This window comes from Python bivittatus, unplaced genomic scaffold (assembly GCF_059951505.1).
Source record: "Python bivittatus isolate LINGU-HERP-01145 unplaced genomic scaffold, Pbiv_v1 ctg000480_np1212, whole genome shotgun sequence".
NCBI lineage: Eukaryota > Metazoa > Chordata > Lepidosauria > Squamata > Pythonidae > Python > Python bivittatus.
Window position 1 is genome coordinate 72,880,575 of NW_028277075.1, and position 217,476 is coordinate 73,098,050.

General features: G+C 41.3%; 8 protein-coding genes, 1 long non-coding RNA gene and 1 pseudogene across 19 annotated transcripts; 8 read left to right on the forward strand and 2 right to left on the reverse strand.

Moving 5' to 3' along the window:
- Positions 1-13,933: 13,933 nt before the first annotated feature.
- LOC148215041 (uncharacterized) lies at positions 13,934-22,169 on the reverse strand. Its single transcript, XR_015797151.1, has 3 exons — positions 16,455-22,169; positions 15,646-15,746; positions 13,934-15,386 (listed from the first exon to the last, which is right to left on the reverse strand). It is a non-coding gene; the product is annotated as an uncharacterized LOC148215041 (long non-coding RNA).
- A 1,153-nt stretch (positions 22,170-23,322) lies between these two features.
- GRK2 (G protein-coupled receptor kinase 2) lies at positions 23,323-62,476 on the forward strand. Of its 2 annotated transcripts, none has more exons than XM_088146285.1 (21): positions 23,323-24,162; positions 32,565-32,641; positions 37,016-37,089; positions 38,288-38,494; positions 39,819-39,893; positions 40,270-40,331; positions 42,851-42,902; positions 43,550-43,641; positions 46,043-46,142; positions 46,978-47,056; positions 47,185-47,315; positions 48,071-48,165; positions 48,988-49,095; positions 49,263-49,329; positions 54,021-54,121; positions 55,735-55,801; positions 55,953-56,048; positions 57,559-57,721; positions 57,932-58,068; positions 58,356-58,469; positions 60,465-62,476. In XM_088146285.1, exons 1-21 carry the CDS (start codon positions 24,050-24,052, stop codon positions 60,633-60,635), a joined length of 2,181 nt encoding a protein of 726 aa, XP_088002411.1. In that variant the 5' UTR covers positions 23,323-24,049; the 3' UTR covers positions 60,636-62,476. The 2 variants fall into 2 exon arrangements, with proteins under 2 accessions (XP_088002411.1, XP_007431013.1); XM_007430951.4 differs by having other exon boundaries at positions 23,331-24,162; positions 38,288-38,389; positions 60,465-62,475.
- Positions 62,477-69,158: 6,682 nt separating this feature from the next.
- Positions 69,159-93,601, forward strand: ANKRD13D (ankyrin repeat domain 13D). The gene is made up of 15 exons (XM_015888565.2): positions 69,159-69,663; positions 72,229-72,364; positions 73,824-73,948; positions 74,761-74,806; positions 75,340-75,483; positions 75,598-75,787; positions 77,519-77,585; positions 77,731-77,812; positions 82,238-82,299; positions 82,519-82,649; positions 82,837-82,994; positions 83,455-83,613; positions 85,068-85,231; positions 85,670-85,749; positions 92,553-93,601. The coding sequence occupies exons 1-15, from the start codon at positions 69,574-69,576 to the stop codon at positions 92,827-92,829; spliced, it is 1,911 nt and encodes a 636-aa protein (XP_015744051.2). The 5' UTR covers positions 69,159-69,573; the 3' UTR covers positions 92,830-93,601.
- Positions 93,602-96,582: 2,981 nt separating this feature from the next.
- Positions 96,583-122,739, forward strand: SSH3 (slingshot protein phosphatase 3). 4 transcript variants are annotated; one of them, XM_007430948.4, is made up of 14 exons: positions 96,583-97,300; positions 101,071-101,108; positions 103,168-103,357; positions 106,535-106,653; positions 108,473-108,544; positions 113,037-113,102; positions 113,531-113,725; positions 114,173-114,266; positions 114,517-114,645; positions 116,930-116,976; positions 117,270-117,416; positions 117,612-117,812; positions 118,300-118,732; positions 120,076-122,739. In XM_007430948.4, the coding sequence occupies exons 1-14, from the start codon at positions 97,235-97,237 to the stop codon at positions 120,532-120,534; spliced, it is 2,256 nt and encodes a 751-aa protein (XP_007431010.3). In that variant the 5' UTR covers positions 96,583-97,234; the 3' UTR covers positions 120,535-122,739. The 4 variants fall into 4 exon arrangements, with proteins under 4 accessions (XP_007431010.3, XP_007431009.2, XP_088002412.1 ...); XM_007430947.4 differs by having other exon boundaries at positions 96,592-97,300; positions 120,079-122,739; XM_088146286.1 differs by lacking the exon at positions 96,583-97,300 and adding an exon at positions 99,887-100,971.
- Positions 122,740-122,866: 127 nt separating this feature from the next.
- On the forward strand, positions 122,867-137,840 carry LOC103062943 (MLX-interacting protein-like). The gene is made up of 17 exons (XM_007430945.4): positions 122,867-123,434; positions 125,708-125,814; positions 126,121-126,203; positions 126,286-126,375; positions 127,048-127,089; positions 127,253-127,406; positions 127,711-127,806; positions 131,454-131,491; positions 131,986-132,430; positions 133,840-133,883; positions 134,052-134,151; positions 134,303-134,379; positions 134,715-134,831; positions 134,961-135,088; positions 135,185-135,308; positions 135,461-135,590; positions 136,318-137,840. The coding sequence occupies exons 1-17, from the start codon at positions 123,079-123,081 to the stop codon at positions 136,434-136,436; spliced, it is 2,250 nt and encodes a 749-aa protein (XP_007431007.1). The 5' UTR covers positions 122,867-123,078; the 3' UTR covers positions 136,437-137,840.
- Positions 137,841-137,996: 156 nt separating this feature from the next.
- On the reverse strand, positions 137,997-144,537 carry POLD4 (DNA polymerase delta 4, accessory subunit). The gene is made up of 5 exons (XM_088146289.1): positions 144,384-144,537; positions 143,598-143,724; positions 141,873-141,974; positions 140,860-140,971; positions 137,997-139,858 (listed from the first exon to the last, which is right to left on the reverse strand). Exons 2-5 carry the CDS (start codon positions 143,689-143,691, stop codon positions 139,834-139,836), a joined length of 333 nt encoding a protein of 110 aa, XP_088002415.1. The 5' UTR covers positions 143,692-143,724; positions 144,384-144,537; the 3' UTR covers positions 137,997-139,833.
- Positions 144,538-144,568: 31 nt separating this feature from the next.
- LOC103066180 (glycine N-acyltransferase-like protein 3) lies at positions 144,569-153,472 on the forward strand. 4 transcript variants are annotated; one of them, XM_088146287.1, is made up of 7 exons: positions 145,573-147,537; positions 147,814-147,908; positions 148,405-148,512; positions 148,864-148,990; positions 149,762-149,882; positions 150,828-150,923; positions 151,850-153,026. In XM_088146287.1, exons 2-7 carry the CDS (start codon positions 147,831-147,833, stop codon positions 151,908-151,910), a joined length of 591 nt encoding a protein of 196 aa, XP_088002413.1. In that variant the 5' UTR covers positions 145,573-147,537; positions 147,814-147,830; the 3' UTR covers positions 151,911-153,026. The 4 variants fall into 4 exon arrangements, with proteins under 4 accessions (XP_025032965.1, XP_007444701.2, XP_088002413.1 ...); XM_088146288.1 differs by lacking the exon at positions 151,850-153,026 and adding an exon at positions 153,034-153,472 and having other exon boundaries at positions 145,576-147,537; XM_007444639.3 differs by lacking the exon at positions 151,850-153,026 and having other exon boundaries at positions 145,572-147,537; positions 150,828-151,548.
- A 4,558-nt stretch (positions 153,473-158,030) lies between these two features.
- LOC148215042 (glycine N-acyltransferase-like protein 3) lies at positions 158,031-163,634 on the forward strand. Its single transcript, XM_088145161.1, has 6 exons — positions 158,031-158,528; positions 158,620-158,756; positions 160,021-160,128; positions 160,381-160,507; positions 161,597-161,717; positions 162,323-163,634. The coding sequence occupies exons 1-6, from the start codon at positions 158,405-158,407 to the stop codon at positions 162,735-162,737; spliced, it is 1,032 nt and encodes a 343-aa protein (XP_088001287.1). The 5' UTR covers positions 158,031-158,404; the 3' UTR covers positions 162,738-163,634.
- An 11,308-nt stretch (positions 163,635-174,942) lies between these two features.
- On the forward strand, positions 174,943-185,407 carry LOC103059313 (glycine N-acyltransferase-like protein 3). Of its 4 annotated transcripts, XM_088146293.1 has the most exons (8): positions 174,970-175,014; positions 176,144-176,210; positions 176,302-176,438; positions 178,221-178,328; positions 178,581-178,707; positions 179,790-179,910; positions 180,515-183,557; positions 185,136-185,407. In XM_088146293.1, the coding sequence occupies exons 3-7, from the start codon at positions 176,361-176,363 to the stop codon at positions 180,927-180,929; spliced, it is 849 nt and encodes a 282-aa protein (XP_088002419.1). In that variant the 5' UTR covers positions 174,970-175,014; positions 176,144-176,210; positions 176,302-176,360; the 3' UTR covers positions 180,930-183,557; positions 185,136-185,407. The 4 variants fall into 4 exon arrangements, with proteins under 4 accessions (XP_088002416.1, XP_088002417.1, XP_088002419.1 ...); XM_088146290.1 differs by lacking the exon at positions 176,144-176,210 and having other exon boundaries at positions 174,943-175,014; XM_088146291.1 differs by lacking the exons at positions 176,144-176,210; positions 185,136-185,407 and having other exon boundaries at positions 174,943-175,014; positions 180,515-184,685.
- A 13,263-nt stretch (positions 185,408-198,670) lies between these two features.
- Positions 198,671-204,937, forward strand: LOC112540295 (glycine N-acyltransferase-like protein 3; annotated as a pseudogene).
- Positions 204,938-217,476: the final 12,539 nt, after the last annotated feature.

A 217,476-nucleotide genomic window follows, 5' to 3' on the forward strand; every position in this document is an offset into this window, starting at 1 on the left:
GGGAAGAAAAGATACCAGCCTCTGAAGGGAGACTTTGTTTCAATGGGGTGGATTTTGGAATAAACATTTCAAGAAAAAAAATATGTGGGGTCTGCATATTGATTACCCTTGATATGAGCTGCATTGTAACACAGCATGAATGAGAGAACTCAGTTGTCTAATCCACTATGCATTTTTCCTTCCTATATTTACTATCCTATGAATTCTGCACTATTTAAAATGTTATGTGCTAGCAATATTTTAGCCAGAAAAACTTCAGTGTGTCTCAGTAATAGACCTTTGCTCAAATCTGCATATCTTTGCAGATCTTATTAATATTGTAGAGCATTCAAAATTTAACTGTTCTAGCAAAGGGCAGTAAGCTACATACACAAAGCACTGAAACCATGTTTTCAACCATTCTTTTGTCTGGCCAGTTATAGCTTCTGATATTGAAGCAAGCACTATTTTCACACTTTCAAGTACATCCAAGGCTATGAAGATTGGGAACTCTAGGCTCAATATTCTAGGCCAATACCTACCATTTTGTTTACATTGATGGCAGTTGAACATATATGGAGCACACTTCTTTGACTAAATACGCTGCATGAGCTGGAGGAATTTATTCTCAAATATAAAAGCAGTGGAATATGGCCATATTCTAAATATTTCTATCCATCTTTCTTATTCTATGACATTCAAGCTTATAATGTTTAGAACTTTCTGGCTTTTAATCTCTGAATTCTTGAGATTCTATCTGAACTACAATCTGTTTATTTTATACAAAGAGTAAACTTGATAATGTACGAGTAATGCTGAGATTTTGATGTCTTCTGGGTACAAGGTGCTTATTAATAGGAATTGAGCTTATAAATATTTAACATGTATTCTGGTGGGATGTAACACCTACATGTAACCAATACTTACAGATAATTCATACTGATTTGTTCTAATTCATAGTGTTTATTCCTATCAACTTATATCTACCTGGTCTTTTGTACATCAAAAGCTACAACCTGCTAGTGCAAAAATAGTATGTTCTCTTCAAAACATGCTGCAAAATTAGAATTAATTCAAGCAAACAGCTATGATTCGGTATTTAAATATATTTTAAAGCTGTCCTGGGAACACAATCAGTGCAGTAAGCAAAAATAAGGGGAAATAAAATAGCAAATCTGTCAATAAATCTGGGGAAGAATGTTGGGAATGTTGCTGCCAGCAAGTACTAACCTTAACAAATTAATGAAACCTACTAGTTGAAAATATATCAGACAGCAGTGTTACTGAGGATGAAATATAATTGGATTTCTGTGGCAAGAAAAGCTGCTAATTAGAATTAGAGAAAAGAGGCACCCAGAAAACTCTTGGAATGTTTGTAGATGCTCTGATTTAACACGAAACCTGGGAATAGATTCAGGAAATGTCACATAAAATAAACCAGTATACAAGAGCAATGAGAGCCAGTTTGGTGTAGCAGTTAAGGCACTAGGCTAAAAACTGGGAGACTGGGAATTCTAGTCCTGCCTTAGGCATGAAGCCAGCTGGGTGACCTTGGGCCAGTCACACTCTCTTAGCCCTAGGAAGCAGGCAAGGGCAAACTATTTATGTAATCTTGCCGAGAAAACTGCAGGGACTTGTCCAGGCAGGCACCAGGGCTTGAAGGCACCAAATAAAATAACAATAGAATATGGTCTTAAGACCCCAAAAAGCATTTTATTTAGTGAATAAGCTTCAAAACCAATGAGGCTTTTAGAACATTACAATGGGCAAAGTAAATGTAAAATTCTTTTGAAATAAGAGTAGGCCTGTATATATATTAAACCAAAATCCAATTCTGAAAGTTTCTTCAGCTGGAGAGTCAGCCGTTCTGGATGAGATAGTCCAATAATCTTAGTCCATAAAAGGCAATGTGTACGTACATACTCTGCCATCTTTTGCAGCTCTAAAAACACTGTCTCAGTTACTGCCATTATCTCCTCTATGTAATCTTTTCTAGGAGGTTGGCTAATTCTAGTTCTGTGTTTCTGTTTTTTAAAAAGCTGTTGGTATATTTATGAAAATATTTTGTGTCTTGCTCTTCCTGTTAAGCCACAGCCATTTTTTTTATAGTAATGAATATTTCTATTGCTCTGCTCCCCTCTATTCTTTCCTGTTCACTCTCCAAAAATGTATCCATTCTACTCTCTGTTCTGCCATTCATTCTACCATGTATCCAAGCTTCTTATCTAAGCAACAGTTACAAATTATTTCCTATCTCTGGCAGCCCTTAAATATCACTCTGGAATCCAGTTGCCTAAATTCAGAACTTCTCATTCTCATTCATGGATGAGATATTTTGAGGGTGCCATTTTTATACATTACAGTATCAAGCCTGAATGACTGTGGCTTGGCTTGTACAATGTACTAGGCCACAACGTGCTTTGTTTGGTTTTGGCTATGCATGTTGCATGATTTGCAAGCCATGGTTTATGGGTTAGTAAGTACATTCCAGTCATCAGATCAGGTATACTGCTTATCTGATCAGGCTTTATAACCAATTCTTTTTTTGGTTTGGTTCTCCCACCACAGTAAAGACAGCAGAACCAAAAAATGGCTGGGGGCAGGAAGTTACGTGTACAATCTGCCTACTTATCTGCAAGTAAGCTCCATTGAATTAAGTGAGAACTGCATCTGAACGGATATGCAACAGAATGCATGTAAAGTCAGAAGAAATTTGCTATTATCCATACTGAACAGCATGAGAAGCGACAGTTTATGACATCCTACAAGAAGCCGAGGAAACTAACAATGGAATTTTAATGCTTATATGTGCTTTTTTCATGTTTTCGGTGTGCAATACAAAGGGAAGAATGCGGATGTTAGAAAATTACCAGTGTCTGAAAAAGAGTTATTCTGTAGAGGGAATGTTTAGAACATGTTATTTGTAGTTTACAAGAGTTGTTCTCAATCAGTGGTATGCATACCTCAGGTGAGATAGATACAGAGTTAACCATTTAAACTTTACAGACTTTACATTTTACCATAAACGATTAGTAAAACAGATGCCTGTAAGCGTGTGTGTGTGTATGTGTGTGTATCTCCTTGGGAAAAATGCCTTTTTGTTTATATTGTAGTGGGACCCAAGTTCTTTGATAGAATGAATTTTGGGAAGATACGAAAGGTTGAGAACTACTGCTTTAGGAGATTATAGGCCCAACTGTTATTTCTCAAGCTCTCAGGCTGTAGGTTCTATTTTTATCACTCTTTCTAGGCAGGGCGGGGTTCCCCAGTTCAGTATCTGATCTTGCAGTATGGAAATCCAGTCTGTGGTTCATTGGTTCTACATGCTCAACCATGATAAGTGAATCGATACATCTAAGCAGTTTTTTAAAGAAAAATAGCCATGTTAAGTCTGTTATGAACAACAACAAAACAAGTTAAATCCTTTAAAGTATTGAGTTTTTGTAGGTGACCATTTTTTTTCAAATTCAAGTTTACCATAACAAAGGTTTAACCTGTATAGTGCTACTCTTTGAAAAGCCCAAGTTCTTTAACATTAAAAGGAGAAGCAATTTTAGAGATAGTGTTCCCTTTTGTGAGTGAATTATATGATTACACCATTACAGAAGGAAAACTAGCAGAAGTGTCATCTGTCAAAATTTGTTCTGCACCAAATTAAAGTAAGAACTGAAATATGGGAAGTCAATTTCCAGATTGGAGATTGATATTGAAAGCTCAAATCTTTGCATCAAGTCCATGCTTCCTTTTATAGAACAGAATTTCTAGACTTTCCTGCATGCTGAGAATCTATTTCTGGGGTTAGAGCTTCTCAGAAATTATGTAAGATATATGGTGGATAGCGGAGGATGGCAAATCAAGAAAATGGCAGTAAGTCTCCCCTTCCCATGTAACTAGAAGATTATTTAGCACTTGAACCACTAGAAATTGGATGCATACATACACGTACATCAAATCTTAAGGATATGCATTTGAGAACAAGTTTAGTAGTAGGTTTAAATACTGAATGGATGAAAATATTTTATATAACCAGGTCCTAAGTAATTAAAGGTTGTGGAATTTAACTTTGGGCTTGGCAATGTACTGGTAGCCAGAACACTGACATGACTGGTTGAGTACATCATCTTATATACTGCTCCATCAACTCGGCTTAAGGCAATCTCATTTATGTGTTCACGTTTTCTGACTCCCATCAGCATTGGGTATTTGCATTTCAGAGGCATTTTACAGTAGGAGTAGCTTGGAGGTATCTAGAGCATGGATAATTGTGACCACATCTGAGTACTCCAAGTAACTATCACTACCACCATTATGCTTTTTTCGTGTTGTTTTTTTAATTGTCCATGTGTGTTGCGCTTTTTTGTGACCCTTGGTTGATTTTTCTAAGTCATATTAATGGATTTTTTTTTTTTTTTTACTAAAATGGTTATTAAAATGCTACAAAGTGATAAATACAAGCCAGAGCTTGTAAATATTGCTTACAGCTCCTGCTGTTACCTGATCAGGATGCACACACAAACTATGCTGATCCTTCAAGAGGAATGTTTCCATCTGAACTAACTGCACATTATTGTCCAAAGGAGTTAGTTTTACAGAATCTCCATTTTTCCAGACTTAAGTATCTATTTGCTCTTCTTGTCAATTAAAAAAAAAAAAAAACCTACTGCCACTGACTAAGTGCTTATTTAGTTAATTATCCTGTTCTCAAAGTGGTTAGTACCTTGGGAATCCACAACCAAGACTTGAAGGCAATAATCTTTCTCCCCTAGCAACTGGTACTGAGTGACATACCACCTCCAATATTGAAGATGATAGATCATTATGGCTATTAGTCATTGATAGTTTTATCTTCCATTAATGTGTGTACTCAACTTTTAAAGCTTATGCTGATGGCATAACATTGTGATAGTAAATTCTAACTACTATGCAGTGTAAAGCTACCCTTAGTGATCTTGAATCTTGTATCATTCAGATGCACTAAGTGGCCCCTAGTTCTGTTGTTGTTGTTATGGTTGGTCGCACAGCCAGTTGTTTAGACTGGATTTGGCATTTTTATCCACCTATCAAGTCCTTCCCAAGGACTTGGGATAGGCAGTTGTTGTTGTGTGATGGTGTTAAAGGTATCATTGCAGGATATAAGCTGTTCCAAGTAAAACTGCCTTTTACAATTGACTGATGGTGACTTTGTCAATGCCGATGGTTCAAACGGTGCTCCAGATGTTTCAGAATTGCACCCAAGGCACTTATTACTATTAGTACTATCTTTGTTTTCTTTTGCCACAGCCCTATTTCTCTTTGCAGGTCTTTGTATTTCATGATTTTCTCCAGTTCTTTCTCTTCTATTCTGCTGTCCAGGTATTGCAATGTCCACTATCCAGATTTTTTGTCTTTCTTATCCACAATTGTTAAGTCTGGGGTGTTGTGTAGCAGATGCTTGTCTGTTTGAATTCTAAAGTCCCAGAGCACTTTAGCTTCTTCAATTTCTATTATTTTGTCTGTCTTGTGGTCCCACCAGTTCTTGCTTACAGGCAAATGGTATTTCTTGCAGATATTCCAATGCACCATTCTTGCTACTTTGTCATGCTGTTGTTTGCAGCAGTCTGTGCAATCTTGCAGCAGCTGACTAGGTGCTCCACTGTTTCTTCAGTTTCTTTGCAGAGGCGGCATTTGCTGTCTGTTGCTGTCTTCTCGATTCTGGCTTTGTATGCATTTGTTGTTAAGGCTTGGTCTTCCAATGCCCTTTTTTCTTCTTCAACTGTCTGACGTACTTGCAAGATTCCACACCCACCAGTGCTCCTTGGTAAGTAGAGTCTGTCAGTGTCACTGCGTGGATGAAGGGCATGATTCATTGTCATTATTTTTCCGGTCTTTCTATCCAGGACTTCTAGTTCTGCTTGAGTCCAGTCCACTATTCCAGCTGTGTATCTAATGACTGGAATTGCCCAGGTGTTAATTGCCTTGATGGTATTTCTTCCACTGAGTTTGGACTTTAAGGTCTTCTTCACTCCCATGATGTATTCACTCCTAACCTTCTTCTTGACTTCAATGTGCTTGATATTGTCAGTCCAGGTATTTGTAGTGATCTTCTTCATCCAGACTCTGGTTATTATTTCCATAGGGCATCTTGATTCCTTCAGTTTTCACTATTTTTCCCCTGTTGATGGTAAGGGTGGTACATTTACCCAGTCCAAACTCCATTGCAATATCTTGGCTGTATATTCTGACAGTGTTGAGCAGCAATTCTATTTCAGATGGTGTTTTTCCATACAGCATCAGATCGTCCATGTAAAGAAGGTGGTATAACTTGACAGATGTTTTTGATGTTTGGTAGCCATGGCCTGACTTGTTCAGTATTGTTGATAGAGGAATCAATGCAATGACAAACAGTAGTGGTGATAGTGAGTCTCCCTGAAAGATTCCTCTCTTGATATTACCCTCTCCCTGTCTATCACCATTGACCAGCAAATGTGTCTTCCACTGTGCCATTGATCTACACAAAGCTGCTGATGTTTCTACTGACTCTTGTTATTTCTAGGCACTTGATTATCCAATCATGTCGCTGTGAGTCAAATGCCTTCTTGTAATCAATCCAACCTACATTCAAGTTGGTCTTCCTTCTCTTGCAAGTTTTCCAAAATCATCTTGTCAATTAAGAGCTGATCTTTTGTTCCTCTACTGTTTGGGCAGTTTCCTTTCTGCTCAGGTGAAAAGAGTTTGTTTTCAACTAGATGCTGTTGGGCTGCATCAGCTACAACACCAGTTAGCAATTTGAACGTTATTGGTAAGCAGGTAATTGGCCTGTAGTTGCCTAGTGCTGCGCTTTTTGCTGGATCTTTCATTATCAGGTAGGTTTTGCCAGATGTTAACCAATCTTCAATTTCACCTCCTTGCAATATATTGTTAAACTCCTTGGCAATAAGTGGGTACAGACCAGTCAGATGTTTCAACCAAAAACCATGCAGTTCATCTCCACCTGGTGCTGGCCAATTCTTGATCTTCCTTGTCCTTTTCTCCACCATTTCTGCTGTTATTAGAAGTTCTTTCATTTCAGCTTCTTTTTTATTCTTATCCACCTCCTTTTTCCAAGCTGCATTCTTGTTGTATTTCTTTGGGTTGTCACATATACATGCCAAACTGTACTATTTCTTCTTTTTCAAGTATTGACTGGTTCATTGCAGTCTCTCCATTGACGGATTGGTAGAAACATTTCTGATTCAACTGAAATTGGAGATTCAGCCTATGTTGTGCAACTTGAGCTTCGTATCTGCTGACCTTCTTGGCTATGGCTGTTATTTGCTGCTTTATTATTTCCAGTGCTTCTTTGATCTTCCTTGTTGCTAGGTGATATTTCTTGATCAGGTATTCTTTGGTCTTGTTATTCAGCTTCATTTCTTTCATCCATTCTAGCTTGCTTGCACCTGATCTTAGCATGCTGATCTGTTTTCCAACCTGATCTTCCATTTTGGTGGTGCACTATTTGGCTTTTTTCTTGTTTGTTGATTTTGCATCCAAGGCATTCAGTTGTAACTGCAGCCATGCTGTACATTAGTTGGTTTGTTTCTTGCAGTGAGCTGGTGCTTATACTTGATATTACAGTATTGGCACTGTTTAATACTTGTGCTAGATGTTTCTTTGTAACAAGCTTCAATGCAGGCAACTTTATTCTCTTGTTTTGTGCTGTTCTAGATACTCAATTATTCTTTGTTTCAATTCCTCTTATTTTTTAGTTAGAGGGCTTTTTTCTTTTTGAGGAGAAGGCAGAGGAGAGGGTGCCTGGTTTGGGATGAAAACAATTCAATAGCTATGCTGGCTTCCTCTATTGCCGACTCCCCCTGGTTTGCCTCTACAGTCTGAGCCACTTCTGGCAAGGCTTCGGTTTCTTTGCCCTGGGTAGACCTTTGTAGTCCTTCCAATTCTACTTCTGTGAATACTTTATTTCGTATTATAAATCGACGTTGATCTGCTAGCCTCTGTTCTGTTATTTCTGATTCTGAATGTTGTTCTTTCCAGAATTGGTGCATTCTTTTAAGATATCCTCTTCTCGTTGGACTTGATTTGTAATAGCAGATCATTATTTCTTTGTTTTCAGTCTTCGTATATTTGCAAGGGGTAAACAACTTTTCTTCCAGTAGTCCTGCAGCTGCTGGCCCTGGTTGCTTAGCCAACAGTCCTGAGCTGTGTAGCCCACTTGTCACCAGATGTCCAGAAACCAGAACACTTAGCATGGTCCTTGTTGATCCAGGCGGCGACCGATTCGGTATAGGTTTCTGCAAATTATGTCTCACCATATTGTTTATGGGAGAGACTTCATCTGGCTCCTCTGATGAGACCTGTCCAGTGTAGTTGAACCTCTGACATAGCTCTCCATCCTCCTTGGAGCACTCAAGTTCCACAACCACATCAAGGTAGTGCCTCACTGTGGGCTATTATTATTATTAAGGTTGGTTGCACAGTCAGCCAGATGTTTAGACTGGATTGGCATTTTTATCCACCTATCAAGTCCTTCCCAAGGACCCGGTGGATAAAACTGCCAAATCCAGTCTAAACATCTGGCTGACTGTGCAACCGATCTTAATGATAATAATAGCCCCCAGTGAGACACTACCTTGATGTATTATTATTATAACTATTATCATTCATTCATTTTAATTTGCCTTTAGAGAGAAAGAGTGAGTGTCAACTCAAGGGGACAAACACCTAATACTCCCACCTCCTATTTTCCCCACCACAACCCTGCGAGATGGGTTGGCCTGAGAGTGACTGGCCTAAAGTCACCCATCCAGCTTCCATGTCTAAGGCAGGCCTAGAACTGTCAGTCTTCTGATTTATAGGCCAGCACCTTAACCACTGCACCAAACTCTAGTTTTATAAAATACTGGTTTTACTCTCCACACTGTCCCACTGTCTAAATTACAGAGCCCTCAAGTTTACCATGCTTTTTCCTCCATAAAGGATTTCTTAAAGTAGCTTACATTTTTTTTAAAAAAGCATAAAATCCATAACCAATACTTAGGACACATTTACAACCTAAAACAAAAAAGCAAACTACATGGATCAAAAATTTAAAGTAGTAATTGCCATGCTGACTGCTTGTTTAAAAAATTATTTTATTTTTAAGCGGACTGTTGATAAACAGGGAAAATGGCCTGAATCTGGAGAGCACTGGAGTTTCAACACATGGGGGGCCATACATCAGTCAGGCAGTGGCAGATGCACATTAGGGGGTGCCACAACTGAGCTTATCCTTTTTGGGGAGTTCTGACCAGAACCATATCTAGCATTCTGAGTGTGGTCACCCCCACAGATTTGTGTAAAAGCAATATGATAATGTACATTTATTTTGGAGCCCCTTGGTAATTATTTCAACATAGATTTGGCCTTTTTTTAAAATGAGACACAAACACAAAGTCAACAATTCATAGCTCTACCCACAGCAGTCCTGTGATTCCTTTCTTAATGAATCACAGCTACTTGTGCTCCATCAAGGAAGATCATGAAGTTTGGATTTTCTGAAAATTCTTACTCTCCGATGCATAGAGATTATTTTCAAGTTCCTTCCTGATCTCCTGTTTTAACCATCTTAAATAATTTGAGGTCAGTTACATGACATAACTTCTCAGAAACTAAGCAGTTCAAAAGCCCCATTAGGGTTTGGATGGTAAACTTCTAGAGAATACTAGGGGTATAGATTACACTGGGAAATTCAAACATCCAGATGGAAGCACTGGCAAACCAGTTCTGTACTGCTAGCAAGAAAACTACATTAATGTTTCCATGAATAATATACCCTTCAGCCCAGCTTTAAGGAAGATGTCCTGTGTAGGCCTGCCAAAACTCAGAATTACAGAACTTAACCAGCCTTGTGCCAAACACAGTAGGAACTGGTACAAATATGTAAGTGGATAAATTGGGGGGGGGGGGGATGAAGCTAGATTTTTAGGTAGAGAAATGTATTAGGAAAAAGGGAATACAATCAATAATCCAGTTATTTACTACCTGCCTGAATAAGCTGTTGAGTTTCGGCACATATAATGAATGGTGTTGAGCAGACCCCCCCTCCTGCTTGAGTTTCTAACATCACTTTTATAGACTAGAGAGAGTAACTGAAAACAAGCCTCTAGGGCAGTGTTGTCCAAACTTGGCCACTTTAAGATGAGTGGACTTCAACTCCCAGAATTCATCTTAAAGTGGCCAAGTTTGGACAACACTGCTCTAGGGTGATATTCTTGCTTTGTCCAATCAAATAAAATGCATTTCTGATGTAAGGGGGCTAACCAGCAAATTTAAACTTCTAGCAGTTGAACGTACCTCCCTAATGGCTATGGTTGGGAAACACGGTTCAGTGTTTCCAAACTGTGGCCACTTGATGTGCAGACTTCACCTCACAGAATTCTAAGCAATGGCCATCCTGAAAATGTTGGGAAACATTGCTGTAGATTCATGAGAAAGGCACCAACTAGTTTTCACCATAAAATATTGTATGGAATAGGTTATTTTCAGAAACAAAGATAAATTGCATTTATTCAGGCCTTGCAGCATAGGATCCATTTACCAGATGCTTTAGGTGGACTGTTGTGCCTTACCAAAAATTAAGGTTGCCTTCCCAACTTAATGGTCTCCATGCATGTTGGAACCGCAAACCTTAGAATTCCAAACTAGCATGGCTGGGAATTCTGGGAACTAGTCAAAACACAGCTGGGGGCTTCAGGTTGGGGAGGTACCGTATTTTTCCGACTATAAGACGATACTTTTTTCTAAAATCCTTACCCTAAAAACTGAAGGGCGTCTTATTCAAGGAAGTCAGCCGAGAATCACGCGGTTGCAAAACTGCCCATACTTTGTTTCTGCAGAGAGGCTTCCTCCTATTGCTAGCCTCCAATCACGAGTGAAATAGCTTGTCTCCCAAACAGACTTCCTCCAATCAGGAGCCTGATGTAACTGATGTCAGCTGATGCTGAACAAACCAATTAGAGGAAGGCTGTTTGCAGAGACGAGCTATTGGCAGTTTCACTCGTGCTTGAATGTAATCAGTTATGCAAAAGAGCCTGGAAATAGAGCTGCAGAGAGACGGTTTGGGCCTCCTCCCACCAAGTGTATCAGGTAAATGTTAACTAATTACTAAATAAAAATGTGTTCTGCACTGCCTTTAAAATGTTGATTTTTTAATTTTGGGTTGGAAAAGTGGGGGTCATCTTGTACATGGAGGCGTCTTATTGTCGGAAAAATACGGTATTTACAAGGTGTGCTCTAGAGTAATTCTCAAATGTTTGTATCTTAATGTCCCACCAATCACCTCATCAAAAAATGTCTGTCCTATTTACCATAACAGTAAAAAAACATTTTTTCGAAGCACATTTTTATGTTTATAAAGGTCCTCTTATTATATTTATCATTTTTAAGGACTTATCTTGTGTCCCACCAATGGGTGTATGTACTGCCAATTAGGTATCACCAGTCCAGATCTTTCTAGCTGTGATCTCCCAGACAAGCTTATGCTATTCCCTCAGATTTAATTCAATTACAGCACACTCTTTGTCTCCAGAGTCACAGCTAAACCTGAGAGAATAGAGCTTCAACAGTTGCTCAGTTAATTAATTGTCAAGGGGCTGTCTCTGAATGCAAGATTAAATACAAATATACATGTTAAAAATAGCACAATATCACATATCCAACCTTGCTTTAAACTTGAGGTTGTACCAGTGGCTTGTTAAACACTTCACAGAGTTACAGATCCTGCATCCTAATAATTAATATTGATGTTACAGCATCTGTGGAAATTGCATATCCCAGTAAGGTAGTATATACATGGGAACTGAGTGTTGCATGGGAGAAGTTGTTTAAAATACCACAAAGTGCCTCTTTCTTTGGAAGAGTCGTATTTCTTTCTGACAGATTATAATGGTATAATTATAAGTCCTTGGATTACAGTGGCAGTTGGGGCCGGAATTTCCATCACTAAGCAATGTGGCCATAAAGTGTGATGTCACGTGACCATGTCACTTAGCAGTGGCAATTCCAGTCATCCCGGTTGCTATCAAGTGAGGACTATGCAGGTCATTAAATGAGGACCTCACATGATTGTGACTTCCAACTTCCTGCCAGCTTCCCCATTGACTTTGCTTGTGGGAATCTGGCAGGGAACATAGTAAATTGCGATCACATGACCGTGGCTTCCTGTGACATTGTAATCGTGATCACGTGACCACGGAGATGCTGTGATGGCCAGAATAAGTGTCATTTCTTCAGCGCTGTCATAACTTTGAACAGTTGCTGAACAAATGGTCGTAACCCAAGGACTACCTGTACATGGATGGATCCAAACCAAAGTTGGGTTTCTATATCACAATACACCATGATTTATTATATATGGTGCAATGATATAAGTTCATGTAGTGCCTACAATTATAAACCATTGTTTACAAACCACTATGGCTAGATTTATGTATTATGCTATGCTAAAATCAAATCACAGGTAGTCCTTGACTTACAACCCACTTGGGACCGGAATTTCCATCACTAAGTGATGCAGTCATAAAGCAAGATGTTACATGACTGCATCACTTAGTGACGGCAATCCCAGCACTACCCATTGCCAATGTTAAATGAATTCCACCATAGTTAGCTGAGGACCCACCCCAATCCAAGCCATTCCAGGCTTGGTCCCTCCCAGCCTTGAGCCTCAGTAAGGTAAGGGACTGCCTCCAACTCCCCTAGCTATCTATCTCCCCCCCCCCCATCTTTGCCCTTTTGGCCACCCTGCACCCTGCCTTGCAGGGTGGCAAGCAGCCTCAGAACTGCATGGCTCTGGGGCTGCTTGCCACGCTGTGGCTCAGGGTCTTCTCAGTCCTTCTTCCCCCTTCACTTGCTCACACACACCACACCCTCCTTCCCTCACTTGCATCCACCAGCACCCTCCTTCCCCCTTAGCTCACTCACACACATGCACCACACCCTCCTCTCCTTCGCTCACCCAAAGACTCCAAGGTGCTTTCAGCACTGAAGGTGTGTTCCAGGGGCAATTCCGGGCACTGAAGGGCTCTCCAGGGGCGCTTCTGGCACATGCTCTGCAGCTCACATTGTAAGCTGCTAGCCGTTCATGAGGCTTTCTCCTTCCTCCTGCAAAGCCTCCCCACCTGCAAAGCCCAAGAGTCACAGCACAGTGCGAAGGGGGCACGGTGTATGTGAGTGAGCAAAGGGGAAAGGAGGGCGCTGGTGTGTGCGAGGGAAGGAGGGTACAGTGCGTGTGTGCGAGTGAGCAAAGGAGGGCACTGTACGTGCATGCAAGCAAAGGGGGAAGTAGGGCACAGTGCGTACATGCATGCAAAGGGGGGAAGAAGGGTGTGGTGCATGCAAGTGCAGGAAGGTCAGGGTGGGTGGGGGAGACTTACCCGAGCGACTTGCAACCTCCCCGCTGGCTTCCCCATTGACTTTGCTTGTGGGAAGCCAGCAGGAAAGATTGCAAATTACACTCGTGATCGCAGGGTGCTTGGCAACCGGTCATAAGTGCGAATGGGTTGCCAAGCACCCAGATCGCGATCACATGACCGTGGGGGCACTGTAACAACCGTAACTTCAGGGACCAGTCGTAAGTCCATTTCTTCAGCACTGTTGTAACATTATTTGCTTCACACATCACCCTAAACAAACAAATTAACAATTCATACTCCGATATCCAGCTGTAGTTACCATTGGAGAATTAAAATAAGAGCAGCTTAACTTTATTTAATTTATTAACTTTAATAAATTATTAAATTTAATACATTAAATTATTAAATTAAATTATTAAATTTGTTTTAAAATATTAAATTAACTTTATTAACTTGATTTGAGTTTAACATTATTAACTTAAATGTATTGTGTGTAGCAAAGCAATCCCTACTTCCAATCATTTGTGTAATGAATTATGTTTAGATCAATTATATCCAAATAGGATTCTTAGAAATATTCTCTGTGGCAAGATCAGAAAAAGAAGAAAAGTATATTTGAAAAAAAGGAGATATAGTGCATTTTTATGGGCATGCATGAATTTGCAAGTGTTTGAAATTTGTATTTTATTTCACTTCTTTTTACAGTATACCAAGCAGTAAAATAAATAAAATGTCCAACAAATTTACCTAATGCTTTATAACCTAGTTTAAAAGCAAACAGTTTGTTATAGATTCTTGAGCAAATAAATATTAAATTCTTAGTGAGACAAATGATCAGATGCATTAAACCATAGTCGTCAGCAGTCTAACAAAGTCACCGCCATCCCAGTTATCCTTTCACGCTAAAAAATAAATTTCAATCCAATTTTTCAAATAAAATGATGGAACAATATCATCATGTTGTCCCCTTGCAAGTTAAATAAAAACTGAAATTTAACATTTGGGATAATGAAGAATTAGGGGAAAATTGTACTTTTTAAAAAACACAACCAAATAATAAAAAATAAGCCATTTTAAAAGTCCCCTAATAATCAGGCAGCAGATGCTGGAGATCTCACCTAAAAGGCATTACCAGGATACACTTTGCTGGCTGTTGACTAGTTAGATTTTCTATTAGAAGGTGTGACTTCTCCTGTTCTAAATTCCTTCCACTTCCACTTCTGAATTCCTATCCTTTACAACCAGCTGGCTTTCCAATACAAGTAGAATTCCTTCTCAGGGAAGCTGACCTGGAAAATCAAGGTAGCAAGGTTGAAGAGTAGTGTTCTATCTTGGTTAGAGCCTAATAAGGCATTTTTAATTTTAAAATTATAATTTCCTGGCCACAACTATGATGTCCACTTCACCTGCTAATGCCATAGGATGATCTCGGTTGTAGGGTAGCGTTGACCTAATTTGGGCTGAGCATGGTAAATGGCAGATGGCAGTTATTCCTCTTTCCAACATGGACATGCTGCATTCTGGATGAAAGCCTTTCTCCACTTGTACCTAACCATGGCCTGCCCACAACATCTTTTTTTCTGCCTTGCCCCATAATGTTAATGTTTCATCTTGAACTTAGCCAGTAAGCCAGTCTTAAGTTGTCCTTAGCTGTATCAGTGTTAAAATTCTCCCCTCATTCTGACTGAAGGAGGTGAATACAATATACTACCTTTTGTCAATATCACCTTGGATGAATGTCAGGGGATTTGCAGTGGCTGGGAACAGAGGCAATATACACAGGATTTGTTATCGTTCGGTCCCTTCCAACTCTTTGTGACCCAATGGACATCATTTGACCAATTTACTGTGGTTACACCCTCAAAAGCCTGGTATCTTCCACAAAGCAAGGATAGATTTCTTTTTGAAGCTCTCTTGTTTTTCCATTATAGTTGGATGTTAGCAATGCAATCTCTGTTTCTTCTGAATCCAATTTGTACACCTGGCATTTCTCATTTCATGTACTCTTGAGGTCCAGACTGCAAAATCTTGAGCACTATCTTACTAGAATGTGAGATAAGACAGCAAATTTAATGCAGGTACAGTTTTTCTGCTGATTCAAGAATGGGTGGAGAGCATTTACAGTGAAGAAAACCATTAGATGAGTAAAGGAAACTATTTAATGTGGAACCTACCATAGGGTTGGTTTGGGTCCCTAACACATCAATTTACCCTCTCACATTCACATGGAATGATTACATGTTAGTTGCAAAAGTGAGTAAGATTATTTTTAGATTTCACTGCTGCAGTGACACCTACTTACTATATTGTGTTGACAGACGATGAGAAACAGAACTGCAGGAGCCAGGAGGGAAGGAGTTGATAATTCCAAGATTGGAATGTAGATGCCTCACTGAATCCTCCCTGGAAAAGTTGACACGGATGATTTTAGTGGGATTCTCCCAAATGTACTTGCAGAGAAGCTTGCTGCTGCTCTGATCGTGAGGAAGGAATTATTTTAAAATATTAATCTCTATATTTTACTTGTTCTTATATTGATAGAAATAAAGCAAGAAAAGGCATGCAAATATTTTGAAGAGAAAGAAACATAGGCATCTTTTGTTCTGTTACAGCAAAGAATCCTACGGCACCTTGGAAGATAGTTTATTGCTGCAGGAGCTTTTGGAAGCCAGCAAACCCAGCTTATCTGATGAAACATTCAAGTGCTAGTTTCCCAGAATTCATGCTGCTCCAACAATCTGCACAATCTCCGCTTGATTACTTTGTACTTTAGTTTAAAAAAAAAAGGTAGTTGTCTTATATAACTTTTCCTGCAGATACATTTAACTTTTCCAAAGTATTACGGATATTATGTTCATATATTTATCTCTTCCTATAAGGTTTAAGTAGCATCCTTACCGTTCACTAAATCCTTATTGTTTTTAACTACAAGGAAGGAACACGTTTATCTGTCCTTGTTCTATGAAACTTATTTAAGCCAAATGGTTGAATATCCTTATATCCTTATAAGTCCCTACTTATGAACAGGTTACATTCCAAGAGGCTGTTTGTAAGTCCATTTTGTTCACAAGTCCAACAAGCATTAAAAAACATGCACGGTACAGTTCTTACCTTACACAAGTGGCAACATCGGCGCTTGTAGTGATGGCGTAGGCTCATCCTCCAGAGTTGAAACAGCACATTTCTCCACCTTCCTGAAGAAGCGGTCCAGTGAACTTTGCGCATGTGATGGAATGGTGTTATGAAGGCCACGCTCAGGGAGATAAGCGTTTCCTTAGCCCTCAACAGGAGCGTGGGAAGTTTAAGAAAATGAGACTGGCACCACCCTAAGGAATTCACAGTGTTGTGGCTTGCTGGCTTGGGAACTTAGGTTCAGTCTGGAGAGATTTCTGTCTTGAGATGGAAGCTAATAAACGCAACAGAACTGTATTTGCACTGTCTCGTGGAGTTCTTTGGGCTGAACCTGACAGGGCGGTGGCCTTCTTTTCCTTGTAAATGACGCTGTAGCACTGGATTGCATCATGGGCAGCTGCAGATACCTTGGTGAAGCACTCGATGTTAGGGTCCTGCACCTCAAAACAATGATGGCACTTTCTCAATCAAGCTGAACCCCTCTGCCATCAGCTTGGTCTGGAAGCACTTCAGTGGTTTTATGTCTTCCTCTTCCTCTTGTTTTCGCTGCTTTTCCAACTCCATGAGATCTTCATTGGAGAGGTCCTCCGTGTGTGCAGCTAGCAGTTCATCAAAGTCCCCCTCCTCCAGGTCGAGCTGAAGCTCCTTGCTGAGGGCAACCAAGCTGCTGACAATGCCCTGCAACTCCCTTTCCGCCGCCTCGAACCCTCAAAAGTCATGAATGAAGTGAGGGCACAGACATTTCCACACCCCGTTTGTGTTCTCAGGGGTAATCTCATGCCAGGCTGCGTTGAAGTTCTTGATAGCCTTCTAGAGGTCGTAAGACTTCCAAAACTGGCGCAAAATCATCTGGGAGTCTGCTTAGGAACTGCCTGCCTAAACATGCATTGAAGATAATACTTTTTGAAGGTTGCTATCGCTCCCTGGTCCATAGGCTGCAGAAGGGAGGTGATGTTGGGAGGCAGATACATAACCTTCACAATTGGATGGAAATTGTCCAAGTAAGGTGGATGACCCAGGGCATTATCCAATATGAGCAGAATCTTGAAGTTCGTGTTTTTCTTGTGGCAGTACCTCTCCACTTCTGGGATGAAATGGTGGAAAAAAACAGTCTTCAGAGATGAGAAGGGTGACTCAAGCTTTCTTGTTAGCCTTCCACGCAATAGGAAGTGAGTTCTTTGAGATATTCTTGAGAGCTTGCAGGTTCTGAGTGCTAGACTAGCAGCAGTTTTATGCTCAGGTCACCAGAAGCATTGCCACCTAGCAGCACAGTTAACCTATTCTTTGCAGCTTTGAAGCCTGGCATCATCTCCTCCTCCTTGTTAATGTATGTTCTCTCTGGCATTTTCTTCCAATAAAGCCTCGTTTCATCCACACTGAATATTTGCTGAGGCAAATAACCACCTTCCCCAATTATCTCCTTGAGGGTTTCCAGGAACTCCTTGGCTGCAGCCTCGTCCACACTCGCCACCTCGCCACTCACTTTCACGTCATGAAGGTTCACATGAGCCTTAAAGCACTGGAATCACACATGACTTGCAATGAACACTTCTTCAGCAGCACCTTCGCCATCCTTCTGTTGCAAGTCATGAAATAAGCTTTTAGCCTTCTCCTGGATCACAATGTGAGCAGCGTCTTCATCTCTTCCATCACTTTTCCTCTCCTGTTGCTTTTATTGTGGATTGCATAGGCACAGAATTTTTCATGTTTCATGATCTTGTCTTTGTTCTTAATGATCGTTCTGATCGTGGAACAATTCATGCCATAGGAACATGCCAAGTTCACCATCTTCTCCCCCCCTCCTCTATTTTCTTCAATATCTCCATCTTCGTTAGCATCATAATGGATTGGCGCTTCTTCACACTACTCCCCTCCCCATTATCACTCTTGTGCTTAATTGCAGACATTTGCAGTCGCCACACACCACACACAACTAAACATGCAAGAAGGCAAGACTGGAAATCGGGAGAAGGTGGGAAAGGGTTAGTTTGTGGCACACCAGAAATTAACCTTTTCCCACTTTCTCCTGACTTCCGGGACCATCTTGTTCATATCAGCAAAAGTTCGCAACTCAAAAGTTCATAAGTAGGGGACTGTCTTATAGATGCATATTATGCTTGAGTATAACAACACACATGAATAAGAACAAAAACCAACACATACTTTAGCACAATTAATAAGTTATTAAAGCAACTAAAAACAGAAAATAATGTGTAGATATTGGGAAAGGCATTAAAACCAAATTATAAAGAAGGGCAGAAGGAAGAAACTGAACAAGTATCAACTGGAAAACGGGGTTGCAAAAAAATAAATTGTTTGTACCCGTCTTCACTGTAGGGTAAGTACTATGCTTGGATTTATTTTTTGTTAAGGGAAAATAAACTCCATGAGGGCTTCTGAAGAATTGAGTTAAATTATGGTGAGAAATTAAGTTTTACTGCTAAATTTTTTTAAAAAAACTGTGTTCTGATGTTTGCTTGATAAGAATATGCAACTTACCCCTAAAATCAGTTTCCATATCTGAGAATGGGAAAGTAATATAACAACTTGTAAATGGTAGATCCAAAAATAGTAAGACCATTAGATTAATAATCTGTTTCAGGTAAATTAATGGAAAGCATTTATTAAATAGAACCATAGCCACTGTGGACTAAAAGCCGTACTAATTTTTAGTGTTCTTTATGAATGTCAGTAATCATATAGATAGGGATAATTAGCGGCATACTGTATAATTGGTTTCTGAAATTATGTTTAAGGAAATATTTCATGAAAAACTCTTTATAAAATCTTGATATAAAATAAAGGATCTACTCATGCATTGGTAACATTTATGAGGTTTTAAAAATATAAATCATACGATAAAAGTTAATAGATTGTTCTTGCAATAGAAGAAAATAATACCTACCCATCCTGGATTTCTATTGTAACCTATGCTGGAATCAGAGCTGAGAAACAACATAGTCAGATTTACAAATGACAGCCAAGCAAACTGCAAAGATTCAACCATCTCTCAAGCATGACAGCAAAAGCCAAAGTATGACAAATGATTTCAATAAAAGTGGGGCACATCAGAGGGAAAAATATTGATTTCACATTGATATTTATAGGTCTTTAGGGATGATATACAAGAAGTAATCTTGAATTCATGGTAGAAAACCTAATGAAAACCTGAGCTTAGTGGAAGCTGTGAAAAATAAAATTCGTAACTGCTCATTATTAGGACAAGAGAAGAACATAAAATCTTGACATTGTAATAACCTTGGATGTGAGGTACAGTATCATCAGCTGGAGGTGCTACCTAATAATCTATGACAGCAAAAAGCTAGGTTTAATCCATTTATATACTCTTCTCATGGTAAAGAAGCCATGAGTCCTATTACTACAGATCTGTTATATCATCAGAGCAAATCAGCCAGTGTTATGGGGAGAGAGCTTGATTAATAAACAAGTATTGTGCTAAATATCTATGCAAAAAAACAACAACCTATTTCAGACCTGTATAAGTACACTGTGAGTTTTTTTCAGCATGCAACATAAATTCAAACAAAAATTTGAAATTTTCTATAAAATACTTTATTCCTAAAAGGAATACAGACATGAATATAAAGTGAAATTGAAGTTGGGCAATCACTTACATCAGAATGTCATAATTTTGTTACGATCTCTAAGAAAAATTGTGTTTTTATTTTCCATTCATGTTGGCAAGAACAGACATCTATTGGATTGGAGTTGGACTCATCCATGCATAGAACAGACCTACTACAATCCCTGAGCAATAATTGTAACTAGCTTAAGTCTCATTTCACTGGATCTCAGCATGACTAAATCTGGTTCCAATCATCATGTTCTAAGACACAGACAATATATTTTCTGTAAGTTTTACACTTTCCTGTGTTAAAAAAAAAACTATTAGGGGAAAAAACAGTGTGCATACCATGTAAAAGCATATTGGTACATTATCAGTAGAAGATACCAATAACTTTTTGGCTGCATGCTGGTAGTATTTTGGCTAAGGATTTATAGAATGCAGAGTTATTTTTATTTCCCGTACCTCTGCTCGATAATAGTAAAAGGAAGTAAAAACAAACCTGAGATATTAGCAGTGTAAAACCTTGTCAAGTTATCAAGTTGTTCTATCCATTATTACAGTAGTGCCCAGACCTGATTTTATATTACTCATACAATTTTAACATGCCACTCTAGCCCAATGTGATTTACGATACAAGAAAAGGCTTAAGTTAACTCACTTTCACAGCCGGTTATAGTCAGGTGCTTAACGTTATATTTAGAAATGTGGAAAAAAGAGTCTTGCTGGGTTAGATCAAAGGCCTAGCTAGACTAGAGCAATATTTCCCACTGTGGCTAACCAGATGCCTATGGAAATGTTCCTGTAGATCACTATAAAAACTATTATGCAGGCAAATGAATTATCCTCGTCACTTACACTTTTTAGTTGTTTAGTCCAAAGAAAATGTGAACTGCTATGCTCCACATACCGTTTCATATTGTAGAGCTATTCCAATTTGCCATTACTAAACTGATATGGAATCAATTCATTTGAAGTTCATGTAGAATTGGGTTGCTCTGGAAATATTTACCTAGGAAACTGACTATTTAAGAAAAAGTAAACATTTTTCAGCTGAAAGAAAATACCTATCAACTGCATTTTCAGTAGTAACGGTCCTTGCCCAGTACTCAAACTTCAGGGGACCTAACCAACCTTGTCTGGGCTCAGAAGGTAAGCAGGGAGAGCCCTGGTGGATTCTTGGGTAGAATTCCAGAGTTGTTGGCTATACTGGGAAACTGAAAAAATTGAAATCAGCATGAGTAAAGTGCATCTTTGTTTTTAACCTATTGAGGGCTAAAATGAACACAATAATCCAGGATCCTGAGAAAGTACTAGTCATTATTACTCCTGCACATATCAAAGATCTTCCAGCTTTCAGAGGGGCATATATCTCATCTCAGCTATGTGTATATGTGCTGCCTCTATAGTCATAATGGTGGTCACTCTGGTATGCAAAATTGGAAGTAAAAGTAGAGAGGTAAGGTTGTTTAAGGAAATAACTTCACAACCCATGTGATAAACTCCTAAAAAAGTTATCTGGTTTGAACTTCATATTAGTCATAGTGAGGACCAGTTCATACTGAAGAACTGGATTAACTACTTCTTGGAATGGTTATCTAACAATAGATTTTAAGGGATGCAAGGAATCCATATGATCACAGGCAAAAAGATTGACACAGTTCATTTATGTCTTTATCAGCTGGTTCCATTACACTGGATTAACTGTACACTTGGTTACTGTATGAATTGAGTAAAAATAACTGAATTTCGGATAATGGAAGGTGTATGAAAATTCTGTTTGTAACCTTACATCTGTGATGGTAGCTTATTTCCACAGGAAGGTGAATACCTGCTTTTGCAGTCATTATGATAAATACTGCATGTTTTAATGAGAGCAGAGAAAGATGCACTGAGCTTATTCTCTGATTACAGTCAACCTAACTCTCCCTGTTACATTGATCCAAAGGAATACCCAAATTATAGGCAGATAAAGAACAGTTTGAGATAAATTGTCCTTGGCATAATTTCACAGAGCACACAATATCAAACTCCTGAGATGCATGATGCAGTTAAGGTATGTGGCTCTTGAATTGCCATTGAGAGGACAAGAAAAAGTTGCCATGGCACCAAACTAGTGAAAGGACTCCCACCCCCCCCCACCCCTTTGGACAAAACAATACACCAAAATCAAACTATTTAATGGCCTATATCAAATGGTGTTTTCCAGATGTTTGACTACAGCTCCCATCACCATCAGCCAATGCATCTGGACATCAGATCTCCAGGGCTATATTTGAGTACTTCAAAACAGAAGAAATTTTTTGGGGCAAACATTTCAATTAGAAAGCAAAATGAGTAAATGCTGCCTAATTTCTTAGCTTGACCACTGCATTTGAAAATTCTGTGTTCTAACCCTAGTTTTATTGTGTGTCCAGGAAACTATAAGCTCCTTGTCTCCCAATGGAGTACCAATCAACATAACAAACTAAAACCTCTCCACCTTGAGAACAAGATTTCAAAAATATTCTGCTTCATTTAGTTTATATTTATATTGACATTGAGAGATCATGTACCACATGTGATTGTTAACAGAATTGTTTTCAATGCAGGAAGGTAGCCTAATTTATGCTAATACCTATTACTGATTATGTGCCATCAAGTCAGTGTTGACTCTTAGCGACCACACAGATAAATTTTCTCCAAGACCACCTGTCCCTAACCTGGTCATTCAGATCTTCTGTAACTGAGTCCATCAACTTTGCTCTTCTCTTTCCTTCCACCTTTCCCAGCATTAGTCTCCTCCAGAGAGCTGGGTCTTTGCATAACGTGTTCAAAGTAGGATCATTTGAGTCTGGTCATTCACGCCTGGAGTGAGAACTCTGGGCTGATTTGTTCCATGACCCATTTGTGTGTCTTCTTGGCCTTAATACTTATGACACTCATCAGTGCGCCCTACTTTTTCTGTCCTCCCTGCCCAGATGTAGGTGGCTCCTTTCTTTTTCGCACTCGCGTAAATTCCTTTATAAATCAAGAGTACCTATTTTTCTTGCCGCATAACTTTCCCATCTAAAGGAGGATGCTAGGCGAAGGGCCTGTTGCGCATGCCCAGCCAGCAACCGAGGGCACTAAGAATGTGAATTGGCCCGTTAGGCCTCCGAGCGTTTCTCGATTGGCGCCCCCCCTGCCCCATTGCAGCGAGTTGCCTCGGGCTGCGCTCGCTTCGAAATGGAAATTGCTCGGGGGGGGGGAACTAAAACTGGCGTAGAGCAAGCGTGCTGCAAGTCCGCCCGCAGTCTCTCGAGGGCAGCAGCGGGCGACGAACTTTCTTCGCCGTCCAAAGCAACCCCCTGCCGCCCGTCTGCAGCGCGGGCGCTGTGAAGTTGCCCCTGGAGGAAGCGGAGAGCCCAGAGTCCTTTGCTCCCGCGGGGCTGGTGGAAACCCGCGGGCGAGGAGGAAGCCTGTGCGCTTCGGCTCCGTTCCCAGCTCTCGGCTTCCATCCGCGCCCGCGCGGGAATCGACCTGCCCTCCCTTCCGCGCGGCTGCCTTGGCGGCGCCTTCCCGCCAGACCGGGCTCGCCGCTCCGCTCCGGGAGAGAAGCTCCGCCGGACCCAGCGATCGAGTTCCGAAGCAGCGCCCCCCTCCCTCCCTCCCCGCGTTGACAGGCAGCGAAAGCGCAGCCCTCCCTCTTGTACGTACACACATACTGTACGCATAGCCCCAAAGAAGGCACGCCAGGAGCAGGGAGTCGGGGAAGGAGCCAGCGGCGTCGGTGCAGAAATAAGGTGGACGCGCGCGCGGCTTCCCGCACAGGCATCATGTGGGTCTGTTGGTAAGAGGGGTGGGGGGACCGATCCCCGCTCCTCCGCCCCGTTCCCCCCCCCTCGGCACGCGCAGCGGCACCCGCTCAGACAAGGAAGAGGAGACGAGGCAGCCCCGGAGGCCGCGGGAATAATCAGAGAATTGATTGTGAAAAAGGAAAGCAGAAGAAGAAATATTTCCTGGCAAGATGGCCGACTTGGAAGCTGTGCTCGCTGATGTGAGCTACTTGATGGCTATGGAGAAAAGTAAATCTACTCCGGCAGCTCGAGCCAGCAAGAAGATCATCCTACCTGAGCCGAGGTGAGCCGGGGGCAGGTGTGGGGGCCCAGCGTGAGGCGCCGTGGAGTTGGCCTGGGTTCCCTGTCTGTGCGTGTGAGTGCGCGGGCGCGTGTTTGAGTGTCCATCTATCTGAGAGCGCTCTCGAAATTAACCGTGCCAGCTTCCCTTGCCTCTTTTAAAAGGCGTGTAGTCCTCAGAGAGAAGGATGGGAGAAAGAATAGCTCCTTTAAGTGGCATCTTTCCTGTTACATGTTTTGGGTTACTACCGTGGGCAATACGAAGGGGTATCGCGTGTCCCCATTCTTCATTCGGCCCAATTTGGGGCACATTATTTCCCTTATTCCTTACAACAGGGGTCTCCTGGTCCACATTCATAGAGGAACAAACCTCTTCTGCTGTTTTCCTTATCTGCACGTCACAGTCCACCCCCCCTTTGTTTCTCATGTATGTGTAACAAGCGGTTATTAATCTCTGCAGAGAGGCAGGCTGTATAAACTATATGATGATTTTCTGAGCCATCCGGCATCTGCTCCACTGTATGCTCCGAAGAGCACACATTATGACCGTAGCTATGCTCAGATATCCTAACCACTTGCATATGTTTTTGCTATACTCTGTACAGGGAGTGGACTCTTATCACTTGTTCACAAGAATCTCTTCCAACACTTAAATACAAAAGCTTACGTCTATATTTCTTTAGCACTGTGGATTGGTAATGGGATTGCAAGCCGCACTCAGGTATTCATGCCCCCTGTTGTTACCCTAAACTTAAATGGGAACTAGAGCTGTACAAACAGCGTTGCAATCTCTTGCAAATCCTTTGCAAGGTCACCAAGGTGCAGTTTTTCTCAAAACAGATAAGGAGGAATGCATTTGGTAGAAGATCTGCTTCATGTAAGGATTTCATTGTCAGGTGACACAAAATGGGCTTGGCATATTAAATCCAAGGGCCACAATTTAGTTTGGCCAACCCTTAACTCGCTCGCTTCCCAGCAGCTGTTACCAAGGGCAACTGGGTTGGGCCTGACAGGCATTCTGCACCAACAACACATGGTGAACTGCAGGCTGCCTTCTATTCTCCCCCTTACTCCTTCTTCCCCTGCCAACCTCCATGTGACATCTGGCCTATTCTACTCTATTCCATTTCATCCAATAACCTTGGGTTTTCTCAACGGAGGCCGAAGGCTACTCAGACAGAGCTTGCCTCCACTCCCCTACCATTGAGGGATGGATGAATGGATGGTCTCTGAAATAGAGCAAAAAGCACCCCTTGGTGGAAAAAAAATGGCAGCTGCTCTTTTAGAAGATGAAGCAGATGTGTTACCATGGCAATGCTTGAAAGGCCCAGCAGCCTTTGTGCTCTTCACATGCTGCTGGTCTCAATATGGAAGTGCCCACATGGGAACTTTAGGTGCTGTTCCATGGTCTTAGAGGGAAAGAATCTTAAAGCAGGGAGAGCCAAACAACAGCCTTTACTCTTCTTCCCCAACTCAGATAGTAACTATTGCCTGGCAACCCCTCTTGGCTAAGTCACAGCCATACAGAATATTTAATAGGAATTGCAGAATTAAATTATATTTATCCTCATTGAAGTATCTCAACTCTCTGTACTCAGACTTTGTACTAACAGTATTATTGGTGGTATGTCCCCACTTACCATACTCTTCTAAACTCATTAGCAAGGTCTTACATTTTCTCAGCCCTGCAGCCACCTTGAAGTAGAAGCATGGGAAATAGAGATGATCTTGACTGTAGATCAAAATACAGAGGCACCAACAAGATTTTCCCTTTAGGAGGTTGTCCTAAAAAAAAATTAAAGGCCAAACTGCTAATCAGTGAAGCAAGGCCCTAAAAAAAAGATTAGAGGATGAAGAAACCTATAGAGAAGTTTTCTTATAGTCAGAATAGGAGCTCTACTGGAGAGACGGAAATTCCCATCAGATGGAATAATGAGGACTAGAATTGTACATTCAGTGATGTATTTTAAATGTCTTCTGGAATCAGATATGAAAACATATCAGACAGGTAGGCCTTGGACATAATTCAGCCTAAATCACATTGCAGAAGAAAGCATATTTGTAGAATTGTTTTGTGCATATTTTATTTTGCTTTGGGAAATCATGAATAGGGCATAACGTGCCAGAAACTGTTCTGACATTTAACCAGTCCTAGATTGTCTTTGTAGATCAGAAGGTATGCTCAATATTTGTCTCCTGTATTAATTTTTGTGATTGCTTTGCTTGATATGATCTTGGCACAGGAGACCAGTCCCATTCAGAGATGACAATGCCACATTTCTGAAGGCAGCAGTGCTAATTCTCAGACACTTAGATATATGTGATTTATGGGAACCACTGGCAGTGTGGACCCTGCACGCTCTCTTTTCGTAAACATTTCTTCATGGACAGTTGACCCTATAGCTTCCTGTTGCTTTTTCTTTATTTGTATGTTTGATCTGCGTTGTGAAATATGAGAATTGTTATTGTTTTAATTGTGGCAATTGGGATACCTCTTTTACATTGTTTTGTACAGTTGTACGGCACCAAGAATCTTGGGATTGGACAGTATACATTTTTTGGTAAACTCACTCCAAAACGCTGCTGGATTTGGGGTCAGAACTGTTATTTTAAACAAATATATAATTTCAGAAGACATAATGTCAATAAGTGGACAAAAAAAATTACTGAAGTTATACAATTAATGCTCAGTATAACATTAATAAAAGTTGACCATACCAGATGATGTACACTTGAGGCCTTTTTATGATATGAAAAAAAGTATAAATCTTTGAGCTTAGTGCCAAAATCTCCACTATTGTTATTTATAAATACTTAAAAAAAGAAAAAAGAAAACTACTAAAAATAGTATAGATAAGTATTTGATTTCTTAATTCCCCCTTCTTTGTATTCCAACCGATTTACAGTATTTATAAACATAAACTTAGAAACCACACTCTTTAGTGTTTTTATTTGCCTTGCTGTATGATATATAGTATATATGGAAGCCATTCTTTCTTATATTTAGTTAAATTGCTATTATGGATACATACAGTTAATTTCGCCATTGCTGTGTATTATTCAAGTTTAAATTCCCAATGAGATATCTTTGGTACTATGTCTTTTTTTCCAACGTTGTGCAGAATTTGTCCTCACCACCTTGAGCATATATCTTAATATATTATAGTATTTTTCATTCGTATGTTCTGGGATTAAACCTAGTAAAAAGAATTGTAGTTTAATTTTGAATTTGATTTCTGAGATTCTCTGAATGGTGCTATGCATATTTTTCCAATATTTTTTGCGGGGGGGGGGGGTTGTGTGTCCACCATATGTGATATTGGGACAGAACTTCTGTTTTCCTGATCTGGGGTAGAAATTCTGCCTGAGATTGGAATAATAGATGGAGGATAAAGAGAAGCCCCAGAAAAACTGCACAGAGTAGAAGATGTTCATTAGTATAATAGAAATTATATTCTTTTTTGTCTATATATTTTTCGTTATACTTGTTCTTGATGTTCTTGAAGAGATTTGAAGGCAGAATTTATCAGTATAATCACCTATTGCAGAGGCTCCCAGACTTTATCAGTTCATGTACCCTTAGTGTCTCAGTAATTTTTTCATGTCACCCCTAGGTTTGTAATTTGTATGGCATCTGACAGATATTGAGTATTGAATGTTATCCTGTCATGCCTTGGGGCACAGTGGTACACAGTTTGGGAACCACAGACCTGTTGAGTTAGTTTAGAGCAAGATACAGTGACTTGGCCACAGCTACACAGTGAAATTTGTAACCAATTATTGAATCTAAGTTTCCCACCATCCAGTGTCACTACTCTGGCTCCTAAGTCACACTGGCCCTAGATATTAAAATTTTGGACAAGGAAATTGCCCCCATAATAATTGCAAGAGATAATGTTCAGGATTGTTCCGAATCATATTGTTCTCGAGAGAGAGCAAATTTAAAATTTCACAGATTGCATTGAATACTACTTTATTCCAAGCAACTCAAAATCATGCAAATAGTCCCCCTTGAGCAATTAGTCTGGGCCTAGTCTGGTACGCCACTACAACACTTTCTCCAACTGTACATCCTACTGATGTGCTTGGCTACAACTCCCATAATTTACATCAACTATGGCTATAGGGCGTTCTCACTAGGAATTATGGGAACTATAGTCCAACACATATGGAGAGTGGATAAGGTTGGGCTATATCAGATAGTGCAGAATTGGCACAGAGGCCTTTCATAATTCTAATTATGGAACAGTTTCATCCGCTTTCAGTAGATTCTAATATTCTGCAGTTCCTGCCTCAGCAGCTTTGTATCTGTCCCTTCAAGTGTTGTTCTCACATCACTTCCGCCCAGAATCAAAGAACTGTCTCTATTGCAGCTTTCAGGAAATGGTACCTCCTCTGGTTTTAAACCCATTGGATCGTCTGCGACAGAAGCAATTGCAACACAGAACAAGAGTTGTAGCAATCTAGGTCCTGTTAACTGTGGGAGCCGCTTGATCAATGTCTTGCAGGTTGTACATAGTGGCTAGAAATGTGTCACTACTAATATGGGTATAGCATTTTTGAGAGAGCAGAATTTAGCATTTGGTAGGGAAAGAGAAGATTATAAAAGGAGTAATAAAGTTTTCTCCTCTATTTGTCACTGTGTTAGAGCGTGTTGGGTTTTTTCCTGTTAAGGGAAGCAGGCTATTTTCTATGCATATATTTCCTTTTTCTGTGATTAGTCATGGTGGGGGCCCTCATACATTGCAGTGCTTTGACCCCCTAAAATGATAAATGAATTTGTGTGACCTCCCTGAATAAATTATCAATTTCAATGGGGTTGGGCAATAAATAAATATATCATTTTTAATAAATACATTTTAATCTATTTATCCAATAAAGCAAATGATAGCACTTTATAAAATAAAACATTTTATTGAAAATAACCATTCACAACCTTATTTTTAATAAAGATGACTTTGCATTTTTGCATAAAATCTGGTTTTTATTTTTGAGACAGCCACTTTCATTTGTCATAGCACATTTATTTTGGATCAATATTTGATCTTTATTGCATCAACTGTAGAAAATCCTGACTTAGCTGTTGATTTGTGCAGGCAGTGCAAGACTGAGTTCAGCTAGCAACCTGGCTTTAGGTATGCATGCCGTGAGGCTTGCATGCCCAAAATTAGAGCCCTTTCAAAACTACCTCCAGGTTTTGCTGGTATGATTGTTATTATGTTGGGTCAAAATGAGGGAGGTCTAGGCTCAAGTCTATTCTTAGCCTTGGAAACTCATTGGGTGACTTTGGGCCAATTATTCTCTCTTAATGCACTTTACCTCACAGGTGGGGTAAAAAGTTGTGGGGATACAGTGAAAGGAAATGCATGTGTAAGCCACTTGGGGCTCTTGGAGGAAAGGTGCGATGTAAATTTAATAAACAAAGGAATAAGCTGCTTGCCAACATGTCCAGGTAGAGCAGGAGAAAATTTTGACAGTGGTCCACTTTTGGATACACAACACAGAGAATGTGCAAAGCTAGAGCACTATCAGGGTGCTTTCCTCTCCACCTGTTCGGCCAAGGGGCTGCTGGCTCACCCAGGCAGAGCAGGAGCAAATTCAAACTGATCCCGATTCAAGTGCACAAGCTAGAGGATATACAGAAGCAGCAACTTGTCAGAACTTGCTCCAGATTTGCTTGGACAAGCTGGCTGCCAGCTTGTCTAGATAGAATGGGAACATATTCTGATAAGATCCATCTTTGGATGTGCAAACCAGTGTACTTGGAAAAGCTAGAGCTGTTGGCTTGTCCTGACAAAGCAAGAGCAAAATCTGGCAACAATCATGGTTTGCATGCACAAGCCTCAGGAAAGTTGCACAGCCCTTCCTTGAGATACAACCCACACTTTCAGAACCCCTGAGTTAATGTGCCAGTATAGGTAGTCCCCAGTTTAAGAACAAGTTCCGTTTCAAAGGTCTGTCCTTACATCGAATTTGTATGTAAGCCGGAACAGTATTATTGTATAATACTGTTTAAGTAGTATTGTGTAATTAACTCGAACCATTGTATATTTAACTCGAATTTTGCTACAATAGGCTCCGTTCTTAACTATGGCTCATCCTTAATCCAGGTGTTCTTAAGCCAGGGACTACCTGTACTGAAGTTAAACTCAGTGTTTTCAGTCTTCTAGTCCACAAGAATATTTTTAAAAGCATCTCAGATACCTAGGGTTACTTGCAAGTAATTTCCTATTTCCTCCCCATTGGCCTCTATCTGAGTAAAAGCATTTTCAACATCTGACTGATTATTTTTATCAGTAACTACCTCTCATTGAGTGCCTGTACCAGAATAATTCAAGGGAACTAATTCTCAGTTGCTTTTGCTGTGCTTTATAGCCCTATTTTACTAAGAGAAAATTGAGGCAAGAGTCAATACTATGACCAGGTTCCTTACACTTTTGTAATTACTGTAAAACCTTACCAGTAAATGCTCAACCTTTCTTTCTGTCATTGAAAGAACCATAACTGGTCTTCCGACTAATATGAAATTACTAGCCTACAATGTTGGGTTTCTGCCGCTAGCATGCTTTTTTGTTAGTACTGTAGTTTGTGGCTCCAATACGCTTCCTTAAAACTTTTCTTTTCTGGTTGTCTAGACCAGCTGGCTAGGGAATTCTGGGAGTTGAAGTCCACACATCTTAAAGTTGCTAAAGTTGAGAAACACTGGTTTAGAGTGTACTTTGTTCACCTCAGGCAGTTAGGCAAGCTAGTTTCTGTGTTCCGGCTGGATTTATTGAGCATAGAGATGCTGTCTAGAAGCTCGGATGGTTTAGAACTGCACATAAAAGGAATAAAGATTGTACATTTGCTATCTGAGCAGGGCACCACAAGCATAATTAGTTAAGGCATGTTAAATTTATGTTTAGTTGTGGATTATAGGTGTTAGGAATGCTACTTTGGCACATTCGTGATGGGTTAGGATCTGTTGCACTTTCTAAGATGGATATGTTCTTTTCATTAAAAAAAAAACCCTACCATTTAACACAGTTTCAGGTTAAATATAATTCCCAGATATAAAAAGTCTTTTAATCAAGTAGTTTGATCAAGTAGTTTTGGGGTAAACATGGGTAGGTGACATTGTTGAAGCTATTGAGGAATTTCTAAATAAATGTACTTAAGACTGAGGTAGGAGGATGCTAATGCATATTTTCTCATTTTTTAAAATAAGTGAGTGCTCACGCAGTTCAGAAATCCAGCTGTCCTCTGTGAGGGAAATAAATTTGCACCACAAAAGTGGATATTTACAGAGGAAATAAGGCCTTGGATCATCTCAAAAAGATGGCAAAAGTTTAAAAATAGAGTTTCAATTCTTTGTAATCCATTAACTCAACATGTCTAGCTAGTATAGTGTTTTCCAAGCTGCCAGCTAAAAGTCTTACCAACTCATCATTGAGATTAATAAGTGTACCTTTATGCATTGAAATTTCTGGTTCATTCTCAGCCCATGGATACTCTTTCCCAATATCATGTTTGGCAGTTTACGTCTTCCTTAGTTATTTCTTTTGGTAAACCACCTAGAAAAATGAACAGACTCCATGTTTAAGACAAGTGGATTCAGAACAATTCTATTAAGATTTTATGGCACTGTTTCATTAGTAGAACATGTCCCCATTTTGCTTTTATACATTTGAAAGAGGTGGTCCTAAATATTTATTTTGTTGAAAATTAATCTCTTGGATCTAGATGCCATTCTAGAAATGCCAGTTTTTCTTTACAGTAAATATCTACTGACTAAATGCTGAAAGGGTGTGACAGAGTGCTTGGGAGCAGGCATTCGTGTGCTGTCAGTGCCTCCGTAACTGAGACATATATTTTCCTGGGATTGCACAGCTGTGTACACCCAAGAAAAGACACAATTACATTAAGGAAGCATCTGCAAATAATGCATATAAAACCATGTCCAATTCAGAACACCTTTTCAGCTTCAAATGTGAAGCTACTGCAAATGTTCCTGCTGGGAACAGGGATTACCCTTATAATTTTTATTTTTTTATTGTTCCAATTAGCTCAAGAGAAGAACATTATTCTTCTTTAAAGGGCTAGCAGAATGGCTAGTGCAGGAGTGATCAAATATTTTCTGCTGAAGATGATGCTTTAAATAAGTCTTTCTTAGTCTGGTGCTTTTTAGATATTTTAGACTCAAGCATATTGGCTGGATGACAGTTAATCAAATACATTTGGAAAAGGCTCTTTAAAAAAACAGTGCCAAGGAAGACACACTACTCGGTTGTAAAAAGAGTCTTCCAGTATCAGAAATACTAAATTTGCTAGTCTCTAAGATGCTTGTGGGAAGAGTCTTTGGAGAGAGTACACTAAGCTAGAAAGGCGTTTCATAATTAATTTCCCTTGTGTACCTTCTCTTGGCAGCATCCGCAGTGTTATGCAGAAATACTTGGAGGATCGGGGTGAAGTAACCTTTGACAAGATATTTTCTCAAAAAATTGGTAAGTATCAGAGCTTTTTCATGGGCTATAGGTTCAGTTAGATACACTGACTAGGAAAAGGAAATTTCAATGGAATTGGAAATCTGCAGAGCTGGTATGGAAGCTGCTTATTCAGAGCTTACATTTACATGACACAATGAACTGTAAACTACCAAAGCACATTTTAGCTTAGCATATTGTATGAACTGTGTGATTACCTTATGGTTCGGTGTGATTATGTTTGCATAACAAGTTGAACTATATACTGATTAACAAACTACAGTCTAAGACTGAATCAGCAAATGGCATTATATTGTAGGATGTAATGTGAAGCAAGTCATCACCTCAAGCTATAAAGTACTGTACTTTGGTTTTGGTATAACGTATTGTGTGAACACAACCAGTATGGTTTGCTAACCATGATTTCAAGTTTAGAATGTTCTGCAAACACAGCCTAAATTGTGCAATCTCAGCTTGATTAAGTTACCTTGGATGAACAGGTGAGGCAAACACAACCAATATATGGTTTTGTCTCTCCTCTTAGAGTTCCAGCTTCTGACCTGAAATCAGTCAATCAATCAATCTAGCTATGTATGTTTTTTACTCAATTTTTATTTCATGGTTTTCATTCAACAGAATTTTCATGGTAAAATAAGCATATAGCGGGCCAAAATAAAAGATGAAAGTGAAACTCATAATGCAAATTGAAAAAAGTTTCTACACTTTGAGTCAGGGAGAAGATATAATCTTAGTTTTTTAAGTCATTGCTGCGGTTTGGGGCAACCCTTACCTTTCACAATGGCCATCTTCATTTACATCTAGAGTTAGCAAGTCTCTGGCCTGCCTATCCTGATGTCCTTTTCTGTGAGAATTATAACTTCTGTTGTCTTAATAGAAGTGGTGGGGCTGCCCCACTTCCAAAGGAGGTTGATGTTTTTGTATCTTGAAAGTTGTATGGAAGAAAGGATTTTGGATGGTAGGATGTACCACATCATAGTGCTGCAAAAAGGGACAAATGCTACACCAGGCAAAATAGTGTTGCCTAACTTAAGAGAAATCCATTCAGTGTGGTAATATTGCCTTCCATATTGATGTTGTAGAGTCCTTCAAGATGAGGTTAAAGCCTCTATTAAAAAGAAAAAAAAATGGAGAAGAGGATAGATTGCTGTAGTCGGCAAAGAAACTTGCTTCCTCTTGTCCTCACTGCAATGGTGTCTGTTTCCTCTTCCATTAATTTGGAAGAGTGCTTGCTTCACTTGATAAATACTGTATTGGGGGTGTTTGCATGACATGCTTATTTGTGTTAATACATTTATTTGGTTAGGTAACCCAATTTTCTGGGTTCTCACAGCAGTCAAAATTTGTATGACACACTAGGCTAGTTTGCAGCATGTCAAGTCATGCACATTCAGCTGTTGGAAGAGAAAAGCATTTGAAGTATCTGGGTTGGAAGGACATGAAAATGCCTTCCCTCTTGGAATTCCATATCTGTAGACTATACAGCATAACCGTTATAGGTTCCTGTGCTTTTAAGAGTTGCACAGCAAGCAGAATGTTTCTCCCTGCAGATTTTCTCATCACTGCAGTCAACAGAAAATCTGCACTGGAGGAATTTCTCTTCTGCAATTCTTAAAGATGCAAGAACCTTTAGGAATCAAAACTGTCAACCTTTTCTTTCAGAATGTCTGTACCATCAATAGCTATGTGAGGAGTAAATATTTCAGCAGGTGAAACTTTGGTGCCTCTATAGAAAGAGTAATGGGACGAATTTACCTACTGAATTTCTGTTTCTTTTGTGGAAGACATTGGATCCTGCCAAGAACAAGGAGGAGGGTGAAACCATTACACCCAGTATTTCTGTCCTTCTGGAAAAAGGAATGATCTATTTGCTCCAGCTGTAAATAGCTGAGAAAAGATTGTGAATTACATAAAATAAGGTATCATAAAGGGTACAGAAAACACAAATTTGGGAGAGAGTAGTGACTGTTGGTCAAGGACTTGCTGGGTGATACTGGACTGTCGCCCATGCTGAGCCAGGCAACAGCATGTAACACTGTTTCCCCTTTCCGTTATTACACCCCACCCCAACAGGAAATGCTCTTGCTTCCTCCCACACCCACGGCCACTTGTGGTTTCCGCATGAGATATCCCAATTTTGCCTATTCTCTCTCTCCCAGTTCTGTTGCTTTCTCAATAGTCTCTTAACCTCAGCGCTCTTCCCTTGCACTTGGGGGAAGTGTTGGCTGTTAACACTGGGAGTTGTTTAGCCACAAACTGAAGTTGAAAGTGATCAGCATGCACATCAGTGAGTGAGCAGGGGAGGGAACAAGAGGCAGAAGCTGGTGCATGTTATGCTTGAGAAATTAGTAACTGATGCAGGGATTAGTACTTTTTAAATGTCCCTTTTCAGTTGCTCTCTTGCTAGCACTGGCAGGGATCAGACTCCTGGATTAGTATTTTAAGGTTGCTGAGGTTGGCTTCACACAACACGAGGCAAAACTCTGGCTTACTGGTTTGTGGCTCAATGGCTATGTTTGCACAACACATCCAGAATTAATAGAGCCACGATCTGATTTCACATGACATACTAAGCCATCAACTAATCATATGGATTGGATTTATATAGCAGGCTAGGCTAGGCTAGCTAGTTTCTCATTCAGTATTTTATGTGAATCCAACCTGTATAAGTAGTTTATAGTTTAGAGTAATGTGTGAACACAACTAGTTGGGTTAATTCAGTGAATATTAATTAAACAATCCCTAGATTAGGATGATTCACCCATTCTAAAATTTCCAAAAAGTGCACATTTGTGCAGTTTCATATGTTGGGAAGCTATAGTTAATGGCTTAGTGTGATTGATAAGTAACTTTCCATCAGGTTGCTACCTGTACGTGCTTTTGATTATAGGAATCTTAGAACATTTGTGACTTATGACTAACAATTGCAGAGGGACCAACAAGCTTGAGAACTGTAATTGTCTTTTTTACTGGTGTTCTGTACATTTAACAGGCATTTGACCTGCAAAAATTAAGCATGGGAATCTTTTCCTGGCATAAAGATCAAATAATTGAGGAAAGAAAGAAAAAAAACAGGCAAACCTAATGACATCTTACGATTTTCAAGAGTTTTTAATGTCGCCTATAAAACTGAAATTATATGCCTTTTATAGAAATAAAAATATTAAAATGTTTCTTGTTAGAAGTCTCAGAATCCTATCTTTCTTTCTTGGGACTAGACGTCTGTGGTTTTCAGTTTTGTCTAAACAGAGGCTCTTTGCCACTGGCAGCAGTCATCAGGTGAAGTGGGCTGATGCCTGATATTTAAAAAGTTCCAAATTTGTTAATTTCTTCCTCTTATGTTGTTGTTAAAAGGCTAGTATTATAATTGTAAGGTTACTAGACCTGGGTTGCAAAAATCTGGAGACTGCAAAATGGCAAGACAGCGATACGGTATCATCCAGATTTTTGCAGCCCTGTTCTGGTATTTATGAAAATTGCTGTTGGCTTACAGGAAAAGATTATACATTTTCATAGAAGATAAATTTATTGTCAGGGATAAGCAATGGCAGGTTAGATGAAACCTCTTTATATGGAGGCAGTATATCAGTACCTTTGTAGACATGTGGATAGACATCACTGTCATGCATGTTGTGGGATTGTCAAGTTGTACTATTGTAGGGTTGTCAAGTTACAACCCAGAGACATTGAGTTCACATCTCCTGCCAATCCAAACTTTACCCATGTTATGGCTTAGTATATTACCTGAATTTTACCATTGTACTTTATGAAACATAGTTTATGTTTTAATTTGTGCAAACAATTTTTTGACTTGTAGTTTGGTCAAAAAATCATAGTAAAATGAGCAATGGTTTCACAGAGTATATTTATTTTAAAAAAACTGCTGAGAAAATAGAAATAAAGGCAACTGCAGTTTCTGCCCTGTGCTTCCCATGGCATGATTGTTTGCTGTTGGCCAAAACCCTTTACTCCAATAAAAGATTAAATGGATGGGAGATGAGAAGTTGTTGCCCCATTGTAGCTCTTACTTTCTCAATCTTGGCAATCCTAGTAGATGCTGACTATTGAATAGCTTGCGGCTGCCATAATTTGGAAGCAAGTTGTGAGGCTACAAGGGCTTTCTGCTCCATCCAGCAATTGAAGATCCATGCTTTTAAGGCAATATGGCAATTGTAGATCATTTTATAACCATTTTTCAATATTATCCTGTACTGTATATCTGATCAGTTTCTCCCTGCATATATTAAGGATATAAAGGTGGCATATAAGTCCTTGGCCACCTAGAAATGCTAAATGAGACCAGGAGCAGTTTGTTGACAATGTAGAGGGAGTTAGTGGCATATAAGTTTCATATTGCTGACTTTTTGTATATTTTAGGGTTCCTCCTATTCCGAGATTTCTGCTTGAATCAGGTAGAGGAGGCCAAACCACTGGTGGAATTCTATGAAGAGGTGAGGCACTAACTGGACAAAAGTACTGTATTCTAGTACTCAAACACTGTCGCCTTCTTTAGCCTAGCACACAAAGGATTCATCACCCTTTGAAATGGATAGAGAGGTTGGAGACTGTTAGCCCTCACTGCTCTTGAGGTGAGGAGGGGATAAGCGCTAAGAATGTAATCAAGGTAAAAAGGGTTCCAAAAAGGGTTGACAACACTGCTAGTGGAATAGACTTTCCTATTCTCATGCAGCCCCCCTTCATTTTTCCCAATTCTCCTCCTGAAGCTTGGAGAAACCTAGATTTGGGAGTGTGGGTGGAGAGGTAGTAGAAGCCCATTTGCAAGTTACTGAACAGAGTCCCTTGCTTTGATACTCTTTATAGCACAGAACCTTGCTTTTAGACTTAAGCTTCCTAACAAACAACCCAGAGATTCCATGTCCCTTTTACCTTTTTGAGGTAATTAGGAGATGAACGGCCTTCCTTCTCCAATAACTGAAGTCTTGTTCATGCAGTAGGTGAAGGACCCAAAGAATACTGGATCATGGACCTCCAGCTGCTTTATCTCCCAGTTTAGCTAGAATTATAAATATACAGGAGGATCGGCAGAGCCTAGTAGCTTTATCAAAATTGTTATCCTCTCAGCAGAAAAGTGGGATATAAATCATAAATATTAATAAAATTCTGGAAAACCTTGTTGGTTGGAGAATATGTGTAAAGTAAAAAGTAAAAATTATATTTACTTTATGTATGTGTGTATCTAATTTAAGGGGTTTGTGGTATATTAACTGGGAATGTTTGTGGTTACAGCCCAACATTTATAGATACTGTCAGTTTGGGAAAAGCTGACATGATTCACTTGTCTTAATTAAAAATAAAAATAGATCAAAAGCAAGGAAGAGAAGAAATATTTGTTACTTTTCAGTGCCCTATTGAATTTCTTAACTTTATCTGTAGCCAAAGTTCTTGTCCTTTTGCCTTTCTATAATTATTGCTTCCATGCTGTTTTTGTCATCACTACCGTCCCTTTTATAATCTGCACCTTCCACTCAGACAAAATAAGCTAAGAAAATGAATTTTGATGGCCCAGTTCTTAAGTTGAGCTTTGGAATTCTTCACATTCAGACCATAGATGTGACATTACCTTGAATATTTTGTGGGAAAATGCACATTATCTTGCAAGCCTAATATTATCTTGCCTGTTCTCTCCAGATCAAAAAATATGAGAAGTTGGATTCTGATGAGGATCGAGCAATTAAGAGCCGACAGATCTTTGACATGTACATCATGAAGGAACTGTTGTCCTGCTCTCACGTGAGTGCTTCGGACACTTGCTGCCATGTGAGAGAGTCTGAAAAGGCCCCTGGGAATTGGCGGAAAGGCCACTTCATAATCACCTTGAACGAGATCCTTGAAAATGTAAGGCTCCCCAGATTAAGTGGGAGGAGCTAGTCCACCAGCATGATATCCTCTCACAGGCAGCATACTTTCTGTGGGTCACAGAATGGCACACGCAGTTCTCTTGGAGTGACCCATCCCAGTTCTTAACCTTTCTCTGTGACCTTTCTTTCCTCTGCTGCTGACAAGCAGTGGCTCTTTTCCTGTTCAGGGCTGACCTTGTTATTAGTGAACTGCAGGCAGCCACCTAGACAGTCTCTTTTGAAGTGCAGTGTTCTTGCAGCAGCAGGCCGGCAATTCTTTCTCTTTACTTAGGACAGATAATTCTGCTGCTTCTTCCTGTTTGTATCAAGTATACCATAATAAATAATATGGAATTGCCTGTTTCCTGTCCCCACCACACCACGTCTGTTTCCAGAGGGTTGCATTGTGTGATGATGTCACATCCCATCGTGCACTATATTGGATGTAAGAGGAAGAGGCATAGAAGATTCATGAAGTAGTGGTCTCCTCTAATATCTAGCTCAGTTATGAGTATCAGATTCCTAATGTTGAAATCAAACAAGAATAAATAATTGATGGATGGAATTATTGCTGCTAGTGAGAGCAGTTTCAGAGATCAGGAAGTAAGCATTGCAGGATGCTTATCTTCCTCCCAGGAGGTCCCATAACTCATGGGTAGAACACCAGCTTTGTGTTCAGGAGCTCTCAAGATCAATTCCTGGCAACTCCAGTTAAGAGAGTCAAGTAGATGATGATGAGGAAGACTCTCTGAGACTTTGAAGAGTCTTGGCCACCATCCAAAGTAAGCAATACTGGGCTAGATGAATTAATAATCTAATCTGGCATAAGGCATCTTCCTGTATAGATGGGTGGATGAGCAGTAAGTTCTTTTCGGGACTGGAAACAGAGATGAGAACTAGCAACATAGCAGGAGAGTCTTATGTTGGCAGTCTGCAGACAAACTAAACGCAAGGACCCACAGAGTAAAGCAGAGTAGGTAGAAGTGGCTACCAAGCTGTAGCACCGAGCGCAGGGTAAAGGAGCAGTGCCTGTATATTTGCTTGATTCCAGCTCTGTTTCTTTTCTGCCAGTTGTTAAGCCTGGTCCAAATATTATGCCCTAGTCCTTCCTATTTCTGCGTAACCAGGTTCTTTGGAAAAATGGTTCGGTTCTTACTTTCCTTACCAAAACTGTACTAGGCAACAAGGCTGGAACTGAACATCAACGCACATACACTGCCTGCCCCGCCAGATTTTTGCCCATCCTGACCTGGTATCTTAAGTGGACTAAACTGACGGTCACCTATGCATCAAGCTCACTTGTTTCTCTGTATCCTTTACAGCCCTTCTCAAAAACAGCCACAGAGTATGTGCAGACCCGTCTGAGCAAAAAGCAAGTGCTGCCTGACCTGTTCCAAGTAAGTTCCTTTCCACAGATAAGTTCTCTGAGCTCATACAAAATGTTATTTGTCCCTGAAATAAGCATGCTCGCATTCCTGGGACAAAGTGCTGAGTGAGACAGATCTGTGCAGCATGAACAGTATTTCACTGCATCTGATTCTTCCCAGTCTGAACCATAGTTTGTAAAATGCTTTTCCTAATATTACCACATCTAAAGAAACTTGGCTGCAATAGGGCCCTTCTTTTCTACGCCTCTTGCTGCCAGTGTTCTTGCATTCCCCTGGCCAGAGATGTTAACATCTTCTACAACTGGAGCTATGCAGAATAGAAACAGGACAAGTGAGTGAAAAGGATAATAGATAGGCTATTTAAGTCTGCCTCCTCTTTTGCCAGCCATACATTGAAGAGATCTGCCAACGTCTGCGTGGGTCTGTCTTCCAGAGGTTCATTGAGAGGTGAGTGCTGAGGAGTATAAACTCTTTTCAGAGCTTGCATTAAAATGATGCTGTGAATTTTCTTTGATTTTCAGCCAGACAGCTATGATTTGTTCTCCCCCCAGTATTTAGCTAGCCACCCTTCAATGCCAGCTCAGCACATTTACATGGCCCTGCCCGAGCTTTTTAAATGTTTTGTTCCGAGGATCTCCTGAGGATTCTAAAGATCTTTAGAATCTTTCTATGGAGCTTTTTAAAAGTAATATTTCTGTAAACCTTGAGAATTCCTTAAGTCAGCTGATTCTCTTGTATAGGAGCGTGCTGTTGGGCTACGTAAGGACCCACACACAGAATTTGCTATTGGTATATAGCAGCTTTCCCTCGAGGCCCTCGATATGTCTTTGATTGCAGTCCTGTTATCTCCAGGTAGCGTGGGTCTATTGCTTGCTTTTTTCAGAGAATCCTTGTCAGAAGGAGATTGAGGGAGAGAACCCTCTAGTTAACCCATAGGGACCTTTTCCAGAGGGAAATTATTGGGGAATTCCACTATGATAAATCTTAAAAGTAATATGGAGAGATGAGTATCCTTCTCATTCATTGTAGAGTGACTGGGGCATTTACTTGAACAAAGACATGATGATATCTTTTAAAGTCTGCAGATCTACGTAGGAATGAGATCCTATGAACACAGTGAATCTCCCTTCAAGATAAATATCCATAAGACCATTCTGTAATTTTCTGTGTACATATATAAAAAGACTTGGTAAGGTTTTTTCCCCCCTGAGAAAACTAGCATAGTTTATTTGCAGCATAGATGGAATATATGTATTTGTACATTTCATTTTTTTTCTCTTCCCTTTATTTATTTATTTAAAAGTTATATGAACATCATTTTAGGTTAGACTCTCTAACCTAAGTAGTAAACAAGAAATGTAAAAACCACAAAACATACGAAAACTATGATAACTTTACATTAACTACATTAATCTACATTAAATAGATTCTACCATGTATACAGTAGTCCTAGTAGAAGGCTAACATGGTTATAGATCAAGATAAGCAGGTATATCTTTAGAGCTCAATTGAAGGTTTACTACGATGGAGTCTGGAAAACATCAGTTATAGCAGGGACCATCATCCAGAATGCCTTATCCCTTGTGCCTTCTAATGTGATGCCAGAGTAGATTCATTGGCATGGATAAAGCTGATATTTTTGATAACCTGTACTTAACAATTCAGAACTTTAAAGCCAATACCAACATTTTAAATGTGTGATAGTACTGGTGCAATATAGATGTTACTTAACTGTAGAAACATTCATTCTCTACAGATAAAATCACAGTTATGGTGCACTTTTAAAAAGGATTGCTGGCCGCCCCTGCTATCTAAGAAAGTTCATCAGCATATGTGGTTTTTCATGGAGAATGAAATGAATGAGACCGAGTAGTTAAAGGAGGCTTTCAACGCCCAAAGAGTTTGTCCATAAAACAAATAGCCGTCAAGTAGGTCTCAGAGGACCTTTGAAGGTCCCAACTCTTTTAAATCAGGCTCTATGACAAGAGCATCCTTTAATAATTAAAAAGACTCTATTGGACAGCATTCTACAAATGCAGTGATGGCAAAGATTTTAGTAATGTATGAAGACCAAATATGCATTCTTACTATTTTCTGTTTGTATTTTTTTTCAAGTCTCCTGATATTCACATTTTAACTATTGATGTGACATTTCACTTATTTAAAATTTTAATCATAATTTGCTTCCTATAGATCACATCTTCCTAATTCATTATAAAAACTCAAGATTCAAAGTGTATTCTGTCACATATGTTGGGAGAGTTATAATTTGAGGCAAGAACATGTCTGACACAGCAATCATGCCACCTTGAGCTGCACCCAACAACTTTGTCTTAGTCTGAATGTTAACCATTCCCTCAATACTTGAGCCCTGTACTCAAGACCACCTCCTTCAGCTTAGGCAAGGAGGCAAATTGGATAATGCAGGCAGACAAAACTGGCTGACTGTTGGACTGATCAAAGAGTCTTTATAAACTAAGACTCTCTCCATCACTTAAGTTGCTGCTATACAAGATAGCTGGTTAGACACATTTGGAAGAGGTGAACACCTCCCCCTTCATCCAGTCAAATTTCAGTGATGCAAGCCAGGTTGGCATGCTGTTCCATAATTTGATAGAGATAATGCCTCATTTCCCATTAACCAATCTGGCATTCATTAACTGCACCTGGATACTAGAGGTAAGCATCCAAGGTCACTGTAGCTATGAGGTAATGGCATTAAGATGTCTTAATTGCTGCCTTTTCAGTTCCCATTGCCATAACACCCTCTGCTTGTACTGTCTTTATATTGCCTCCTATACTCTTTCATCTCTGGCATATTGGAATGAAAATCTCTGTAAATAGAGATTTTAACTAAAAGATCCTCTGACAATACAGATGCACTGATTGGGATTGAAGTCAATTGCAGGGGAAATTGTTTGCGTATATTTGTGAGTTCTGTCTTACTACTCCTCTTATTGTTTTAGTGACAAATTCACACGCTTCTGCCAGTGGAAAAATGTGGAGCTGAACATCCATGTGAGTACCTAGTGCTGGGAGGGCATTTCTGAGGTTGTGATAAAAATTGTCACGATGCACTAAGCACAGACTTGCCAGTGGCCACTTTAGCATGCAGATTTGCAGAGCACTCATAATGCATTGAGAAAGGAGATCCCAGCCCTAAGAAGCTCACAGTTTTCATAGCTAAAAAAAAATTATTGATGTCTGTTATTCATTTGGTAAATGAACTAGAGAACTGTGAGTGTTTGAGAAATGAATCCAGTCTCATGCTCAATACCCTAAAACAGGAACAGAAAATCCTTTGCTTTGGAGATGCTGGACTTATAACTCCCACTGTTCTTAAGAATGCTATTCTCCCACTGTGCTTAAGAATGTAACAACATCTAAGGAGTTACAGGTTACCAGTTCCTGTTTCAAGATACAAGTTTAGCCTACCCAGTGACACCTCTTTAGAATTAAAAGACTCACAAGCAGCTGTGACCAAAAATTAGGGAAGTATGTGTTGAAGGCGGTTCAGATCCAGTGATAAGAAGCCTAGGGATACGAATGTGCTTGCACAGTGCTATGGAAACAAGATTATGCTCACTTCAAGTTATTCTTGTTTTGCTCTCTCTTCCTTTTCCCCTATTTTTTTTTTTTAATCTTTTGCTGTGTATGGGATCTAGCTGACCATGAATGACTTCAGTGTCCATAGGATCATTGGACGTGGTGGATTTGGCGAGGTCTACGGCTGCCGGAAAGCAGACACGGGCAAAATGTAATATGTGGGATTGTCTTGTCATGCTGTGGTGAGAATTGTAGGAGAGCAAGTCAAGAATGATGGACAAAGGTTCAGACCCACTAACTGGCAGTTCCCACTTCCTTTTTGATATAATACTTTAATCGATGCTAGTTCTATATACAGAGCATCACTTGGTGTATAAAGTATCCCTGTCTGAATATTATGGCTGTGGAAAGTTGGGCCCGCAGGTGACTCAGGCCTGCTGTTCCCCAAAGGCTGCGCAGAAGACAGGAGCCTTTATTTGACTCCAGCAGCAAGCAAGCTTCCCTAAGGCTTTTTGCCAGCTTGCCTTTATTTTTGAGGCAGGCAGAACGTTTTCAGCACCAAGTCAGGAGTTTCAAGGTATCGGTGAACTCCTGTAACGAAACAAAAAACTTGATGCATACAATCCATATCTCAAACTTTATTCACTGATTGCTTCAAGAATGTTTCAAGAATAGGGAGCAACAAAATAGAACAGTAAAGCCTCATAGTGAGACCTAAGGGTTTGCACAAAACAGAAAATGTTTTGTTCAATTCCAGAACAAGCCTTTGCAATCCAGCAGTTCCCACTGAATCATTTTGGATCAGCCATAGTTCAGCAGAAGCAAAATCCAGTTATTCCAGTTTTCAAATGAAACAAAATGTAGAGGGATCCCTGGGGGATTTTTTGGGGTGAGTAGGGCAAACCTGCTATGCCTTACTCCTCTCTCCTCTTCTGCCCTCAGCAGCTCCCAATGCAGCATGTTCCACTCCCATTTGCCACTGCTCCCCCCCAACTTCCCAGCATCTTCTCTCCCACTGCCATTGCCAGTCTCCTTGGCTTAATTCCCCTGAGCCACTTTTGCTGGCAACAACTGCATTTTGGCCCATATCTGGAACAAAACAGCTTCATTTTGGTCTGTATACAGACCCAAACAACCGAAATGCATGTTTCAGTTTAAATGGAGGCGACCCATAACCAGCTGTTGTATGCACATCCCTTACACCTAAAATGAAGACAAGCAGCAGAACCAGCTGAACAAGACACAAAATAAGGATAAAAATACCCTTATTTAGAAAATAGATGAAATGCCGTTTATAGCCTATAAGAGTTGGAAAAATAGCCCTTAGTCACCAAAAAGTTAGTAATGAAACACAAATACATATTGTAAGACAGGCACTAATCAAAAGTTAACACCTAGAACAGGGTCTCCAATTAGAATCTTAATTTCCAGACAGATTCAGATGGAGATCCTTCAGACACTTTTTCCCCACAGCTGTGCTCCCCATCCATTAGCCACCCAATACTTCCTTTCAGGTTGAATGACCGTAAAGAGAATTGTGTAGGACAAGAGAAATGTGCTGTTTCAAATATAAATGTGTATATTGCTAAGCTTAAGATGAACTATAGTTGCCTTCTGCTGTGCTGGCTTGCAGGACTCAAGGAAGTGTTTTGTCCTCACAGTAACCCTTGCCTTGGTCATCTCTCAGTCTATTGCAGTGCGCTCTATGTGGTGCTATCTTTGAAGATGTCTCGAAGCTATAGCTGGTCCAGAATGCAGCAACTCGAATAGTTAAGGGCGCCTCTCAATCTGCCCATTTTTGCTGAAATCCATATGGCCCCAACCCTCCAGGGCTTTGCAACAGGCCTTGGGCAGATACATCATAAATGTTGTTGCTTCTTACAGTTGGGTTTTAGTCAAATTGATTTCTTATATTGTTCCTCAGTAGGAAAAAGTAAATTGATGATGATGTTATATCTATTTTTAATCTTATTTACGGAATAGGGTACGTAAACTGCTCAGTGTCTGGAGCAGTATATAAGCCCAGAATAAATAAAAAGTATCACTAATTAAAAAAAAATCCAACTTCCTTTAAAACCTTTACATTTTATCCACAATGCATCCCTTGTGGAGTTGATCATGTGCTTCTTTATTGCTGCCTTGGAAAATGTCCCTTCTCTAAACAAGTTAATTCAGTTACTGTCCTGCCAGGCCAAATATAAGGCTGAAAGAAACTGACTGCTTTCCCTCCCTCCCACATCCTGAGCATGAGCCAGCAGGAAAATTACCGGACAGTTTTCCAATCATTGGCAAGCTGGACAGTTATTGTTTAGGGTTGTTATGGAGATAAAAGGAAAGCTTAGAAAACATAGGATAATGTAGGGACATCTGTGATCAGGGAGAATGTGTTTTCATTCTAAATGTCTGAAGTTCCTAAAGGGGAGGAGAAGCCTTTATTCAGAAAGAGCATGATAAGGATATTGTGAGCTTCATTGGAAGAAGTACTGTCACATGGTTATGTTTGGAGGGACGTCTGCAGGGATGATTTCATGGATGGGAGCATCGTCAGATACTCTTGGCAAAAATATGATCCTGAGATCATTCCGTTTCTGACCTCTTCTGTTTCTTGATAGGTACGCCATGAAGTGTCTAGATAAGAAGCGTATTAAGATGAAGCAGGGGGAGACATTGGCTCTGAATGAACGCATCATGCTGTCTCTTGTCAGCACTGGGGTGAGCTTGGCTACTCTGTCAGGAATTGGGAGAAGTGGAGAGAATGCACAAGCTCTGGACCTACACCATACAAGTTACTGGTGGGCAGGAAGAGAAGTCTAAAAACATACAAGTGACAGTGGGGAGTTGCAATCCAAGCTGGCATGGCTATGGTTGGTTTTTTAATGAGCCCACCTGTTATGGAGAGGGAAGAAGATCAGTGCAGGAGATAGTGTTGAGTATGTGACTGGGGGCGTAACCAATAACCTAGCAGAAGGGATAGGATGCATGCATGCAGCAGTGTCTGCAGGAGAGAATAAGAGGTGCAGCGTAGCACGTCTGAAAGCTAGAGGAGGGAACGAGTTGTGGATGGAATATGCTGAAGAGAGAAAGAAGGGCAGGGAGGTTTCTTAGCGTGTAAGAAACACAGGAGGAGATGGGAGCTGCTGCAAGTGTTCACAGTAGGGTGAGGTTGTGAGAAAGCAAGAAAGGTTGCTATGTGTTGCGTAGGTATTGGTGCAAGGCACACTGCAGGAATTGTGGAATGGGAATGTATGGTCAATGCAAGAGGCAGCAGTAGTTTGTGAGGCAAGAGACTGAGGGTTTTAGTACACAATTTGTTCTCAAAGATTGTCAAATGCAAGCATGTATGTGTAATTGAATGAGTATGTACACAGTATGTGTATTGTAGTAAGTATGGAATGTATTAGAGATTGTAGAATGTACAGCAAAGATGCCAGAGGTGAACTGTGTGTGAGTGTGAGACGAAATGCATTGATCAATATATGGTGTGTGCATGCATACAGTTTCTTTATTGTTTTTTCTGTTGTAACTTTGTTCTTTGGATCCCTCCCAGGATTGCCCCTTCATCGTGTGCATGTCATATGCCTTCCAAACACCCGACAAGCTCAGCTTCATCCTGGACCTCATGAATGGTGAGAGCCAGGATCCTGCCTCTAAGAGCCCCTTCTTCTCTGCCATCCTCATGTGCTTTCCTAAACGACTCCTCTGCCCCTCGCTGTGTCTTGTTCCATCACACAGTTCTTTCCTCTCCTCCTTGCAGGGGGTGATCTACATTACCACCTCTCCCAGCATGGAGTCTTCTCAGAGGCTGAGATGCGTTTCTATGCAGCAGAGATCATCCTGGGTCTGGAACATATGCACAATCGCTTTGTGGTTTATCGTGACCTCAAGGTGAGCACATCCATCTCTTCTAGCCAATCCCACTGCTGTATAATGGTCCAGCAGAGCCACCATCACCATTACTAGCTTTCTTTCACAAAGAAAGTTGATTGCTGGTACGGGGCTTCAGTATCTCATTTCTCTTTGCAGATGAAGGATAGTTTTCTCAATGCATTTGGATTTCTTGCTAAGTGTCTCTTCCGTCTCCTACCTCGGAGCCAACATGATGTGGCCGAGGTGTTTGCAATTAGGGAACATTAAAATCAAGCTCTGTTGTCTCCTTTAGAAAATGGAAGTTTGATTAAAATTTGAATTATTTTATTGAAGAAAGTAAAACAATATTCTAATATCTTAATATTTCCTAGTGACCCACGTTCCTGTTCTAAGTATTTTGGAATTATTAAAATGTTTGATGTCCACTCTTTGAATCATAACTACTGCTTCATATAAAGTAGGATGGGATCATGTTTTGTTGCTTGTTTTGTATATTGTATCTTTATTATATTCCTCTGTAAACCTAGTCTATCCACTGCAGGAGCTGAATTCATCATTCAGAAAATGCCTCTTCAGTTCTCTGCAGAGATTTATCTTTATTTGGTTGACCCCAGAGTGCTGTTGCAGAGGCTCACGCCACAGTATGATAGAGGAGAGTTTAAATAGGCTGGGCTGATATGTCCTCTTTCATCACCATTTCTGCAGTAGCACTCTGGAGTCCAAGAAATAAGAATAAAACACTCCTTTTGTTAAACACTCCTCTGTCCCTGCAGCCAGCCAACATCTTGCTAGATGAGTTCGGTCATGTCCGCATCTCAGATTTGGGACTTGCCTGTGACTTCTCCAAGAAGAAGCCTCATGCCAGTGTGTGAGTATCTGAAATAAATCTCTTTTTTAGCCAGAAACTCTACTCTATATAAAACTAATTTTATAACAAAAATAAATATGGGAACATGCTTCCCTCCCCACCCCCTTCTTCCTCAGCTTCCCTAGTTATTGTGCCCTCCAGATGCTTTAGATTTCCGTGTCCATCACCCCCATTCAGGATGCTCAGTGAAAAGGGTTAGTTCAAAATATCTGGAAAATTTAAAACATATTTCTTCACTTCCTCTAAATCAATTTACATGCTCACGCTTATTTGTGATAGGGAGTGATATCATTCCAAGATGCTTCTAGCTCAGCCTGTCCATCATCTATGCACAGAATTTGCATAATGGCTATGTATACAGAAACTAAAAACATGGATCAACATATCACAACATTCCAATCTCCTGACTGCATACTTGGAGTCTGCCTTTTGCACTTTCTGCTTATATATGATTAGGTAAAGGGATATTTTCAGGGTGTTGGTGGTTAAACCTGTGTGCAAAGATCTTTACTCACCAGCAGAGGTAATTATTTATTTTGGTATTAGTATGTGGGCAGTTTTAGCAGATTATCCAGTTGGAGCCACTTCCATTAAGAACTTATTGGAAACACACTCCCACAGATCATAATTACAATTTAAAAACGTAATGCAAGGGGGAATTAGTAATTGCTTCCATTTACAAACCAGATAAGTTTCGAAAAGTGCAGTGCAAATCTCTGATACACAAGTAGACTAAGCTCTGTTTTCCTTTGACACATCCTGCTAAGGGTCTCTAGCCTGATGCTCTGCTCCTTCTGATTCTTGGTTTGGTCCCCCCTGCAGTGGCACACATGGGTACATGGCACCGGAGGTTTTGCAGAAAGGTGTGGCCTATGACAGCAGTGCTGACTGGTTCTCTCTAGGCTGCATGCTCTTCAAACTACTGAGGGGGTAAGTGGCCAAATACGTCGGGGAAGTCCAGTATGTGGAAGCATGATCAGTGGGATGAGATGTAACTGGCAGGAGAAACGGGTTAATTCAAGTAGTTGGCACTGCAAGACAGTAGGAGGGAGAAATTTCCTGAATTTCCTTTAACGTTCTCCTTGTTCTTGTTACAGGCATAGCCCTTTTCGGCAGCACAAGACTAAAGACAAACATGAAATTGATCGCATGACACTCACTATGGTAAGTTACTTTTGTTTATTAAACTTGGTAAGGGGTGAACCTTGATCCTGATCTTCCCATCTTTGAGCTGTGCATCTCTCACTCCTTTTGCTCTACAAAAATGGTATCTACCCCCTCTACTGAACCAGTCCTCACCACAAAGAGTATATTTGAATCCTCGCAGAGGTCAGCAACTGGATTCCCCCACTGCTAAACTGTGTGCCTACTTGATAGCTTCATGTGGATTTGAACATCTGTCCAGGCATTTGTTCTGAAAATGGTTCCCTGCTAATTCCATCATTCAGTATTTTGGTAAAGTATTTAACCTAAGATTCTCTTCCATTGCCTCATCTTAATTCATGTCCCAAATCTGAGAGTTTCAGTTTTATACATGGCAGGCAAGTATAATTAAGACCCAAGAAGCCTGAACAGAAGTTCCACTTGGCTGTAGCTTTGCCTCCCAAAAACCAATGGGCAATTTCACTGTCACTCAGCCACCACTATTAGAAAACAGGAAATAAGAGTGCCTCATCACACAGAATTATTGTTGAGGATCAAGAATATGAAACATTCTTGATTCTCAGCAATAATCAAAATATTAAAAAAAACCCAATGTATTCTGTTTTAATCAAAAATAGAACAATGTATTTTAAACAAGTAGGACCATCAACAAAATACAGTACTGTGGAGTGCACTTGTTCATTGTTAATCAGCCAGCTATGCTAAGCTGTATAGTTTCCCTACAACCTGGTTTTCTGGCTTCATTTAGTGTTTCAAGACTATAGATCGTGTTCTCTTCCCACTGGACTTCTTTTTTTAAAGTTCAGCTTCTGCAGATCTTGGGAATTCCCCCAAGCCTAGCTATACCTCCCTTTTGATATGTAGGGTACCATTTTGGCCAGTTAGGAACAGCAGTCAAGTCTGAAATAAGAAATAGGGGGAAAGGGTAAGTACTTAGAAGGAGAAGGCTGTGGTGCCCAGCACTAGCTCAAGATATTTTACTGTTTGAGGCAAAGGACAAAATGACACATCCAGACTGACTCAGCCAGATTTATAATTGAATGCTACTTCCCTTTTATCCTCCACTGTATCTCAGAAAAGTTTGAAGGACTACGGGGCTTTTGTTACATGCTCCATTACCTGCTTCATACTGTAATGGAATTGGTATCTTGCCTATCTTGGAAGCTGACTAAAACACATATAGAAAATGCCAATATAGAATTATCAAAGGGTCTTCAGAGTGTAAAACAGGCCTTTCTGAAACAGACCCAAAGGCCCACCTAGTCCAGCATCCAATTTCTGACAAAGAAGCTGAAAGGCTAGTCGTGAAAATAAAGGAACTTGCTGTTGTTGCCCTCTTCCTCAGGAACTGGTATTCAGACTTATACCCTTTCTTAATTTAAAGATTCTTTTTATTTGTCTTGACTGAATAGACTTGTTCTGAAATGTGTGTCTTTGAAAGTGATGTAATCTGGAGACCCTTGACAGTGAAATTCTAGCTAGGTGAAATAGAACTGACTTTCAGTATTTCTGAAATTACTGCTAGTTGCTTTTATTGGGTAACTTTAAGTGTTGATATTGGAAAGACCATACATACAAACATACACACACATCATGCTATTTTCTTTTGGCATCAAGCATTGTTACACAAAACACAGAAAATGAGTGAGAAACAGTAAGAGAGAGGAAGGCAGGCAGGCAGGCAGGCAGGCATGAGATAAGAAAAGGTAATACAGCTGAATCTAGTTTACACCAGCTGCTGCTGCTGCTGCTGCTGCTGCTGCTGCTGCTGCTGCTGCTGCTGCTGCTGCTGCTGTTGTTGTTGTTGTTGTTGTTGTTATTATTATTATATATCTTATATATAACTCAAGGCATTATGTAGCATAGTATATACTATATACAGTTATACAGTGTAGTATACTGCTCCCAAACCATCTTTACTTCCACTACTTCTATACACTGTTTCATACATTTCTTTTTAAAACTTCCCACATCTTTCTTTTTGAGGGTCTCACCAACTCCGTCCAAATGTGACTTTTTTGGTCTTCCCTTCCTCTCAACCCGCTTGACTTCTGCTTTGCAATGCAGTCTTTGTCTTACTCCTTCCTGCTCAGTGGTGAACCATTTACTAAGCATACTATTTTATTCTCATGTGTTTTTTTATTTTCATCATATACTGCTTTTATCCCATACCACAACCAAACTTTTAGCTCCATATTTGAGTAAAACATTTCATAATGTAAGCCCTGTATCAAAAAGCATACAGTAAACTATCTCATAGTTAAACTAACTGGTCTGCTGAAAAGCAAAAAATTCTGTCTGCCTAATTCCTGCCAGCATAAAGCTTTACTGTAGTTCCCAAATTTTGATCATTATCACCTATCACACCTCTTCAGTCAAAATTCTGCCAAACATATTTCCAGCAAATTAATCCCCCTGTACTTTTTATATTCACTGTTGCTTCCTATCCTTTTGTAGAGAACAATAAAAGCATTTTTCAATTGTCAAGCACAGATGGAGTTCTCACACATTAAATAAGCTGTATTCCACATCCATATCTTAGTACTTTTCCAGTTACATCATCTGCAGCCTTTTTCAACCTTCTCACAGTACAAAGGATATCTTTTGCATCATTTTTGCTTGAACACTAATATTTATAGAATTTGTTTCAATTCCATTCTTCAACATATCATTATCATTCCCATACAGAACTTTAAATACCACTTCCAGCATTGCCTCACTTCAGTTTTAGCCCAAATTATTTTATCACTTTTATTTTTAATTTCATTCACTACTGTAATCATTTCTTAGTCCCCTTCCAAAACAATTTTTAAAATCACTGCATCAAAATCAGTGCATTTTCTCTGCCTTCTTTTATTATTAACCATTCCTTACTCTCTTTAAATTCATTCTTTACAACTATACACATCATATAATCTTCCTCATTTTTATAGCAGCTTTAAATATGCTTTTTCTCTCATCTGCTGATACAGACCTCTGCTGCCTATCATGGCTTTCCTCAATTAAGGCTTTCATAGAATGTAGGACATAAGTTTGAGTAGGACAGGGAATGTATAAAGTATGTTATTAGCCTTATTCACATCCCACTTACAACATTCCCTGCTAACCATAAGGATGGTACTGGTCACTTTGGGCACCTTTCAGCCATATGCCAGAAGTATAACCAAAGCCCAGTTTTAGCTCAAGCATGTTCATACTATGCTGGGAAAGTTTGGTCTCTCCAATGTAGAGACTTCCTTGCATGCCAACATACAGTTGCCTGTATCCCACTAACTAGGAGGTACGTGTAGTGTATAAATACACTCAGGACATCTGGGAATGTTTTACCATCAAATATGAAACCATGAAGAGAAGTTGTATTTAGAATTGATGTTGGTGAACCTCTAGTTAAAATGAGCTGTACAATTAAGTGGCCTATGAAATAAAACAAGGTGACTAACTGAGATGGCCATTCTCAGCCACAGTGGTCTGAGAAAGCTCCAGGACTACAAAAAAGGGGCTTGGGATCTGTAAACAACCTTGGAGCTTGACCTCTCTTCTGGAATAATTTTCCTCAACTTGGTGCTATCCAGATGGCATCAGGACCACAGCTGCTATCCTCCAAAGCCAGCATTGTTACAGTTATGAGGGACATAAATAATTTCTGCATTAGTGACTTATAAAGTCTTTATAACACCACCAAGCCATTTGAGGATTTTGGATGTTGTAATCCTAATTTATCTGGAGATCATCAGATTAGGAAAAGCTTGGATAAAGATCTGTGAGATGTTTGTAGCAATCAGCTGAATTGTATGAAGTGATTTGGAAAAAAAAGGTAGCTCTGCCTGTTTAGCTCTAACAGGAGGCCAGTAAACACTGGTGTCTGTTGATGGTAGGAGTGCAAGTGAATGTTTGTTTGGATGAAGTGGCAGTGGTTTAAAACAACTTTTTACCTCTTCTGATAATAACTAATAATAATAAATAATAGCCACCCAGCGTCAGGCAGCGTACAAGTTTATTATTATTATTGCTGTTGGTCACACAGTCAGCCAGTTGTTTAGACTGGATTTGGCATTTTTATTCACCTGTTGAGTCCTTCCCAAGGACCTGTTATCATCATCATCATCATCTGAGGACTTTTGTACAGGGATGGGGAACCTTTTTCCTTTGAAAATTTCTTGACACAGAAAGAACCCTTTGTGGCCACTGCTGATAGTAGGCCGACTAGAGTTATAAATAGGTGGAGTCTGCAAAATTGTGTAGCTCTTCTTCCTCTTCTTTACTATTCCATTCCATTTGAACCCATACTTCTTTTTTGCAGAAACATGTGCAACCACAGAATGGAAGAGAAAGTGATTCCCAGTGGGTCTGCAGTTTTCAAGCAGCAGAATAATGCTGAGGGCTATGTGAAATGAAATTAGGCTGACTGCATGTAATTTTTAGGCTGCATATTAGGATTCTTCCTTCCTTTCTACTGGGATTATGATGGCATTGCTTTCAGACCCAGGTTATTCACTGGTTTCTGTGGGATCTCCTACAGCTTCTGGAATAGGAAATCTTGTTCTTTCTGATAGCCTAATGAATAACAAACAATGGTTTCCAAGGTTGAAGGACTTATGATGTAGAGCCCTGATGGGTTCTCCTTGGTTTCCTCTGACCTCTCCAATCTCTCAGGTCCCTTTTGGCTAAACTTGTCCTCTTTTTTTCAATAGGCTGTGGAGTTGCCAGACTCCTTTTCACCTGAGCTACGTTCTTTGCTGGAGGGACTGTTACAGAGAGATGTCAACCGTCGGCTGGGTTGTATGGGCCGTGGGTGAGTCTCCTGCCAAGGTGCTGAAGGGACTAGGTGGGATGTAGAGGAATATCTGAATGGGCCACAGTTTTAAGGTTACTCATCTTCATGTCAGTGATTGAAAAAAATCTACACAGAATAGAGTTGGGTTTGGAACTCTAACAATTCATTCACTTCTCATTTAAGAAAAACAAAAACCTGTAATGAATGAAGAACGTATTCTTTTCGTATGCTTGGCTATCATGACTTGTTTCCCATATCTATTACTGTAGAAGATAATATGAACAAAACATCAGAACTTTACTTTTTTGGAAGTTAATGTTAACAGAACCAGCTTCACAGAAAAACATTTCCCAGTATTTGGCTGCTGGCTTGGTTTTCAAGGCTGCCAATTTTCTCCATTCCTCAGTTGCAAATTCAAGCCACAATCTGATAAATCAGTGTAGATGACCTTGAAGCATGGATGTACCAAGAGAACAAAACGGTGTTATGTAAACTCCAATACTATTGTTTTCTTCTAGGTAAAGTTTTCACGTTCATGATTTTCTGATTAGCATTGAATGTAGATCAGGAGTTGAAATCCAAAGGCTTTCAGAACAATAATAAATAGCTAATTTGAAAATATGAATTGCTATTGCTTTTTTAAACATTCTTTTCTGAGGAAGAAAGATCAGCCAGCCTTGTTTTTGCATTTTTATTATCGTTCATTTACCATTTCATAAAACAATAGATTACTCAATTTATTTCTTTTCTTCCCTATCCCAGTATAAGATACACTGCCATCTTGGGATAAATGCATATAACCCCAGATTTGGTATATCTCCTGTAGGGATGAACCAAACCTTTCCTCGTGCCATGCATCTGATGAAGTGGGCTCTTTTCTGTGCATACCCCTCTTATGATTAACTGTATACATGTTGTTGCTTAAATGTATACTCTACTATTAATTTCTGGGGCCAGACAATCCAGATTCTGAAACAGTAAATGTTTTTGTTACTTATATATACTATGCAAATTTAGCATGTTTGCATAATTTATCTTGGAGTTTTGTTTTGTTTCCCCCCCCCCTTTGGATTTGCTCTTCATAGGAAAGAGAAAGAGCCCCACAGAATAACAGAGTTTCAGTTCCCTTCTCGTACCTCCAAAACCATTAGAAGTCTTACTCAGTTACTTCTCTAGTTTCTGAGATTTTAAGCAGTATTGTCTATATATTTCCAAACTGGAGGAGAAACATGCTTTTTAATATAAAAATAACAATACTAGTTTTGAAGTTCATGGAATAGATTTTGTACAGTGATTTGTGCTGCTTCCGCACCCATGCAGAATTTTTAGTTTTGTAACTGCAGCAATAGGCACATGTACTTTTCTGAGCAAACTAGGGATTCCAGTAGAAGGTAGTAGTCCACAGATGCTGATGTGATTAGGTTTAGCTGAATTTTCTTAAGTTTTAAATTAAAAATTGAAATTCCACACTAATGGAATTCCTCACTAGTTAGAAAGATACATGAACATGATCAGTTGTATTTGCTGTTTATGAAGGTCATGTTGGTTCCAATTTTTTATCCTGCCTTCTAATTCCAACTATCGCAAAGTCAAAGATGAAGTCACTATTATCTCTTCTATATTTTCATTAGGTCTCTTGAGGTAAAGGAGAATCCATTCTTCCAGGGTGTGGACTGGCAGATGGTTTTTCTCCAGAAGGTGAGTAGAGAGTAGCCCCAGTTGAAAGGCTGATGGGAAAAAAAATAAAAATAAAACCTATTTGAGCGTTACAATGAAAAAAAAAATGAAAAGATACGGCAGCAACTCTGTTCTGCTCCTTTGCTGACTTTATTTCATTATGTCTTTGTAGTATCCACCGCCCTTGATTCCACCACGTGGGGAGGTAAATGCAGCTGATGCTTTTGACATTGGCTCCTTTGATGAAGAAGACACCAAAGGAATTAAGGTACACGTGGAGAATCTCCCAGAATTATGGTGACCTCTGCTGAGCAGCTGCAATTTTCTCTTATGTTCTCAAGCCTGAGGGCACTTCTATTTTAAAACTGATATCCCGTTTTTCTTCAAAAAGAACTCAAACAGGTTGAACTTACATATAGTGGAAAGACCCAGGCAGTAGAAGATGAAATTTCACAAGGGGCAGTAATACTGTGTTTTGCCATCAGGGAATAACAGTGCAGACGAGCCTTCTCCTTCTAGTGTCTGCCTAGGAATTCTGATTAGGCTGAAGGCTGGTGCTGAGAAAGGACTGGCACAGAGTAACTTGTGCAATTAGATCATTCTGTTTTAGCCTCTGTGTCTAGTACCAGCCAAAGTTCTCTGGGAGGCTTAGAAGCAGAACATGATATTGATAGTTTTCCCTTTGTTTGCCTCCAGCAATTGGAACTATACGCCTGCAGTAGGAACTATAATGCATCCAAACATTGAGAAGCTATTCGTCATTGCTAGTAGCTGTATATTTGTTTAATACCTTGTTGCATTAACTACGTCATTGGCCACTCTCTCATCTTTGAAAATTAAAAAGACATTGATTAAGGATACAGTGGAATCTTAAATTAACAGACAAGGGAGGGAAAAGGGTGTCTCTTATTCCAGATTGTCAATTAAATTGGAGAGTATGCCATTATCTTCATTAAATGGATACAAATATGTTATTTGCATAATAAAGTCATCACACAAGTGACATAAATCACTGCAGAAATTTTGTCCATTGCGTGCAAAGTCCATTGTATCAAGGTCCAGTAAATCAAGGTTTTACTTTATTACTCAATACAGTTTCTCTTTTGTGGAAGAAGTATCCTAGAAGAAAACTGCATTGATTTTTATTCTTCAGTTCAGGGGCCTTCCAGTAAGAGCAATGTGTAAGTGACTAATTCTTGTCTATTATTAGACAAGAATTGTTCTATAATAAAAGTAGTGCAGTTCAGGAACTAATATATATTTTCTGAGCTTTCTGGCTTGGAGTAATATGCCCATAGGTTTAGGTTAAGAATTTCCATGCCAGCTTAGGACAAATGTCCATCTAGCCTAGCACTTTGTGGCCAGCCAGATGGAACAGAGGTAGCCAACCTCTGAAAAGGTGGCATGGGAATTAATTGAAATCTCTGCAGAGATTTATGGAGGAATATGCTTCTAGATGAGAAAAGTGCTGAGGAAGTTAGGAAGTGCTAGAAAAGATGGGATTTGAAATATCTACAAGGAAGTGTGCAAGTTGTGAATGTGAACTGATAGAAGGGACAGAACTGGAGCAAATAATACTGCCAAGGAGAAAACAAAAGGCCTCATTTCAAAAGTCCAAACAGAACATAAGCAGAACACTACTGAAACAGACTGAAAGGCTGTTGTGAGGAACCCAGAAGTAGGTAGCCTCTCTTGCTGTTGTTCCCAGCAGCTGATACCCAGGGGCATGCTTCCTCTGATCCTGGAAATATGGTGACATAACCTGCTTTTCCTCCCAGCTATTGGATAGTGACCAGGAGCTCTATCGCAACTTTCCACTCACCATATCAGAGCGCTGGCAGCAGGAGGTGACGGAGACTGTATTTGATACAGTCAATGCTGAGACTGACAAGCTGGAGGCCCGCAAAAGAGCAAAGAACAAGCAGTTGGGCCATGAGGAAGGTGAGCTTCATTGCTGTGCTATACAAGAAAAGCCTTTGCCAGAATTCGGAATTATTCTGATAGCATTTGCTTTTGGAAACTTGGTGTTTCTTCCCTGTTCTTAGTGTGGGAAGACGGTCTGGATTCATTGGTACTAGTCCTATTCTGCTCCCTATAACACCCCACCTTTTTGTTAGCCTTCATATTCTTATCTTTACCTATTCTGTACAGATTATGCCTTGGGCAAAGACTGCATCATGCATGGCTATATGTCAAAACTGGGGAACCCTTTCCTTACTCAGTGGCAGAGGCGATACTTCTACCTCTTCCCAAATCGGTTGGAATGGCGTGGAGAGGGAGAATCTCCGGTAAGGGACAAGCTCTGTTCCAATGGGTGGAAAAGATAGAATATCAGATTTAGGGTTGTCTGCAGACTTGCCATAGATGAATGCAAGAATTTAATTTTGATTTGTGTGTGTTTAGGGGGATAGTGCACAAAGATAGGCATGTGATTGTGTGGGTTTAGGGGGATAGCGCAGTGCCAGGAGAAGAGGGAGACTCTTTAGATATAGGTAAAACATGCAGCATGTATGTTTAATATGTGTGTTGGAAATGGCTTTCGTTAACCAGATATTTGGTGGGGGTGGCATTACAGCAGTCCCTGCTCACTATGGAAGAGATCCAGTCAGTGGAGGAGACACAAATAAAAGATCGAAAGTGCATCCTGCTTAAGATCCGGGGAGGCAAGCAATTCGTTTTGCAGTGTGATGTGAGTTGTTTTTTTTATTTCCCCTCTCATACAGTCTCTCCTAAGAGTCTTTTTTGGTGGTCTATTTGATCTTTTGTGAAATTAAACTTTTGCATCTGTCTAAACAAGATGTTACATTTCTCTTCCATACAAAATAGAAAAAGAGCAAAAATAGGCAATAGAAATTCTTGTGCTTCCTGTTCTTGCTATTTCACTCTAAGGTAGTCTGCGTTCCTTTTTAAGAGTGGTGGTTCCTTAAAATCTTTATTATTAGCTGCCTCAAAGACTGGGGCAGGAACTCTTTTCAGTTTATGGAAAATATGATTAGTGGTCATATATGCTTGGCAAACTTCTCAGAATAATCTATGCCTATTAAGTTTTCATGCAGAACTTAGCTGCATTTGCACAATTATTTTATTTATTTATTTATTTGTTGGATATCTCCCCCGCCCATCTCCCCCACAATAGGGGACTCTGGGCGACTTACAAAAAACATTAAAAACTATAAATATATCTAAAACACAAATACATCCAGCATTAAAACAATACTAAAAAAGGAAAATCCAAGAAGATGGAAAATCAGGCTGCGGACAGCTGGCCACTATGGGGCTAGCCATCCCCCTGCTTGAAGTATTCCCTCCCTACCCCAGGCCAAGTGGCAGAACCAGGTCTTCAAGGCCCTTCGGAAGGCCAGGAGTGAGGGGGCCAATTGCACCTCCGGGGGCAGAATGTTCCAAAGAGCGGGGGCTACTGCAGAGAAGGCCCACCTTCTGGACCCCGCTAATTGGAGTTCTTTTATCGAGGGGGTCCGAAGCATGCCCTCTTTATGCGATCGGGTGGGACAGGTTGAAGACATAGGGGAGAGGTGGTCCCTTAGGTAACCTGGCCCCATGCCATGTAGGGCTTTAAAGGTAATAACCAACACCTTGAATTGAACTCAGAAGCAAACTGGTACCCAATGCAGCTCGCGGAGAAACGGTGTTACATGGGCCCTTCTTGGGGCTCCAAAAATAGCCCGTGCGGCCGCATTCTGGACCAGCTGTAGCTTCCGGATACTCTTCAAGGGTAGCCCCATGTAGAGCGCATTGCACTAGTCTATCTACTGCAATGTCTAAGTAGTCTATTATTGCCTAATCTAGATTTACAAGAGGATCAGAAGCAGCTTGTATTTTGATATTGGGAGGCAATAAGTTATCTGGGTGCAAGAGATTTTCCCCAGTCACTGCAAGCCGAATTTATGTTCTCTCTAGATAAGCACAAGCTAGGGAAACAAAGCTAAGCAATTCTGTCTTGTTGCTTCCAGTGGACATCTAGTGGGAGTTTATCTTGCTAAATAACGTCCCAGATGTTTGTAACCAAAATGGTTTTGCAATTTTCAGGTTCCATATGCTGCAGAATATGTGGGCATTAAAAAGCATTCAGGGCAAACAATAAGTGGATCTTCAGGGGCCAGAGCTGTGTTGATAGGGTCAGATTGAGATTCTGTGCCTCCAGTTGCTTTCTTCTGCTGGGAGAAAATACTGGTGCTAATAGCTGGCATAGAGAGATGCTAAGCACTAAGGGAATCCCTGGAAGCTTTAATCATTTATATCTAAATATTAAAAGGATAGCGTTTGCTGATTTGGGTTAGCAGCTCAAGAATCCTAATGCACATTAAAGTGTAATTTTTTTGCAAATTCAGATAAAATGGATTATAAGTGGTGTTGGACTATAACTCCTAACCACTGTTCATGTTTGAACAGTCTAAAGGAGTTGCAGTCTAAAATATCTGGTAAGTGCATTGCGTACTCCTCATTCCAGCAAAGAACCAAGGGATTCTTTAAGGAGGCACCACCTTTTTGTAACAAAGGCTCTGGATCAGTTTGTCACAATAGGGGGCAAAGTCTTGCTTACAGTATGAAGAATAAGACTGATGAAATGTAGTTTCCCTCTCCCACCCCCAGTGAAGTTATTGCTATTGTCTTGGAATATGCCTTTTCTGTGCCTCACCGTTAATCCATCTTTTTTTTCTCCCAGAGTGATCCTGAGCTGGTGCAATGGAAGAAGGAGCTGCGTGATGCCTACCAGGAAGCGCAGCAGCTGCTGCAAAGGGTACCCAAAATGAAACATAAGCCACGCTCTCCAGTGGTAGAGCTAAGCAAGGTCCCACTGATTCAGCGCAGCAGCAGCAGTACCAATGGCCTCTGACCTTCCTTGACTTCATTTCCCATCCTTAATTTATTCAGCTGGGTTTGCCCACCATCCCCACCCTCTCTCCTGTCTCTTCTTGCTGATCATTGTGACGTCCCCCCAGCCTCCAGGGATATAATGGGGGGTGGGGTATTCAGAAAGTGTGGGACAGGTTCCTTCCTCCCCCATCCCCTCTGCACATGGGGATTGATAACCATTTCAGGGGTAGGAGTCTGATAAGGTGGATAAGAGTCTGCTCATTCCCTACTGTGCAAGGCTGAGATTAAGGCCTTGCCCCTAAATAGGACCAACAGAAGGAAATGTTGTGAAGTGTGCTAGGCATCTTGAGCAGTTCCTTCCTACTTTCTCACTGTGGTGCCAAATGTGTGCCAAAGTACACATGAGGAATACCACAGATCCTGCTATGCCTTGTTCATATGGTATTATGGGCATACACGTTGTCTAAGATGAGTCCTCTTACACTAGCAGAGATGAGGAGAAATCTGCAAGACAATCTGAAATCCAGACCCTTTACCTTCCCATACCGAGCTCTGATAAGGGTTCCACCGTAGATCCTGAAGAAATCTATTCTAGTTCTTGCCAGAGAGATCTGAAGGATGCATTTTCACCCCCTACCTTTTGCTCAAAGAGTGTTGGGTAGGTGGCCATTGCTAAGCATAAGCATCTCTTTCAGAATTGGCTGGGGTTCCACTCCAGGCTAGGGATGAGGTCTGGCCTTTAAACAATTACACTGTAATAGAAATTTTTAACAAAAATAAAAATATAGTCCTGTTCTTTCCCAGTGCTCTGTCCAGGTCCTTAAACCTTACTCTAACCCTCTTCTTATCCCACCATTCGCCATTCCAAATCTGATACTTCTGACCCAGGACAGCAGCTGCTTCTTCAGCAGCAGCCTTAGGAACTGAAATCCTTTGCTATTCCAGGCCTGAACAGGCATTCTCAATCAGTGGTGCCAAATTTCAGGATGGTTTTTGTGCCTGTCTCAGTTGGCCTAGTGGAGATTAAGTTGTACTCCCTGTGACCCCAGGACGGATCTAGAGAAACCCCTGTGTTTGCCTTGCCCAGAATATATTAACGCCTCCAACTCTTCTCTTTGAGATGAGATGAGAACTGCCCCTATTTCTGCTGTCCCCACTGCCAAAATCCATGCTGCTTTGCTGTGGAAAGAGGGAGGGGCAGTGGGTTTCATGCCAAAAGCGATTTGGAGCTGCCTGAACCTCACTTCGTGGCCTCTTGAGGCTGGAGCTGGACTGCAGTAGCTGGAAACAGCCTGATCAAGGCCTTGTGCCAACTCCCAAGTGTCTGAAGGATTCTGTAAATAAATCTGTGCCAAGGGGCCAGGGTGGGTTTGAAAAGCTAAGCCTGCTCGTCTCCTCCCTTCCAGTATGCCTTGTATGAAACAGTGTTCCCTTTCAAGCCCCCCCGCCCCAAGCATTATGATTTCTCCCACAGGATGGTGAGAAATCTCAGGTTGAATCATCCCCGTACCCTTCCTCCTCCCTTCATTTGCAGTTAATGGGGGTTGGGGTGGACGGCTTTCAGTTGGGGGTCAGGTCTCATGCCCCAAGCGCATGCAATTGCCTCTGCTGCATGCCCCCTCCCCCCATGTGATGAATTTTGCCTGTTCTGCCATCTGATTCCCCCCTTCCTTCCAAGGAAGGAGGAGAGGTGGAATAAAACCCCTGTCCCTGCAGTGTCTGTAAATATTGATCTCTGGTTTGTTTCTCTGGGTTATTATTATGGATTTTTTGCCGATTTTTGAATGTGATTTTAATGAGTGGGATAAATACTGTTTTTATAATAAAAAATCCAAAACCCACAGCTGCATACTATGAGTTCTTCTGTGGCTCCTATTACCAGAATGATAAAAGAGGTCACCAACACTGACCACATGTATACATATGCTTGGGGTATGCAACACAGGAGGTAACCAAGCCTCTTCTCAGAGGACATTTGCTGGTAGGGAGAGCGAAACAACCATTCCATGCTTTTAGCTTGAGCCTGTCTAAAGAATATGTTTTATCTCTTTATAACAGATGCTGCTTAGAGAAGCATTATCTTTTACTGCCACTAACCCTACAGGCTTCTCTCCCATTAGACAGGAAGGGAGGCCTTGAAGATAGTGTAGACAATGGGAGTTGATGGCCCACTTTGGAATATTAACTAAGGTAATAATTTCTCATCCCTGTAGCTTTAAACAAAAGCCATAGTTCCAATCTTGCTTCCTATAACTGGGCCTAGATTTACTTGCCAAAAGATCCAGTGGCCCATTATCTTCAGTACTGGAAGTGGTCATGCAGGGATAGATTGAGGGAAAATGAGTCATTGAGAGTTGGGTGGCATACAAGTTCAATGAATTATTGTTATTTATTATTGTTATTAAAATGATCACTAGGGGAATGTGTCTAGCACATGTGAGTGTTGCATGATTTTAAGAAGCAGTAGCATTATAACACCCAGCTAGATGAAAGTACCAGACTGATTTTGTTTGATCTGGAAAGTGAAGCAGGGTCAGCCCTGGTTAGTTCTCAGATCATCTGGGCTCTAGGAAAGCTGCAGTATGAAGATGAGGAAAAATACCTTAGAAAAAGGCAGCGGCAAGCCATTCTTATATCATGCAAGGAAATCTGCATGGATGTATTCATGTAAATATACCAGGAGTGCCCCAGGAAGTAGCAGCACATACGTTGGTTGGTTGGTTGGTAGGTTGGTTGGTTGGATTTATATAGCTGCCCATCTCACATATGGGATTCTGAGCGGCTTACAATAAAATAGCTGACCCTGGCTGATCTTGAAAGCTATGCAGGATTAATCTTGGTCAGCACTTGGATGAAGACCACCTGGGAATTTCAGTGCTGTTGATTATGCTGGGAAGACACCCCGCCCCCCCAAAAAATCCAGCAGGCAAACAACTTCCATATTGTTGTTAAGAAAACTACATAAATGCAGTCACCAGGAGTCAAGCTTGACTCAATGGCATCTTTACATATTCATTTGATATTATAGTTATATCAATCAATAGGCTGGATTACCCATCATACTCAGCCACAATGTGATTTGTTTGGTTTTCACATACTATGATGTGTGAACTAGGCCACTGTAATTCGGAAAGCAAGTTCTGGTTTAGCAAAATTTGTAACTACGGCTAATAACAGTTGGGAAGGGAAAGTATGCCACTTTCAATTTTATAAATCCTGGCTGCATATGCTCTCCCCTATAAGAAGATATATATCCTTCAAAATACAGTTTTTCAATTAAAATCTGTCTTTTGGGAGAGGGGAAATAAATGTATTATTCATTGTGAGCTATATCACAAGCAATATATAAAAAGTAACACAATGGTAGTCATGGCTAGATTTGTACATTGAACTAAATCCTGATTTGTCTTCATGAAGATTGAACAGGATTTAGCAGTTTGGTTCATACAATAAGACAAAATTAGTCCACTTTATGTTGAAGTAATAGGTGGATCTAGTCAGTCCATAACCAAGGCTTTTTCAAATAGCTACTGTCTGTCTGCCTAGATCCCCCGAGAAGCAAGAAATGCAAATTAATCCCAAATTGCTAGTAGTAATCCAGAGCACAAGCCTATTTCTCCAGATATGTTCTCTTCATATCAGCAGATAGAATCATAGAGTTGGGAGGGCCTGTTTACGTCACTGGGTCCAGATCTCTGCTCAGTGCAGGACTCCCAATTGAACCAAGCAGATAGCAGATATTTCGGGCAGATTTCTTGGATCAAATCCATTAACATGAAAACCATCAAACACTCAAGAGTAGTAGCCTAGTTCCTCTGATATTGCAGAAGATATTTAGGCATAATTCATATACTGAATTATGCGCGTGAGCTGAATTGTGTTCCAGCCTTGGATGTTGCAGGATCCTGAGTATAGTATCCAGATCACATGCTGTGCTTCACATGAACTAAGCATTTGCAATATTTTAATAGACTGAGGCAATACTGCCTAGAGTGGGTACTGCTCCACTGCCTGTCACTACGCATGATCCCTTGATGATATACCTAGTGTTTTCTGCAGTTTCAGGAAGGACCACATCTTCCTGTAACTTTCTTTTCCTTCAACTATCTTGTATTGCCATTAAAAACAGGGAAAAGAAAAAAGAAAAAGAAACCAACATATACTCAGATTAAGCTGTTTGCAGGTATATATAGTTAAGCAGAGCTTAACGTAATGTTTGTCTCAAGCTGAACTAAATCCCAAGTGTAATACTTATTTCTGGTAATCTTGGTTATGTAGGTTGATTGAAGGAATGGCCAGTCATGAGGCTGCCACCATGTCTTAGTCAACTGTAAATAATGCACTGACTGGTTGACTTTTGTAATTTACAAGCAAACCTCAAACTAGAGTATTCCAAATTAAAAAGAAGAAAACTGGCTTTACAAAGATGCCGAGTAAACATTTGCAGTATAATTTTGTACTTGTCTGTTCAGAAATAAGCCATACTCACTGTATTCAAAGAAATCTATTCCTAAGTGACAACAGAGAGGTAAAGCCTTACTTGAGTGAATAGACAGGCTGAGCATGTGGGGAGGGGGGGGTACCAAGATTTACCCAAACATGATGAGAGGTAAAAATGCATCTTCTTGGGATCTGTTTTCATGAGTAACAAAGGCAGAACCAACTATATATGTTACTAAAATCATTTCTGGAGAGATACAGTCAGGTCCAGAAATATTGGGACATCGACACAATTCTAACATCTTTGGCTCTATACACCACCACAATGGATTTGGAATGAAACAAACACAATGTGCTTTAACTGCAGACTTTCAGCTTTAATTTGTACATCCAACTCAGGTGAACAATGTAGGAATTACAACAGTTTGCATATGTGCCTCCCACTTGTCAAGGGACCAAAAGTAATGGGACAGAATAATAATCATAAATCAAACTTTCCCTTTTTAATACTTGGTTGCAAATCCGTTGCAGTCAAACACAGCCTGAAGTCTGGAACGCATAGACATCACCAGACACTGGGTTTCATCCCTGGTGATGCTCTGCCAGGCCTCTACTGCAACTGTCTTCAGTTCCTGCTTGTTCTTGGGGCATTTTCCCTTCAGTTTTGTCTTCAGCAAGTGAAATGCATGCTCAGTGGGATTCAGGTCAGGTGACTGACTTGGCCATTGCATAACATTCCACTTCTGTCCCTTCAAAAACTCTTTCGTTGCTTTTGCAGTATGCTTTGGGTCATTGTCCATCTGTACTGTGAAGCGCCGTCCAATGAGTTCTGCAGCATTTGGCTGAGTGTGAGCAGATAATATTGCCCGAAACACTGCAGAATTCATCCTGCTGCTTTTGTCAGCAGTCACATCATCAATAAATACAAGAGAACCAGTTCCATTGGCAGCCATACATGCCCACGCCATGACACTACCACCACCATGCTTCACTGATGAGGTGGTATGCTTAGGATCATGAGCAGTTCCTTTCCTTCTCCATACTCTTCTCTTCCCATCACTCTGGTACAAGTTGATCTTGGTCTCATCTGTCCATAGGATGTTGTTCCAGAACTGTGAAGGCTTTTTTAGATGTCGTTTGGCAAACTCTAATCTGGCCTTCCTATTTTTGAGGCTCACCAATGGTTTACATCTTGTGGTGAACCCTCTGTATTCACTCTGGTGAAGTCTTCTTTTGATTGTTGACTTTGACACACATACACCTACCTCCTGGAGAGTGTTCTTGATCTGGCCAACTGTTGTGTAGGGTGTTTTCTTCACCAGGGAAAGGATTCTTCGGTCATCCACCACAGTTGTTTTCCGTTGTCTCCCGGGTCTTTGGGTGTTGCTGAGCTCACCGGTGCGTTCCTTCTTTTTGAGAATGTTCCAAACAGTTGTTTTGGCCACGCCTAATGTTCTTGCTATCTCTCTGATGGGTTTGTTTTGTTTCTTCAGCCTAATGATGGCTTGCTTCACTGATAGTGACAGCTCTTTGGATCTCATCTTGAGAGTTGACAGCAACAGATTCCAAATGCAAATAGCACACTTGAAATGAACTCTGGGCCTTTTATCTGCACATTGTAATTGGGGTACTGAGGGAATATCACACACCTGGCCAAGGAACAGCTGAGAAGCCAATTGTCCCATTACTTTTGGTCCCTTAACAAGTGGGGGGCACATATGCAAACTGTTGTAATTCCTACACCGTTCACCTGAGTTGGATGTACATACCCTCAAATTAAAGCTGACAGTCTGCAGTTAAGGCACATTGTGTTTGTTTCATTCCAAATCCATTGTGGTGGTGTATAGAGCCAAAGATGTTAGAATTGTGTCGATGTCCCAATATTTCTGGACCTGACTGTACTTCTTATATATTTAAAAAGTAATGGAGCAAGCAATATATTAAATTGTTTAGAGGGGATTTTAGCGCCTTTGAGTCAGTGTTGACTCCTGGCAACTGCCTGGATGAGTCCCTGCAGTTTTCTTAGCAAGATTTCTGAAGTGGCTTGCCCTTGCCTCCTTCCTAGGGCTGAGAGTGACTGGCCCAAGGTCATCCAGCTGGCTTCATGCCTAAGATGGGACTAGAACTCACAGTCTCCCAGTTTCTAGTTTGGTACCTTAACACCAAAGATAGTACTTGACTTGCAATCACAATAGGGACCGGAAAATTCATTGTTAAGTAGTGCAGTCATTAAACAAGGAATCACATGACCACACCCGATTTTACATTTTTTGCAGTGGCTGTTAAGTGAATCACGTGGTCGTTAAGCAAATCACAGTCATTAAGTGAATCAGTGGTTCCCCACTGATTTTGCTCGTTCAAAGCTGGCTGGGAAGGTCGCAAATGGTGATCACGTGACCCTGGGATGCTGCAACTCTCATAAATGCATGCTTGATGCCAAGCACCTGAATGTTAATCATGTGACTGCAGGGATGCTGCAACAGTCGTAAGTGTGAGGACCAGTCTTAAGTCACTTTTTCCAGCACTGTCGTAACTTCGAACGGTTGCTAAATGAATGGTCATAAGTCAAGGACTACCTGTACACCAAACTGGCTCTCATAAATAGTGGATATAGAGTCATTTTAATATATTACAGAATAAAATAGTATATAATGCAAGGGACAAGACTGTAAAAAAAGTAGACTAGATGTACACTACTTCATCCCTGCCCTTTATACAAAAATAAATATTTGTGGCAAATTCCCCTGGAAGAAACTGCTTTTAAAACCTGTACTGATTCTGCACTACGCTGAAGAGAATAAAAATATCTCCTCCAAAAATTTTACAGTACTTATGAGTGAATGGATTGTAATGTATTGCAGTGTGAAACCATTGTTGAATGTCAACACAAGTGCCTGTTAAAAAAAAAAACATGAGCCATTCCTTGCAAAAATGGAAAAAATAAGCTTGGTTCCCAAGAAAGTCTGAGGTATATTGTTGATTAGCTGAACAGCACCCTGCTCAACTGAGGATTCCTGGTCCTCTCACTAAAAAAACAAAACAAAAAAAAAGGCTTTCTTGCTTACCCTAACGAATTTCCTCCTTGCTGTTTTTACAGTGCCGCCTCTTCACTTCCTTTCTACATTTTTTGAGGCCTAATCATGGGAGGCCTCTCCCACCCAAAGGAAGAAGGCAATTCTTTTCAGGTTTATTTGGTGCCAATTTCCCTGTCCCTTCAATCCATAAACACAACAATTAGTTGAAGTTGGATCAGGACAACCCTTCAGACTGGCCTGATGGTATCTGACCTGCCTGGGGGAGGGAGAGGGAGAAGAGGCTGTGGATAAGAAAACCTGACCCTTGCAAAGCCATTTGACAGTAAAATGAAAGACAACCCAATTCGTTTTGGGAAGACTGTCAGTGAAATCCTAGCAGTGTCTACTCAGGAGGGATAAGTTTAACTAAGGTCAATCGAGCTCATTTTGCCTCGATGTGACCCTAAGCTAGGGCAAGGCTGTTCAAACATAATAAATACGGACAAAATTACACGGTAAGATGAGCTCCCATCCCAGATAATTTGCGCTTGAACAACACAAACATTAAATTAAATTTTTTAAAAAATTATAAAGTGCCTAATGATACCTAGTGTTGTTGGAATACAGTAAACACTTTCTAGAAAGATGAGGATTAGCTACACGGCAGGCTAGAGCTCACACTGTATATTCTGTGCCAAAGGAAAGGCATTCTGCACATGCTCAAGAGCCTTTCTTTCTCGATTCCCGTGTTCCACAGCTGAGCCTCGACGAGGTCATTCCCCTCTGGAGCTAAACCCGCCATCGAATGAAACGCTGCGCTAAATGAGATATGCTTCCTTCCCCTGCAAAACTTATGCATCTGCAGCCGGGAAGATAGAGGGCTCGGCGCCCACCCGACCCGCAGCAAGCGAGCCGAGCCAGCGCACCCCCGTTTCCTTTTCTTTTCCGTATCGGGAGGCGGGCCGGGAAGCAGGACGTTCCCGGGCATTTACAGCGCCTCGGTCTGCGCCTGCTGCGCTGCCTGGGTTCCCCCCGTTGCAGGCGGCGGTGACGCACAGGGTGCTGCTGCCGCTGCCGCCCAAGCCCTCCGAGTGCGGTCTTCTCGCGTGGGCTGGCGCTGAGAGCCAGGCCGGAAAAGTGCCCGAGCTGGGCCAGGTTTCCGCGCCCCGGCCGCTGTCTCCTCCCTGCGCCCCGGAGGCCCGCCCCTTCTTCTCAGCCCGCCGCTCTCTGGCTCTGGGTCGGCCTCGGGAGCCGCAGCGCACCCCGGTCAGGCCGCGCGGCGCCCCTCCCTCGCCTCGCCTCGCCTCGCCTCTCGGCAGCGCCTCCGCCACCGCAGCGGGCCCAGCGCAGAGCCGAGCAGGACGGGAGCTGCTGCTGCTGCCGCCGCCGCCGCCGCCGCTGCCGCTGCTGCTGTTGCTAGCTGGGCAGCCGTCACCCGGGAAGGCCTCGGGCAGAGCGGGACCGGAGCGGAGACCCGGCCAGGCGCGGGGACATGGTGACGGGATGGCCCGCATCGCAGACACCTTCCCTCTGCACCTGCTCGTGTGGCACAACCGGCACCAGGCGCTGGACAGCGAGCTGCGCAAGGGACAGGTACGGCGGAGCCCCCTCCCCAGCCCGGGACGTCTGTTTCTCTGCCCTGTCCCTCCAGTCCAGCCTGCCTCCCCTCGCAGCCCGAGCAGAGGTGCGCAGGGAGAGGTGGACGTGATGGAGGGAGTCCCAAGCTTCAGTTCATACTCTTGCTGTCAGGGGAGGGGGCAGTGAACGAGGCCTGTTATCTGGCCCTAATCCTGAGATTGCTACTTCTAATCTAGGTTTCACCTGTATCCCTTTGAACCTGCTTCTTCTAATGAATTTCCCTCTTCCCTTCCTGACATGGAAAATGTCCGAAGAATATTTCCAGATATTGGTTGGGATCATTCTTTTCCTCAGTCTCAGTGTAACCCTTGTGCTGCATCTCCATGATTTCTCTCCTATCTCAAAATTCCCTTTCCTTCCCCCTCATTACAACGTAAGTAGCAGTTGGATCATAGTTACATAGATAAGTATCAAGCCACACTTGACTTGGAAATCCCCACATTCTAGACCTAGCTTAACAATAGAAACTTCAAAGAAAAGAGTACTCCTTTTTGGCAGTCTGCTTGAAATCTCACAATCTAGCATGCCTTCCATCATATTTACTCTGCAGCTTCCCCCAGACAGGGTACACGTGGGCAAACCTTGCTAAGGATCACATTTAGTTGGTGTACATGCCCCTGCTATGCTACTGATTATAACATCCTCTAGTCAGAGGGCAAGCTTTTCCTACTTCCCCTTCCCATTTCAGCTTCTTATTCAGGACACATAATGTACAGATGGCCACCATTTTGGGAAAAGGTAAAATAATTATTAAAGTTAAACATATGTGTGCCCAGCTGACCCAGGCTCTTTCTTTGGCCATTTCTACACTTTAAACAAGTAAAAGGAAGAAGTCACACTAGTGGCTTAGAGTGGTATTCAACTACGGTTGCCATTACGGTCATCATTACTATTAGATGTATACAGGGATGGATGGATGACTCTAAAAGATTCTGTCAGTCACTACTGCAAATCTTACTTTTTGTTTTTTTAGTGTAGGCTGTTTCAGCCTGTGCCTGTTTGTGCTTTCTCCAGTGTACTGTTAGTTTAACATTATAAAAAATGCTTTGCAGATTTCACTTCCTGCTTGTCCCCGCAGATTAACACTATGCATTGGATAGGCACTTGTGTTAAGAAAAAATGGTAGAGATAGACAGTCTCAGATTGGTAGTTTGTTGGATTCCTGCCCATTTTATATATTTGTTTTCCTACCTGGAAGTTAAAACAAGGAGAACAGTGCCATCAGAACACCTTGGCTATATATTATAGAGAGAGTTTTGCCTGATAATTTATTTGGAACTGAGCAAAATGGGGATCAGTTGGTTTGGGTTAAAAAAAGTCTGGGATAGGTACTGATAACTTCAGAAGAAATTCCCACCCATCCTTTTTCTGAAGGAAAAAAGAGGAAATTATTTGGAGCATCTGGGAAGGTGAATTTTGGAAAAAAAAAATAAAGGTTTTGAGAAATCTAGCGAATCAGATACTTCTGGAAGTTTATAAGTATGATGCTAAAGGCAATTACTGTCTCCTGTTGTTTATCCCTGTTTTTTCCCCCCTATCTGTTACAAATGTGGAAATTGTGAAGAAGAGTGTGTGGGAGAGCATAGCATACCATATTGGGTCAGGACAGAGTAATAAGTTTACGAATGGCAAATGATTTGGGGTGGAGTTGGAAGCCTTTTGGGCAAGTCCCTCCCTCCCTCCCTCCCTCCCTTCCTTCCTTCCTTCCTTCCTTCCTTCCTTCCTTCCTTCCTTCCTTCCTTCCTTCCTTCCTTCCTTCCTCTGTTCTATATAAAACAGATGTGAGGTATTCAGTGGTTAAGTTCAACCCCCTTATTTCTCTTGTATTTAGTTGGTGATTTTGGATTCCTCCATTAGTGAGTCAGTCAAATATCTCTGAAAAATTTACAAGAGGGGACAAGACAACAGTTTCTGCCCCCCAACACTCATTTTTAAGCTGAGCCTTGATGACAGTTTCTCAGAGATGCAGTTGCAATTAAAAAGCAAATCCAATTGTTTCACTTCTTGTCTGGTCTTGACACCTTTTGTCAGAAGGGAAGAAAGATTGTTGGTGTGGACAACCACCTTTAGTGTAACCCTGGAAGGTAATACTGCAAGACTCTTTCATCAGGAAGCCAGAATGTAATACCAGTACAAGATTACAAAATCATTCATGGGCTGTAATATCACTATGCACTAGTTTACATTAAGCAGCAAGGCTGATTCTTCAGTCCTTCAGCTAGTGGATAAGACTATATTACAGTTCCTATTATTGACCTTTGTGTCAGTTCAATTAACCATGTGAATTATATCTAATCATGGATGGCCTTAGAGATAAAGAACAGCAGTATCTGAGAACAACTGCTGGGTGAATGACATTCTTTAACAGAGGATATTTGGACAATATTGAATTCACAAGATTGAATCCTAGCACTGAAAATCAATTCCAGGGCTGAGCCTGCAGCTGATGTTAAAACCGTTGCCTGTTTTATTTGTAAAACATTTCTTCTCCAGATCACTAATTCTTTGATTCTGTTGCAGCATGATATTGAAATGCTTGACCCACGTGGCCGAACACCCCTGGAACTGGCAGTGTCCCTTGGGAACTTGGAATCTGCCCGGGTGCTGCTGCGACACAATGCCAGTGTGGGTCAGGAGAATGCCAATGGCTGGACAGGTATGACGTAGTTGAAAGCCTGTACTGCATGTACAGTAGAGGAGTCCCTCCTTCACTTCCTGGCTTCTGTGCCAAAAGGTTATTAGTTTGCATGAATTTGAAAAATATCTGCTTAACACTGTGAAAAACTGCTGCTTGTTGGGAATGACAAACCTCCTAGCCTGGAGCACTTAAAATATTTTGGGACAGATTATCAAATGGGAAATATGGGAGTTGAATTCTATTGCATCTGGAGTGAACCAGGTTAAAGAACACTGGAATAGTTAATGTGGACTCAAGGATAGTCTTTTTTAAAATAAAACAATTTCTTATATGGTAGGCAGGGAGAAGCAGAAAATTGGAAAGGGTTGAAAGTTGGGCAGAAGAAGGCAGAACTATTGAAAAACCAAGGGCTTGTGACATCAGGTCTGCTGTGAGGAATGTGCAGTGAAGGATGGAAACCATTATTTTCTCATGAGACAGTAGAGCCTCACTTCTTTCTAGCTCTAGTCAACTTTTTATCCTTCACACTTGTTGCTAGGAAGGGAGGAGCTTGTCCAAATGGCTCTGTGAGGCAGCCATAAATGCTTCTCATTATATGTTTGTTTTAAGACTGCCAATATACTACGTCTAGTTATTAATCACTCTAGGCTTTAATTTGAATTTTTTAAATTACATCTAAGGTATAAAAAAGCAAATCTGTGAAGCAAAAACATAACAAGAGCAATATAGATCAAAACAATAATAGTGATCATAATAAACAGTTAAAACATTTCCTGAAATATCTTGCATCATTATGGGATTATGCTCATGTTCAGTTCTCCTGAGAAAATTTAGATTTCTCTTTCAAGAACAAAAATGACTTAACCAAATGTGCTTTGGTGAAACATTCTTACCAAAGCCACCTAATGCTGATGATTTATACCTTAGCAAGGGTAAGGTATAATTCATTCATAATTATTAAAACCGAAATCATCTGGACCAAATATATTCAGCAAGGTCATCTTCATATTTCAGCAATTAGTTCATTTTGAGATCTATCAAAGAGGTAAGTTTGCTCAGGACTGCCTGTGTTTTGTGGCAGTTTAGATGTTCCATTCTACTAGTGGAATATTTAAGTTGGAGGTAGAACAGTAGGCTTTCTACTTCTTGTAATTTTCTTTGGATTACTTTTCCCACTCTTTCTGCTCAGGCTCCCAGAACCCTGCATTGTCAGCCTAGTTTGAGCACAATCCTAGTTCTTTTGGCAGTTAGACATTTCCTTTGGACAGATAAGAGGTTGTCTCTGATTCTGCTAATTGGGAGTGAAAATAGAGGAAAAACCCATCTGGGATTAGACATGAGGTGGGGCATGATGAGACAGAAAGAGGACCCAAGAAGCCAGATACTGTCAGGATTTTCATTTGTGAAACAATTTGTGAATTAAGATGGTTTCATCAAGATACTTATTATTCCTTTATGCTCTTTCCCTGGCATCTAGTCCTGCAAGAAGCTGTAAGCACAGGAGATCCAGAGATGGTACAGTTGGTACTCCAATACCGTGATTACCAGCGTGCCACGCGGCGACTGGCTGGCATTCCAGAATTACTCAACAAACTACGCAGAGTATGTACTACTGTAATCTTCCAGATGAATTGCAGTGTTTTCCATTCCCCTCTGGGGTCTGCAAATGTTTTTCTTGGGATATCCATCCCATGGCCTTATCAAAAACCTTGCCAAAAGTTGTGAGGAGGGGATGAAATTAAACCTTATCAAACACAGTCTCTTATGCAGCTTTCCTCTATTTGGTGCTTCTCAGGAAAACATGTTGGCTTGTGAGTTATGAGAGATGTAATCTTGTACTTTGGAAGAACATACATTTGGAGAAGTCTGTTTTTGTGGATTGTTCTTCTGTTTTTCCAAAGATCTGGTTGCATTTGCATTAAGAAAATCATAGTCTAGATAATTAACATCAGTGTTACATCCTTTACTTCTGTCCCAAGTAGGTGCATTAATATAATATAATATAATATAATATAATATAATATAATATAATATAATATAATATAATATAATATAATATAATATAATATAATATAATATAATATAACTATTCCTTTCCCATATTAACTTGTAGGAAATATGTTTGAACAGCACACTTTCAGTATGTCAGAAATAATTGCTGGGAATCTTGAAAACATCAGCACTGACCTTTTAATCCTTGCTTCTTCAAGGTGTTTTGAAACACTCTTGGCCTTGCTAGTTGTACCCAAACCTAATTGCACATTGTGCTCCCACTGACAAAAGGTTAGTCATGTAGTGTTAAAGCCCTGTCTCATTCAGAGGAAAACACACAGGGATTGGATCTTCCTGCCCCTTCTCTCGTTTGTACTGATCTCACTTCTGGTATGTAGTGATCTAGTTTTCCATTTTCTCAGGCCCCTGACTTCTATGTGGAAATGAAGTGGGAGTTTACCAGCTGGGGTAAGTCAGTGCTTCAGATGTCCATTTCAGCTAGTAAAGAGAAAAAGATTAATAAAAGATAGAAAAGATGGCAAGTGAAGATTTGAACTAAGGAATGAGGTTCTCTTGTTTGGTTATCACTGCTGTTTGTAATAAACTTGGCCACTAACTGTCCATAAGTACATCACTGGCATTGCACGGGGACTAGCCTTTGTTTTGTGAGAAAAGGAATTCTGCCTTCTTGTTCTACAGTCAGTTTAGTGGCTTCTTCCGTGGGCAGTCTATCCAGGGGGTTTTGACATGTGATAACACAAGTAGTACTCCAGAGTTTTAAGTGATAATTTGGAAGGATGGGAAGGCCTCAGGCATTTGCCTCAGGGAGCTGTTTAATTTGTTGTTTACCCTTAAGCATGTTGCTATTTCATCATACCCTACTTCACAGAGGCTATAATGCCTTCATGGAAGAACAGTCTTGTACAAGTGTGACTCATTATTTAATAGTTCCAGGTAATGATCCTTATGCCTCTGTTTATTCCCTTCCTCTCTATCCACAGTGCCTCTTGTCTCCAAAATATGTCCAAGTGATGTGTATCGGGTATGGAAGCGGGGTGAAAACCTGCGGGTGGACACTACCTTACTGGGCTTTGAGCATATGACCTGGCAGCGGGGCCGGCGCAGCTACATCTTTAAAGGCGAAGGTCAGAATATTCCTTTCTTGGGAGATCAGTGTGTGCTCAGTGACATCTGTGGTTTTCACAGGTGTTTTTCCAATATTGCATTTTCATCCTCTTTCTCCTTCCCCTGTTATTTAGATGAGAATGCTGTGGTGATGGAAGTTGACCATGACAAGCAGGTTGTGTACACTGAGACACTGTCGCTAGCCTTGCATGAGCCCGAGCTGATGTTGGCTGCCATGCAGCCTTCAGAGGAGCATGTAGCCAGCCGCCTCACTTCTCCCATTGTCTCCACCCACCTTGATACCAAGAATATTGCCTTTGAGCGGTGAGCTTTGGCCGACGGAAGGGAATGTATGAATCGCTGGCTGGTACTATCAGTGACTATGTATGGGGGATTGTGGGGGAGGAGCAGAGACATAGTGGTCCTGCATGGCAGTTGCTGGGGAACAAGAGCAGGAGAGTCATCTGCTTGGCCACAGTAAAAACAGAGCGTTAGACTACGTAAGCTTTTGCTCTGATCCTGTAAGCTGCTTGATGTTCTTATGCCATGTGAGGGAGCTAGGAGATCAAAACTGAAATGAGACCCAAGTTGGAAAGAAGGTCTCTTTGACTCTTTGGGCACTAAATAGTACTGCAGGAAGCCTTATTTCTGAAATGGCCTGAAGTTTATTATTACAAAACGATAGCTCAACACCCTTCTTTTGCCTTTGGTCTGGTTACTGGGAGATCAGGCTTTCTCACACAAGAAAATACTTGCTCTAGAGACCACCACTCATTCTCCTTAGTTAAGGCTTTTCAAGGGCAGAGATATGAGTAGGTTTGCCTGTCTATTTGTGTATTAACAGCATTTAAAGAAATTAATATTTTTAGGCAAGGGGTTCTCAAACTATGGGTCACATCACACCTGACTTACTTGGTCCCACCCTGCTGGTACAAATTGGCTGTCTGCTTATCCAGGCAGAGTAATGCATGGCCTGGCAGTGATCCAGCCATGTGTTTGCAATCCAGACTTGCACAACCAAAGTTGTATCACTGATAGAACTCATGCTGTCAGGGGTGACTGTAGGATTTGCTACCCCCATATCTCCCTGCTCCAGGGGCACCTTTGCCTCTTCGTTGCCCATCTACTGGGCATCCTTGCTGAACTCTCAACATGTTTTCTAGTCTGGCCCTTCCTTCTTGCCTGCTTAGCCAGCAGCTTCCATATACCCATCCTGGCTGGAGTGGGAGGGGGGAACAGCAGGGTGGATGAGACAAAGCCAGTGTCACTTGGGGTTTACTTGCACTGCACAGCCATTGTTCAGGGTGTGAGAGAACAGCCACTTTGTGAAAAGTGGGCAGAGCTGAGATACAGCAGCTATGATGTCTCAGCAATTCTGGAAAACTTGGCCAGGAGGAGAGTAGCACATTCCCCTCTGTGAAGGAAGGCAAATGTCACAAAAAAGAATGTCAGTGAAGAAATTCATCCTGTTAGCGTAGATTCCCCAGAGGATTCTGGGCACAGATAGGCACCAAAAATCTGCCTCCAGAAACAGGAAGGGTAAGTAGCTTATCCAGGCTATTGCAGTTCAAATAATGAATGCATTTGTGTAACCTCACTCATGAATAAAACTGTCAAACAGTGTCAAAGTTCCTGGTAGAGTCCAGTGTGCTGGATATGTACCAAAGACAGAGCAGGAGCATGGTCTGACAGGGCTCTGGCTTTGTGTGCACAATTGAGATGGCTTGTATGTGAGTTCTGACAGTAATCCAGCTTTTGGTGTGCAAGTCTGGGATTGCACACAAACAGCTAGAGTGCTGCCCAAATGCACTTTTGCTCTCCTAATGAAGCTGACAGCCAGCTTGCCCCAAACAGAAGTGGAGCTCTGTTTGACAGCGGGAGCCCTGTCAGAGCATGGTATGACCGTTTCATTCATTGTGGAGAGATCACACAAATTTATTTATCATTTCAGCACCACAGAGTTTGAGAAACTCAGCCTTTAGGCTGAAAGAGGGAGCCATTCTATGTGCGAATTTGGGTCATTGTCATATTTGACTCAAGTATCTTTCTGTTCAGGAACAAGTCTGGCATCTGGGGCTGGCGCTCGGAGAAAATGGAAATAATCAGTGGTTACGAAGCCAAGGTACAATTCTCTGCTTGCACCCTGTCCCTTCTTTGCATAATTGTCCAACATGAGTGTCAAGATTTAGCTTATCTTCCATATTTGTAAACAGCAGTGTTTGTATTGGAGGTGATCAAATAATATCAATGGCCTTGTGCTTCTCCAGGTTTACAGTGCCAGCAATGTGGAGCTTGTCACCAAAACACGTACCGAGCACCTGTCTGACCAGGACAAAACACGCAACAAAGGTAAAGCATACCTGAACTACTTCCAGTTTTGAACCCCTGTTGAATTATCCAACCCATTGTGCTGTAAATAATTTGTGCTCATGAAAGTTTCAGTACGCCATGCTCTCTGTCTAGTAGTTGTTGTTCTTGACCTCAGTTGTCTTGACCTCAGGAGATTTGACATGGAATATTTATTAATATTTCATTCACTTACTTATTATGTGTACAGGTAGTCCTCGAGTTATGACCATTCGTTCAGCAACTGTTTGACGTTGTGACGGTGCTGAAAAAATGGACTTACGACTGGTCCCTGAAGTTACGGCCATTGCAGTGCCCCTGCAGTCACGTGATCGTGATCTAGGCATGTGGCAACCCGTTTGCATTTACAACTGGTTGCCAAGAACCCTGCAATCACGTGATCGCCATTTGCAACCTTCCCTGCTGGCTTCCCACAAGCAAAGTCAATGGAGAAGCCGGCAGGGGAGATTGCAAATAACTCGGGTAAGTCTCTCCCATCCACCCTGGCCTTTCTTCGCTCACATGCACTGCACCCTACTTCCCCACTTCACTCGCATGCATGCACTGTGCCCTACTTCCCCCTTTGCTCACTTGCACGCCCCAGCACCCTCCTTCCCCCTTCACTTACAGACATGCACCATGCCCTGCTTCCCTCCTTTACTCACTCACATGTACATACCACGCCCTCCTGTCCTCTTTTGCTCGCTCACACGCACTGCAGCTTCCTTCCCTACTTTGCTTGCTCGCATGCACCAGTGCCCTTCTTCCCCCTTCACTTGCTCGCATGCACCACATCCCCTTTGCGTTGCACTGCAGCTCTGTGGCTTTGCAGGAGGAAGGAGAAAGCCTCACGAATGGCCAGCGGCTTCCAACTTGAGCTGCAGAGCACACGCAGGAAGCGCCTCTGGAGAGTTCTTCAGTGCCCAGAAGCACCCCTGGAGTGCTCCTTCAGCACCAGAAGCGCCCCTGGATAGTCCTCAAGTGAGCGAAGGAGGGAAGGAGGGCATGGTGTGTGTGAGCAAGTGAAGGGGAAAGGAGGGCACTGGTGCATGTGAGCAGGCGAAGAAAGGAAGGAGGGCACTAGTGCATGCAAGTGAGCAAAGGAGGAAGAAGGGCACTGGTGTGTGTGAATGGGCAAAGGAGGGAAGGAGGGCATGGTGAACGTGAGTGAGCAAAGGGAGAAGGAGGGCCAAGAAGCCCCTGAGCCACAGCATGGCAAGCAGCCCCACAGCCACGCAGTTCTGGGGCTGCTTGCTGCCCCACAAGGCAGGGTACAGGGCAACCAAAAGGGCAGAGATGCAGGGGGAGATAGGCAGGTGGGGGGAGTTGGAGGCAGTCCCTTACCTTACTGAGGCTCAAGGCTGGGAGGGACCAAGCCCAGAATGGCTTTGATTGGGGCATGTCCTTGGCTAGTGACAGTTGGAATTCACTTAACAACAGCCACAGGGATTGCCAGGATTGCTGTCGCTAAGTGATGCAATCATGCGTTGTCTTGCTTTATGACCGCATCGCTTAGTAACAGAAAGTCCAGTCCCAATTCTGGTCATAAGTTGAGGACTACCTGTATATCTTCCTTTGCATCCCAGAAGTTCAATACACTGTATAAAGCACTTCCAATGTTATCTCTCACCAACCCTGTGAGATAGGTTAAACTGAGAAATCGCGATTGGCCTGATGAACTTTGTGGCTCAGTTACTTAGGCTTGTTATGAATTGTTTATAAAGCCAGGGGGAGGAGAGAAGTGGAAAACAGTACAGGAAGAGAGATTATGAGTGACAAGATTTTAGGTGCTGGTCTTTGTGGCTTTGGAATAATAAGAAATTTACTTAGAAACATATGTGTAGCATCTTTTTATCTTCTAAAGTGTATATTTTGAAATCTTACACAAAATGCTGTGAGCACAGTGAGGTCTCAGAGGTACTTCTTGGCTTCTCATTGGTTCATTTATTTATGAGATTTGTGTGGCACTTTTCACTCCAAGCAATCTCGTGGAATTAAGTACTGTACTGTACTGTAAGTACAGTATCAAAACAACAATAAAATTAAAATGAAACACCAGGTAATATTGCTGGCAGTGCAGTTCTGAGCATTTTTTAAAAATAAATTTGGTGGGATTTATTCTCAGGTAATTAAATATAGGATTCCATTCTAAGAAGACAATAAATACAATTTATTCAATGTGCGTTACTCTTACATATGTAAATAATATAGGATTGCACCATTAAAAGTTCAAAAAATAAAACAGACCTTTTTTTAATCAGACAAAAACTGTATCTGCCAATGAAAACATGTTGAAAAACAGATCCATTCTTGCAGGTCTTCATTTTGCGATTGTGGAAGCCTCTGCTTCCTTGTTGCTGGATTTCCAGGACACCAGTGATTATACAGTAAAAAGAGATGAGTGATTTGCACACCTAAACTTCATCATTCCTTCCTATGACCAGAGAATATGCAGACCAGCTATGAAGAAAGTATACCATATACACTTGTGGATAAGCCAAGAATGTTAGGTTCCAAAATATACCCCAAAATCTGGGTTTAGCTTATATGTGGACCAGAGCTCAGATTTTTAAAAGACCATCACAGCCTTAAAATCATATGGTTTTATAAAAGATGATGTAACAGTTCACAGTTTCCTGCCTGTCACTGCAGTTAAACATTCAAGAGCAGAATATCTGTAGTTGGCTTATCCGTGAGTGGCACATTTTTTATAGTATTTTGGTTGAAATTTCTAGGGCTGGCTTATCTGCGGGTGGGTTTATCCATGATTATATACAGTACTTATTTTTCCTCCACTCATCTGTCCTATTCTCTGTCTTTCTTAATTTAGCAGTCCCCCCAACGGGGTTCTTGTTAGTATAAAATGAGTGGGCAAGGACATTTAGCTTTTTAGAGGAAAGGTAAGGTAGAAATATGATAAGTAAATAGTCCTGCCAACTGCTAACATACCATCCTATGGGACAAATTCTTTTGACACTTTATAAACTGCTTGTTGTTGTAAAGAAAGAGTATAGTTGGGAAGGCCAGTTGGAGTATTGCTATGCACCCTACTTGGGGCTGTCCTTGAACAGCGCTCAGAAGCTGCAGGTGGTCCAGAACAAAGTGGTACAGAGGGACAGTGTTGGACATGCTTCAAAATGCCCATGTGATACCACTGCTACATGAACTGCATTGATTGCAATTTAAGGTGCTAGTATCACCTATAAAGAGTTTCATGGCATAGGGCCAGGTTATTTGAGGGACCACTTATCTCCCATGGTAAGATCTGGTAGAGTTGGTGCGCTTTGGGATCCCTTGATCAAGCAATGCCACCTGTCAGGACCCAGGAGGCATGCCTTCTCTGTTGCAATGTCTGCCCTCTGGAATGATATTCCCCCAGAGATTTGTTTAGCTCCCTCCCTGATGTTGTTCTACAAGTTGTTAAAAGCCTAGCTATTCTTCCAGGCCTTGGGGTAGGGTGTTTGTAGAGTCCTGGGTAATTGGTTGTTACTTAATCTGTCTAGATGCTTAAGTTCTTCTTTACTGTTTTCTTATTTTAAGTGTAAGCTGCTCAGAATCATGTTGGCATTGCGTCCCTTAGGAAGCTTTTAAATTTCTTAAATAATTTTTTTTTAAAAATTAACAGGCGAATGGTGAACTCCTCCCCTTATATCCTGTATGGGTGGTATGCAGTTAAAGAGAAGGGCAGATTATGACCAGATAAACTACTGGGACACACATAAGCATTTTGGGACATGAAGCTTTTCCCAAAATAGTTCTGCAAGCGATGAAGAAAGCCACCAAGTTTCAATGTACTGTGCAATTATTATTTTGAATTATGTTTATATCTCTCTTCTCTTTTTCAACAGGAGAAATACAAATTAAGACAAATTGCTTTTCCACATAATAGAATAGCTTTAAGATTTGCATGAGGGGACAGCTTAGCTGGAGGCCCGGCAGGCCAATGAAAACTATTTTGGTTTTGTCTCTCTCCCCAGTGGTCTGCGGCTGCTAAGGGTCCAAAGAAAGGGTAGCTGGGGACCAAGCTAATCTTTGGAAGTTGGAGGAGCTTCATTTCACATTTGATTTGCAGTCTTGTGTAATTCTTGCACTATAATGTCAAAAAGTGTTCGTCTTGGGAGAAGGTGCTCATTTTAGTAGGAAAGAAAGAGAGATTTTCTATTGCATTTTGTCTCTTCAAGGGCTGCTGCTACTGCTAAAACACTTTCCTTTCTAGAGGTGTTTAGTCTAACAGGATGTTTATTTTAATATCCCAAGCACAATTCTATGCAGTGATCCACCTTGAACGCTGGTGCAAATAGATAGGATAGAAATGCTTCAAAGAAATAACATAAGCATCAGATAAAAATAGGTAATTGTGAGCTGAAGTGCTTCTTTGAGAAGAAGCATAGGACTTACTCTCGTGGATGTCCTCTCCTCACTATACAGGCTCCAAGACTCCATTCCAGTCCTTCCTAGGAATTGCCCAGCAACATGCTGCCCAGAATGGGGTATGTAGCAAGGTCAAGTTCCTTCCCTGCACAGGGAAAAGGGATGCTAGCTGAGGCATCTGCATGAGGAACTAAATGGGCAAGGAGGGGCAGCAACAAAAGACTTATGCTGGACCAGTTTGGTGGGACTGGTGGGGAGTGAGATTTGGTATTTATTTGGTATTTACAATTATTGCTAGAATCCTTTGCTTAGAGTAGATCCTGCTCCCCATTTTTCAGGCCCCTGTGCTGCAGTCAGCCAGTCCCACAAACCCAACATCTATTACCCCCGAGGAATACTTTGACCCCAACTTCAACTTGGAGTCCCGTAATATTGGCCGCCCTATTGAGATGTCCAGCAAAGTGCAGAGGTGAGTGCAGGTGGGGAAGATAGGGCAGCACTGATACAGTGGGAGATGCAGGATATGAAGAGTTAGCATTGATGTTTTTGGGGGGTGAGAATGAAAATCCACAAGGATGAGCACCAGGGCTAGTCTTTTGGTGTACTAAGATGAAGGAAATGAGGTTCTAGAAACTGATTTGCTTCTTATTTGCTAGGTTCAAGGCCACTCTGTGGCTATGTGAGGATCATCCCCTCTCCCTGGTGGAGCAGGTGACACCTATCATTGATCTGATGGCGATCAGCAATGCTCACTTTGCCAAGTTACGTGATTTCATCACCCTCAAGTTACCCCCTGGCTTCCCGGTTAAAATCGGTGAGAGAGATGCAAAACAAACTGGCTGAAAATGGGAGGGGCAAAGCGATGGTGCTAGCCATTGTAATGTGGGGCTAGAAGACAAATTGAGGCAGAGAGGGCAGGTGCAACAGGAGTATGGCAGGAATGATAGTAGAGAACTGGCAGACCTGGATGTAACAGCAGATCAGTGGTAACTGATACTTATTTCTGAAGGCCAGGTACTGAGAAAGAGAAACAGGAGGGCACTGTCGCTTACCTGATCTGAAGAAACATTTAGTTAACCACTGTAGGAATAGAATGCTGGACTAGATGGTTTTTGATCCAGTCCAGCTTCAGGACTCTTCTTACATCATTATATTCTTATTAATAATGTTTTGATGGGTGCTGTATGAAAGCAGCAAGAGACCTGAAAATAAACAGTTCCCATCCTCTCATTCTTCTCTTTCCCTTTTCTGTAAGTTTTCCCTGTCATTTTCAGAGATCCCTCTCTTCCATGTGCTCAATGCCCGGATCACTTTCAGTAATTTGTGTGGCAGTGATGAGCCGCTGAGCTCAGTGCGGATTTGTACTCCTATCCAGTCCCCCGATAGCAGCGAGGAACCAAGTGCTGGGGCAGAGGCAGCCAGCAATACTAAAGGTAAGATCAAAGGCCAAAGGGAGGCACAGCCCTGTCAAAATGACACCCAGTTCTTCTGTGGCTTCAGTGATATAGACTTTGGTAGGAGTGGATAAGGAGGAGGAAAGGAGTTTTCGGAGCTGGGAGAGGTAGTTCTGACAGTCCATACTGAGTTACTTGAAGAAGTAGTTGTTAGACAAAAGTATAAAACAAGCTGTGCAATCTGCATCCCATAAACTGCAGATGGGTCCTAGACCCTGTTTCTGTACCTCCTATAGCCCTCCAGAAATTATGCCAAAAATTTTCAGTAAACAAAAGGGTGAACATTCCTCTTGACTTTTTTTTTAGCAAAAATAGAAAAAATATGTAAACATCCAAGCAGACTTTATATATCTAAAATATGTTTTAAATCCAAAAACCCTGCAACCCAAGCCCCAAAGCAACCTCTTGAAAATCCCTGCCCCACCCACTTGCATGATAACATTGCATCACTACTCGTCTCACTGCTTCCCAAAACTATGCAAAAAATATACATGTCGCACAGTGGCTTCTGAAAGATTGCTAGCCCCTGCTGCAAGCAATTTGGAACATACTGGTTAAAAGAACTATTCTAAGACTGTGTTGTTCTTGTCCATAACCCCTCTCCTTCATCCAGTCATCTTACTCTAGGAATGATTCATAGCAGAGATCAGTACTGACCGTAAGAGCAGCAACTGGAATCATGAACTCTCATTTGATTCTCTCTCTTCCAGCTCAGAAATGCTATACAGAATGACTTTGGATGGAATTTCCCCAAGCTTTTCACAGTCTGTGCAGTGTGAAGCTCTGTTTGCCTAATTATGATTGATGCATGGAGCTAGTGAAACAATTTCTGGTTGTTGCTTTCATTTTAGATTTTACTGCTGTTGTTCTGGCATAGTAATAGATCACACTAATTTAGTCTTGTGCCTTTTACTATCCATTGATCTTCCTGAGAAAAATGAGCTCTGCCAACCTTTTGCCAACCTGTTATGTCTTGGTTCACCTGGGAAGATTCAGTGTATTTGCTTTAATTTTCGGAATTATGTGGTTTGACCAAAAAAACCCTTTACTATAGTTGTGGGGAAGTAAGGTAGAGATTATGTATTTGGCTGTTTTATGGCATTAATTAACACAGGACATAGTTAAATCCACTCATACAATATAATATTTGACCACAGTTTTAGACAATGTCAACAGAGAATTTAGACATCTTAATGGAGGATATGGTACTACTAGTCACAATGACTCTATACTAATATGCCTCTCGTTCCAGGTAGTAAACAGGAAAGAGTCATTATACTTACATTCTCTTTGTAGGCTTCCCAGTGACTTCTAATTGGTGGTGGTCAAGAGAGGATGCTATCTGGATATGTCTTTGGTTTTATATAGCACAACTGTTGTTATTTTCCCAGTCCCTGTTGCAATTATTGCTGTGTTATTCTCCTTGGCCCTAGTGTATCCTTTCCCCTGTGAAGTGGACCCATCTGTATTTGAGGTGCCCCAAGGCTACACAATGCTGGGCGCAGGCCGTACAGAGCCCATGAGGGATGAGGACGATGACTTACTCCAATTTGCCATTCAGCAGAGTCTCCTGGATGCTGGCACAGAGACAGATCAGGTGAGGGGAGGGCAGCAACTGGACTGTGGTGGGAAAGGCTTTGTGTTCATTTAGCAGAAAAGCATGTCTAATGGGTTCATCAAAACAGGGTCCATGTTCTAAGAAGGTTGTGTGGTATGAGACAGAAGTAGGATTGGACAACACAGCAAATGGACTCCCAAGTGTTGTCACTTACTGGAGATCATTCTTTGTTGACAAGTTTAGATCTAGCACTGGGGGCTTGACAAAACTTAATCTTATTGTTGCTTTTTATTGCTTATTAGGCATCAGGAATGGGGGGACCTAAGGTTAAGCATGGCCCCAGGCTATTCAGTAAGTCACTGACTCAGTTAGGGAACAAATTAATTACCCCAACAAGTTTTCAATTACTATCTACTACTGGATGATACCAGTTGCCTCTCTTTTGTTTTTACATCTTCATTCTCTATGTTTCATTAGGTCACCATCTGGGAAGCTCTAACCAACACAAGACCAGGATCCAATCCACCAACCTATGATGAGGAACTACAGTTGGAACGGTGAGTATTTGTGTAAAATGCACACTATCCATTCACATATATATCTAGCTAACCTGTCAGACTTGTTTCTTTTTTGTTGTGATGGAAGCAGTAGCTGCTACTAGAAGAACAGGAGTTGGTGGTGAGAAGGTGCCAGGAACTGCATAAATTAAGACAGTTGCATACAGTCTTCCTGATTTAAGTTCTCCACCTTTCCTGCACAATTATGTACTTTAAAGCAGAAATTGCATATATTTATCTAGTTTGCAGAATTTCTTCTGCTAGTTATAGGAAGGGACAAGAGCTATTGCAGGGCATGGAAGTTTCTCCCCCAGCTATTGGAGATTTTGTTCATCAGCTCATTTCTGGCTTCTTGGATACCACTAGCATGACTATGTAGTTCAGTTTGGTTTTTGAAAGAAATCTGATATTGACAGGAAGTAGAACTGTGACAGTTTTTTTCTTTAAGTGAAAATTTGTATCCTAAATAATTTCATATATTTGCTTAGAGATAAAATACTTAGGACTGAAATAAGAATTATACTTTGTTTTTTAGTTATTACACATATTGTAGGAGTGATTGTCTTAAAAATACATTTTATGTATTTTTATTTGTATTGTATTATATTTTTCTTTGATAAAGTGACTAAATTAGTGGACCAAGGAAATGCTGTGGAATCTAAGCATACTTAGATTTTAGTAAGGCATTTGATAAAGTAGACCGCAGCCTACTTCTTGGTAAGATAGAACAATGTGGGATAGACAGTACCACTACCAGATGGATTTGCAGTTGGCTGACCAACTGCACTCAGCGTGTCCTTAATGGAACTACATCTACATGGAGAGAAGTATGCAGCGGGGTACCTCAAGGTTCTATCTTGGGCCCAGTGCTCTTCAACATCTTCATAAATGACCTAGATGAGGGGATTGAAGGGGCGCTCATCAAATTTGCAGATGACACAAAGCTGGGGGGAATTGCTGACACTTTGGAAGATAGATTCAAGATTCAGAAGGATCTTGACAGACTTGAGTATTAAGTCCTATCCAACAAGATGCAGTTCAGTGGAGAGAAAAGTAAGGTCCTTCGCTTAGGCAGGAAAAACCAGATGCACAGGTACAGGATAGGCAGTACCTGACTCAACAGTAGTGCCTATGAGAGGGATCTGGGTATCCTGGTGGACCACCACTTAAGTATGAGTCAGCAGTGTGCTGCGGCTGCCAAAAAAGCCAGTGCCGTCCTGGGCTGCATCAACAGATGGACAGTATCAAGGTCAAGGGAACTGGTAGTACTGCTCTACACCATACTGGTGAGGCCACATTTGGAATACTATGTCCAGTTCTGGTCACCACAATACAAAAAAGATACTGAGGCCCTTGAAAGAGTGCAGAAAAGAGCAACAAAGATGATAAGGGGTCTGGAGGCTAAATCCTATAAAGAATGGCTAAAGGAACTAGGTATGTTTAGGTTAACAAAGAGAAGACTGGGGGGAGACATAGCAGTCTTCCAATACTTGAAGGGCTGCCACAGGAAGAGGGCGTCAATTTATTCTCCATAGCACCTGAGAGTAGGACAAGAAGCAATGGGTGGAAGCTCATCAGAGGGAGATCCAGCTTGGAAATAAGGAGGAATTTCCTGACAGTGAGAACTATTAAGCGGTGGAACAGCTTGCCTCTCAGAATTGTGGGTATTCCATTGCTGGAGGTTTTCAAGAAAAGATTGGACAACCATTTGTCCAAGATGGTATGAGGACTCTTGCCTTGGGCAGGGGGTTGGACTAGAAGACCTCCAAGGTCCCTTCCAACCCTATGATTCTATGATTCAATCTATGTATGGAAGAAAGAGGCATGCTATCTCTATCATGGGCAAGTTATTTAAGTACTTAAAACAGGCTGCTCCTTGAAAAATAACTGCTTCTGCTTAAATAGGGATATTTTTGAATTGATTAGAAACTTTTAACATTGGTTACTCAGTGTCTGTCCTTATCAATACTGCAGTTGCTGACAATAGAACAATTTTTTTCTGTATTTAAAACTCTGAACGGTGTGTTACAATCAGATGTGTATAACAAAATTCCAATAGCCTTTTTTTTTTAAGTTTTTTTTTTCTTTTGGAGAAACTGCTGTGGGTGGGGTATTAGGTTGAGATTTAGATCCAAAAAACAGCAAAGGTTGCTTCATTCTTCTTCTATATGATAAGTGCTTCCCCATCAAGCTATATTTCTAATATTTAAATTATATTTAATCTGGCATCACAGGCTTGGAATTTTGCAGAGGGAAAAGCAATTGACAAAAGGGGAATGGGGAGAGAAAAATTGCTGTTAGGGAAAAGAGATAAGGAACGTTGCCACAGTGTTCAAAACCATAAATCCTTTGTCTACTTTAAACTTTTCTAATAATTGTACATAAGAAAACCACTGACAAGTATATCCCTCTGCTATCAGATCTTCTCTTGATTTTATTTTACATTTCCCTTGAAGAAATTCTAATATCTCACAATAAGTTAACCATTTATGTTTGCTTATCATTTCTTGTCTATAAAATGCTTCTTGTGCTGACAGCCACCAAGACTTGTTTGGGCACAACCTGGATTTGTATCTATTCCATATTCTCAATATGGCACATCTAACGTAATGCTTTTTAAAATCTACATTAACCTAAGCTTTGTCATACCACAAATATCCATGCCACCCAAATCTCAGATCATTTCTTCTAACTCCAAAAGCCTTCTGTTTCTCAGCAACACCCACTTTTTCATCCAAACTAAACAACTAGCAGCAAAATATAATTTCAAATCAGATAAACCCAATCCTCCTCTTTCCCTTGCATCTTGTAACACCTTATATTTAATTCGTGGTTTTTTCCCCTGCCATACAAATTTAGATATATCCTTCTGCCATTGTTTAAATGGTGCATCAGTTGTCAAAACAGGTATTGTCTGAAACAAAAATAACATTCTAGGTAAAACATGCATCTTAATCACAGAGATTCTCCCCAGCAATGACAATTGCATTTTCTCCCATCTTAACATACCTTTTTTAACTGCATTCCATGTCTAAACATAATTGTTTTCAAATAACATACAATTCATATTTGTCAAAGTGATACCCAAGTATCTTCTTCTCAATCTTGAAGCCTGTTTTCTTCATCAATTCTGTTTGATCTTGTATTTTCATATTTTTGCTAACATCTTAGTCTTCTGTTTATTCATCTTAAAACCTGCTAATGCACCAAATTCTTTTATTTTAACCTTTAATGTTTCAATTCCCTTTAGAGGGTCTTCTAGAACCAACACCAAGTCATCTGCAAGAGCCCTTCAAGTCTCTTTTTTAATCTTTATTCCCACAATTCTTTCATCCTGTCTTATGTCTCTGTTCAGTATTTCAAGAAACAAAATAAACAGGAGAGGGGACAATGGGCAGCCTTGTTTTGTCCCTTTTTGAATCTGACAAGGTTTTGTTAGATCTCCATTAACAATTATTTGTGCTTTCTGTGAAGTAGAAATCATTTTACCCATTTTATAAAATTCTCTCCAGAATTCATATCTTCCAAAACTTGAAACAAAATTGTCAAAAGCCTTCTCTGGATCTAAAAAAATCAATGTGGCTTGCTTTTCATTATGTTGTTCCAAATATTCCAAAATGTCCAACACATTTCTAACATTGTCCTTTAACTATCTTTTAGGTAGAACCCTAAAAGGACCCTCGTGAATAAATTCTTGCAAAATTCTTTTCAATCTTTCAGCTAGAATAGTTTTGAACAACCTATAGTCATTATTCAATCGTTATATCAGTCTGTAGTTTCTTGTCAAGTCAAGTCTTTTCCCTCTTTGGGTACTAATTCTATATTGGCCTCTTTCCAACTCTCTGGCATCTTTCCTCCCGTAAGACAGAATTCATCTTGTTTTGTAGAAGTTGTAAAAGTTCATCTTCAAAACATTTATAGTACAAGCCTGGTAATCCATCTGAACTAGGCACCTTTGCTGGTTTAATTTTTTTATAGCTTCCAAAACTTCCCTTATTGTTATAGATCCATTCATAATTTGCCTTTGCTCCTCTGTAATCATAGGTAAATTTTGTTTTCTAAAATATTCATCTGTTTTTCTCCAAAGAAACATCATGTCCTTTATACAAATTGGAATAATACTGATGAAATGCTTTTTCTATAGCCACATTATCCATTAATTTAGTATCTCTTTTAATCCATTAATTTAGTTTTATTTTCTCTTTCTTTTTGCAATTTATATGCCAGCCATTTCTCTGCCTTATTCACAAATTCAACGTTTTTTTGCTTTACATAGTTCATTTTTACTTCCATTTCTCTTATTGTTAACATAGAGAGCTGTTGCTGTAAAAGCACCATTCCTCCCTGGAATTATTCTGGGAATTACTTTAGCACCAAACTACTGCAGCTTGAGAAAACAGCTATGAACACTCCCAGAGGGATCCAGGAGTGCTTTGTAAAAATGCAGTAAATAGCAATTTAGGCAAGCCCAAGAGCTGCAAATCTTGCAGCTTTGCAGCAAACCCATGAAAAGCCGCAGAGAAATGGACATGGTTTGTTTGATGACGTCAGTGCTCCAGTTTATCTCATCCAGAAAAGAGAAACAAATACATATATTTTCATATGCCTTAGAATAGCGTTCAGCTTATTCTGAGTGGAATTATTCAATTTGAAAATGCCCCTATAGCTCAGACTGTTGTTGGGGAACCATATGGTTTCCATGGTATATTTATGGAACCTCCCCAACCTTTGTATTAGCTACTGTAAGTATTTTATGTATTACAAATGGCAGGGCTTCACAAACTGCCATTCATTCCAAATAATGCCTGCTAAGCTGCAGAATAGGCCCTGGTTCTGGGATATATCATGTCAATGATGAACAACTTCAGTCGCTTCCAGTCCACTTCTGAGCATAAAGCAAAGATCCATAAAGCCCTTTGTGCCTGAAGTTCACCTTTTCCAGCATGGGCCTGCCTATGGATTAAATCCTTCTCTGGTTGCTCTACTACCCAAAGTAAGGTGGGTAACACCCGGGAAAAAGCCTTCTTGGTAACGATGGTGCCATCAGCTCAGTGCTCTCTCCCTGGGAGGTTTACCTATTGGATTAGTTTATGTTTTTTTTCAAAGCCAGAGAATTTTTTTTTAAATTTCCCCAGAATGTTTATTTTTTGCTGCACTATATTAACTCTACTTTGATCACCTGCTCCTTTCTAGCAATGTGCAAAAATTCTGTGCGTGAACAGTTCTGTTGCAGAACAACTAATTTGGAGTAGCCTGCGCCTGAACTGAAACTCCCATGTTTCAGGCGTTTTGATCTATGCATGGAAGAAAATGTAGTTGTTTTGTTCCAGGCAGAAGCATTTTGGGGTGAGGTAGGGAAAAAACTAAGGACTTTGGCGGTTGGAAGGAGGAAAGGGAAGGTCAGAGGTCAGAGGGGTATGCCAGATGGTGGAGATGAAGGTCTTTGGGGGCCGGCAGGCCATTGGGATGTGTCGTAGTGGGATGTCAGCAGCAGTGGAAATTGGGAGAGGGAAGGAAGGTTTTGGGAAGACTGGGGGGTGAACCAGTGAGTATTGTATGCACACTGGGCTGCAGAGAGAAAAGGCAGGTGACACACACCAAACGTGTCCTGCATGGATTCTGCTTCATCAGAAATCCAGAACAGTCAAAGCATTCTGTGATTCAGTTCTGCCAAGCCACAGCTGACCTGAAATGGCTCACCAGGTACTCCAGAATGTGATGGCTTTGTCCTGTGCTGAGTCAAGACCCTTCTCCAGTAGCCCTACTCCTTTTGTATTGGGTTGTGCAGGTTTCATTGTTTTTTTGGACATGAATAAATTTACACTGAAGGATAGCATATCTATTTTTATAATATGAAATACAATAAAATACTGTAAACAATCTGCCTCTGCTAGGACGAATATGTTTTCTTGTATTTGTCAGCATTATATCTTTGGAGTATATTTTACAAAAATGTTTGTAGAAAATTGTTAATGCACACAGGTAGTCTTCATATCCCAGCTCTTTTGCTCTTATCCAGTCTTCCCAGCTTGGTGCCTTTCACCTAAAATAAGAATTCAGAAAGATGCAATTGCAGCACATCTGCAAAGCAACAGGCTGGAGAAGGCAGCTATAGTCTCCACATTAGCATCTGAATAGGTGGTAGAAACAGATGAAGCAAATGCAGACAGATAATAAACTGCTTCCCAATCCACAGCTGCCTGTCTGGATGTCCAGATGTTTCTATAACTGTTTAAGTTAAACTGTTCTGTGATAAACAGAACTAATTCAGTGTGACATGTCCCGTTAGCTACTGTGTTTTAAGTATTTGATTAAATGAATCACATTCTGATTTGGAAATAGACTGGTGCAGGACAAATGAAAAAAGGTCACAAAATTGGAGAAGAGCCTTGTGTAATGGGAGGTAATGAAGAGTATCTGTCCTCAGGCAGTGGTCCGTAGTGTGAACACAGGTTTATTACAAGGACAAAAACGTTACTCCATCTTTACATGGGAAGTGTAGGAGATTCAGAAGGTGGTTGTTAGTAGAGAGAGTATATTATCAGTGCAAACAGCTTGAATCAAAAGCTGACACATTGACTTATTTGTACTGGCAGCCACAGGCTCTTTTGTATTTGTTGTGTGAAAGGAGAAAATCCAGATTGAGCTAGGCAATCAGAGTGCTAACATGAGAACATGGGCAAAGATATGTTTGAAGGCACTTAGGCAAGGTGGGCTGAAGCAGGCCTGTAGAACATGATCAGACAGAAGCTCAGCTGATGTCTCTTTTTCATTCTTGCCACAAAATCCATCTTCGTCCTCAGGGCCATCCAAGAAAGCATGTTCCTTCAGTCAGGGCCAGGCCTGGGCCCTATGGAGTCTGGAGGTGGCAATGGTGTGCCTCCTCCCGAGGGCAGCCCAGCTCTCAGCACCAACGGAAGCAGTTCCTCAGCTTTGCCTCCACCTTACCCCAGCTTTGATGAGCAGCTGCGTTTGGCCATGGAGCTGTCATCGAGGGAGCAGGAGGAACGGGAGCGCCAACGCCGTGAAGAAGACGAGGAGCTGCAGCGCATCCTCCAGCTCTCTCTGACAGAGAAGTAGCATCCCAGCCTGCTAGCAAGGGGCCCCTAAGCCTTGCTCAAGCCTCACACCACCCAGCCTAATTCTCCTTGCTGCCACTGTATTTTTAACCTTGGGTTGGGCTCCATGCTTTGCCCCCTTTCCTGTTGGGGTCAGGCTGGATGTGAGAAGACAGCACCTTCTGCATTTCCTGGGGTTCACTTGGTTCCGTCCTCTAATATTATTTCTTGTAAGTTTTTTTTAAACTGCTTTATCCTTCACGGAGGAAATGTTTTCTACAGCACAGAGAAGGGGAGTGGGAGAAAAGGAGCAGCAACAGATAGCGAAGAATGGAAAAATGATCAAAGGAGGAATTTCTCTTTTTCAGATGAGCTTGCAGCTTTTTGGAAGTGCTAGAAGTGTGCTGTTGCAGCTCCTGTCCTTGCATGGGTTTTGGCCTCTTAGGGATGGGGCAATAGAGAGGGTGGGATCCAGGTGCTCAATGCATTAATATTTGCAGTAAGACTGAAGTCAGGCTGCGGCGTGATGAATAATATTCCTGCTTTTTTTTTTTCCCCTTCCTCATCATGAGCTGCTGTTCTCCCCTCCTTCCCTGTGTTTAATTTATTTTATTTATATCTTTGAAGATATATACTAGAAAGGGAGTGGGAGTTGTGTACTTTTTTAAAAACTGAACCCAGTGGGTCTAAAGGGAAGAGCTGGGTCCACTCTTGAGCAGTTTTCTCCTGCTGTCTGGGGACCAGGCACAGGGAGCTCTGGGCAGCAGGAATACTAAATAAAAACATGAAATCAGCATCTGTTTTTGGTAGCATTCTTCAGTTTCATCTATCTTGGTCACATTCATGGTATTTCTGTGGCTCTTGTGATCATATTTCAAGTAAATTACTGAACAAGCTGATTTGTTTACTCAAAAGGAACCTGTGGTTTGAATGATCATGCCATGGTAGCATGTCTTAAGAAGGAACTAGTTCACAAAGAAGAGGTACTTAACCAATCAGGTTTGTGCAACATTTCCAGCAAGCCAAATGCATGGAATTCCATATGTTTGATAATCCCCCATTTTTATGAACTCAGTCAAACAACAGGAAATGATCCTATTTCCTATAGACTCAAAACTTGCAGTCAAGAATATATCCTATTACTTTAAATAATTATATGAAATTCTTAGCATGCATGCCTTCTTAGTCCCCCATCTTCCCTTTACTTACAGGGCTTTGGTGACAGTAGAAGCAATAAATGGCAGAATTTCCAGGTCAAAGACTAGCGGCACACCACTGAGATTGCTTGGAGTTTTACCAGACTCCTCCCCCAGCTGCATTTTCTTCAATTTTAGCAGTCACTTCTATCTCAGGTCTTTGCTTTTCAGGACACAACTTAGCTTACTCCATTTACTTTTGCCACTCTGTTTCTTGAGCAGCTCCCTTGCAATTTTCTCTCCCTGTCCCTTTAGCTCAGTCTGCCACAATTTATGTTCTCCCTTCATTGGAGGGCAGCAGGCACATCTAGAGGGCAGTAGGTTGGTGAAGGCTGACCAAGAATATAGTTCCTGTTTGGGTTAAATGTTTCTTCAGATCCTTGCCTTAATTCTCTGTCTTTTTCCCCCTCAAACCTTCATTCCCCAGTAATTCTTTTGTCAGGTTCCTCTTTCTCTGGCTATTTGCCCACTCTGCATTTTTCTTTTTGCCTCCTTGCTCTTGTTTCTGTCTGCTTATGTGTTTCCTGAGCCCTTCCCCCTGTCTTCTTCTTGAGAAGTTATATGGCATATTGACCACTTTCTCTTGACTCACAGAATTTGGAGTACAAATGACTATGTTCTGTGAACAGTTGGAATTCTGAACTCTCATATCTGACCAGTGGCCATCTCTCAGCATCTTTACTACTGCAGTAATGCAGAACAAGATAAATTTTGTTACCCTAATTTCCTACCTTACATGTCCCCATCTAGCGGCCATTCACAGAAATGTAATTTGTTTGACAAACCTTGGTGGATTTATGAGGCCACGTAAAGCCTGTCAAATAGGTTTTTAAATACTTTAAATTACTAAATTGCAATAACCATTAATTAATTGTGTTCATTTTGCACAGCCTTTCTCTCTATATTCCTTCACCCAGGAAGGTATGGAAGGAGTTCCAGGGCATCTAATTTTGTTTAGATGCCCTGGAGTGCCTATTTTGAAAGGTCTCAGGTGCCATCCCTGGGCAATCCAAGTTCTTCTCTGAAACATTAGAGCACTAATGCCAGTCATAATACAGATTTAATGGAAGGCAGCTTTTCTGTTGGCCTCAATAAGTTTAAGATAGATGTTAGTACTGTGTTGTGGGGTATGTTGTCACTCCACATTTAAGACTGACTGGCTTGGAGGACCAAGGAATGGATCTGAGGGGAGTTCAAATATTAAGAATTATCTGAATCTGGAGATCCTGTCTGTTCCCACTGAAAGCCGTGAGCAGATGCAGCTAGTATGCCGTGCACTGTATGAAGCCATCTGCTCTCATCCCCCACCTGTTCAAGCAAGCTATATCCAGAGAAATAGAGGAAATGCAGTATTTGTTAAAGTCTCCTTCAAGTCAAGCTCAATTCCCAGTAATTCCATGGACTATTCTATGTAGGTTTTTTGGCCACAATATAAAAGTGATTTCCTACTGCTGTTTTCAATTTCCCAATTTATCCTACAGCCTTAGCATGTTTGCTAGGTTTCTGCCCAAGAAATAGTAACTTAAGTTCAACTGCTTAGTTTTTGAGATCAGCCAAGGTTGGCTAGGCATTTACCACCAGTACAGTATTTGCTCTGAACACCCAAATCAAGTCAGAATGCAAGCCAAGTTATTTCAAGATGTGCAAGAATCCAATGAGTTGTACTGTACAAAAAAACAATACTGTACTCCTAATAATTAGCTGTGATTGTCAGCTCGTGGTATGCTTATCACAATAAACTAACTCTTGGAGCCTTAAAATTATTTATTGTGGAAACTGTTGCAGACCAAAATATGGGGCTGTTATAAAGGGACAGACAAGATGTCTTGCTTGACTAGCAAAGACCTGAGAATTCCAGCATTTGACTTTTCCTTTGATCCCAGCATATTATATCAGCTGATAGTATTTGCTGGTGTCTCACTGGTGTTTGTCGTCAATGGTGCAGTTAGGTGATTTTCGAACTCTGACCATATCATAGAGGAATAGTTTCTTGATGATGATGTATACTCTTTTATATAAATTTGGTAAGCCAGCCCTACTGCCTTTGAGGATCTTTTTGCTTAATTTTCCCCAATGAAGCTCTGGGTTCTGCCCAGATGGCACCACTGCTTACAGCTCACTAGGATCTTGTGAGAAAGTCTGAGCCTTCCTGCTGAATTTCAGGAGGATCCTAGTTGGCAACAGCAGCTGAGTCCAGTGGTCTTACTGGCTGAAAAAAGAGACGATGCTCTGCTTTCCCAAATTACCCCTCAGACTTTTTTTTTTTTAAATCACCTGCTGAGTCATTGTAATAGTAACATGAACACTGCAGCAAAGCATAGATGGCTGTAGTTCATAACAGGCCACATTCCAGAGGCTTCCCTATTTTAAGCCTGGGATAAGTGCCAGTAATAAAATGTCAAAATCCAGGGGCAGGATAAATGCCCACCCCCGAATATGCCACATCAAGTTTAGATAGGGAGCCTTTTCCTCTTCCCATGTTAAGGGAACAGTGTAGCAGCTTCCCCACGTGTCCTTCAGATATTGGAACCACGCAGGCCCAGAGCAATCCTACGCGAAGGGAGAAACCCCCGTGAAAGATAGACAAGTAACAGCTAGAGCTGAGTTGCAAGATTGCTCTTTCTTTTCAGCTGTAAATTCTGTCCGGTACAGTGGTTCTGATGGACTTCTAAGAAAAAAGGGCCCGTGGAGGTAGCTTAAAGTCAGCCGGGTGGCTATGGCCAGCTATGTGGGGGAAAGGTAAGCTTTAGGTATTCCAGGCACAGGGCAGCTTGAGAGACCCTCCCTTCGCAGTTACAATTCTTCCACGGTATGAAGGGTCCGGCTATCTGTGCAAGTGGCGGGGCTGAGTCCTGGCACAAGAGAAGAAGGAGAACGAGACGGCGGGGAGAGGACTGCCTCGGGAAGCGAGTCCCCGTAGTTGCAGAGGATTGGCACCTCCTCCTCCCCCGCCTGGTCTCTCGCGACTCGGGCCTGTTCCTTTAAGAACCACCCCCGAAAGGACGCACTCGGTATTGCTTTGCGGGCAATATCCGTGCGCTCGTTCGTCGGGGTGGCTGGATGAAGGAGCAGAAAGTTTACGGCTGGCAGGCTCCCACCCCGGGATGAGTGAATGAGTGGCCCGCTACTCCCGCCCCCTGCAGACGGTTTGCGGCGGCGTTGCGCTGGCTCCGAGTGGCACCGTCTCAGTCTCCCCCGGAGCGGAGGAAAGGCGCAGGAGTTCGTCCGCGCATGGCGCTGGTTACCGTCTGTCGTTCCCCATCGGGGAGTGGCCACTCGACCCCCACCGGCTGCAAGGTGAGCCCCCCAAACGCCCCGCTCCCTTTTACGCTGGACAGGACTCTTGAGGGTGATATCCCGCTCTGACCCCGCGGCCGACCCTGCCTTCAGCCGCGCTTTCCTCTGGGGACGTTCACGGTCCTGTCTCCGTCCCTCCTTTCTGAGGTCGGCGACCAAGGATGCTTTGGCGCCTGTTCTACCTGGGCCCCTTCTCCAAATGTATTTGCCTTCCGTCTGTCTTATCGCTCACTGCAAACTGTGAGCAGGGTTATGCAGAGAGTGGCCTCAGAGTTCACCATCTTGTTCCTGAAAAAACGTGTCCTCGCAGTTCCCTGAGGGGCAACTCTCTGAAGAAGGGCAGGGGAGAAAAAAAACTGAACGGGCGAGATTATCCAATTTCTGCAGGCCTCTTTTTTTCCCCGGTACTGTGTATGGAGAGAAGCAGCCGTACTGCCGGATCCGGGGAGTGGGTGAGAGCTTTGCCACACTCTAGGTGAAGTCGTTCCCCCTGGCTCCCGGTGGGTCACCGCTTTCCCACTTACAGTATGGAAGGTGGATGCAATCATCCCATCAAAACCATTGCCCTTCAAGCATCCATTTTGCTTTAGAATAGCCGATGAGTGGCAAAAGGGTGTTTTTTTTGTTAAAAAAACTTGGCTACAGTTTCTATTTTTAAAAAAATTAAAATGCAGTCTTAGTATGTTGAAAATAACATTGGAAAAGATTTCTGCCATCCATGTTAAGAATACAGAATAGGGGGCTAGAAATTATTCTGGGTGATCAGATGTACAGGGGCAGGGTCTGGACATGTGCTGGAGGAATTGCTTTGCCTTCTGCCTTGCGCTGGGTATTCAGAAGGGGAGAGGTGAAGCAATCCAGCTGCTGGAAGCCAGTTGGTTTGAGCTCCAGTTCTTTTAACTGTAAGGGTCACAACGAAATCAAGGAAGTCATTTAGCTGCAAAAATACCATTCAGAACTTGTCCACAGATCTCTTTTCCCACAGATTATAGTGGTTTGTTGAAAGGTTCTCCCCTTCTTTTCCTGGACTGCTCCATTTCTGTCCTCTCCTTGTATGGAAGCAGTTTAGGAAACTTGTCAAAATGTGGCCACTCTTTCTTTGTATTCCCATTAATATACTATTTTCTCTAATCAGTTTTCAACAGCCCAAGTTTCTGTGGGGAGAAGTAGGCACTAAGAGTTGCTTGTCAGTAAGTTTCACAACTGCTACTTCCTGCCAACTCCTTGCAGATTGCAACGTCAGAGACCAAATGTCCCTTGCATAATGGCCTTAGAAGAGGAAGACTTTCCAGGCCATGACACCAGTGCTGGGATAGAGCCCTTGCTGCTTGCACCAGAGCACCTGTGCCTGAGTTCACATCCCAAGCTTGGCAGTCCGTGGGACGATCTTGAGTTTCAAGTGTAATTAGACGTTGTGCAAAGAACTGGCAATTAGGAAGTGGCACAAATGCTGTTTGTTTGCTTTTTTCCCCTGTGCTCAGAAATGTCACAGGAAATTGCTAACAAAATGGGAAACACATAGATAAGATTATACAAGAGCTGGAATTCAAGGCCAGTCTAGGAATCCTGAAAAGTAGATGGGAGACAAGCAGGGGAACGGTGCCCTGCTGGCCTCTACATATGTTTCCAAATCTTTGGAGGAATCCCTGTTACTGTGGAGCTGTGGCACAGAAAGGAGGAGTACAGATAGTCCCTGGGTTACAGACAATCCATAGTTAAGAACGGAGCCTACTGTAGCAAAATTCAAGTTAAATATACAATGGTTCCAGTTAAATACACAATGGTTCCAGTTCATTACACAATACTACTTATACAGTATTATACAATAATGCTGTTCTGGCTTACGTACAAATTCGACTTAAGGACAGACCTTGGGAACAGAACTCCTTCTTAAACTAGGGACTACCTATATACAACCTGGGGCTTGCCAGGGCAGTTATAGACCACCAGCCAGATACTGGGGCATACCTGGTGCTTGATTTGCTTTTGCTACTTACAAAACCAGGAAGGTTGTTAAATGCTAGTCTGATAATGTCTAATTAGAAGCATTTGACTTCACAGGAGCAACCTCTTTGGCTGGTACAGAATAATGAGATGTAGTATAACAGGAGCATGAGCCAGAAAGTTATTTGTACCAGTAATGTCATAGCTGGAATCTTATTGCCTGGCCTTGGGCAAGCTGCTCAGCCTCAGCCCCACCATCTACAATGGTCACATATAGGGTTGTTGTAGATGTTGCAACAATAACGTATGTGCAATGCTTTCAATTTGCAGAAAGTGTTACTGGAGTTCTAAGGGGTAATCTCTGCCATGTTATATCATGCAACTTAACAGCTAGGTCTCATTACTGTAATGGGGGCACCTTGGCCTGCAACTTCTTGAACGAGTACGTTCCAACCATTGATACAGATCAAGAATTAGCAAAGCCATGAAAGCCACAATTATAAGGCAGTATCTTTTCCTCTGTAAAAGAAAGCCCTTGTTTGAACCCAAAGCACAAATTAATACAGCAGTTTTGTGCTCTGAGCTGAAATGTAACCATCCTTCTTCCTTTTAATGATGAAGGCAGAGTTTCAAGGTAGGAGAACAACCCTCCTTTGAAATGTCTTATTATATTTATTTTTAAAATGTGTGTGCTACTCTCCAAAGAAATGGTTTCTTAGGGTGGTTTCCAATGAATAGTAGTTTTTTTCATATTGGTTTATCATAAAATGAGCCTGGATTTGAAGCAGCTCATATACAACTAGCTACTTCAAATGCTCAATATTTCTTTAATTAAGGAAGCCTGTAAATACTCCATGTATCTGTACCTGTATCATGAAAGCATAGAACTGATTGCAAAGTGAGACATTTGGGTTTAAGGTTCTTTGTTTTAAAGTAAGTTTCAAAGCTCTTTTAGTGTTGGCATAAATTGGGAACCTACTAGTGTTGCCTGTGAAATAGCAGAGAGAGGAACTTAGCAGGATTTCCCAGGGGGTGGTGTTTGTTGCTGTTGTGACCAACATGTCTCGCTCCCTCCCCCATGTCTGACTGATCAAGCAGAGCAAATGATCCAAAATAGGCTGGGGGCCCAGAGTTCTGTAATGGAAGTCCTGCAAATGTTCAGGACTGTAGCTGGACAAAGCAATCCCCAAAAGGATTTGCTTCTGCCACGGAGGTGTTAGGAATAGGAACATTATGTCATGCCGAGTTTTCCCATGCCAAGACCAATAGCAGAAATAGTTACTCGATGACTCCACATGTCTGGATTGGACATTGTTCTCTTGGTACAAAGGAGTCACTCTCAGACTACTACTAGGGATGGGTCCTGCCAGTCATGTGCTGTTTAGTATTGACCCTTGATTTAAGCACTCAACAACACGGTTGAATATCCTTTGTTGGTGGCAAGTGGGAGCTACCATTCTAATTATGTACGAGGAATGGCTTGTTGAAGTTATGTGATTGCACAGTTAATAGTTTAATAGGCCATGTTTATATGTTGTGTGCTACTTTATGTTGTGGTTTATGTCATGTCCTGTAAGTCAAGAGGCTTACTAATGTCTTAAGTAAAAGGCAACCTCTTGTGGTTCTCCTGGTTGTAGAATTAGAACTCAGAGCTTCTGTTTAATTGGGAGGATCTGTCATACCCTCTGAAAGGTCTTGGGAGAAGGAACCAAGCAAAGGATATTGATGTAAGATGTGAAAAGTCAGCACTTCTTTTAAACGCAAGCAGCAGCTTCTTTTTCTGTAATCTGGAGAGAAGTGCTAATCAACATGGAAATCCTTTGCAGGATGAAGATGTTCCCAGGAGGAGACAGTTGCAGCGACGGTAAGGAGTCACCCTTCCTAATATTCTTTATATAACCAGTTTTTTAAAAAAGCTACCATCAAGTTGCAGGTTCTCCGGGCCCCACCCCTGAAAGTTTTCACACTTTTTTTTTAATCATAAAGATTTAAGTATGATGCCTCCACGAGCAGCAATTGAACGTACTAGCAAAACAAAACATCCCCCCCCCCCGAAAGGATGGAAGCAGACGGGTGCTGTTTGAAACTTTAAAGAAATGGTTTCAGTTCTTGATCTGCACAGTGAAGAAATATGCATATACTGTATAAGCATTCCTGAAATGCTAGTTTAGGAGCTGAGTAATTTTGCTATTCTTTGTCAGGAATATGTCAGCACTAAAAAAAAAAAAAAAATTGGAAGAATCTGCAACCATCTGATTTTTTTTTTTTTTTTTTAAGTAGAACAGATTGTTTCAGAATATAGATATTTGGCTGTGGAGAGGGTGTATCTAGTTTACTAAAGACAAATACATGTAACATTCATGGAGTTAAAAATCCAAATGCTGATCATAAGCATATTGGAGCCAGAATCATAGTTTTCCAACCAGGAATGCAATATTAGGACAGGTCTCACCATCCTTTTTTGGACTGATGATCATTTGAAAATTTGAGAGCATGTAATGGACACTGTGGCAAAATGGCTGGTAGGGACATGCTTGCCCATTCATAAAATGGCTACCATAGAGTACCTAACCAGATATTTATTGGTTGGTTGGTTGGTTAAATGTACAAAGTACTCATTTATCAGAATTCTGTCTGCCGCCACCTCTTGTTCCCACTCCTGCAGGATACCTTTCCACCCCAGCTGACCTGTCTTTTTTTTTCAGGGTAGATGATGCACTTCCAAGAAGAGACTGGGCACCACTCAACCACATTTTTTTTCTAAAATATTTATGGAGCCCAGAGGCATTTTTGGAAATAAAGATAATACTGGAGGTTAATGCCTTGCTGTGCAGTATGCCTGCTCCCTTGCCTTTCTTCTTTGTAATAAAAATATTTGTGAAGAGAACATATGCAAGATGGGGCCAAGAAAGGGTTTTGTGGAAAGGTTGATTCCCATTGGGTCCATACTGAGGATCTCTCTCTTAGGGAAAGTTCTGCACTTTACATTGCAGAAGCGTGATTAATTGCATATTGATTACTGAAACATTAGCTATGAAGGAAAGCTCTTAGTGACAAGTATAGAGAATAGGATAAAATATCCTCCAAAGAACATTTTATATATATGGAAATATATTTATATTCAGTTCCTAACAGTATCAGAGAAAGGTCTCTAATCAAGATAGACTGCAATTACCTCTCCCTCTGGAGCAATATTTACTATTTTTCAAGCAGACCACTTTTCCTGTGGGAGCCGATCAGTGGAAAAATTAAACAGTTTAGATGAATGCTGCTTTTTATTCTAAACCCTCATTTCCAAACCACTCTGCTTTAAAAAAGCTGCAGAGGCACGGTTGCCCACGTTCTGTGTGTCACTGTGGGAAGCCCTTTTCCCTTGTCTTTCCTCACACACTTTTATAGAAATACAAGTGTCTGAAAAGTGAGAGTGGTGTATAGCATCGTCCTTTGGTTTTTTAAGAAAAGCCAAACAATACAATCTAAAACTAAACAGTGCATTGGTATTTATTGCAGCTTCTCCTTTCTTCATTATTTATTATGTTTGGACTTTTTCATATATTCCTTAGAGAGAAAACCATTTGTTGTTGTTTTCTTTAATTTCAAAACCAACTGTTATTTTAAATTCTCTGCCATGGAGTTTAATGCTTCAAGCCAGCAGAATTCCTACTCATTTTCCTCTGAACACAAGAGCTGACTGACTAGTTCGAATTCTGTGATTACTTTCTAAATGGAGAAAAAAAAAATCCTCCCTTTGGGGCTAGGGTAGAAGATAATGGGTGCAAGCTGTTCTTCTCCCTGGATCAAATTTCTTGCTGCCCTTCCAGAGGGATCAAGACTGACTTCTTTTGCAAATAAATAAGCAGGTCTTTTTTTTTCTTTCTTTCTTTCTTTCAATGTTAGTCTCTTTTTTCTTACCTCTTCTTTAGCCACAGCTTTGTCATGGTCAAAGGAGCTGCTCTACTCCTGCCGGAAGAAGACAAGTTGGAGGCAGTCCAGGAGGGTCCAGCAGCCCCCCTAGACCAAACACCTAAAAGTGAGGATGCTGCAGCTGGGCAGCAAGAACTGCACTTAAAGCAAATGGTGGGGATACTGCGGCCAGAAGATACCATCCAGCTGGTGAGACTGCTAATAGCGGGGCGGGGGGGGCACAAGCAGCAGAGAAAAGGTAGCAACAGGAAAGCCATCGCTACTTGAGCCTCAAGAAGCCAGTGATGTCTCCCCACATTTCTTTCCGTGATCCACAGACCTCATACGCCAATGATGTTTCTTACCCCAGTTCTGCATTTTGCTGTCTGATTAGTAAAGATCTGGTGTTCCTGTCAGAGCAGATCACTTTGCCAGTCAAAGTGATCTGGAGGAATTGTCCTACTTTGCACCCTAGGAGGCCAGTGGGGTCTTTCCTGACATATCTTGGTCAAGGAATAAACAGGTTCCTATCCTGCTGAGCCCCCTTTGGTATCCAGGATGCTCTGCTTTTGTCTAACCATGACGTAGCAAGGAGCATTTCCCTGATCTGTAACATGTTGGCTTATACAGCAATTAGTAGTGAAAGGAGTTGCTTTGTTCTGCAGAAACAGTTTTTTAATAAGAGACTAATGGTTTATTGCTGGCCTACTTTTCAGTAATGCAATAAAATCTGTGTCTGGACAATATCACTCAGATTGCAGGTGAGGCTTCATATACTGTAGCTAAATGTACCTCCAGGGTGGCTGGAATTAGCTGCATTTATAAAGAAGAGTTTTGTCCTCATGTTCTCTGTTATATTCTCATCTTCTATATGTGGAAATGTGCTTTTTTCCCTCACATTCCATCATGCGAGTTGCCCCCTGCAGACTGCAGGAGACACAAGTTTATTGCCTCAAGAGAAATTCTGGAAGACCCAGATTGCTTCCCAGGCTGATTCAGACTTTCCAAGTTGTTTCCTTCTTCAGATTACTCCTTGTTTATGACCTGACCTAGCCTTTTTTTCCTATCTCCTGTTGTGATGCGAGGCCAGAACTGATGCTCCTTGGCAGTCTTGTGAGAAATGGACTCAGCCCTGCCTACCTTCCGGGACTCTCTCTTTGGGCCCTCATCGTCCTTCCCGTGGGGTGGGGGTGGGGAAGAATTCCTCTCCTTTTGGAATGTGGCTTTCAGACATTCAGCCAGGAGCTCAGCCACTTCCCCATTTATGGCCTGTGGGGCTCTTCGTCTCTTGGGCAGGCAGCCAGAGCTGGCGTCTCTGCTGAGCTTGATCCCAGCTTTGTCTCTGGGGCCTCTGCTGGGAGATTTCCAAGCTGGCTTAAATAACTTTTATTTTTCTTTCTTTTTTTTTTTTCCTGCTTCTTCCTAGAGAGTGAGTCACAGCAGCCTCCAAGCACCTGGGACAATTTCTTTCAGGCAGTGGCTTTCAAGCTGTGTTCTGGTAGACCCTGCCTCTCTTTGGAAGCTCACCAGGGGTTGTTCAGTTAGAAGAGAAGTTATAGTGGACACATTACTCAAAGTCAGTTTGTTCTCTGTTGTAGAGCTTCCTCTTCCCATGTGGAAAATGAACAAATGTCCATCTGTTGGGGGTTTTCTCAGTTCAGAAGCCCCAAGACTTTTGCCCAGAGCTTCCAAATCTAGCTTCAGAATCTTTGCAAAGCTGCTGGTTTTCCATGTCAGCTGTTCGTGTGGAACCCGTCGCCAAGAGATCTGTAAAATATTAGGCTGGATTCACACATCATACTAAGCTGGTAGTGATTCCCCAAAGGGGGTGGGCCTAAAAAGGCCCTTTTTGTGTTTGTTTTTGGAAGGTGCAGATACAAGGGGCCCATTTCACCTCCTAAGACTTGTGACACTGCCCCCAAATGGACCTTGGCCCTATCCATCTCTGAAGTGGGGCCAGGAGTGTCTGCAGGGTGTGGTCAAAAAAAGTCAAGATGGCAGTACAATAATGCAGTTGAAGCACCACCTGTTTTTATGGCATTGTGCTATCGTGACTGCCATCTTGACTTTTTTGACCACACCCCGCAGCCACCCCTGAGTATGGCCCGTAATAGGCTGCCAAACCCTGGGGTGGTCTTCAAGAGTGACAGAATTTGCATCCTCTCTACTAAGTCATAATGGGAGTTGGTTTAGTTCTGTAAACCCAACCAATTGTTGCTTATTCAATAAATCATGGCTAAATCTTGGCTTAGCATAATATGCGAATATTGTATAGTCTTTCTCACCTGCTTATCAATATTCACACAAGATACCAATAGCCAGACTGGAGAGAAAAGTATAAAATACAATAATAAATATTGTTTAAAAGTTAAATAATACTTCTAAGGAGTCGATAGAGGAATTCACCTTTCCTTATATATCTGTCTGAGATTAACAATTAAAACAATCCATTATCATTCTAATATTGTTAAGTGTCTTGCAGATATTCAGCATTTTAGAAGGCATGTTTCCATAATATGCTAACCCACTTGGATTGCTTCAGGTGGATTCTTGAAATACTATCTGACTCCCACCCCATGAAGCTCTTTAACCATACTCCATAGTTTTCCTCTGGTTAACTATGAACCTGAAACGGCTGTCATTCCCAAGTACTGCACTGTTCGTTTGTTGATTTTGGTGATCAGAAATGGCAGCAGCTTGGTGTTCAGGCAAGCTGCTTAGCCAAAAAAGGTTGTTAAGGAGCCACTCAAAATGGGGGTAAAATGGTAATTTGTTCACTCACATTAATAAGCATGGTGTGTTGTGTGAATACACTTTAAATTTCCAGGCCTCTTAACTTAGAAAAGAAACAAAAGTATGTTCTCAAGGATGGAAAACTAAGGTGAATTACAAAGTTCAGTTCTATACATCTGCCTTCTTTTGTTTTAAATCTTGATATAGTATGATTTTACAGATAAGATTTATAATTTTTGGAAACTAGTTTCTAAACACCAAATGCAATGCAAAGCACACTTCAGCTTATTTGCAAACATGTTTCTTTTTCTGGATAATTACGTAAAAAAAAAAATTCTCCTCAAAACCACTGCTTCTTTTCTGACTGGAAATTGAATCAGCAGCTACCAAGAAGGAATGAGGTTTATCTTCTCTTCTAGGACTGGTGAGAATCTGAACATATGTGTTACTAATCATGATATTTTAATGTAGGTATTAACATGAAGTGTAGCCAAGGCTCAGGACTCAGAAAGCTTCCAAATGTTGGTGAACAAAATCCTTCCCCTGGATCTGTGGCAGCACCACACATTTTCATGGTAGAGATTGCACTGATGTATATATGTAAGTGACACTGGAAGGCAAACTTGCAAGACTAGTATGTTTTCCTCCTTGCAGGCTGTGAGACTGGAGTCAGCGCGAGTTCATAGGATCCGATACCTGTTGGTGGTCTCAGCAGCGGAGATGGAGAGTAAGAGCGAGATGGTGCTTTTGGGGGTGGACTTCCCTGATGAAAGGTGAGGAGACAAGGGAGTGGTGCTAGCAGGAGAAGGGGAAGGATTGTACTTGGGAGTAGAGAGAATGGCCGGGTTCACACTTCACAGTAACGTGCACTGTACTTTAGTTTTGTCTCTGCGTGCTGGGTGAACCTAGCCCCTTTGGTTTATAAACCTTAATGTTCTGTGATTTCAACCATTCTGGTTTTGTCAGTAAACTGTGGCTAATACAGTGGGTTAACTCAGCCCTATATACAACTGACGCTGCAGTTCTGTCTGCCCTGGGGATCCTTTGGTTGATGTCTCATTAATTTGAGGTCATTTGGAATGAGAGACCAAAAAACCAAAATGGCTGGTAATGATGGATCTACGCAGAAAATGGTCTGGAGGGCAAAATCTGTTTGCCCCTATTAACCATACTTACATATCTAAATTACCTGCATGTATAAATATGAATCCATTGCCGAACAGATAATTTAACAGTATAATGTAGTCTGGAAGTTAACTTTCTGATTTGTTAGAATGAACTGGGAGTCAGATGTCCTCACCAGTCTACTGCAAAACAACCCACTGATTCCAATTTAGCCTCTTACCCTATCATGCCACATCATTCCACTTTCTAAATGGTGACTTGTGGAAAAAAGGAAGAGAGAGAGAGAATTTGGTTCTTTAGTGTTTATTTTAAAGCATATTCAAAAGCCAAATTTAACAACCTGGATTGATAAATGGAACATAAACTAAATGGCTGCATTGTGCTCTACTTGGGGCTGCCTCTGAAAACTATGCAGAAACTACCATTGGTACCAAATGCAGTGGCCTGTATGCTGGGAAGTGAAAGGCATTGTGGCCATATAACACGATGGTACTTTTCTCTTACAAAGGCCTACATGGCTTGACTCCTAGATATCTCTAGAATCAAGTCTTCAACGTACAGCTGACCTGGCCTGACTGCTCATCTCAAGGACGGATGCTCAAGCCCCCTCTGTTCATGAGGTGGTGAGGGGAAGCCTGGAGGCAGCGCTTCTCTGTTGCGGCCCCTTCCCTCTGGAGTAGCCTCCCCCCAGGGGTTCAGTTGGCAGCCACCTGATGCAATTTAGGAACAGTACCATTCCACAGAGACTTCAATAGGTAATTTTAATTATCACCATTGTGAAGGGGTGCCAGTGGGTAATGATTTAATTTGTTGTAAGGTAGTTTAATTCTTTTATTGATCCTGTGTTTTATTGTTTTGTGTAAACAGCTAGGAGTCATACTTGGAATTCAGTGCTATTATTAGAAATAACCAAATGCATTTGTGCTCCAGTTCACAATCCCTTTGCTCTCTTCATAAAATTAGTAACACATAAAATCCTTCATCAGAACCATCTTAGTTTAGCAGTTGTTCCTTACCTCATGCATATCTAACCTGCCTTATATATTTTATTTCCTAGTCAAACCAGTTTGACAGTTCACAGAGATTATTTTTCTCTCTCTCTTCTATTTTTCCAAAGTGAGTTCTCCTGGAACTTTTATGTATGTGTTCAGCTGGAAGCAAGTAAAGTTTGCTACAGCAGAATTCTAAATCAAGAAGCAGAATAGAAGTCTTCTGTATTTTCCCCTTAGCCACCACAAAGATTCCATGTCTGCATAATAAAGTACAGTCCCTCTGTTGTGGAGCATCTATTTGACTGAAACCTTGCTGATAATATATTTATTTTTACAATATTTACCAAACAACTGCAAAAGCAGGTTTAGGAGAGAGCACAGATAGGACCAAAGAAACTAGTCTCCAAAGCAAACAAGCGCTATAATGTTTGTTTTAGATACTCTCTAATTCCTTCTTTCTCTCTTTCTTAATCAGCTTGGCTACCTGCACCCTGGGTATGGTGCTTCCACTTTGGAGTGACACCCAGGTTTTCCTTGATGGCGATGGGTAAGATAGTTCCTACTCCTACTTTATATTATTACATATAATTGCAATTAATGGGTTAATTTTAAGCTTCTCTCAGGAGCTTGCTTTGCAAATAGAATGGCATACACAAACAGACTGGGATAATGAAAGGTCATACTAGTTTTTTTTTTTATTTCACAAGTTGTGCTTATATGGAATAAACAGGGGGTGTCTCCTCTACTTTCACAAACAGAAGTGGCGTGAAGTTTAGCCTGAACCACTAAGAGATTTCATTTGTTTCTGGATCCCTCCCCTCCTGTTTTCCAGAACTCACCTTTTTCTATTCTCTTCCACATGTTCCTTTTTTCAAGATCTGTCCCTTCTGCTGCAAATCACAATGACACCCCCCTTCCGAAAAAAGTGATGAAATGTGTGTTGTGTTGTTATAATGCAAACCCTGGCCTTTTGTGCTTGCATCATGACATTGGAAGCAAATATGTAAGTCATGTAGCTTGCATTTTGATACTCCTATGCAAGTTTTCTCATTTTCTCTGCTCCCCCAACATCTCTCTTTCCACAAGTTATTTTCTGCTATTCTGCATTTTGCTATATTTGTTGCTATTATCGAAACAGCAGTATATCAGAATCAATTTGCATGTCTGTTTCAAAAGTAAAATAAAAAAAGGTCCCTGCCCAGAAGGACTTAGAGTTTAAAATTTAATACATGAGTAACAATGGAAGTAGATAAAGCAGACAAACATAAATGGAGGAAGAACATGTGTTGGTGTGGCAGGATTAAAAACAGCACATTTCTTTATTTATTTTATATGGTCCCCATCTCAAGTACATGACTCTGGGCGGCTAACAATATCTAAAAACAATATAATAAAATAAATAACATAAATAGCAACCAAGAAAAACAACCCACCCCAGCACTAATAATCATAACAGTTAACACAACCAAGAAACGGGCTGAACTACACCATCGGGGCTCCAGGCTCAATTACAGAATCAGGCCTTTAAGGTCTTGCAAAAGGCTAGCAGGGTCAGGGCAAGTCTGATCTCTGGGGGGATGATGTTCCAGCAGTTGGCCCCCACAACAGAAAAGGTTCCCTTCCTGTTAGCCTTGTGAGGTAATCCAGACAAGAAGTACAACCAGGAGTACTAGCTCTATCTTTATAGTATGGTCACATTAAGATAATCTTGCCTTTCCTTTTACTCTCTGGAAAAGTAGGGAGGGTCCCTCCTGAAAACACTTCCACATACCCTTCTTTCCTTCTGGGGACTGAGAAATCTCTTACATGCTGGTTGTCCAGTCTGTGGCTCTCCCTTCTGTCTCCCAAGGTCATTCCCTCATACCGTTACATTTCCTGGGTCCCACCAGATGGCACTTCCTAGTAAATGGGACCTGGAGCATGCTTCTCTTGCTGGATCTAATGGGATGGGTAGATACAACTGGGGAGAGATGGTTCCATAAGTAATCCAGTCCCAAGCCATGAAGGGCCCTAAGGGTAACCACCGGCACCTTGAATTGTACTTGGAAACATCTTGGCAACCTCTGCGGCTTGCAGAGCAGAGGAATCATATCTGGTACCACTGCATTTTGTACCAGCTGAAGCCTCAGGCAAAAAAAAATAATAAATCCAAACAGTAGCCTCCACTCTCAAGAACAATATAACAACAAATAGATATCAATTTTCAATGTGTCAGTGGTGTTCAAAATAAGTTTTTAATGCTGTTTGTCTAACACGACTAGCATTTGGAGGACACAAGTTCCCCAGTTTAAGTTTCCATAAGTTACATCTTCATTATTTGACCCATATGAGTCAATGGTTGTAGGTTTCAAACTTGTCATGCATGAGCTTCATGTCTTAGCTCACAAATTGTTCTGTAGACTCTTCACATCTGAATCCTACTACTTGTACCATCTTCATTTAATGCACAGATGAAAAATAATACAAATAGCAACAAGGAGCAAAGAGAGAGGCTTTTAGCCATCTATTAACTCTAATAAAGTGGGGTCCTGCCTCAGTTCCAATGTCATTTGTCCTATAGTAAAGGCCCCATTATAGAAAAATCAGAATTATTAGAAGTATCTGAGCAAGACCTGCAAAAGATGCTCAGTTGAAAACTGGATGTGGAGTGGCCAGTCCTGAAGATAACTTGGGCCTAAGCTATTTAAGGCTATATGCAACAAAACGAACACACTGAGTTGTGGTATGAATTTAGTATAATGGTTTCATCAAGTGGAAATGTGGTCTGTTCAACAGCTGCTACTCTCAACCTGTGCTGCTGCTTTCTCAACTAGCTGCAATTTCCAGACAACTTCAAAGGCTGCTCCATGAAAAGTGCATTGTAATAACCTAACCTGAAGCTTGTTTTAACTCCTGAACACTAGTTTTCCTATGTTTCCTAACATAAAATGTAGAAAATCCTACTGCCAATTTTCGGCAATTATGTCATTGAAATTTCATGAAACATTTTGAGGAGGTCCCAGGGGATACAAAGGGATTGGGGGTCACAAGCTGCCACCCATGAGCACTCAGCTAAGAGCCTGACAGTATAGTAACATTTCCTAGGAAGTACAAAGCATCAGAGTTTCAGGTTTCTTGTCCACTTGGGCAATCACTCCCTGACTTTTAGTGCTAAAATATGTAGACAAGCATCTACTAGAAGGTTTTGAGCAACATTCCAAACAGGTGGTCATCCTGAAACTCATTCCATTACATGTACACTAAGCAATGAAAGAAAAAGGTATACATCTGAAATGACATGAATAAGTCTTACTGCTTTACAAGGTACTCTCTAGCTTGGCCTATCAGTCTCCTTGTCATGGAGGAAGCCATCCAATTTATCATTTGCTGAAGACCTGTCCTCATGATGCAGTCCCATTTCATCACCAACCTAAAGCTGGCCTTAGGTGTTCTGGCATGAAAGGAGTGTTTTTCCTCTCACACTGCCACCAGACTTCCCATCCAGACAATTGACAGTACATGAAGTCATCTTCAGAGGTTGACAATCTGCTGGCCTCCAATTGGTCTACTATAGAACTTCCCTCACCCATCAGGCTGTTGAGTTCTGTGCTTCCATGATCACTGTGGCTTGGTTACCAGAGAGACTGGATACTTCCCTTGTACAGATATTCCCTTCCTTTTTTGTGTGGTTTGGTCAAGGGAATATTGACCTACTGGAAGATTGAATTCCATGAGGTTGATATTCCCATTGGTAAACAGAAAACAGAACTATGCCCAGAAATTCTTATTTAACCTATACAATTGTAGCATAAAAATGTTGGTTACTTTAGCTAAGGTGAAATATTTGTCTGGCAGCAATAAATTGACTTTTTCATTCAATTTATGGTTTTCATTTGGATGATGGAAACCAAGGAAAGAAAGACTGGTGGGGCATGGGGAGAAAGAAAAAGAGAGGCTGGGAGAAAAGTCCTGTATTGCCACTCATGTCCTTAAGGTGATGTTACTGATTCACATAAGTAGTTTAGAGGGAGCTCGTTCTCTATCTTCATTTCTAATTTCCAATTTTCCAAGAAGAGCAGGAAGGAAAAAGGATACAGAAGAGAAACACCAAATCCATATATGGCAGACAGTCCCCCCTGAGTGAGCAAAAAATACCAGGGCATTAGCCTTCTCCAGTGGGGTCATGGAGTAGGTAGGGGAGCTTGAAATCATAGAATGTTCTTTTCAGAGTTCTAGATACAGAAATATTGATCTGTCCAGAACTTTTTAGAAAGCCATCCCTCTCTCTCATTCAGAGAAGTGATTGGTGGTGATGCAAAGAGGGAGGGGAACAGAACAACAGGGAACCCATCAGTTGCTACCTGAAAACTTTCCCATGTTCAGCTGTGTCCAGGCTGATCAGTTTCACTACTGAGATACAGTAAAGGTAGCTTGAGGAGGCGCTGCTTTCAATATTGACCTATTTTCCTCCCCTCATTGGCATTGCTGTATGAATGAGCCCTCTCACTTTTTGCCCCAAGGCAAAGTTGTATATTTGCCCTTTCTTGCCATATCCCAGTATAATTCCATTGATTTAATCTTGGTTGCTTGCCCCTATAAAAATCTTTATAGTTAAAAAAGATTTTATATGTAAAAGCCAAGATTCTCTAGGATCAGTCTATCTATCCGTCCATCCATCCATCCATCCATCCTTAGCATTCATGTGCCACTCTTCAAAAACAGGTTTTCCCAGACTAGCTTATGGAAAAACTACATGATTTAGAGAATGGGAGATGTACAACTTGACACACTAGCTTTAGCTGGTAGAATCCATTTTTAGAACTCATAGATTAATTATGTTCTATTCCAAAAGGCAGACACAAACCAGTTTAATTTTCAGATTCCGTGGGGGGGGAAGTCCATTTCTTTCAGCTAACAGTGGGATCTGGCATTCTGGAATATTTCAAGCCAGTTACACAACTGTCCAAACTTTTGCATTCTTCTTTACAACATTCCAGATATCTGCATTCTTGCTGGAGTACAAAGTTACTTAAGAGTTGACTCTCCCATTCTTTCTTTAGGGGCTTCAGTGTGACATCTGGGGGACAAACACGGATCTTTAAGCCCATCTCTGTCCAGACCATGTGGTGAGCAAGGCTGTTGATTGGATGAACAATGTTAAAGACATCCATAGAAGATGATAAATGAATATCAGAAAAGATACTGAAGCTATTGTTGTGCCCCTCATGCTGTGAAGAAAAGAAAGTTCTGTTGCATTTTTCTAATGGTGGCAATAGCTTCCAAAGGGTTTAAAATGTAAAAGAAAGCTTTGGAGTTCTTTTATTAGCTGTTTATTTTTAAATTTTTTGAATATAGGTTATTTTATGGTGCTTATAAAGCATTGCAAATATATTCAGCTGTCCTGTAGTCAATAACTATCTGCAAAATGAAAGGATGGGGCTAACTGCTACAGGTTATGGTAGCTCTGTTTAATTCTTGGACGTGACCTCTTCTGCTCTGAATGCTTCAGGTACTACTTAACATTCTCAGGTCTAATTGCTCTCTCTGCTCTCAGGTCAGCACTGCAAGTGCTGCACAAAGCGTGCAGCGAAGCGGTCTGCAACAACTATTTTCCTGGAGGGGGTGCATTGAGCTGGACCGAGTGGTATCAGAAGGCTGTGAATTCTGACCAGAGCTGCATTAATGAGTGGCTAGCCATGTCTGACCTGGAATCTGTGCGGCCCACTTCTCCCTCCGTCGTCTTTGACCAGTCAGTGATGCCCCTTTTCCCCCCTGGGGCTGTTTGTAGGCTGTCAGTGGACCTGTGAGGGTTCCTAGAAGGAGCTCCACATAGTATGCTAATCCCAAACCCAGAGAACTTTGGACAATCTTGCTAGTCAGTCTAGTGCCAACTGTGCCCCATTCTTGAGTCCCGCCTCTGCAGTCCAGCCCAATAACCTAGACTGGAAGATTGCAATGGGAGTGGGGGATGCTGATCAAATCCCATTATTAACCCTGTGACTTTTTTTTAGGCCTAAAGGAATAAATCTCTGTAAGGAAATGCTAAGGCTCAGGATAGTATTAGATTGATACCCTGGCAGCTGAGGAATATATGGTGGTGGGACTGGGTCTCTGTGTGGGAAACCTGAGATGATGGTGTTGGGGACAGAGTCTGGTGGGCCGAGAGCTTTGCCGACCCTCCATCTCTGTGCCTCAGGCCGACAGCACAGGAGATGACAGAGCGGATGATCCGGGCCAAGCTGCGTGAGGTGATGGGCACCACTGACCTGGAGAGCATCACCTCCAAGGAGGTGGGATGTTGGGACAGGAGGGCATTGGAATAGGAGGTGATGGGGGTGCGGGGGAAAACAGGAATGGCAAAGTGTGTGAAGAGACGGGACTATGGGAACAAGAAACATAACAGCTCTTAATAGAAACAAGGAAGGAAAAGGATTGGGGAGGATCTGGGAAGCTGGGATCTGTATGACAGGATATTGGGTAGAGGGGTGTGATTAGGAAGAAGCCCAGGTGAAAGATAATATCAGTCATCTTCTTCCACAGATCCGTACAGAACTGGAGCAGCGAGTTGGCTGCAGCCTGAATGACTACAAGGAGTTTATTGACAATGAAATGTTGCTTATCATGGCACAGATGGATCGGCCTTCTAAGATCTTTGACTACCTCTACTTGGTAAGAAGATACAACAGGGAAATCCTGATGCCAGCCTTCTAGTGATCAAGGGTCCCAAAGATTACAATCAGTGCCTCTTGACTGGTGATATAGAGGGAATAGGGAACAGCCTTGAAGGACAGGAGGAAAGCTACCTACCAAGGCAATGATCAGACAACCACAGCCTAACTATTACTAACATTTAGTCTAGTAGCTATGTAGAAATTTGTGTTACTTATAAGTAACACAATTTTTTCCTCCCGAAGATTACTGCGCTCTTGGACTGAAATTAAGACAAGTTTTATGCCTGTCCTCAGTCTTGAAGTAAGAGAGCCAGTTTAGTGTACTGGTTAAGGTGTTGGCCTAGAAACCAGGAGATTGTGAGTTCTAGTCCCACCTTAGGCATGAAAAACCACCTGAGTGATTTTGGGCCAGTCATTTTCTCTCAGCCCAACTCACCTCACAGGGTTGTTGTTGTAGGGAAAATAGGAAAAGGAAGGAGTATTGGTAGGTTTGCTGCCTTGAGTTGTATATGAAAAAAAAGGGATAAAAATCTAAAAAAAAAAAGGTTCCCTCTGCCCCCTACCATAGCTGTAGCTGAGCTCTACGTATTCTGTTCTCTGCTACTTATTGTAGCAGAGCTGAAGACTTTAATAGCTGGGAAACAGGAGAAGACAATTGGACTATAATACAGTGGTACCTCGGGATACGAACGCCTCTACTAATGAACTTTTCGGGTTACAAGCTCCGGCCGCAAAAATTTACCTCGATGTGTGAACTCCGGCTCGGGGTACGGTCATTTTTCCACCCTGACACGTGGTCCGCGGCCATTTTTCCGCCCCTGACACGTGGTCCATGGCCGTTTTCCCGCCGCGCCCCTGACACGTGGTCCGTGGCCGTTCTCCCGCCACGCCGCACCCGGCCGTTCTCGCGCCGCGCCCGGCTGTTCTCCCGCCCCTGACGCATGGTCCGCGGACGCCAGAACGGATTAATGGTAATTACAATGAACCTTATGGGAAAATTTGCTTCGGGGTGCGACCAAATTCGAAGGGCGGAACGGATTAACCGGATTTACATTGAACCTATGGGGAAATTTGGGTCAGGTTACGATCAACTCGGGATATGCCCAGAGTCACGGAACGCATTAAGTTCATATCCCGAGGTACCACTGTAATATAAATGCTGTGGCATATCCAGATCGTGAAGGAGATTCAGATCCTGGCCTCCTAAATACTCTCCTCAACTATTCACAGGTACCCTTATCAAAAGTCTGAAAAGGTCTCTGCCTTAAGTAGTTGAGGAATCAGCTGGGTTCAAAAAATGAAAGCTATCCAGTTTCTTTGTTCTGTTCTCTTTAATAAATCTCATTAAAAGAAATCCAGAGATAATACTGTTTTCGGTTGAAGTGGGCTGCTGAAAGCTTGACAGTGAAAGGGAAAAGTTGGGATCTGTTTAATCTGTGATGGGGCTGCCTCTGGGGAAATTGGAAACTGCTTCATCTGGGACAAAGCTGGGTATGATCGCCTTACTCAGTACACTCTGTGTGTACACCCCATTGAACTCAGCGGGTCTCACTTCTGAGAATACATACGTAGGACTGCATTGGTAGATGCTATAATTATTTCACGATGACACATAACATACAAATGAGGACTGTGCATGCTTCAAAAATGACTCAGAAGAGGTGCTTTGAACCATGTGGAAGTGGAGTGCAGAATCTTTTTAAAGCAGTTGTATCTTTCAGTTTTCTACATTAATCTTAAAAATGCAAAATGGATGCAAAAGTTGATGTATTAAAACAACTGCTTCTTTAGTGTGGCTTTTTAAAGCAGTAGCATGTGTTTTCAGGCTTGCGTGGAATCTGTAAAAAGATATCTCTGCTTTAAAGAAGTGTTTTCCGAATCATTTTCAAAACATGCATGCACACGCCCACCTCAACAAAATGGCAGTTGTAGATGGCTTGAATGCATTTTAGGTGGATTACCAGTGAATAAGTGATCTCCAAAATGCAGAGTTTATACTGGTTAGCAAATTACTCCCTGCACATTTTCTTTAAATAGAACTTAAGGGGGCTTTGTGACATTTTTCTACCTATAGTTTCTCATATGGGATAGCATGAAAAAATGTACTTTCTTCTATCCTGAAATGGTACAGAGCAGGAGGGCTTATTCCACTGACTTTGCTTAATGCATAGTTAAGTTCTGAGCGGGCCGCTGTAACAAGTCCAGAATGCACATAAATTTGTTAATGGTTGAGACAACATGAGAGTGAACTGTGCGCCTGGTATTGTTCCTTTCCACTCCAGGGCTCTGAATGGAATGCAGCCAACCTTGAGGAGCTGCAAAAGAACAGGTAGGTAATCTTTTAAAGATGTTGCTCAGAAAACAATGCTAGCCATTCCAGGAAGTTTATCCTTGGACTTTGAGATAGCTATTTACCACGTGTCTCAGTTGTTTTCCAGTTGGAAGTACTTTCAGCTCTTGGTTTAAATTCCATCCTGGGATACCAAGGAATTGTAGGGACATTTAGGGCTGGGTAAATTGGGGTGGAAGAAACTCTGCTAAAATTAGACAGATAGCAGTGGTTAACAGTCTTCATGTGAGGGTGGAGTGGGAAAGCTCACTTGATTTCTTCCCTGTCTTTAGAGTCAGCCATATCCTCAACGTGACTCGTGAGATTGACAACTTCTTCCCAGAGCATTTCACTTACATGAATGTGCGTATCTATGATGAAGAGGCCTCGCAACTACTGCCATACTGGAAGGAGACCTACAGCTTCATTTCAGCTGCTCGGTGAGACTGGGCATCAAGATGAACGTCGTACATGAATGTGGCTGAACTAGCATGCATTGTAAAGAGTTTAATTTTTGTCATCATAGTAACATAACATAACTATCTGTGCCTATGGAACTCAACCAAAAAGCCAGAAGTTCTTTCATTTCTGGGTGTTGCAGTAGCCGTGCTTATGGCCACAATTCTTCCTCACAGGATTCAAGGCTCTCGGGTCCTGGTGCACTGCAAAATGGGAGTGAGCCGTTCTGGCTCCACAGTGATTGCCTATGCCATGAAGGAACATGGTTGGTCCCTGGAACAGGCCCTTGGTCATGTGCAAGAACGGCGACCAATTGTGCACCCCAATCCAGGCTTCATGAGACAGCTGGAACTTTACCAGGGCATTCTGGATGCCAGGTAATGATAAAGGAAAAGGACATTATTGGTGGGCCAGTATATGTGTAAGAGGACAAAGGATGTGGAAAGATGTCCAGTTGCCTGATCCATGCTTTCCATTAAAATCAGTTCTCCCGTACTAGCCCGTTTATAGGCAGACCTGCACAACAATAGCCTGACAGCCTTTTGGAATGGAAAATGTGCCTGAACAGGGCCTTATGAATAGGGTGCTGATTCTTCTGTTCCCTCCCATTTGTGTGGATTATGTGGAAGATTCAGTGGGGAGCAACTAAAGGGGGTACTTTTGGAGTAAGCAGTCAAATAGTGGTAGGTTTATTTTACAGTTATACCCTGTGACTTCATTATAACTTCATATAGTACTTAATTCTTTTTGAAAGATAGTAAGGGATTCCTTACTCACCTGTCATTGCCAATCTGCTACACACAGAAGGAAACCTGTTACTTTTTGCATCCCAGAATGTCATATTTCTCTCATGTCTCGATGCAGCCGTCACAGCAGCCTGTGGGAACAAAAGGCGGGAGATGCCCCATCAGGAGGCTTTTCTGATATAAGTGATGCCAGCAGTGATCATTCTGGAAGCCTGGAGTATGAGACTCTGAGCTCAGATGAAGAGCCAGAGGCGCCAGTAACAACTCCCCAGTATTGCTTTCGTCCTTTGCACGAGCCTTCCGAAAATCTCGGCCATCCTCTGCCCCCAGCTGGCAGCCCCCAGCTCAATTCTCAGGGAACAGAAGAACCCGGGGCATCAGATGATTCAGGAGCTGAGGAGGTGCGGAAACATCTGGCTACCATGAAAGTACCTGAGAAGCCGGCCCTACTCCGACGGGAACGCATTAACCTTTATGCAATTATGCGCAGCATCAGTGAGATGGATAGCCCAGAACACATCTCTGTGACAGAGGGCATGCCTGAGGAAGAGGTATGGGATTGTGCAAAGGTGTCTGAGGAGGAGTGAATGGAGAGCAGAAGGGAAAAGCTGTTTACAACCTAGAATGCAATAAGGGAGTAAAAAATGCCAATGCATATTTGTTTATTTAAAACATAATGCTTTCCATTAAAAGAAATCTTGAAGTGGTTTACAATTAGAAATACAATTACACCAAAAAATAGTAGGGTAAAACAATGAATAAAAACATACTTAGCATCCTGTCCAAGAAGATGGTGTTGGCCACAACAGGTGGTCCTTGATTAATGACCATTTGTTCAGCAACCATTCGGAGTTACAACTTGAATGAAGAGACTTCCGGCTGGTCCTCAAAGTTTCAGCCATCGCAGCATCCCCATAGTCCTGTGATCACCATTTGTGACCTTCTCTGTTGGCTTCCAACAACCAAAAATCAGTGGGGAAACTGGCAGGAGGTTGCAAATGGTGATCACGTGACATTATGCCTAATGACTATGCAGGATTTGCCTAAACACAGCAAGTGGAACTGCCGGCCTGCCATCATAAGTCAGCATGGTCACATGACATTACACTTTACGACCACGTTGCATAGCGACAGAGTTCCCAGTCCTAATTACCGTCATGAACCAAGGACTACCTGTATATACCACTGATGTTGGTATATAGATCTTCTGAGTCCAATTTTTTTTTCCAAGAGTGGTATCTCTATAGACTCCTCCTAAAAGAGAAATGTGTAATCTCCCAAACTCAGCTGAACACCCTTTTGTATTAAAACTAATAAGACATGAGACACAATTCAAACAAACATGAGCTTGGCCTCACTTGAGTAAGCACCTTGTCAGGAGTTAAAATTAAATTCATCCCCCAAAATCTGAAAGACTAGGCCTAGGTTCTTCTATAGATTGGACTGTCAAAATTAGAATCTAAGTAATGAATTTGATTGATTGCATCATAGGAGGGTCTCCTACCAAGGATTGTATCTGCATAAATCAGAGTAGGTGACATTTCTGGGGCAGAGAGTTATATTCACTGTAATAAGGCATGTCGGGGAAAAGATTAGAGCCAGAAGAATGAAGGGGACAGCCAGACCTAAAATGCTAAGTATAAAATTATTCAACTAGATGCTTCTAAGACAGAATAAAAGCATGCAAGTCTTAGCAGCAGCACACAGCCATACACACTTCATTGTTGCCCAATGTTTTGTTCTTAAAATGAAACTGTTCCAAACCAGTTACATAGAAATGTTAACCAAGAGCAATGGAATATGGAAGCTGAAGTGACAGAGAAAAGCCAAGGTAAATAAAAGAGAATCCAGTAGAGTTGGTGATGTGCAAATCAGTGAACTCTTTCTCTCCCAGCAGGTATTTCTTCATACCGAAAGGAAGACCTGTGAACCATCATCCCAAAGTGAGGAAAATGAAAGGCCGGTAACAGATTCTACAACAAAGTCATCCCTGCCAGGGGATCGGCGGGCACGTGGACGGAGGCCAGGGCGACGGGGACGTAGCAGGGCTTCCAGAGGCCATGCTCAGCCTTGCAAGCAGCTCTCCTACCACCCAGCACCAGGCAAGGTGCATAAAGCTGTTCGGCACATGGAGGGGTCTGTCTCATTTGGGCGCAAGCCCCCTTTGCAGCATCGCCTCTCAGTGGCTCAGCTGGCTGATGCTGCCCTGGTGGTGAGTCGGACCAAGGAGTTTGAGGGACAGATGGATCCTGAAATTTCCAAGAACCTCCAATCGCCATCTTCCTTGCCATGCTCCAGGACTCGACGGGTTGTGCGCCAGGCCAGCGTTGACATGGACCCCAGCTCAGTCTGAAGACCTTTTCTCTGCCTTTCCCCCTTTCTACTGTCAGTAAGCAAAGGATTTCATGGAGTCCCAAGGCTGAACACACATTAGTGAGATCTAGCCTGGGGAGATGTATTTCCTGTACACTGCCCAGGAGGAAGAGTGAGGAGGAGAGGACAGTTCTGCTCCTCAAGAGCCCACAGCTGCTTTCCAAGTGCATCTGTTCTTCTTTCTCTGGGAAATGGCAGCATGGGTGGGGAGAGGACCAGCGTTCTTACTGGGTTTACTTCATTTATTTGTTACAGACCTAAGGGCCCTGCAGACCTCACGGTTTTAAGTTCCATATGGCAGGGCTGTGTTTGTTCCTTTAATTCGCTTTGAATGGCTTCATATTCTATTCTTCTCCAATCTGATATTTTCCAGATGGTTTGGACTGGAATTCTGGTCATCCCCATCCAGCACAATGGTGGAAGTTGTAGTCAAACAGACCTGAAGCCTTCAGATGGGCCAAAGGTTGCTTTACAGAGAAGGTTTAAGACTGTAACCTCTCACTGTGATCCAAGTGGGGAATGAACTGCTTTCTCTTTATTTTTGTGTACTTACCGTCACTGTGCCACTGCCAGCTTCACACAGCCTGAAAATAAAGTTAATTCATTTTCCACTTGGTAAACTCAGGTTGTATGTCTTCGTTTGAAGCATATCTCTGTTCTTAATCCTAGCCAAACCCTAACCAAAGTAACAGGGGAAGAGGACAGCTTTTCTTCCTCGAGGTAATGCTACCCAGTCCAGGGGCTCTGTCAACTGACAAAAACTAGCTGGGCTGCTCTTGGTTTTTCTACTGGGATTGGGTTCATACCTCATGCTAAGCCATGCTTTGTCTCGTTTGGCTTTACCTGATGTGTGACCCCCATCCCCACCACTATGGTTTGTAAATCATAATATATGGCTTGGCATGTTGTACAACCCAGGCAGTTATGGTTTGTTCAAGAAATCATGGTTAAAACAAACCATGGCTGGGCACAATGCATGAATTCAGTCTGGGAGTGAAAGCACAACCCATGGGACAAACAGCAACAAAAGCATCCCACAGTGATTACCTGGCTTCTTCACAGCAGTTAGTGAGATAACGCCCATGATCATTAGTGACGCAAAGCTGTTCAGGCCTGGCTCGCTACGTGATCAAAGTTTACAGTAACTGGACCTGTTAATTACGCTTACCTCACCCACTATCAGTAGTGAGGAGCTCAAGGAAGAAGTGGTTTCATTGTACCTGTAATGAATGAAAATGAAATAAAACATCTGTGGAGGAAAAAAAAATAAACCACATTTATACCTGCGCTCCATTGCTGTAACTTCAGCCTAGAACACAACGTGCTTTGGAATCTAGTCCTGACTTCACTGTTGGGTTGACATCCTCTCATGGCTAATGATAAGTGCAGACACACACATTCGTAATCAACTTCATTGCCAAAGTGGAGAACGTCCCAGTATAAGTTGCAGGCAATACACTTCCAAGGAGAAACATCAGCTGTCCACAGAAAGCAGGGGAGGATTAGTGGCAGGGCATTTATTCAGAAGCAAAAATAGGCATCAGTTGACAGTTCTTTATTTATTTATTATTAATAAATATATTTGTTGTTATTCAGCTCTTATTTCATATAAATCACATTTACCGATTGTTTCAAATGCTTTACAAGTTGTTATTCCACTGCCATTGGAAATTATTAGGGAGGGTGGTTGTGTTTAACGGCCTATGGTTTATGATAGTTCTGCAATGTGATTTGCTGTTTGTGTTACAGTGGGGTAGAGGCTGTTTTCAATTCCAAGAATTAACCAGATGAAATATAATTCAGGCTACTTTGATTATCCCACTGTTTGCCTAGATACTGTAGTCGGTTATTGTTATATTTTTATTCCACCTGTTATTTTTTTTCATATATATATCTCCCACTGTTTGCCTAGATGCAGTATTCAGTTATTATTAGATTTTTATCCCACCTTTTATTTTTCATATATATCTAATACTCCTGCCACCTATTTTCCCTACAACAACAACAACCCTGTGAGGTGGGTTGGGCTGAAAGAGAGTGGCCCGAAGTCACGCAGCTGGCTTTCTGTGTTTTATTAATTTGCGTGTATAAGCGTTACATCATTAAATGTACTTCCTCTTTAAAACTGCAGAGAGATTTTGATAATTGACGTATAATAAGTTTAATAAACATTTTAAAAGTTTAAAAGTTTTCGCTTGATCCCTTCGCAAATAGACGTAGAATTCGTGCCGCGAGGTTTGCCCTCTGGAGGAAAGTTGAAACAACTACAATAACCGTCATGCTCTGCGTCTGAGGAGGGATACATGCGCAGAACGCCTTTTCCTTGTTGCTATGGGAGCCTGCTGTAGGGCCGGACTTCGCTAGGGTCCTCTCTCTTTTTGTTCCCCCGCGTTCTGGCAGCCGAAGCTCCCCGCTCCAGTTCGAGGGATCCCTTGTTGCCATGGTGACGGTAGCGTTATTCTGGACTTGCTAGCGATGTTCTCAGTTGAGCCGGACGGGGAGGGGTGCAGCCGGGGCAGCAACGATGTCCCGTTCCCAAATAATCCACAGTGGCCACTTCATGGTCTCGGAACCCCACGCCGAGTCGGATCCCGATCCGGATCCGGGTTCCGAAGCGGCCCTAAGCTCGACCGACCAAGCCGTCCGTTTAGGCCTGGAGAGCTGCGCGGCCGAGCGACTGAGAGGGACCGGGGCGGTGGGGAAGGCCGTGGCCGGGAAGGCAGAGGGTGCGGCCCAGCATGGTTTTAGGGGTCCCTACGACTTCGACACAGTGAGTGAAGGCACCTGTCAGATCTACCGCTACGGGCCGCGGAGCAGCGGCGCGCTCAACATCGACGCCTCCCTCACGAAGCTGTTCGAGTGCATGACGCTGGCCTACAGGTGAGGAGGGAAGGGGGTCAGGTCGCAGGGTGAGGCGAAAAGGACGGAGGGAGGTGGTGGGTCCTCACCGCGGTTCGTGCCGCAGAAGACACGCAGGCCAGAAAGTGCCAAGAAGACTGTGGTGCAACGAAGGTGGATTGCTACACAGCTCCCGAAAACAACATCTGAATCTTCAAGAGCTTTGAGGTGTTTCACAAGATACATCCCTTCCGAGTTCCTTAGATGTGTACCCTAATTTGATACAATATAATTTGAAACATGAGTTCTAAACAAAATGTGTCATTCTCTTTCAGGCTGTGTTAAAACCCTGGAGTTAAAGGGACTCTTCCATTGCTTTTTCCCCACACTAGAACCTGAGCACAATTACATCAGAGAGCTCAAAGTCATCTGTATGATGATAGAGTAGTACAGAACCAAGTAGATGTTTCACAAATGGAAATAAGGGCTCTTAGAAGCAATATTAAGAGTTAAAGCAAAGGTGTGACCTGTTCTGAATTGCTTCAAAAATTATGAGAAGCAGAAAAGTGATTTTGTAATGTGCCATTCGGATTAAACTTGAGGGCAAAAAAAGTATTTATATGTTTAAGAAAAGAAACTTATTTATCACTCAATAGCTTTGTTGAAAGCTTGATCTGTTATATGCCTGAGCTTGCTGGATAAATCTGGTAGTATGAGCCTATATGCCCGGTTGATAACATAGCTTTTATAGTTGCCCTGCATAACAGAGTATTATTTATTGCAAAGCTATTCATTATTGGCCTGCCAGCTGAGCCTTAGATTGGAGTTCTTCATTCTTAGACTAGATTAATTTGGATCAAAGAGCTGTTGGGGAGAGAAGGAAAAAAAGGGATTTTGAATACTTCAGTACAAGGCTTTTATTGTGCATTCATTTTTGTCCCTTTCATAATGTTTTATGGGAAAAGGGGAGGCAGCAGCCTCTTCCACTTTCAACTCCCCTCTTATCTCCCTGCCATTTAGTCCATGTTTTTCTTAGTACCAAAAAAAAAGAAAAAATGTTGAAAAAAGAGAAATACACTTTTGTTATATCACAATATCTTTTGATCAGCAATTCTAGAAGACCTTTGGCTAGAAGCACCCATAAACCGAATTTGGAAACATCCAAGGACAAAAATCTGTCCTTTGTTTTTGGAACAGTCACTCAGTAAATTAGTTGCCAGATTTGAAGTGTTTTAGGTCAGGGTACGTTATACTGGGCACATGAATCTTCACATTGGTGGTGTGTGCTCTTTCACATGACTTTCAGAAAGACAGGATATCAGATTGTGTTGCTGTTGATCAGTCAGTGGTGTTCAGACCACTAGCTTCATCTTCAGTTCCAGCAGTAAGTTTTTGGAAGGCACAATGATTTTAGTGAGATGAAATGGTTGGAATGTAATAATCTATTCAACTACTAAAAAGTTTTCAACATATTACTGTTTAAGATTTTTTTTTTAATTGGAAAGAAATACTTCTTTCATTTGGATACCACTGATGACAAATCACAAATTATTCAGGTGTATGTGTTTTTGGATGTTCTTGTGGTATAGTCTGCCAAATATTAGTTTTTTGTCTAGAAGTAGTCCGTTATTCACTATTTTACACCTGGAGTTCTACAACAGCAGTTAGTGGTAACATTAAAAATTACGCTTTCAGTAAGAAATTGAAAGCATTTTCCTCATATTGCCACTACTAGCTAAAGCTAAGATAGACATAGATATACATACATAAACATTATTATATACTGGCTACATGGTATTCTACAGAGAAGCTAGAATGTATCATGTAATTTGCTGAAAAGAAAGTGTATGATGCATTGTTGTTATTGTTCTGAGGTCAGTAGTACAGTAGTCACAAAGTTTGCTCTGAGAATAGAGTTTTTGAAACTAGCATAGTTGCTTATAGTTAATAGTCTGCACATGTTTTTCTGCATGAATTACTCTGCTGTTGCACGCCTGTTCATCCATTTCCTAAAATCCAAAGGGGAAGGGAAACCAGAGATCAGCTACTAGGTTTCAAAGAAACCTTGCACATTAGCCAATCTTTGCAAAAGATAAATAATTGCATATATTTTATTACTTTATTTTGAATTCCCTTATTTTCTTCTTTTATTGGCACAGAGTAGGAATATTTGTGTCTATATTGTCAAATCTTTGAGGTAGTATTCCTGTTCATTATGCTTTCTTACTTATTTTTGGCTGTGACTTATTTAATGTTTCCTTGATCCAGACATACTTGATATTATAGAGGTTTCTTTGGGTTCTTTTTATGTTTAGTGGGAAAATTGTATCTCCGAAATGGAAAACCTTCAAGGGGCTGAAATTGCTGCAGCGTGACAAGATTCGGCTCAATAATGCTATCTGGAGGGCGTGGTATCTACAGTGTGAGTAGCTTGGAACAGGGTAAATTCAGAGGTTTATTCCCAAGACATCTCCTTTCCATAAGGAAGTCTACGTTCTTGATGAATTCTGCAGCCAAATACTATTTTCTATGCAGTGTTATGAGCTGCAAGCAATAGTGTGTACTGCTAAGCATTAAATATTCTGTTCTCTTTGGTAGTAAAGCCCATGAACATTGCCTTCCTGTTCATGAATGCTTGTTGACTTTCGGCCAGTCAACAAGTACATTTGTTTGCCTCTGAAGTGGCAGTAGCATTCAGGAATCTCTTTCTGTTTCATTTTGGACACAGATGTGGAGAAGAGGCAGAATCCTGTGTGCAGTTTTGTGACTCCTCTAGAGTGTAGTGACATAGATCAGCATCGCAAGCCTGAGGTGAGCAAGGCTTTTATGGCACAAAGAGATACCAGAGTCTATTTCTTTATCTTTAACTTCTTTATCTTTATTTATTTGGTAGGCTGTCATCATGGAAGGAAAATACTGGAAACGCCAGATTGGGGTTGTTATTAGGGAATATCATAAATGGAGGACATTCTTCCATATTCGGGTAAGTTTCTTCTCAAGCAAGTACTGTAAGGCTTTATGGATGGCATATGATATCAGTGAGATAAAATAGTTGGAATACAATACTATATGTAAACCTTTCATCCTCAGATGACATTTTTTATCTTGCTGTCCTCTTTCAGTTATTTCAGTGGCAGCCAAGAGACTAATTCTGTCCTAAAATAATTTAGCCCTCTGTACATATTCACCCTGCATGTACAAGAATTAAAATATGATGAGGACAAAAGGGCACTACCAACACTTCCCATACATGCAAATGCCTCTACAGATTTTTTGCACATCTAGTACCAACATTTGTAGGGATTTTGTAAAGTATGTTCGGCGAGCATTCTTAGTAGCCTTTCATAATCAGTAAATTTCGTTATCACAGTTCCCAGTCATGGGACCTAGTATTAGATTTACCAGTTGATTATTCTTTTATCTGAGTCGGTCAGGTACCTCAGACCACAGACTTGCCCTCCATCTGTAGTAACTCATATTTTGACCTTTTCCCATTTGTATAAGACATACACTGATCATCTAGTTATATTTACAGTTGCTTTATGAGGCTTCACTAAGGCTTTGATTCTCTTGAATGAATAAGTTATAATTTCTTTTGCTAGAGGTTCTCTCAAAAATGTGTTCTAATCCAAACCATCCTGTCTTTTTATTTTAGGCCCAGAAGAAGTTTGACAAACCAATCTGTGATCCTAGTCAGGTGCTATTTTAATATTCAAAGGATTCCCTTTTCCTATTTCCTTCCCCCGTGGCAGAGTCTGAAGCTGGAATATTTGGAATAACAACCACTGAGCATTCCAGCCTTTCACTTCCCAATCCTTTGCTGGAACTTATGTTTTTTTTTCCTTCAATATTTTGTACAGGAGGTGTCTGATGCAGTTTCAGAGGTAGAACTCAACAATGAAACAGCAGGTGGAGGTCCTATGGAGCTTGATCCCTTACATGATCTGGATGCACTTCTGGACACCATCTTCTCCAGCCGCAACCCTTATGGTGGTCCCAACTTACGCGGTCTTGGTGAGAAGTCTCGCTTTGTGCTTATTACACCATGGTCTTGTAGTGAAATCTTTTCCTAATGCTCAAGTGCAGAGAGCTTTCCAAGGGCTTCCACATAGGAGTTAGTTACTGGCTTGCAAAGGCTGTGTGTGACTATATATATTTATATTTATATATATATATACATACATATAAACATATCTATCTATCTTTCTCACAAGGAAGTGACTTTGGGCAGTTTACAATTTAGCTATATGCTATATGCTATTTAGCTGTAAAACAAAGTGGACAGTGAATTATATCACTCCTCATTTTATGTCTTCAGCTCACCAGGGTAATGCTGACATGATCCAGCCTACTCTGACCCAACTTCACCCCAACTTTGGAGAAGAATTTGTGAACACTTTGGACCCCATTCATGGTAACAGAAATTCCCCAATTTTATATAACTAAGTCGAAGTCTGTGGTCTGGTGGAGCATTTCCTAGACAAAATATCTACACTTGTAAATGAGTTTTGCGTAGTTTCTTAGAGTCACTTCATACACTGTGTTTCAAATATGTATCTATATCATACACATTTAAAAGTATCACATATATATTCCAAAAAGTATACAGCATGGAAATGTGTTGCCGGACTCCTCTGATCAGTTTCCATTCTTTAATGTATATTTCAGTGGGAAAATGTTTTCACAACCTGAAAATTCAAAGTATCTAAATCTCATGCACTAGAAGAAAATGAGATTACTGACTTATTTTCAAAAGCCTCAAATTAATCCCCAGATTCTGAAAGGTTGGTTTCTGACCTCAACAGTAAATAGTATCAGAGCTCTAGATCACTTACATTGGCTCGGGGGTATAGGTGAGCAGATACAGCCTAGTTCACATGAAGTAAGAATAGAGTTTTGCTCTGGAAAAAGCCTCTCTCCTGCTAGGATTCTACAAGTCTGCAAATCTGAAAATAATCTTTTTTGGCATCCTATATAATAATAGTGATTTCATTCTTTTAGTGCTGATGTTATTTTTGTAATATAATATCTATGCCCAAAGCTGAGGAATCAACAGGCTTGACAAAAACACTATGTTTTGCTGAATAAATAAAAAAATAACAGTTGGGAAGAAATCAGCTTATTGACTGAGTGGGGAGGAAGAAAACCAGGGAGAGTAGAAACTGAATGGGTTGTGCTAGAAAAGAGCACCATTGTCTAGCTTGAATCCCAGATAGGTGTATTTTATATTGCAGTATTTGAATCTAGTCCCACTTGATCCATCTATTTCTGCATAAGGGTTTTCATAGCTGGATTAATAAGTTAATAGAGAAATTGATTAAGTAGTATTTTTTGTAATTTTTCAAAAACATTCTACTAGCTACAGTGGGGCAAAAAAGTATTTAGTCAGCCACCAATTGTGCAAGTTCTCCCACTTAAAAAGATGAGAGAGGCCTGTAATTTTCATCATAGGTATACCTCAACTATGAGAGACAAAATGGGGAAAAAAATCCAGAAAATCACATTGTCTGATTTTTAAAGAATTCATTTGCAAATCATGGTGGAAAATAAGTATTTGGTCACCCACAAACAAGCAAGATGTCTGGCTCTCACAGACCTGTAACTACTTCTTTAAGAGGCTCCTCTGTCCTCCACTCGTTACCTGTAGTAATGGCACCTGTTTGACCTTGTTATCAGTATAAAAGACACCTCACAACCTCAAACAGTCACACTCCAAACTCCACTATGGCCAAGACCAAAGAGCTGTCGAAGGACACCAGAAACAAAATTGTAGACCTGCACCAGGCTGGGAAGACTGAATCTGCAATAGGCAAGCAGCTTGGTGTGAAGAAATCAACTGTGGGAGCAATAATTAGAAAATGAAAGACATACAAGACCACTGATAATCTCCCTCGATCTGGGGCTCCATGCAATATCTCACCCTGTGGGGTCAAAATGATCACAAGAACGGTGAGCAAAAATCCCAGAACCACACGGGGGGACCTAGTGAATGACCTGCAGAGAGCTGGGACCAAAGTAACAAAGGCTACCATCAGTAACACACTATGCCGCCAGGGACTCAAATCCTGCAGTGCCAGACGTGTCCCCCTGCTTAAGCCAGTACATGTCAGGGCCTGTCTGAAGTTTGCTAGAGAGCGTTTGGATGATCCAGAAGAGGATTGGGAGAATGTCATATGGTCAGATGAAACCAAAGTAGAATGTTTTGGTCTAAACTCAACTCATCATGTTTGGAGGAGAGAGAATGCTGAGCTGCATCCAAAGAACACCATACCTACTGTGAAGCATGGGGGTGGAAACATCATGCTTTGGGGATGTTTGTCTGCAAAGGGACCAGGACGACTGATTCGTGTAAAGGGAAGAATGAATGGGGCCATGCATCGTGAGATTTTGAGTGAACACCTCCTTCCATCAGCAAGGGCATTGAAGATGAAACGTGGCTGGGTCTTTCAGCATGACAATGATCCCAAACACACCACCTGGGCAACGAAGGAGTGGCTTCGTAAGAAGCATTTCAAGGTCCTGGAGTGGCTTAGCCAGTCTCCAGATCTCAACCCCATGGAAAACCTTTGGAGGGAGTTGAAAGTCCGTGTTGCCCAGCGACAGCCCCAAAACATCACTGCTCTAGAGGAGATCTGCATGGAGGAATGGGCCAAAATACCAGCAACAGTGTGTGAAAACCTTGTGAAGATTTACAGAAAATGTTTGATCTCTGTCATTGCCAACAAAGGATATATAACAAAGTATTGAGATGAACTTTTGATATTGACCAAATACTTATTTTCCACCATGATTTGCAAATAAATTCTTTAAAAATCAGACAATGTGATTTTCTGGATTTTTTCCCCCATTTTGTCTCTCATAGTTGAGGTATACCTATGATGAAAATTACAGGCCTCTCTCATCTTTTTAAGTGGGAGAACTTGCACAACTGGTGGCTGACTAAATACTTTTTTGCCCCACTGTAACTCATGCTGAAAACTGACATAAATGAAAGAAGCATTGAATATTCACTAGTTGAATCCTGGATGATAGCTATTGATCTAGTTAACATACATACTCCATCTTGTTCTAACCGTTGGTCCACAGTTTCTCAGGTGAATTGTGCTATACAGTATTCCAGTACTATGGTCCTGGAACCTAAATTGGTCTTTCCTTCTGTCTTTCTTTTTCTTTCAATTTGTTTTCTTACCTTTTTCGAGACTGTTTAAAAGGCTGCCTGGCCTTCATCTCCTTTCATCATTCATGATCTCTAGTCATTCAGCCTTGCTTCTTGCTCCATTTCTGTTCTGCCTCTTTGGTTGGTATTTGGATGGGAGACCACCAGGGAATACCGGAGCTGTAGACTAGACTGGAAGGTTGAAAAACATCCTGGAAGAAGGCATTGGTAAACCATTTTCATATTGCTGCCAAGTAAACAACATAGACCTGTCCATATAGTCACCAGGAATCAAGCTCAGCATGAGGATGACTTTACTTTTTATCTATTTCAACAAACAATATCAGAAAAGGTAACCTGAATAGATTTGTTTCCATCTACAATTCAAACCCTTTGCCAGTAATCTAAAATCTAATGCAAATCACTAGTGTCTACTCTATGGTGATTTGGAAAGAATCAGATTAGGATATAAAACTTCAGTTATGAAAATTGGTCCATTATTCATATTAAAGTTTAAAGATATTAATATGGTTACTATCAAATGTACTTGGAAGAAGATTAATACCTAGGTATATGAGAACTTGCATTCTGTAATCTGTTTAGTCCCTGCATACACATGCACGTGCACATGCACACACACAACTTAATATGTTGTCTCTCCATCCATGACAACTATTTTATGATGTGGTCAGGCAAAATTTACAAGCTGTCTTTTCTCTCATGTTCCAGCCATATATAGTCCATCTTCCTGTCCACGATTTTTAAAAAATATTACTAACTGGGATTTATAGTAATTAGTATCCAAATGGTTATTTGCTTAATTGGTTGAGCTTATCAGCCAGTTCTCTTTTTTTGTTACTCACTGTATCCTCCAAGTCATCTACCTTGCTTCTTTCTTTTCACAGAATTTATTACTTCTTGTCGTTCTCAGCCTACCTTCCAGGTAAGGAGAAGCTGTATATCCACTTGTTTATTACAGTAGCCATAATAAGCCTAGCACCCAGGTTTATATGTGTAAAGGGAGGATTATTGTTTTCTGTGGGAAGGCACTTATCTTACAGGGAATGGAAGCTGCAGTTTGAAAAGTATACCCCAGCCCACCCCCGATACTCAGATAACTGCTTTAATCCATTACTGATTTTCTGGATTATATTTCTCCGGTATATTCCTGTACAAGGCAGACTAAACCATCTAAAATCCATCTATAAAGATCGATATAATTATTTTTAATAATTATTTTTTATAGCCATTACATTTGCTACAAGTAATGCTCTGTGCCTGGATATGGATATAAATCAGAAGTTACTTTATCCCCCACTCCCTCCATCCCTCCCGCTTCCTTCCTTATGCAATAGTAAGAAAATAGAAGTTCTCCCGGTGCTGACAGACTTACATTTTTGCCTGTACAATAGCTGATGTTTCCTTATCCTTCCCTAGGTCCCTGCACTTCTGACAGATGCTACTGCCTTGGGCCAGGATGCCTCTGATTTGTCTCCTGTTGCCCCTCACGCCAAGGAACTCCCACCATTGGGAGACTCGCTCCTCTCCATCCCTCTGGATATGGAGCCGCCCACACCTCTGACTGGACAGCAGATCTTCTTGCCATTCTTCCCTACCTCTCCACCAAGGATCAGCCCTCCACCTGCCCCTCCCATTTTGCATGTTCAGCCACAAACCACGTTTGTCTTTTCTGTCATCACTAACACTGGATTGGAAAGGACCTCACCATCCCCTTCTCGGGGAACTTTTATTATGCCAAACTGTGGTTCCACCACCAAGGGTGCGGGGGTCAGGCAGCTGCAGCGGATTGCTCCAGCACCTTCTCCTACTCATTATCAGCCAGCAACACCCCAGGCCTCCTTCACTCAGCTACCTACAGCTGGTATGTACCTGCTAAGCTGGGCTCTATAGAGAGGGAAAATGGGGCCTGGCATTTTCAAGCTTTCTTTCTGGCATTTCTCTGCCTTTGGACCTTTAATACTGGGTATTTGTGCAGCTTACCCTAGTTAGTTTTACAGTAGTCACAGGGGTAGGGGGGGGGGGCAAAAACAATCAAGATTATGGCCACAACCATTCAGTTGATGCCCTAGCCCTTTTTTAACAGATCAATGTGCAGTGCATGTAAAATAGTAACAGGGCTTCAATCACAAAGACACAGCTGCCATCTTGCCTTTTTTGACACATGTGGACATCCCTGTGTAGACATGTGATTTTCAGACTGTCGTCAATTGAACTTCTTCATCTTTGTTAACTTTGGAGAAGCTCAAAAAGGTTTGTTTCTTTAAAGGTCTTACTAGCTGTATGTTTTGGAGTACCTCATTTACATAACTGTATAAGCTTTGTATTTATGAATTAACTGAAACAAAAGGAAAATGAAACATATGTTCATAGAATAATGGTTTTCTGTATTTGCACTTCTGGAAAATTATGAAATAATCTATAGCTCAGGTAGTAGTGGCTTCAGTGGATTTAGGATTTGAGTCTCTGGTGATAATAAGTAATGGGTGTTAAGATTTGTTTACTGATTTTTCTATTTTGTTTGGAATCTAATGTAGATTTAAGGACACAGCATACATGTAAGGTTTATATGTATAAAGGGACGGGCAGATTATTGTTTTCTGTTATAATTTTAGAAGTTACTTGTGTAACAATATAACAGCTGCAGGCTGTCCATCACTTGCTTTTCTGGGTTATACTCCTCCAATATATTCTTGCATGAGACAGACTGAACCAACTAAAGTCCATCTATAAATATTAAGATCTATGTAATTACTTTTGAAAGATGTTCTTAATTCCCAAACTGAAGTAATATTAAAACTAATTAAAATGCAGAACTCATATTTATATTCAATGTGTGTATTCTAATAAAAAAATTAAGGGCAAAAGCTTAACTGCAGAACTTCTTTTTCTGCTTTGTGTATATGCAACTATTAAATGTACAGCTATAAATAGACACCAAGGAATCGTTTTCAAGCTGAGTAGTACAAGCCAAAATTTTAGGTGAAAACAGTAATTGTGTCCTGGTTTACTTGGATTTTTGGTATTAGTTGCCATGCTGAGAGAGATGCCTATCATTTTAAGTAGCAACCGTGGGCTTTAATTTCTAGGTAAGGTAAGTGGGATCTACTGCAGCAGCATGGCTCACTTAACTAACTAACATAATTAACTGGTGAATTGCCAAATTGAATGTTCTTTTCTTGGCAGGGCTCTTTAGCCAGCCAAGGTTTCTAATGAATAGGGGTCCCTAGAGGAACAGAAACAGAAATAATAAAAAACTCTTTTCATTTCTAGGTCCTGTCCCACTGCCCCTCACTCCAGCCACAAAATCTGCTCAGGTAAGGATATTCTCTGCCATCTTCTGAAAAGGGTAAGATTGAGCAGCTCTGATTCTGCCACCTTCAAGAAATAGCCTTATTTGAGTCTTCTTGGATTGATATGCACAATTTATTCTTCATATTTTCTTTTGATCCCTCTCTGATAACTCTATTTATCATCTCCCACAGATTTGTGGCACCTCAAAGCTCCCTGCTGATGTCCTACTGAGGTCAGTCTCCATAACAAAGGAGCCTTCACCAGTGCCTGCCTCTGCTGCTGCCTTGCTTGGTATTGGTAACCATGTTAGGCATGGTTTGAAGTCATTTCACATCTCCTCTTAGCACTGTCTCATCTTTCCCTCTAGTTTCGCCCATATATCACATTTAGGTGAAAACAGGGTATAAACCCACCTACCCCTATATTTTTGGGATTGTTCTAGGTTCCCCAACCCAGAAGATAGCCAAGGAGACGAATCTGCGTAATCACCAGGAAAAGTACAAACATAATCCTGTTCAGGTAAGAAGAATACTATATTTATATGAAAGGAAGATCATATTTTTCCTAAGTAATTTTAAAATCTGAAGAGTATCTTAGAATCAGCTAGAATATGGTAGTGGAGGCAGGCAATATTATTTTTTATATCTAATTACCTGGCATGAGGGTAATTGTCTTAAATTCAAAGTCATCTTCATTTTGACTAAATATATTTTTCTCACCTGTCTCCACCCCCACACCGCACCCCCACATGCCATGTATCTTCTGCAGATAAAAAAATATATGCTTGATCTTGTATACCCCAATTGAGTGAACTGCAAAGTTGAGAATTGTCAGAATGTAATTGTCCCTTGCAGGGAAGCTGCCGATCGAGTTTTACTTCTGCTGACTGTGCCCGTCGTATGATCATCAGCTCAGGCTTTAACACTCTTGCCAGTCTAGTACTGTCAGGATCTGATCAGACTAGCACTAAGGTACATATCTTTTCCCTGTAAGGAAGAAGACCAGTATTTATCTGGTCTTTCCCATTTGTCCTGTGACCCTTTTGGAATTATTTCTCTTCTCTTATTCTGCTCCATCTTGTATGCTCACTCTGCTCTCAGCTCAGCAAAGCATTGCTCTTGCAGAAGAGTGTAGCCTATGTAGGAAGACTGCAGCAAGAACGCCGACAAAGCCAGGAGATGGTGGAAAGACTGCGTGGAGAAATAGAAGAATTGAGCACTGCCATTGAGTAAGTTGAATAGTAGGCCTGAGTGGTTGAGCTGTCACTTGATCTGAATAAAGGAGTTTATATGGTCGGGTTGTACTTTTTTTTTTTTTTTTGCAGTAAATTCCAGCGCCAACTTCCACCTAATGGAGCTCCTGTATTACCACCGCAATCTAATCAGGCTTCTGAACTCTATGAAGAATATGTACGTCAGCGCACCTTACAGGACTGGCGTTTTTGGATTGTATCCATCAGGAACTAACAAAGTGGGGTGCATTTGGTTACTGCAAAGGAACAAATTGGGGGCATAAAATCTGATGTATTATATTTGCCTTGGCAACGTATAAAACGGGAAGACTTGGCTGTAATGAATCCTTAACTCCTTTCAACTTGCAGTTCAGTGTGGTAATTAAACCACTGTTTGAGAGCTACACCAGAACAGTGAACACGGGCAGCATCAAAGATTTCTGCCAGTCGGTGTTGAACTGGTTGGAGCAGCACTGCACATTACCCATCTTGCGCCCTGGTATGGTTTGGCACGTTGGCAGGCAAATTAGAAGTGCGAGTAAAGTTGAAAACTCCAGGCAGATATTTCAAATACATAGGAGGTATTTCAGGGTCGTATCTGGGACTTGGTCTAAGACAGAATTTTGAGAAACTTTGCTTCCGAGCATGAAATAAATATAGTGTCTTAAGTGCTGGGAAACTGCCGCTGCCCTTTTAGCTTTTGGAAGGTCATGAAGATGTGGTTCTTCCCCCAAGCATTGGGCTAGGATGGAGTTGAGTCAGGAGTTCAAAAGTTTGGTTGTTCTGGCCACTGGTGGGAAAGTGGTTCTGTTTTTATTTCAGTTTTTATTGGTTATGAGCCACCTAAGATCGCTATGATAGGTGGCCATGTAAGTTCTTTAAATAAACAAACTCTCCTTAGTAAGATATGAGAAAAATGAAGGAAGAATTTGAAAATTTATCTTAATTCCATAACTTGCCTATTGTGATTTTGCTAGCATAATATGTAACTCAAAACGTAAGTGTGAAATAGGAGAATGAAAACTGCACAACTATGTTTAGATTTGGAGCAGAGGAAAGGCAAGAATTTTCATGAGATATTGGCTATGCAAGGAAAACATATACTGTATACTTATGGCTTTTTTTCCAACTTAAGAATCACAAGGATCGCATTCCCAGGGATTAGGAAGAGGCATCTGGTTTAGTTTGTTATTAATATTTTGTTATTTGTTTTTTTCTTCTTGTAGCTATTTCTGGTTCTCTTCTGCAGCTCAGCAAAATCACATCAATATTGACTCAGCCAGGCCAGCTGCCTGGGCAAGCTCTACGGGCAGTATCTTCTCCCCACTGCAAGAGCAACAACTAGGATGAAGATTAGTCTTCCCTCCCCCAGAGGTTGCTAGGAATCCATAGTAAGAACCTCTAACTCAGGAAATCCCTTCATCGTGCAAATAAGGACATTGTAACAATATTGGGACTAAGCATTCCACAGCAGGGAATCTCTGGGCACTATCTTTGGTGCTGGTCACCATGGTGGAACAGTGGAAGAGTGGAGGGAATAGGACAAGGTATAGAGTTGGAGTTCCTATTCAGCTCTGCAAAGGAGTCATCAGGCATGGCTTTAGATTCTTTTAGAACTGGGATGAGTGTGGGTCTCCATTTCCACAATTTTCCCACCAGAGGGTGGTAAAGATACTTAGTATGATTCAGTTCCTCACAGAATGTGAAAGTTTATGGCTAGCAGTCCCTGGTGTGAGTATATCATTACTTCATATCAATCTGCTGATGGCTTGGAAAACTGCATGTCCCACAGGCTGATTGCAGGCTTTGCTTATATAGCTACATCCATGGATGGTTGTAGACATGCACTTCACCTAATTTACCTCTTTCATTCCTGATCAGAGATCTTATGCAAAGCTGTTCATTTTCTGGACATTTCCTGGATTTCTACAAGAGGGTGGAATCTGGCTTCCAGCACAGATGATGTTTACTTTGGGGTTTTCTACCTCCAAAGACCATATATTGATATTTAGATAAAAAATAAAAACTCTGAATAATATGAGCAGGTTCATATAAAGCAGTGATTTTTGATGGACCAGAGTTATTTTGCAGTGCAATCCTATGCCCTCTGTTCAAAGGAGTTAGTTCCAATAATACAACTGTTGCCTAATTATTTTACATACTGCAACTAACACTTTCTATACAGCCGTTCAAATGAACTGGAAGAGTAGAAAACCTTTCTAAAATGCTATCTTGTAGCACAGTTCCTTTTCATAAATGTTTCTATGATTGATGTCCTCAGCCAGTGGCTATCCTATCCATAGTGGCATACCAAATCCATTATCTTAGACAATTTTTCACAGTACTGCTGCCTCTGGGTGAAATTATCAAATGGGAGACAACTTGCTTTAAGGAGCATACTTGTTTGATTAAGGTATTTGTCGCTAAGGAGTTACATGTTAGTATAAAGATATCAGAGAGAACAAACATCCTGATATTGCATAGCAAAGTGTCCAGACTCTGATAGTATCTAATCTATTCTACCTGATAGCATGCAGAGTATTCTTATGTCCTTATAGTTGTTCTTGCCTTTTAACAAGCATTCTGATACTGATAAAGACAGACAACTGTGAGCAATAAATTGACCCCATCTATTTCATCTATTTCATCTAGACCCCATCTATTTCCCTGGGGCAGGGATTGGCAATATGGCGCTTATATTAGGGCATCTATCACCATCTTGAAGTGATACCCATAGCAATTCTAAAATAAATGAAAACTGATTTTAAAAAGCCATTGGTTTAGAGATTTAGTGAAAGTACAACATTCCATTGTCCAACATTTTCCTGTTGGAAGACAGGAATATACAAAATTCACTACAAACTGAAATATCCCTTGTTCTTTAACACTGTCATATGATCTAGCCTTTTTGTGTCCCCCTTCACTCTTGTATGGAAGAGGAACTTTTACCTAAAGATACCACCAACAAATTATATTAATGAAATGCTAATATATATTAGCAGAGAACCAGTTTGTTGTAGTGCTTAAAACATCAGGCTAGAAACTGGGAGACCATGAGTTTTAGTCCTGCCTTAGGCATGAAGCCAGCTGGGTGACCTTGAGCCAGTCCCTCTCTGTCAGCCCTAGGAAACAGGCAGTAGCAAAACCACTTCTGAACTTTTGCCAAATTATAGATAGATCAATGAGCTAATTGTCGCCTACCTTGGCTATAATTATTGATAAGATTTTAATTTTTTCCAGTCCCCTGCAATTTCCTTAGTTGAAGCTATCTTAAAAGGAGACCACATGTAAACATTTCTTCAATTTTAAAATGTGTTAATGAACAACTACAGATTTCTTATGATCGTATTCTATTTTGTAATTCCAGAGGCTATCTTTGTTTCAGTTACATCTCAGATGCAACTTGAGTAATTGTTAACAACTTTACTTTGATGCTGAGTTTGTATTTTTAGCTTTCCCTTTTCACTGTTATTTTCCTTATATTTCACTATTGTTATTTTCCATATATATACACACACACACACACATACACAATCAGCATCATATTGTTCTATATTATTAAAGATATTTTTAAATTATTGCTTGTATTATAGGTTTTAAATACATGAATGTCTTATCATGATTTTATCAAACATAGTTTCTGTAATTTTCAGCTCCTGTCTCCATTTATCTTACCAGGTATGCCTTCTTTTGGCCCATCCATTAATTTAGTCAAGGTTTTTTTATGCATTTAGGTGGAATAAAGTACTCTGGGAAATTGATTCTGACATATCAGTCCATCGGTGCCTCTACAGTTATGGATTAGGTGTTATTGTTAGATATCTCACGCCACAGACAGTGTGCTGTTGTCTATCCAGTATTTAAAATTCCCTCAAAGGTATGGTGATGAAATTCTACTTCATTGTAATATCTGTGAAAGATTGAAACGGATGTTTCCCCTCCCCACTCCCAAAAAGATGGGAAAAAAATTTATAGGAAAGTGCATTTTCTTTATTTAAATTTTTAGAGCTTTACTATATCTATAAATATCAGGATAGGTACAATCAATAAAACCAATAAATATAATAAAATGCAACATTAAACCAAGAGAAAAGCAAAATAATTTATAATTAATAAAGCTAAAATGTCTGAGCAAATAACTAGATCTTAGCTTTATTTTGGCAGTGTTGACACCAGCTGAGCCTTCATAGTTACCTGTAGTTTTAGTTTCTTAGTAGCTTTAACTACAGCATGTTACATGTTTATTGAAGATGTCCTCTACACCCTAAAACTAGGAAACTAATAGCTTTTACTTCTGATGTAATTTTACTAAAGACAGCATGAAATTCTTTTAGAAAAGTGGCTCATGATGTATTGACAACAAACACGGATGACATAATCGTTCCACCTTTCAGCATCTCTTAAAAGTACACAAGCACTTACCCAAATCAAACCAGGTTCAAAATTGAATGAAACATTAAAAATACAAAGCAGAATGCAATTCCATCTTGAGTTTGGCTTCATCCTGCTGTGATTACTATATTGGTACATATCAGCCTTGATCTGGTCAAGTTCTTGTTAGTGATTTCTAAAAGCTGAGGCCAATCACAAGTGCAGATCAACTAGAAGGTCTCCCTCACCCCCACAGGAACCTTACCACCACTGCAGAACTTCATTCCCTAAAGGAATTATGGAATTATCCAAACTATTATGGTGACATAATGGCAGGGGCTCTTTCTCAGCCTCAGGTAGCAAAGTTCTTTTCAGAGGGCATATTCATGCCACAAGCTGCAAGAAAGAAATTTGGAGCATGGTTACTGTCTGGGGAGGCCTGCCTTGGCTTCTCGCATGGCCACTCCATCCCCTTGCCAAACAGCTGGAATGGGCTTGGCTGCCTTCTGTGACACAACGGCATCCTTTGTGGCAGACACAATTTTATGGTCAACTTAAGCAAATGATCCATCTGGAGTCAGATTGTCCCACAGCTCTCAGCTTTCAAAGCTAGTGAGTTCTTGGCCAAAGGGAAGGAGGAGGGGAACAAACATATGGAAGGGAAGCAGAGAGAGACCGTAACTGGGACCTCCTGACATTTTCGTCATCCCCTTAAGGTTGGGTCCTGACTGTTCTGGAAGCACCTACTCCTATGGCACTGAAACAGCTAAGAAGATTAGGAGCCAATCGGTACTTGGATGGAAGGCTCCGTTTTTACTCTCTTCTTAGCTTTATAAATAAGCTCTAAGTACATGTTAGTCTATAAATATACAAGGAATTAAGCTTCCTTGCTTGAATATGTTTCAAATAGCTTGTAGTTGAAGTTGCCTTGAAGAAAACATACCTGAAGGGCAGCCTCGTCCTAACTTCTATCCTTGCTGATCCTAACTGGTATTTTTCTCATGAAGTCAGCATGTGTCTTTGTCACTAGCGACTCTACCATGATACAAGCCATGGATACTTGAGCTTCAAGGAAAGGAAGGTGGCTTTGTTCCTGCACAAATTACTTCTATACTCTCAGTATGAATGACTGGAAGTTTTCTTCCAGTTTATCTTATATAGTATCTCACTTTTCTAGAATTCATCTTGAGTCTTCCCTTTAAAGAAATAGTTACAGCCTATTCACACAAATGTGAATAACAGCAGAATTTAACCACATAATCCATGCTATTTATCTAATTTACCTAATACTATCAGGACTCTGTATGGACAATCTAACTTTCATAGTCTCATTCTTTCAGATAGATGCTTTTAAAAAAAAAAACAGACTGAAAGGGGTAGAAACATAATAGACTGACCTATATATAACAAGAGGGTCCTTATTATACTTCAGGAGCAAATCTCGCACAGTTGTAGGGGGACTGAGTCCTAAGAATTTGGCTCGTTCCCAGCGTTGCAAACGGGTGATTCCTATCAGCAGAAGAAAGTGAGTGATTCAAGAATGGGATATCTGCAGGAAGCCTCCTAATCAGTTTATCTGAGACAACTGTGGTTATGAGAGGTTGAGGATGATTTATGAGTTCCTTTTTTCTATGTTAATATCGTCGTTTGTCAAGCATTATCAACACGCATAGCATTTTACAGCAGAAGTGGGTATACTTCAGACTTGCAAGCTCTATTTTATACTTGGATTCATCATTCAAAGCCAAGTACAGAAGACATTCATTTGTTTTCTGCGTCAGAATGGAATATACACAATTTTTTTCTGATAAAATCCAATTTTTTTTTGTCCAACCTCCCTTAATTTCTACAGTGTATTCTAGTGGCAGTGGGGAGGGTGGTTATTTTTGTTGCTGTTACACTAAAGCCTCGATTTTACAGAGTGCCATTCAGCAGATTATGGATACAACAGAATTTTAGTTTGGATTTCACTCCCAAATAACAAAACTGTTGTTTCTGTAGCAATCCAGACAAGTGACATAATGACATTATTTGCATCTACTTATGCATAATAGCAATTTATTAATAAAACTATTTGGATTTGGAGAAAAATAACAAATTATGTAAATTTGGATTTAATGGATATTTGGCCTCAGACCTTCCCCCCAAATAACTGATTAAATCAAGGCTTTAGTATATCATTAAATAACTGGGAATAAGAAATAGTTGCTGATCTACTGCAGATTTCCCATGCATCTGCAAGAAAATATGATACACCTTTTAGGAATCATGTCTTATTGTGTAAGCTTCTGTTAAAATGAGATTATATTTTAAAACTTTGCAGGACAGCAGCAAAGGAAGGGCAAACATATTTACTTCTTTCATTATATGTACTTGGACTTAGTTTCAGTAGATAGCTAGAAATCCTTACCAGTGCAGGGACCATATTGCCAGCTGAAATCAAACTGCTTCAATATTTCCAGCTGATCTGGCTGTGCAGCATCTTGCAGGTGAGATTCTGCTTGAACTAAATCTGAGAAGAAATCAACCCATTAGAATTAACAGGTGGCAATTTTTTCCTTGCATAGCGCTTAACCAATTGTCAAGGACCGACGGAGGGAGGGAGGGAGGGAAGGAAAATAAATTACCCTGGGCTGCCGTCTAGGATCCACTTGATCCCACTATTGCCACCATGTGACAGCACAGCTAAGCCTGCAGAGTTGAAGGCGGGAGTTCCCCAAGCTCCTCTCCCAGAACGCTGCCTGTGCCTTCTCCCTTGGGATAGCAACTTAGTGCTTTCCAGGGAGTCACAGAGAATGCAGCTTATTCTTGGCAACTGCAGAGAGTGCAAACAAGCAGCACAGACTATTGTGCAGGCTCCAGTATTGTCCTAAAACAAACCAACTTCCCTCCACACAACCATTTTGGCACCTACGTGGGATGGAGTATGGTGGGGGTAGGGCTAGGGGTGGAGAGCAGCTGCTGTGCCTGGTGGGAGACCTTCCTTTCCCACATGTTGGATTGGCAGCAGTTGGCTCAGAGGTGCCAGCATCATTCAAAAACCTCTCAGGCCTTCAAGGCAGACCAAACTAGGAAACCAAAGTTATGAATGCTAATACTACTTTTATTATAAGGCTACAGTAACAGAATCTTGCAAGTCTGGATGCACCTCCCCTCCCACCCCCCCATCTTTAAGAGAACTAGGGAGGGCCAAGCCTGAGACACTTTCTCAAATTACATTTCTGCCTCAGACTCAAATTCCCTTTGTCTGGCCATTGCCTTGGTTGCAGCTCTTCTGTTCCTCAAGGTTACTCTTACTGCCCATTACAACGCCTGACTTGGTGGCAGAAAGCTGACCAAGAAGCAGAGAAACAGTGGAGGGGCAGGAGGCTGGGGGTGGATGGTAGAGAGGAAGAAAAGGCTTCAAGAAGGAGAAAGGGCGGGTGGAGGAAGGATCCCCTGTGTGTGTGGATGTGTTCACACAGGTAAGTATAGCAAAGAAGTGAGCAAACCCCAAACCTCTTCCTGACAAAAGAGGAAGTAAAAAAAAATCTCCCTACTCCCCTGCTTCTCTCCAGAACTGACATGCTTCCCACTTTGGGACTGGAATTCTGTAACATTGTTGGGTTATTGAAGCTCTCCTAATGGGGTCTGCAGAGCCAAATGCTGGGAGAAGGTGTCTCTTTGGACTCAGCAAAGGTTGGGGTGACACTGAGAAGAGTTGCCAGTTTCCCCTTCTGCCTCCAGTGACAAGAAAGGTGAAAGAATTGTGTGTGTGGGGGTGTCCAACCAACCAATGAAATGCTCAGTGTGAGCAAGGACCTCCGGCACTGAGCAACAGGCTGACTACAGGACCTCTCAGGTACTTTCCAACTCTGTGATCTCCAGGCCCTGCTTGCTAGGGCAGTTGGAAACCACATGTCCTCAGAGACCCACCCACCAAACAGAAGGGACTAGTGCTCGTTCTTCTGGCACGAGCGGGAAGTGAAAAGCAGCAGAGGAATCCAGCAACCCAGCCATCCCCCGTGGCCAAAGCGGGGGAAGGAGATGAAACCCACAAAGGCATTTCTGAAGCCAGATTCATCTGCAACTGGCTTATTCGCGGGAGTCAAGCACCTTAAGGTGAGGTGGGGGAAAAGCCCTCAGAAGCGCTTACCCTGCGGTGGGCTCCGAGCCTCTTTTGCTTCCTGACTCCCTCGCTTCCTTTTCACCACTTGGAAAGAGTCTGTGATGAGCCGCTTCCTGCCCATAGCTCCATGTGAAGTGCAGAGCGGGTCCAGGGGCTGCTCCCAAGTAAGAGGAAGGAGAAACAGCGAGGCTCAGAGCAGCGGCCCCTGGATGAGGCTTCCAGAAGCTGTCCGAGGCCTCCGCGCTCCGCCCCCTTCAGAGCAGAGGTGCCCGGGCTCATTCCCACCTGCGCCATCGGCTCCCGCCTCTTCCGCGGGGAAGAGCAAAACCTCCCGCGCTCCCCTCCAGAGCCTTGCAACCAGCTTAACGATTTCTATGACGGTCCTGGCACAGCAAGATCAAGGCCGTGACACGAGGGCAGCGCGAAGCCCTGTCCTTCGGCGGGGGAGAACATCGCGGAACGCCTCTCGATCCCCAGCGCGCCGTCGAGGCAAATTCCTCGCGAGCGCTGGAAAAGAGCGCAGCGGCCGGCCCTTCCCACCCAGACCCGCGTCTTCGCTACCCATCAGCTGCTCTTCCCCGACCGACCGCCCCGAGCCACACTTCCCTCGGCTAGCGGCGGCCGCCGCCTCTCCCACGACTTCAGCTTTACTCCCAGATGACCCGGAATCCACCCGGCCTCTCGCTCGCTCTCTTCCTCGAGGGAGAGAGAATCCCTCCTCCTCTGCCGGAGAAGCAGCATCGAGGAAGAGGGGGAGGAAGGAAGAAGCCTCCCCCCGTCCCCCCGGTTTGGGCCCCGAGAACCTTCTCCTACCGGGGAAAGAGAAAGAAACCAGCCGAGAAGAAATGCGGCGGGCGCCGTCACCAGGAGGGGCGCCAGGTCCGAGCAGCGCCCGAAACGTCTCGTGCGAACGCTGGAGCGGAGAGGGGCGGGGGGAGGGCGGCGGCGGAGCTTCTCGCCGAAAACACGGAACAGCCCGTGTGGCGTGTAGTTACTGTCGCTGCTTCTTTGGCTCAGCCAATGGCGGAGCTGCTTTCGCTTTGCCTTGGAGGGAACGGGCGAGAAGGCCCCGCCGCTCTGTGGATGGCAGGGAAGTGTGCTGAACGGAGCCTCCTCGCAGCCACCTGTTATGAAAGACGTTCACTCCCCTGCGTGATCTGTGGGGAAAGGTGCCGGTTGCCGGAGATGAGCAGTCTTCCAGGCATCAGATTCAGGGATCGCTGAGTTCTTATGTCCTTAATTCACTTTTTAAGAATGGTTATTCAGAGCCAGTTTGATGTAGTGGTTAAGGCACCAGGCTAGAAACTTGGAGACTGTGAGTCCTAGTCCCGCCTTAGGCACGAAGCCAGCTGGGTGACCTTAGGCCAGTCCCTCTCTGTCAGCCCTGGGAAGGCTTGCAATTGCCACTTCCAAAAATTTCATTTACTTGAAAGACCAGTTTATTGTGAACAAAACTTTAACAATAATTTTGTATGAACCAATAGGGTACAATAGAAGAACATCAACAAATTTTCCAAGTGCTTAATTGTAGAAGGATTGCCACAAGGCTGTCAATAGTTCTCTTTTTGTTCCGTTTTATAGATATGAGTTATCTCCCCTTCTTTTTCTTCTGCCTGCCGTTAGGAACTGCCCAGCTAATCCTTTGTTTCAAATCCACAAAAGCAACAAGCTACCATTTCAACAGACTTCTCTTTGTGTTTCTGGCCAGCTCCATAGTCCATTTTATTTTATTTTATATCTTATTCTTTTCATTACAAAAATGGGAAGCTACTGTGCAGGAGAGCCGAGGGGCAATCTCTAGCAAAATCTTGATTTCTAAGGATGCTTCTGCCCTGCAGGCCCCAGAGGTGCTCTTTGAAAACAAAAGGGGCTTCAGCCAGCATCTTTCTTTGGTCATGTGACCACCTGCCCCTGCCCCCAAAGTCAGAGGGAAGCTTAGGGGGAAGAGGGCATTCTGGGCAGCTCCAGGGAATTGTGGGACACCATATTATCGGGGGGGGGGGTTGCCTTCTGGTAAATGAATACTTGTGAATGGCTATGCTTACCATGTCAGCCATTTTGTGGCAATTCTGACAACGTGCTGTCAGTGTTCCAGATGGGCCATGTTAAGTTATATTTCTTGAAGTCTGGAAGAAAAAAAAAAGCAACAAAAAACAACAATTTGATGATGCCCTTAGAAAATGTAATATAGTTAGTCACAGTAAAAGACCATTCTGGAAAAAAATATTAGACTTATGTCTGAAAATATTAGACTTAGGTCTGAAAAACAGTGTGTGTGTATGTATGTGTGTGTACACATACACATACACACACACACACACTTACATACACATAACATGACATGACAAATGGTGCTTCCAGGTTGCTCGCTGTTAGTGCTTCCATTCTTTTTTGGGAGGGGCGGGTTGATACAGCTATTCTGTTACACTCTCTTAATAGTTTTCCTTTACAGCAATATTACTACTAAAAAAACAGACAGAACAAATAGTAGGAAAATCTGACTGGATTACAAGTGGAAAAATATCTCTATAAACTTCCATGAATGAGACAAGGAGAGCGCACAACCAAATTCTAATCTGGAAGCCCCAGAGGTGGGGAAATGAAACATTCAAAGTACAAAGAATGATTTGTGGGAACTTTGCCCTTTTCCTGAGAAGCCCCTTCCCAGAGAAATTCAGACACAAATTTTCCCTTCTAAAGGTTAAGTGTTAAGTGATTCTCCCTGCCAACTCTGTGAATCTGACTTTGGAACCACCTCTTGATTATCCCTGTTGTATGGTCCTCCCTGCTACTCCCCAGTTATTCCCTTGGCCCCAAGCCTGACCCAGTGCCCACAAGAGTTTAATTTCTTAAATTCGTGCTATAACTATGGCAAAATCCTCCTTATTAGAGCTTTCCAAACAGGCCAGACCTTTACCAGAGTCAATTTTTCATATCTTTTCATATCTCCCCTTCCCCACTAAACTCCATCTCAGAGCAGGTCACTCTTTGGAAGGGAATCATAACATTCAAGATTGTGCTTATTCCAGTGGTGCAGAAAAGACTAAATAAAATACAGTGCCCAGGAGAGCATTCATTGAGCAAAGTGAGGCATAGAGCTTCATTGGCATGGGGTGCTTCACTCGGGTGCTTCAAAAGCTGCCCCCTCTTTTCTCTGCATGTGCATAGAGAGTAACTGCACAAATACACCGGCAAAGGTGGCAGGGAGCAGCTTCTAAAACAGCCAGGTGAGCTTGAAAGAAAGAAGCTTTAATGATCAAAAAGGAATGTTTTGGGCCTCCTGCTTGTTCCAAAGCACCTCTTTCTAAGGATTTGCATAACTCTAAAATGTATCCAAATAAATGCATATATAGAGAATAAAAATCACCTAAACACAGTAACTGCTCACGTCACAAAACAGCCATCAGTACATCATCTGTGACAACCAGTAAAGACAACCTTCCTTCTACCTAACCTGCATGTCCCTCTGTCGACCTTCAGTGGATGAGCCTGGGTTCTAAAATTACTTGTCCTTTTTCTTATTCTTTATTGTAGAATCATTGTAGCTGTTCTGCATATGAATGTTGAGACACGCATATTACTAGAGACTTGAACGCAGGGTATTTGCAAGTATTTTCTGCTCCAGCTTAAAAAAGCAAATCTTTATGCTAACCTAGTCTGTGTGTGCAACTCAAAGTTGTAACCTGAGAAGCTTCCACTACTTACAAATACCATCATCACCCTACTTATGAAGAATTCAGGGACTTGGCCAATTATTACTGAACACTCTTTAGCACCCTTTACCCCCTCTTCATCAAGGAACCTCTACATCTACATAGCATCTGTTAATAGTTAATCTGCTGTAGTATAAATTGGATCTCTACAGCAAAGCAAGTACTGTATTAAAGAGACCGGACCAGACTGAATACTGATATAGGAGGGGAGGAGAAATTGTGGAGCTACCCTAAGGAGACCTGGTTTGCTGAAGGTGAGCAGGTGACACTTGGACAGAATATTGGTGATTCCAAAGGGAAAATTCTGGGTTATATTGAAAAGTGGCCTGAAAGGGAGGAAAGAGAGGCTCATTACAGCTGGAAGGAGAGAAGCTGCACTGGCTTGTGGCCTGTCTCTTGGCACGGACCTTGGATAAGTTTGTTGTTTTGATGAGATAGAGGGCACCTCAGTTTGGAGATGACAGGAAGGCATGGACAAGTAGACTCTCATTCAGGTACTTGTCTCTATGTCTCTTGGTTCTACCCATCAGCTTCCAGACCCAAAGCTATGTCGATCCTATCCTGTCCTTTCAAACTGCGCCAGCTGGAGGAAATGCTGAGGAAGAGTCTTCCTCAGGCACTTGCGGTAATTCTGAAACATTTATTAAAATATGGGAGTAGATTCCTGACAATATCCTCATTTTTCCAAAACTTAACATTTGGCACTCAAAAGCAATAAAATATATCACATTTTTGCTTACATTTGCCAAAAATTTGGAAGTGCAAGAAACAATTTCTTGAAAATACTTATATCTAATACATGATCCATGCAACATAGTATATGTTGTAGAATCATAAAGATACACAGGTATACTCAGCCAGATGCCCTTAATGGGTGTAGATCCCTGGCAAGTGGAGGTTGTTTCTGCATAACAGGTGAAATTCCTTCATCTTATTCAGCAACAGAAAAAAGTAATTCTGGAATATTATCAATATTTGGGGGGGGGGGTAGAACATAAGGTGAAAGTTGATGCAGCAAATCACATCTAAATTAATGCCACTCTCCTTTTCTCCACACATTGATCTCAGACTAACTCCCATACCTGCACTGCATGACTGCACTGACCCTTGACTCTTGACAGGTCCATGGAGTAGTCATGAGCATAAATCGGGGGAATCCAATTGGACATGAGGTGATTGTGGATTCATGGCCAGAGTTCAAAGCTGTCCTCACCCGACCACGCAAAGAGGTAATAAATAGCCTTTGGTGGTTCTGCGGACGGAAGGGAGGGAGGGAGGGAGGAAGGAAGGAAGGAAGGAAGGAAGGAAGGAAGGAAGGAGCCAGGGAGGGAGAAGAGGAGGGAAGAAATGTTATCTAGGAGTCCTTAGCCAGCCTCAAATGGATAATCTAAGGATCATCTGCTTTTTTCGAGGAGGCCACCTTTGGCCTTTCCAAACAAGAAAATATTACATAGATGAGGTTATTCCCATCATTTCATCTCCACATTGGGAGAAAAATTGCCTGGTAAATGGTTGATGTGAGAGACATGAGGAAGAGGTGAATCAAGGGATTATATATAAGCCCCGTGCCTTTCTTCTAGATTGTCACAGAACCCTCCGATGTGTATGGCAACGTGTATGCAGCATTTTATCAGGATCTGGATGTGTATCGGAGGCTTCTAAAGGATACGGATGCTGTGAACTGGGCCCACACCTTCCGACTCCTTGGTAACAGTCCTTTTTGAAGGAGTGAAGTAAAGACACTGAGTTCTCAGATAGGTCTTCTACTACAGTATATATGCAGTGACATCATAATTAAAATAGCTCAGACGTTCCTGAGTAATTACCACTGAATTCAGAAGAGAAAAAGAACATGATTGCATGTTCCCTTCCTACATTACTCCAACCACTAAGTGCACAGTGATGTTATCAGCTTCTGGCAACATTTTGTTTATTGTAGCTTTAATACTTTGCCTGTTCCTCTACCAGTGTGGACTGGATCCATCTCAGCAGCTTGTATGACCCTCAAATCAAAGGAAACATACATCTAGAGTAAGCTGCAGGAATGGTAGGTTGGATTGATCCAGACTGTGATCCTGGCGAAACAGAGGTTCTTTACTAAACCCCTGTTGTTATCCTGGTCTCCACTGAGGGAGGGTAACAAGTGTGCAATGGAAGAAAGCCTCAGAATTAATTTTCCTTCTAATACAAATAACAGGCATTCTCTCCTGCTCTTCTGGATCATGACGACGGTAAAGGTCCACGTGTAGTTTCCCTGTCCCCATCCTACCTAGATGCCAGTCTGTATCACCCCAATTCCCCAACCTGATGCCCTGTATCTGCTACTTAAAACAAATCTGTTTCCTGCCTAGTTGGTTCTTCAGATGAGCTGCTGAGGTGGTAACTTGGATGTACACCTCTGACATCCTGCCTGTTTGTTCTCCCAACTCAAGCACATGGCCTTTTCCCGGTACACAAGTATTTTATTGTTTTCTTCAGGGATTCAAGAAGGGATACCTGAAGCTACTCAGGATGCAGCAGTTGCCAAGCAAACACAGTTATCTACAACTCCTTTCAGCGTCTATGTGGTTCCTGATCCAAATAAAATCTATGCTCCTGGGTGAGTGACCATCATGTTGGCCATCACCACTCTCATAGAGGTGAGGCCTGATGCAGAAGGGCATTCTGAGGCTGTGATACAATCAGGTTCCCATGGTCAAGCCTGTTATTCATCCTTGAAGTCTGCATTCACATTGCTTATGGGCCAATCAGGTACTAAAATCAGCAGAATTCCTGTAGGACACATTGATTCCTCCAGTAACAGAGAGACAAGGCCATACAGGGGGTGAGGTATAGCAGGAAGCCTGTCTAGAAAAGATAGAAAAAAAATGTAATAGACATGATAGCCCTTGAAAAAAACATTCATAGTGTAAAAGTGTGAGCTTTTGGGTTTTCCTGAAGGCTTGCCTTCCTGAAGGCAGAATGTCAGAGGAATAATGCTAAAGCAAATTTGATCAGCTGTTTCAAGTGCTGCAGTAGAAAATCAGTCTAAGGTAGATTTTGTAGACATTGCATATTTCATAAAGTGAAAGTTTATCCATTAGCAAAGATCATGATATAGGATCACATTTCCTCATTTCGGTCTTCTTGCCTGTTCAAAGCCCAGTTACTCTGGCCTCTGGGGAAAGAGGATCTGAAACTCCCATCTCATAAAAATGAAATGTTTGCATCTTGTTCATTATTGCTTTATAGTAAATGAGACACTGGGAATGCTTTCTCATCATCATGGGTAGCATTTTTTTAAAAGGGCAAGCCTGTGTTGGCAACATGGCAACCAAAAATAGAATTCTGCACTTTGATGGAGAAAAACGGAATCAATTCATGATTCTGCACTTTTACAGAAACAGAATTATCATAAATCGTGCCCTGGATAAGCAGCTCTCCTTCTTGGGAATAACTCACAGTTGTCTGGCTGGCCAGTGTTGGACTAAATGGATACACTGACAGCGTAATCCTCTGTTCTCATTTATTTGGCTGTGTTCTTCTTGCCTTTCGTCTCTTCCAGGCTAGAGCCCAGCTTCACACTTTCCTCCTTGAAGAGTTCCCACGTTGATCTACTGAATGAAAACTGGGCCTATGGGCGCAATGAACAAAGCCGCAGGTATCTGGCCAAAATGATACAACATTTCCCCAGTGTTGGCATCTTGAACCAGGCAGGTCACCTTATCAGCTGGACCATGATGGATGTTTTTGGTACACAGGCAAATGCGTACACCCTCCCATCATTCCGTGGAAAGCGATTTGGGGCTATAGTGAGTAAGGCAGTGATAATGAAAGCCTACAACACTGGTTATCCTATCTATGGCCTTGTTGCACTAGAAAATGTCCATGCGCAGAACGTGCTGGAAAAGAGAGGCCATCAGAGATTACCTGAGCTGAGCTACATGTGCCTTCATTACACAACTTAGCAGAACAGAGTGAGGAGAGAGGCTGTTTTCCTTGGTCTAACCAGATTTTTGTCACCTGCTCCTTGAACTCCAAGAGACACTTATGCACCCCCGATTGGATAGCTATTTAACCTGGCTTTCCCTCCCCTTCCTTCCCTAAGGCACCTCATCTTTAATTTTAGATTGTGAGCCTGAAGGCAGGTCCACAACTACTACAATTTGGTCTTTCATACAAGATGAAATCATTTTAAATGCTGAGAAAGAGAGAGAGAGACTTATGGAAAAAAACTTTCCCTTGATCCCAATTTGAGGCAGAAAAATAAAAATACCTTGAAGAGTGCTTGAAAGTTTTAGTGATCTGTAGCTCTGGGAGGGCTCTGGAGGCCATCAAGTGGGGGTGGAGGAAAACCATGTGGCACACAGACCAAGGAGTGTCCCCTCTGGCCATAGGATAGCCTGCCAGATGCCCGGGTGGATCAGGCCTGTGGAGAAGTATTTCTCTGCAATTTCTGTGTTTGTCAACTTGTCTTCAGCCAATGTTAGTTAGTTTGGCAGCCAGATCTAATCTTCAACGATTCATTCTTTGACCTAAGATAGTATTCAGGATTCGGATTCTATCTCATCCCCAAGTTCTCCACAGGCTCCCTACAGCTACTGGAGGTGGGATCATTTTGGCATTTGGGGAAGGTGCTAACTGCTGACCACACCAAGCCTTCTTCTTCTTCATCACATACCCTTGAGGAGGCAGTCAACAGCTTGGCATGCTCTATTGGTTATAATGGTCTACATGAAGAGGAACAAACAGAAATAAAATTCTGGCAAAAAAGAGCTGCTTTGGGTCAATATAAAGTTGGGGCTTGAGGTTTAATATTCATTCCTGTGTTTCATAAGCAATTGCATTCCACCCAAAGAGCAGGTTCATGATGTATGAATGTTCTCTGACCTTATTTGCTTTCTGGGATTTCAGCTTGTGACGTGCACAAACCCGTTCAGCTCAACAGCTGCTACCTTTCCTGAATTAACTCTGATTTGTCCATAGCTATTTAGGCCCTGTTTACGTCAGGTGTTGGCTCCTGCAAGAGGCTCTGGTAGGGCTGTCCTTCAAGAAACTCCATTGACATTGCCAATGACATTCTCACTGTCACATTTTAAAACCTGCAGTGCTTCAAGGACTCAGTTCCAAGCCAATGGGCTTTGCTTGTTACTGTATCTGCCTGTCTTTTGGTAGGGAAGAAGGAAGTGGGCTCTCTTATTAAGATCTGCAGGGCAGGCTCTTCTGAGGGCCCAAGAAGAGATATAATGAAATGCAGATCTGACAAAGGGTACTTAGTGCTGTCATTTAAAAAAGAGTTATCTTCTCAGCCAATCAGAGGCAAATTCTGAGCAGCCCATCTTTCGGTAGCATAAATGTGTTCAAAGTAGGGGTTGCAGGCACCTGGGGGCCTATGAGCATGTGGGGGGCCAATCAGACCCACATTCTTTCAAAAGACCAAACCTGTCATGGTCCGCTATGGGGCATACCATTGAGAAACCTAGATGTTTGCCTAGAGTGGCAGCCGAATCAGGCAGCGGATGAGCACATCAGTCAGCTTCCGACATTTTGACTAGGGCAAGCGCTAGACAGAGCAAAGAGATACAGAAAAGTCCTTTCCTGCCTTTGCTACCCCTAGTGGCCACCCAGAGGTTTGCACCCAGATCTGACAGCCCAAGTATTGTGGTTACCTGCCAGCTCTGCTGCACCCTTCAGAGCGTGCGCCAAGCTGCTGCTACTGCTGCCATTCCTCTCTGAGAGTGACTTGTTGTTCTGGCTCTTTCCAAATGCAGCTGCAGGAGAGGGATAAGAAAGAGCAGACTGTCTTCCTGATTGGCTCATCCCTCCTCACCAGTGGCCTGCTTTTTTGCCAAAATGGAAGTGCTTTTGTTATATATATGTGTGTGTGTGTGTCTGTGTGTACCTACATCTATACCTTTGTATTCATTTCTTTTGCATAGGCTTGATGGTTCATTTATTTCTTTATTGTAGAAAAGCATTATAAAAGGAATACACGAATACAAAATAAATAAATATGCTTAAAAACTATGCTTAGCATGGGCAAAATTACCCCTCTCCATTAAAAATAACATTGGCGCCCAATGCCTCTTACATGAAGCTAGGATGTGATGCTATGCCTTCTGTCAGTCCCACCAGGTAAACCAGATCAAGAATCAGCTCCACAGGAAGACTAACAATATTTCTATTGAGAATGACGATAATAACAGAAACTTGCAAATCTGATTGTATTCTGCCTCTTCCATTTTTATACTTATGTGAATTAGGGAGGTGTTTGTCTTACCCACTTACACATACTTTCTGCTTGATTTGGACTTAAGCCATGTTTTTCTCCTTGTCACTTTGTTAATGGATCCGGCCTATCTCTGTCAAGGTCATCTACTTTACTATCTATACCTTCAACCTGGAAAAAAAATGGGAGACACCAGACCAAGGCAGCAGTACAACAAGCAGAACAGCTAAAACACAAGCAGAAGTCTATTCAGAAGCTCTGGTTCCAACTTCTCCATTTTCCCCCCTTTGTTCACTAAAAGGGAACTTTACTTTTTTCCCTAAACACAGCGCATCAGGGCCCCAAGCGATGCCCTGTCCCCTCTGTTCCCCACCCCTCCAGATTATGACACGTGGGAGGGCCCTGCGATAGGAACAACTCAAAGGAGTAAAAGAAGGGCCTGGAGTGCTCCAGGGAGCCAGGAAAGACATCACATCCATGCCAATCTCACTGGGAGGGTGAGGAAAGGACGCAGCTCTCTGTCGCCTCTCTGACAGTCTCTCCAAAGTCGGTACAGAGCCCTGATCAAGGGATTGCTGGTTCAGATTTCAGCATGGGCAAACCAGATCTTGCACAAATCTGCTCTTCAACCTCTTCTCCCCAGTGAAAAGTTTGGGCCCTTCGATGTTAGTCTGTTCTGCCTAGCGTGTTTACCCGGCCCATAGTAAGCAAGGTCACTGGCCCCACCCTCTGCTATCTCCTATGGAACAGCAAGGCCAGAGACGGTGGTAACAGGTTTGGGAAACACCATAGCCTGCTTCCTCTTGTGTGAGGCCAAATGGAGGCCCTCACCTAATGTGGGATTCAGCATTTTCCTTCCTGGCTCCAAGGATTAATGGCTGGAAGGAAAGGCATTTACCTAGACCAGCTTATCCAACCCTGTGTCTCCAGGTATCTTGGACTAAATTTCCAGTATCCCCAGCAAACAGGGATATGTGGCTCTGGTTAAATTCTTCTCCCTGTGAACAACATATAGGTGGCCCTAGACAGCTGGTTGTATCTACCTTTGGTCCATCTTTCCAGATATCTCCTGGTCTTCTGAAGGTGGGAAAGGGACAAGTATCTTTTAGACAGTCACACGTGCAGTGTTTTTCCCTAAGCTACAGTGATGTTTATTGTGCTGCTTTCCAAGCAAAGGATTTGTGCTGATTTCAATTACAAACAGTGGCCTTAACTTAGCAAACTCTGCAGACATTTCTATCAGACATTTCTTCATTTTCTTAAGCGGCTCACTTGCTCCCTCCCCAATTCACAGGGTATTCCTTATAATGACTTTGATAAGGGAGCTTCAGTACTTTCACTTTTATGGATCAATTTTAACCTAGAGAGGAGAGGAGGAAGAGGGGAAAACGTTTTCCTGAGCCTTGGGGAATTCCACCTTCTAGGTGTCTGTGATAACTTGCATAGTTCTGGCAAACAGACGAAACCCATCAACTTTGGGATCAGTGACATCATCCCATGTCCACCAGGTCAGCTCAGCCTGTCTTATGGTTGTTGCTGAATAATAGCAGTGGAGCAACATGGAAGATATGATCCAGGCTGGCTGCAGTGGCCTCCTGTCTTACTGATTCCCATAGGTACTAACTTGGAGGTAACTGCAGACTGCCTAGAGAATATCCTTAAGCCAACTAGGAATCCTGAGTCTGTGTTTTGCCTTAGTACCTATTGGACCTTGAAGGAGGGTAGGGAGGAATGAAGTAAAGCAGGCAAGCTAAGCAGCATTAGACCTTCTATCTTCTTGGCCCATAAGGTGCCCTCTTGGATGGGAGCTCCAGATTATGCAAGGAAACATCCTCAGGCCCACAGGGGATCCAGTATCTTTTTTTTTTTTTTTTTAAATGAAAGAGCATCAGAAGCTTGGTTGTCTCTCCTATCTTGTTTTGGGTCAGAGAAATTCATGCTGAGCATACAAATATACTCATGAAACTTTGGTCTGCTCTTGTCTCTTTAACACAATTTTTTGTAGAAATTAAAGCTACCACACCTGGGCTGCATAAAAAAATCCAGATGAACATTAAATGGCAGCAAAGAGAAGACCCTAACGCTTTGCTGCCATCTAGTGATCATCAAGGGTTTTGCAGCCCATATGTGGTACCCCTACTAACAATCAGTCAACATTTCAAGAGCATGGGGACAATATCCTGCTAATTTCCTCACAACAAAATTGGCAGTTTGCCCAGAAGCAAAGCACTTCTGCTTTTGACTTTGCCATTCTCTGTTCTATCCAAGATTTGTGCCTTACTGTTAAAGTGACACTGGATTCTTAAAAAACCCTTTGACTACTATTGTAGGATTCCTGTGAAGAAGAATGGGACTCATAATTAGCATTGTGCTTAAGCTATATGCAAGACTCTTTTTGTAAAATCACACCAATACCTCCTTCTTTGTTAAATAAACAAATCTACAATAGTTCCTGCTTTGGATTTGCTTCCCCACTTTACAAATTTGGCTAATATAATATTTCTTTGTTATACTACGAATGGAGAAAATACTAAATTTTATAATTCTAGAGTGAAATCCCATGCCGTCCCGGCAATGTACATGCAGCGATGGAGTATGCTTAATTCACCTTTATCTAGTTGAAAAATTGACACTACCACATGGACACAATGATCCACTCAATCACATTTTGTCCTAAATACAGCTCCTTTACCTTGAAAACTGGTTCAGGAGGTTTTCCTGATCCCCATAATACAGTGAAAGGAATAGTCAAGTCACCTCTAACCCAAGCATAAAGATATTCTTTGTAGGAAGAACATCTGAGAGCCAAGGAGTGCATCTTGGAGATCACATACTCTAAGAAGTGAATGGGGCCAGGACAAAGTAAATTCATCAGGAGATATGGTTACTCATTATTAAACATTTGTATTTTTAAAAATGCCCTTCTCTCACATTATATTACCATTCAATTGCAGCCACCCTGACTTGTGAGAAATATTCTAGTAAAAAAACCAATACAAGCTAAGTGAAAACACAAGCTGTGAATGTCAATCATAGAACAATAAGCTAAAGTGTTTGAATTCTATTGTTCTTTAGTTTGTAACCAGATTGAATCAGGGCAAAACTATCTGCCAACTCAATTGTCTCCATACATTTTTCTGGGCATCCAGCACACAGGGCAAAGTAACTATCCTGTTAATGGTTCATTTTTCAGGAATAAAAGGCTGACTGACTGGATGACCAAGCAAGGATGGTGTCACGTGCCCTCTAAATCCCTTCATAATTGAAACTCTCCCTCCTCCTCTTCCCATTCTTCCTCCTCCTCCTCTGGGCCAGGTGTGTCCTTCTCACAGGTAAGCATGACACATTTCATTGCAGACAAGAAGATGTTGTACAGATAGGACAAAACATTCTTAGTTACCATTGCACCAATTATTCAGTACAAAATACATGGAAATTTATAGATACTCTAACGTAATTACCTTATAAATGACTAGGAGCCAATCTTGGACTTCAGGAAAGTGAATTTTAATAGAGTCTTACAAAAGTGGACAGCATACTGTGTCTTGAAATCCTAAAGGATAAACAAGCTCCAAAGAGATTACCTTGGGTGTGAAAAACAAAATACTGAAAGCAGAGGCACAAACTATTGCTTGAAAAAAGGGAAAGCATCCAAAATCCCTGTGGCCAAAAAGTGAACACATAGAGATGCTGAGAAGTGAAAAGGTGATATCCAGGAAAAAGAAAGAACCAACGAGGAGTAGAAACACATGGTTTGGGTCTGTAGGGATGGAATCAGAAGACTACAGATCAGAATAGGATGAGGCTGGCAAAGAAATGCCACCTGCTATGAAAGAGTGTTGCTTTGATACCTCCAAATTAAAAATGGATGGGGTGTTGCTTATGGAAAGTGGGGTAGTAATGGGGGGAGAGGGAGAAGGGAGAACTGTTGGCCTGTCTTTTCAATCAGAGGGACAATCCTCTTCCCAAACTGACTGAGGAAAGATGGGGAACACAGTTGATAAACCTACCATGCAATCCCAAAATGCTACCTGAAATTAAAGTCCCCAGGGGCAGGTGAATTATCCCAGGGTTGAAAGGAGCTAACCAAAGGGAACCCCCAACTACAGACTGGAAAACTGGGGAGATGCCAGAACAGCAAACTTAGTCACATTACTCAAGAAGCAAAAGACAGAGGAACCAGGAAATTTACACACTAGCATGGATTTGTCAAGAACAAGATGAGCCAGACTAACTCATTTAATTGGAATTTGCGGCTGTTGCAACAATCATACACCAAGATCTGCATCAACCTTGAAGGAAATTTCAAGTTGGGTCTCTGGGCTAGTCAACAACTTGATCAGTGACCCAGAGGGTGGAAGGCAGATGGGGAGATGTTGGTCAGATTTTTTGATGATATGAGCTAGGCTAATCATCTGAGGACAAAAATCACAACTCAAAATTACTTTGAGAGGCTTAATCCTTCCCAAATCTAACAGGATAGTGTTCATCAGTGACAAATATAAGGTCCTAGCTCTGGTGGGAAACATGAAGTGCATAGATGGAGGATTGGGGAAGCCTGGTGTGACAGCAGAGCCCGCGAGAAGTACTTAGGAGTCCAAACAGAGGACCGGCTGTACATGAGCAACACGATGATGCAGATTCCAGAAAAGTCATTGCAGTCTTGGGCTGCCTAAACAGAAGCAATGTGCCCAACCCACAGGAGGGAATCGTCCCATTATATCCTGCACTGATTAGGCTCCACTTGAGGTTCCCTGACAGATTCTGGGCACTGCTTTCTAAAAGGGGATGGAGAACGGGGAGTGAGTTCCGAGGAGAACTACTAGGCTGCGGAGGGGTCTGGAAACCATTACCTATCAGGAACGGTTAAAGGAGCTAAGCTATAAGCAGCTGCAAGGCTGTCACATACTCTGATGAAAGCTAGGGCAGGGTCCTTTCCAGCTCACACCCTGTATAATTCTATGACTCAGGACCCGTTCAATCCATATTCGACCAGGAAGACTTCTCCTGGGAGTTCAGAGTCTGCAACACTGACAGGTATCCTGTGAGCACATCTGCTTGGTCTCAAGCGGGGTGGGAAGACGGTTCATAAAGAACTGAGGCAGCCCCACCTCTCCTCTCCCTTCAGGTTTGCTTACCCAAAGACGTCTTCACGGGACCTGCGCGGCACCTCCTACCTGGCCAGCCATGCTGATCTTGACCTGCTCTTCCAAATTGCAGGTGTTGGAGGGTGTGTTGCGAAAGGCCCTCCCCAAAACGCTGCCGGTAACCACCTATTTAGAGCTCCTCCTTCCTCTGTAAAAGTAACAGCTGGAGTTTCCCAATTTACTATGAATTTGGAAAAAACTGCACCTGTTCAATTTCTACATGCATAATAACATTGGACGCCACCCCTGTAGCCATTTCATGTTCAGGTCTACTTTTCCTTTAGCCACATTTGCAAACGCAAAGCCAATAAAGTCCAGAATACAAGGATACCTCTGGCTGCATCATGCTAACAAAGAAGAGTAAGCTTTGAAAACAGGTAGAGAATGGAGCAAAAGAAGGTGGGAACCTCTCTTTGCTGATTTCTCCTGCTACAGAAAATCCCAAAACCACATGGCCTTTCACCGAGGTAGCAAATTCCTACAACTCACCCAACGTAGCATTTGGCCCTCAACAGGCTGTGGGTGGGTGCTGAATCAGCCAATCAGGGAGGGATCACTTCTGCACCCAGATCCACCCCCCAACCCTTTTGATGAACTATATGAGAGGAAAAACAAAATTTCTCCTGGGCTACCTTCAAGAAAGTGCCAGAAACTTTTTTAATACGCTCTCTATTCACCTCATTATGAAACACTATCAGCTTCTAGAAACCAACTTACAAATGAACTGCGTTTTGGATAAGTGCTGAGCCATCCCTGGCATTTCTCACTGCTTGCAAGTCTACACACCTAAGAGCATATTTGAGACGGACCGATTCTGGAAACAGAAAAGGCCATCAACAGCTAGGAAGGGGGGGGGGCAATAGCTCAGCGGGACAGCCAGTTGGGGCTCCAGAAATCAGCCTAGGATTGAGGCCCAAATCCCAGGAGGAGGCCGCTGGCCCACATCCTACAGTTCAGGATGGGGTTGCTGTCCTGGGGTTGCTGTCTGACAGTCCACAAGCTGTCAGGAGATAGAGCAGGAGGAGAAACCTCAGGCTTTCTGTCTGAGAGGGGAGATGCAAGCAGATGGGATGGCAAGCTAATTTAGGGGGCTCCTGATGGGTATGTGGCAAACCCTCTTCTGCTCTTCATTGTCTGCCTTGCACTGACAATGTATGACATTTTGGAAAATTATCATACACAGAATTTACTTGTGTGCTTCTCAGTTGAATCATTAGCATTAGCATACTTGACTTTGCTGTTTTGCCCTGTGGATGTAGTAAACATCTGGCTCTTCCCTAATTTCCAAAATTAGAAAGCAGCACTCGATCCACCAAGCATTTTGGGATGGAACTATCCGGTCTTCTGCTCTAGGTCTCCTTGACCCCCTTTTTAATTGCCAGGTCTGTGGGGCAGTGATGCACATCAACCGTGGAAACCCAGCTCAGCACGAAGTCGTGGTGGACTCTTGGCCAGAATTTAAAGCTATTCTTACCCGACCACAAAAGGAGGTAGGAAATTCCAACCGAACACTGATGGGTTCCTCCCACAGCCGAGTGGCACCAAACATGAGGGAAACACACAGGAAACCTTGGCATCTCTGGCCATTCAGGAGGCACTCAGAGATGCTCTAGCAGTTCTCCTTGCCTCCTTTCTTTCATATCCCTCTTCCAAGTTATCCCGACCTCACCAGCTCCCCCGCGTGGTCTCCACCGTCTGCTGTTTTCCCGGTGCCATGAGTGTCTCTGTGCCACTTCCTGCAGGTGGTGAAAGACAACAGGGATTATTATGCCAACCTGCATGCTGCTTTCTACCGGGAGGAAGATGCCTGCAGAGCACTCCTAGAAAACAAAGATGCTGTAGACTGGGACAAAGCCTTCCAGCTGCAAGGCAAGGCTGGGGCTCTGGGAATTTCTTTTTCTCTCTCCTCTCCTCTCCTCTCCTCTCCTCTCCTCTCCTCTCCTCTCCTCTCCCTCTCCCTCTCCCTCTCCCTCTCCCTCTCTCTTTCCGTTCTAGATCTTTTTTATCCCACCATTATTATTTGTATAAATTTCTCCAGGGAGTGAACGTACCTAATACTCCTTCCTCCTCCTATTTTCCCCACGACAACAACTTTTCACACTCTTAGGAGATTTCAGAAGGTGCTAAAAACCTAGTTGTTGGATAGGGTGGTTGTGGAGCCCTTTTTAGCTTAGCTTAGTTTTGCTGAGTTTACAACAGAGTGTTTGTTCTTCTTCCATGTTTTTTTATTTATATGGAGTATGTATGTATGTATAGGTATACACACACATACACAGACACACAACTATACGGTTTAAGAAACAGCCCTCAGTCATCGTTTAAACTAATCGTAATTGAGATTAACTTTGCAATTAATATTTAAAACAGGAGAATCATGGCAGGAAAAAGTTCAAACTTCTTTACATTTCGTTTAACGTGCGATGGAACCTTGAAACTGACTACTGAACTTGTGGCATCCATTGAGTTTAATGGTGTCTATGCAAGCAGAATTGTGCAGTATATTTAGATAATCTTCTCAACCAATACTTTATGAACAGATTAAATCATTAAGAAAGGAACCAAGTTGTTTAATTAGTTTATCACTAATTTTGCAAAAATAAATAGAAAGGCATTCTACCTCTGTGGAACAATCATTCCAGTGACATTACTAATCAAAGCATCAGTCACATTGCCTTATGAAAGATACAAACCCTATTCTCAGTGTTCCTTGGAAGCAATGTCTTTTTTTTTCTGATTGGATAACATAGGAGAAAATCAAATAATGCATAGGATTGAGTAGCCCTGGATGTGTTCACCTTCCCCTTCAACCCCTGCATGAAGTCCCCAGAGGAACCTGTAAGACTTCCATTTGTCCTTTAAGCTCAAGAAAGGTGTGTATCATGAAAGGTCTTTGTGGTCTGTTGTGATTTTATAGTCATGCCAGATAATCCAGTCCTGTAACATTTCCATTCTATGCAGGTCTCCAAGATGGGCTCTATCAGGCTGCAAAAGTCATGGCACAAGCTAGACATGTCCATTTGGAGCCCTATTTCTACCAGGCAGCGCTCCACCCGGAGCCAGCCATGTTATGTCAGAAACAGTAAGTGAACATACTCTCCTTCTGAGTGAGCTCTCTTGGGGGAACTGTTAAGTGGATTCGATTCCATGCAACTTTGTGGAATTCAGTAATGAAACCAAGGTCTCTGGCAATTCTTTAACCAATCCTATCCTCTGTAGAAAAGTAGGAGTATGTTGTTTCCCCTATTTGCCAAAGACAGACAGGTTTACAAATACTCCCCCTGTGGTTACAGTGCAGAATTTAGCATTGTCTGCTCAGTTGAAGGTGTGGAATGGACAATATTCAATACAGAGCAGTGGTTAGAGTTGGAAGAAGTCACTGAATGCAATTGCTCCTTTGGCTTCTCCAAAAGAAATGGCATTGAGAATATGAAGGAGATTTTAAGAGCAACAACAAAAAAAGTATCCCAAAGTTGATTCCTGCAGTTTCAAAAAACTGTTAAGGGGATATTTCAAAATAAATGAGATTTATGTATTTCCAATACTGAGTTATTCTGGGATCATGGTTTCTTTTGGAACGTCCTACTGGATGTTTAGTCTTGCTGGATGTAAGCAAAGATTTTTTCTAGTATGGGTGGAAGCGATCCTCTTGCTCCACCTTCACTACTGCCTGCGCTTTCCCTTCAGGCTCAGAAGTGATCCCCTCCAATTGGGGACGCTCAGCCCATCCCATGCAGTCCTTGTCAATGATGTCTGGTCCATTGGAGGCAACGATCGGAGCCTGCGCTATATGAGGAGCCTGATTGATGACTTCCCGAATGCTTGTCTTCTAGATGAGGAAGGCCAACCAGTTGCATGGTGCCTAAGTGATGCAATTGGGTGTATGACACATTCTTATGCCATTCCAAAATACCGGGGGAAAGGTCATATGAAAACCGTGTTTCAGGCATTAGCCAGAAAGTTGCACGCTAAAGATTTTCCCTTGTATGGTGGAGTTCTGCCAGAGAACCAGAATTCCAAGCATCTTTTAATTAGTCAGGGCTTTCATTTCTTGCCTTGGACAAAGTATGTGCTTTCTATCACTCCAAATCACACAAAATAAGCTACTGCATTTTCCTCCTTGAACCAGTGGCAACACTTCTGGTTTCATTGAGAAGTTATAAATAAATTTGAAACCTAAATTTAAGAGACTGCTTATTTGGATATATTCAAGGTTAAATCTAAAAAGAATCACAAGAACCAAGAATAGCTCTTCATGAGTAATTGTGCATTCTAAAATAAAACTCTTGCAACCTTTAAATGATATATTTCCCATAGCTATTCCTTTAGTATATATTTTACACCATATCAGGATCCAGCACTTTGGCCCTAAATCTCTTTTATATGAGAGAGAGAGAGCTCCTCCATCCCACCACTCTCCCATCCTGCAATCATCTTCACTTCTTCCTACCTTAAAAGACTGAGAATAGGCCAATGACTCTCTAAAGCAATTACTGCTCCCACCAGCTTCTTGGACACAATCTGAAAATGCAACCATGAATGTTTGACAGAAATCTGTAAGTGTACTAGGATATTCTCTCATGTTGAATAAAGATTTGGTTATCCTGTTTAGTATCATTGTCTGTGGATACTGCAGGAGGCAATCACTGTATTTTCAAACTGGTTGATAGCATGTTTTATTCCCACTTAATGAAATTCAGCAAAGAGTTTGGAATTTTCCATAAATTTGTCTATCACTTTAAAGGTCACTCAAATTGAATGAGCATGCAGAAAGTCTTACAGTCCAGATGAGATATAATATACTGTGAGGGCAAAACAAAACAAAAATGGTGTAACAGACTGAGGACTTATGTTCAAAAAAAAGTATTTTCTTATAATCAATAGTCCTTGAGCATGTGCAAATAAATCCTGCCAAACACATTTTGTTTTCATGAGTTTCTAGTTTCCAACCAAGTTTCAATCAATCAAAATACTGTAGCAGAAATGAAATCGGTATTGACACGGGGACCAGACAATCTGCATCCAGAATATGTGACGTTGCTTCTAATTTTGTAATTCAAAACTTTGCTTTGGATAATTTTTCTTGGCTAAAATCGTTTTAATATAACCAGAGTGATTAACTATGCCAAAAAAAAAAAATCAAAAATCAAAATCAGCTGAGCCCCCTAGGACGCGTGAGAAACATCAAGTTCTGTGTTTCAAAAGGAGAGTCCTCGTCACTGAAGTCCGTGTTCCGGTTTTCTTACACTTAAGTTTTAAATTTTTGAATTTTATGAATTGGGACCTTCACATCCATCGACTGAAAACAAGACTACCCGGTGAATGAAAAATATAACCCCTGAGAAAGAGTGAATGATGATATAAAAAAAGAAAAGAGAGCAAAGGCATCATTAAGAGTAAAGCGGGTTGTTCAGAGCTCCATCGTGCGAGGGTTTGCCGCTTACACAAAATAAAGATAACAAACCGGAAGGAGAAGGACTAACTCAAATAACAGGAAGTCGTAATAGATCATAGACAATTCTCTGGCTAGAGGAGGCAATTTCTGAAAAGGGCCGCGGTGCGAAGCGTGGGAAGTTCGTTCGCTACAGGAGAAAGCCGGCAGGCGCTTGCGGAAGATCAGGACGCCTGTTTATTGCAATACAACGCGGCAAAGCGGCAGAATTGGGTGGTGGCTACCCCAGGCCATTCCTTGCCACCTCTCTTAGAGATTTCTGATCCAAAAGCTTAAGCCAATCGTTAGCAGTGCGGATGAAAGGCATTAACCTGTTGCATTCTCTTTTCACCTGTTTCAGTTTTTTTAGCACGGGCGCACTGCATGTTGCCCTCGTGTGTGGCCCCTCCCTGCTAGCTAGCTAGTACAGATGTTTCTTATCTGTGGTTAACTACAATGCCTACAGAGGCAGTGCCTGCAGCAAACAGCAACGCCTAAGACTTTAATCTTCACTACGCACAACTTTTACGACGTGCTCATTTACCCATGGCAGAACTAGCCCTCCCCTGAAGGATGGCCTCACTGCTGCTCATTACAACCTTTTAGCTTCTTAGCAGTTCTTATGCTAGTTGAGATGCTATTGCAAGCAAATAAATAGAAAATATTCCAGCAGAAGTATCGCGAGATGCGGATGTAAACAAGAATGGCAGCCCCCGGACGGAGGGTAAGGAGAGCAACTGAAAGGAGAGGATCAGCTGCTGAAGTACAACTAGAAGAGGTGCCAGGTATAAAGCAAGAGACATTACAAAAATGTTAGAGGAAATGGCAAAAATATAACTAAAAGGATGGGAAAAAGTTCAGATGGGTTTAAAAGAAATAATGGAATTCATTGAAAAGATAGCTGGTAAAGAGAAACAAAATGAGCAAATAGAGATTTTAGAAAATAAGACAGAAATAATCAACAAAGAAATTGAAAGAGCCTTGGATAATATAGCCCTATTGGAATTAAGAGAGAGAGAATATTGTTTAAGACTAAGAGTTGCTAAGGAGGAATGGAGAAAATTTAAGGCAGAAAGTTTTGGAATCTATCTCATATCTACTTGATCTGGAAAAAAGAAGAAATGGACAAGGTGCACAGGATAGATTCTAGATATGCAAAGAAAAACAATGTTCCAAGAGATAATACTTGTATGCGTTGTAAGGAAGATAAATCAGATTCTTCAAGACTTAAGATAAATGTTAAAGATGTTATTGTACTGAAAGAAATACCAGTCAGGGTCTTACAAAAAAGAAAAGATCATTCTTTTCTAACAGGTGTACTTAAAAGAACAGGGCACCCATTTCATTGGGATACAATGGAGGGAATAATTCTGATGCATAATCAGAAAGGATACAAACTGAATTCTGTACCAAAAGCAAGAGAGTTCTATGAGAAGTTCAAATATGAATTTGGAGAGGGACAACTGAAAGAAAAGGATGAGAGCCAGTAACAAGGAGAGGACTTAGAGGAAGATGTTACATCGATAGGAGATATAGCTATGGACTGCTCAAAACCAACAATGTAGATGTGGAACTTTACAAGAGTTTAACTTGGAATATAAACAGACTAAACTCTCTGTCAAAAAAAAGTCACTATCTGAAAAAATTAAAACAAGATGTGTTATGTTTGCAAGAAACACACATTAAAGAAAAAGATAAGAAATATTTGGTATATAAGAATTTGGGAGAGGAATTATTTCAGCAGGGGAAACTAAAAAAAGTGGAGTGGTTTTGTATATAAATCCAATTTTACTACCCAAACTGATCTTCAGTGACAAACAAGGAAGATATATAGGAGTGGAGATTTTTTGGGAATGCGCTTAAGATTATTTTAATAGGTGTTTATGCACCCAATCAAAATAAATCCATTTTTTAATGGACTAATGGAGATTAATTATGACAGTTTGTGTCTATTAGGGGAATAGAATGGAGTGGGATGCCCACAAGGGGATAAAAACCTCTGCAAAAGAACTTCAAAGAACATGAGGTAAACTCCCTAAGATTTTTTTTTTAAATGGTTAAGAACTTTCAACTGGACATATATAAATGGAAATACAACATATTACTCTGAGAGACACAACTCATTTTCAAGAATTGGTATGTTGTGGATTTCCAAGAATTTATTTAACTGGACTGACAAAGCAGAGATATTACCAAGAACTTTTTCTGATCACAATCCAGTGACTTGGGCTCTTAAGAAGAAATATAAAGGATATAGATGGAGAATGAATGAAATTGTTCTATATAATGGATCAATAGTAAAAGACTATAAATAACAAATAATTTTTTGAATTCATTTTGAATAAAGGCACAGAAATAACAGTAGTATGGGATGCAAGTAAAGCCTATACAAGGGGACAATTTATATACAGTAATAGATGATCATATAATAGCTAAAATGTATAAATTGTTACTAAGATTTGAAACAGGATGAACAGGTTAAAGACTGTACAAATGGGCTGCAAATTTTGGTTATAATATAATTATAGACATATGGGAGAAAATGTGGGGAACTGGTGTTAAATTTACATTGTGCTATAATCTAAGAGAGACCTTTTATAAAATGATGTATCAATGCTATATGACACTGGCTAAGTTATCTAAAATGTATAAAGGAACATGAAACCAATGTTGGAAGCGTGAAAAGGAAGAGGGAACTTTTTATCATGCTTGGTGGACTTGTGAAAAAGCAAAAAAAAAAAAAAAAAAACTTGGATACAAATCCATATAATGATGCAAAAGATATTGCAGACTAACATCATGATGAAACCAGAATTATTTCTATTGGGTTTTATGGACAAGGTATTAGAAAAGAAATATGGGAAATTAATATTGTATATGGTAATTGCAACAAGATTGCTGCATGCAAAAAGTTGGAAGAGCGATGAAATACCTACAGTGGAAGATTGGATGATAAAATTAACTGAACTTGCAGAAATGACGAAGCTGACCAGTTTGGTCAGAGAAAAGACAACAAAGATTTTTTTGAAATACTGTAAACTTTATATGGATTTTTTGTTGAAAGAAGAAAAGATTGAGTTGATGATTTCAGGATTAAGAAGGGATGAAGAGGATGGGGAAAAAATGAAGATAGTTACTCTAGAAAGAAGGGCGGACAGCATAATGGTATGTTTTCTCTTTTTTTTAATTTCCCTTCTCTTTCTCCTTACTTTCTATCTCTTTTTTTTTTGCTTTATATGATTTTACTATGTTGAAAAATCCCAATAAAAGTATTTTAAAAAATCACCTAAGTTTCGTCAAAAGTAAAAAAAAAAAAAAAAAAACTGCTCCAAGAATCACTATAATCTCATTTTGTGAAACTCCTGAAAATAAAAACATTATTTGAAAATATTTTTCCCTTTCAGGCTTTTAAACTGAAGTTTTTCATCTCCCTTTTTAAGTACTTAAAATAAAATTTGAGTTAGTGGTGGGTAATCATTGTTTATCAGTAATTTTATTGCAGGGAAGCAAGACTGCATTCTAATGTAATTATTTCATTTGCAGAGAATTCTGATACCTATTCATTCCCCAAATTCTCCAAAAAGTGGCTGGAAGGAGAAATGTATGTGTTAGCATAAATTTTTTTCCCCCACAACAACTTGTTTAGTTTCAGAGCAAAACATCGTATGTTCAAAACAAACCAAACCACTTCTTTTCCAAAGACAGATCATATTTATTCATGGGGGCTATATTAAAATTCCCCAGCTCAGCTCAGTGGATGGGTGCTTCTTTGGGATAGCTCGCTCTCTGCCACACACACCTCATGATTCAGGGATCACTTTATATCAAGGAGGTTTAGAGCAGGTGGCTGCCTGGCCAAGGGCCACCATGCCAACTACATATCAGCTTTGACATCTTGGGAGCTCTCCCTTCAGCCCCCTGGAGCATGAGGGGACTGTACCTCCCTATCAAGCTGTCTTCAGCTGAGTTGGACACTGGAGTTGACAGGTGAAGTACCAGGGTGAGAACCTGCTGAAGTCCTCAGGGGTGCCTGTGGTCGATTCAGTGCTCACCCATTGACCTCAGCATCCTGTTCGTGGTGCCAGAACTCTAACAAAAAACTCCCCTTAAGCCCAGTTTAAGGCAGTAAAGCAAAACCTCCTGAAAAGTGTGTGTATTGTAGCTACAGGGTGTCCTCTTAGAGAAGACAAATGGGTTTTCCCAGAGGCATATTCTGAGCAGTCCATCTTTCAGTAGCATGAAGGCAAAGTAGGGGTTGCAGCCACCTCAGGGCCTGTTCGCCACGGGGTGACCAACTGATTGGGGCACGTTTTTACCCGGTGTGAGAGTGGGCCAAATTATGCACCAAGTAGAGGGAAGGCTTTCACGCTGTATTTCTGTACAGAAGCAAAGAGGCGCACTTGGGATCAAATCCAAATCGAGCATGCAAAGGGGCGTTGTCCAAAGGTTTTTATACATTTCACTAAGCAGGTAACATTCATCAACATTCTTATGGGCTAAAACGAATCCATGGGTGAATTACATCATGCATGTGCATACTACAACTATGTACTCCATAGTAAGCCATGAGAGGGGCTCATTAGCATCTCATGTTTACTCCTAGGGGTGTGTTTTTTACTATTATAATGAGGCAAAGGGTACTATAGTTCAACTTTTAACTAGTCATGTATCTAATCAAACCAGAACAAGCAGGACCAACACAGGAAATTCCTAATCCCCATAAACACAGCTCCCAATACACAAACAGCCCGTCAGGCCACAGGCCTGTGAGGATGGGGGGGGGGCGCGCAATCAGACCCAGATTCTTTCAAAAGACCAAACCTGTCATGGTCGGCTGTGGGGCTTACCATAGAGGAACCTAGACGTTTGCCTAGAGTGGCAGCCAAATCAGGTGATGGATGAGCACATCAGTCAGCCTCCTGCATTTTGACTAGGGCGTGTGCTAGACGGAGCAAAGAGATACAGCTTTGCTGCCCCTAGTGGTGACCCAGAGTTTTATATCCAGATCTGGTAGCTCAAGTATTGTGGTTACTGGCCAGCTGTGCTCCACCCCTCAGAGTGGGCGCCAAGCTGCTGCTGCTCCTGCCACCATTCCTCTCTGAGAGTGACTTCTATGCGCCCAGAATAGACCTGCTTTATTAAAATGAACTCTTTAACTGATGAGTAATGACAAGATGGCTGTGCAGGCTGAGAGATCTGTCACACGGTTCAGAAAACTCTTTATATTCCTGTGAACTTACTTTGCCTGTTCCTTTCCCAGAGTCTGGAGCAGAGCAGAGACTACGCCAGATGAAGTATCATCCTTGAAGCCAAGCGAGGTGGAGACTTGCAAGCTCTCCATCCAGTTCATCTGCTCATCTCCCCTCACCAAAGGCCTGCTTGTTTACCAAAATAGAAGTATTACTTAAGTTTTATATATATAAATGTATGCATGTGTGCATTCACACACATCTATACCTTTGTTTCAATTTATTTTGCATAAGCTTGGTGGTTGGTTGGTTGGTTGGTTTGTAGCAGAAAGGCAGTATAAAAGGAATGCATGAATCAAAATAAATAAATATGCTAAAATAAGCTTAGGATGGATGAAATTACAGCTTTCTATTTAAAAAGTTTTAAAAAAGAAATTCCACGGACTGCCTGCCTTGGCACCATAGACACAATAGCAGTTCATCTAGGGTACTGCGATGGCCTCAGTTTGGAAAATGAACAATGGAGATGGTCATAAGCTACATCTGATATAATGCTATCTGGAAAAAAAAAAGGGAGACACCAGACCAAGGCAGCAGTACAACAAGCGCAACAGCTAAAACACAAGCAGAAGTCTATTCAGAAGTTCTGGTTCCAACCTCTCCATTTTTCCCCCTTTGTTCACTAAAGGGGGACTTTACTTTTTTCCCTAAACACAGCCAAAGCCAATGGGCCTCTCTGACAGTCTCTCCAAAGTGGGTACAGAGCCCTGATCAAGGGATTGCTGGTTCAGATTTCAGCATGGGCAAACCAGATTTTGCACAAATCTGCTCTTCAACCTCTTCTCCCCAGTGAAAAGTTTGGGCCCTTCGGTGTTAGTCTGTTCTGTTGCGCAGCAGTGCTTCCAGAAAAACTTTGCCCAGGGAAAAAATACACACCAGCATGAGAAGTTTGCAAACTGCAATGTCCATATCTTGTTCGCCAAAGAAACTCAGCCAGAAAATATATACTATCTGGTTGTTTATTGATAAAAATGCAAAACTTCATAAAATACAAGTTGTATACAAAATATAGGAAAAAACACGTCTTCTCATATATTCAACATCCAAGACTTATCCACAAACATAAAGTCTCTAGCCAAAAACTCTCAGAGAAGAGGTACACTACTTGGTTATTTGTTGCAACTACATAACCCATAAAACTACATACCTACATAGTGGCTAACACTAACACAACTGCAGGGCTGGGCATACAATGCTCCAGTTATTCAGTGGTACCTCTAGTTACAAACTTAATCCGTTCCGTGACTCTGGTTGCAACTCGAGTTGGTCTCAAGTCGAGGTATATTTTCCCATAAGGTTCAATGTAAATACGGTTAATCCATTCCGCCCTCCGAATTTGGTCGCACCCCGAGGTAAATTTCCCCCATAAGGTTCAATGTAAATACGGCTAAACAGTTCTGAAACATATGCATTTTATTTTTAAACCTCAAAAACATGAAAAAAAGTACAGTACAGCACAGTATGAAGAGGGAGAATGGGGTGGGGAGGCAGTTACTGTTTGGAGGGAGAGTCCCCCTCCAAAGGGACATCAGGGAGATCTCCTTCAGGGGTTTCCTCTCTTCTTTGCCTCTTAGCTGCAGGCTCAGTTCTGGGGAAAAACCTGTCTAAAGTCAGTTGCCAGCCTGCTCTGCATTTTCTTTGGAGCCATGCTGACAAGCACACCAAAAACCTTCCAAACGCCACAAAACACACCACAAGCCTCACCGAACGTCTCCTTGCTACCGCGATCTCGCCCACAGGAAGCCGCGACCGCGTGGCAGCAGGGAAAATGGCCGCGGATCCAGTTCGTAACTCGAGGCGGAGTTCGCAAGTTGAGGTAAATTTTTGGGGCTGGAGCTGGTCGTATCTTGAAAAATTCGTAAGCGTTCGTAACTAGAGGTACCACTGTATTGGCACTCCATACCCCCCCACTGGGTAACTAGCATACACACACCAATACGTGGCAGGAATTAGCAGTATACGTGCACAACACACAGTCACAAGTTGTTTTGTTTACATAAGCTACATAAGCTAGACATAATATTGTTGTACAGATAACGGGATGAATTTCTTTCTATGAGAAACTCCTGACACCCCTCTCAGCCCGTTTTCGACACAACAATGCACGTTACAAGATAGTACAAACAAATGGTTACAACAATACAGAAACAATTACATTTGTTCAAACCCAAGTCTAGTTAACATTGTTTCATGCTGTACAATAGGCAGTGCTTTGGTAAATACATCTGCAAGGTTTGATTCAGATACACAATACACAAGATCAATGAAATTTTCTAACATAGCTTGTCTTACATTTTTGTACTTTACATCAACATACTTTGTACGAGCTCTTAGGTTTTCTGTTTTAGCTAACCCTATACAGGCCTGGGAATCTTCATGCACTGTATAAGGCAATGACACCTTTATTTCCAAATCAGTGAATAATTGATGAAACCATCTTAACTCACAAACTGTTTCTGACAAAGCTGCGAATTCAGCTTCTGCTGTGGACAAGGCAATGGATGTTTGTTTCTTTGCTTTCCACGCAATTGTGGATTCACCAAATTTACAAACAAACCCAGTTATGGACTTCCTGTCACCTTCTTCTGCAAATGAACTGTCAACAAATATTACAGGCTTTTCAGGCCCACTGGTTGACATTTTGAGACAAAGGTCTGTTGTACCTTTTAGATATCTCATTACTCTTTTTAATCCTTGCCAATCATGTTCAGTTGGTTTGGCCACTTTACGGCTCAAAACTCCAACAGCATAGGATAAATCAGGACGTGTCCATTGTGCTAGGTGAAGGATTGAACCTATCACAGAATGGTACACTTCAGGTTTTTCACACAACTTTTCACATATCTCATGTTTTACAAAATCACAAGTCATTGGGGTTTTTACAGGTTTTGCATCTGACATTCCCATTTGTGCTAACAACTGTTCTATCTTTTTCTTTTGACTTAGATAGATTTCTCCATTTTCAGCTCTGTGCACTTCAGTCCCAAGGTAGTATCTTAACATACCTAGATCCTTCAGTTTAAAATATTTCTCCATTTGCTTGGCAAATTCTTTTACCAAGTTTAAAGAACCAGTGGCAAGACAAAAATCATCAACATAAGTGAGAAGTACTGTATAGTCTTCCCCAGTTCCTCTGGTATACACACATGGATCAGCTAATGATTTCTTGAAACCAATTTTCAACAAAGCTTTATCTAAACATTGATGCCAACATCTCCCAGCTTGTTTTAATCCATACAGCGCTTTACGCAATCTGTAGACTTTCTGGGAATCATCACATGTGTAACCTGGAGGTTGCTTCATATACAGAGTTTCAGGAAGCTCAGCATTCAAATAAGCTGTATCCACATCAAAGTGATGAACAACCATGTCTCTTTGTGCAGCTAAGGCCAACATTATACGCAATGACTCAGGCCTAGCTGTAGGTGCATATGTAAGATTATAATTCACAAACTGCTCTTGTGAATAACCTTGTGCCACCAGTCTAGCTTTATACTGAACAGTATCATCAGGTAAAAGCTTCTTTCTAAACACCCATCTGGAACCTATGGCTTTTTCTGATGCAGGTAAATCAACAATCTCAAAAACGTTCTGTTTTACTAATGCATCGAACTCAGTATCCATAGCAACATTCCATTTCTCTTGTTCATCAAAAGGCAGGCTTAAAAGTTCTTTGAAATCCTGTGGCTTGCAGGTAATATGACACACCCTGACATGTTCTGCCTGGCGTGTTTACCCGGCCCATAGTAAGCAAGGTCACCGGCCCCACCCTCTGCTATCTCCTATGGAACAGCAAGGCCAGAGACGGTGGCAACAGGTTTGGGAAACACCGTAGCCTGCTTCCTCTTGTGTGAGGCCAAATGGAGGCCCTCACCTAATGTGGGATTCAGCATTTTCCTTCCTGGCTCCAAGGATTAATGGCTGGAAGGAAAGGCATTTACCTAGACCAGCTTATCCAACCCTGTGTCTCCAGGTATCTTGGACTAAATTTCCAGTATCCCCAGCAAACAGGGATATGTGGCTCTGGTTAAATTCTTCTCCCTGTGAACAACATATAGGTGGCCCTAGACAGCTGGTTGTATCTGCCTTTGGTCCATCTTTCCAGATATCTCCTGGTCTTCTGAAGGTGGGAAAGGGACAAGTATCTTTTAGACAGTGTTTTTCCCTAAGCTACAGTGATGTTTATTGTGCTCCTTTCCAAGCAAAGGATTTGTGCTGATTTCGATTACAAACAGTGGCCTTAACTTAGCAAACTCTGCAGACATTTCTATCAGACATTTCTTCATTTTCTTAAGCGGCTCACTTGCTCCCTCCCCAATTCACAGGGTATTCCTTATAATGACTTTGATAAGGGAGCTTCAGTACTTTCACTTTTATGGATCACTTTTAGCCGAGAGGGGAAAGAGGGAAAAATGTTTTCCTGAGCTTTAGAGAATTCCAGCCTCTTGGTCAAGCTTTTTCTTGTTGACACCAGATCTGTCATTTCCAAAGCAGCTTCAGTCTTTTCCACCATTCCATCCACTCTGCAGATCTCCCTTTCTGATCCTGCCAACTTCTGCTGGGGCCTCAGCTGCAGATTCCTCCTTCTTCCAAGAATCCTCTCATCAACTGTGCCTGCATTCACACAGCACCTTCAGCCTGCAGACTACAAACACAGCACCAGCAATCCTCCCTTTCATTCCCAAGAGATCTGCCTTTTTATTTATTTTCACCAAAAGGCAGATATGTCTGCTCATTGGTGTCTTAATTAGGAAGGAAGCTTCAAGGTGTCTATGGCACCTTGCATAGTTCTGGCAAATAGACAAAAACCATCAACTTTGGGACCAATGACATCATTCCATCATGTCCATCAGGTCAGCTCAGCCTGCCAGAGAGTTCTTGTTGCGTAACAGCAGCTTGGCAACACAGTAGAGGTGATCCAAGTTGGCTACAGTGGCCTCCTGTCTTATGGGCTCTCATAGGCTACTAGTTTGATAATAACTCTGGCTGCCTAGTGAATATCCTCAAGCCAGCAGGGAATCCTATATATCTGCTTTGCTCTGGTAGCTTCCTGAGGTTGGAGGGAGGGACGGAGGGAGGGAAGGAATCTTTTCAACCACATTTGGTCCAAAGTACACAGCTATTTAGACATAAAGATGTATTGTGTACAAAGAATGTCTAAGAGACAAGGAGTGCGTCTTGTAACCACCCTTGTCTTTAAATGGTAGACTGGACACCATATACTCCAAGATGCGAATGGGGCCAGGACAAAATAAATTCATCAGGAGATATGATTGCTCATTATTAAGCATTTGTATTTAAAATGCCCTGTCATATTAAACTGCCATTCAGTCACAGCCACCCTGATTTGTGAGAAATATTCTAATAAAAAAACCAATATGAGCTAAGTGAAAACGCAGGTTGTGAATGTCAGTCATACAACAATAAGCTAAAGTGTTTGAACTCTGTTTTTCTTTGATTTGTATTCAGAGTGCCTCAGGGCAAAATTATGTCCATACTTTTTTCTGGGCCTCCAGGACACAGGGCAAAGTAACTATCCTGTTAATGGTTCATTTTTTCAGGAATAAAAGGCTGACTGACTGGTTGATCACGCAATGATGGTGTCACGTGCCCTCCAAATCCCTTTATAATTAAAGTCTGCCACCTCCTCTTCCCCCTCTTCCTCTATCTCCTCTCAGCCAGGTATCTCCTTTTCTCAGGTAAGCATTACAGGTTCCATTGCAGACCGTTTCAGGTGGCAGACTTCCCTTCAGAAAGAAGATATTGTACAGATAAAACCTTTAGCTACCATTGCACCAATTCTTCAGTGTGAGATAAATGTATGATTTATGGATATTCCAACAAAATTACTCTATAAATGACAAGAGCCAATCCTGGACTTCACGAAAGTAAATTTTAATGAACTTTTACAAAAGTGGATAGCATACCATGACTTGAAATCCCATTATTCAAGAAATAGCTGACGAAGGAACCAGGAAATTACAGACAACTTAGGTTAACATCTGTCCTGGTCAGGTTGTAGGAAAGATTTCCAAGTATCCTGACTGCAAACACCTAGAAAAAAGGGTCCTTGTACCAGGACTTAGCATTGATTTGTCAAGAACAAGGCATGCCATACTAATGTATTTTAGAACTGTGGCCAGTTTAGTAGATCAATAAATGCTGTAGAGGTTGTGCATCTTGATTTTAGTAAAGAATTTAACATTGACTCTCTCAAGAGCTCTGTGGAAAAATATCTTTACACAAAATTTCAGGCTAGAAATCACTTCAGTTGCTGGATTTGCAGCTGAACTGCTGCAACAATCACACCCCAAGATCGGCATCGACCTTGAAGGAAATTTCAAGTGGGGTGTTCATCAGTAAGGTCCTAGCTCTGGTGGAAAACATGAACTGCATAGATGGAGGATTGGGGAAGCCTGGTGTGACAGCAGAGCCCGCGAGAAGTACTTAGGAGTCCAAACAGAGGACCGGCTGTACATGAGCAACACGATGATGCAGATTCCAGAAAAGTCATTGCAGTCTTGGGCTGCCTAAACAGAAGCAATGTGCCCAACCCACAGGAGGGAATCGTCCCATTATATCCTGCACTGATTAGGCTCCACTTGAGGTTCCCTGACAGATTCTGGGCACTGCTTTCTAAAAGGGGATGGAGAACGGGGAGTGAGTTCCGAGGAGAACTACTAGGCTGCGGAGGGGTCTGGAAACCATTACCTATCAGGAACGGTTAAAGGAGCTAAGCTATAAGCAGCTGCAAGACTGTCACATACTCTGATGAAAGCTAGGGCAGGGTCCTTTCCAGCTCACACCCTGTATAATTCTATGACTCAGGACCCGTTCAATCCATATTCGACCAGGAAGACTTCTCCTGGGAGTTCAGAGTCTGCAACACTGACAGGTATCCTGTGAGCACATCTGCTTGGTCTCAAGCGGGGTGGGAAGACGGTTCATAAAGAACTGAGGCAGCCCCACCTCTCCTCTCCCTTCAGGTTTGCTTACCCAAAGACGTCTTCACGGGACCTGCGCGGCACCTCCTACCTGGCCAGCCATGCTGATCTTGACCTGCTCTTCCAAATTGCAGGTGTTGGAGGGTGTGTTGCGAAAGGCCCTCCCCGAAACGCTGCCGGTAACCACCTATTTAGAGCTCCTCCTTTCTCTAAAAGTAACAGCTGGAGTTTCCCCATTTACTATGAATTTTGAAAAAACTGCATCTGTTCAATCTCTACATGTATACAGTAATACCTCGGTTCACAAACACTTCTGTTCACGAACAATTCGGTTCATGAACAGCAGTGTTCGCAAAATTTTGCTTCCGTTCGCGAACTCCGCATCGGGTGACAAACACGACCCACAGCCGTCTTCCTTGCTCTGACACGTGGTCGTGGCTTCTTGTAGGCGAAGGGGACTCTCCCTCCAAACAATAGCCGCCTCCCCACCCGCCTTCCTGTCCTCCACGCCAGAAGTCGCCTCAAGCAAGGTTAGTGTTCTCTTTCTTCATACTGTACTGTACTTTGTTTCATATTTTTGTGGTTAAAAAAAAAGCACATATGGTTCAGGATTAACCTTATTTACACTGAACCTTATGGGAAAATTTGATTCGGTTGGCAACCAAAATCGATTGGTGACCACATTCATAGGGGTCAGAATGGATTAACCTTATTTACATTGAACCTTATGGGGAAATTTGATTCGGTTCGCGACCAATTCGGTTCGCGACCAGAATTGTGGAACGAATTAAGTTTGTGAACCGAGGTACCACTGTACTAACATCGGACACCAGCCCTGCAGCCTGGTGCGTTCACGTTCAGGTCTACTTTTCCTTTAGCCACATTTGCAAATGCAAAGCCAATAAAATCCAGAATACAAGGATACCTCCAGCTGCATCATGCTAAAAAAGCAGAGTAAGCTTTGAAAACAGGTAGAGAATGGAGCAAAAGAAGGTGGGAACCTCTCTTTGCTGATTTCTCCTGCTACAGAAAATCCCAAAACCACATGGCCTTTCACCGAGGTAGCAAATTCCTACAACTCACTCAACGTAGCATTTGGCCCTCAACAGGCTGTGGGTGGGTGCTGAATCAGCCAATCAGGGAGGGATCACTTCTGCACCCAGATCCACCCCCCAACCCTTTTGATGAACTATATGAGAGGAAAAACAAAATTTCTCCTGGGCTATCTTCAAGAAAGTGCCAGAAACTTTTTTAATACGCTCTCTATTCACCTCATTATGAAACACTATCAGCTTCTAGAAACCAACTTACAAATGAACTGCGTTTTGGATAAGTGCTGAGCCATCCCTGGCATTTCTCACTGCTTGCAAGTCTACACACCTAAGAGCATATTTGAGACGGACCGATTCTGGAAACAGAAAAGGCCATCAACAGCTAGGAAGGGGGGGGGGCTATAACTCAGCGGGACAGCCAGTTGGGGCTCCAGAAATCAGCCTAGGATCGAGGCCCAAATCCCAGGAGGAGGCCACTGGCCTGCATCCTCCAATTCAGGATGGGGTTGCTGTCTGACAGTCCACAAGCTGTCAGGAGATAGAGCAGGAGGAGAAACCTCAGGCTTTCTGTCTGAGAGGGGAGATGCAAGCAGATGGGATGGCAAGCTAATTTAGGGGGCTCCTGATGGGTATGTGGCAAACCCTCTTCTGCTCTTCATTGTCTGCCTTACACTGAAGCCGATGACATTTTGGAAAATTATCATACACAGAATTTACTTGTGTGCTTCTCAGTTGAATCATTAGCATTAGCATACTTGACTTTGCTGTTTTGCCCTGTGGATGTAGTAAACATCTGGCTCTTCCCTAATTTCCAAAATTAGAAAGCAGCACTCGATCCACCAAGCATTTTGGGATGGAACTATCCGGTCTTCTGCTCTAGGTCTCCTTGACCCCCTTTTTAATTGTCAGGTCTGTGGGGCAGTGATGCACATCAACCGTGGAAACCCAGCTCAGCACGAAGTCGTGGTGGACTCTTGGCCAGAATTTAAAGCTGTTCTTACCCGACCACGAAAGGAGGTAGGAAATTCCAACCGAACACTGATGGGTTCCTCCCACAGCCGAGTGGCACCAAACATGAGGGAAACACACAGGAAACCTTGGCATCTCTGGCCATTCAGGAGGCACTCAGAGATGCTCTAGCAGTTCTCCTTGCCTCCTTTCTTTCATATCCCTCTTCCAAGTTATCCCGACCTCACCAGCTCCCCCGCGTGGTCTCCACCGTCTGCTGTATTCCCGGTGCCATGAGTGTCTCTGTGCCACTTCCTGCAGGTGGTGAAAGACAACAGGGATTATTATGCCAACCTGCACGCTGCTTTCTACCGGGAGGAAGATGCCTGCAGAGCACTCCTAGAAAACAAAGATGCTGTAGACTGGGACAAAGCCTTCCAGCTGCAAGGCAAGGCTGGGGCTCTGGGAATTTCTTTTTCTCTCTCCTCTCCTCTCCTCTCCTCTCCTCTCCTCTCCTCTCCCTCTCCCTCTCCCTCTCCCTCTCTCTCTCTCTCTTTCCGTTCTAGATCTTTTTTATCCCACCATTATTATTTGTATAAATTTCTCCAGGGAGTGAACGTACCTAATACTCCTTCCTCCTCCTATTTTCCCCACGACAACAACTTTTCACACTCTTAGGAGATTTCAGAAGGTGCTAAAAACCTGGTTGTTGGATAGGGTGGTTGTGGAGCCCTTTTTAGCTTAGCTTAGTTTTGCTGAGTTTACAACAGAGTGTTTGTTCTTCTTCCATGTTTTTTTATTTATATGGAGTATGTATGTATGTATAGGTATACACACACATACACAGACACACAACTATACGGTTTAAGAAACAGCCCTCAGTCATCGTTTAAACTAATCGTAATTGAGATTAACTTTGCAATTAATATTTAAAACAGGAGAATCATGGCAGGAAAAAGTTCAAACTTCTTTACATTTCGTTTAACGTGCGATGGAACCTTGAAACTGACTACTGAACTTGTGGCATCCATTGAGTTTAATGGTGTCTATGCAAGCAGAATTGTGCAGTATATTTAGATAATCTTCTCAACCAATACTTTATGAACAGATTAAATCATTAAGAAAGGAACCAAGTTGTTTAATTAGTTTATCACTAATTTTGCAAAAATAAATAGAAAGGCATTCTACCTCTGTGGAACAATCATTCCAGTGACATTACTAATCAAAGCATCAGTCACATTGCCTTATGAAAGATACAAACCCTACTCTCAGTGTTCCTTGGAAGCAATGTCTTTTTTTTTTCTGATTGGATAACATAGGAGAAAATCAAATAATGCATAGGATTGAGTAGCCCTGGATGTGTTCACCTTCCCCTTCAACCCCTGCATGAAGTCCCCAGAGGAACCTGTAAGACTTCCATTTGTCCTTTAAGCTCAAGAAAGGTGTGTATCATGAAAGGTCTTTGTGGTCTGTTGTGATTTTATAGTCATGCCAGATAATCCAGTCCTGTAACATTTCCATTCTATGCAGGTCTCCAAGATGGGCTCTATCAGGCTGCAAAAGTCATGGCACAAGCTAGACATGTCCATTTGGAGCCCTATTTCTACCAGGCAGCGCTCCACCCGGAGCCAGCCATGTTATGTCAGAAACAGTAAGTGAACATACTCTCCTTCTGAGTGAGCTCTCTTGGGGGAACTGTTAAGTGGATTCGATTCCATGCAACTTTGTGGAATTCAGTAATGAAACCAAGGTCTCTGGCAATTCTTTAACCAATCCTATCCTCTGTAGAAAAGTAGGAGTATGTTGTCCCCTATTTGCCAAAGACAGACAGGTTTACAAATACTCCCCCTGTGGTTACAGTGCAGAATTTAGCATTGTCTGCTCAGTTGAAGGTGTGGAATGGACAATATTCAATACAGAGCAGTGGTTAGAGTTGGAAGAAGTCACTGAATGCAATTGCTCCTTTGGCTTCTCCAAAAGAAATGGCATTGAAAATATGAAGGAGATTTTAAGAGCAACAACAAAAAAAGTATCCCAAAGTTGATTCCTGTAGTTTCAAAAAACTGTTAAGGGGATATTTCAAAATAAATGAGATTTATGTATTTCCAATACTGAGTTATTCTGGGATCATGGTTTCTCTTGGAACGTCCTACTGGATGTTTAGTCTTGCTGGATCTAAGCAAAGATTTTTTTCTAGTACGGGTGGAAGCGATCCTCTTGATCCACCTTCACTACCACCTGTGCTTTCCCTTCAGGCTCAGAAATGGTCCCCACCGCCTGGGGACGCTCAGGCCATCCCATGCACCCCTGCTTGATGAAACCTGGCCCTTTGGAGGCAACGATCGGAGCCTGCGCTATATGAGGAGCCTGATTGATGACTTCCCGAATGCTTGTCTTCTAGATGAGGAAGGCCAGGTGGTTGCCTGGAGCCTAAGTGATGCAATTGGTTCTCTGACACATGGCTATGCCCTTCCCAAGTACCGGGGAAAAGGTCATATGAAACCAGTGTTGCAGGCCCTAGCCCAAAAGTTGCACGCTAAAGATCTTCCCTTGTATGGTGGAGTTCTGCCAGAGAACCAGATCTCCAGGCAATATTTAAGGGGCCAGGGCTTTCATTTCTTGCCACAGACAAAGTATGTGCTCTATTTCACTCCAAATCACATGAAATAGCAGGGGCAACATTCAGGCTTCATTAGATGGGGAGTTTAGAAGTAACATTCACGCAGATTTAAGGGACTGTCTCTGGATACATTCAAGGTTAAGTCTAAAAAGAATTGCAAGAATCAAGAATAGCTCTTGATGAATAATTGTGCATTCTAAAATAAAACTCTTGCAGCTTTTAAATGATACATTTGCCATAGCTATTCCTTTAGCATACATTCTACACCATATCAGGATCCAGCATTTTGGCCCTAAATCTCTTTTATATGAGAGAGAGAGAGCGCTTCTCCATCCCACCAGTGCTTTGAGTCTCCCATCCTGCAATCATCTTCGCTTCTGCCAATTTCAAAAGGCCAATGACTCTCTGGTCCGCCACCAGCTAACCAGTAGGAGAGTGCAAATTATGTCCTCCAATCAGTTCCCTACCCCAAGCTCCATCCTTTAAGGTTCTGTCACTCTTAGAAGAAGAGAGATGATTGCTAGTGAGGCTTATTCTGTTGTCCTTCCCTATGTCTAAGATTCATATGTAGAAAATGTCCATATATTTGGGGTTACTTCCCACATAGCGCGCTTATTAAAAACAAATCAGGTACAAGTTTTGTCAATTGGGGAATATATTTGAAGGCTTCATAAAGCTGGAATAGTCAAATGTAAGTTGGGACAATAATACTTGTTTTTGCTAGTTATGACAGGGGGAAACATCTGGGAAGCAATGTGCCTCTCACAGTGATTCTGTTATGGCCACCTTCTTGCACACAACTTGAAAATGCAACAATTAATATTTGACAGAAATCTTCAAGTGTACTAGTATATACTGTCATGTCTAATGGGGATTTGGTTATCAAACATAGGGCATCAGAATTCCTGTCTATTCTGTGTGTGGATGCTATTGGATGCTATCACTGTCTCTTCAAACTGGTTAATGGCAAGCTTCATTCCCACTCAAACAAGAAATACCAACCAAGAACTTGGAATTTTCCTTAAATATACTTATCGCGTTAGAAGTCAACTAGGCTGATGTGTTGCATGTATTTCTGGAGACTGAACAAAGTCATACAAACCGAGAGCAACTTACAACAAATACCTGCAATACCTTCTATAGTCCATGTTATCTTCTCAACTTGAAGCAGCAACAACTTAGCAAAAGCATGCTAGATATCATAAGAAAAAGAAAAGAAATTGAGTTTCCCTGCTGAGGATGCTGTTGCGAAATCTGCCTTCTTCAAATGAATGGCAATAGACCACAGAAGCTGGAAATCTATTGATAAAGAACAACAGAAACAATAAGCCCAGATACCTTTGAACTTCAGGAGCTGATGCCTCAGCTTTATTCAAGAGTCACACAGTTGAAAAACAATCCTCAGCTGTAGTGTATTACTTGCAAGGCCAGTTCCAGCAAGCAATCATTATTTAGAGATAAATCAAGGACTGTGGGGTTCATGAAAAAGGGAATGATTGACACACTGCAGAAATAGGAAAAGTACAGTAAATGAAGTTGTAGTCAGATTTACAGACAGATGTTTATCTGTGTGGAGTTTTCAATGATTTTCATAATTTGGGAATGCAGGCAGTTAATTGCTCATTGGTAGTTTTTCTCCACAATCAACCTTCAATGTGCCAAATTAGTCAAATTCTTTCAATACACAATAAAGAAAGCAACTTTCAGAAGGCACAGACAAAAGGCATCTCTTTGTTATATACACCATCTTCAGTCACAATCACTCCACACACCATGAAAACCAAGCAACTCCACTTTTAGTATCTCAGCAGAACCTGCAAATGTATGAGATATGGTACCTGAAATATTGGCTTTTATTTCAGAAAGTGTTACTCTTGCTGCCGCCTAGTGATGGAGCATAAAAGATCATCAGTTTTCTATGCGTCTGCCCATTTTTGTACTCAGATTTGATTTCAATTCAAGACTTTTCTGAGCAGTCTTCCTTGAATCTTTTTTTCTGGAGGTGGCCGCAATTATAAGTCCTGCATGGCATTACAGTGCTAATTAGCACAAGATCATCAAAACCATATAAGAATCTCACTCACTTTCATTCAAACCATGCAAGAATCTTACACAATTTCAACAGCTGTTTATATTGGTAGGATACCTCTTCATTTCTACTAGATAGGACTACCAGATCTGGGCTATTATAATCCAGGCAGCCACTAGATGAGAGCAAAGACACACAGAAAACAACTCTGTGCCATTATCTAGTGGTCATCAGAATCTTTGCAGCCCAGAAGTTAGCCTTAAATATGGACAGCAGGAGAAATGACTTATTGTTGGAGTAAAGGCAGGGAAAACCACTGCAAATTGTCACTGAATGCACATTAATTTGCCTTGTTTCTCTGCCAGCTAAAGTGATGCCCACAATACTAGGAATGGTATTCAATTTAAGTGCCTGGTGCCCAATTAATACATAATCTCCAACCTAAGCCTCTTAACCAAGACAGTACTGGTAAATAAATACATCTGTGATCAGCCCTATTGCTGAATAATCAATTGTTTCCTGTTGTGTTTGAGGAAAGGCTGGAGGAGGACATCTCTTGGAATTGCATAATTAGATCCCCATGGCTCTGATGAACACACCGCAGCTGGAGAAGAAGCAAGATTTCCAGACCAGCTCCTCACCCCTGCAGGTACCCTCACCTGCTTGGCTGAAAAGAGCTGAACTAAGAACCTGTGCCTTACTCCAAGGGAGCGGGGGAGGGATTAAAATTCTCTCTCCTTGCCAGGAAGGAAAGGGGAAGAGGATGTTGGATGTTGAAGGCGATGGTAGTGGCATATCTACCAAATGTCACAAATTTCCCAGGACTCCCACATTTTTCAGAGTATAATCCCACAACAGAACCCCGCCCTCAAAAAAAAAATCTCAATCCCCAAATAGCTAAAAACAATCACCATAGTGTATTTGAAGAACTCCATATTCTTTCTGATTTTACTCTGCTTGGTTGTCTCCTCTATGGGGCTTCTGGGTATGCTCGCTTAATGGTTATTTTATGGCCAGGAGCCTGCTCTTTTTTGCAGCCAATTTAATTTGCCAATTAAGGGCAAAGACAAGCCAGTCAAGGCTAATTGCAGTTTATGGCCCGATCACCTCTTTGCATCTTGGACTTTGCATCTCAGACTTATTCCTGGAACAATTTGGAGTGAGCCTAGTATTTTTGGTAAAGACATGCATGCAACATGGGATGCACATTATAAATATGATTTTCCTGATCATAATTTGATTATATGATAAGCCAGTGGTTGGGGGGATGGAGCAAAATTTTGTTTTCGTATTTTTCAGAAGCCATTGTAAAGCTGCTTCTACTTGTATTTAAGAATGCTGCAATCTGAAGCCCCACCGCATAGGATTGCATTGTGCAAATAGCAATTTAACCCCAAAATGTTTCAGATACAATTTTATACTGACCAGTAAAAAGACCAGCTAGAACCTGGTGCTGTGTTTTTTGAGGGGGAAGTTTATTATTTAATTCTCTTTAAGGAAGCTGCAATCTTAAATGTGCTTGCTGGGGATAAGCCACGCTGACTGTCTCAGTTGAGACTCACTTTTGAGTCAGCATGTAAAGCATCAGCATTTTCAATTGTCGCCCTTGCTAACTTCTAAGTGTGCATATAGGGATAAATCTATGCAACTGATGGCCTTGGTTATTTTGGAAGTGTTGTGATGATCATGATTTTGATTGCATCAAAATTGTAATGTGGCCTTGAAGCCTTTCATAGAAGTGGGCTGTAAATCATTCTTTACCTTTGGTATACAGTAAATAAAATGAGCTGAACATAAACTGTCATGTGGATTTCTGATTTGGTTTGGACCTGTATAAAACTACCTCTTTAGGGCAGTTTTTCCAACTCTAGTAACAGCCATATTATGGACTTCCAACTCCCAGAATTCTTAGCAAAGGTCATCCTGGCAGGGGAATTCTGGAAGTTGAAGTCCACATAGCTGGAAGTTTGCAGACTGGAAAACACTGCTTTGGTTTATTAAACAGTAAAGATGTCTGGAAAAGGGGGGGGGACATATTGAAATAACTGTCTATTTTGATTTGGTGGCAGGTATGTGTGAGGGTTAATAAAGCTCTGAACTGTGAGAGATTTTAATAGTACCACCCAGCATAACAAAGAAGAGTTCCTGGTCACTCTAGAATAAGGTCTAGGTTTATGAGCAGTGTTAAATTATATTTGGGATTATTTTTTTTTTTCCTTGCTGTTAGGCTTACCCCGTGGATACCAGATGGGAGCAAGATCCAGGACTCAGGTGTGCCCTCATAAGTTAAAAACTCAACAGGATATAATAAAAAATAAAGTTTTCCTGGTTCACCCTGGGCAGTGGGACCTTCATAATTAAAACAGACAGCAGCACCCTATCGAGGAAGAACTCACAGCAACTTCTCTGAAGATGGGAGAAACCTACCATTTCCAAAGCCTACTATGAAAGCAAGACCAAGTTCTATAAGAACATATAAGATGTAAATAAAAAGACATATGCAAGGTTACATCATCTTTTGTGTAAGAACTCTGTCTTGGTTTGTTTGCTTTCTTTTAGCACAGCAAATTGGCAAAATCCTCCACTACCTTAACTCAGCCTAGACCACGTCAGGGCTGACTATAATGACCCTTTATTCTTCTGTTCAAATGACGGAAGCCATTTCTGGTCAGAGCCCTGGGCAGGCTGCAGACACTGAGCCCCAAACCACCAACGGAGGAAGCTGGGAGGCCTTGGCGTTTTCCCAGAGCCTTTACTGCAGAGCAATGCCCGCTACAGGAAAGAAGGAACTATTCAAACGATTATCCTATCAAAGCGGCAAGAGCTCTTTCTCAGTCTGTGGTAATACCAATTGCTCTTTTCAGAGGGCATATTCATGCCACAGGCTTCAAGGAAGAATTTGAAGCATGGCTACTCTCTGGGGAGGCCTGCCTTGGCTTCTCGCATGGCCACTCCATCCCCTTGCCAAACAGCTGGAATGGGCTCGGCTGCCTCCGGGCGACACAACGGCGTCCTTTGGAACAGACACAATTTTATGGTCAACTTAAGCAAATGATCCATCTGGAGTCAGACTGTCCCACGGCTCTCAGCTTTCAAGCCAGTGAGTTCTTGGCCAAAGGGAAGGAGGAGATGAGAAGGGAAATAAACACAGTAGAGAGACAGAGAGAGAGTGACAATGCCTTGGACTAGCCATTGTTGAATTCATTTACATTTCTACTTGAGCCTTTACAGTCCTTTGAAATTCCTATTATTCCCTTAAAGGCTGGGCTGGTTGGTCTGGGAGCATCAAGTCTTCAAGAGTTGGAATTAAAATGATATAGACTTAAAGGGGATAGATCATAGCAGGACAGACACACAAATACACAATGTGCTGTATCTGCAAAAATGCATAAAGCCAGGGAAGCACAGTGCTGGACAAAGTTAAAAGCCCAGAATTTGGAAGTACTTCATGAAATGTTGCAGGCATTAGCACCACAGGGCAGGCATTCACTTTAGTGAGTTCATTATAATACATCCCCTAAGACTGTCATTCCTATGGATGTCCAGTACTCCCTACTTAGAACATTTGAATGGTATAATTGTATTTGTCAGACATCAGCTGAGCAGCCATGATTATAGTGTTGCCATATCTGGGCTGCAAACATTATGAGATAGTAGCGAACAATTAGAGTTTTCTGTGTCTCTAGACTGCTGTCTATTGGTCACCCGGATTTTAGCTGCCCAGATATAGCAGCCCTACGTGATTGGCACCAGACAGAGAAAGATCAATTCTTCTTACAGCACTCTTCATCCCTTTGGGCAAAGTAAGTGAAGAACTAGATTATATCATAACATGCACATGTAACTGCCCCAGCCTGCAGGCCCCCTGCTAATTCCCATCCCCATCCTTGTCCTCCCTCTCAGATTTGGATTCCTAAGAATCTGCTGGATAATCTCTGATGGATGTGTCTCATAGGCACTATATGGAACAGTGGCTGTACTTATGGTTGGAGGACAGGTGGATGGCTACGGTAGGAGATACAGACTACCCCTTCCCTTCCCTCCCCTCTGCCTGTCTGAGAGTTGTTTCTGCTCTTACATGCATCTGTCAATTAGGGCATTATTTTGCTGCTAAAGTCATGGAAGGTGTTGGCCAGAAATATGGTTACAGCTCCCTTCTCCTCCACCACCCTTTCCACCTCCCTCTCCATCTGAGTCACTTAAGTCCTCCTCCATTTCTGTCATGGTGCTATGTGATCCAGGAAGATTGCCAAGCCTTTGACATGGAAATAATTGGCCCATCAGAGGGACACTCTCACCGTATCAGAATAAAGCTACAGGTTGTAACCTCCAAATTCTCCTCCCCCTCCCCTCCCCCTCCCCTCCCCTCCCCTCCCCTCCCCCTCCCCCTCTAAATCTGTGAATTCAGCCATCAGCTGTTTGTCACCCTTTTCTTGTTTGGAGCAACCACAACTTCAGTGCTCCATTTCTATGCGTAAGAGTTGCTACTGGGCAGGGCACAATATGGGAGGCATTAACATTTGGGAGTACTCTGACAGCATGCATCCCTTGATTGAGCTCTGGCTTTAATGGCTAACATTCCCTCCCTAACTTTGGCCTGCTTCCTGGGGGTGGGAGATAGTAGGAAACTGACTGGCTCCATGGCTCCTTGAGATTGACTGGGTGAGGGGCTATGATAATCTACCATTGTTAGGGTCCTCTTCACAGGTGGCTCAGGATGATTGGTGTTTGCTGATACTTCTCTTGCTGGTAAAATCCCACTGCCAGCTGTATAGCCCAGAACATCTTCCACTTCAGGACGATGGTGGCCAGCTGAACATAGTGTAGCATGGTTTTTGGTACAACCCCACTTCCCTTGTTGTGTGTAGTGACCTCATTAGGCTGCTTTTTCATGGCTTTCTCCTTGTTTGCAGTGGAAGCCCATCTTGTTTATTTTTTCTGCAATCCAGGTCATAATAACATCTCTCTTTATAGACTTTTCATTTGCTCCTATGGTTCATCACTAGTGAGGACCTTGATGAGATGTCTAGTCTCCACATTGCCCCAGTTTGCATGAAAGACTGTTTCAGGAAGGCATCCCAGAGTGTCACAGTTGGATTGTAGATTGTGGATTGTGGCAATGGGAGTGGATGGCCAGCTGCTTTTTCTAAACATGGCTGGGGATCATGGGAAGCTGGCAAGACGTTGTTGCTGTTTTGTAACATCTGTAGATCCCTGGCACTCTTGCCTTGAAGCCTATTTGCAGGAGTGAGTTGCTTGAGGCAGACTGTGTCTGGGTGACTTCCTTCCGCTTGGATGGAATTGATGAAATTTCTGGTGTACCTTTGTCTGGCAGGATGTGGAACATGGGGAGGCTTGTGGGTACTTTTATGGCCCTTGGAAATAGATGGCAGGGCAACTTATTGCCTCCTTGAAGTCCACAGGAGGGTGGCCCTGGCCATCAGGGGGTGGAGCAGTCTTCCCAGGTGAGGCTGCCAGCTGCAGCTTTGATTCCCAGAGGTACTCCTGGGGGTGCTTTGGTTCTTGGGATGGATGGATGGACCTCTCTTCAGTTGTTGCTGTTTGTTGATTTCTGGCACTTCATCGACACATGTGGGGTTCACTGAGGACTATCCCCATTTGTTTTCATTGTTAGTTTCAAACACCTGACAGAGAAGAGGTTCACATGGTGCCCCTGCAGGCAAAGGGCCTTGGGGAGTTGTGCCCACTGGCTCCCTGTAGCTGAGCCAGAAATAAATCAGCTTGGTTCTCCAATATGGCTGACATTACAGGATCACAGGAGTCTGGCATTTCTTTCAAACTAGTGCAGAATCCTTAAGAGGAAGTGCCCTAAGTACTAATTTTAATTTATGTTTCTTTGGGAATTTTGAGTTTTTAAAAATTACGTTAGCCATCTTTACTACTCACCTGATAAAAAGGCAGGGTTTAAATCAAGTGCATAAATAAAAATAAACTGCAGTGGTGTCTAACAAAATGCTGGCCCCCAATCTCTTTTGCCAAGTACCATTGTGAAGGATCAAACATGCATTGGGGGAAAATGGGACAGGGTCCTTAAGTATTTTTCTATCAGTTGCTTTCTTCCTATAGGATGCTAGGATGCCCATATCTGTAGAATAAACATTGGTCTAAACCAGTGTCTGTCAACCTTAGCAGCTTGAAGATGTGTGGACTTCAACTCTCAGAATTCTGAGAGTTGAAGTCCACACATCTTCAAGTTGTCAAGGTTGAGAGACACTGGTCTTAACACTGGAAGTGTGCTAGGAATAGGGTGAATATAGAAGTTGGAGTTTCAGGAAGGAAATTATTGGGGGAGGATACAAATTCTCTGCTTCCACTGCCTCAATAGGTTCTCTCAAACCTATTTATTCTTCGCTGCAGTATACATCTCCTTGAAATAATCTCATCTGCATTGCCTGTCAATCAATTTGTATACTGCCATAATGAGAACAATGAAAAACATTAAAATGTCTGTAAGTTAGGCACTACTTCATACAGGCAACTGTTTTTCAGTAATCTCTAAAAAAATTATCCCGGTTAAAAGAGCTGTTATGATCCAGGATTTCAGGATCTAGAAATGTAATCTATAGCATATAAAACACTTTGTAAAATTCTTCTGTATCTGATTCTCTTGCACTGTGTTTTTGTGAATTAAAGACACATGGTCTGACTTTGGGAACACAACTGCTAAATGTCACTGAACACCATCATTATGGAAATTGTTTTGAAATCATTTGCCAATAATAAACTACTCTATATAACATTTAGCAAACAAAGAAAACAGATATATATACAGAAAACCATCATGTATAAGCTTCCCCCAGATACTTGATCAGTCCACGGGGCAGTAATTTACATAAACTGTAGAAACCCCACTGGTCATAAGATGATTATGGATCCTTGACTGGAGAACAACATGTTCCTCTCTGTTCAATCCATACTGTATTCATTAAAGCAAACAACCATTTCCAGACCACCCTGAAGCATTCACAGAAAAAAAAGAGAGAGATAAAATCTGTAGTTGCCCAGTCATCAATAATTCTAGTGAAAATGTTGTCAATGGCAATGAAAAAATAACTGAATCTTGATGATATCATCTTAAATTTTTATTTGCATTCAGTCTTCTGGATCCAGAAAGATCCAGCTGAAGGACTTTTATTAGCAAGGAAGATGTCCCTGACAAAGGCTGATAATAGTCTCCTTCACATGGCCATGGCAGTCAGGTTCCAATCACAGCAGCATTGCAAGAAATGGCAATGTCACATGAGGAAAGCTTGAGTTGGGAGTCTCTTTCCAAATGATACTCAATTCATTATAGAGTAGCTGTCAGAGATATCTACCACCTGCAGTGTTCATCTGTAAGCGGCAGAGCACTGATTAATTGGTTCTGTGTGTCAGTTGGTGGGATGTGGGCAATGGTACAGTATGTTGTTTAGAAAGGAAGTGTCCATATTAGAGACCCTAGTTTGCAAGAATAGCATGAGCAAGTTTGGGACTTTGGTTGTATTTGTGGCATATTGCCCAAAATATGCCAAATCTGATCACTACTTACCATTAAGCTGGATATGCTGCATGTGGTCTTTAAGGCTGAAAACCAGGTCAGCCCTTCGAGGTAGTTCAGACAGGCAACCAAAACCATGATTACTAACACTATCTTTATTGTAAGGTTACAGTAACAGAATATTGCAAAAGTAACCTACCGTACTTTTACTCTCCCCAACCCCCCCTTCCCTCTCTTTAATTTCCAGAGAACTAGAGGTGGTCCCTTCTGAGATGCTTTCTCCACCCCCATTCCTTCTGTGGGCTGAGATATTGTCAGACCATTGTCTAGGCTGAGGCTCTTCCTCCTGTCTCCCAAGGTTATTCTCACAGCCTATTACATGTACATGTTGTCTATCTTACTGGAAAAGCATTATGTGGAAACTTTGATCAACCAAAGCCATGATGGGCATGGAGATCAATATTATGGCCCCATCTGGTGACAGCTGTGGCATTTGGAAGGTTACAACTTGGAATGTAAAAGGAATAAATGATAAAGAGCAGGAAGGGAAGGGAAGGGAAGGGAAGGGAAGGGAAGGGAAGGGAAGGGAAGGGAAGGGAAGGGAAGGGAAGGGAAGGGAAGGGAAGGGAAGGGAAGGGAGGAACAAAAGAATATTTGTGAAATTGGGGGATGCTGTAATGGGTCTAAATTGAAGGTGTCTTGATCTTACGGAGTGGAGTTCATGTGCAGGAAAGTGAAAGTGTAGCTCTCATTATGTATGATAGAAAGTATGAATTGCTGTCATCTAGGTTGTTGTGGCTTTGTATGGTAACATGTTACACCCCAGTAAATGGTGATTCAACCAGATACGAGTTTTGGAAATAATTATGCAAACATTCTGAATGAATACAGTCTAGTGGGAAAAAATATTCTGCTAGGTGACATGAATGTAGTAACGGGAATGAAATAAGAGACTAGATGAGAAACAATTATTTTCTGTACTCTTGGAGAGCCAAATATGAATGAGAATGGGTGACTGTTGGCTTAGAAAAATGTCTTTGTTTTGAACACATGATTTAAACACGAGCCTATTCATATGTACCCATGGAAAAAGAAATGAATCAGAAAGCAGGCTTCATTTCATTATTTATGATAAAAGAGTGAGAGAATTAGCGAAGGATGCAAGAGTGATGAGAGGTTCTGAATGTGGGACAGACTATTATTTGGTAGTGTCGAAAGTGGATCTTGGGGGGAAAATGAGCATGGGAAAAAAGAAAAGATGTGAAAGATACTCTACTGAAAATAGAATATTGCAGGAAGACCCATAATCTACAAAAGTATTAGAAGACAGATTAATCTCCCAAGTGAATGAATAGAAAATGGATGTATAGGAGGAGGATATGGAAACTGGTTGGAACAAAGAATTACATTACAGAGTACTACAGCAGTGTGTGAAGTTAACTAACAGAAATATGAAAAGGATGCTTGGTAGAATGATGCAGTGAAAGAGGCTATGGATAAAAAAAGAATGTAAATAAGAGAATGACATTATGTATGGGGATATACAGAAGAAGAGAATAAAGAATAATGACATTTAAAAGAGAGGAAATGCAGAGTGATTTTCATGGAAAAAACATTGCTTTTAGAAATGAGTGAAAAGGGCTGAACAAAGAACTTCAGCAGGATGAATGGATTAAAATTTAAAAATAAATATTAAAAATTAAAAATAACAGTGATGAAATGATGTGTAATGAAACTGAAGTGAGAGGATGCTGGAAGGAATATTTCAGAGATTTGTATGGGGTTGCTAGTAATTTGTCAAGGAGAGGAAATGAAATAAAAGCTATAAATATTGGTGTCAAGAAAAAAAAAGGTCATAAATGCTTTGTGAATGTTGGAAAACGGTAAGATGTGTAGGTGGTATAAGAGAAGAATGTTAAAATATTAATGACATGTGCAAATCTTGTGTAACTTGTTTAGCATGTATGTGAAAATTGCATCTTAAAATGAAGCAAATGAGTAAAATGGGGAACTTAGCAGTACATTATCTTTACAGTTATTAATAAAGAATAACTATAACTTTTATTGAAAATGCTGTGTAAAACTTATATATATATTTTACATATACATTTTACATATACATATGTGTGTGTGTGTGTGTGTAGTTGTATAGCTTTCTTTTTCCCTTTTCTTTCTTTTTTCATTTGCCATTGTTTTATTTTTTTCCTACAGATTTATTAAATAAATAAAGCCTGTCCCCCCACCCTCCCCCATCGTTAAAAAAGATCTTTACAACTATCAGAGATAAGTTACACAAATCAGGATGACCATTAGGTGGTAGCAAAAAGATACAGAAGGACCGAACTCTTTGCTGCCACCTAGTGGCTGCCTTTATCTTTGCAACTCAGGTCTGATGATTGTAGTAGTAGTAGTAGTAGTAGTAGTAGTAGTAGTTATTGTTGTTGTTGTTGTTATTCTACACAGAAAAAAGAAAAGAAAGAAAAGAAAAAAGAGACAAAGTACATATATAACAATGCAACTTTTAAAGCTAAGCATTAAACCTTGACCACACAGAAGGTGGTCATTGCTCCATCTTTCCACTACCTTGATAATAAGGGCCAGTTCTAAGGCAGAGTAAATCCCTTTCATCAACTCAAGATTGTACATCCTGGGCTGTATTGTCGTTCTGTAGTAAAAGGATAATCTCTTCTGCTACACCCATTCTCAGTAAATCCATAGTTCTTCATGTCCTGCTACATTCCAAGTAATTGGTAAATTATCCAAAATCATATTCACATCTCTAAACTCCCCATCATTTTATGCTTCTAGCATAATGGTTGACAGCCAGTCCTTTTTAACCACTCTCAGAAGTGTCCAATAAACATTTTTTTGCTGTTTAATTATGTTCATCTTAAAATAATAAGTATAATAAGAAACACACTTAATATGCTTTAAGTTCTTTATGCATTGATATGTTAATATGGGATATTCCAACTCTTTATTCCAAAATTCTTGCAAATAAATCATTTTGCTTAATCATCTATAGAAAAATAGTGTTGATTTAGGATTGTCCAAAACAAATATCAGTGTCAGTAGTTATTGTAAATGTTGCTAATGTATCTGCAACAAATTGTGAAATCAAAAGATGCTTTAACTGGATATATAATACCTTTCTACAGTTTTAGACAATCCAAATGGTTCTAGCAAGAATTCAAATAGTTTAAAAAACTTGATTGGCAATAAGCTGATCTAAAGTATTAACATACCTATGAGACTACGATTTAAAAAAAAAAAAAGATTTATCTGCTATTTGTACACTGGATGTTTTCATAGTCTATTGTGAATAAGAATCAACAGTACTTATTTCCCAGTATCATGCAATTATGTCTTGTAGCCCATAAATCTGGAATTACTGTAGAGTTATAACTAAAAAAGGAGCTAAGCCACTGCCATGTTGTCAGAGGGATCACAAAATACCTTTCTAATTGTGCCCATAATGGTTTTGGATTTGATCATTTCAATTCCACAGAGAAACAGAAGTCAAAATGTATGCCCAGTAACTTCAACTCCCAGAATTCCCCAGCTAGCATGCTGGTTGGGAATTCTGGGAGTTGAAGTCCACACGTCTTCAAGTGGCCAAGTTTGAAAAATACTGGCTTATATAAAGTGTGTTAACCGATTAACTAACAATTTACCAACTTATTGCACTACATCAATAAATGTTGGTATAAAGCACTTATAATATTGCTACATAGGCATATAACAACACTCTGTTTTCCAGCCCCTTTTAAGCCTAGATAGTCTCACATTTACCCCTTAAGTCAGACCAATCTGTCCAATATCAAACTGAATATAAGAGGAGGCAAAGGGGGTCCTTGATGCCTCCATGAAGCATCTTGATAGGAGAAAGAAATCCTTCCATTTGTAATATATAGGGCAAAGAATAGATGATTGTCAGATGTGGTGGGTGGGTGAAAAAATTCAAGCATATTAGAAGTAGGTGGTTGACACTGTAAAAAGAATCACAACATGCTACTTTGTCCCTAAAGTACCATTAAGATTACTTCTTGGATGTAGAGAATAAACAGGAAATTGTGCCTAATTTGATTATAGTGGCAAGAATAGAAGAGGCCTCTACATGGAAAAACTCATGTGGACCATTAACATGATTGCCTATAGAGTATGCAGTTTGCTTTACACAGTAAAAGTGACCCATTTATGTTTAAATTCTGTTTTCAGAAAGGCAGAAAAAAAGTTATTCGTGTAAGGAATTTGTAATAATCTGGCATTTATCTGCATATTCCTAGAAGGTATATTTCATTTTTTGAAGGAACTCTAGAAATCTATTGAAAAACAAAAAGAGTTTATTTTTAAAGGAGGACCAGAAGAACACTACTTTTAATGATCTCCTAACAACCAATACAGAAGAGCACATGTGTTTCTCCCAAGAGCAGATCTTCACAAAGATCCATGGTAGTCAGCAACCTGAAAGCTTTCACTGCCAGACCAAACAGCGGGATCTCCGAAGCTACTTTTCAGGCCCAGCCTTTCTCTGCAAGGAGTCCTTCAAATTGCTTGATCCAACTTTCTTTAGGACTTCACCCATTGTTACAGCAGTCAGAAAGTCACAGTTTGGCAACTTGCAATGCTGAAGCCATTTTCCCATTTGCAGGAACTCTTGTCCTATCCACCTCTGATCATCTGATTTTGGAGCTTGGTAATCTATTTCATAGGCAGCCTTAATAATGAACCAATTTCAATCCTATGAGTCCATTTCACAATTCTGGGGGGAAAACAAGTCAAGCTTGATTTCTTTTAATTATACAAGCAGTATACATTGAACTTTACACCAGCATCTTAGCTTCTGAGTTCAAACAGGCCATTACTCTTCCCCATATGCACATACATAGGACTTCCCCCCCCCCATGTACAAAAACATAGAGACTCTACAGTGCAACTAAACCACTGAGCTGTAAAACTAGTGTCATGCTGTCATCACAATTTTCAGTGGGAACTGATATGCAAGGAGGAGAAAACTATCTGAATGGCCAGGCAGCTTTCCTCTGTTCAGAGTTTCTGGAAAATGAAGACACACACAGCCTGTTTTAAAACATGGGGGGGGGGGGGAGGTAGCAATTTGTTTTTTCCCCTTCCTGGGGAAGCAGCCTCAAAAGAATAGTGGTTACTGAGTGATCTGCTATAACACGGGTGTTGAGTTTTGTACTCCGCCTGGAGAAGCTACAGATTGGCTCCTGGTGCCCCCAGCCTCTTCTTAGATTTTTGAGGTTGGCAGATGTGAAACCCTTTGAAGGGACTGGGGAGAGAAGTGCCCCAAAGTGAATCCAAATAGCGTTTTAGGCCAAACCAAGCACTCACCTTAACAGCAAAAGCAGCCGTATTGGGCTGTGCACTTGCAGGGGGTATAAAGGGTGGGAGGGGCTGAAAATCAGAAGAAGAGAACAAAATGGAATATTCTGGAAGAGGTAATGGCTAGGAATCCTAAACATGAATTTGCTGCAAAATTTATTGTAGATTCTTGTTGTACAATGTATTTACATGGGCAAGGAGAAGTATTTATTCATACAGATTTTATTTTGCTTTATCATTAAAGATCATCCTAAAGCAGGATTTGCATTTATGTTCACTTCTTTCAGGTCGAAGATGGCCATGTAACTAATTCTACAGAGGGTAATCTCCTATTTAAAGAGCTTTCTTAAAAACAATCCGTCGTTTGAAAGTATTCTGTATTTGAAAGCAAATTCAGTTTTACATTGAAGAGTCATAAGAAACAATTGCCCATCATCCCATGGACAGCAGACCATATCTTAGCCAGATCTGCTTATAGTCCCTTTGGTAAGATGTGGGTGGAGATAGATGCTCACTTTTCCCAAGCCTAAGAAATGCCTTGGACCCTCTGCCAGCCTTCTCTGTGGAGGGAAAACATCTTGAGAAGTCACCTGCCATTAGTTCCTCAGGCAGAAGAGATCTAGCAAGGTGGTGGTACCAACACCCACCTGGTTCCTCTGCCTGGAGAATGAAGTGGGCTGCTTCTTCCATGTTGACTCGTCCATAGAATTCCCTCATGTTCAAAATAAAACTGTAGGACACAGAAAAAATCAGCCTTGTTGAGTGAACATTGCACCTCTGGTCTTGTGACCAGGTCACGTCAGGGTTAAAGCCTGTTGCAACCACCCTTTTTCTCACTGTTTTTGGGAATCAAGTCAGACCAAGATGCAGGTAAGGGTTCATTTCATCAGGAATAAAAGGCTGTTTTGCCACACGGCAGAGCTGCCCCAAAGGCTGACCTCCCTGACACTGCAGATTCTTCTGTTCTTCTTTTACCCAATCTGAACTTTCAGGTGAGCAGCCATTATCCATGGGGTGTTATGAAGGGTACAATCCTACCCCCATCAAAAGTGCAGTAAAAATCCTGTTTTTAAAATACTACACCAGTAGTAGCTATGGTTTTTCCAGTAGTAATGTATGGCTGTGAGAGCTGGACCATAAAGAAGGCTGAGCGCCGAAGAATTGATCCCTTTGAACTGTGGTGCTGGAGAAGACTCTTAAGAGTCCCCTGGACTGCTAGGAGGTCAAACCAGTCAATCTTAAAGGAAATCAACCCTGACTGCTCATTGGAAGGATTGATAATGAAGCTCAAGTTCCGATACTTTGGTTACCTCATGCGAAGAGAGGACTCTTTGGAAAAAACCCTGATGCTGGGAAAGATTGAAGGCAGAAGGAGAAGAGGACGGCAGAGGATGAGATGGTTAGATAGCATTACTGAAGCAATGAGCATGAAACTGAGCAAACTCAGGCAGTGAAGGACAGGAAGGCCTGGCGCGATATGGTTCATGGGGTCACGAAGAGTCGGACATGACTTAACAACTGAACAACACCACCACCAGTAGTGGGCCGACAAATGGGTAAATGGGTGATAGTTGGAAGCTCTTCAGAGGAAAGAGAATATGCTGTGAACAGGAGGCAATATTCATGTCCTCAGGATAAGTAGGGAATATAAACACGTGTTTATAGTATTTTTTAAATCTTGTTCTTCAGCCAGCATTACAGTCTAAAAGTGTTGGTTTAGGACTGGGGAGAGCCTCAATGAGATGTACGTTCAGCCATGAGTCATTCTCTCAGCCTAACCTAAGTCATGAGGTCTCTCTGAGGATTAAAACTGGGAAGGAGGGGAGTCTTTTGAATAACACCTTGAGTTCTTGAAGGAAAGTAGAACGTAAATACAATATATTTAGTATTGCTTTAAAAGATGAGGAGGGAAAAGAAGCAAAGCAAGCTTAAAACAAAATAGTTGTCCTTGTGTTTAAAAAGGAAGGTAGGGAAAACAAGCAGAACGCAGCTTCTGGGATTCTTCCCAAGTCTTTGACAAGCAGTGGCCACAGGAGGCATCTTGACCGTCTTCTGTGTAACGAAGGAACATGTTGCATCTATATGTGTTTCTGTTTTCACCTCTTCTTGTATTGGGGGTGAGTTGTGTACATGCAAGCACACACTAGGAAGGACAAGGAGGGCCAAATATGCACATCTCTGAAGGGAGGTTTAGGACGGAGCAGTCAGCAGCCTCCTGGGCCATGGCCCAAGTGCCTCTCCCATAAGGATGTGTTGGGGGAAATTCTTTTCTGAAATGTTTTCTCCACTACTCCCAGCCAAATTTAGCCCATTTCAAACTCAGTTTCCCTTTTGCTGGATTCTCCCCCCACCCCCCAATACAAACTTGGTCCATTTCTCTTTTGTGTTTAAAGCGTTATCCTGCAACTGGACAGACAAGCAGAGTCCCATCCACCCATCCGGTTTTACATAATTTCTTTCCAATATTTTGTTAGGTTGGAAAGAATAAAAAATTCAGATGGCAGGATCAGGAAGTGAGAAAATCCTAATGGAGTTGGCCTTTCAACACAACTAATAGAACAACCCAGTTTCCTATTTCATTTTCCTTTGCTTCTGGGTAAAGGTTGAGGGAGAAACTTAATAGAGACTTTCATGTCTTTAGGACTGCGTTTGTACATCACATTACATTAACGTGTGTTTGGCTAGTGTGTTGGACAAATCTAGTCAGATAAGCTGGATTTAACAGATGTTGCAAATGGAGATATTGACTTGTTGCACTATTTTGAAAAACTCCCATTTTAACTGCAATAAGCTAAAAAGGTTGCTTCTAACAAGGTAATGATGCTTCTCAGGCCATTAGCCTGCCTCACCTTCTCATCAAGTGCTTCTCAACCAAACTTCCTTTGTGGGAACTTGCCCAGAATCCTGTGTGATCAACCATGCAGATCTTGATCTGCTTGTCCAAGTTGCAGCTGTTAGAGAGTGTATTGCAAAGGAGCCTGCCTCAAGCACTCTCAGTAACACACATTCACTCGCTTAGAGTTGCTGCTTTTTTCTATCAATTGAGCAAAGTGATATTTCCCCCTTTCTCTGTGTTGTTAAAGGTAGAGGAACCCTACCAGGAAAACAACCTCCAAAGGGCCCCAGTGATAGAACCAAAGATCTGGGCAAGAGAAAATTAGGAATTTCTCTTCCTTTTGCCCCTTGTCCCATAAAATCCAAAGCCCTGTATGCCCTTCTGATGCAGCAAATTCCTGCAACCCAACCAGTGTAGCCATTGACACCTGACCAAACAAAATGAACTCCAGACAGCTAGTTTGTGCTGGATATAGCTGTTAGTACAGTATATCAAACTCACCTTGGAACTGAAAAAGCATGTTTATCATCTAAGAGGCCCAGAAGTAGAAAGCAGACAAAACCAAAACAAAATCCCTCAAATTTCTCCTTCCCTTTTGTCTTCATCAAAAAACCTTAAGTCTTTATGAATCTGGCAGGGAGTGCACGTTTCCTATGTTGTACATTTTATTTTAACCTCCATGTATTCAGTGTAGTCAGCCATGCATAATTTTGGGGGACTGTTCATATTTGTAAACTTTGCAAATGATGACTAGTAGGAAACTCATTATAGACAAAGCAGGATCAAGTTTGCTTTCAGTTCCAAAATAAGATTGAGAAAAAGTGTATATTTTCAGACAAATTAATAATGATGCTTTGTCAAAGGTTATGTAATGCTAGCTTGTCATCATTCTGTTTTGTTGATTAAATGGGAGCTCAGAATAACTATTACACGACCTATTCTCCATGCTTTATTAACGTGAATAAGTATATAAACAGACAAATGTGCATAATTATATTGAGTTAATGATGAATTCTTGATAATGTACTTGATTTGACTTACTGATGTGATCAGTGGTTGCCAAACTGAAGTGTGCTAACATTTATAGGTACAATATTTCCACCTTTTTAGGGTTTTTCCTTTAATTACGCTAACCCCAAGTTTATTGGCAGGCTCATGGGGCTGTAATCCATATCAACTGTGGAAACTCAGCTCAACATGAAGTCATGGTGGACTCCTGGCCAAAATTTAAAGTTGTCCTTACCTGCCCACGTAAAGAAGTAGGAGCTTAAATCTGAAGACTGGCAGACTTCTTTTATAAGTCACTGCCAATGTACAAGAGCAAACCTCAGTAATAATGGGATTGACTTACAACCACTTGTAGTACCTTTGGGTCCATGATCAACATGGAACAAGTTGCTCCTTAACTTCGCTGCCAGAGGCAGCTACTGAGCTGCACTGAATAGCACAGATGACCCATTTGCAGGTCTCCTGAAGCTGCTGTTTCTCCACACTCATCTGACCAGAATACTCCTCATTCTCAGCCTGGACCCAGTTTTGTAAGGCTGCTTTTTCTGTGGCCTCAAGGTGGTGAAAGACAAATGGGATTACTATTCCAACTTGCATGCTGCTTTCTATTGGAATAGAGATGCCTGTAAGAGGTGCCACGGCTGGAAAAAGAGGAAGTCATTGACTGGGGCAGGACTTTTCAGCTACAGGGTGAATCCTAAGAGACCGTGGAGGATGAAGAATTAAGGCACTGTCCAAATCATCAGCTTGCAGGAGATATAGGCCTTTAAAGAGTTGGAGATTAGAACAATGCTTTAAGAATAATTAGTATGGAGGATGCCATACTATGCTCTGATTCCATGGACAAGATGTTTTGAGCTTCTCCATAGTTGCTGTCCTTAGCAGAATCCAACTCTTAGGACAGGAAGAGGTGCTGGAGTTGTGATGAAGTGGTCTGAGTACGTTTTGTGGCTAGCAGTTGTTTTGCAGTACAGAAAACAACCAAATGACATTCCTGAAGTCACAAAATTGTGGTGTGGGGGTGAAACAAGGCTAGCACCATGAGGACAGAGATTAAAGTTAGGTTTGCAAAGTCATTCTGCCTCTTTGTGTGTTATGCAGAATATATGCAAAGAATGAAGGAAGAGTGCCTTCTTTTTTCACTCAGTGACTTTAAAAACGTGAAGTCAGTGGTAGAGCGTAAAGAATGATTTTCTATTATCCAAATCTCATATATGAGTCCATGAGAAGGAGAGAAACAGAGGTCAAATGCTACGTAATGAGACAAGTGAACTACTGTAGATGTCTGTGCATTGTGTAACTAGGAAATGGAATGACTACTGACTTTTTAAAGATGTAGACGTATGTCAGAGCAACCAGGAACCACTAAAGTATCATTTTTCTTCCACTGACCTCTTCAGAGAGATGATTTAAAACTCCACCATCACCTTCAAATCTAGCAACAGTATTTTTTTTTTAAAGTTTACATAGCGCTGTGCTTGAGAAACAAGAACCCATATTTATGTCTCTGTTGTGTCACCTACAAGGTTCTCATCTCCCTCAGGAATACAGGATGGACTGTATGAAATCACCAGAGGTCTAGCGGAAGCCAAGAATGTCCATTTGGAGCCATATGATTACCAACCAGCTATACATCCAGACCCTTCTACCATTCATCCAATGGGGTCAGTATATACTTCTTTCTTCTGGGAGTCCTTTGTAGAATAAGCAGCAGTGAAGCAGTAGGAAGCATGTTTCTTCTTCCTAGCTTTCTAGACTTTCAATTGTTAAAGGACTGAAGCACCATAGGAAACCCAGAACTCCAGACCCAGGGAATGGCAATTTCTGGCAAGAAAGAGAAACTCTTCTTTCTCTGTATGTATTCTGCACAGGGGGGCAATGATTGAAAGGGGCTAGTGTATTTCACTCATCTATTTCCCATCTGATAAACAGCTGTGTCCCCTGTCACCTCTCAATTGGCATGTCTAATATTAACTTCTGCACTTGCTTTTTCAATGCTTCCTCTATCAGATAGATGCAGCGGAGCTGCTATGAACGGCTCTTGACTTCTCTCCTGATTCAGTTCAAATACTGGGAGTGCTGTATGCAAATAGCCTGAAGAAGAGGGGTGAAGGCAGAGGCTTGTCATGTTAATACTTGGAAAATCTGAGTTTTAAAATGGATTGCTTCTTGCTGAATGTGTTGGAAACCAACCACTGATGATTGGCTACCCTCAGCATTCCCTGCGTCTGACTGTTTGGCCTCTGTATTTAATATATATGCACAGATACATATATGTGATTTCCCACAACTAATAGCCAAATTACTCCCACAGCTCCTCTTCCATTTGCCTTGTATTTGTACCAATATACAGCACATTGAGGTATATTCTGTGGATGTTCTGTCATTTTCAACAAGTGAGCACTACGCTTTGTTCCCATACTTTGTAGGGGATCCACATAATACCATCACCAATCAATGGGGTCCTTTCTTTTTACTGTGATTATTTTGTCTTTTTTCAAAATGCAGGAAGTCTAATTCCCCCAGCCAATAAAAATGGAAAAGAGAAACACCGACAGAGATGTGGAAGCTTTTAGCACCAGTGTATTCTTTCTTTTTCCTTGATGAGGTTTTGGTGTGGGTAGCAATGTATCCAAAAATTGAATCAACCACAGCACAGCGTTCCTTCATTCATTCCAGCCTTTGCATGACATGCCTTTGTAGGGCCCCAATTTTAATTTTTCACCCATCTTTAAATCATTGTTAGAATATTTGCTAGCTGGTGGTCGTTACTTTTCGAAGAAGCCATTTAAAACTTTTCATTACAATATGATATTGTAATCATATTCCAACAATATAATGTCCCGTCTCCTTGGGCTGCTGAATGAAAAGTGAGATATAAATCTACCAACAGATAAAAATACAGATGTTAAATTTAACTTATTTATATATTTATTTATTTATTTATATATACCGTATTTTTCCGACTATAAGAGATACTTTTTTCTAAAATCCTTACCCTAAAAACTGAAGGGCGTCTTATTCAAGGAAGTCAGCCGAGAATCACACGGTTGCAAAACTGCCCATACTTTGTTTCTGCAGAGAGGCTTCCTCCTATTGCTAGCCTCCAATCACGAGTGAAATAGCTTGTCTCCCAAACAGACTTCCTCCAATCAGGAGCCTGATGTAACTGACGTCAGCTGATGCTGAACAAACCAATTAGAGGAAGTCTGTTTGCAGAGACAAGCTATCTGCAGTTTCACTCGTGCTTGAATGTAATCAGTTATGCAAAAGAGCCTGGAAATAGAGCTGCAGAGAGACGGTTTGGACCTCCTCCCACCGACTGTATCAGGTCAATGTTAACTAATTACTAAATAAAAATGTGTTCTGCACTATCTTTAAAATATTGATTTCTTAATTTTGGGCTGGAAAAGTGGGGGTTGTCTTGTACATGGGGGCGTCTTATTGTCGGAAAAATACGGTATATCAAATTTGTCACTGCCCATCTCATTGAAATGACTCTGGGTGGTTTACAGCAGACATAGAATTCATTAAAATACAATATAAAAACCATTCTAATAATAAATAGCTTCCAAAAAAGATGGAGAGTTGGTGAATAACTCAAGGAGCGTCATTAGGGCGCTAACCACCCCCAGGGACGGTTAGAGCTCCTGTCGCCTCAGGCACGCTGTCAGAGCCAGGTCTTTAATCCTCTTCGGAAAGCCAGGAGAGTAGGGGCCCACTGCACCTTGGTAGAATTATGGTGTTCTGCTCTTTCTCATTTATGGAAAGTGAGAAAAAGCTATATAATACCATACTATAACAGTGAGTTTAAAAAGCCTTCTATCAGGCCTAGCCCAAGGAACTCCAAGAGACCATGAAAATTCAGTCCAGCAATGTTTGTTAGCTACAACCTCTAGCAAGAACCTTCCCAGACTGAAACCCCAGTTCCCAAGTAATGCCAGCCACAACATTGTGAATTCCTCAGGGAGGTGCCAGTCTCATCCTCTTATCTCTCCCTCTCGCCTCAGGAGATGAAAGGAAACGTTTTTCTCCCTGAGTCTGGCCTTCATAATTCCATTCCATCACACCTTACTTATCATCATTTTGACCGTGAACAGGGCCTTTCATTTCTCTTTTTTAAAATAATAATAATAATAATGATAATGATAATGATAATGATAATGATAATGATAATAATAATAATAATAATAATAATAATAATAATAATAATAATATAAACTCAAGAATTTGAAACAAATTCTTCCTGGAAAAACTGTTTCAGCAATAATTCAAGGATTAATTAAAAAGCAAAAATTAAGTCATAAAAGGGCATCCACACAAAGGTTATAATGGGGGTGTATCCATTATGATCTTGCTGACTCATATCCCACTCAGTGCTGTGGTCAGAACAGAACTGGATATGTGCAGAGTTAGACTGTGGAGACTGCCCACCTGCTTGAAGTTGAGAACAGAAAAGCAATCCTTGGAGCCTCCTGTCTGGAAGACTTGCTGAAGCCTGGTTCAAAACCATGAGTCCATTTCTGATCTAAGAAATAGCTTGATAGGTCATTTCTATAGTCAACATTATTTCTGGCTTGCTCCACCTGCAAAATTAATCAGGAAATTAAGTAGTAAAATGGATCCTCTCCAAATATTTAGACTACAAGTTATTTTCCTGTACAATCAAGCTGAGCAATGCTGTATGATAAAATAATGACTTCATTTTCTGCATCATTTTTCTCCAGAGAGATCTGGAGGTAATTCAAATTCAGAATTCCTTCTCCTTCTCCTTCTCCTTCTTCTTCCCTTTTTTTTGTTTTTTTAAAAAAAGCACTCTGGTTTTTTTTGTTCTTATGGGTACAACCCCCAAATTATGCCTGCAATGCCACGGAATTTCTTTCAGGACTTTTCATTTATTCATCTCCCTCTGCTTGCTCTTGTATTTCAGGATAAAAAGTGATGTCTTACACATTGGCACTCTCCAGTCAACTCATGCAGCCCTTCTACATGAAAACTGAGATTTGGGCAAAAACAATTTCAGCCATTGATTCCTTGACAGTCTCATCAACAACTTCCCTAATATTTGCCCCTGGATAAGGAAGACCAGCCAGTTTCCTGGGTTCTTAGCAATCCATTTGGTTCTGTGACACACGGATGCACTCTTCCTCAATACTGAGGGCATGGCTATGCAGGATTACTGTTACAAAGACTAGTTGAAAAACTATTCTCATGGCTTCCCACTGTATCTTGGGGTCTAGCAGATAACCAGTCCTCCAAAAATGCCTTGAAGCGTCAGGGCTTCCCATTGTTGCCTGGGACATATTACATGCTGTTCGTAATGCCAGCTTTCAAGAATTAGCAAATTTTAAATATCACTCAGAGATCCAAGGGAAGCATTTTTAGGATCATTTGTGGGAGATGACAGTGGTGTGCCCGGGAAATGATAATGAGATGACAGGGCTTGCTCTGGGATATATTCATGGTGCAACTGCAAACAGCCTTTGAAAAAATGTATCTCATTAATCCAAGATGCAGATTCTCCTAAAGAACCAAAGGCAATGTATGGACATTGGTAGACAAGAATGCAAAATAAGAACGGTTTGCAGGAGTAAAAAAAGATGGAGATGGTGGATGGTGTTAGGATAAACTAGTTTAACTATGCTTTCTTTTTGTTTTGTACGTAAGAGGAGGAAAAATATTTTCTCTCACAGGGTACCAGTCCTACTGCCTCTCACCACCAGATGTCACTTTTACCCCCATGAAAACTTAGTGTTTGGCTTTATTGAAATTCATGAAAATTACTATATAAGTTAGAAGTTAACTCTGTCATTTGTCTACCTCAGCATACACATGGAAAAGGATCAGACAATCACTGGAGCTTATTTATAATTTAAGCAGTTTAATAACTTTTTCTTGTTGGAGATAAAGAAATATAGGTCTACAGACATACAGATGCTTCCATTGAAATAAGTCATACTGAACTCTGGAGGGTTGACTTCTAAGTGGACCTAAGGTTGTACTGCTACTGTCATCTTTACAGTTGCTATTTTTTATTGATTGATTGACTGATTGATTGATGATTTATGCCATATGCATAGCCATAGATTACATTGTCATCTGGAAGACCTCACTTATCTGGAGTCCTCTTTGCTTGGCTGGATCCAAAGAGAAGCAGAGAGTAGAAATGGGTGATGGTGACTATTAGTCAAATGGAGGAAAGGCAATTCATGAAGTCAGGTTTTGCAATGGGAAGTTGCAATGAGTATATCTGGATCATGGGAAGGATTTGGCAAGGTCACATGTGATCCATGACTGAAGACTGCTCACATGGGCAATGTGCATTCTTAAACATGGGTTATAATTCTATTCATTCATTCATTCATTCATTCATTCATTCATTCATTCATTCAACAAAGGAAAAAAGCCCAAGATCGCACTGTTAAAGTCCAGATTACTACTATGTATGGTTTTTTAAAATTAAGAAATATGCATACATATGGTAGAGAGTAAGGAAGAGGACCTTGACAGAGATAGGCCAGATCCGTTACCAACGCAACAAGGGGAAAAACACGGTTTAAGCTGAAAACGAAGAGGCATGCGCAAAAGACTCAGGCAGAGACCTTCCTAATTCACATAAGGGCAGGGGGTGGGGCAAAGCACAATCAGACTAGCAAGATTCTGTTATTATTGCCAATATTAGTACCATTCGTTTTTGTGTATCATCTAAGTGTGGTAGGTTAATATTATTTAGAAAGGCCTCTGTATCTTCGTTCAATACATTCTCTGGTTTGCTATATACTGTAATTCTGAATAGAATTTTAAAAACTGACAATTTATATCCTTTGAAGTTTTATATATTTCATCTCTTTCACTTCTAATAATTGGAATCATTGCCCTATCTTTCTTTTGCTTTAAGCAATTAACCAAAATCTTACCAGGTTTTTCACCATTGTCCCAATATCTTTGTCATAAACATGTTAGCATGAATTCTGTCTGCTGTGATATTATAGTATTTAGTTCATATTTCTTCTTCTTTATTTCTTTATCCAATGTAATAGATGGGCATCTAACCATCTGTGCCCATAAATATTTCAGTTCATCTTTCAAGTTATTTTCCCTTTTATTTTTAATATTATTTTTGTATGATGCATAAGCAATAATTCAACCTCGGATATATATGCTTCCCATTCAAAAATCATGCACTTGATGTGTCTGAATTCAAATCAAAGTATTGCAAGGTCTCTACTTGCATTTGTTGTACAAATTTTTTATCATTCAATAAGGAGACATTGAAATACCAATTTCTCGATACTTTGGAGATGATACTTTGAAATGCACAATTCAAAGTAACTGCATTATGGTCTGATACATAACAAACATCAATATTACATTCTTGAATTTGGTGATATAAAGTCGATGATATTAAAAAATAATCAAGTCTAAAAAAATTCTGGTGCACACTTGAATAAAATGTATCCTCTCTTTTAGTTGGATACATCAAATCCCAAGAGTCTGTTAAATTCAATTCTTCCATATAAGTTTTAATTGTTTCCCTCACTAAGGATTGCTTTTTTTGTGCTGGTGCTGGTATATTTCTATCAAGCTCAGGATCCAATATTTCATTAAATCACAACTTTGTTTGCTCCACTATCTGAGGTAGAGATTAAACAAATAATTTTTAAAATGGCAAGTGGTAAAACACCAGGATTGGATGGATTTCCTATAGAGTGGTATAAAACATTTATAGAACTTTTGATGCCAAAACGTTGTCAATTGTATGATGAGATATTTGATAAGGGAATATTGTCAGAGGCATTTAATCAGGCCTATGTTATAGTTATACCAAAATCAGGTAAAGATCATACTCAGTGTGCTAATTAACACCAATCTCGTTGATTAATGTTCATACAAAGATCTTAACAGCAGTGCTAGCAAATAGATTACAGCAAGTGATACTGTTCATTATAAAAACTAGGCAAGCAGCAAACAATGTTAGGTTAGTTGTAGATTTAATAGATTTGAATAAAAACAAAGACCAATTTGTAATTTTATCATTAGATGCTGAAAATGATAAAAATGCTTTTGACAAAATATATAAACAGTACATATTTGCTGTAATAAACAGGTTCAGATTTCCTTTGAAATACATAAAATAGATCATGATATTATATGAGTCGCCCACATCTAAAGTAAAGGTTAATGGCATGTTTTCTGCTACTTTCCCACTATTTAGAGGAACTAGATAAGGATGTCCAGTTTCACTCTTGCTTTTTAATATCTGCATGGAACCCCTGGCTTGTGCTATTAGACAACAGAGGGAGATCTATGGAGTAGTACATAATTCAGTTGAACACAATTGCGGATGACATTCTTCTGTTTATTGCTAAACCTCACACTGCTGTTCCAGTGTTGATGCAAATGATAGATGCCTTTAGTAAAATAGCAGGATATTCTATTAATTGGTCCAAATTGGAATTGATGCCAATAGGTGAAAATTTGGTTACCCATTCATTTAAGGAATATCAATTCCATATTTGTACTGAATCCATAAAATATTTAGGTATGTGCATACCAAAAGATATAACTCAGTAACATGTAATATAAATAAAATATATAACGAGATTTCTTCAGATATTGATAGATGGGAGTCATTAAACCTCACCCTTTGGGGAAAGGTGAATGCTCTCAAAATGAATATTGTTCCCAGATTAATTTATATTCTGAGAGTAATTCCAGTTCATATATCTGGAAAATATTTTCAGAAAATAAATTCTTTGTTTAAAAAAAATTTATGGGGTTCTTCGATTCTGAGAATATCCCCAAAGAAAATGCAACTACCAATGAATAAGGAAGAATTCCGTTTTCTGAATCTGGACCTATACCATCAAGCTTACCTATTGTCAAGTATTAAATACTGGAAGCCAAAAATTGGTGTTAATTTTTGGATTTGGGCAACATTGGAATATACATATATAGCACCTTTGGTTAGATAGATATTATTAGGATCTGCATACACTAGAACTCTAGTATCTCTGGAAACAATTATGTCAATCAGAAAGCTATGGAATGTAATGTCTAATAAAAAAAGATTTGGCCCCTTTTCCCATGCTAAATTTACTTTATGGGGAAACCCAACATTAAAAATTGGGAAAAAAGATGGTGATATGGAAAAATTGGATGGAAGTGGAGATATTGACTTTGGACCAACTGATAGATGATGAAAATGAATTTTTAACATATGCTGTGTCAAGAGATAAATATCGTGTATCAGATGTAACTCAATGACAATATTTATAGCTACAACATTTGTTAACAACATTGTTTGGACCAGCAGCATTTTCAGCTTCTGAAGCACCTGAGATACTAGAATAACTTGTTAAATCCTTTAAAACTAAAAAACCTACTATTATTTTTTATAGATATTTGTAATCAATAAATCAATTTGATATGCAAATGTTAAGAAATGAGTGAAATAAAGAATTAGAGGTTCCCTAGACAATGGGGGAGTGTCTTAACTTCTATAGCAAGAGTGTCAATGGACCTTAAACTACGACTTATACAACAAAAAATAATATTTAGAATGTATTGGACTCCACTATGTTTGTATAGAAAAGGATTGTCTAAGACAGCAATTTGTTGGAGATGTAATAAGGATAATGCTTCTTTAAAACTCATGTTTTTACAATGTCCTATACTTACTAAGTTTTGGGATAAAGTAGTGGACTATACAAATGTGACTGTGCAACAAAAGTTAAAATTTTCAGCAGATAATATTCTCTAGAACATGGAATTTGACAAGTGGACAATGTAAATGGATTCTCTGTGCCCTTACTATGGCCAAAAGACTGATATTGCAGCTTTAGAAAGATAAATGTATGGCCCTATTCACTCAATGGATTGAAGACCTGATTACATTTGCCACCTATGAGTGGATTGCCTATAGACGTAGACTTTGTATGGACAAGTATAATGAAATATAGGAATCATTTGTACAACATACAACAGGTTAAAAAAAGCATGATAGTTATATAAGTGTATTAGAAATAAATATAGTTTTACTTGTATAATATTTGTATTAGATAAGCATATATAGAATTGGAACTGTTTACTGTTATAACAATATGTTATATTTTGTTTTGTTTTTTTTCTTTTTCTTGTTGGTTTTTTTTCCACTTTTTTTAAAGCACTTGTTATGTTTTTTTCCCTTCTTTGACAATGTATGTATTTCTATCATTATCATCTTTGTGTTTTGTTCTTTTTTTAAAATAAAAAATAAAATTACATTAGTTTTAACCACATGGAATTGATTTCTTGGTTTGGTCTATATCAGTGTTGTCCAGACTTGGCCACTTTAAGATGAGTGGACTTCAACTCCCAGAATTCCCCAGCCAGCATGGCTGGCTGGGGAGTTCTGGGAGTTGAAGTCCACTCATCTTAAAGTGGCCAAGTTTGGACAACACTGGTCTATATAGTGGGGCTGATCCATATGAAGTAGAACCAGTGGTATTCCAGAAGAGGGGGTCAAAATCAGCAAGATAGCAGACGGAGCATTACAAGGCAAGTCCTGCTCCTTTTATATACAGTATGATGTTGAGGTCAGATGGACATGATGTTGACACAAACGCCAAAGAGATGGGCCTCGCATCACCACCCTCTCTCTGCAGATGCTCTGAGTGAAACTAATTAGCTCTAAAACCTAGAACCAAAACAACAAAGGAAACAAGAACATATCTAGCATTTATTAACACATCTTTTAAAAGCCCACTTGTTTTATTTGTTGGTTTTTGCTTCCGTTTTGGAATTTATCTTTCTTCAGATATTTGTCCACCTTTGGTTATATTCTACTGCAGGGACATACAAATGTCAGCCTTCCAAAGAAATTGAAAAATATTAAATGCAGAGGAGTACTAATATGAATTACATTTGTAATTAATTTAATTATAAGTAAAGTAAATCTTTTTCACTTTTTGTCCTGGCCCCCTCTCCCAGTCCGCATGCAAAGGACACGTTCTTCTTTTAATCCACCTGCTCGCCCATATTCTAGAATTGTATCTTCTGCCCCCTCACCAATAGAAGCTTTATGCACTGAAGAGCCAACTGTTCGGCAAAAAATTGAATGGGTCCAGTTTTTCTAAAATGTCATTGGTAAAGCCTGCTACTTGAAGCTCTGCTTGTTGTGTGGTTGTTAAAAGAATGGAGTCTCATGGACGTTAGGTGGAGAAAACTGTTCAACATAAGGCATTTTCATCTGTGCATTATATACATGAGATAGGAAGCACAAGGATGTGCATAATATCTTATGTTCACCCATTTAGTTAACTGTGCAATTATGTTTCCAATGTTGTTCATATTTGGCATAGGGAAACAGAGGCCAGTAACCTTTGAATTAGATCCCAGAATGAGTAGAATATTTTGTGTAATCTTAGGTTAAAGCAAGTCCTCTTTAAGAAGAACTTGACTCTTGAGGATTTCATGGCTATCTTCATGCCATTTGCAACAACAATTTGGAAGTGATTTGCCATTGCCTTCTTCCAGAATGGTTTTTCAATTGAGCAATTGAGCTTGGGATTTCCTGGTATACCCTCATCCAAGAAATATCTAAAAGTTTAGCTTTTCACGAACAGCTGTTAACATTTTCTCCTGCATCTTGTTCCCTCTTCTCTTTGCCCAGTTATCCAAGACTCAAACATAGAACTGCATTTTCAGGAAAAAGATCATGCTTCAAAAGTTATCCCAGCCTTATCTGGTAGGAGAATGGGTTGAGGAGGTATTATTGATATGTCTGCCTCTCAACTCTGTCTTTCATTTTCCATCCTCTAATATAGAGAACCGTAGAACTCTTGATGGAAATGGCTTAGGGATACATATTTGTGGGAATGTGAAGAAACTGACGTTCCCTCCAGACAAAATGGAGGTCCTGTGTATAGGAAAACAACTCTGGAAGACTTCCAATCTAGGTGATCAAATGTATAAATATTCTACATTAACGGCTCCTTTCATGGTACATACTGTATACCATCCTAGCATAGAAATTGGGAATCAAACTCTGCAGACTCTCTCAGCCTATCTGTCAGACTTCTTTTGGCTGATTCTAGAACTAGAAATCATAAGGGCTGCATAAGGTGCAGAACTCTATAAGTAATTTTGTTACAAAAATTCAGAAAGCCATTAAAAAAGAATTTCAGTGACTGCAAAGTAGAAAATGAAAGCCCTATTTATAGTGAATCCAAAATTCAGTCTCTGCACCTCTTTCTCCCATAGGGCCCCAGGTTCAAAGCCTCCCACTTCTGTGTGGGAATAAATATTTTGACCTGTTCCTTGTCACTGCAGTGGCCTAGTCTAGAGGTCAGACTGTTGGCTTCTGACCTTGTCAGGATTAACTCTCACACTGTATGCATATTTTTCCTCCTTTCAAGGACAGTATATGATTTGAAGCACCAGCTTGTGATCTCATGTAACTTTAAAATGACAAATATTACTTGATTCCAGTTGGGACTGGATCATGACCCTGTAGGGACATATGTTAATGCTTCTCTCCAAACCATGTTTCTGATTCTAGGGCAAGATGCGCCATCTTTCCAGACCAAGGCTCACCAGACTGGGAGCCATACTCACCAAAGTGGTAGATAGGTATGTCCAGGAAGACATAAACTAAATTTTATTAATCCTTTTAAAAATGTAATTAAAATTAAATGCAGCTGATATGACTGACTCTCCAGAAATGTTTTTGACACTTTCCTTCTTCTGTCCCATTAAAAACTGCAATTTGATGAGGCATTTTGGAATGCCTCGTTCAAGGTTATCAAAGGCAGCATGAATCTCCTCAGGTTGCTCACCTTTATTCTAAGGCAAAGTGAAACTGGGCTGATTTGTCAGATTAATTTAATAATAAATTCATGAACAATGATCATTTAATAAGATCATGAACAATGCCTTTCCCAGGCATTTTTCTTTTTCTTCAGGTTCTGAAAATGAAGGTTTGAGAGTCAACTGTTGCAATCTCTCTCACTCTTCCTTTCATACAGACACACTCACACAGAATATGTCTCATTAGAACTGCTGTGAAAATTGCCCTCTAAATGGCCATGATTTGGCATTGCTGTGTGCCAGCCAGTGAACAATAAGAGGGCAGATGGCAGAGGATGAAGGGTGGTGATGAAACAACTGTGGTTAATTCAAGGTTGTTTCCTGGCCTACTTTACGCCTACTTTCCTTTCCTCCCATTCTTGGCCATGGCCCCAGACAGCCCATCCTAGGCCTTGTCCTCTGCTGGGAATCAGAACCAAGTCAGCTGGTTTCCAGGACAAGAGACTCCGTGAGACAAAGGAAGATGGCAGGAGGCGCCAACCTCAGGCCCTGCCCCAGACTGAACTTTGCGATCAGGAATCCAATACAGCATGAGTCATCACCCCTCATTCTTTTCCCCAACCCACAGAGAGCAAGCAGGGCTCAAGAGAAAGGAGCACGGAGCAAGTTGGACCACTTTCAATGCATCCTCCGCATCCCACCCCTACTACCCTCTCAACCCCTATTTCACCCTCAACTTTTCTCCCATCTGCCTTTATCCTTAGCTTGTAGCAGTGACTAATGTGTTTCATGAGACTGAGCTTCAGCCATGAGAGCTTTGTTTTATGGAGCAGCACTGTGGGCCTGACCCACTTTACTAGGCCAAGTCCACATCCTTAGCCCTTGATTCAGAAAAACAGAATTGCAATCATCTGGCTTCAGGAAAGAATTACAAATCCTGTATCTAATATTTGTTCACGTTCTTCAGCCTTTTGCCCCAGTTGCTTTCTCAGCCAAAGGCATGACTCCTCTAACAGGCAACTCTTTTCCAAGAAAGAAGGCATAATAATTCCTTATTTAGGTGCTCTTTGTACTGCTTGCTGTAATGTTTTCAGTCTGTATTTCATATAGGAAAGTGGCTTCCAGCTTTACTTCTTTAGCTGACAGAAACCAGCCTTCTTGTTTTGAATGACAGGACACTTTGGATGGGAACTTCTCCTTCTCCTTCTCCTTCTCCTTCTCCTTCTCCTTCTCCTTCTCCTTCTCCTTCTCCTTCTCCTTCTCCTTCTCCTTCTCCTTCTCCTTCTCCTTCTCCTTCTCCTTCTCCTTCTATAAAATATGTATAATGCCTGACTCCCAATGACTCTGGGTAATTCACAAATAAAAAACATTAAAAAAACAATACAACACGATGAACAAAAATAAGAATGAAAAGTATCAAGATAGCAAAACTGGACAGGAACAAAAACCAGCCCACACAACCCAAAATGGGGCTTCACTCACTCTCACCAAAGGTCTGAGGGAAGAGTCAGGTCTTCATGGCCCCTCTAAACAACAGCAGAGTAGGAGCCATCTGGATCTCAGGAGGAACCTCATTCCAGAGGGCATGTGCTGCTACAGAGAAGGTGCACTTCCAGGATCCCAATAAATGGCATTGTTTAATTGTAGGAACCCAGAGCTCATCAACCCTGCAAAAGCTGGGCAGATCCTATAGGAGACAGGTGGTTCCTCAAGTTACCAGGCCCTATGCCATGTAGGGCTTTATAGGTAATGAACAGCACCTTGAATCTGGCAACAGTGAAGCTCGTGAAGCAGAGGTGTTACGTGGGCATACCAAGACATACCCATCACCACCCATGCCCATTCTGGACCAGGTGGAGGTTCCAGATGGTTTTTAAGGACAGGCTTATGTAGGGTATGTTGCAGTAGTCAAGCTGTGAGGTGATCAGGGCATAAGTGACTGTCTGAAGGGCCTCCTGATCTAGGATGGGGTGCAACCTGTACGCCAGATGAAGCTATACAAAGGCCTTTCTGGACATAGTTGCTATGTGCTCATTGAGCAGGAGTTCTGAGTCCAGGAAGAACCCCAAATTGTGCACCACTCTTGAATGGGGAAGTGTTACCCCATCCAAGGTTAAAGATGAAACATCCTCAGATCTAGGTGGTCCTAATGTCCACAGCCACTTGGGCTTGCTAGGATTTCTCCTTCCAAACCTGCACAGCCACACTACATTTGAACATCACTGATTTGCATGCATAGTTGTTTTCTGTTATCTGATTATAATGTCTTTTCACTGGTAAGGTAAAATAGATTTGGGTTCCTTAAAATCCATTATTGCGTGCTAACCCCCAGATCCCATGAGTCATATTCCAACATGATTGTTCATACTAGCTTTGGAGGCCCATCATGAGATGGTTGGAAATTGGAAAGAAAGTGGGGCAAACTCTTAGATTTGGGTGGCAATCTGATAAATTCACCCCATGCTGGAGGACCCAAATAAATAGAATTCATTTTTGATTACCAGAAGAACTTATCCCATGTAATTTCATTTATATTCATCAGTTACAATTGATGAAAACCGGATAGAGCTTTACTAAGTCGTTAAGAAAGTAGGTTTAGCCATAAATAATTCCCAATTTGCTCTCTAGACCCAGAACACCAGGGATCAATCATTGTTCATAATTGGGGAAAGCAAGAGAGTCTAAAGAGGGTGGCTTTCAATTATCCCCCACAATTTTTAGAACTTAAAATTGAGAATAAGCTCTAAAGCAACTTTAGAGCCAGCATGGAGGGCTTGTTTGTCATCATCCAGGCAGAAGGGCCAAATGATTTCTCTCTTACCACTCTTTCTGCAATGTTCTGCAAACGTTCTGAAATCCAACATCTCAGGCAAGCAGGTGATGAAGTTCACTGTACTGATTTACTTAGAATTCTGTGTGTGTGGTTGTTGCCTCCTCCCACCTCCCCATATTTCTATTTTCCCTTTAAGCTTTCTTTTTTTTTTAACATTTAAAGATTTGGCTTCATGGTTTTAGCAAGGAATTTTATTGAGGTGCAAGACAACATAACCACCCGTTCTGTGTCCAGAATGGCACAAGGTTTGTTAAGTCCTGTTTCTGGGCCTTTGGGCAGCAAGAGCCACAGGATTTTTCTTTCTAGTTTCCCTAGAGCTGAGCAGAAGGAAGACTGCAGTGTGTCTGCAGCTGCACAGGCTCATGTTAGGAGGCTTAATCTCACCGGCAGCCTATTCCAAATATCTGTTCTTGGGGAACTCTTCTTGAAAGGGATCTGCCAACCAACTTCTAAATTATTTCCACTTCTGCTTTGTAAGAAAAGGCTTCCCCATTCTGGAATAAGCATCCCTAAATTTTATTTCTTTTCAGAACTGGTCACAACCCCCCACCTCCCGCCTTCTCTCTCTCTAGGCTTAAAATGCTTAAGTATAGTGAAACTCTTCTAAGTGTTACTTTTCCCCCCTGCTGGCTATTTAATTTTATTGATTATTTTTACATTTATAATTATTTAAAAAACACCTATTTTCTTTCTGAATTATAGAAGCAGCCCAGAAAAGATAAGGCATGCATTTCATCAAATAAAAATAGAGCCAAATAAATATGAATATTCCCACTCCATTTATCAGGAAAATCCTAAGTGTACTAGCACTAATTTCCCTCAGATGACACTGTTACACTGAAACCCAAAATTTCACTTTAGCTTGACATTTCAAGATGTCCAGCTTTTGGTAATGAGTATCCCGTTCAGGAAACAGCAACGGTCAGGTGTTCAGATGTGGGACCTACAAAGCTTATCTTTATTCTAAATAAGTACTATGTTGAAAAACCAAGCTTTGCTTTAAAAGTTAATTTCTTCTAGTATTACAGTTCTGTATAACTGGGGGGTTTGATATGCAAACAGGCAAATTCAAATTTTAGCTTGCAAATTCCTGGTAGGGTTACTTAGCTCATCTTTCTGATGTTGTTGAATTACTTGTAAACTGTCTTCAGGAAGTGTGAGTCATCATGTGGAAACAGAGGTGGAGCAGAGTAAATAGGAACTAAAAATGAAGCCTTAATTTTGTGCATACAGTCTTCTCCATATCATTAACCCTTCTCAGCCTGTCACAGAGCACAGATTATTCCTCCAATGTATTACACCTCTAGCCAGCTCAGTGTGCTACAAAGATTCACCTGGTCTGTTCACTGTTCTAAGCAATGATTTAACTGTAGTTTCTTGTATAAACCACAATTGGCTGGATTCACAATTGGCCGGATTCACCTACGGTCTATATACCATAATGACGGAGTTCACACAACAGGCTAATTACAAACCAAGCATGATGGGGCTAGTGCTCTGTATGAATTCTGTGACTGAATAGTGACTGTAAGAAGGAAATATGAATATGTATGTGAGATATGCATGCCAAAGATTCTGATCCTTTTTACTTTCTAAATAAAAATAAAACAATTTCTCTTGTGCTGCATTGCAAAAATTGTGAGGCCCTCCCAAAAGATTTTTTTGAAATACAAGGGGAGTATGATTTAATCATAGCTAATAAGGGATTTCCAAAAGGAGAATAGAGATAGATATGATCTAGGAGTCAGACTGAGCCCTCCAACTGCCCCAATAAATGTGTAGCAATTGGGGTGATGCTCAATGGAGAATAAGTCCTGGTCTCTTATATCACCCATTCTCTTGACAATGAATATAGGGAGCCACAGATCCTCATATCCTCTGAAACAAAGCGAATAACATGTTAATGTCTCAAAAATTTTCCTGAGAATCTTGTCCCATTTCCCTGAAATCTCTGTATCTGTGTATATTCACAAGCATATACATATGCAGAGATGGAATCAGAAAAGGTCCTGATAACAAGTGAAAAAGTATAATAGTGTCCTTGTAATGAATATAGAACACATATAGCTGGTATGTCTGTAATCCTATCTACAATATAGCCAGCCAGCCATTTATTCATCACACATCCATCCATTTACTGTATTGGGATATGTCTGTATTATATTTAGGCAATTTGATATGGACATTCAGTATGGATCTTAATATTTGGACTTTGAATCAATCTGTGAAACCTTGATTTACCAGACTGCTACGCAACA

Excerpts from the sequence above, each read along its gene's own strand:
- SSH3 (XM_007430948.4), top strand. The coding sequence starts at position 97,235 with ATGGCGCTGGTTACCGTCTGTCGTTCCCCATCGGGGAGTGGCCACTCG. Across the intron at positions 97,301-101,070 it reads CGACCCCCACCGGCTGCAAG|GATGAAGATGTTCCCAGGAG; the intron begins GTGAGCCCCCCA and ends AATCCTTTGCAG. Across the intron at positions 116,977-117,269 it reads GAGGAGCTGCAAAAGAACAG|AGTCAGCCATATCCTCAACG; the intron begins GTAGGTAATCTT and ends CCCTGTCTTTAG.
- POLD4 (XM_088146289.1), bottom strand. The coding sequence starts at position 143,691 with ATGGGCAGGAAGCGGCTCATCACAGACTCTTTCCAAGTGGTGAAAAGG. Across the intron at positions 140,972-141,872 it reads GCAATATGGTCCCTGCACTG|GAATCACCCGTTTGCAACGC; the intron begins GTAAGGATTTCT and ends TTCTGCTGATAG. Across the intron at positions 139,859-140,859 it reads GACCCTCTTGTTATATATAG|CTTGTGGCATGAATATGCCC; the intron begins GTCAGTCTATTA and ends TCTTTCTTGCAG.
- ANKRD13D (XM_015888565.2), top strand. The coding sequence starts at position 69,574 with ATGGCCCGCATCGCAGACACCTTCCCTCTGCACCTGCTCGTGTGGCAC. Across the intron at positions 77,813-82,237 it reads GGACAAAACACGCAACAAAG|GCTCCAAGACTCCATTCCAG; the intron begins GTAAAGCATACC and ends CTCACTATACAG. Across the intron at positions 83,614-85,067 it reads GGCAGCCAGCAATACTAAAG|TGTATCCTTTCCCCTGTGAA; the intron begins GTAAGATCAAAG and ends CCTTGGCCCTAG.
- LOC103059313 (XM_088146290.1), top strand. The coding sequence starts at position 176,361 with ATGCTGATCTTGACCTGCTCTTCCAAATTGCAGGTGTTGGAGGGTGTG. Across the intron at positions 176,439-178,220 it reads CCCTCCCCGAAACGCTGCCG|GTCTGTGGGGCAGTGATGCA; the intron begins GTAACCACCTAT and ends TTTAATTGTCAG. Across the intron at positions 178,708-179,789 it reads CAAAGCCTTCCAGCTGCAAG|GTCTCCAAGATGGGCTCTAT; the intron begins GCAAGGCTGGGG and ends CATTCTATGCAG.
- GRK2 (XM_088146285.1), top strand. The coding sequence starts at position 24,050 with ATGGCCGACTTGGAAGCTGTGCTCGCTGATGTGAGCTACTTGATGGCT. Across the intron at positions 49,330-54,020 it reads ATCGCATGACACTCACTATG|GCTGTGGAGTTGCCAGACTC; the intron begins GTAAGTTACTTT and ends TTTTTTCAATAG. Across the intron at positions 58,470-60,464 it reads AATTCGTTTTGCAGTGTGAT|AGTGATCCTGAGCTGGTGCA; the intron begins GTGAGTTGTTTT and ends TTTTTCTCCCAG.
- LOC148215042 (XM_088145161.1), top strand. The coding sequence starts at position 158,405 with ATGAAAGCTAGGGCAGGGTCCTTTCCAGCTCACACCCTGTATAATTCT. Across the intron at positions 158,529-158,619 it reads AGAGTCTGCAACACTGACAG|GTTTGCTTACCCAAAGACGT; the intron begins GTATCCTGTGAG and ends CTCTCCCTTCAG. Across the intron at positions 160,508-161,596 it reads CAAAGCCTTCCAGCTGCAAG|GTCTCCAAGATGGGCTCTAT; the intron begins GCAAGGCTGGGG and ends CATTCTATGCAG.
- LOC103062943 (XM_007430945.4), top strand. The coding sequence starts at position 123,079 with ATGTCCCGTTCCCAAATAATCCACAGTGGCCACTTCATGGTCTCGGAA. Across the intron at positions 126,376-127,047 it reads GGACATTCTTCCATATTCGG|GCCCAGAAGAAGTTTGACAA; the intron begins GTAAGTTTCTTC and ends TTTTTATTTTAG. Across the intron at positions 131,492-131,985 it reads GTTCTCAGCCTACCTTCCAG|GTCCCTGCACTTCTGACAGA; the intron begins GTAAGGAGAAGC and ends ATCCTTCCCTAG.
- LOC103066180 (XM_007444639.3), top strand. The coding sequence starts at position 147,831 with ATGTCGATCCTATCCTGTCCTTTCAAACTGCGCCAGCTGGAGGAAATG. Across the intron at positions 147,909-148,404 it reads GTCTTCCTCAGGCACTTGCG|GTCCATGGAGTAGTCATGAG; the intron begins GTAATTCTGAAA and ends GACTCTTGACAG. Across the intron at positions 148,991-149,761 it reads CCACACCTTCCGACTCCTTG|GGATTCAAGAAGGGATACCT; the intron begins GTAACAGTCCTT and ends TGTTTTCTTCAG.